Below are 288,358 nucleotides of genomic sequence, written 5' to 3' on the forward strand. Positions count from 1 at the left end.
CTGCTGCGACCTCAGGTCGTAAATTCCTAGGGAAGATCCTGCCTCTTGGCCAGACCGTATAGAGAGAGAGTGAGTTTTCACAGAGAGAACAAAGGAATTTCTTCCACCTCACAGAACTTGAGGTCCGATCAACATTTATGTTCTGGAGAAGGTATAAAAAATCGGTGAAGAATCCAGCTACGAACTGGTCCGTTTGGTACAATTTTGTGAAACTCATGGGAGGCAATACGGCCACATTACCATAACGCTGTTTAGATAATAGACTCAGTTTGGGTTTTCCTTTCGACGAAGACCTAGACACTCAGGTGAGGGGAGGAACTCTGGAGCTCTGTCAGAGGGACCATCAGGTTCTTGGTTACCTACCTCCCTGACCAAGGGCCTTCTCCCCCAATTGCTCCAATCAAGTTGTAGAAACATCTCAATCAAACTTTATTTGTCACATGCGCCAAATATAACAAGTGTAGACTTTACCATGCTTACTCAAGGATGCATCTCAAGGATTATCAATGGAAACAGGATGCACCTGAGTTCAATGTTGAGTCTCATAGCAAAGTGGCTGAATACTTTGTCATTATGGGGTATTGTGTGCAGATTGATGAGGGAAAAAGGAAGGGGTCTGAATACTTTCCCGAATACACTGTAGACACACAGGGTTTATTCATAAAAATGTCAAACTGTATTTGCCAAGGCAGCAGCTACTCTTCCTGGGGTCCAGCAAAATTAGGCAGTTTGTACAAATTTAAAAACATTACAATACATTCACAGATTTCACAACACACTTTGTGCCCTCAAGCCCCTACCACACCACTACCACATATCTACAATACAAAATCCGTGTGTACGTGTGTGTATAGTCCATATGTTATCATGTGTGTGTGTCTGTGCCTATGTTTGTTGCTTCACAGTCCCCGCTGTTCCATAAGGTGTTTTTATCTGTTATTTAAATCTAATTCTACTGCTGGCATCAGTTACTTGATGTGGAATGGAGTTCCATGTAGTCATGACTCTATGTAGTACTGTGTGCATCCCATAGTCTTTTTAGGACTTGGGGACTGTGAAGAGACCTCTTGTGACATGTCTTGTGGGGTATGCATGGGTGTCCGAGCTGTGCATCAGTAGTTCAAACAGACAGCTCGGTGCATTCAACATGTTAATACCTCTCATAAATACAAGTGGTGATGAAGTCAATCTCTCTACCACTTTGAGCCGGGAGAGATTTACAATAATATTAGCTCACTGTGTACATCCAAGGGCCAGCCGTTCTGCCCTGTTATTAGCCAATTGCAATTTTCCTGTGGCATCTCGAACACATGATTGAACAGTAGTCCAGGTGCGACAAAACTAAGGCCTGTAGGACCTGCCTTATTGATAGGGCTGCAAAGAAGGTAAAGCAGTACTTTATTATGTACATACTTCTCAGCATTTTAGCTAATTGAATCAATATTGTCATGACGTTGGCTTGTTGGTGAGGTTTATGACCCCCATAAATACCTGATTGTCAGATCAGTTGTCGTCTGAGACATTATTACTGATGATAGGATGACATAAACTGTATCTTGGAAAGTCTACACATTCTAGTTATCAGATTCACATGGAATTGTTGTGCAATTTTAAATGTTTAAATATGAAACTATTTGTGAAAAGATTAAATGTAATTTTAGCTTCTAAATGAGAGAATAGTTTTCATAGAGTAAAAACTCTGTCAACTCAGTGGCCCCGCCCCTGTGAACAGACATTGGTTGTAAAACTAAGAAACATGCCCTTCCCGCCACTACTACATAGGCCCTTTACGAAAATGTAATTTTGTGTTCCCGAGGATGTGAGGACGACGGTCCATATGTTAAAAAAGCTAATATCAAACAACAGAACTAAGCCAACTTCAGTGTGAGTATGGCAACTTGGTATGAACTTTGAACTCTTATTCTCTAAAGAAGTGATACCTCCTAACCATTGAGTGAGCAGCAGCAGCTGTAAACGTGGGCTAGGAAAGGACGGACAAAGTATCTCTTCTACCAAACATATGACGGGACGACAACGTATCCACTCTACCACTAGACATTCTTCAAAAGACAAGGAAGATCTCTGTTGGGCAACACGGCCTTCCATCTATGACCAACCTATTGAAATATCAGCTCAGAGTAAATATTTCTTGCATTTTCCTTTTCCAAATGGGAGGTTATTTAGAATGCATAAGATTCTGTATTTACGATTCCGTAGCTTTACAAGGTATAGCGTATAGAGACATACCCCAAGAGACTTGTAGCTGTAATTGCTGTGAAAGGTGGCTCTACAAAGTATTGACTTTAGGGGGGTGAATAGTTATGCACGCTCAAGTTTTCCATTTTATGTTATTTCTTGTTTATTTCACAATAAAAGAGATTTTGCATCTTCAAAGTGGTAGGCATGTTTTGTAGATCAAATGATACAAACCCCACAAAAAAATATGAAAAATGCCAAGGGGGGTGAATACTGTACTTTCGCAAGCTATTGTAGACACTCTGGCTTTACTCAAAGCATGTCATTTGTTTTGATTGAAATAAGTAATGGGCCCTGGAGAATTCCTTATCCTCTTTGGGCTAGGGGGCAGTATTTTCAAGTCCGGATGAAAGTGTTGCCCAAAGTAAACTGCCTTTTACTCAGGCCCAGAAGCTAGGATATGCATATAATTGGTAGATTTGGATCGAAAACACTCTACAGTTTCCAAAACTGTTAACTTCTTGACGCTAACCATCCCTTTAGCTGGATAATTGTCATCAACAACAGCTGAATTGCAGAGCTCCACATTCAAATTATATTACTAAAAATATTTATATTCATGAAATCACAAGTGCAATATAGCAAAACACAGCTTAGCATTTTGTTAATCCACCTGTTGTGCACATTTTGAAAATATGCTTTACAGCGAAAGCAATCCAAGCGTTTGTGTAAGTTTATCGATTAATAGACAAAACATTATGAACACCTAGCATCAAAGTAGCTTGGTCACGAAAATCAGAAAAGCAATAAAATGAATCGCTTACCTTTGATGATCTTCAGATGTTTTCACTCACGAGACTCCCAGTTACACAATAAATGTTCCTTTTGTTCCATAAAGATTATTTTTTGTATCCAAAATACCTCCGTTTGTTTGGCGCGTTATGTTCAGAAATCCACAAGCTCGAGCGGTCACGACAACGCAGACGAAAATTCCAAATAGTATCCGTAATGTCCACAGAAACATGTCAAATGTTTTTTATAATCAATCCTCAGGTTGTTTTAAAAATATATAATCGATAATATATCAACCGGCACGGTCTTTTTCAGTAGGAGAGGGAGAGACGATGGCTGCCCAAGCTCTGTTGCGCAAGCAAAACTCATGCGAACACTTGACGCGATGTTATCTTTCTCGCTCATTTTTCAAAATAAAAGCCTGAAACTATGTCTAAAGACTGTTCACATCATGGGGAAGCCATAGGAAAAGGAATCTGGTTGATATCCCTTTAAATGGAGCGAAGGCAGGCTATGGAACATGGAGCTTTCAAAATTGAGGCCACTTCCAGGTTTGATTTTCCTCAGATTTTCGCCTGCAATATCAGTTCTGTTATACTCACAGACAATAGTTTGACAGTTTTGGAAACTTGAGTGTTTTCTATCCTAACATGACAATTATATGCATATTCTAGATTCTGGGCCTGAGAAATAGGCAGTTTAACTTGGGTACGTTTTTCATCCAAACATCAAAATACTGCCCCCTACACTCAAGAGGTTAACGGGATCGATTTGACAACACTCAGTGAAAGTGCAGGGCGCCAAATTCAAACAACAGAAATTTCATCATTAAAATTCCTCAAACATACAAGTATTATACACCATTTTAAAGATAAACTAGTTGTTAATTCCACCACAGTGTCTGATTTCAACAAGGCTTTACAACGAAGGCATACCATGCGATTATGTTAGGTCAGTGCCACGTCACAGAAAAACACAGCTATTTTTCCAGCCAAAGAGAGGAGTCACAAAAAGCAGAAATAGAGATAAAATGAATCACTAACCTTTGATGATCTTCACCAGATGGCACTCATAGGACTTCATGTTACACAATACATGTATGTTTTATTCGATAAAGTTCATATTTATATAAAAAAAATCTCAGTTTACATTGTCACGTTATGTTTAGTAATGTTGTGCTTCCAAAACATCCGGTGATTTTGCAGAGAGCCACATCAACTTACAGAAATACTCATGATAAATGTTGATGAAAATACAAGTGTTATGCATGGAATTAAAGATATACTTCTCCTTAATGCAACCGCTGTGTCAGATTTCAAAAAGGTTTTACAGCTAAAGTCCATCATTTATGTCCAAATACTTCCTTTTTGTTCGCGCTTTTAGTTCACAAATCCAAATTTTCAAGGCGCGAGCACTAGGTCCAGACGAAAAGTCAAAACAGTTCCCTTACAGTTCGTAGAAACATGTCAGACATCATTCAAACAGTTTAGAAACTTCAGAGTGTTTTCTATGCATATCTTACCTTCTGGGCCTGAGTAGCAGGCAATTTACACTGGGCACCTTATTCATCCAATCTACTCAATACTTCCCCCCAGCCAAAGAAGTTACGCTTTGTTTTGATGTGTTACACTTCTATTTTTGTGAATGTTGAATACTGATATTCCTGTAGTTTGAATTTGGCGCGCTACAATTTCACTGGATGTTGTCAAATCGATCCTGCTAAAGGGTTTGGCGCGTGAAGGGATCCATAAAAGGATTTATTCTACCTGGATTATGTTGGAGAGGTTTCAATTAAATACCCTCCGTGTTCTGTTAGACAGGTAGGTCTTTATCCACAATAGAGCAGGGGGTGTAAAGCCAAAACACATACATTTTTCCAGCAGCAGACTATGATCGATAATGTCAAAAGCCACACTGAAATCTAACAAAACAGCCCAACAGTCTTTTTATCATCAATTTCTCTTAGCCAATCATCAGTCATTTGTGTAAGTGCTGTGCTTGTTGAATGTCCATGCTGAAAGTTTGTTGTCTATTTGTTTACTGTAAAATAGCATTGTATCTGGTCAAACACCATTTTTTTCCAAAAGTTTACTAAGGGTTTGTAAAAGGCTGATTGGTCGGCTATTTGAGCCAGTAAAGGGGGCTTTGCTATTCTTAGGTAGATTAATTACTTTTACTTCCCTCCAAGCCTGGGGGCACACACATTCTAGTAGGCTTAAATTGAGGAGTGGCAATATAGTCCGCTATCATCCTCAGTCATTTTCCATCCAAGTTACAGTGCCTTGCGAAAGTATTCGGCCCCCTTGAACATTGCGACCTTTTGCCACATTTCAGGCTTCAAACATAAAGATATAAAACTGTATTTTTTTGTGAAGAATCAACAACAAGTGGGACACAATCATGAAGTAGAACGACATTTATTAGATATTTCAAACTTTTTTAACAAATCAAAAACTGAAAAATTGGGCGTGCAAAATTATTCAGCCCCCTTAAGTTAATACTTTGTAGTGCCACCTTTTGCTGCGATTACAGCTGTAAGTCGCTTGGGGTATGTCTCTATCAGTTTTGCACATCGAGAGACTGAAATGTTTTCCCATTCCTCCTTGCAAAACAGCTCGAGCTCAGTGAGGTTGGATGGATGGAGACAGTGGGGATGGTGTTCAGGGTGATGAGCTGTGTTGCTTTTACGCCAAACATAACGTTTTGCATTGTTGCCAAAAAGTTCAATTTTGGTTTCATCTGACCAGAGCACCTTCTTCCACATGTTTGGTGTGTCTCCCAGGTGGCTTGTGGCAAACTTTAAACGACACTTTTTATGGATATCTTTAAGAAATGGCTTTCTTCTTGCCACTCTTCCATAAAGGCCAGATTTGTGCAATATACGACTGATTGTTGTCCTATGGACAGAGTCTCCCACCTCAGCTGTAGATCTCTGCAGTTCATCCAGAGTGATCATGGGCCTCTTGGCTGCATCTCTGATCAGTCTTCTCCTTGTATGAGCTGAAAGTTTAGAGGGACGGCCAGGTCTTGGTAGATTTGCAGTGGTCTGATACTCCTTCCATTTCAATATTATCGCTTGCACAGTGCTCCTTGGGATGTTTAAAGCTTGGGAAATCTTTTTGTATCCAAATCCGGCTTTAAACTTCTTCACAACAGTATCTCGGACCTGCCTGGTGTGTTCCTTGTTCTTCATGATGCTATGCTCTCTGCGCTTTTAACGGACCTCTGAGACTATCACAGTGCAGGTGCATTTATACGGAGACTTGATTACACACAGGTGGATTGTATTTATCATCATTAGTCATTTAGGTCAACATTGGATCATTCAGAGATCCTCACTGAACTTCTGGAGAGAGTTTGCTGCACTGAAAGTAAAGGGGCTGAATAATCAGTTTTTGATTTGTTAAAAAAGTTTGAAATATCCAATAAATGTTGTTCCACTTCATGATTGTGTCCCACTTGTTGTTGATTCTTCACAAAAAAATACAGTTTTATATCTTTATGTTTGAAGCCTGAAATGTGGCAAAAGGTCGCAAAGTTCAAGGGGGGCGAATACTTTCGCAAGGCACTGTATCAGACCCCGGTGGCTTGTCATTGTTGATAGATAACAATAATGTTTTCACCTGTTCCACACTCACTTTACGGTATTCCAAATTACAATTCTTATATTTTCATAATTTGGTCAGATATACTTGGATGTGTTGTGTCAGCGTTTGTTGCTGGCATGTCATGTCTAAATTTGCTAAACTTGCCAATTAATTGTTTCTTTTAAGTAGTTGGCAATATCAGTTGATTTTGTGATGAATGAGCCATCTGATTCAATGAATGTTTGCTTTTTTTCCCAAGATTTCATTTAAGATGCTCCAAAGATTTTTACTGTCATTCTTTATTTAATTTACCTTTGTTTCGTAGTGGTTTCATTTATTTTTATTCTGTTCAATCACATCATTTCTCAATTTGCAATACGTTTGCCAATTGGTTGTGCAGCCAGACATATTTGCTATTCCTTTTGCCTCATTCCTCTCAACCATGCAGTTTTCCAATTCCTCATCAGGTTTTAGTCATTTTCTTAATGGGTGCATGCTTATTAGTAACTGGAATGATCAATTTCATAAATGTGTCAAGTGCAGTCTCTGCTCCTCATTACACACCACGGACCAACAAATATTATTTAAATCAACAACATAGGAATTACTACAAAACTTCTAGCTTCTACCTCTTATACACTATGTTAGGCCCATCGTTTGGAACTTTGGTTTTCCTAGATATGTCTACTATATTGTGATCACTACATCCGTTGGATATGTATACTGCATTCAAGTAAATTTATGCAACATTAGTAAGGATGTGTTCAATTCATGTTGATGATTTCATTCCTATACTGTTTGTAAATACCTTGGTAGGTTGACTGATAACCTGAACCTGTAACGAGTGCTCTGAGAGTCGGGAAGCAAGTTCAGGGAGTGAGTGTTTTTAATAAATAAAAGAAACAATGAACACGAAACATAAACAATGCACCGACATAAAAACAGAGTCAATAACACCTGAGCAAAGAACCAAGGGGAGTGACAGATATAGTGAAGATAATCAAGGAGGTGATGGAGTCCAGGTGAGGGTCATGAGGTGCAGGTACACGAGACGATGATGACAGGTGTGTGGGATAATCAGCAGCCTGATGACCTAGAGGCCAAAGAGGGAGTATAGGTGACAGAACCAGGTTGCAGGCACTGGTTACAGTTTTAAGCTTTTTCTTGAGTGAGCAGCTTGATCAAAGCCAGTCAATATTTAAATCACCCAGAAAATATACTTCTGTTGATATCAAATCCAAAAATAAAATCTTTATTTGTCACATGCGACGAATACAAGTGTAGACCTTAACGTGAAATGCTTACTTACAAGCCCTTAACCAACAGTGCAGTTCAACAAGAGTTAAGAAAATATTGACCAAATAATCTTAAGTAAAAAATATATGATAAAAAGTAACACAATAACATAACAATAACAAGGGGTAAAGGTACAGAGTCAGGGTGCGGGGGTACAGGTTAGTTGAGGTAATTTGTACATGTAGGTAGGGGTGAAGTGACTATGCATGGATCATAAACAGCGAGTAGCAGCAGTGTAAAAAAACAAATAGGGGGGGTCAATCTAATAGTCCAGTGGCCATTTGATGAATTGTTCAGCAGTCTTATGGCTTGTGGGTGGAAGCTGTTACGGAGCCTTTTGGTCCTAGACTTGGCATTCTGGTACCGCTTGCCATGTGGTAGCAGAGAAAACAGTCTATGGCTTGGGGGACTGGAGTCTCTGACAATTGTATCGGCTTTCCTCTGACACCACCTATTATATAGGTCCTGGATTGCAGGAAGCTTGGCCCCAGTGATGTACTGGGCCGTACGCACTACCCTCTGTAGCGCCTTACGGTCAGATGCTGAGCAGTTGCTATACCAGGCGGTGATGCTCTCGATGGTGCAGCTGTAGAATTTGTCTGGTCCCACGGCTTTGTGAATGTTGACCTGTCTTCCTCACATTGGCTACAGAGAGCGTTATCACACAGTCATCCTGAACAGCTGGTGCTCTGGTGCATGCTTCAGTGTTGCTTGCCTCGAAGCGAGCATAAAAAGCATTTAGCTCGTCTGGTTGGCTTGCTTCACTGGGCAGCTAGCGTCTGGGTTTCCCTTTGTAGTCCGTAATAATTTCAAGCCCTGCCACATCCGACGAGCGTCAGAGCTGGTGTAGTAGGATTCAATCCTGTATTTACGCTTTGCTTGTTTGATGGTTTGTCTGAGGGCATAGCGGGATTTCTTAAAAGCATCCAGATTAGTGTCCCGCTCCTTGAAACCAGCACCTCTATCCTTCAGCTCGATGCGGATGTTCACTGTAATCCATGGCTTCTGTTTGGGATATGTATGTATGGTCACTGTGGGGACGACGTCGTCGATGCACTTATTGATGAAGCCAATGATTGATGTGGTGTACTCTGCAGGAAGGGTACGTCGCTCTGGATAAGAGCGTCTGCTAAATGACTTAAATGTAAATGTTAAATGTACCACATGAGGGAAGAGGATGTCTTCCCTGTCACGCACAGCGTTGAGATTGCCTGCAATGACAACAAGCTCAGTTCGATGATGTTGTGACACACCACCTCAGATCATGACGGACCCTCCACCTCCAAATCGATCCCGCTCCAGAGTACAGGCCTCTGTGTAACGCTCATTCCTTCAATGATAATCGCGAATCCGACCTTCACCCCTGTTGAGACAAAACCACGACTCATCAGTGAACAGAACTTTTTGCCAGTCCTGTCTGGTCCAGCGACGGTGGGTTTGTGCTCATAGGCAACGTTGTTACCAGTTATGTCTGGTGAGGACCAGCCTTACAACAGGCCTACAAGCCCTCATTCCAGCCTCTCTCAGCCTATTGCGGACAGTCTGAGCACTAATGGAGGGATTGTGCATTCCTGGTGTAACTCAGGCAGTTGTTGTTGCCATCCTGTACCTGTCCCACAGGTGTGATGTTCAGATGTATTGATACTGTGCAGGTGTTGTTACACGTGGTCTACCACTGCGAGGACGATCAGCTGTCCGTCCTGTCTCCCTGTAGTGCTGTCTTAGGCGTCTCACAATACGGACATTGCAATTTATTGCCCTGGCCACATCCGCTGTCCTCATGCCTTCTTACAGCATGCCTACGGCACGTTCATGCAGATGAGCAGGGACACTGGGCATATTTCTTTTGGTGTTTTTCAGAGTCCGTAGAAAGGCCTCTTTAGCGTCCTACGTTTTCAAAACTGTGACCTTAATTGCCTACCGTCTGTAAGCTGCTAGTGTCTTAACGACCGCTCCACAGGTGCATATTCATGATTTTTTTATGGTTCATTGAACAAGCATGGGAAACCGTGTTTAAACCCTTTACAATTAAGATATGTGAAGTTATTTCAATTTTTACGAATTATCTTTGAAAGACAGGGTCCTGAAATGGGACGTTTCTTTTTTTGCTGAGTTTTTTTTTTTAAGTACTCAGGGTAAAATAAATTATATTACTTTTGAAATAAAAACATTGACCTTGATAACATCGACCCCGCTAAGATCTTTTCCCCAAATCAAATTGAAAAAGAGAGGAAATAATGTACACTATGTTAATTTATTTTCTGAGTTGAAAAGAGGCTGTATGTTAAATCTGCATGTTAAACATAATTTAAGCATTTGAAAAATATATTATCAACATTTTAAAAAATTACAAAACAAATGTATTGTTTAAGGAACCCATTGCACTTAAATAAAACCTTTTACTGCAGTGGGCTAAATCAGCTGGTCACAGTGATTCTTCGTGGTCCTTAACAAATCTACTTTGAAACCAAAGTATACACCTCCCACACATGGTTATGGGCTTATAAAAAATAAGACACCTGTACCATGTCAGATAGAGTTGAAATGTGTTACATTGAGTTTCTATCCCAATTTTCCATTTTAATTACATCACAGAAGACTAAACTATGACAACACAGCTTAACATAGAAACACCTGGTTTGTCTTTTTTTAATAATCTTTATTAACTATGAAATTATGAAAAATATGAATAACATTCCACCCCATGAGGTCAAAGACGGTGCTTTTGGTAATTGAATGCAGGAAAGGGCTAATATATCGGAATACAGTTACTTAAAGTGAATTTGGTGTCATTACTCACACCGATAGAGCCACTGTGACCATGTAGGGCAGAGGTATCAAACTCATTCCAGGGAGGGGGCATAGTGTTTGCTGGTTTTGGGTTTTTCCTTTCGATGAAAACCTAGACACCTAGGTGAGGGGATGAACTCTGGAGCTCTGTAAGAGTGACCATCGGGTTCTTGGTCACCTCCCTGACCAAGGCCCTTCTCCCACGATTGCTCAGTTTGGCCGGGCGGCCATCTCTAGGAAGAGTCTTGGTGGTTCCAAACTTCTTCCATTTAAGAATTACTGGAGGCCTCTGTGTTCTTGTGGACCTTCAATGCTGCATTTTTTGGTACCTTTCCCCAGATCTGTCCCTCTACACAATCCTGTCTCTGAGCTCTACGGGCAATTCCTTTGACCTCATGGCTTTGTTTTGTGCTGACATGCACTGTCAACTGTGGAACCTTATATAGACAGGTGCGTGCCTTTGCGTGCCTTCCAATCAATTGCATTTACCACAGGTGGTCTCCAATCAAGTTGTAGAAACATCTAAAAAATGATTAATGGAAACAGGATGCACCTGAGCTCAATTTTGAGTCTCATAACAACGGGTCTGAATGCGTATGTAAATAAGGTTAATTCATCGTTATAAATGTGCAAAAAATTCAACCCTCTAATACTTGTCACATGTCCATGGGACTGACTGATTGGCATTCATTCACTCACCCATTCACACTGTCCCTCACTCACTCACAAACTCCCTATTTCACTGTCCCCAAGGGTGTCAAGAGTTCTGAAATATACTACAAGTAAAAGTACTGTTACTTTAATGAAATTGTACTCAAGTAGAAGTAAAATGTTATAATAAAAAAAGTGCAAGTGCTCAGAGAACCTACTCAATTACTGTAACAATAGTACAACTTTGCTTAGGACAATGAAGTCCTTCCTGTTTGGCCCTGTCCGGGGGTATCATCGGATGGGGCAACAGTGTCTCCTGACCCCTCTTGTCTCAGCCTCCAGTATTTATGCTGCAGTAGTTTATGTGTCGGGGGCTAGGGTCGGTTTGTTATATCTGGAGTACTTCTCCTGTCTTATCCGGTGTCCTGTGTGAATTTAAGTATGCTCTCTCTAATTCTCTCTTTCTCTCAGAGGTCCTGAGCCCTAGGACCATGCCTCAGGACTACCTGGCATGATGACTCCTTGCTGTCCCCAGTCCACCTGTCCGTGCTGCTGCTCCAGTTTCAACTGTTCTGCCTGCGGCTATGGAATCCTGACCTGTTCACCAGACGTGCTGCCTGTCCCAGACCTGCTGTTTTCAACTCTCTAGAGACAGCAGGAGTGGTAGAGATACTCTTAAATGATTGGCTATGAAAAGCCAACTGACATTTACTCCTGAGGTGCTGACTTGCTGCACCCTCGACAACTTCTGTGATTATTATTATTTGACCATGCTGGTCATTTATGAACGTTTGAACATCTTGGCCATGTTCTGTTATAATCTCCACCCGACTGGCCACCCCTTATAGCCTGGTTCCTCTCTAGGTTTCTTCCTAGATTTTGGCCTTTCTAGGGAGTTTTTCCTAGCCACCGTGCTTCTACACCTGCATTGCTTGCTTTTTGGGGTTTTAGGCTGGGTTTTGTACAGCACTTTTAGATATCAGCTGATGTACAAAGGGCTATATAAATACATTTGATTTGATTTGAGTATGCCTGTCTTGTCTACACAAAGCTACCAGTGTGTGGTTAAGGGCAGTTTAAAAAAATAAAGCCAATGGATGAGGAAGTGGTGCATGGCGTGTGTGTGTGCATGTGTGTGTGTACTGGTATGACTGGAGAAACAACTTCTGATTGGGCAGTCCATCCAGGAAAAGGTTCTCTGTCAGTTTGGGTCCTTTACAGCACTGCCCATATACACTGAGTGTACAAAACATTAGGAAAACTTGCTCTTTTCTTGACTGACCAGCTGAACACCATGATCCCTTATTGATGTCACTTATTGATGTCAGCCAGTGTAGGGGAAGAGTCAAGGATCCATTTTTAAGCCTTGAAACAACTGAGACACAGATTGTGTATGTGTGCCATTCAGAGGTTGAATGAACAATACTAAATATTTAAGTGGCTTTGAATGGGTATAGTAGTGACTGCAAGACGCCCCGGTTTGAGTGTGTCAAGAACTGCAACGCTTCTGGGTTTCTCACACTCAACAGTTTCCTGTGTATATCAAGTATGGTCCACCACCAGAAGAACATCCAGCCAACTTGACATAACTGTGGGAGGCATTGGAGTCAACATGGGCCAGCATCCCTGTGGAATGCTTTTGATACCTTGTAGAGTCCATTCCCCGACGAATTGAGGCTGTTCTGAGGCCAAAAGAGGGTGCAGCGCAGTATTAGGAAGGTGTTCCTAATGTTTGGTACACTCAGTGTAACTGGGCAGAAGTCCAGGTGTGATAAAACTAGGTGCTGTAGGACTTATTTGGTTGATTGTAAGGTCAAGAAAGAAGAGCAGCGCTTTATCAGAGACAGACCTCTCCCCATCTTAGTAACCATTGTATCAATATGTTTTGATCATGTCAGTTTACAATCTAGGGTTACAGTTTAGTCTCCTCAATTGTCACATTATTCATTATACGATTTAAATGAGGTTTATTGTTGAGCAAATTATTTGTTCCAAATACAATGCCTTTAGTTTAAAAAAATATTTTTTAGCTTATTACTAGCCCCCCATTCTAAAGCTGAATGATGCTCTGTTAAGGGTCGCAGTTACTTCATTTGCTGTGGTAGCTGATGTGTATAACATTGAGTCATCAGCGTACATACAGTGCATTTGGAAAGTATTCAGAACCCTTGACTTTTCACACATTTTGTTACGTTACAGCCTTATTCTAAAAATGATCAAAAAATCTATTTACTCAGCAATCTACACACAATGCTCCATAATGAAGCAAAAACGGATTTTAGGACATTTTTGCAAATGTAATAAAAACAAAAATATCTTATTTACATAAGTATTCAGACCCTTTGCTATGAGACTCGAAATTGAGCCCAGGTGCATCCTGATTCCATTGATCATCCTTGAGATGTTTCTACAACTGGATTGGAGTCCACCTATGGTACATTCAATTGACGGGACATGATTTGGAAAGGCACACGTCTATATAAGGTCTTAAAGTTGAAAGCTCATGTCAGAGCAAAAACCATGCCATGAGGACGAAGGAATTGCCCATAGAGCTCTGAGACAGGATTGTGTCAGGGCACAGATCTGGGGGAGGGTACCAAAACATTTATGCAGCATTGAGGGTCCCCAAGAACACAATGGCCTCCATCATTCTTAAATGGAAGACGTTTGGAAACACCAAGACCCTTCCTAGAACCCTTCCTAGAACTTGCAACATTTTAGACATCAAAACTCTCTGTCAAAACTTTACTGTCTGTCTTGCAATATTAGAAGAAAATCTAACTTGCAATCGTGCTCAATGCCACAGTACTCTCCATGCGCTGTGACACAGGCAAAACATTTTATCCAGCGTTTTCTGTAATTATATTAATCCATTCTACTGCTGAAATCATATATGTTAGCAAACAGTTCACCAAAACAGACAAGAAAATACAGCCAGACGCTTCATAATATTTATGTGGTATATGTCAAAGTAAATGTATTTGCTGATTAAGTAAAATACCATTTCAGGTGATAAATGTGAATTTAATATGCTCAACATTACCAGGGACAACATCCCTTGTCTCTTTTTGCTATGTGTTAAAGATAGTGAAATGCGTACATCCCATAATATAAAACATTTCCAAGATGCTGGATCCGGGAGGAAGACATAGATTAAATCAAATGTATTTATAAAGCCCTTTTTAAAATCAGTAGATGTCACGAAGTGTTGTCCAGAAACCCTGCCTAAAACCCCAAACAGCCTAAAACGCCAAACAGCAAGCAATGCAGATGTAGAAGCAGATTCAGTGCTTTACTTGGGCAGGAGCTCACCAGAGCGGAGTACCAGCACCTCAAATGTTCTGCTGCTAGAGCTCCTGTTCCTCTTATAGAATATTAGCTCAAAAGTATTGTGGAGCTCCTGCACCTAAATATAAAATACCGGCAACCAAAATGAGTACCGGCACCTATTTCAGTCCAAGTCAAGCACTGTATATATTATAAATCCACACACTGGTACAGTATACTGTAAACCCCAATGCATTTTGAACTCAAATACTCAGTCAATGAAAAGTTATTTATTTATTCAAATGTTTATGTAGCACAAACTCAAAACTAAAACAAGTGTTTTTGCATGTACATTGAGTGATTGATGGATTAATGCTATGCTACACATTTATGCTACACATAAATAACATACATTTTTCTAAACAAATCCAATCATTTAGTTAGATTTTTTGCACTCATTACTGAAATGGGTGTTCCAATTTACATGGTTAATAGATATCCTAACTCTGTCTGGATTCCAATAGGAGTTATATGTCACTTTGCAAGCCAGCACAATGTGACTTGCAGGAGGGGTTGCAAAATGATGGTACATTTCCCAGGTTTTTCAGCAATCCCAGTTGGAAGATTCCTGGAAATCCTTCAACCAGGATTTTTTGAAAATGTGGTAAAGTTACTGGAATTTCACTAGACCTCAAAATAAGGCCTTACTGGATGTGTAATGTTTTGTCATTAAGAGTTGAACTATAAAGACAACATTTGCCTAGGAACTCACTCAGTGAAGGCCACCCACACACCTAAAAATGAGTGAATTCAACAACCATGTCGCTGTCACGAAGAAATACAGTCATGGGTGGTACAGTAACTCTGCAATTCACTCAAAGACTAGGCACACTAGGAAATTATATTGGAAGCATTACTCAAATGTCATACGAATGGCAATAAAATTATACAACTCAAATCTGGACCCTCTACAACACATGTCAAACTAATTCCATGGAGGGCAGAGTATCTGTGGGTTTCCGCTCCAACCTTGCACTTGATTGATGAATTAAGGTCACTAATTAGTAAGGAACTCCTCTCACCTGGGTGTCTAGGTCATCGTTGAAAGGAAAACCTCAAAACGTGGCCCTCCCTGGAAAGAGTTTTACACCCCTGCCCTATAGGGTCGGTGTGCGTAATGACTACAATATCACTTTAAGTAATTGTATTCAGACATAGTAGCCCTTTCCTGCAATCAGTTATCAAAAGTGCCATCTTTGACCTCATGGGTGGAATGTTATAATTTTTCATAAATAATAAAGTTTTTTTTTTTAAACAGACTAAAATCTGGTGTTTCTATATCAAACCGTTTTGTTATAGTTCAGCCTTCTGTGATGAATATAAAATGTAATATTGACATTCAAAGTGAAAATGTAATACATTTATATCATTTATATTATATTTATATATATATCTGACATGGTAAAGGTTTCTTATTTTTTTAAGCCCATAACCATGTGTGTGAGGTGTATAGTTTGGTTTCAAAGTAGATTTGTTTAAGACTACCAAGAATAACTCTGACCAGCTGATTTAGCCCACTGCAGTAAAAGGTTTTATTTAAGTGCAATGGGTTCCTTAAAAGTTTTGAGTAATGACAGCACATTGGGGTTTAGAGTGTATGTTGCTTCCAAAGTGTTTAATTATTTATTTATTTTAATCTACCCCAAAACCTTGAATACCCATCCTTTAAATTGATAAAGATTTTGAATCAAGATATCCCCAAATTCGAGTACACTTTTAAAATTGTATTCCGTTTACGTAGCTAAGCTAAAATTATATTTTCTGTGCTTACAAAATGATGGCTAAACCCTCATCCAAAGTACCATTCATAAAGGTTGTGGACAACATTGTAATATCCTTTGTCTCTTGCCATGTATTCACAGGCTAAACAAACAGGTTGAATAAACTCTTCCTGCATTGTCAGGAGGTGGGGTTTGGCATTAAGGTACCTCCTCCAGGTGAAGTAACTTATATACATCTCATCATTCTTGTCCAGTTGGAGGAGGAAGTCAGCCAGTGCCTTTGCATTAGTAAAGTCATTTACATGAATGAAAGAACCAGCTGGGATAAACTGTTCATAGTTCTCTCTGGTTGGGCCCATGACTACTGGTATGGTTCCTGCTACAAGTGGTCCGTTAACCTTTTCTGTGATGTAGTCTCTGTGGATTGAATTCTCAAATGAAAGGTAGAACTTACAGCTAGCAAGGGTTGAGTAATACTCCTCATACTTCAAACGACTCCCTGTTAAAGCAGAACCATAAACATGTATCTTGATGTGTTTGACCAACTCTTGATAGTACTTTGCTCTGGTCCCTGTCCCAGTTGAAGGATTGTTGTTGCTCACAATCCAACAAACCAATTTATCCTTCTTGGGCAGCACAAACTCACTGTCCTTTTCAGTCTTCACGGTTGTCAATTCATTTCGCACTGTGATGTCAGCATCTCGTCTATAGCTCAAAGTGAGGTTAAATAGATTTTCCAGACCTGGTATTCTGGCGGTATTTGTTGGTGATTCCACATGAAACCAGATCCATTTCTGAAAATGTGGACGAGGAGACTGAGGCAGGTTCTTCAGGTCCCAGCTGATGCCTTTGTGAAAAACCACCACTCCCTCTGCTTTGTCATAAAGGGATCTGTCATCTGTCAGAACACAGCTATCGATGCTGAAATGAGTTTTGCAGATTTCAAAATTCCATCTCACACCCAGTGGCCAGAACCAGAGCAACACAAGTGGCTTTTCCACAGGCTTTTTGGTAGATGAGGAAACATCTCCCTTTGCCAAAAATGGCAAATCATCTAATCGAGATGGACATGCAGTAGATGAGGGTTGAAAGTAAACAAAAAATAGTACCACTGAACACAAAACCCCAAGAGCAGTTATCAGAGTTAGATGATGTGTTCGGTTGGAAGTTGTTGATGACATGTTTGTCCTGTAAGAAAGAAACACACCTACATTTTAGACGTTACAAGTATATAAAAAGGAACAATGTGAAAACTGACTATGACATCAGAATGAGTTTCTATATTATACAACAGGTGGTTCTAATCCTTAATGCTGATTGGTTCAAACCGCATTTCAGCCGGTGTCTATTCCACAAGTTACCACCGGCTAAATCTATGAAGTTAAAATTCCTATTTTCTCTCTTCCATCTGACTCAAATTCACTCATAATCAGTGTATGGTGAGTCATGAAGTTTTTTGAAGGTTTCTATCAGTTTTTACTGCACAAACACAGAATAATGACAGTCATTAAGAAAAGTAAATCGTAAAGGCTATTATTAGCAGTGCTAGCATGTTCAGTGTACTCAAGTTAGGTAACATTATCCTGAGGACAGGTTAGACTGCATAAAGGTGTATGGCTGCATTCTCCTAAACAACGCTAAACTTTTGAACAGAGCATGTTAAGTTTATAGAACATCTTTAAATCAAGATCAGGTTTGAGAAAGTTTTGAGAAATAAAATGAACCATTCCTTACCATTTAGAGGCCTCTTATTAGTGTATGTGTTTGCCATCCATGTAAACCCATGCACTAGATTTCAACCAGACTAGTGACGAGGTGTGGCACAACTGTCATCATGCCTTTTCATGGGAAATGCAAAAGAACCTGCCTGACAACTAGAGGTTGATCCTTTCAGAGCTTTACATTTCTTGGAACCTAATCTTCCTCATAATACATTTTTTTATGAAACCTTCACACAACCAGGAAAATACCCTTGAGGTTTAAAACCTGTTTTGCAAGGGGGATCTGGGTAACAGCATTTAGGTATTACCATGTAGCCTTGCCAACTCGAAGCTGGGGAACGAATAGTATGTTAATGGGAGAAGGGAGGAAGAAGGGGAAAAGAATGTTGAAAGAAAAGAAGGAAAACATTTGAGAGAAAGTAATAAAAAGGGCAAGGTTAAGGGTTCTTCTTCATATTGTGTTTATTATTCATTATTTATTACCATAAGTTGAAAAGCAACGAAAACGTCATTTCTTTCCTGTATTTGAACCGGAAGATTGAACCCGAAGGTACCCTGTTCAAATCCCGCCTCTGCCAGAATTAACATTTCTTAACTATAGTTTTCAAAAGTGTTATTATTTCGCATTGGTGAATTTAAGATAACCTAAGTTAATAGAATGATTATGGGGGCATAATCATAATATATATAAGTGTTGTTCTAATGAGGTTGCCTTCTTACTGTACAATATTCTCATTACTATACTCCGTGCTTGTGCATTTCTTGCTGTTTGGGGTTTAAGACGAGATTTCTGTATAGCACTTTATGACATCTGCTGATGTAAAAAGGGCTTTATAAATACATTTGAGTGAATTTGATTAATTTGTTTATGTAATTAATATCTTAAATTATCAGATATCTGTTGAGGTTTCTTTTGGAGTACATAAACTCAGGAACAAAAGAAACGTCCTCTCACTGTCAACTGTGTTCATTTTCAGCAAACTTAACATGTGTAAATATTTTTACGAACATAAGATTCAACAACTGAAACAAACTGAACAAGTTCCACAGACGTAACTAACAGAAAAAGAATGTGTCCCTGAACAAAGGGGGGTTAAATCAAAAGTAACAGTCAGTATCTGGTGTGGCCACCAGCTGCATGAAGTACTGCAGTACATCTCCTCATGGACTGCACTGGATTTTCCATTTCTTGCTGTGAGATGTTACCCCACTCTTCCACCAAGGCACCTGCAAGTTCCTGGACATTTCTGGGGGGAATGGCCCTAGCCATCACCCTCCGAGCCAACGGGTCCGAGACGCGCTCAATGGGTTTGAGATCCAGGCTCTTCGCTGGCCATGACAGAACACTGACATTCCTGTCTTGCAGGAAATCACACACAGAATGAGCAGAATGGCTGGTGGCATTGTCATGCTGGAGGGTCATGCCAGGATGAGCCTGCAGGAAGGGTACCACATGAGGGAGGATGTTTTCCCTGTAACGCACAGCGTTGAGATTGCCTGCAATGACAACAAGCTCAATCCGATGATGCTGTGACACATCGCCCCAGACCATGACGGACCCTCCACCTCCAAATCGATCCCGCTCCAGAGTACAGGCCTTGTGAGTTCTTGGCTCATTCCTTCGACGATAAACGCGAATCCGAGCATCACCCCTGGTGAGACAAAACTGCAAATTGTCAGTAAAGAGCACTTTTTGCCAGTCCTGTCTGGTCGAGCGAAGGTGACCCAGTGATGTCTGGTGAGGACCTGCCTTACAACAGGCCTACAAGCCCTCAGTCCAGCCTCTCTCAGCCTATTGCGGACAGTCTGAGCACTGATGGAGGGATTGTGCGTTCCTGATGTAAAACGGACAGTTGTTACCATCCTGTACCTGTCCCGCAGGTGTGATGTTCAGATGTACCGATCCTGTGCAGGTGTTGTTACACGTGGTCTGCCACTGCGAGGATGATCAGCTGTCCGCCCTGTCTCCCTGTAGCGCTGTCTTAGGCGTCTCACAGTACGGACATTGCAATTTATTGCCCTGGCCACATCTGCAGTCCTCATGCCTCCTTGCAGCATGCCTAAGGCATGTTCACGCAGATGAGCAGGGACCCTGGGCATCTTTCTTTTGGTGTTTTTCCAGAGTCAGTAGAAAGGCCTCTTAGTGTCCTAAGTTGTCATAACTGTGACCTTAATTGCCTACCGTCTGTAAGCTGTTAGTGTCTTAACGACTGTTCCACAGGTGCATGTTCATGAATTGTTTATGGTTCTTTGAACAAGCATGGGAAACAATGTTTTAAACCCTTTACAATGAAGATCTGTGAAGTCCTGAAAAAGGGACGTTTCTTTTTTTGCTGAGTTTATTACCTGATTAGAATTAAATACATCACGTATGACAATTTACTCAGAGCTACATGTTTTAGTTAACGAACGTGAAGAATAATTGACCTACAATCAAAAGTAATTCAATTAATTGAAATATTTGTTTTTCTTTATTAATGACAAATTTGAAACACACCCAGCCCCTAGTGGCCCAAGCTAATGAGTGGGTATGGCAACTGACTGATTCTGAGTGAATCACAACAGAATCCAAGCATATAACATCCATGCAAAGAGGAAAAAACTCCATCTGATAAAGGACTAGGGCACGATTATATTAGATTAACTATGGTCAACATCCACATACCGGTTGTTTTATCGGTGTCGGAGGTGGAACTGTGTTAGACCTATCAAATCCTGAGTCACGTGATGCTGTTGATCAGACTGGCAGCTTGAAAATCCAGCTCCAACTACCGTTGCAGAAATATTATTTGATCAACAAGTTTAGAGCCTCATTTTATATTTCGAGAGTACCTACAACTCCAACTTTTGATATGAGTAAACTTAAGCAGCAGAATATTGACAAGAGACAACTAAATACATGCTTCCTCGTTTCTCCTTCAAACTAGCCAATAAACGACAAGGCAGAGTCTGACAACCACGAGAAAATCTAGGATCTCCTGACAAAATGTCTGCTTATCAATAGAGTAAACTAGGAAATCCAGCGCTCTACAGTATTAATGGATGGTAAACTGACTGATCAGTGGCGTCATTAGGCCTGGGCTTCTGGGGCTTAAGCCCCGGATGTTTTTGCGCCAGACCCAAATCTTTTGATGGTAAAATAAATAAATATATATTTTGTTTTTAATGTATTTTAGAAATTAATTTCAGGCTGATATGAGATGCCATAACCACACATCTAAAACAAATGTTTAACAGAATATTTATGACAGAAATATACAATGCAATACAGAAGAAACTGCAAGAAGCCCCTGGGGTGACAGTGCCTGCTGTGATTGGTCGAGATTTCACAATGCAGGTGACCATTCACATCTCTTGACCCCAACCCTACAGCACCGGTTAGACGTCAATGTAATCACTCAGCAAAACACTGGTCACTCAGCCAGGGTACGCAGCATAGCACAGAGCAAATATGGATTTTTGGAACTTCCTCTAAAAGAGAGGCAAAAAAAGCAAGCACTTTGAGCATGAGCAGGCAGCAGTGAATGAGGTGGAGAGGGCAGAACAGACAGAAAGTCAAAGTGCAGTAGCAGCAGCAGAGTTGGCCACAGGTTTTGTGCAGGGGTGGTGGTAACTAACTAGCCAGTCTCCCTCAGCATAAGGGCTGGCTAATGCTAATATGCTAGCATACTTAAGCTACTGGGTGTCAGAGTTATTTAACAGTATATTTAGTGAATGGGCAAGCTAAGGATATTAATATAAGTCATGTTATTAGGAAGTGTTTATTTCCCGCGAGTGTATTTGACAGGTTTAGTTTCTGTAGCTAGCTTGGCGAGCCACGTCGGTAGCTGCTGGCTGGCTAGCTAGCTGAGACAGAAAAGATGAGTGAACGTTTTTCAGACTGAAGCACCCATCTTCTGACAGTGCCCCACTGTGGAAGGAAGCGGAACTTTACGTCAACTTGATATTTAACCCTGTTTAAAAATGGGAAATGTTGAGGTGGTAGAACTGACTAAATGAAAGGAACCAGAGGTCTTATAATGTGTGGTTATGGTATGACTCATGAACACGACAGTGTCGGTTTTTAGGCTCTGACATCCACACGTTTCCCAGCAGTCGTCTGAACTCTGTCGCGGACATCCTGACTTCAAAGAGGTCTTCTCACAAAACTGTTGGATCTACGAACTAATGTCACCAATAACGAAAGAAACTCATGAACACGAAGGTGTCGGTTGATCTGCTCCTCGATGGAAATAGTCTAATTTACGTTGTATAGTTTGACGGTCCCTAACTAGCCCCAGAGATAGCCAATCCAAAGTCAGGTTGCACACCAGCCAGCTGAAGCTAAATGTTGAAACTATTTGGCCTGCAAACACACATCAAATCACATCCCGAAACAAACATTTCAATTCAGTCATGGCCACTTTCATTTCTTAATTAACCAAATCTAATACAAGACTAAATCAGGAAGTGCATTAACCCTTTAAAACTAATTAAAGTTTGCAACTTCCAGATGAGCCAAGGAGGAGCACTTAGAACAGCAGCAGCCAGAGGCTGGGTTGTTAATACATTTTGACATGCTTCCATACCGCCGTGATGAGCTGCACTAAAAGTCACAGCAGGCACTGCCAACGTGCTTCAAGTCAAATGTCAGCGCATTACCACACACACACAAGCCAGGGTGCTGTATCATATAATCTGTAATTGCACTGGCCGAATCTTCTACCAATCCAAAAGTTTAAACATTGTGAAGGGATCAGCTAGTCCAAAGCACCCCAACACAGGCAGGGGGCATAAAATGAGACCAGAGGTAGTGGTTGTGGTTCCTTTTGTATAGTCTCCTAAACAGGTCTTCTTTTGCCCGACAAAATAACTCCAGTACAGGGAAGTCCAACATTGAAACATCAGTGTAACAAAACAAATAAACAAACTAAGCGTTTCACCAAAAGGCTGTGGCCAAATTGGAAAGCAAAACAACAAACGGCTACTCCTGTCTTAGACTATCATCTACACATAACAGTTACAGAAGGAACGCTTCTCTCTACCTAAAGCCTGCCTTGGTTAACAGAGAGACAAGGTGCCCAGTCACAGAAGCTTTCTCTGAAGTAGGCAATACCTACATCCTCACAGGTCCCCGCCTCTACCCCCAGCTCCTCTCCTGGCACACCTATATAGAGGAACACAAAGCAATTAGTTGGCCCAGCTCTGTAGGAATTGGCTTTACACGGAGTACCTATCCCCTGAGGAAGGTGCTGTCGTGTTGTCTCCCTCCAGCTGGTCACTGATCTCTCACAACATGTTGTAGGCTAAATGTCCATGCCAAGTCTAGGTTCCAACGGGTCATTGCTGTAGCCTACAGAAAATGTCATCTTAGTCATCAAAAAGTTATAATATAAGGGGCTCACGCGAGGTTATAAATTACTACTAAAGGACAATAGGAGACACAAGACAGTATAAATGAGTCAACAGTTGAGTCCTCTATTTTTATGAATGTACAGCCTGGTGGACAGTGAATTAAATGCTTTCATGTGTCCCGTTTATAGAGAGCAGTACAGACACATGCCACATTCCAAGCTTGGTTTTTAAAGCTTAACAAGAAATAACAAACAAAAGAAACCTGCAACAAAACACCATGCAAAGGAGAAACGTGCCGAACTATTACTAATTTGAACTTCTACTTTTAAAAATTCACCTCTCTAAAAACAAGTCTCCCACCGTTGCCGCCTGCCATAGACCACCCTCTGTCCCCAGCTGTGCTCTGGACACCATATGTGAACTGATTGCCCCCCATCTATCTTCAGAGCTCGTGCTGCTAGGTGACCTAAACAGGAACATGCTTAACACCCCAGCACTCCTACAATCTAAGCTTAATGCCCTCAATCTCACACAAATGATCAATAAACCTACCAGGTACCACCCCAAAGCCATAAACACGGGCACCCTCATAGATATCATCCTAACCAACTTGCCCTCTAAATACACCTCTGCTGTCTTCAACCAAGATCTCAGCGATCACTGCCTCATTGCCTGCATCCGTAATTGTTCAGCGGTCAAACGACCTCCCCTCACCACTGTCAAACTTTCCCTGGAACACTTCAGCGAGCAGGCCTTTCTAATCGACCTAGCTGGGGTATCCTGGAAGGATATTGATCTCATCCCGTCAGTAGAGGATACCTGTTTTTTTTTTTTAAATGCCTTCATCGCCATCTTAAATAAGCATGCCCATTCAAGAAATGTTAGAACCGGGAACAGATATAGCCCTTGGTTCTCTCCAGACCTGACTGCACTTAACCATCACAAAAACACCCTATGGCGTTCTGCATTAGAATCGAACAGCCCTCGTGATATGCAACTTTTCAGGGAAGCTAGAAACCAATATACACAGGCAGTTAGAAAAGCCAAGGCTAGCTTTTTCAAGCAGAAATTTGCTTCCTGCAACACAAACTCGAAAAAGTTTGGGGACACTGTAAAGTCCATGGAGAATATGAACACCTCCTCCCAGCTGCCCACTGCACTGAGGATAGGAAACACTGTCACCACCGATAAATCCACTATAAATGAGAATTTCAATAAGCATTTTTCTACGGCTGGCCATACTTTCCATCTGGTTACCCCTACCCCGGTCAACAGCACTGCACCCCCCACAGCAACTCGCCCAAGCCTTCCCCATTTCTCCTTCTCCCAAATCCAGTCAGCTGATGTTCTGAAAGAGCTGCAAAATCTGGATCCCTACAAATCAGCCAGGCTAGACAATCTGGACCCTTTCTTTCTAAAATTATCTGCCGAAATTGTTGCAACCCCTATTACTAGCCTGTTCAACCTGTCACGTTCTGACCTTAGTTCCTTTGTTTTGTCTTTGTTTTAGTATGGTCAGGGAGTGAGTTGGGGTGGGCAGTCTTTGTTCTTTTTCCTATGGTTTGGGATTTCTGTGTTTGGCCTGGTATGGTTCTCAATCAGAGGCAGCTGTCAATCGTTGTCCCTGATTGAGAACCATACTTAGGCAGCCTGTTTTCACGCTTGATGTGTGGGTGATTCTTTTCTGTTCTGTGTTTTGTGTATTCACCGTACAGGACTGTTTCGTTTCGTTCTTGTTATTTAGTTTTTTGTGTTCATGATAATAAATTATCAATATGGACACTTACCATGCTGTGCATTGGTCCTCCTCTTCTTCCACCACCAACAACGACTGTTACACTCTCTTTTGTGTCGCCTGAGATTCCCAAAGATTGGAAAGCAGCTACGGTCATCCCCCTCTTCAAAGGGGGGGACACTCTTGGCCCAAACTGCTACAGACCTATATCTATCCTACCCTGCCTTTCTAAGGTCTTCGAAAGCCAAGTCAACAAACAGATTACTGACCATTTCGAATCCCACCATACCTTCTCCGCTATACAATCTGGTTTCAGAGCTGGTCATGGGTGCACCTCAGCCACGCTCAAGGTCCTAAACGATATCTTAACCGCCATCGATAAGAAACAATACTGTGCAGCCATATTCATTGACCTGGCCAAGGCTTTCGACTCTGTCAATCACCACATCCTCATCGGCAGACTCAATAGCCTTGGTTTCTCAAATGATTGCCTCACCTGGTTCACCAACTACTTCTCTGATAGAGTTCAGTGTGTCAAATCGGAGGGCCTGTTGTCTGGGCCTCTGGCAGTCTCTATGGGGGTGCCACAGGGTTCAATTCTTGGACCGACTCTCTTCTATATATACATCAATGATGTCGTTCTTGCTGCTGGTGAGTCTCTGATCCACCTCTACGCAGACGACACCATTCTGTATACTTCTGGCCCTTCTTTGGACACTGGGGGAGAGCTTCAATGCCATACAACTCTCCTTCCGTGGCCTCCAATTTCTCTTAAATACAAGTAAAACTAAATGCATGCTCTTCAACCGATCGCTGCCTGCACCTGCACGCCCATCCAACATCACTACTCTGGAAGGTGCTGACTTAGAATATGTGGACAACTACAAATACCTAGATGTCTGGTTAGACTGTCAACTCTCCTTCCAGACTCACATCAAACATCTCCAATCCAAAGTTAAATCTAGAATTGGCTTCCTATTTCACAACAAAGCATCCTTCACTCATGCTGCCAAACATACCCTTGTAAAACTGACCACCCTACCGATCCTCGACTTCGGCGATGTCATTTACAAAATAGCCTCCAATACCTTACTCAATAAATTGGATGCAGTCTATCACAGTGCCAATCGTTTTGTCACCAAAGCCCCATATACTACCCACCACTGCGACCTGTACGCACTCGTTGGCTGGCCCTCGCTTCATACTCGTCGCCAAACCCACTGGCTCCAGGTCATCTACAAGACCCTGCTAGGTAAATTCCCCCCTTATCTCAGCTTGCTGGTCACCATAGCAGCACCCACCTGTAGTACGCGCTCCAGCAGGTATATCTCTCTGGTCACCCCCAAAACCAATTCTTCCTTTGGCTGCCTCTCCTTCCAGTTTTCTGCTGCCAATGACTGGAACGAACTACTAAAATCTCTGAAACTGGAAACACTTTTCTCCCTCACTAGCTTTAAGCACCAGCTGTCAGAGCAGCTCACAGATTACTGCACCTGTACATAGCCCATCTATAATTTAGCCCAAACAACTACCTCTCCCCCTACTGTATTTATTTATTTTTCTCCTTTGCACCCCAGTATTTCTATCTCTACTTTGCACCTTCTTCCACTGCAAATCGACCATTCCAGTGTTTTACTTTCTATATTGTATTTACTTCTCCACCATGGCCTTTGTTTTGCCTTTACCTCTCTTATCTCACCTCATTTGCTCACATTGTCTATAGACTTATTTTTCTACTGTATTATTGACTGTATGTTTGTTTTACTCCATGTGTAACTATGTGTTGTTGTATGTGTCGAACTGCTTTGCTTTATCTTGGCCAGGTCGCAATTGTAAATGAGAACTTGTTCTCAACTTGCCTACCTGGTTCAATAAAGGTGAAATAAAATAAATAAATAAATAAAATTACAGTAGCCTTGGCTGGCAACAACTACAATATATTTGAACTATTTCTTATTTTGATTTAATATGTTAAAATGCTATATATGTAAGCACGCAATGGTATGGTCTCTATTAACCAATCCACATGGTGAGTCCAGATAAATGTTTAGAATTGTTTGGTTTAATTCAACCCATTCACATAAAGTATATCAGTCTCTTATATTCTTCCTTTAGTATTATAGAATGTTTCACATAAACAATGTTCATCCACTAGGAGTAGTGGTATAGTCTTGATAGTCAACACACCAAAACAAAAGCAACAGTATGGTGCCTCAATAGTCAATGTATACAATCAAACACTGATATACTGTAGATTCCGTCTGATAACACTCAATGAAAATAATAAAGAGCAGTGGACTGATTTCTCCAACCATCAGCATTAAAGACTCAAAAAGAAACAGTAGTTTCACAAAACCACATACTGTACAGTACTCAAAAAGGCGTAGCAAAGTTTTTCTCACACTCAGTAACCCTCAATAACTAATAGCAAAATTAGTTACCAACACTAGTTGGTGAAATATCCAAATAGTCACCCAATCCATGACATTGTAGATAATCAACCTCTGATTATCAGATAACTTGAAAGTATGTCACAAATAAAAAAGTCAATAAAAAAATGAAGTTCATTTTGTTTCAACTCGTTTAACAAAATAAACCAGCGACTCAAGCCTAAACTATCTTCTTTGTCAATGTCATTTCATCTCCCATCATAGAACTCCTTTCTTCCATGAGAGAAACATGTTCTTTATTTTAGAGTCACTGTGAAACAATCTCAAGTCCGCTTCTTTCATATCTGTTACCAAACTAATGATCTTCAGCTTCAATAAGTTAGTAATCCGCATCTCTAGTCAGAGTTAGCGATATGCTCCAGCTCATGAGTTTCCAGAATAGCTGTATTTGCTTAAGCTGCACTGTCTGCTACTGTGGCTAATTGTTATTTGTTGCCAACTTCACACCATCTCTGTCCCATTCACACTGCCACTATCCTGTTCTATGAATGACGTTGAGTCTAAGTCCAACAGTGGCAGTTTTTACTTCCCTTTGCTGTAGTTCAATGTCCGCTTTCCTCCAGCTGCAACTTCCTGCTCTATTCAATGTCACAATCCTTGATATGGCTGTTCCCGATCCCGTGCTGCTGCTAACTCGCCTCTCTGTAGCCGAAGGCTCTATGGTCCCAGCGCCATTGGTAAGCTCACTAATATTGCTTGCCGCCGCAAAACATTTGTGGTCTCCTCGCTCCACTTGTAGCGCCGATGAATGAAAATAGTATTACACAGAAAGTCTCTCATCCGTTCTCCAGTACACTCTTAGAAAAAAGGGGTCCAAAAGGGTTCCTCAGCTGTCCCCATAGGAGAACCATTTTTGGTTCAAGGTAGAACTCTTTTGGGTTCCATATAGATACCTCTCTGGAAAAGGGTCTACATGAAACTTAAACGGGTTCTACCTGGAACCAAAAAGGGTTGTTCAAAGGGTTCTCCTACGGGGACAGCCGAAGAACCCTTTTAGGTTCTTGATAGCACCTTTGTTTCTAAGAGTGTAAACTCCACTGATTTGAGGTAAATCACGTTATTTCTAACTGTATTGATTGTCTTCTTCTTTGAAATCTATAGGCTATACTGTACATTTCTCCTTCATAATGTCAATTGCATTTGCATTACATTGTTATGTAATTCATGAGATTATTGTTATATAGCCTTCTCTATTGTACCCATGTGGTAGAGAGGAGTCTGGCATATTACAGGCTGACTTCACCGCTCGCGTCGCGTGCACGAGCATAGCAAAATACATTTTGAAATCTATATTATTCAATTATTGCACCCACACTGCTCGCGCTCGCCAACGAGCGTCTGTGTTGCCAAGGGCTAAAATAGAAGTCAGTTCTATTTGTGATGCAGTTCGAGCTGCAAGTCCCGCCTCTCCCATCTCCTCATTGGTTTATAGAAGCAGGTACCCACGTGCCATCTCCTCATTGGTTATACCCAAGTGGGTGACTGAAAGACGAATGAGGTCGGTGGCGGTAATGCACCTATTTTATGAAAGTTGACAATCGCAATATAAAGTCCAGAGAAGAAAAAGATTGGAAGGAGGAGAGATGACTAGAAATTATTCAGTTGACCGTTTTATGTGTGGATTCATTGTCAGAGTAGAGGACCTTGTGCATTTCAGGTAAAATAGCAACTCAATGTTTATATCCCAGGACAAATTAACTAGCAACAGCAAGATATCTAAATAAGACAAATTAGCTAGCAATTGCAAGCTATCTAGCTAAATTGCCATAAATGTTTAATGCTTTTCGACCTGTCCCCATATTAATGTAATTGGTTCAGAGTTTGTTTTGATATTTTAACCTGCGTGTCGTGATCTCATTTGGTGTGGGGGGACAAAATCCATTTATGCACAATGGCGCTCACGTGAAGCTGGTTTGGGTTCCGTGTTAGGGCAGCACCATGTTTGTTCATGGAAGTTATTCCTGTCGTTGTCAGAGAATAAAAGATCAACACCAAGCCTGATCCTTTGGTTGGCGGATCGCGTCCAACTTAAAGGTGCATACACCACCACCTACTGCTCTAAAGTGTGAGGCCAGTCTCGTCCTACATACATTAAATTATCTTCCTTATTCCTGTTCCTAAAATAAACACCCAGGTACTTCTCAGCAGTTGCCACCTACACTCATTAAAAACCCACTACCCCATTCCACTACTTTGACCCTATCTGCTCCTGCACCATGCCAACGGCCTGGGAGGACGGGACACCGCCACTCAACACACCCTGACTCTTCTGGAGTCAAATCTCGTATACCCAAGTACCTCCCTGTGACTTCCACCACAACATATATTTTCTGTGATTTTACTTTCCATTTCTGCGGTACAGTTGATAACCATTGCTATGAACGCTAAGAAGCCAACCTTACTGAAGCATAACTCACTCATTACCCTATCCTTCTGTACTGGCACAGATCTACTGCTCACAGGGATCCTCTCAGCATCCCGCACCCTTTACCCATCCTCCTCCACTTTCGTCACTGCCTCAGCATACAACCCCCTCTGCACTACTCTGACTCTGGCCACTTTAATCTGCCTCTCTCACACCGGACAATTCTGATCCCCAGCAACATGAGCACCCCTACAAATGACAGACACAACTTTATCAACTGAAACTAAACAATCATCTGTCTCATGCCCTCCTGCACACTTCGAAAATCTTAGAAAGTCCCTCCTTCACACTGCTGCAACATGACCATAAATGTTGCACCTGAAACAGTGGAACAGTGGATTCTGCACAAAAGCTCTGGCAGGATAACTGATATATCCTAACATGACTTTATCAGATAGACTCTCAAAACTCAAAAGGACAATGACTCTTCTGTTTCACCACACTCACCACCGGGTCTGCGTCGCACCAAGCACCAAACACCAGAAATGTTCAACTTCACACTTAACGATACCCCAGAAATCACCCCTTTCAGTGGTGCCCTGTTCCTAAGAGCAAAGCAAGAAACAGATCTTGACCCAAGTTGGTCAGAAGAAGCACAAACAAATATCACAAGTCCAGTACTGGTTACCTTTACTGATTCAACTACACCCAACTCCTTTCTCACCCACCCTGAAACCACAAATGGATCATCCAAAAGACAAGGGTCCACTTTCTCTCAGAGATGTCACTCATACTGGTCCAGATTCTTCTTTATCATGTCTGACGCCAGTCTTCTTCAACACACATCTTCCCACTACACTCGGCTCTTCTTCTTCCTCACTGTCAATAAATATGTCTATCCGTTCACCACGCTGTTGCAGAGCACACACTGATGTCATTTCTCCAAAACCCAACTTCGGTTCCCAAGGCCACTTTACAAGACTGGCTATCTCTGACTTCTCCATGCTTTCCCAAACCCATCGTCTCTTCCGCAGTTCCTCCTTTTGTTGCCTTTGCTCTGTGGGCTTTATCGTATCACTCTATCCAACATGTGTTTTACATCTGTTCTGCATCGTGCAGAACTTGATCGTTAGTCCAGGGTTCTTCTGAATAAAAATGAGTTTTATTGGACCTTGTCACGACTTCCACCAAAGGTGGTTCCTCTCCTTGTTCAGGTGGTGCTCGGCGGTCGGCGTCGCCGGGCTACTAGCCATCACCGATCCATTTTTCTTTTTCTGTTTCTTTTGTCTTTGGTTGGTATTCATTTGAACACCTGGTGTTGCTTTACTTTCTGTGTGTATATTTACCCCTGTTTCCCGCTTAGGTTTGTGCGGGATTATTTTCATGTTGCTCGTTGAGGTTTTCCTCAGGTTATTCACGTGTGTACAGTGTTGTAGGAAATGTAAGGAGCGTTGTTTTTTTCTCCTTCCGTGAGTGACTGTGTGTTCCTATGTCTTGGGCATTTATTGGTATTGTACCTGACCCATTTTGGACTTGCCTATTAAAGACGCTACTTTGACATCTCTGCTCTCCTGCGCTTGACTACCTTAGCTATCCTCAGTACAAAGATGCAACAGACCTTCCTTAGAATGTCTTGGTTCTGTTTAATGATTGACTGGTTCAGCAAAGAGACAATGATCTTAACCAATCAACTATTCCTAACATACTGTAGATATATTCCTCTTTTTTTTACAGTGTGCGTGTCTCCATCTCTTTCATTAAAATGCTATATAAGTGGACAATATAAAGCGCCATATTTTTTCGAATAAAACAATCGACAGTTTGGGTCACAGTTGTATGCAATTCTTTTCTTTTAAACAAACAAAATAGGCTATGTATGGCCCGCAAATTCTAGGTGTTTTTTTTCAATATGGCCCATGCACTGATAGAGTGTTTAAGGTGACCGAGACACGGGCCCAATACAAGTTAAGCTACCACAGTATCCCTGTGACCATTTTAGATCACAAAGAGACACACCAGACAATAAACAGAGAGTGGAGCAGAAGAATAGGATATGATGGAGAGAGACACCAGAAGAACAGAACAAGCCATAACAGAAGAGGATAGACATAGGAGACAGTAACAAACAGGAACCTGAAATGGCAACAGACAAAGACACAGACGGTAACATACAAGACACAGACAGAGAAAGTGCCAGAAGATGGCAGATGGAGAGAGAACAGAGGTCGATTGAGCACGAGAGAGAGAGAGAGAGAGAGAGAGAGAGAGAGAGAGAGAGAGAGAGAGAGAGAGAGAGAGACTGTATATATATATATAATATGACATTTGTAATGTCTTTATTGTTTTGACACTTCTGTATGTGTAATGTTTACTGTTAATTTTTATTGTTTATTTCACTTTATATATTCACTTTATATATTATCTACCTCACTTGCTTTGGCAATGTTAACACATGTTTCCCATGCCAATAAAGCCCTTGAATTGAATTGAGAGAGAGAGAATGGTATGGAAGGTTGGCAATACACTGTAGTAGAGGTCTTCACGGGCCCATATTTGGTCCCATCATCAAATATGATTACGTAGTACCTGCCTCAGACTGCATAATGTTAGCTAGCTAGGCTAACTGAGGCTGCAGAGCATGTGACTTTTCATTCTACAGTCATCCTACAATAACAACTCCATTCAGTACATTAAGTAGCAGTTGGTTTGTTCTTGGTCATTGCAACCTATCCTTCTCCTTTAATTTTTATTTCCATGGTCCATTGATTAGAAATCTCCTAACTTCCTGCTGGATGCAAAGACAACGGGGATGTGCATGGCCTATCAGGAGATGTTCCCACACTACCTGGACAACGAGCACAGCAAGAGGCGCATTTTTAATTCCATGTTCCATTGATTAGAAATCTCCTAACTTCCTGCTGGATGCAAAGACAACGGGGATGTGCATGGCCTATCAGGAGATGTTCCCACACTACCTGGACAACGAGCACAGCAAGAGGCGCATCAAGGAGGGTCAGTCTGCCTGACCCTCAGCAGGCTGATGATGACTTCCTGGTCCATGCAGTGGACACAACTGAAGCTTACACAGAGTGAGTGTCTGTGTATGTCATAGTTTACGCCCTGAGGGAGCTGCTCAAGTGCAATGACACCAGGACAAAACAATTCCCCATGATAAAAAACATTCAAATAAAAAAATTCAAAATGTAATGTCATTTACTTTCTGATAATTGAGTGCTGTCAAGATCAAACATAATTTTAAGCAAGATTTATTTTCACCTAAAACCAATTATATTTTCTTATTCCTTGTAGCTTTTGGAAATATAAAAAAAACGTACGTTTTGAACTTGACAAATGAAACTTTCTCCTTCGACAAATGTGCTGACTTTGCGGATGGTTATGATCTGATAATGTGGGAAAATTATGGAGAAAAAACAAGGGGGAGATTTCACACATTAGCTAAAAATAATTTGGGTTGACGCATAAAATAAATAATTGGCTTTCTACGCAACAACATGGTAAGAGAAAAACAAAACAATTGCCATATTACCACTTAAAACAAAGAAATGTGCTCTATGCATAGCCGTGGGAAGAAGGGGTGCTGAGGGTGCTGCAGCAGCCCCCTGATAAATCAGATTTTTTTGTCCATTTAAAAAATAAAAAAAATACATTTGTGCACTGAGCCTTTATTACTCCTGTATGAGTGGACAAAAATAGTTGTCAGCCATGCAGGGACAACACAATTCTCAGTACCCCTACCCCTAAACATCTTCCCGAATCCTTGGCTCTATGCACATCTTGCCATGGTTGTTATTGCTGCAATGCGTTGAAGGATTTTCTATCTATCCCACACTCCCACATTCCCCAGTTGAGAAGCTCAGAATCTTGCGCTGGTGGTTTTATTAAGAAAGTCTTCCATGTGTCCTGCTGCTACAACTGTATCCCCTTTGTAGAGGAGACTTTTACTGTCAGCAGAGGTAAGTCTGGAGTCAAGACGTTTCTTCATTAGTCAAGTTGTCGTCTGTACGCTATTTTTCCAAGGTATTAAACCTGTTGAATTATTGCCTTCACGTTGTTGTCTATCTCATGTCTCATTCAGGCACTTCATACCTGAATATTTAAATGTATCCCAACGGTGCCAAATTTAATCTCTGACTTTGTTTCCCTGCCTCTCATAGATCAGCATGACTGCGCGTGTGTCCAAATGGCACTTGGTCCCATAAGGTAGGGTTTCCCAAACTCGGTCCTGCCCTGTGTCATGACGGCTGGGCTAAAAGCAAGCTTTGCGAGTGTGATTGGTTTCATACACTCTTAGGAAAAAGGATTCCAAAAGGGTCCATTGGCCGTCCCCATCGTCCCCAACCCCTTTTTGGTTCAAGGTAGAACTTTTTGGGGTTTTATGAAGAACCCTCTGTGGAAAGGGTTCTACAGTCGTGGCAAAAAGTTTTGAGAATGACAATTTTCACAAGGTCTGCTGCCTCAGTTTGTATGATGGCAATTTGCATATACTCCAGAATGTTATGAAGAGTGATCAGATGAATTGCAATTAATTGCAAAGTCCCGCTTTGTCATGTAAATGAACTGAATACCCCAAAAACATTTCCACTGCATTTCAGCCCTGCCACAAAAGGACCAGCTGACATCATGTCAGTGATTCTCTTGTTAACACAGGTGTGAGTTTTGACGAGGACAAGGCTGGAGATCACTCTGTCATGCTGATTGAGTTTGAATAACAGACTGGAAGCTTCAAAAGGAGGGTGGTGCTTGGAATCATTGTTCTTCCTCTGTCAACCATGGTTACCTGCAAGGAAACACGTGCCGTCATCATTGCTTTGCACAAAAAGGGCTTCACAGGCAAGGATATTGCTGCCAGTAAAATTGCACCTAAATCAACCATTTATCAGATCATCAAGAACTTTAAGGAGAGCGGTTCAATTGCTGTAAAGAAGGCTTCAGGGCGCCCAAGAAAGTCCAGCAAGTGCCAGGATCCGTCTCCTTAAGTTGATTCAGCTGCAGGATCGGGGCACCACCAGTACAGAGCTTGCTCAGGAATGGCAGCAGGCAGGTGTGAGTGCATCTGCATGCACAGTTAGGCAAAGACTTTTGGAGGATGGCCTGGTGTCAAGAAGGGCAGCAAAGAAGCCCCTTCTCTCCAGGAAATACATCAGGGACAGACTGATATTCTGCAAAAGGTTCAGGGATTGGACTGCTGAGGACTGGGGTAAAGTCATTTTCTCTGATGAATCTCATTTCCAATTGTTTGGGGCATCCGGAAAAAAAGCTTATCCGGAGAAGACAAGGTGAGCGCTACCATCAGTCCTGTGTCATGCCAACAGTAAAGCATCCTGATGTGTGTGGTTGCTTCTCAGCCAAGGAAGTGGACTCACTCACAATTCTGCCTAAGAACACAGCCATGAATAAAGAATGGTACCAACACATCCTCCGAGCTCAACTTTTCCCAACCATCCAGGAACAGTTTGGTGACGAACAATGCCTTTTCCAGCATGATGGAGCACCTTGCCATAAGGCAAAAGTGATAACTAAGTGGCTCGGGGAACAAAACATCGATATTTTGGGTCCATGGCCAGGAATCTCCCCAGACCTTAATCCCATTGAGAACTTGTGGTCAATCCTCAAGAAGCGGGTGGACAAAAAAAAAACCACAATTTCTGACAAACTCCAAGCATTGATTATGCAAGAATGGGCTGCCATCAGTCAGGATGTGGCCCAGAAGTTAATTGACAGCATGCCAGGGCGGATTACAGAGGTCTTGAAAAAGAAGGTTCAACACTGCAAATACTGACTCTTTGCATTAACTTCATGTAATTGTCAGTAAAAGTCTTTGACACTTATGAAATGCTTGTAATTATACTTCAGTATTCCATAGTAACATCTGACAAAAAATATCTAAAGACACTGAGGCAGCAGACTTTGTGAAAATTAATATTTGTGTCATTCTCAAAACTTTTGGCCACAACTACATATGGAACCCACAAGGGTTCTACCTAGAAACAAAAGGGTTCTAACTGGAACCAAAAAGGGCTTTTCAAAGGGTTATCTTATGGGGACAGCCAAAGAACCATTTTAGGTTCTAGATAGCACATTTTTTTCTAATAGTTTAGGCTAACCAAGCCTCCAACTTTGTCGGGCTCACCAGACCCTGCAGGGCCTGGGCTTCACACTGTGTCTCCTGCTCTCTAATCAAGGCCTTCACATATATATTTCTGGCCTTTCTAGCCTTTAATCCTGCAAAAGAGGAGCGCCTGCATAAGCTTTACAAGCCTCCACTAATCATCATACTCCTCACTGCTGTCCAGGGGATCATTTGCACCCTCTGGCCAATCTTTGAATCTCCCAAGGTAGGCCACACAACATTCCCACAGAGCATGCAAATCCAGCTCCAGTGTGATGTGTGCCTCCAACAGGGCTGGAAAGTACACTACCAGGAGGGTAGCTTTCCAGGTACAGGGTTGGAGAGTACACCACCAGAAGGGTAGCTCTCCAGGTACAGGGTTGGAGAGTACACCACCAGGAGGGTAGCTCTCCAGGTACAGGGTTGGAGAGTACACCACCAGGAGGGTAGCTCTCCAGGTACATGGTTGGAGAGTTCACCACCAGGAGGGTAGCTCTCCAGGTACAGGGTTGGAGAGTTCACCACCAGAAGGGTAGCTCTCCAGGTACAGGGTTGGAGAGTACACCACCAGGAGGGTAGCTCTCCAGGAACAGGGTTGGAGAGTACACCTCCAGGAGGGTAGCTTTCCAGGTACAGGGCTGGAGAGTACACCTCCAGGGGGGTAGATTTCCAGGTACAGGGCAGGAGAGTACACCTCCAGGAGGGTAGATTTCCAGATACAGGGCTGGAGAGTACACCTCCAGGAAGGTAGCTCTCCAGGAACAGGGTTGGAAAGCCCTGGGCTATATTATCTTTAGCGTGCTAATGTAGCTTGTGGGTGGGTTTCATCCCCAACTACTATACATCTTCAGGAGTGAACAGAGCGCCACCAACAAGAAAGGCCTCTGCTATTCTAGTCTCCAACTACGGCATCATCTTCTGACACTTCCTCCCCAGGGGCTCTGAGGTAGATCTACCATGCACCGGGTCGGAGGGAGGGAAGATTAGAGGATTTTCAATACAATAGTGATAGCTTCCAATAAACGTTTTTATAGTCAGCATTATACTGTATTTTCATTTTGATTGTCAGTAGAGGGGGCTGTTGCCTTTTGTTTAGGGGGGCCATGGATATTGTTTGTATTGCTTCTTTGAATTTCTCTTTTTTGAAAAGAGTTAAAAAGTGTCTTCGTAAGATGACTGACCTGTGCCAGTACATTAAGTCTTATGAAAAAAGAACACATCAGGATTCCCCCCTATATGGACATCTGTATTGTAAACAGCTAATTGGGTATCTGTCAAATCAAAATACTTATTCAATAAAGTCATGGTTATTTCCCTTCATTTTGGAGACCTACTTGCTTCCTTCTATGATGTAATTCGCTTAGTAACAAAGTCACACTTCTACCTGATTGAGCCTCAAATACAACAGAAAAACAAGTATGCTATTATATAATGGACACCTCCACCTGTATCAAAAACATTCATCTCTGCCTCTCTGTCCTTAGACTCCATTAATACATCAGGCTAATTGTATTGGTTGGCCAGGATTGTGGTGCAGCCAAAGCTTTACACACTGAATGGTTGGCCAAAGCACAGATCAGGATGAAAACAGCTGAGAATAGCCATACAGCATAGCTTACACAAGCACCAGTCACTGCTGTCGAAACAGGGACAGACGTGCTAAATACAAATCGTCCTAACCTAAACTCCAAATTGTAACAGCTCACTGACTGCATGTCCCGATGGGAGCAGATACTGTAGTTCCCAGAAGACAACATAAAGACAATACATAGGTAGTTATACAAGTCATTATATTTAGAAGAACAATGCTATTTCAGATGCAGTTACTTCTTACGGGTTGATGGAGCCATGCTAAGAGGCTAAGGAAATAACACAAATCTGATCAACATAAATCATGAAAACTCCCATAACAAGGAAGTGAATGAAAAGATAAATGAAAATATATAACGCAAGTTACAACAACAGGGCTGGCACAGGCTAAGCTTGATCTGCTCCCCTAACAGAGAGGTAGAAACAGGTCATTTCTCTAAGTCTGTGTTGTACACCTGACTGACCGGGGTTGGCAGGGATTACAGTGGGACACTAACTGCTTGGAGACAGTTGTCTATGAGCTCAGACTGGGCACTTAGTTTGATTACCCTCGCCTCTTAGCCCTGACTAGGGTTGCAAAGCTACCGGTAATTTACCAATGTCACCGGATTCTTTGGTCATTTTGTTGATTAACAGAAAATCTATGACAATCTATCGTCACTTTGGTCATTTATACTTGAATAACAAAATATAAAAAATATTGATATACACTGTGCATACCAACCCCCCCCCCCCTCTTTGGCCCTTGGAACAATCTCAATTTGTCTTGGCATGGACTCTACAAGGTATCGAAAGCGATCCATAGGGATGCTGGCCCATGTAGATTCCAATGCTTCCCACAGTTGTGTCAAGTTGGCTGAATGTCCTTTGGACCATTCTTGATATAAAAGTGAAACTGTTGAGTGTGAAAAACGCAGCAGCAGCCAGTGTCACGAACCGGTGCGCCTGGCGCCTACTACCAGACCCCGTTCAAAGGCACTTGCATTTTTTGTCTTGCTCATTCACCCTCTAAATGGCACACATACACAATCCATGTCTCAATTGTCTCAAGGCTTAAAAATCCTTCTTTAACCTGTCTCCTCCCCTTCATCTACACTGATTGTAGTGGATTTAACAATTGACATCAATGCGGGATCATAGCTTTCACCTGGATTCACCTGGTCAGTCTAAAGTGCATTCGTAAAAGTATTCAGACCCCTTGACTTTTTCCACATTTTGTTACATTAAAGCCTTATTGTCACACCCTGATCTGTTTCACCTGTCTTTGTGATTGTCTCCACCCCCCACCAGGTGTCGCCCATCTTCCCCATTATCCCCTGTGTATTTAGACTTGTGTTCTCTGTTTGTGTTGCCAGTTCGTTTTGTTTGTTCAAGCCAAGCAGTGTTTTGTGTCTCAACTCCTGCTTTTTCCAGTTTCTCTTTTCTCACCCTATTCGTTTTGACCCCTGCCTGTCCTGACTCCGAGCCCACCTGCCTGACCACTCTGCATGCCCCTGACCCTGAGCCTGCCTGCTAACCTGTACCTTCGCCTCCCCTTGGATTACCAATCTCTGCCTTACCCTGACCCTGCCTGCCGCCCGGTACTGTTGCCCCACCTCTGGTTTACTGACCCCTGCCTGCCTTGTCTTGTCTATTGTCTGCCCCTGTTGGAATATTAAACTATTGTTTATTCGGCGTGGTCTGCATCGGGGTCTTACCTTCATACTTGATAGTACGAACTTGCCATGACTGACCCAGCAGATCCGGACTAGCTGCACAACGCCATCTCCTCCCAAGGAGCCTCCACTGATAGGCACAAGGAATTGCTTCGTGGACTGATGGAGGGGGTCCAAACATTGGCTGAGCGCCATGACCGGGCGTTGGACATGCTGCTGGAAAACTTATGCGGGTCATCTGGGGGGCAGCCTGCCATGGTGGTAACCCTACCGCCCCTCAGCAACTCGGCGGTTAGCCGCGCCACCCCACCGGCCACTCCACCTTCTCGGTAGCCCCGGTTACCTCCTCCAAAATGCTTTAATGGAGATGCTTTAATGCTTTAATGGAGATGCTTTAATGGTTGGGCGCTTTTAGCTCAGTGTGCCCTAATTTTCTAGCTTCAGCCCTCCCTTCCCATAGGATCGCTCCAAAATAGCCAACCTCATCACGCTGATGACTGGAAGGACTCTCACCTGGGCTACCACCTTATGGGAACAGCAGCCAGCCATTTGCACGTGCCTGGGGGGGTTCGTAGGAGAGGTGAGGAAGGTCTTTGATGCCCCTTTCTCTGGGAGAGAAGCTGCCCGGAAGCTAATCCAGCTCCAGGAGAACGCCCGCACTGCGGCCAACTATGCGGTGGATTTCCGTACGTTGGCAGAGGAGAGTGTGTGGAACCCGGAAGCACTGTTTGACATGTACCTGCACAGAGTCTAGGAGGAGGTTAGGGACGAGCTTGTGGCTCAGGAGTTACCCACAGATTTTGACTCCCTCGTCGCTTTGACCATCCACATCGATGGGAGATTGCTGGAACTATGGATGGAGAGGAAATTTGATTTCACTCTGTTGGGGGAGGTTTATGACCCCCATAAATACCTTTCCCCTTTTTTCTCTCTCTACTCTACCGATGTGACTATTGAAAATCCCTTTGTTGACATAGAGAGTCTGGTAACATCAAAAGGTGGGAAACTGAACCATATTTCGGTAATCCAACCAGTTGAAAATATGCGTTGGTACTTAATGAATATGATGTCAGATCAGTTGGCGTCTGAGACATTATTACTGGTGATAGGACGACATAAAATGTATCTTGGAAAGTCTACACATTCTAGTTATCAGATTCACATGGAATTGTTGTGCAATTTAAATGTTTAAATATGGAACTATTTGTGAAAAGATCAAATGTAATTTTAGCTTCTTAAATGAAAGAACAGTTTGTCATAGAGAAACTCTGCTCACTCAGAGGCCCAAGTGAACAGACACTGGTTGTAAACTATGAAACACGCCCTTCTTTCACCACCATATAAACCCGTTGACGAAAATTCAACTTCCTGTTCCAAGGACGTGAGGACTTGCGGTCCCCACATTAAAAAGGCCAAGGTTATCTACAGAACTAAGCCAACCTCAGCGTGAGCTCTGGTTGAACAACAAGAACCTAACGAAATTAGCATCGAATTTCAAAATGACGATCCACACGCCGAAAGGATGAATTTATACCAGCCAGAATATAGCATGAGCTTAAAGTATGGCAATTTAGTATGAACTTTGAACTCTTATTCACTAAAGAAGTGATACCTCCTAGCCGTTGCGTTAGCGCAGCAACTGTAGATGTGGGCTAGGAGAGGACGGACAGAGTATCTGACCCACCACACGACGACGGTACTACCAAGTACCCGTTTTACCACCAGACATTCTTTAAAAAAAAAATAATAATTAATAATTATTTATTACAAAAAACACAAGGAAGGGGTAACATTAAAGTATTAGAACATGAAGGACAAACAATACAGCATCAAGACACTATCAAACATGTATCAGTCTTTCCGCAACAGAGCCATCCTTAAGTATCAGGGTGCGTGTGCATGATAGTGATATAACATATATGTCATAGTTTTCATGATCACAATCTTGTGAAGCCCGAACCTCCAAGATCCCCCCACAGTTCCCCAATAGCTGTCCCTCAACCATTCGAGACCCCTCCCACAGTCCCCCCCCCCCTGTGGGAAAAAAAATACAATTAATTCCATTCCCCACCCCCAAGAACCCCCCAATGCACCAACAACCAAGAGAATGAACTAAAGAGAAAAAAGGAAAAGACAGAAGAAAACAGCAAACAACAATGCAAAAAATATATATAATAATAATACATTTAAAACAAAGGACATCAAGGACAACTGAAATCATAACAGCAATGCCTACTATGGGGCGGCAGGGTAGCCTAGTGGTTAGAGTGTTGGACTAGTATCCGAAAGGTTGCAAGTTCAAATCCCTGAGCTGACAAGGTACAAATCTGTTGTTCTACTCCTGAACAGGCAGTTAACCCACTGTTCCTAGGCTGTCATTGAAAATAAGAATTTGTTCTTAACTGACTTGCCTAGTTAAATAAAGGTAAAATAAAAATGTTTGTGTGCATGTCTGGCACTATTATGTGTGAGTTCTTGTATGTGTTTATTTGAATGGGGGTTTGTGTATATGCATGTGTACAAACACCTGCACGGCATCAGCCTCAGGCAAACCGGCATTCGTTGTAAAAACACTGCCACTTAGTGTCATTCAAATGTACTTTTATTGTGTTTTATTTAGACTTTTTTCCCCCTTTATCTTTTGACCATTATTCTCTCACACAGCAGCTCCACTCCCTCTTGTCTCCAATTCCACAATTCCCTCAGCCCATCCCATCTATCTCTGCTGGCCATTCACTTGTTTCTACGCAACACATATCTTTCAACTATGCTATGATGTTTAACGTACAATTTCAATCTATATAATCGAATAGAATCTACAGATTGCGTGTTGAAGATAAATACTTTTACTAAGAGTATTAGCATATTGGTAATTGACTGACTCTCCCCAGATCTCTAAACAGTACTATTTCTAAGGTAAATTTTTATGGCACAGTTGTCAACATCCTGGTCCTCAAATTAAACTGGTATACTTTCCTATTTGTGCGCTTTTTATTCCTCCGCCAGTTTTGATCCTTTATATTGGGCAGACAGACTAGTTCCCTACCTCCTCCCACTGCCACCTACCTCCTCCAGTATTGATCCTTTATATTGGGCAGACAGACTAGTTCCCTACCACCTCCCGCTGCCACCTACCTCCTCCAGTATTGATCCTTTATATTGGGCAGACAGACTAGTTCTCTACCACCTCCCGCTGCCACCTACCTCCTCCAGTATTGATCCTTTATATTGGGCAGACAGACTAGTTCCCTACCACCTCCCGCTGCCACCTACCTCCTCCAGTATTGATCCTTTATATTGGGCAGACAGACTAGTTCCCTACCACCTCCCGCTGCAACCCGCCTCCTCCATTTTTGGGGGCAATTCTGTAATCAATTGGTTGTACTCTTGGAGTGAGCAGACCTTCCCGTACAATGGCCATAGTGGAGTTTGGAGTGTGACTGTTTGAGGTTGTGGACAGGTGTCTTTTATACTGATAACAAGTTCAAACAGGTGCCATTAATACAGGTAACAAGTGGAGGACAGAGGAGCCTCTTAAAGAAGGTCTGTGAGAGCCAGAAATCTTGCTTGTTTGTAGGTGACCAAATACTTATTTTCCACTATAACGTCCAAATAAATTCATAAAAAATCCTACAATGTGATTTTCTGGATTTTTTTTCTCCTTTTGTCTGTCATAGTTGAAGTGTACCTATGATGAAAATTACAGGCCTCTCTCATCTTTTTAAGTGGGAGAACTTGCACAATTGGTGGCTGACTAAATACATTTTTGCCCCACTGTACCTCTACCGGTATGCCATCAAGCCCTGTGGTTTAACCAGACTGAAAGGATTTAATAGCCTCAAAAAGTTATTCCTCTGTAATTTGGCCTTCGCACTGATCTTTCTGTGTATTTGTTAATTTTCTATTTTTTTATATTATTTGGAAAGAATTCCTTACCGTAATCTTCATTCAGTGGGAGAGGATGAGACGGAAAAGAGAACATCTGCCTAAAATAATTTGCTTCCTCTTTTAGAATATCATTCGGAGAATCATAGATGACTCCGTCTTCAGTAACGAGTTTCTGCAAATGATTTTTTTAGTGTTCATATTCCATCCAGTTTGCTACATTTTTGGAATAGATTACATTAGATCGTTCTTGAATAAGTTCCTCAAGTTCTTTTTGTTTTTCCTCTAACTTATCTTGTATCTCTGTAGTATCGTTTTTATTGATGTTTCACATGATCATGAAAGAAACCTTGCATTACTCTAGAGATGGCTTCACTACAGTACAAATGTATTCCGTACAATATGTTATTATTCCCCAATGCCCCTATTCTTCCCCTTGCTTGTTGTAAACATATATAAACTTGTAGACAAATACATAAAAAAGATAGATAAACAATAAACATATTAAATTATAAAACAGTTCTCGACAATAAAGAGGAGAATGAGAATGAAGAGAAGAGAGCAAGATAAGGTGTGTGTGTGTGTATGTATAAGTTCATATGTTTAGGTAAGCAAGCAAGTAGTTGAGTACGTGTGTGTTCATATCCACTTCATAATATTCAGATATTTTAAACAGTTCCCATACCTTCTTTTTTTCGTAACCTAAAGTCCCTGTAGAATTTAGTACAGCCGCGGTGTTATGGAGCTGTCTCGGAATAGCTGTCCATCTATAAAGAGTATGTCCACAATGATAGAGGCACACTTACCATCCATCCTTTTTTGTCTTTGTACTGGATATAGTCTCTTACGACATTTGTTTATCTCTTTGGAAATTGGTCATTTAGACCGAATTTGGACCCTTTAAGCTCCCTTCCTCTGCTTTTTGATCAGCTCCTTTTGTTGGTAGTGTTCAAATTTTGCGATGATTGGTCTGGGACCCTTGGTCTTGTCGCTCCGAGCTCCAAGTCTGTGTACTCGGTGGAAAGTCACCTTGTTTACAGTCTCTATAGGAAGTTTCAATGTGGATTTCATGAATTCTCTGATTGCGCCCTCTGGATTATTGTATGCGTTGTCAGGAATACCAGAAACAATTTGATTTTCACACATGCTACAACATTATATGTCTAGTAGCGTCTCCTTCATCACCCTGTTTTCCCAGAGTAGACAATCCATGTTGGAATCGTGTATTTTTTACCTTGGCTGTGAGTGTTTTGTTTTCTCTTTGGAGCACCAGAAATTCTTCAAAAGACAAGCCGGCCTTCCATCTACGACCAACCGATCGAAGCGCAGCTCAGAGTAAATATTTATTGCATATTCCTTTTCCAAATGGGTGGTTATTTAGAATGCATAAGATTCTGTATTTACGATAGATTTGCTGCATACGGCCCGATAGAGACACAAAATCTTTTTGTTCCTCAGTCTTCCCGCTCTTTCATTCAAAACCCAACCCCCTTTCTTTATGTAACCAGCCGTCATATCTGTTCCGTCCACCAGGGACGTTTTCCTTTATGACATCATTTGTAATCAACGTATGATCCATTCGATGTAGATGTAATTCTGTGTGATTATTTAGGTATTTAGTAAATAAATAATTAAACCAAATTTTGTATTGCTGATTCAACTTGTTAGCCAGGGTTCGTGAAGATAACCAAGAATTTACAACTTTCAGATGAGACTATTAAATATTGACTGCTATTGAGGTAAAAGATTACCAGGTCTTTAAGAGTTTATTCAGAAGACAACAGCTCTATTAACATTCTTTCGTGGTGCCCCAACTTTCTAGTTAATTACATTTACCTGATTAGCTTAACTCGCACGTCCAGGGATTCCACCTCACCGCCGAGTCATCCCGGAAGTCCCCGATGGTCCCGTGGCCGAGAGCACACAAGATTTCATGACTTTCCTCGAGAGTCACCGGGGAGGGCCGAGGCACTGTTTCCCGAGCCCGTGCAGGGCTGGGCTGTCGCCAGCGGAATAGCAACACCGGATCAACACAAGGAGCTGTCGGTATTGCGGGACTTTTGGTCATTTTGTGTCCTCGTGCCCGATAAAAGACCAGGCTCACCGGTAGGAGTGAGTACTCTGGTGGGCCATATGGGGAACTTTTCTGCTCCCCTTACTCGCACCCCTTTTCATTCATGGCTTGGTTTTTGCTTTTTTATTTTTCTTCTTTCCGCTTTGTCATTATGGGGTATTGTGTGTAGATTGATGAGTAACATTTGTTATTTAATCCATTTTAGAATAAGGTTTAAACATAACAAAATGTGGAGAAGGTTACTTTCCAGGTGTTCTTAATGTTTTGTATACTCAGTGTATAGTATTAGTTTGTTATATCTGTGTCTATATTGTCCATGGGTTTCTAGTAGATAGACCATATGGTTCAAGAGAAAATACCCTAATTAATGAAAAAAGCATCTAACCAACAATTACATTATTTTCAATTAACTCTGTAACTCTTACAACTGTTGACTTTTCCACAACTGCCACCAGTTAAACATCAAAACATTGACATTGAATACATGTTGACATAATAAATAAGTGTGAAAAATAATGGAAATGATATTTCATGCTGAAACCCTCATACTAAACACCAATGGTATTCACTGAGTTGATGGTTTGTATTTAAGTTTTATTTTTACAGCTGTCATTCTATTTTAAAGTCATCTTATTGAATTATTGAATATATTTGACATAATAAGGCCACACAGAGGGCCAGCCAGAATTAGACACCTGGACATAGACACCTGGAAGTACCCAAAAGGGCCACTTGATGTCTTGAGATACATAAAATCCATGAAAGATATCAAAATGTAATATACCCTCCCTTTTCAACCTTAGCACTGTCATATGCCCAAATGTATGGCCTGATCGAATGCCCTGTCATATGCCCAAATGTATGGCCTGATCGAATGCCCTGTCATATGCCCAAATGTATGGCCTGATCGAATGCCCTGTCATATGCCCAAATGTATGGCCTGATCGAATGCCCTGTCATATGCCCAAATGTATGGCCTGTCAAATGCCCTGTCATATACCCAAATGTATGGCCTGATCGAATGCCCTGTCATATGCCCAAATGTATGGACTGATCGAATGCCCTGTCATATGCCCAAATGTATGGCCTGATCGAATGCCCTGTCATATGCCCAAATGTATCACCTGATCAAATGCCCTGTCATATGCCCAAATGTATGGTCTGATCGAATGCCTTGGTATATACCCAAATGTATGGCCTGATCGAATGCCCTGTCATATGCCCAAATGTATGGCCTGATCGAATGCCTTGGTATATACCCAAATGTATGGCCTGATCGAATGCCTTGGTATATGCCCAAATGTATGGCCTGATCGAATGCCTTGGTATATACCCAAATGTATGGCCTGATCGTTTTGTATGCTTTGTTATCAGTATATTAGGCACTGAGAAAATACAGTATGCCCAACTAAGCAGAATGATAATCTGTTATGGTTCATTTGCTTCAGTCTGTGTAGAGTATCATTGTAATCACAATGATATGCCCAATGTATGAGAGGCCTTGGTATGCTCAGTGAATGACAGAGGTCTTGATATGCCCAATATCTGACAGAGGCCTTGGTATGCTCAGTGAATGACAGAGGTCTTGATATGCTCAGTGAATGACAGAGGTCTTGATATGCCCAGTGAATGACAGAGGTCTTGATATGCCCAATATCTGACAGAGGCCTTGATATGCTCAGTGAATGACAGAGGTCTTGATATGCCCAATATCTGACAGAGGCCTTGATATGCTCAGTGAATGACAGAGGTCTTGATATGCCCAGTGAATGACAGAGGTCTTGATATGCTCAGTGAATGACAGAGGTCTTGATATGCCCAGTGAATGACATAGGTCTTGATATGCCCAGTGAATGACAGAGGTCTTGATATGCCCAGTGAATGACAGAGGTCTTGATATGCCCAGTGAATGACAGAGGTCTTGATATGCCCAGTGAATGACAGAGGTCTTGATATGCCCAGTGAATGACAGAGGTCTTGATATGCCCAGTGAATGACAGAGGTCTTGATATGCCCAGTGAATGACAGAGGTCTTGATATGCTCAGTGAATGACAGAGGTCTTGATATGCCCAGTGAATGACAGAGGTCTTGATATGGCCAATGTGTGACAGAGGCCTTGATATGGCCAATGTATGACAGAGGCCTTGATATGGCCAATGTATGACAGAGGCCTTGATATGGCAAAGCAGGTTTTTTGTATGCTTTGTTATCATTATATTAGGCACTGATAAAATACAGTATGCCCAACTAAGCTGAAAGATAGCTGTTGTGGTTCATTAACTTCAGTCTGCGTAAAGTATCATTGTAATCTCAATATTGCATATTGTCAATGATGTGCATCTGTCTGAGAAACTTTAACACTGTATTTATAAACATACTGTTATACACCTGTATGTTATGATTTCTGTCTGCTGATCATAGACTTATACATGCCATCCTAAACTCTGAAAATGGATTGCAATTCAGTATAGACACTTGGCTTGATCAGTTGGTTTGATGTATTATCAAAATGAACTTAGAACTTTTAGATGACTTTATAGCAGTCCTATTCAATTCGTTTTTCAATTCAGTAAATCAAAATGTAAGTAACATAACATAGATGTGTACATAGAGAAACCTATGACAAGGTAACCTTTACAGGACTCCAGGAGGAAAGCATGGTGTATGGATAATAAATGGATCATTGGGAAACAAAAGCAAAGTAACTGAACTAGGGAACACAGGTAGCTTCCTGTCTTTGATATTACCTACATCTTGCCCGTAAACAATCCTTAGACAAGGCTAAAAAAGACACCTGACGATGTGGGCCCTGATTACCTTGATGAGCTTAAAGTCTTATGTGTCTGTGTGTGTGCATGTGTGTGTGTGCGTGCAAAATTCACTTAATTTGACCATCTGTGCATGCTAAAGGAGAGAGAAGAAGAGTCCTCCAATCCTATGTGATCCTTTCAGCTACTCAGTCTCTCTGGCTCTGTTACTTGGGTAGGACCTCGTAGCTTCCAGAAGCCTCATCTACGAACCCCATAAGAAATTTGGTTTGATCCTTCTATTCAAGAACCCAGTAAAGAAGATTGATTTAGAGGCTGAATTTTTGCCGAGTTTTCGTAAGGTATGCACCCTGCTGAACACCCAAGTTTTCAACGGTAATCAGACAGAAGCACCGATGGATGAGCAGGTCTATCCACACTTACTAGGCTAAATATTTGGTTTTGTATCTCTTTATTGAAATCACATCACAAACTGACATTTTTAATCTAAAGTCTTTTTCAACGTCTGGACATAAAAAATGGGTTGTTCCCCATCCAAAGGTCATCTCTTCCCAGGGATCCCAGATGGGGTACACAAGGCTCTGCTGCCAGTACCACCAGAGGTGGGTAACATCAAGCCTGTTGAGGGAGAAAACCAAGATATTGACAATACGGATATTGACGAAGAAGTGGAGGAACTCCCACTATCAGCTGAAGAGGATAATCCTATGGCCGCCCTGGGAAAAGTGGCGGACATGGCCCCCAACACAGCCGTTGTGTCAAACCTAGGGGCCGTCTCTCAAATAGAGGTCAAAATGACATCACAGGTGAGAGACACACAGAGTGAGGAGTTACTGGAAAAGCAGGCAAAAAAGGTCAAGAAGCGAAAGAAGAATAAGGGCGTGAAACAAGGCTGCCGAAAAGAAAAGGAGATAAACACCTCAATCATCCAGGGGAAGGTGGACCTTCCCATGCTCATGGTGAGAGCTCACCAGGCCGCTTACGAATACCTGAACCCCAACATTTCCAAGTGTGAGACCCTGCTGGGGCTGCTGGACCAGGCCGCCCAGACCCAGCTCTCCCTGCAGCCCATGATGACAGCCATTGTGATGCGTTTCGAGGAGGTCAACCAGGCCCTGGAGGAGATGGCTGAGGAAGGGGAGCTGATGCTGAAGGAGCATGGCAACCACATGGCCTGGCCCTCCGAGATAAAGGACCCAGCTCCCACTCCCTCCAAGCCCATTGCTGACCCATCAGAAACCCCCCCAGACCTGCTGCAGCTGCTGCTCCAGCATTCTACTGAAAAGATGAAGCTGGTGGGGAGCTCGATCCAAGGCCTGGGAGACACCACTCTGGAAGAGGCGGCAGACTTCTTTGCCTCGCTATCTAGACTACTGGGAGAGAGGCTGCAGGCCAAGCGGGCAGTAGAGGAGCGTCTGACCCAGGTGCTGGCACGCGTGGAGGCAGCTGCCAAGTGCAACCTCGATGACTTGTCCCTGCACAGCGAGGACAGTGGAATCGGGGGAGAGAACGAGTCACTGGTGGGATCAGAGCGCCACCGTCGTCAATGGGGGAGTTCTGGGTCCGGTGGCAGTGCACGCCCCACACCCCCAAGCCATTCACCTGACCAGGTATGCCTTAACGAAGGTGAGGAGGGGGAAGAAAACGAGGAAGAGGATGATGATGATGAGGATGAAGAGGAAGAGAGGTCAGGGAGGGTGCGGTCCAACTCATCCCCGCCAGACCCCATACAGAACACCAAGCACAGCAAAGGGCAGCCACCCAAACGACCCCAAACAGCTGCCCCCTTGGGCAGGCCGGTGAGACCACCACGGTCACTGTCCATAGAATCTCTACATGTTCAGGAGCTGCAACAGAAAGAACTGGACCGACGGACGGGAAACAACTCTCTGAGAAGATACTCTTCAGGGGGGCAGAGGGTTGCTAGATATGGCCTCAAAGGGTCCACAAAGGCAAACCAAGCACCAAATTCACTACCAGCGATAGCACCACAACCTCCTGGCCGCAACTCCGTCAAAAGACTCATAAACACATTCAGTGGTGGGGTGGACGGCAGACCAGGCCAAAGTCTCCCTAGTGCACACCTTAGGGGGTCTAGGAGCAGTGGAACTCCCCTCTTACCCGACATTGTCAGTGGTAACAACAATAAGAACATCTGGGCAGCAGAAGGTGGGGAGGGCCTGGATGATGACAACTTGCCCCCGCCTCCCCCTGAGGTCCTGATGGACAATTCCTATGAGAGCAATGAGGAAAACCCGGATGATGAGGAAGGGGAAGAGGAGGACACCGACAGTAGGGGCCACCCTGTGCCACGCCAAAGGAGCACCGCCTCTCAGCGCCTGAGGGCCTCATTGCAGAACATGACGGTGCTGCCCAACCGTGGAAGTGTTGGACCAATCAGACAGGATCCTGAGACGAGGGGTGGACAGCAGCCAGCATCTGAAGGCGACCAAGAGAGTGAGCAGGCCGCCTCTCTCTACCATAAGGCCCGCAAGATCATCCACCTGCGCAACGCAGTTGAATCCACTGCAAACAGATCTGACCAGGGGGTTCGAGGACCCCTTAGAGCTGGGGTGAGTCTCAGGCAAGGAAGCAGCAACCCCTATGAGGGGGAGTATTACCCCACCAGCATGCCACCGACCGTCCCACCAGTCTCCAGAGTTCGCCTACCACCCTCTTGTCCCTCTACACACCACAGACTACCAAGCCCCCCTGCTTTCGCACAGCCTAATCCACCCTCACGTCCATCCTCTCCCCGGGTCTTGAGATGGAGCAGGGAGGACAGTGGTGAAGACATGTCACCCTCAGTGTCCTTCAACGATGCCCGATCTGTGTTCTGTCAAAATAGCCAATCCAACTCCCAGAGCTGGACCCCCCACTATAGCTCTACGCTCCCCAGGCCCTATGGTGAGCCCTCCCGGGGAAGGCTGTCCACACGCGGGTCCCAGACTGTCAGTCGGCGCAGCCAGTCTGACCAGAGACCCAGCCTGACAACACAACAACAGGATTTGTCCAACCCAGGCACACCACGGGGCCGGACACGAGGAAGTGATCCAAATATGTCCAAAAGCAGTGAGAGGTGAGTGTTTCCCTTTAGTCCCTTTGTCTAGCTACCAGTTTAGTGGATATTAGACCAAAGGCTTCCAAATTCATGTAAATGCAGAATTATGATCATATGTTAGAAAGTAGCCAAACAGAAAATGGCAGAGAATAGTGAATAGAAAAATAAACAGATACTTGAGTTAACCTACAAAAGTAGAAATTCAACTTGATAATATCTCAATGAACTACAGTATCTATGATCAAATCAAACTTTATTTATATAAGCACATTTCTTAAAAGGTAAGAGATAAAAACACAAGACGGTTTCTAAATTAGGAGACAAATACTATAACAACAACTGTGAAACTATGAGCTTGTTTGTTTTGCATGGCTTCTTCCAAAGGTCAATACTTTTGACTCCAAGTAGATGGTATCTGATTCCATCAGCTGTCACTCAGTGGGTGGGTGTATGTACTGCAGCAAGGCTCAAGCCATGCCCACCAGTAGTCTGTGACGCTAACAGACCTAGCTATCACCCATAGACAGTGATAGAGGGATCTAGCGGCCAAAAGGCCATATTAGCATGGCCAGCGCCTTTGAGGGCTTCCACCATTTGAATGTAGTCAACTGGGTGGGACTTCCAACTTCATTGGCTGATCCATCATGGTGACCCTGTTGGAGTCATGTCCAACTGGGTCATCAGGAGAGATCAGCTTATCGTGAAGAAGAAAATGTACTATTTCGAAATGGAGATAGCCTCAATGGCGCTGCCCATGCTGTCACAGACACTATATATGGAACAGATTCAGAGAGTAGTCCTCTATCTATCTCTATGCTATCACCTTCAGTTTAGAACATCATCATAAAAAAGAATGTGAATCAACAGTTGGTAGATTAATTTGAGCAGCAATTTAGAATTACCATTCAGGAATTGAAATGCTCAATATTCAAATGAAAAGACACCTACACACTTTATTTTGGATTTCTATAAGTAAAAAAAAAAGTAAAGTAATCTCAAACTGTTAAAGTTATAAACAACTTGCCAAAAGAGCATAGCGCAAACAAATGTTTATTCTACATTTCTCAACTACAAATAATCACAACAACCTAGCTAGAAGTGTTTACTTGATACAATAGCCATTCCGTAACATTAAACACTTTAGTAGCCCTAACCATTTTGATAAACAGATGTGACCTGAGATTTAATTTAGAGGCAAAACAAAATAAGTAGAACAACAAATACGTGACACAGCTTACACATATGGCAGCCTGCGCAATTTTCAAGCTTCTTTCAAGTCCTACAGACGCCTGAGGATTCTTCATAGGTGTGGTAACTGGTGTATTCAATGGCAACTAGAGCGAAACAAGTTCAGTGGCATTTTGATGGATCAGTTTTCCAGGTAGTGGGTGTGATCATCTGATTATTTCAGATACATCAACTTTGTCTATGTGGGTAAATAATCGTCATGTCACAGTCAATTCCAAAGTCTGCATAACAAACGTATGCTTAACAAGTTAGTCAATGGTCAAGTATTGAGGAACACAATCGTCAAAGCAGAGTGTTGATTATCGACTTATCGACTTCAACTATGACAGACAAAATGAGGGGGGAAAAAACAGAAAATCACATTGTAGGATTTTTGAATGAATTTATTTGCAAATAAATTCATAAAAAATCCTACAATGTGATTTTCTTCTCATTTTGTCTGTCATAGTTGAAGTGTACCTATGATGAAAATTACAGGCCTCTCTCATCTTTTTTAAGTGGGAGAACTTTCACAATTGGTGGCTGACTAAATACTTTTTTGCCCCACTGTATATTAACACAGTAGGCCAGAGAGTATCACAGGAATGTGGACACTTCTTACTGTAAAAAACTGAAGTGACACTTCTCAGCATATGATGAGGTGCTATAAGTTTAGCCTAATGTTATAGCAGACGATCAATTTCAACAATGTATTTTATTGGTACATTTACCCTTCTTGAGTGTGAGTAATTAAACATGGGGGGACTGAGGACTGCAAATTGCAAGAACTTTAAATTCTTTATTTTCGTGCTTCTACACCTGCATTGCTTGCTGTTTGGGGTTTTAGGCTGGGTTTCTGTACAGTTTCTGTACAGCACTTTGAGATATCAGCTGATGTACGAAGGGCTATATAAATAAATGTGATTTGATTTGATTTGATATTTGAACCCAATACCTTGTTATCAGTGTTTCCATCACCATCACTCACTTACCCTACGTACTGCCTCCAGATTTACACAGAGACAAACCACCTATTTGGCCTAATCCTGGGTAGATTAGCTCTCCTTCCTCACTGCATCTCTCAGCTACCTGGTCCACTACCCCATAATCCACGAAGACATCCACAACTAAAGCCTCTCCTTTTCCTGTTGTTTTTTAGGATGGTCAATGGTCTTGTGATGGAAGGCGACAACCAATCAGATCCAAGTGCTGTTGATACTGATTTGGATCCTGAGCAGTAGTGCATGGTAGTCTGCCAGGGCAGAATCTACCGAGCGAATTAGAGGGTGAGGTCTGAGCATAGAAAGGGATTATGGATTAGGAGGACTCTTAAGGCTAAGACTTCCCTTCTAATGAGAAGAGAAGGGGCTTATTCTAAGAAAGTGTGTTAGGTAATTGACCATGCTTCTCCCTCAGATTGCTTGACTGCAATGGAGAAAAGGTTGAAATACATTGTACATGTTTTGGTCTATCTATTACGTCCTCTGATATGATGTTTTGTAATACAGTAATTACTGAAAACAAAAATCTATTTTGGCATATGTAAAATCAATGTAATATACTGTATTGAGGCCTCCCGGGTGGCGCAGAGACTCTGGGTTCGCGCCCAGGCTCTGTCGCAACCGGCCGCGACCGGGAGGTCCGTGGGGCGATGCACAATTGGCCTAGCGTCGTCCGGGTTAGGGAGGGTTTGGCCGGTAGGGATATCCTTGTCTCATAGCGCACCAGCGACTCCTGTGGCGGGCCGGGCGCAGTGCACGCTAACCAAGGTCGCCAGGTGCACGCCTCCGACACATTGGTGCGGCTGGCTTCCGGGTTGGATGCGCGCTGTGTTAAGAAGCAGTGCGACATGGTTGGGTTGTGTATCGGAGGACGCATGACTTTCGACCTTTGTCTCTCCCGAGCCCTTACGGGAGTTGTAGCGATGAGACAAGATAGTAGCTACTAACAATTGGATACCACGAAATTGGGGAGAAAAAGGGGGTAAAAATTCAACAACAACAAAATATATATATATATATACTCTATTGACAATGACTAATTATATATTGGTGAATAGGTCAAATGATTTGTTTCTTGTCCATGTCATACTGTTTTTGAATTAGCATTTTGTGTTTGAACTGTTGGTATTTTTGTTATACAGTAACTACATTGTTTGTTTACAAATGTTGTTTTATTATTATTGTTTCGTAGTTTCACCTTTGTATTTTGTTTATTTCCGTTTTTTTCTACCTGTTCCCAATAAAAAAATAAAAAAATATACTGCCAACAGAGAGGTGTAACTTGAATACATTACGTCACCCAGCTATAAATAGCTCCCCAAATCGTCTCACAATACAGTTCTCTGTGAGCATTAAAATAATTATAGGTTATATTCTGTGTTATTATGTTAGGCCCATTTTCTTTGGGGGACAAACGAGCATGTATTACAAGGGAAATAGTCAACTGCTCATTTGAAAAAAACATTTGCATCGTTACTGATTCCCACACCCTTGCTGTGCATAAAGGATAAACTCATCAGTTGAGTCAGCTATGAGATAATAAACCTGTTGTCCCACTGGTCCATTTTTTATAGAACTGCACCCAGAAACGTGAAATACTGTAGCAAATTGCAGATTGTAGCAGACTGTATTTTCATAAAAAGTCAAGCTAGTCTGCACCAGAACATTAATTTGTCTGACTGTCTACAGTAATGATTTACAGAGAGAATGCAAGAGAGAGAGTATGTGAGAGAAAGAGAAGTAAAAAGGTTAGACAGCAGGAATTTACAGTCACATTGACAGTACATACAGTGCAATCGGGAAGTATTATTTTTTCACATTTTGTTACGTTACAGCCATATTCTAAATTGGATTAAATAATCCCCCCCCCCTCATTAATCTACATACAAGACCCCATAATGGCAATGTTAGGAATGTTTGCAAATTTAAATAAGAAAACAGAAATATCACATTTACATAAGTATTCAGCCACTTTACTCAGTACTTTGTTGAAGCACCTTAGACAGCGATTACAGCCTTGAGTCTTCTTGGGTGTGACGCTACAAGCTTGGCACATCTGTATTAGGGGAGTTTCTCCCATTCTTCTCTGCAGATCCTCTCAAGCTCTGTCAGGTTGGATGGGGAGCGTCGCTGGACAACTATTTTCCAAGTCTCTCCTGAGATGTTTGATCGGGTTCAAGTCCGGACTCTGACTGGGCCACTCAAGGACATTCAGAGACTTGTCCCGAAGCCACTGATGCATTGTCTTGGCTGTGTGCTTAGGGTCGTTGTCCTGTTGGAAGGTGAACCTTTGCCCCAGTGTGAGGTCCTTAGCACTCTGGAGCAGGTTTTCACAAAGGATCTCTGTACTTTGCTATGTTCATCTTTCCCTCGATCTTGACTAGTCTCCCATTCATTGTCACTAAAAAACACCTGCACAGCATGATGCTACGACCACCATGCTTCACCATAGGGATGGTGCCAGGTTTCCTCCAGGCGTGAGGCTTGGCATTCAGGCCAAACAGTTCAATCTTGGTTTCATCAGACCAGAGAATCTTGTTTCTCATGGTCTGCGAGTACTTTAGGGGCCTTTTGGCAAACTCCAAGCAGGCTGTCATGTGCCTTTTACTGAGGAGTGGCTTCCGTCTGGCCACCATACCGTAGAGGCCTGATTGGTGGAGTGCTGCAGATGGGTGTCCTTCTGGAAGGTTCCCCATCTCCACAGAGAAACTCTGGAGCTCTGTCAGAGTGACCATCAGGTTATTGGCTAAGGTTCCCTGACTAAGGCCCTTCTCCCCTGATTGCTCAGTTTGGCCAGGCGGCCAGCTCTAGGAAGAGTCTTGGTGGTTCCAAACTTCTTCCATTTAAGAATGATGGAAGCCAATGTGTCCTTGGGGACCTTCAATGCTGCAGACATTTTTCAGTACCCTCCCTCAGATCTGTGCCCCAACACAATCCTGTCTCGGAGCTCTATGGACATTTCCGTCGACCTCATGGCTTGGTTTTGGTCTGACATGCACTGTCAACTGTGGGACCTTATATAGACAGGTGTGTGCCTTTCCATTCATGTCCAGTCAATTGAATTTACCACAGGTGGACTCCAATCAAGTTGTAGAAACATCTCAAGGATGATCAATGGAACAGGATGCACCTGAGCTCAATTTCGAGTCTCATAGCAAAGGGGCTGAATACTTATTTAAATAAGGTATTCTGTTATACATTTTTTATATATTTGCACAATTCCTAAATACCCTATAATAAAGCAAAAACAGGGTGTTTGTGGATTGATGAGGAAAACATTTTTATTTAATCCATTTTAGAATAAGGCTGTAACGTAACAAAATGTGGAAAAAGTCAAGGGGTCTGAATACTTTCTGAATGCACTGTATAAAGTATGAAACCGATTAGACTTTCTGCCAGTTGTAGCCTCCACTGCAATGCACACTTACTTGACACGCATTCGTTTTACACAACTCTGGTGCTTTCGTTTCAACATTTTTGTGAACCCCTCCTACCTGCCAACTTTAGGGAGTGTCATGCTTCGCTGTGAACTGTCTCAACTTGCCAGTCGGCTTTAGGAGCGCCTTTCCCAAGCTACTCAAACAGCCTGTGAATTTCCCTGCTGTCAATTGGGTCTTTCAACACAAAATGACAGACAAAGGACTCACAGATGAGGCTGCATCCGCAGCATGCAAAGAAGGGGAACCTATCACCCAGGTGAGTGTCACGGATGGAGCTCAAATTAAATAGAATATGTAAGCTAGCATTAATGTATCACTTATTCACAGTAGGCCTATTTTACTTGCTTGACAGTCTGTCTCAGCAAACCTGTTGTTGAGCAGGCTATGTTAGTTGTAGGCTACATAGCCAAGCCCTGTGCTCTTTTAGCAAATAAAGTGTTTACTAGTAGCTCCAGACATTAGAATGCCATTATTTATACAGAGTAATGTGTTGCCTCTAGTTTGAGTTTTAACTTATCTTCTAGAGTTGTAAACTGAGAACATAGCTGAGGAGGCCAGGGTCAAAACACATTTTGCAATTGACCTCTCTTTCACCCTAATTCAATTTCAATTCAATTTCAATTTAAGGGCTTTATTGGCATGGGAAACGTATGTTTGCATTGCCAAAGCAAGTGAAATAGATAATAAACAAAGGCGAAATAAACAATAAAAAAATGAACAGTAAACATTACTTACAAAAGTTCCAAAAGAATAAACACATTTCAAATGTCATGTTATGTACTGTATATATAATGTTGTAATGATGTGCAAATAGTTAAAGTACGAAATAGAAAATACATAAACATAAATATAGGTTGTATTTACAATGGTGTTTGTTCTTCTCTGGTTGCCCTTTTTTTGTGGCAACAGGTCACACATCATGCTGCTGTGATGGCACACTGTGGTATTTCACCCAATAGATATGGGAGTTTATCAAGAATGGATTTGTTTTCGAATCCTTTGTAGGTCTGTGTAATCTGAGGGAAATATGTGTCTCTAATATACATTTGGCAGGAGGTTAGGAAGTGCAGCTCAGTTTCCACCTCATTTTGTGGGCAGTGTGCACATAGCCTGTCTTCTCTTGAGAGTCAGGTCTGCCTATGGCGGCCTTTCTCAATAGCAAGGCTATGCTCACTGAGTCTGTACATAATCAAAGATTTCCTTAATTGTGGGTCAGTCACAGTGGTCAGGTATTCTGCCACTGTGTACTCTCTGTTAAGGGCCAAATAGCATTCTAGTCTGCTGTTTTTTTGTTAATTCTTTCCAATGTGTCAAGGAATTATCTTTTTGTTTTCTCATGATTTGGTTGGGTCTAATTGTGTTGCGCTCTCTCTCTCTCCACCCCCCCCCCCCTCTCTCGCTCACTGTCTCTCTGTCTCTCCCCATCACTCTCTCCGTCTCTCTCTCCCCCTGTCCCTATCTCTCTCTCCACCTGTCCCCCGTTTCTCTCTCTCCCCCTCTGTCTCTCCCCGTCACACGCACACTCTCTCTCTCCCCCTCTCCCCACCCCTCTCTCTCTCTCCACCTGTCCCCCGATTTCTCTCTCTCCCCTCTGTCTCTCGTTCACTGTCTCTCTCTATCTCCCCATCACTCTCTCTGTCTCCCCGTCACTCTCTCTGTCTCCCCATCACTCTCTCTGTCTCCCCGTCACTCTCTCTGTCTCTCCCTCTCTCCCCACCTGTCTCCCCCTCTCTCTTTCTGTGTGTCTGTGTGTGTTTCCCCATCTCTCCCCAGGACTACATGATGCAGCAAACCATGCTGAGGGTAAAAGACCCTCTCAAATCTTTAGACTTCTACACCCGCATCATGGGTATGACGTGAGTCCCATACTACTCTCTCACACACACACAATGGGGTTTCATGCCTAGTACCCTACCCCTCTAGAAGATGTCTCACTCTGTGAGTGGAACGAGGAAGGACCTAACTGAATTTGTCTAAAAGAAAGTTTCATTTTCGTTGCAAAACCTTTTCCATGTGTAGTAAATGGTTTCTGTTGCTAAATGTTTTGCAAGAGAATCGGCATAATGAATACACCCCAATTGCGATTCCTATTTGCCTCAGGTTGCTGCAGAAGATAGACTTCCCATCAATGCTCTTCACACTCTACTTCCTGGGTTATGAGGAAAAGAAGGAGATCCCTACAGATGTAAAGGAGAGGACAGCATGGACTTTCTCTCGACGAGCCACCATCGAACTCACACAGTAGGCACCCCACTTAAAACCTCAGCACACACAAGCACATAGATTCCAAATCTGCTAGTCGAGCTACGAAGTGCCTTGTAAACATGTAATATAATAGAAAATGATCCGGTAACATCTAACCAGGGGTCTCCAACAGGTCAATGAAATGATCCTGTAACATCTAACCAGGGGTCTCCAACAGGTCGATGAGATGATCCTGTAACATCTAACCAGGGGTCTCCAACAGGTCGATGAAATGATCCTGCAACATCTAACCAGGAGTCTCCAACAGGTCGAGGAGATGATCCTGTAACATCTAACCAGGGGTCTCCAACAGGTCGATGAGATGATCCTGTAACATCTAACCAGGAGTCTCCAACAGGTCGATGAAATGATCCTGTAACATCTAACCCAGGGGTACCCAACAGGTCGATGAGATGATCCTGTAACATCTAACCAGGAGTCTCCAACAGGTCGAGGAGATGATCCTGTAACATCTAACCAGGGGTCTCCAACAGGTCGATGAGATGATCCTGTAACATCTAACCAGGAGTCTCCAACAGGTCGATGAAATGATCCTGTAACATCTAACCCAGGGGTACCCAACAGGTCGATGAGATGATCCTGTAACATCTAACCAGGGGTCTCCAACAGGTCGATGAGATGATCCTGTAACATCTAACCAGGAGTCTCCAACAGGTCGATGAAATGATCCTGTAACATCTAACCCAGGGATACCCAACAGGTCGATGAGATTTCCTGTAACATCTAACCCATGGGTACCCAACAGGTCGATGAGATGATCCTGTAACATCTAACCAGGAGTCTCCAACAGGTCGATGAGATGATCCTGTAACATCTAACCCAGGGGTACCCAACAGGTCGATGAGATGATCCTGTAACATCTAACCCAGGGGTACCCAACAGGTCGATGAGATGATCCTGTAACATCTAACCCAGGGGTACCCAACAGGTCGATGAAATGATCCTGTAACATCTAACCAGGGGTCTCCAACAGGTCGATGAGATGATCCTGTAACATCTAACCAGGAGTCTCCAACAGGTCGATGAAATGATCCTGTAACATCTAACCAGGGGTCTCCAACAGGTCGATGAGATGATCCTGTAACATCTAACCAGGAGTCTCCAACAGGTCGATGAAATTATCCTGTAACATCTAACCCAGGGGTACCCAACAGGTCGATAGCAAGCTATAAGTAGTATGTGTGCTGTCAACGAGTAGCTCGCAAGTTGATACTGATAAATAATCAGTAGCCTAATATTACATCATTAAATCAAATAAATAATTGTTCTAATCAAACCACAGGTTCTAGGCCCATTTATAGGGAACAGTCGAAGGCAGATAGCTTAGCACCCCGTATTATCGGCATATATTACCTTCAACAGTGTTATCTTGTGATCAAGCCATCAATGTTTTGTGATTATTCGTGTTGTAAAAATGTTACCCAACGGGTTATCAATTAGTAGTATTTCCACTGAAATGTCAAACATGCTATCAGCTTTTTGATAAGTGGCTTATCAAAAAACACAAGTTCCGTATTATTGGCATACGGTCCCGTCATTGGCCACCTTACTATTTGGTTCAATTACAAGATATATCCGTTAAAATTTTGTTCAAAAATGAGACACCAACCTCGTATCGAAAGTGTTTACTAGATAGTTGGCCAGCCTTCCTGTAAAAAAAAAGTAAAAAGACTTGCCTGTCAACTTTTCATTGCTTAGCCCGGTGCGCCCTCCTGTGGACTCTTAAAAAAATGGTTCCAAATAATGTCTCATAATTTGTTTAACAGAGGAATCTTATGTTTTGAGAAAGTAGATAACAGTTTAATATTAAAATATAAATGAGTATGAATAATTTACATAAAATAAAACTTTAATTTCAGTCATTTGCATTGACAAACAATTAAAACAATGTTGGAGTTTGTGTTGCAGAGATGCACTTGGAAAGTAAAGGAAGATGGGTTGAATAAATATATATTTTTGACATGTACAAATAAATCATTTTATATGAAAACAAACGAAACAATTAAATCTCGATCTCCATCCCTATCTTGTCACAAAAATTTCAATAGAATAGAAAATTATCCAACCAGAACGAAAATGTTTGTTTTGTTTTTTGGTAGATTACAGTACTTGCACCAGAGAATTTTCATCCTCAGGTGCAAGCGATGTGGGTGGTCCACTGCGACAACCATGGGTCACCCGGCCGCTCAGCCTTGTCCGCCCGGGTCTGCCGAGGTACACCATGCACCTTGGTAGATAAGAGAATAAAACTGTTACTAGCAGATTAAATTTGCATACACGTGATAATCTCCTAAAAACAACAGATGCCTAACCTTGGCAGCCTGGCGGATAGCCATCCCTGCCCCGCAGTCCTCCACTGCATGGACCATGTCCACCTCACCACTGCTTCCTCTTGACTTTCTCCATGCTGTGGTGGTAAATACATGTCGCTAAATAACTTGGCACACTATACACATTTTAGAAAGATAACTCAATCTGAATATGTATAAACATTTACATTTCAAAGTTAAGGCAATTAAAAGGTGATGAACGTTTTCACAATAACTGAAAGTGTACCCACGTTTTTTATTTGATGTTATCTGTAAATTAAAATTGTCCCAGTTAGTTTAATATTGATGCATACATTATAACACTTGACTAAATACTGCCTCTATGTAACGTTAGCTGTTGTAAGGTTAAACATAGGTGTCAAAAAAGTTCATGGTTCAAAGTTCAAAATTAATTTTTGCAGATGATACAAAACGCCCCAGAGGACTCTAAATTTCCATACGGTAAAGCTTGACAACTTTCAGTTGTTTACGTGATATGTATTATCTAAAGCTTAAAATGTCTTTCCTTTTTGCTTACTTAGCAGTTCTATCAATATTTAGCAACCAAGCTAGCAACAACGTTAGCAAATCCGTCAGCTATATTTCAGAGGTAAAAAATTGGATATTAATAAATTACGTCGCGAATTCGGATTTTATGATATACAGCGTGTCCCACAAAATGTATATACATATTACTTTTTTGAAAACTCTCAAAACCTAACTTGCATAAATTGCAATAAAAATCGGTGGTCAGTTAGCTAGAAAGGTGTCGTTCATTTAAATGTTGAGCTCGAGGTGATTTAGACCTCCAACCGCTAGAGAGTGTCCGAGGTTGGGGGAAAATTAGCTAACGTAAACTCACCCCATTCCGTACAAATGTGCATAACCCCATCATTCAAACGAGGCTACAAAGAAAACTAATGGGACTGTAGTGACTTCAAAATCGGGGGTGTGAACTAGGTTTCTATTCAAGCGTTGATTGACATGGTAATGGCTATATAGTATTGGAGAAAATTTGAAAAAACTGACCCTCCGTTACATCTTGACGTGTCATGTCGTAACGTACAGCACGCATAAAGCAACTATTTCTGTCTTACAATCTCTCTCCACCAGGTGTAGCACTTCTCTCATCTTTAAAAAACAAGAAATGGACAGTGACGGGGTAAGGGGGGGATACCTAGTCATTTTTTTTCGTCATCATTGCAAGTAATCATCATTCTCAAAGCCGCTGCTTACTTCTTAGATCACTTTAGCACCGTCCTAAAAACCCGATTCAAATTCGACACAAACCTTCAAATATGTATATAATGACACATTATATAAACTCTTTATAGTGTTTTATTTACATTTTAGAGGCGATAAGGTGATCAGCTGGACAGATCGAGTGAAAAAAAAAGCCTTCTCACTACCAAGCATTAGTTTAGCTTCCCCACCCGTCATTTAAAAAAAGACCCGACGGGGCTCATTGCCTGCTTGAGTCATGCAGAAACGGGTAGCGTGGGGGTCATGTATAATTGATTCTGTTGGAAAGGGGGAAAATTGTGCTTTACAATGGTATTGACATTACAGTTGATCTGGAAGTATTACGTTTTTGGGGCGCTAAAATAAGGTCAATTGTACGGACCAAGGCGATGTACAGAAGTGAGTGAGTTTACGTTATAACAAATTAAAAAGTGTAGAAGTTTGCTTGTTTGAAACAGGATTAACGTTACTGTCAAATACATTACTTCTACCGGACATATAGTAGTGATGGACATTCCGGCTCTTTCGGCTCAGCTCACCAAAAAGAGCCATCTGTTTTGGTTCCCAGACTGCTCTTTAAAAAAAATATGTTTTGTATTTTTTCAAGTCAAACAGTTTGCAATAGTTTGACTATGATTGGTGTTAAAACAAATCTAATTAAATTATTAAATGAAGTCATACTCTAACTTAACCACAATGTACTTAAAAATGCATTGGTTTGTTATGAAAAATAATTATATTAAACATTTGCATTTAAAGTATAACTTTTGAATATATAAACAAAGTGCATATAAATCTAACCATTCAAAACTAATACAATCTGAAGAGCATCATAGAATATTGCACCATATCAAAGAAAAATAAATACAATTTGCAAAACTGCAGCATCCCACAAATTGAAATAAATGTAAAAAAGAAGGATGATATTACACATGTGCATTTAAAGTATAACTTTTTTAATGTATAGAAACAAAGTGCATATAAATGCAACAATTCAAAACAAATACAATCTGAACAACATAATAATAGAATATTGCACCATATCAAAGACAAATCAATAACAATGTGCAAAACTGCAGCATCCCACTTAAAACATTAAACTGATCCCTCTTTTCTCTCTCTTCTTTATTGCCATGTTATAACCAGCAGCACACAGCAATGCTGACCATATTTTGCTTTTATGATAGATTTGCATACAGAAATGCAAGCTGCCACACTTTCAAGAGGCTGATGCGGTTTCTTCTCTCAGTAATTATTTGTCCCGTTTTCGAGAAGACCCTCTCAGAGGGAAGGATGTGACCACTATGCAGAGTCTCCCTGTCATGACTTTAGTAAGCTGTGGGTAGACAGAGGCCTTGTTCTTCCACCAGGGGCTCCTCCAAATAGGATCGGACCTCCATTATGGCGTCTGCTGAGGGATTCCTTTGTGCTGCATCCCCAGTTGCTCTCTCGTCAAACAGCAGACGTTTGTGGCACTACTGCTGGTGCTTCTTCTCCATCTGATCCCTCTTCTTCCTGTTGCTCTGGTGCCTGAGCCAGCTGACTGCTGGGGCTGTCCCTCCCTGCTGCTGAGGTTATTCTTTGAAGAGCCTCATCAATCGCTCTGGCATCACTGAAGGCTAACTTCTTAAACCTGGGGTCAAGTGCAGTAGTTTCTGATAGCACGTGATTATATTCCATTCTGTGGAACGTTGTGTCCATTGATGAACATAGGGTGCCCATCAACTCTGTCACATGTCCTATGGTTACATTAGCTTCACTCTGGCGACTGGCTGTGATTCGCTGCAGACCCTTACACAGGAGTATCATTTTTGAGGCATAGCTGAAAAAAGAGAACAGTAACTTATTAGTTCAGGTTCATGTTTTGTCTACTGATACTACATTCTCATCTACTACTCATATACATATATAATACTGGATTAAATAATAATGTAGTAATAACTGCTTACTGTACTGATCTCCACAGTGACCTGCTCAAAGGGTTCCAGGACTCTGCACACCTCCTCCCATTCCTCTTGGGTCAGAGCATCAACAGGTGCATTGACAATGGCCAGGGTAGAGATGATGTCATCCTTTGACTCAAGAAACCACTTCAACATATAACATGTTGAATTCCACCTTGTAGTGCAGTCTTGTTTAGGCCTCAGCTCAGGCATCCCCATCTGGCGTTGTGTAGACTTTAGTTTTTCAACACCTACTGTGCTCAAGGGGAAGTATTCCACAGCTGCTTTCAATTTGTCTACAGTGGGCTTCATCAACTTCAGAGCATCTCTTACAATGAGGTTGATTGTGTGGGCAAGACATGGATGATGGGTCCGTTTTAAAATTTTCATGACTTTGGTTATGTTAGCTGCATTGTCGCTAACACAACAGATCACTTTTCCATCTACTTGCCATTCTCTGGTCACTCTCAACAGTTCCTCTGCCAAGTTCTCTGAGGTGTGTCTGTCACTGAACTCAAAGCAGTCCAGAAGACAGCTAGACATTGAAAAATCTTCAATGAAGTGACATGTAACTGACATGTAAGAAGTGGTTACTCTTGATGTCCAGGAGTCAGTGGTAAGGCAAACTGCAGTAGCTTTTTGGACTCTTTCCCACACTGAAGCCTGTGGGCTCTCGTATAGTTGTGGAATAAGTACTTTTGAAAGGGTTTTCCTGCTTAGAATTGTGTACATTGGATTTAGACTAATGCTATCATTTCTAAAACCTCTGACCTCCACGATTGAAAATGGCTGGAAATCAGTGGCAATAATTTTACCCAATGCAATATCAATTTGGCCTTGTTTTGCTACAGACATAGACTTTGGCATAACCTGGTCCATAGAAGACTGCGTTGCTGTGGGTCGCGGAGTAGATCTACTTGACTGAGTGGCTACATCCCCACGTGTGGAGGTGCTGGCTCCACCACTATCACTAGCAGGCCCGCTAGTTTCTCGAAGCGCCGCTACAGCTAGCTTCACAGTTGGGTGCACAGTTCACATATACCGGTGTTGTCACACCCTGATCAGTTTCACCTGTCCTCGTTATTGTCTCCACCCCCTCCAGGTGTCGCTTATTTTCCCCAGTGTATTTATCCCTGTGTCTTTCTGTGCCATTTCATCTTGTATGTTAGTCAAGTCAACCAGCGTATTTGCTATTCTCTTTTTGATAGTCCTCCCGGTTCTGACCCCTGCCTGACTCTGGACTTACTTTCCCGCCTGCCTGATCATCCTGCCTGGCCTGACCTTGATTCTGCTTGCCCTTCTGTACCTTTTGGACTCTGAACTGGTTTTGACCCTTTTGCCTGTCCACGACCCTTCTCTTGCCTTCCCCTATTGGATGAATAAATATTGTAAGACTCCGACCATCTGCCTCCTGTGTCTGCATCTGTGTCTTGATAGGTGTAGGTTGTGCGGCTTTATATGAGACATTGTCTACGTTATTAAAATGAATCCAAATGCTACTATGCTTCCAACTCATTTTCCAGCTGTTGTTTTCACAGCTGCCCTTCCTCTCTCTCCTCGGCTGCTAAGTGTGTGACTGTGAGTGAGTTGGCACGGCCCTCCCTCACGCATCTTTGGTTCATTGGTTGACACTGCGTGTCTCATTGACAGGAACAACAGGTGAGGCTGTTAATCTGAGCAGACAGTCAAAACAAATGTGTGTGCACTTCAGCATTTAGATCTATTTTATATATATTTTTGTTCTTTGAATTAGTTCATTCTATTCATTTAAATCTTTTGATTATTCATATCTTAATTTTTATTTAATTTTAGAAATAGATTCGGCTCTTCTGATATGCGAGCCGGCTCCCAACGTTCACCTTCAAGAGCCAGCTCGTTCGCAAACGACCCATCACTAACAGATAGCCATGACACGTGTTGAAGTAGGCCTACAACAGTGCTTTCAGAGACTTGACATAGTTCACATAAAAAGGGCCAAAACACATGGAATACTGAACAACTGAAAACAAAAGACATTACTGCATTGGCAAAACTTGATCAAACTTATATATAAATACATAAAAACTGATATAGGGAAACAAACAAGCCTTATTACACCATAGCCCAAACATTTCTCAAGGCTGCATGTTTCATATAATGGTTGTGCTCACAAAGACTTGCACAGACTCTACACTGGACATTCAGGACAAAGCCAGAGAGGGAGAAGCAAAGCGAGAGGTTTTACTCCTCCCAAAAATTTGACAATGAAAGTAAGACCACAAAGTGAGGAATTTTTGTATGATGACCAATTTGGGAAACAAAAAATGTAATTGCTAATTTGCTACCTGAGGCTTATTTGATCAAATACAAGTTTTGTGATGGATAGGTTGTTACGAATGTACTGATATAAGTGGACGCATGTGGCATTTCAGCAACAATACTACTTTATATCGGAGTTGTTCATACAAATATTTGTAATGTTTTTATTTAACCAGGCAAGTCAGTTAAGAACACATTTTTATATGCAATGCTGGCCTACCGGGAACAGTGGGTTAACTGCCTTGTTCAGGGGCAGAACAACCGATTTTTTTTTACCTTGTCAGCTCAGGGATTCAATCCAGCAACCTTTCGGTTACTGACCCAACGCTCTAACCACTAGACTACCTGCTGGAGTGAATGATGGCCCTGGCTAGAATGGTCCCACCCCATCTCGCCTCCTCCAGCCTGATATCTATCTTTTTGGACATGTATTTCCATTGTTAGAGCGGTCACTCGACTATCTTATAATATAACAGTTTTGACAAAGCTCTCATCTGAGCAGGTTTAAGAAGGGGTGCTTCAATGTGATTCATGTTTTTTTGTATTACATAAATTCTTTGAAATTCACAAAAAAATGACATTAGCTGATGAAGGTAATCTCATAGAACATAACGTATAAGATCTCCACGGACCTTATTTTCGGCATTTATCCAAAAACCTTCCAAAATTCCATTAATTTTCCTCATAGGCTTTATCCAACAAACCATGGCGGAGTTGGTGTCTAGAAAAGACGCCATCAATATTTCTCTCTATACCTGTTTAATGTTCTTCACTAATTACTTTCTCTTCTGAAACATGGACCGAAACTATGGTTCCTACCCTGTCACAATACCATGATGGTGAAGATGATATACTGTATTTCTCACTTGACTTTTCTCACTTCTCTTTTCTCTGTTCTCTATAAGCAACTGGGGCTCTGAGTCAGATGAAAAATTATCTCTTCACAACGGAAACTCTGAACCGAGGGGTTTTGGTGAGAAAACGATATGATCTTTTTAATTCAACATTTGAATGTGGTACAGCCATTGTGTTTTTCAACCATGAGACAATTCCACATTATTTAAATTGTCCCACTCCACTTTCTCTATTATGCAGGGCACATCGGCATTGCTGTACCTGATGTGTATGCAGCCTGCAAAGTATTTGAAGAACAAGGAGTAACATTTGTTAAGAAACCAGATGATGGTATATTTTTTTCCCTCTTCTTTTCCCTCTCTCACATTATTTTGTGTTTATGTTTAGGATAACATTTGTGTATAGAGTATATTACAGTATATTACAGTTGACTAGTCATCTTTATCAGGCTGTTTCATTTGTATTTTCTCAATTTGTAAATGTAACATTCTATGGTATTTTTCCACACAGGTAAAATGAAGGGAGTGGCCTTCATACAGGATCCTGATGGATACTGGATTGAGATTTTGAGCCCAAACAACATGTTCTCCTTAACATCATAGGGAGGCAAACTGGGCCAGCACAAACTGACTGGGTTCGGAAAAAGGAGGTGATATAAAAATAAGAGGGAAACTGAATAAGGTAACAAAGGGGGTTATGTGAGGAAATTAAGAAGTGAAGATGGAGTTTTTGCTTACGATTGGGATCATATGCAGGTTCCCTCGGTACTATGGACACTCAAGACAAAAGATGGGATAGCCGTAATATAAAGAGACAACACTGTTGGAGCTAGGAACACAAGCATTTTGCAACACCCGCAATAACATCTGGTAAAAATGTGTATGTGACCAATAACATTTGATTTGAGATGTTTGGATGGGACAGACTGACAACGAAGATGACCAGGGTAAATAACTGCTCCTAATGTGGTCTGACTGAGATTGATATTATCCCAGCCTGGTCAACCTATTTGCAATAAACAGATGTGGATCATCCTCGTATTTTCAATTCCTCTGTCTTTCTATTGAAATTGTAAAGGTTTAGCCAACGAGACCACTCAGCCTATTTATTTGGCTGAACATTAGAATTTGGAGCAGTAATCCCCTTGGATTTACACAAACAGATAACCAAAGTTGTCTCATCAGCACCATTTCCTCCGTAAAATATGAGTGACTGTGGAAAATAAGGCTGGCAGACAACAATAACTGCTGAAAGAAGTAACCATAGCGTCAGTAGGTCATGTATATACACACATACATATATACACACTACCGTTCAAAAGTTTGGGGTCACTTAGAAATGTCCTTGTTTTTGAAAGAAAAACACATTTTTTTGTCCATTAAAATAACATCAAATTGATCAGAAATACAGTGTAGACATTGTTAATGTTGTAAATGACTATTGTAGCTGTAACAATCCTCTTCATCTTATGAAGAGTAGTCAAGATTGGACCAACACGCAGCGTGGTAAGTGTCCATGTTAATATTTTAATATAACAGAAGAGGTAACAAAAATAATAACTAGAATGTAAGAAACAAAACAGAAAACAACTACCCACAAACACAGGTGGGAACAGGCGACCTAAGTATGGTTGTCAATCAGAGACAACGATTGACAGCTGCCTCTGATTGGGAACCATACCAGGCCAAGCACATAGAAGTACAAAACATAGAACAAAACAGAATGCCCACCCCAACTCACGCCCTGACCAAACCAGACATAAAAAAGGAACTAAGGTCAGGACGTGACAGTAGCTGGAAACGGCAGATTTTTTATGGAATATCTACACAAAGGCCCATTATCAGCAAACATCACTCCTGTGTTCCAGTGAATTGGTGACTCTGTGATAATGGCCTTCTAGGCAGAGTTGCAAAGAAAAACCCATATCTCAGACTGGCCAATAAAAAGAAAAGATTAAGATGGGCAAAAGAACAGACATCGGACAGAGGAACTCTGCCTAGAAAGCCAACATCCCGGAGTCGCCTCTTCACTGTTGACATTGAGACTGGTGTCTTGCAGGTACTATTTAATGAAGCTGCCAGTTGAGGACTTGTGAGGCGTCTGTTTCTCAAACTAGACACTAATGTACTTGTCCTCTTGCTCAGTTGTGCACCGGAGCCTCCCACTCCTCTTTCTATTGTGGTTAGAGCCAGTTTGCGCTGTTCTGTGAAGGGAGTAGTACACAGCGTTGTACAAGTCTAACGGTGCTAACATAATTGCAAAAAGGGTTTTCTAATGATCAATTAGCCTTTTAAAATGAGAAACTTGGATTAGCTAACACAATGTGCCATTGGAACACAGGAGTGATGGTTGCTGATAATGGGCCTCTGTACGCCTATGTAGATATTCCATAAAAAAATCTGCTGTTTCCAGTGACAATAGTCATTTACAACATTAACAATGTCTACACTGTATTTCTGATCAATTTGATGTTATTTTAATGGACAAATAAATGTGCTTTTCTTTCAAAAGCAAGGACTTCTAAGTGACCCCACACTTTTGAACGGTAGTGTATATATATTTACTGTTGTACTTTTAACCCCTTTTTCTCCCTAATTTCGTGATACCAAATTGGTAGTTACAGTTTTGTCCCATCGCTGGTCGAGAGCCATGCGTCCTCCAAAACATGAACCTGCCAAGCCGCACTGCTGTTCTTGTATAGCTTTACAGGAATTTGTTCTCGTGGTACAGTTTTAAAACTATTGTATTGTTGGATTAAAATACATTTGAAAATTGTTGATCATTTTTGCAAGTGTCAGATTCACCACCTGCATGTACATGTTTTGTCCTATTCCTATACACAAGGGGCGCTGTTTTTTCTTTGAACATGACCGTTTTTCCCACGCAAACAACATCCGGGTTGTGACCCAATCCATTTGTGTTTGTGATGGTGGATTTTTTTCAGTCCGATTGAAAATTATTTATTTTTTTACGCAAACTTGCCATTAATTCCCACGATTTTGATTGAATAAAGGGGGAAATAACTCAAGGAAATAGTTATCGTGTAAGGGAGAACTAGCTACGCTTATTGTGCTGGTATGTCATACAGGTGAAAGTGAAACCCAGCGTTTGTGTCTTTGACTGCGTCATATAGCTAGCTATCTCATGGTTTTGATTGATTCGCTAGATTATTGGTGTAATCTATGTATGGTTATAAACCATGTGGTTCGAGCCCTGAATGCGTATTGGCTAAAAACCGTGGTATATCAGACCTTCAGTTGTGAACAAATTATTATTTTCAATGACTGCCTAGGTTAACTGCCTTGTTCAGGGGCAGAACGACAGATTTGTACCTTGTCAGCACGGTGATTCGATCATGTAATCTTTCGGTTACTAGTCCAACGCTCTAACCTGCCGCCCCAATTTTATTTGTACCTTTATTTAACTTTGCAAGTCAGTTAAGAACAAATTCTTATTTTCAATGACGGCCTAGGAACAGTGGGTTAACTGCCTGGGCAGAAAGACAGATTTGTACCTTGTCAGCTCGGGGATTTTAACTTGCAACCTTCCGGTTACTAGTCCAACACTCTAACCACTAGAGTGACAAATTCAAACCCTCCCATAGAGAATGCACCTATGAACAGAAAAAATAATACTTACTGGTATAATTACGTTGGTAACCAGTTTATTAATAGCTATAAGGCATCCTCGGGGGGTTGTGGTGGAAATATGGCCAATGTCCAACGGTAAGGGAGGTGCGTCGTGGGTAAGAACAGCCCTTAGCCGTAGCATATACCTTGTTGCTTAATTATCTAACTACCTATTAAATGGACAATATCATTGTTGCATTACACAGTAGATAACGTTACACAGCTAGTTATGTCCAAGGTTAGCCACCTGCAGTTATGGAATGTTTGCTCAACAAGTATGATTCAATTGGCTGATGACCCGATGGAATCATGTGATCCTTCCTTAACCCATAGAAAATCCCAGGCCACCAGTTGACTACTTAAACATGGTGAAAGTCCTCAATGGTGCTGCCCCTGCTAAAACTGCCTTTTGGTCACTTGAGGCCTCATTCTCTATGGGAGGGTTTGAATTTGTCAAATAGAAACTATTGTTTGCTTTTTCAAAATTTTGGAGTAAACTGTTTCTGTTGCAAAATGTTTTGCAACAGAAGCGTAATGAATACACCCCAGGTTGTCAAACTATGTTTTCTTCTCTTCTTGTGTCAGATGTTAGTGAGACACCTCCAGTCAAATCACAATGAGTAACAACAGCCATCCTTTGCGTCCACTGGCCTCTGTGTCAGAGATTGACCACATCCACCTGCTGTCAGAGCAGCTGGGCGCCTTGGTTCCAGGTGAAGAGTACAGTGATGTCACCTTCGTTGTGGAGGAGAAACGCTTCCCTGCCCATAGGGTCATTTTGGCAGCACGATGTCACTACTTCAGGTACACCTGTTTGAATGCTTTTTTTTCTTGTTCTTCTTTGCAATACATGAGGTCTTTGGCTTCCCATGAAATGACAGATGACTGGCTCTGTCGGACAGTTGACGATTAAATATAACCTTAAAGTTATTTTAGGTAATAGTGTACAATGAAGACTAGGTAACAGTGTGTGAAATGTCTAACAACCTTTTCCCCAGAGCTCTGCTGTATGGAGGGATGAAGGAGTCCCAGCCGCAGGCGGAGGTGACACTGGAGGAGACCCGAGCCGAGGCTTTCTCCATGCTCCTCCACTACCTTTACACGGGCCGGGCTAGCCTCAGCTCAGCCCGCGAGGAGGTGCTGCTGGACTTCCTGGGTCTGGCCCACCGCTACGGCCTCCAGCCACTAGAGGACTCCACCTCTGAGTTCCTACGCACCATCCTGCACACGCACAACGTGTGTTTGGTGTTTGACGTGGCCAGCCTGTACTCTCTGGGTGTGCTCAGTGAAGCATGCTGCGCCTACATGGATCGGCATGCCCCGGAGGTCCTGGCCTCGGACAGCTTCCTCACGTTGTCCAAGGTGAGTAGGAAGGTTCACGTTCATTAAAATCTAATAGAAGAACATGGATCGAAACAGGAAGGGGACTACCTGGACTTGCTATAAAAAATCAGTTGCAAAATGTTTTCAAACGATTTTCATTGTGTGCCCCAATGAACAAAACCCAGATGACTGAATCAAAAGAAGTAGTCTTAACTGAATCTGCTTCTATCCTCTCTGTGCAGACTGCTCTGCTGACTGTGGTACGGAGGGACTCGTTTGCAGCGAGCGAGAAGGAGATCTTCCAGGCGCTGTGTCGCTGGTGCCGGCAGAACGGCGAGGGTGGCGCCACGCAGGAAGTGATGTCGGCCGTGCGGCTGCCGCTCATGAGTCTGATGGAGATGCTAAACGTGGTGCGTCCCTCGGGACTTCTCAGCCCAGACGACCTGCTGGACGCCATCAAGACGCGCTCAGAGAGCCGCGACATGGACCTAAACTACCGCGGCATCCTCAGTGGGTCTCAGTCTCTGCTGGTCCTGTTCTAGTAATCAGCAACTAATAGTTTTGTGTGTGTGTGTGTGTGTGTGTGTGAGAGAGACACACAGTTGAAGTCGGAAGTTTAAATAGACTTAGGTTGGAGTCATTAAAACTAGTTTTTCAACCACTCCACAAATTTCTTATTAACAAACTATAGTTTTTGCAAGTCGGTTAATTTATAATTCACTGTATCACAATTCGAGTTGGTCAGAAGTTTACATACAGTAAGTTGACTGTACCTTTTTAAACAGCTTCGAAAATTCCAGAAAATGATGTAATGGCTTTTCTGATAGGCTAATTGACATCTTTTGAGTCAATTGGGGGGTCGACCTGTGGATGTATTTCAAGGCCTACCTTCAAACTCAGTGCCTCTTTGCTTGACATCATGGGAAAATCAAGAAATCAGCCAAAACCTCAGAAAAATAGACCTCCACAAGTCTGGTTCATCCTTGGGAGCAATTTCCAAATGCCTGACCGTCCCACGTTCATCTGTACAAACAATAGTACGCAAGTATAAACACCATGGGACCACACAGCCGTCATACCGCTCAGGAAGGAGACTCGTTCTGTCTCCTAGAGATGAATGTACTTTGGTGCAAAAAGTGCAAATCAATCCCAGAACAAGAGCAAAGGACCTTGTGAAGATGCTGGAGGAAACAGGTACAAAAGTATATTTATCCACAGTAAAACGAGTCCTATATCGCCATAACCTGAAAGGCCGCTCAGCAAGGAAGAAGCCACTGCTCCATAACCGCCATAAAATGCCAGACTACGGTTTTCAACTGCACGTGGGGACAAGGATCGTACTTTTTGAAGAAATGTTCTCTGGTCTGTTGAAACAAAAATAGAACTGTTTGGCCATAATGACCATCGTTATGTTTGGGGGAAAAAGGGGGAGGCTTGTAAACCGAAGAACACCATCCCAACCGTGAAGCACAGGGGTGGCAGCATCATGTTGTGGGGGGGGCTTTGCTGCAGGAGTGACTGGTGCACTTCACAAAATAGATGGCATCATGAGGATGGAAAATTATGTGGATATATTGAAGCAAAGTCTCAAGAAATCAGTCAGGAAGTTAAAGTTTGGTCACAAATGGATCTTCCATATGAACAATGACCCCAAGCATACTTCCAAAGTTGTGGTAAAATGACTTAAGGACAACAAAGTCAAGGTAAGCCCTGACCTCAATCCAATAGAGAATTTGTGAGCAGAACTGAAAAGGCTTGCGCAAGCAAGGAGGCCTACAACTCAGTTACACCAGCTCTGTCAGGAATTGTGAAAAACTGAGTTTAAATGTATTTGGCTAAGGTGTATGTAAACTTCTGACTTCAACTGTATGTATTCAATGTGATGCCTTTTGTGTTACAGTCCCAGAAGAGAATATTGCCACTATGAAGTACGGGGCCCAGGTGGTGAAGGGAGAGCTGAAGTCAGCGCTGCTGGACGGAGACACCCAGAACTACGACTTGGACCACGGCTTTTCAAGACACCCCATAGAGGAGGACGGCTGCGCTGGCCTCCAGATTAAGCTGGGCCAGGCCTACATCCTCAACCATATCCGCATCCTGCTCTGGGACAGAGACAGCCGGTGAGAGAGACATCCCGTGTGTTTTAGTGGATCCGTTTGAGCAAAGCACAATCGCTTATCTTTATGAAGGAAGTTATTTGGGATGCGAGGTGATTTACAGATCAGTGATTTTGATCAGTTTTACTGCCTTGTAATCAATCACGCACATTCCTTTCTCTCTGAAGGTTTCGCTCAACTGATGAGCAATGTTTTCATAGTGTTTTATATATTGAAGTAATGTTCATATCACATTACTGTCATAGAGATTAGAGGTCGAACGATTATGATTTTTCAACGCCGATACCGATTATTGGAGGACCAAAAAAGCCGATACCGATTAATCTGACCTTCTTTTTTTTTTCTAATATATTTTTTGTATTTGTAATAATGACAATTACAACAATAATGAATGAACACTTGTTTTAACTTAATATAATACATCAATAAAATCAATTTAGCCTCAAGTAAATAATGAAACATGTTCAATTTGGTTTAAATAATGCAAAAACAAAGTGTTGGAGAAGAAAGTAAAAGTGCAATATGTGCTTTGTAAGAAAGCTAACGTTTCAGTTCCTTGCTCAGAACATGAGAACATACAGTGGGGCAAAAAAGTATTTAGTTAGCCACCAATTGTGCAAGTTCTCCCACTTAAAGATGAGAGAGGCCTGTAATGTTCATCATAGGTACACTTCAACTATGACAGACAAAATTAGAAGAAAAAATCCATAAAATCACATTGTAGGATTTTTAATGAATTTATTTGCAAATTATGGTGGATAATAAGTATTTGGTCACCTACAAACAAGCAAGATATCTGCCTATAACTTCTTCTTTAAGAGGCTCCTCTGTCCTCCACTCGTTACCTGTATTAATGGCACCTGTTTGAACTTGTTATCAGTATAAAAGACACCTGTCCACAACCTCAAACAGTCACACTCCAAACTCCACTATGGCCAAGACCAAAGAGCTGTCAAAGGACACCAGAAACAAAATTGTATACCTGCACCAGGCTGGGAAGACTGAATCTGCAATAGGTAAGCAGCTTGGTTTGAAGAAATCAACTGTGTGGGAGCAATTATTAGGAAATGGAAGACATACAAGACCACTGATAATCTCCCTCGATCTGGGGCTCCACGCAAGATCTCACCCCATGGGGTCAAAATGATCACAAGAACGGTGAGCAAAAATCCCAGAATGACCTGGTGAATGACCTGCAGAGAGCTGGGACCGAAGTAACAAAGCCTACCATCAGTAACACACTACGCCACCAGGGACTCAAATCCTGCAGTGCCAGATGTGTCCCCCTGCTTAAGCCAGTACATGTCCAGGCCCGTCTGAAGTTTCTAGAGAGCATTTGGATGATCCAGAAGAAGATTGGGAGAATGTCATTTGGTCAGATGAAACCAAAATATAACTTTTTGGTAAAAACTCAACTCGTCGTGTTTGGAGAACAAAGAATGCTGAGTTGCATCCAAAGAACACCATAGCTAATGTGAAGCATGGGGGTGGAAACATCATGCTTTGGGGCTGTTTTTCTGCAAAGGGACCAGGATGACTGATCCGTGTAAAGGAAAGAATGAATGGGGCCATGTATCGTGAGATTTTGAGTGAAAACCTCCTTCCATCAGCAAGGGCATTGAAGATGAAACGTGGCTGGGTCTTTCAGCATGACAATGATCCCAAACACACCGCCCGGGCAACGAAGGAGTGGCTTCGTAAGAAGCATTTCAAGGTCCTGGAGTGGCCTAGCCAGTCTCCAGATCTCAACCCCATAGAAAATCTTTGGAGGGAGTTGAAAGTCCGTGTTGCCCAGCAACAGCCCCAAAACATCACTGCTCTAGAGGAGATCTGCATGGAGGAATGGGCCAAAATACCAGCAACTGTGTGTGTGAACCTTGTGAAGACTTACAGAAAACATTTGACCTCTGTCATTGCCAACAAAGGGTATATAACAAAGTATTGAGAAACTTTTGTTATTGACCAAATACTTATTTTCCACCATAATTTGCAAATAAATTCATTAAAAATCCTACAATGTAATTTTCTGGATTTTTTTCCCCCTCATTTTGTCTGTCATAGTTGAAGTGTACCTATGATGAAAATTACAGGCCTCTCATCTTTTTAAGTGGGAGAACTTGCACAATTGGTGGATGATTAAATACTTTTTTTGCCCCACTGTATGAAAGCTGGTGGTTCCTTTTAACATGAGTCTTCAATATTCCAAGGTAAGAAGTTTTAGGTTGTAGTTATTATAGGATTTATAGGACTATTTCCCTCTATACCATTTGTATTTAATTAACCGTTGACTATTGGATGTTCTTATTGTCACTTTAGTATTGCCAGTGTAACAGTATAGCTTCCGTCCCTCTCCTCGCTCCTCTCTGGGCTCGAACCAGCAACACAACGACAACAGCCACCACATCGAAGCAGGGTTACCCATGCAGAGCAAAGGAAACAACCACCCCAAGGCTCAGAGCGAGTGAAGTTTGAAACGCTATTAGCAAGCGCTAACTAGCCAGCCATTTCACTTCGGTTACACCAGCCTCATCTCGGGAGTTGATAGGCTTGAAGTTATAAACAGTGCGATGCTTGACGCACAACGAAGAGCTGCTGCTGCAAAATGCACGAAAGTGCTGTTTGAATGAATGTTTATGCGCCTGCTTCTGCCTACCACCGCTCAGTCAGATACTAGATACTTTTTTAAATTTATTGTTTACCTTTATTTAACTAGGCAAGTCAGTTAAGAACAAATTCTTATTTTCAATGACAGCCAGTGGGTTAACCGCCTGTTCAGGGGCAGAACGACAGATTTGTACCTTGTCAGCTCGTGAATTTGAACTTGCAACCTTCAGGTTACTAGCCCAACGCTCTAACCACTAGGCTACCCTGCCGCAGGACACGCTAGATAATATCTATTAATATCATCAACCATATGTAGTTAACTAGTGATTATGATTGATTGTTTTTTATAAGATAAGTTCAATGCTAGCTAGCAACTTACCTTGGCTTACAGCATTTGCGTAACAGGCAGTCTCCTTGTGGAGTGGAACAAGAGAGAGGCAGGTCGTTATTGCGTTGGACTAGTTAACTGTAAGGTTGCAAGATTGGATCCCCCGAGCTGACAAGGTGAAAATCTGTCGTTCTGCCCCTGAACGAGGCAGTTAACCCACCGTTTCTAGGCTGTCATTGGAAATAAGAATGTGTTCTTAACTGACTTGCCAAGCTAAATAAAGATTAAATAAAGGTGTAAAAAAAAAAATAATAATCGCCAAATTGGCGCCTGAAAATACCCTAATTAATCTGCCATTAATTAATCGGTCGACCTCTAATAGAGATATTCTTCAACATTGCTTTGGGGCAATTCCACGTTAACAGAGTGATGAACGGTAGACCACCAGGCTGTAGCAGGACCAGGAGAACAGGCCACTAGGCTCAGAGAGCCACGGCATGGACCTCAACTACCGCGGCATCCTCAGTGGGTCTCAGTCTCTGCTGGTCCTGTTCTAGTAGTCAGCAACTAATAGTTTTATTTGTCAGTGGGAGTGTGTGCATTCTGTTTGCGTCTGAATTGCGTGTGCACGTGTCTCTTTGTATTCTGTGCTTGTGTGTGAGAACGAGAGATATCACATTACTGTCATAAAGATAGAGATACTCTTCAACATTGCTTTGGGGCAATTCCTCGTTAACAGAGTGATGCTGTATGTCAAACAGAAAAAGTATGAAATGGAAAAGAGCATCTGCTAAATAACTAAAATGTAAAATATAAACAAAAACCAATGATTGCGATGTTTAACAAATCATACAATACTTTGCATAATGACTACTTTTAATCATCTCCACAGAAAATTTTACAAAAACACATCGACTTGAAGAATAGTGCAGATGCAAATTTTGGTAACGGAATGATGGTTTGTACTTTTTGTGCCATCATTCTGTTACCAAACTTTGCATCTGCACTGTTTGGTGAAAAATCTGAGTCCTAGTATCACTCTGTTACTGTGGAATTGCCCTTTGGTCACTGCGATATGTATGGCCCATCGCCCTCTCTCTGTATTTGAGCAGGTCTTATTCTTACTATATTGAAGTGTCCATGGATGAGCTGGATTGGATGCGTGTTGTAGACCATTCCAAGTATCTGTGTCGCTCTTGGCAGAACCTCTTCTTTACACCACGTGTGGCCAGGTAAATCTTTACCTATGGTGTTCTTATGGTTGGCACCAATTTTGACTTTTGGTTCCACAACATAGGCGTGATTGTGTCCTTGTGTCCCAGGTACGTGCGCATTGTAGGGACGCATAACACTGTCAACAAGGTCTTCCATCTAGTGAGTTTGGAGTGTATGTTCACACACCGCTCATTCACTCTGGAAAAAGGTCTTCTCGGTAAGGCAAGAATATCACCGAGTATACCAGTGTTATACAGTGCCTTCAGAAAGTATTCAGACCCCTTGACTTTTTGTACATTTTGTTACGTTACAGACTTATTCTAAAATGGATTAAATAAATAAAAATCCTCAAGCAATCTACACACAATTCCCCATAATGACAAAGCAATAAAAGGCTTTTACTTTTTTTTGCAAATGTATAAATAAAAAACAGATCCCTTACTTACTTAAGGATTCAGACCCTTTGCTATAAGACTCGAGATTGAGCTCAGGTGCATCTTGTTTCCATTGATCATCCTTGAGATGTTTCTTCAACTTGATTGGAGTCCACCTGTGGCAAATTCAATTGATTAAACATGATTTGGAAAGGCACACACCTGTATGTATAAGGTCCCACAGTTGACAGTGCATGTCAGAACAACAACCAAGCCATGAGGTCGAAGGAATTGTCTGTAGAGCTCCAAGACAGGATTGTTGAGGCATAGATCTGGGGAAGTGTACCAAAACATTTCTGCAGCATTGAAGGTCCCCAAGGACACAGTGGCCTCCATCATTCTTAAATGGAAGAAGTTTGGAACCACTAAGACTCTTCCTAGAGCTGGCCGCCCGGCCAAACTGAGCAGTCAGGGGAGAAGGGCCTTGGTCCGGGAGGTGACCAAGAACCCGATGGTCACTCTGACAGAGCTCCAGAGTTTCTCTGTGGAGATGGTATAACCTTCCAGAAGGATAACCATCTCTGCAGCACTCCACCAATCTGGCCTCTATGGTAGAGTGGCCAGATGGAAGCCACTCCTCAGTGAAAGGCATAAGACCGCACAAACCTGGCACCATCACTACGGTGAAGCATGGTGGTGGCAACATCATGCTGTGGGGATGTTTTTCAGCGACATTGACTGGAAGACTAGTTAGGATTGAGGCAAAGATGAATGGAGCAAAGTAGAGCAAGATCCTTTATGAAAACCTGCTCAGGATGTCAGACTGGGGCGAAGGTTCACCTTCCAAAAGGACAACAACCCTAAGTACACAGCCAAGACAACGCAGGAGTGGCTTCGGGGACAGAGCCTAACACGGAACCCAAACCGGCTGCGCGCCTGCGCCATCGTGAGCTATCGTGTTTTAATTTGTTGTATCCCCCTACACCAAACGCAATCGACACACAGGTTAAAATATCAAAACAAACTCTGAACCAATGACATTAATTTGGGGCCAGGTCGAAAAGCATTAAACATGTATGGCAATTTAGCTAGCTATCTTGCACTTGCTAGCTAAGGTTCATTTGTCCTATTTAGCTAGCTTGCTGTTGCTAGCTAATTTTTCCTGGGATATAAACATTGAGTTGTTATTTTACCTGAAATGCACAAGGACCTCTACTCCAACAATTAATCCACACATAAAACGGCCAACCGAATCGTTTCCAGTCATCTCTCCTCCTTCCAGGCTTTTTCATCTTTGAACTTATATGGTGATCGGCATCTAAACTTTCATAGTATTACCACGACGACCGGGAAAACAGTTTGTCTTTCAATCACCCACGTGGGTATAACCAATGAGGAGATGGCACGTGGGTACCTGCTTCTATAAACCAATGAGGAGATGGGATAGGCAGGACTTTCAGCGTGATCTGTGTCAGAAATAGAAAGGAGTTCTATTTTAGCCCTTGGCATCGCAGAAGCTCGTTGGCGCGCACAATAATTGAATAACATGGATTTCTACATTCATTTTGCGATGCTCTTGCACGCGACGTGTCCGGTCTGGTCAGCATGTAAGAGGATTTGCAGAGAAGAATGGGAGAAACTCTCCAAATACAGGTGTGCCAAGCTTGTTGCGTCATACCCAAGAAGACTCGCGGTGGGAGTCTCTGCCGGAGGTGCTTCAACAAAGTACTGAGTAAAGTGTCTGAATATTCATTTTTTTTATTTAAAAAAATAAGTACATTTGCTGAAATTTCTAAATTTGTTTTTGCTTTGTCATTACAGGGCATTGTGTGTAGACTGGGGGGGGGACTAAATGTATCCATTTTAGAATAAGAATAACGTAACCAAGTGTGAAAGTCAGGGGGTCTGAATACTGAATGAATGCACTGTATATGATTTAGAAAATACATTGATCAACATTTTAGACTACATTTATACATATTTAAATTGCTATAATTTAACAAATAAATATTTCAAAACTCATCTCGCCCAATTCTCTCTTTCACTCCCATCACTTTCATGTCTGCAGTCCCCAATGAGAACGTGGCTACCATCGCGGCCTGTTCCAGTGTCATCGAGGGGGTGAGTCGGAGCAGAAACGCCCTGCTCAACGGGGACACCCGCAACTACGACTGGGACTCTGGCTACACCTGTCACCAGCTGGGCTCTGGGGCCATCGTCATCCAACTGGCTCAGCCTTACTCTATAGGCTCCTTAAGGTGTGTGTGTGTACATACACGTGTTTTTTATTTGTGTGTTTGTGTGTGTGCGTTTTAACTGTTGCTGAGTTTTTGTATCTGTCTGCACAGTTGATATATATATATATATTTTTTTTTCCATCTGGACAGACTACTACTGTGGGACTGTGATGAGCGATCCTACAGTTACTACATTGAGGTCTCCACCAATCAGCAGGAGTGGACAAAGGTGGTGGACCGCACCAAGGTGCCATGTCGGTAAGACTCCGCCCATACTCTTCAGATAATCTTTGTACAAATCTGTCCATTTGAGATCTTTTAAGTCTTGTTTTTCTTCCAACAGGTCGTGGCAGACACTCAAATTCGACAAGCAGCCTGCCTCTTTTATCCGCATCGTAGGAACTCACAACTCCGCAAACGAGGTGAGAGGATTGCGAATATGCCATTTTTTTTAAATCTGCCGTCATTTTTGTGTTTATAGCCTTTCCTCATTCTCTGTTTGTCTTTGTTTTTCAGGTGTTCCATTGTGTCCACTTTGAGTGTCCGGCCCAGTCTGACGCGGAGGTGAAAGAGGGCAGTCCTGGGCAGGAGTCCAGTTCCACATCCCAGAACCCCAGACCTGTTCGGCCCTCCCGTACCCATAGCCTGCTCCCCTCCCTGCCCTCCTCATCCTCCACCTCCTCACAACCCCACCTCTGAGAGAAAAGGAGAAACCCTCAAGGCCACCATTTTGCACAACCTTTATCTATCACACAGGATGCACTGCTAAAATGCTGCTAAGCATACTATCCATTTTGATAAAAGATTGGCTTCTATTGCAATGATGAACATGTTTTTAGGGCCCTCATACAGTCCTCCCTGTCTGAAATTATAGGCAATGTTGGGGAAAAAGAGCTATGGAGTAAATTTGTCCATGCATTTTCCATGAAGATATTGGCTAAAATTTGCAGCCAGTTTAAGGGAACTCAATAAGAACCTTTCAAAGCCTATGGGCCAGGTGCTATCCAGACAGTGGAGGTGTAAGCAGTACTGCTTGTCCAAAGATTAACCAATAGAATACAGCAGTGATGTTGGCAATAATATCACATTAATGTTTTTCTTCTCATTTAAAAAAAATGAACAATCACAATTGGAACAAGTTTTTAGATTTGTCATAATTGCTATGCTTTTTAAGTAGTTTATTTGCACTTGATGGTTAACTAGAATTATCATGTTTACCTATGGTTTTTATTTGCTGAATTCATTTGCTTCACCCCCCTTGGGCTAAAAGACTATTACTGTCTTGGCTTACAGTAGTATGGCTGAGCAGCACTACAATGTCTTGGTTCAAATTGTTTGGTATATTCCTAAGCAATATTTATGGTTTATTTGCAGAGTCTAACTATATTTGTCACTTTATTGTTCCCCATATTTACTGTAAAAGTTGTCTAGGTCTACTAACACAGGAAAACTGTACAGTGCAGGTAATAGCTATTTCCATGAATGGATTTGTTTTTGTCATTTTATTATCCTGACCTTTTGATTAACATTTCAATTGCTGCTTGTGTTTACCTCTCACTTGTCAATGATTTTGTTTGTGTAGTTTTATTTTGGCTCAACGATTTATCAATGCTATGCTTCCTATCCTCATCCTCCTATCCTCACATTTTCCCTCTTTGGTTTCCTGGCTCTTAATATGGCTCTTTCCTCTTCCATCTCCTTTGCTATTTTGGTAGCTTTCATGTAGATTTGACCAATCTTTTTGATATTTTCACATTGCTGCTATTGCACAAGGGATGAACATTGACTTAAAGTAAATTACTGTTAGTAGAAAGCAGATTACCTTTCTCATATCTATATTTTCCATTCTCGTTCCTGAATAGTTTTGATTGCATTTTGTTGTATTTTCTTACTATAATAACGTCATTACTGTCGGTTGCTTGTGTGTTATTCTATATCACTGCCATTACCATACAGTGGTATTTCTTTTCAAAAGAGGTCTCTTTTGTAGATGTTGATAGAGATTCAGCAGAAAGGTCTCAATGTTTCACTATTGAAATAATGGTGATTGATTTGTAAAGTCAAAAGTTTGCACTACTCTAGTGGGCACCAATAATTTTTTTTCCAAATATTGCGTATGGAAAATGTAGTGGCTCAAATGTATGGAAACGGCATTATGTCCTACGACTTATTTTGCAGTACTTAGCGTTAGCAACCCTCAAACTTGAAAGACCAAATGTTTTTAACATTGCTGATTAATACAGGTGTTGAATGCAGCCTTGGACATCCATTCTCATGACACCCTACCCAGCTGGCAATCAAGCTTTGAAACAATGCTGTATTAAACTTATCATGACTCATGTATGTCTTTGTATTTTGACATGTTTTACAAGACACTAATATTATCAGAAAGCTGTCCAACTTTCTTGAGGGAGGAGTTAGACCAGTGCTTCTCAAACCTCTCCTCAGGGACCCCAAGAGGTTTCACAATTTAGTTGCAGACCTGAACTAGCTCACCTGATTGACCTAGTCAAGAGCATGATGATTAGGTGGCAAATTGAATCAGTTGCGCTGCTCACTGTGGAATAGATCGAACGCATGGAAAGGCTGGGGTCCCCAAGGAGAGGTTTGACAACCACTGAGTTAGACTACAACTGGGAGGGAATCAATGATTTATATCAGGGATGGGAAATTCCAGTTCTCTGGGGCTTGATTGGTGTCACACATTTTCTCCAGCCTTATTGCTAACACACCTGATTAAACTAAGTGTGTTCTAAACTGAAGACCATGATTAGTTGATTATTGGAGTCCGGAGTGTTACCTGGGGGTAAAACTGTGTCGCCAATCAGGCCCAGAGGACTAGTTTCCCATCCCGTAATTATATATACACACGTCATTGGAGGGAATAGATTCCAACACTTTCTCTGAAGAATGCATTTCAAACACTGCAATTACAACTTTCACAATATTTTTTTTATATACTTCGAATAATATGTGTTGTGTAATTACTACTCTGACGTGGAATGGATTTTGTGATCCTCCTGCTTCAAAGCTGATCGATGTTTTGGGTTGTCCCAAACAGACCAAGGGGGTTGGGACATATTAAATATCGCACTTTGTAATACTTATTGTTCAATTTAAACCGTGAAATAAATAAACTGTTTGATATTACATGTGTTTAAAATGCATAAATCTAAATAGTTGCTTCTGTGTCGGCGAGTATACATTCGTTATCTCACCCACATCCCCCCCTTTTATTTTCGACCATAATGCCTCTCGTCCCAGTTGGTTCCTATATAGTTCATTGCCCTCGTTACGCAGGAATTTGAAACACTGGGGATTGTGTTCAAAGCACGCCATTTTGATTCTATTGATAGGGCACAGTGCACGTTTTATTCTAAATGTGAGCCATAATGAGGGTCAGGTACCCGTAGTTTCCTGATCTGATTACTTTGTACATGTCGGCCCGCTGTATAATACGTATCGTCTTTGAGGCCAGACTGCCCCCACAGGCAAGATAAATAGGGTGGTCCCACGGAGAGGGACGCAGCACACCGTGTACCATAGTGGAATGATAACGAGGTAACTGTTTATACGCTGTGTCGAATACGTGTGATAATATTGAGATTGTTGGAAATATTTATTGTAATGTTGAATTTGTGTGGTTCATGTTACAGGTTGGATAAAGCACTGACACCCCCTCTGGCTATTCGTAGTAGCCGAGCGCCAGCTGATTGCGTTGAGTCCGGTGTGGACACTTGAATGCTCAATTAATCCAAACTGAGCCGTTTATGACTATTCGGATCCCTGTGGCCGCTCGTGTCGGCAAAGCCATCCACCTTCTCTGTCCAAATTGACCGAGGACTATTTATAGAAGCGGATATCATATATTTGAGTTGGCTGAAGATCCTTGACAAAGACAAGGCCCCTGTCTCCTCCCCAGCCTTGCGTACCATCATTTTATTGAAGACATGGGGGATACTGGTAGTGAGCGCAGCAAACCTTTACCAACTCGGTGTCCATGTGGATTTTGGGGGTAAGATGTCGCACATCATGTATTATTTGTTGTGGAGATGGGTTAATGTGGGGATGGTAATTAATGTCGCCTAGACTAAATCCATTGTTGTTCTGTTGGGCAGACCGGGTGGGGGTTGGGGATAAGTTGATATCTGAGCTAGCTACACAACTGATCTGAATGTTTTTATACATCTCCCCTCTGTCAGTGAGTGTAGTTCTATCAAAGCGTGAAATCTCCAGAGTATGACTTTACAACTGTGGTTTTGAATGTTTCCGTTTTTTGGTTAGAATCTGATGTGGTCTAGGCTATTCTTCGGTCTAGTTCGTTTAGCTAAGTCTCCTTAAATGGAAATGTAGCCAGTCATATAGCTGTGATATCCTAACTGAAGATGAAACGTTGGACACTTTATCCAATGTTCTCCCGACTGTCATTAGTGTAAACACAATCATCGAGTTACAGCACGTTCCTCCCTCACATTCCAGTCTCATTTGTGAAATAGAGGGACCAAGCAAAGATTCTAGGCAATGCTAGGAATAAAAAATGGTTGATTTGTTTGAACTGGGCAGTCAAACCTGTATGGGCAATGATGGGGAATTTTATTACCAAAACCCTGCCCATCTCTTTCGGCCCATGCACTCTACTAGTCACACTGAGGCTCTTCAGGGCAGGTAGCCTAGTGGTCTGCTGTTTTTCAGCGGAAAGGGAAGCTAGGTTGAAAATGGTTGTATCCCTGAACCGGAACATCCGGTTGTTGGCAACTTTGCTTAGGCTACATGTGAGCAAACTGAATTACTCACATCTGTCAATGTCAGGTGACGCAACCGGCAGCCTGTTTACTGCTCCTGCAGTCCACACCCGGTTTGAGGTGTCTGAAGCTTGTCAGTTTCCCCTCTGAAGGTCTCTCAGGCGTTCTTTCCTTGTAGCCCTTCCCTTGTGTGTTAAGCCTATCTCTTTTTAGAGTATGTCTGCTTACATCCAGAGCCATGAACACATCCTGTTCAGTTTGAGTATTGCTGTTGACTAGGACTGTCAGTCATGGCAGGCTATGCCTCATTAAACATTGGGAGGGGTGTCTATCTCAACACTGCAGGATATAGGCTTTGCATTTAGAAGTTGGCTAGTTTCAAGAAATCCGGGATGAATTAGCAGCGCCTTTCTGTTTTTGGTCAGTTCTTACCTGGTGCATAAAATTGTGACCGAGTGCAAAGGACAGTCTTTGATAATGACAGGCCCATAGATTTCTATGGACACTGTCCATTGGACAGATCATTCTAGACTGATATTATGTTTTGATCAACATGTTAGCTCAGCAGAAGCCTGTAGGAAGACGAGGCATTCGGTTATAATGCGTAAACTGAAAGTGGGTAGGCAGACAAGTCTTCAATGTAGTGAAAGGATTCAAGGATTAAGCTAGCATGGGGCTGGTCAGAACTCACTTCTATGATGGAGGCTTTTCTAGGTATAGGCTTAGACACTGTGCCGCTGAATGACACGTGATGTACGTGGGGAAATTGCTGTTAAGGTCGTGGTAGGATGAGTTCTAAATGTATCCTAAGTCAATTGGAACACTGCATTGGTCACGTTACCTCCAAAGGGCACAATGGGCTGAATACCTTCGTTCCAGCCTCTCCCATATTGACAGTGATCACAGAGCCCTAAACAGAAACGTCCCAGCATTGTGTCAGATGTCCAGAATGAGAACAACCATTAGCCAACCTCTGGAAACATGATGTCATTGAGGGAGGGATTCAAAGGAAAGCCTGAGAAAATGCTGCATGTTTAGTGGGAGATGTATTTTTTTGGTTGGGTTGAACATGTTTTTGATATTACATGGAAGGGTTTGGTTTGTTTGCATGCATGTGTCATGGAGTTTAGTCTGCCATGTGTTGAGTTGGACTTATTCTACATGATTAGGATTGTGAGAGGGGAGAACCTGTCTGCTTTGATGTTTGTTTTCTATATAGGCCTAGATTTTGTCTAGCCTATTTCTGACCAAAACATATTGTAATGTATACAGTATTGCAAAAATGTGATTGATCCACAACGATCTTGTGTAGTTGTTGGGCCTATCCATGTTGAGTTGACTAGCCTACTTGTCAGTAATGACCCCTCACTGGCCAGGTTGGTCAGTTGTCCTAAAAGTCAAAGCCTGTCAGGATGGCCTCTCCACACATCTGCTTAGCCTGGACTGATTAGCTTCTTAACCAATGAGGGATAAGATCAAAGGGATGTTGGTCTACCTGTCACTCATTTGTTGCTGTAAAAAATATCCACTTTATTACTACCTTGTGCTCCTTCCCTTTTGAACGATTTGTGACGCCCTTTACATTCCCCTCCCCCATAGCCTTTGTTTGTTTCCCCCTTCTCTTCTTCCCTGCCATGACTTTCTGTCATCTGTCACCCCTGCCATCAGCTTATTTTCACTCACTCTGTAGCTATGGCAACCTCGTAGGTCCATCAGACTGTCTGGGTACAAAAAAATGGCTCATGTTTGAGTGTCCTGAGCGGAATTGAAATAGTCATGCATGTTTTTATTTGTTGTTTAGCTGCAAATAAGAGGGGCAGATTGCGTTGACAAATTGTTTAGTGGGCTTGGTACCATCTTTCTGTGACTGATTTTTAAATTTTTTTTATCTCTCCCCAGGTCCAGTAAAACCATGAACCTCTGCTCAAAATGTTTTGCTGGTAAGCCTTCCCATATGTGTGGACAATGGGTTTCTGTTATGTGGCAGAGCTCTGTGTGTACCTGAGACATCAGGGGGGGGATGTGCAGATTTCTGCCTCGTGTGATGTCTCTGCTGTTTCTAACACTTTCGATTAGCCAGCTTAGTTCGTTAGACATATTTTGTAGAAGTAAAGTGTTTCCCCTTATGGTATAAAAATCCCTATGAAATATTCCATAGGCATGCTGTAAAAAAACTTCTTACTGGCATAATGGTGATCTCTCAAGAATGAGTAAGATTGGTGTCAGGGAAAATATTCACCCAGGTCTGATATCATGCATGCCTGTATGTCAGGGTTTTGACTCTCAAGCCTGCTGTGGTAAATGATTGCAGCTCTAAAATTGAGATTGTGACTGAGTTTTTTGTGACTGGCTTCTGTAGTCCTTTTTGGGAGGCGTGGAAGAGAGAAAGTATGCTGGAACTCTGGCAGTGTCCATGGAAACGAGTGCGCTCGGTGAAGACGGTACCTAAAGGGGCAGCATTGCTTAGAATAGATTTGATACACAAGAGCACAGCGACAGCAGAAATGACTTCTATGGAGGATTAAGATATGACCCAGCTGCTTTTTGAGCTTGTGCTGTTATGGTATGGGCAGTTGATGGATAAACTCTGGTAGCCTAAAATACGCTCATTCTGAGCCATTCCATCTAAGTTTATGATTGGCGTCTTGGGGGTGGTGATGCATGCCCCCACGTGTATATTTGTGTGCCAAATCAAATGTTTTGTCATGTGCTGAATACAACTGGTTTAGACTTTAATGTGAAATGCTTACTTACAAGCCTTTAACTAACAATGCAGTTCAAGAAATAGAGCTAAGAAAATATTTACTAAATAAACTAAAGTAAAACAATTTAATAAAATCTAGAAGTTAACACATTAACATTACTTAACAAATACGAGGCTATATACAAGGGGTACAGGTTAGTCGAGGTAATTTGTCAAGTGACTGCATAGATAATAAACGAGTAGCTGTAGTGTATAAAACGAGGGGGTGGCCATTTTGATTAATTGATCTGCAGTCTTATGGCTTCGGGGTAGAAGCTGTCAAGGAGCCTTTTGGTCCTAGACTTGGCGCTCTGGTAGCGCTTGCTGTGCGGTAGCAGAGAGCAGTCTGACTTGGGTGACTGGACTCTTTGACAATTACTTTGGGCCTTCCTCTTACACCGCCTAGTATATAGATCCTGGATGGCAGGAAGCTTGGACCCAGTGATGTTCTGAGCTGTACACACTACCCTCTGGAGCGCCTTTCGGTCAGATGCCGAGGGGGGGGTTGTACCCTCTTCACGACAGTCTTGGTGTGTTTGGACCATGATAGTTTGTTGGTGATGTGGACACCAAGGAACTTTAAGCTCTCAAACCCGTTCCACTTAATTCCCGCCGATGTTAATGGGGGGCCTGTTCGGCCCTCCTTTTCCTATAGTACACGATCATCTCCTTTGTCTTGCTCACATTGAGGGAGAGGTTGTTGTCCTGGCACCACACTGCCAGGTCTCTGACCTCCCTATAGGCGGTCTTATCGTTGTCAGTAATCAGGCCTACCACTTGTCGTCAGCAAACTTGATGGTGTTGGAGTTGTGCTTGGCCATGCAGTTGTGGGTGAACAGGGAGTACAAGAGGGGTCTAAGCACACACCCCTGAGTGGCCCCAGTAATGAGGATCAGCATGGCAGGTGTTGCCTACCCTTACCTCCTGGGGGGCAGCCAATCAGGAAGTCCAGGATTCAGTTGCAGTGGGAGGTGTTTAGTCCCAGGGTCCTTAGCTTAGTGATGCACTTTGTGGGCACTATGGTGTTGAACGCTGAGCTGTAGTCAATGAACAGCATTCTCACATAGGTGTTCCTTTTGTCCCGGTGGGAAAGGGCAGTGTGGAGTGCGATTGTGTCATCTGTATGCGAATTGGAGTGGGTCTAGGGTTTCCAGCATGATGGTGTTGATGTATTGAAGCAGCTGGTCTGTCAAGAGCCGATGTATGTGGTGCTTGGGGCTCTAAAAAGCATTATATTTAATCTCTTTCAGATATCGAGAAGAAGCAGACTGATGAGGACTGTGCCCCAAAACCCAGCCCGAGCACTGGGAGTACCCAATCGGCTGTCTTCAATAGCGAGATGAGTAGTAGCAGCAGCAAAAGTAGCCAATCCCTATTGTCGTCACCACTCACTAACTCCGAGCAGCCATCTGCATCAACCGAAGACCCTGTCCTCATGTTATCCAATACACAGGACGGTAAGATGAAGGGTCCACAACTTAGTTTTGAGATGTTGCACTTTCTGGAACCTTTGAAAATGAACTCCGCTATAGTAATTCATTCAGTCATTCAATCTGACATGGGTTCAAATACTATTTATGGTATTTCAATACTTTCATATACATTTTGAAGGAAGTATTTAAATATTTTTTTATTTGAAAATACAAGTATTTGGAAATTTATTAGGAAATACTTAAGTGTATTTTTAAATACTCAGATTTGAACCTAGGTCTGTATGGTCCTAGGGATATTTGGAAACAATTATTTGGAGAAAGTTTTGAATAGTATTTTACATTAACTTATTTAAATACTTAAATTGAGTTGAGACAGACACACACACCCACCCTTCAAACCCCCTATGCCCTTTTTGAAATCTCTTTCAAAGTCACAGATCTCTTCTAGCCAAGATAATGGTCAACTGACCATTTTTATGCATGACACCACCTTGCATCCTACTGCTGGCTTGGGTGTTATGAGGTGGCTGTCAATGTAAATAGTCTGGGTGGCCATTTGATTCATTGTTCAGCAGGCTTGTGGGTAGAAGTTAAGGAGCCTTTTGGACCTAGACCTGGTTCTCCGGTACCGCTTGCGGTGCAGTAGCAGAGAGAACAGTCTGACTTGGATGATTGGATTCTTTGGCAATTACTTTGGGCCTTCCTCTGACACTGCCTAGTATATAGGTCCTAGATGCAGGAAGCACAGTGATATACCGCTCCGTTCGTACTACCCTCTGTAGCGCACTACGGTCGATGCCAAGCAGTTTCCCTCCTTTTCCTGTAGACCACGATCAGCTTCTTTGTCTTGTTCGCATTGAGGGAGAGGTTGTTGTCCTGGCACCACACTGCTAGGTCACCGACGAGAGCCTATAGGGAGGTCAGAGATCAGGCCTACCACTGTTGGGTCGTCAGCAAACTTAATGATGGTGTTGGAGTTGTGCTGGGCCATGCAGTCGTGGGTGAATGGAGTACAGGAGGGGACTAAGCATGTACCCCTGAGGGGCCCAAGTGTTGAGGATCAGTGTGGCAGATGTGTTGTTGCCTACCCTTAACACCTAAGGGCAGCCCGTCAGGGAGTCCAGGATCCAATGGCAGAGGGAGGTGTTTAGTCCCAGGGTCCTTAGCGTAGTGATTACCTTTGAGGGCACTATGGTGTTGAATGCCGAGCTGTAGTCGATGAATAGCATTCTCACATAGGTGTTCCTTTTGTCCGGGTGGGAAAGGGCAGTGTTGAGTGCGATTGAGATTGCGTGATCTGTTGGCGCGGTATGTGAATTGGAGTAGGTCTAGGATTGAGGTCGACGGATTATGATTTTAACACCAATACCGATTTTATTGGAGGACCAAAAATAGCTGATACCGATTAATCGGCTGATTTAAAAAAAAATATAAAAAATAAAAAATTTAACAATATATATATTTTTGTAACGACAATTACAGCAATACTCAATGAACACTTATTTTAACTTAATATAATAGATAAATAAAATCATTTTAGTTTAAATAATGCAAAAACCGTGTTGGACATCAGCTATCCTTTAACTCGAAAATCTATCGCCAGTTTTGTACGGCGCAGCGCGGCTCGGAACGGAACATACCGGACCGATTTTTCTCTCCATGTCCCTGGATTTCAACTGCTCTCTGGACATTCACTCCCTGATCTCACAGCTAGCTGGCTGCTATCCGTGTGTCTATCTGCCTTCGTCGATTCCGGAGCAAACATCAATTACTCCGGAGCTAGCCAGCTCCGTCAATCACTCCTGAGCTCCGTCAATCACTCCTGGGCTGCAGTCACCTATCCGGACCCGTTTTACTGCCTACGCGGAGCCCCACCGGGCCTTCACAACTGGACTGCCGACGTTATCTACCCGAAGGAGATCCGGCTGGCTCCTCCGTCGCGACGTTACCTGAATGCCCATCTGCGGCCTGCTAACCGTTAGCTGTCATACCGGCTGCTCTCAGAATAGACAATCGGACAATTTATTTATTTTTATTATTATTATGTTTCTTCTTGGGCCTCTATAACTATATCTATTGTTTTTATTTTTTTTGTTGTTGTGTGATTTGGACTAATCCCCTCTACAACACGGAACTCCACTAATCTACTGACGGAACGCAAGAGGTGGCTAACAACAGACCTCCATCCTATGCTAGCTTGCTACCGATGTCCTGGCTAGCTGTCTAAATCGCCGTGACCCCCAAACCAACCTCTCCACTCCCTGGACCCTTTTGATCACTCGACTAAGTATGCTTTTGGATCCATTGCTGTTCTGGTTAGTGTTTATTGGCTTATTTCACTGTAGAGCCTCTAGTCCTGCTCACTATACCTTATCCAACTTATTAGTTCCACCACCCACACATGCAATGACATCTCCTGGTTTCAATGATGTTTCTAGAGACAATATATCTCTCTTCATCACTCAATACCTAGGTTTACCTCCACTGTATTCACATCCTACCATACCTTTGTCTGTACATTATACCTTGATGCTATTTTATCGCCCCCAGAAACCTCCTTTTACTCTCTGTTCCAGATGTTCTAGACGACCAATTCTTATTGCTTTTAGCCGTACCCTTATTCTTCTCCTCCTATGTTCCTCTGGCGATGTAGAGGTGAATCCAGGCCCTGCAGTGCCTAGCTCCACTCCTATTCCCCAGGCGCTCTCTTTTGATGACTTCTGTAACCGTAATAGCCTTGGTTTCATGCATGTTAACATTAGAAGCCTCCTCCCTAAGTTTGTTCTTTTCACTGCTTTAGCACACTCTGCCAACCCGGATGTTCTAGCTGTGTCTGAATCCTGGCTTAGGAAGACCACCAAAAATTCAGAAATTTTAATTCCAAACTACAACATTTTCAGACAAGATAGAACTGCCAAAGGGGGCGGTGTTGCAATCTACTGCAAAGAAAGCCTGCAGAGTTCTGTCCTACTATCCAGGTCTGTACCCAAACAATTTGAACTTCTACTTTTAAAAATCCACCTCTCTAAAAACAAGTCTCTCACCGTTGCCGCCTGCTATAGACCACCCTCTGCCCCCAGCTGTGCTCTGGACACCATATGTGAACTGATTGCCCCCCATCTATCTTCAGAGCTCGTGCTGCTAGGCGACCTAAACTGGAACATGCTTAACACCCCAGCCATCCTACAATCTAAACTTGATGCCCTCAATCTCACACAAATTATCAATGAACCTACCAGGTACCCCCCCAAAGCCTTAAACACGGGCACCCTCATAGATATCATCCTAACCAACTTCCCCTCTAAATACACCTCTGCTGTCTTCAACCAAGATCTCAGCGATCATTGCCTGCATCCGTAATGGGTCAGCGGTCAAACGACCTCCACTCATCACTGTAAAACGCTCCCTGAAACACTTCAGCGAGCAGGCCTTTCTAATCGACCTGGCCGGGGTGTCCTGGAAGGATATTGATCTCATCCCGTCAGTAGAGGATGCCTGGATATTTTTTTTAAATGCCTTCCTAACAATCTTAAATAAACATGCCCCATTCAAGAAAATTAGAACCAGGAACAGATATAGCCCTTGGTTCTCCCCAGACCTGACTGCCCTTAACCAACACAAAAACATCCTATGGCGTTCTGCATTCGCATCGAACAGCCCCCGTGATATGCAGCTGTTCAGGGAAGCTAGAAACCGTTATACACAGGCAGTTAGAAAAGCCAAGGCTAGCTTTTTCAAGCAGAAATTTGCTTCCTGCAACACTAACTCAAAAAGTTCTGGGACACTGTAAAGTCCATGGAGAATAAGAACACCTCCTCCCAGCTGCCCACTGCACTGAAGATAGGAAACACTGTCACCACTGATAAATCCACCATAATTGAGAATTTCAATAAGCATTTTTCTACGGCTGGCCATGCTTTCCACCTGGCAACTCCTACCCCGGTCAACAGCACTGCACCCCCAACAGCAACTCGCCCAAGCCTTCCCCATTTCTCCTTCTCCCAAATCCATTCAGCTGAAGTTCTGAAAGAGCTGAAAAATCTGGACCCCTACAAATCAGCCGGGCTAGACAATCTGGACCCTTTCTTTCTAAAATTATCTGCCGAAATTGTTGCCACCCCTATTACTAGCCTGTTCAACCTCTCTTTCGTGTCATCTGAGATTCCCAAAGATTGGAAAGCAGCTGCGGTCATCCCCTCTTCAAAGGGGGGACACTCTTGACCCAAACTGTTACAGACCTATATCTATCCTACCATGCCTTTCTAAGGTCTTGAAAGCCAAGTCAACAAACAGATTACCGACCATTTCGAATCTCACCATACCTTCTCTGCTATGCAATCTGGTTTCAGAGCTGGTCATGGGTGCACCTCAGCCACGCTCAAGGTCCTAAACGATATCTTAACCGCCATCGATAAGAAACATTACTGTGCAGCCGTATTCATTGATCTGGCCAAGGCTTTCGACTCTGTCAACCACCGCATCCTCATCGGCAGACTCGACAGCCTTGGTTTCTCAAATGATTGCCTCGCCTGGTTCACCAACTACTTCTCTGATAGAGTTCAGTGTGTCAAATCGGAGGGTCTGCTGTCCGGACCTCTGGCAGTCTCTATGGGGGTGCCACAGGGTTCAATTCTTGACCGACTCTCTTCTCTGTATACATCAATGAGGTCGCTCTTGCTGCTGGTGAGTCTCTGATCCACCTCTACGCAGACGACACCATTCTGTATACTTCCGGCCCTTCTTTGGACACTGTGTTAACAACCCTCCAGGCAAGCTTCAATGCCATACAACTCTCCTTCCGTGGCCTCCAATTGCTCTTAAATACAAGTAAAACTAAATGCATGCTCTTCAACCGATCGCTACCTGCACCTACCTGCCTGTCCAACATCACTACTCTGGACGGCTCTGACTTAGAATACGTGGACAACTACAAATACTTAGGTGTCTGGTTAGACTGTAAACTCTCCTTCCAGACCCATATCAAACATCTCCAATCCAAAGTTAAATCTAGAATTGGCTTCCTATTTCGCAACAAAGCATCCTTCACTCATGCTGCCAAACATACCCTTGTAAAATTGACCATCCTACCAATCCTCGACTTTGGCGATGTCATTTACAAAATAGCCTCCAATACCCTACTCAACAAATTGGATGCAGTCTATCACAGTGCAATCCGTTTTGTCACCAAATCCCCATATACTACCCACCATTGCGACCTGTACGCTCTCGTTGGCTGGCCCTCGCTTCATACTCGTCGCCAAACCCACTGGCTCCATGTCATCTACAAGACCCTGCTAGGTAAAGTCCCCCTTATCTCAGCTCGCTGGTCACCATAGCATCTCCCACCTGTAGCACACGCTCCAGCAGGTATATCTCTCTAGTCACCCCCAAAACCAATTCTTTCTTTGGCCGCTCTCCTTCCAGTTCTCTGCTGCCAATGACTGGAACGAACTACAAAAATCTCTTAAATTGGAAACACTTATCTCCCTCACTAGCTTTAAGCACCAACTGTCAGAGCATCTTACAGATTACTGCACCTGTACATAGCCCACCTATAATTTAGCCCAAACAACTACCTCTTTCCCAACTGTATTTAATTTATTTATTTATTTTGCTCCTTTGCACCCCATTATTTTTATTTCTACTTTGCACATTCTTCCATTGCAAAACTACCATTCCAGTGTTTTACTTGCTATATTGTATTTACTTTGCCACTATGGCCTTTTTTGCCTTTACCTCCCTTCTCACCTAATTTGCTCACATTGTATATAGACTTGTTTTTTTTTACTGTATTATTGACTGTATGTTTGTTTTACTCCATGTGTAACTCTGTGTCGTTGTATGTGTCGAACTGCTTTGCTTTATCTTGGCCAGGTCGCAATTGTAAATGAGAACTTGTTCTCAACTTGCTTACCTGGTTAAATAAAGGTGAAATAAAAAAAAGTTGGAGAAGAAAGTAAAAGTGCAATATGTACCCTGTAAAAAGCTATCGTTTAGGTTCCTTGCTCAGAACATGAGACCATATGAAAGCTGGTGGTTCCTTTTAACATGAGTCTTCAATATTCCCAGTTAAGAAGTTTTAGGTTGTAGTTATTATAGGAATTATGACGGTCAACTATTTCTCTCTATACCATTTGTATTTCATATACCTTTGACTATTGGATGTTCTAATAGGCACTTTAGTATTGCCAGCCTAATCTCGGGAGTTGATAGGCTTGAAGTCATAAACAGCGCTGTGCTTCAAGCATTGCTTCTGGCAAACGCAGTGCTGTTTGAATGAATGCTTGCGAGCATGCTGATGCCTACCACCCCGCAGTCAGACTGCTCTATCAAATCAGACTTAATTATAATAAACACACAAATACGAGCCTTAGGTCATTAATATGGTCAAATCCGGAAACTATCATTTCGAAAACAAAACGTTGATTCTTTCAGTGAAATGCGTAACCATTCCGTATTTTATCGAATCTTGCTGTTACATTGCACAGCCTTCAATGTTATGTCATAATTATGTAAAATTCTGGCAAATTAATTACGGCCTTTGTAAGGAAGAAATGGTCTTCACCAGGTGGCCCAAACTGCTGCATATACCCTGACTCTGCGTGCAATGGACGCAAGAGAAATGACACAATTTCCCTAGTTAATATTGCCTGCTAACATTAATTTCTTTTAACTAAATATGCAAGTTTAAAAAATATATTTGTGTATTGATTTTAAGGAAGGGATTGATGTTCATGGTTAGGTACATTGGTGCAACGATAGTGCTTTTTCGGCAATGCGCTTTTGTGAAATCATCACCTGTTTGGCGAAGTAGGCTGTGATTCAATGATAAATTAACAGGCACTGCATTGATTATATGCAACGCAAGACAAGCTACTTAACTACACATGGTTGATATTAGGTTAACTAGTGATTATGTGATTGATTTTTCATAAGATAAGTTTAATGCTAGCTAGCAACCTGGTCTTTTCCTTTTTTCTCTTTAGTTCATTCTCTTGGTTGTTGGTGCATTGGGGGGGGTTCTTATATTTTTTTGGGGGGGGGGCTGTGGGAGGGACCTCAAATGGTTGAGGGACAGCTTTTGGGGGAACTGGGGGGGAGATCTTGGAGGGTTCGGGTTCACATTTTTTGGGCTGATGGTAGATTTGTCAACGTGCCCTTGAGCAGGGCATTGACTCTGGATGCTTCTGTGTGTCGCTGTGAATGGGAATCTGTTGGATGACTGATATGATGTAGTTGTTGAGCGGCTTCAGTGCAAGTATATTGTATGTTTCGGCTATACAAAAAAACTAGAAACCTACCGTGGCTCCTTGCTGCACTCATGTAACATGTGGTCAGCCTGCCACGCAGTCTTCTCGTGGATTGCAATGTAATTGGCATCCAAAAATGCTGATTACCAATTGTTAAGAGAACTTGAAATCGGGCCTGATTTAATCCGTCGACCTCTAGTCTAGGGTTTCCGGGATGATGGTGTTGATATGAGCCATGACCAGCCTTTCAAAGCACTTCATGGCTACCGACTAGTCATTTACGCAGGTTACTTTCGCTTTCTTGGGCACAGGGACTATGGTGGTCTGTTTGAATCGTGTAGGTATTACAGACTCTGTTAGGGAGAAGTTGAACATATCAGTGAAGACTCTTGCCAGTTGGTCTACGCATGCGTAGAGTACACGTCCTGGTAATCCGTCTGGCCCCCGCGGCTTTGTGAATGCTGGCCTGTTTAAAGGTCTTGCTCTCATGGGCTAGGGAGCGCGTCATCAGTCGTCCAGAACATCTCGTGCATGCTTCAGTGTTGCTTGCCTTGAAGCGAGCATAAAAGGAATTTAGCTCGTCTGGTAGGCTCGTGTCACTGGGCAGCTCACGGCTGGGTTTCACTTGGTAGTACATAATAGTTTGCTAGCCCTGCCACATCTGACGAGAGCCGGCGTAGTAGGATTCAATCTTAGTCCTGTATTGACACTGCCTGCTTGATGGTTCTGAGGGCATAGCGGGATTTCTTTTAAGCATCTGGATTAGTGTCCCGCTCCTTGAAAGCGGCAGCTCTAGCCTTTAGCTCATTGCAGATGTTGCTTGTAATCCATAACTTCTGGTTGGAATATGTACGTACTAGAGGTCGGCCGATAATTGGGGCCGATTTTTAAAGTTTTCATAACAATCTGCAGTTTTAGACACAGATTGTGGCCGATTACATTGCATTCCACGAGGAGACTGCGTGGCAGGCTGACTTGACTACCTGTTATGCGAGTGCAGCAAGCCAAGGTAAGTTGCTAGCTAGCATTAAACCTATCAATCTTAACATAATCACCAGTTAACTACACATGGTTGATATTACTAGTTTATCTAGCTTGTCCTGTGTTGCATATAATCAATGTGGTGTCAATTTCTCATCGAATTACAGCCTACTTTGCCAAACGGGTGACGATTTAAGCACATTCATGAAAAAAAGCACTGTCGTTGCACTAATGTGTACCTAACCATAAACATCAGTGCCCTTCTTTAAAATCAATACACAAGTATATATTTTTTACCGCTAACATGAATTTCTTTTAACTAGGGAAATGGTGTCACTTCTCTTGCGTTCTGTGCAAGCAGAGTCGGGGTATATGCAGCAGTTAGTTCGCAACAAGCCAGGCGGCCCAATGTGAAGATCATTTCCAAACAAAGACCATACATAATTATGACATAACATTGAAGGTTGTGCAATGTAACAGCAATATTTATACTTAGGGATGCCACCCGTTAGATAAAATACGGAACTGTTCCGTATTTCACTGAAATAATAAACATTTTGTTTTAGAAATGATAGTTTCCGGATTTGACCATATTAATGACCTAAGGCTCGTATTTCTGTGTTTATTATAATTAAGTCCATGATTTGATAGAGCAGTCTGACTGAGCGTTGGTAGGCAGCAGCAGACTCGTAAGCATTCATTCAAACAGCACTTTCGTGCACTGGTGTAACCGATGTCAAATGGTTAGCGGGGTGCGTGCTAATAGCGTTGCACTCGCTCTGAGACCTTGAAGTAGTTGTTCCTCTTGCTCTGCAAGGCTTTTGTGGAGCGATGGGTAACGATGCTTCGAGGGTGACTATCGATGTGTCCCTGGTTCGAGCCCAGGTAGGGGCGAGGAGAGGGACGGAAGCTATACTGTTACACTGGCAATACTGAAGTGCCTATAAGAACATCCAAAAGTCAAAGGTATATGAAATACAAATGGTATAGAGAAAAATTGTCCTATAATAACTACAACCTAAGACTTCTATCCTGGGAATATTGAAGACTCATGTTAAAAGGAACCACCGGCTTTCATATGTTCTGAGCAAGGAACTTAAACGTTAGCTTTTTTTTACATGCCACATATTGCACTTTTACTTTCTTCTCCAACACTTTGTTTTTGCATTATTTAAACCAAATTTAACATGTTCCATTATTGATGTATTATATTAAGTTAAAATAACTGTTCATTCAGTATTGTTGTAATTGTCATTATTACAATTAAATAAAAATCCCCAATTTTTTTTTAAATCGGTATTTCTGGTCCTCCAATCGTTATCGGCGTTAAAGTCAGTCGCTCGACCTCTAGTACGTACAGTCACTGTGGGGACGACGTCGTCGATGCACTTTATTGATGAAGCCGGTGAAAGGTGGTATACTCCTGAGTGGTGCAGCGGTCTAAGGCACTGCATCTCAGTGCTGGAGGCATTCACTACAGACCCTGGTTCGATTCCAGGCTTTATCGCAGCTGGCTGTGATTGGGAGTCCCATAGGGCAGCGCACAATTGGCTTAGTGTTAGGGTTTGGCTGGGGTAGGCTGTCATTGTAAATAAGAATTTGTTCTTAACTGACTTGCCTAGTTAAATACAATTAATGCCATCGCAAGGGTGTTAACCCGGGTGTCCTGGCTAAATTTCCAATTTAGCCCTCATACCATCATGGCCACCTAATCATCCCCAGCTTCCAATTGACTCCTTCGCCCCCTCTCCCGGTAGCTATTCCCCAGGTTATTGCTGTAAATGAAAATGTGTTCTGTCAATTTATCTGGTAAAATAAAAACAATTAAGAAATTAGCATCCCAAAATTAACTCCGTAACCACACGTGTGGAACCACTTGCTTTCAATGTACACTTAGTGTACAAAACATTAGGAACACCCTCCTAATATTTAGTTTGCCCTCAGAACAACTTCAATTTGTTGGGCATGGACAACAAGGTGTCTAAAGAGTTCCACTGGGATGCTGGCCCATGTTGACTCCAATGCTTCCCACAGTTAAGTTGGCTGGATGTCCTTTAGCTGGTGGACCATTCTTGATACACACTGGAAACTTAAGGGTGGAAACCTCCACCCAGCAGCTTTGCAGTTCTTGACACAAACCAGTGCACCTGGCACCTACCATACCCAGTCCAAAGGCACTTAAACATTTTGTCTTGTCCGTTCACCCTCTGAATGGCACACAAACAATCCATGTCTCTGCTTAAAAATCTTTCTTTAACCGGTCTCCTCTCATCTACATTGAATGACGTAGACTTAACATGTGATCATAGCTTTCACCCGGTGTCTATCATGGAAAGAGCCTGTGTTCTTAATGTTTTGTACACTCAGTGTATATACTGTATGTATTTCATGATCTGTGTTGGCAGAGGTCTGTAAGGTTGGACTGACGGCTTGCTTCTATTTCTGCCTCTGGAGGAGTGGTTCTGTGTGTGTCTTACTCTGCTGGCAATGCATGCACTCAGCCTGGCCTAGATAGGACGCATAGTGGGGCAACATAGTTGCACTGACAATCTTAAGATCTGCTTGCTTCTCCCAGGATTTCATTTAAGGTTCCCAGTTTTAAACCAACTGCAGTATCTTGTGTTTTTGTTGTTACCTTCATGTTAATGTAAGGGTATGTTGATATAAACAGAGACTTGGCATGTCAGGATTTTTATATGGATTTTGAAGTTACTTGAGCTTATTTTATTACATAACATTGCCACAAGGTCTTATATTCAAGATTGTTTTGTCTCCAAAGCTGTATCTAATTCCCTGCTTCTTGGTCTAGGTGACACACGAGGCTCAAGAGGCTCTTGATCAATGAGGAATGTTTCCTGTCTTACACTTTTTTTTTTCTTTTTTTTCTTTCTCTCTCCACAGAACTATTATCATGCACAGAAACAGCCCAAGGTACCCTCTGTACGCCCAAAAAACGTCCTTGCGAATCAGGTACAGCCTTGCTCCTGCTCCCTGTGTTTGTGCAAAACTGTACGTTGGACTCTGACACCGTGTAACCTTCTGTTCTTTCAGCTTCAGGGCTGGAGAGCGAGGCGTCACCGGAGAAACGGGCACGGGGGGACTCTGAGGAGGGGGAGGCGGTTAGCGAGGAGCCTAGCCCAGGACCCAAGCAGAAAAACCGCCGGCGCTGCTATCGCTGCCAAACCAAACTGGAGCTGGTACAGCAGGAACTGGGCTCCTGTCGCTGCGGTAAGTACTGCATGGGAACGACACAAACACATCTGCCCTTAGTTTTCATGTCTCCTAACTGCGACTTCAGTCATTTTAACATTGTTCTCCTTCTGTCTTTCTTCCTCTCCTAGGCTACGTGTTCTGCATGCTGCACCGTCTACCTGAGCAGCACGACTGCCTGTTCGACCACCTGGGGCGTGGGCGTGAGGAGGCCGTCCTCAAGATGGTGAAGCTGGACCGCAAGGTGGGCCGCTCGTGCCAGCGCATTGGAGAAGAGTGCTCCTGAGTTGCTCCCATTGACCGCCCGTCTCCACACTAGGCACTTCAAGAGGGTGAAAGGAGCGAGGGAGGGAGTGGGGAGAAGGGAAAGTGAGCGGGGGTAGAAGGGAGAGCGAGCATGGTTGAAATAGACTCACAATTTGCCCCATCATTCTGGATCTGAGTATTGTTGATCCACTCCTGTTAGTTTTGACAGTTTGGACTCTGACTTTGACACTGTCACCACGGCAACCTCTGGAGCCACACTGTCACTATCGCATGTTCATTTTCACAGCCTTAACTCGCCCAGTCTTCAGATTCAATAAGGACCCTATAAAGAAAGAACGGTCAGATTATTTATTTTAGTACACAGCAGCGTCGCCATAGCGCAACACTCTTTTTTTCCCCCTCTGCTTCACCGATCACAAAAGACTGTCTGCAACAGTACTTCCTATATGAAACTGACCTCTCTCTCCTTACCGGCTCCTTAGTTGTCTTTGTCAGCAGGTTTTCACTATGTCAATGGTCACTAAGGAACGGAACATAGACCTGTCTGTCCCTAGACCACTCCTCAGGTTGTAGGAGGGTGGGATATCGACCTTTAACTCCCACCTTATTTTCTCTTTTCCTTGCCCAATGGCTCTGCATGGCATTGGATTGAATTGGCTTGTGTGTTGAGTGAGGACATTGTTCCCCAGGTCCTGGGTCAGTTGTTGTGTGGCTGTGTTTGTTCCTATGAGTCTCTGCCAGAGTGGTTTGAATCCAAACCAGACCACTAACCTTTGTACTGCAGCCAACCTCCTCCTCCGCTCCTCTGTTGGATCAGTCTGAACAAATGGACTGGAGACACACAAGCAGAAGCTCTTCTCTGCCTGCTGCCCTTTGAATGAGTGATGCTGTTCCTGCTCTTTGTTTTGTAATGCACTCTACTCCCTCTTCTGTACATACAAAATCCCTGACTCCTTGGACTATTGAACCATGGCTGTTCACATGGCCATAATAGAATACCACTTAGAATGCATGCCTGATATGTTGGTTCATTCTAAGTAGTATACTGCTAGTCTGTTCCATATTTTCTCCTACTACCCTAGTCACACTACTTGACTGTGCTGGTCCCAATGCTCATCTCATTCTTCACTCCATCCCCCTCTCCTCTGCTTCCTTCGACTCTCACTGGTCCCCTTCTGGTGCGAGGGATGATTTGAAGGACTGAGGGAGTGATGTGTAGTGGTCAACAACAAAAAAGGAGCGTACCGTTGTGGCTGGTTTTATTTTGATATTTTGCGACCTGTTCTCGCGAGTGCTAATGGAAGAAATTAATATCTTTCTGTATCTTAAAAGAAATTGTATTTAACCATATGGTTTTGATTTACTTACACACTAGCATAGCACTGCATATTTAGTTAAATGTATAAAAAATAACTTTGTTTTCTCTTATTGTATTTGGCCTTTTTGCTGAGGATGATTAAACTGGATTTGAGGAGTGGGTCGTCTGTGTGATCTTTAAAGTTGAAGTGTATAATGGGTGACTTTATAAGGAGTCCATCAAACAACGAAGTGCAAACCTTATTGTCAATATCCGTAATGGGGGGGGAAGCTAAAATTGACACTTTTTACATACAACTTGTGTGAAAAGTAGACATACTTTTGACTGACAAAGGAACAATAAATATCATACGATTGCGTCTGTGCCCGTACCCTTCTGATTTGTGTTAACTTAATCTAGCCCTTGTTTTGAGGATTGCCCAAACCCTTTCCCTGTTAATGTCCTCTATTGCCCCACTTCTCTGCTCAAAAGGTGAAGTTGAACACCTGCTCGCTGAACATCTCATTCCAAGATCATGGGCATTAGTTTCCCAAAACATCTCAGGTGCTGAAACTGCCCAAACCCCATCTTGCTTAATGAAACACAGCAATTAAAATGTGCTCCCTGTTCAAAATTAGATGCACATCAAATTAATTTAACTTAGGATCTGAATGTCAGTGTGATCTGTCACTATTTCAGTGTAAAGACTAAGATTGTTACTCTGTACATAACAAGTGCAAGTTATGTATTTCAACAGCATACTGTATGCACACAAACACAGTAAATATTTTTCATACGTAAAGGAAGAAAAATAAGCTTATTTGCACTACTGTATGGAATAGATAAAGAACCTGTCAAAAGTCACACACTCCATTTCGAAAACAATTTAATTTCTGTTTTGGTCCGGCCACAGATAATCAACACCACAGCCGTTATTCTCCTTGGTCCGGGGGGGGATATCTTCTGGCAAGGATTCAGCTGGAATGTCACCACAAGGTGGCTTCCATCGCCTAGTGAAGGGCCATATGTTCATGGGGTTTGCGATCATACCACCACCATGCTGAAAACGCAATGGGGTTGAGAATTGTAAACCTGGTATGGTCATGGAAACCGTTGCGAGCCTGATGGAAACTCACATTGTCCCAAATTAGAACATTTGCTGCTCAGGGTCACCTGACCGTCTGAAAAAGATGAATGTAAGGTGTTCAGGAAATGAGAGATGGGCAGTGTTGTATGATCCAAAGGATGTCATGGCAGTGGAGGACTCCATTGTGGCTCATAACTGAGCATATGGTATCATTTCCCCCACCCTGACCAATGATGTTTCTCCTACTAGTCTTTGCTAAATTAATCTATGAATAGGAGTTCTTGGGGGATGGGAATTGCATCCAACTTCATGATTCTCTGAAATGAGAGTAAATTTCACTGGCAACATTGAGTCTGTTTCAAAAGTGTAATACTAGCACATTACTTGTATTTGTACCGTTTTATCCTTTCAAATGGGACTCAGAGTTGCCTCATGATGATGTTTAAGAATGCGGGCTATGGTCGATAAGCTCACTGATGTTATGTAAGACAGTTTTCAATCATCCGTTGCTGGATTTCCCACATTTTTATAGCATTCTTTTCAACTACCATTTGAACAATGGCAGCCGCCTATTCATTTAAATATGTGGTTGTCTTTCAGTTCTCCAAAAACAAAAAATAGCATACATTACAGTAACAGTATACAAGATTAACATGTTATAGTATAGCTCCTAATTTCATACATACAGTAATACATTAAACATTTGTTTGCCCATACAGTATGTATTAGAATCTACTTTCTTTACTGTGCTTTGTTGTACTACTGTAAAGTAGTAGAGGTCCAATGTCTGCAGTACATACAGTTGAAGTCGAATGTTTACATACACTTAGGTTGGAATTGTTATTCAACCACTCCACACATTTCTTGTTAACAAACTATAGTTTTGGCAAGTCTATTAGGACATCTACTTTGTGCATGACAAGTAATTTTTCCAACTATTTTTTAAAGATTATCTCACTTATAATTCACTATCACAATTCCAGTGGGTCAGAAGTTTACTTACACTGAGTTGACTGGAATTTTTCAAGCTGTTTAAAAGGCACAAACTGGTGTCATGGCTTTAGAAGTTTCTGATAGGCTAATTGACATAGAGTCAATTGCCGGTGTACCTGTGGATGTATTTCAAGGCCTACCTTCAAACTCAGTGCCTCTTTGCTTGACATCATGGGAAAATCAAAAGAAATCAGCCAATACCTCAGGAAAAAATTGTAGACCTCAAAGTCTGGTTCATCCTTGGGAGCCATTTCCAAACACCTGAAGGTACCACGTTCATCTGAACAAGCAATAGTACGCAAGTATAAAAACCATGGGACCATGCAGCTGTCATACCGCTCAGGAAGGAGACGCGTTCTGTCTCCTAGAAATAAACATATTTTGGTGCAAAAAGTGCAAATCAATCCCAGAACAACAGCAAAGGACCTCGTGAAGATGCTGGAGGAAACAGGTACAAACGTATCTATATCCACAGTAAAATGACCCCTATGTCGACATAACCTGAAAGGCCGCTCAGCAAGGAAGAAGCCACTGCTCCAAAACCGCCATTAAAAAAAGCCAGACTACGGTTTGAAACTGCACATGGGGACAAAGAGTGTACTTTTTGGAGAAATGTCCTCTGGTCTAATGCAACAAAAATAGAACTGTTTGGCCATAATGACCATCTTTATGTTTGGAGGAAAAAGGGGGATGCTTTGCTGCACCCCCATGTTGTCGGGGTGCTTTGCTGCAGGAGGGACTGGTGCACTTCACAAAATAGATGGCATCATGAGGGTGGAAAACTGTGGAAATATTGAAGCATCGTCTCAAGACATCAGTCAGGAAGTAAAAGTTTGGTTCCCAATGGGTCTTCCAAATGGACAATGACCCCAAGCATACTTCCAAAGTTGTGGCAAAATGGCTTAAAGACAACAAAGTCAAGGTATTGGAGTGGCCATCACAAAGCCCTGACCTCAATACCATATAAAATTTGTGGGCAGACTGAAAAAGTGTGTGCGAGCAAGGAGGCCTACAAAACTGACTCAGTTACACCAGCTCTGTCAGGAGGAATGGGCCAAAATTCACCCGACTTGTGGGAAGCTTGAGGAAGGCTACCGAAACATTTGACCCAAGTTAAACAATTTAAAGGCAATGCTACCAAATACTAATTGAGTGTATGGAAACTTCTGACCGACTAGGAATGTGATGAAATAAATAAAAGCTGAAATAAATCACTCTACTGTTATTCTGACATTTCACATTCTTAAAATAAAGTGGTGATCCTAACTGACCTAAAACAGGGAAATTTTACTGGGATTATATGACAGGAATTGTGAAAAACTGAGTTTAAATGTATTTGGTTAAGGTGTATGTAAACTTCCGACTTGAACTGTGCCTATTCTCATTTTGGAACGTCCAGATGATGGATGCTACGGTGAAGCGGCTCAGATTGGCAGCACTCTCTGCCTCTCTCAAGGTCAAACCATTGTCATGACGTTGGCCTGGGGGTAGGTTTATGACAGTCATAAATACCTCCCCCCCCCCCCCCTTTTCCTCTCTCTACCCTACTGATGTTACATTTGCAAACCCTTTGGTTAACAGAGATTCTGGGAACATCAGAAGGTGGGGGGAAATGAACTATATTCTGGTAATCCGACTAATTGAACATATGCGGTGGTACCTAATGAATATGATGTCAGTTCGGTTGTCATCTGAGACATTCTCATCAATGATAAGCTGACAAACTCTACAGTGGAAAGTCTACACATCAGAGTTATCGGATTCACATGTAATTGTTGTTCAATTTAAATGTTTGAATATGAAATTATTTGTGATGGGATAAAATGTGAGATTTGCGTTTTCATAAGGTAGGGCTATGCTCAATCAGTGTATGATCCAAAGGGTGTCATGGCAGTGGAGGACTCCAATTGTGGCTCATAACTGGCTATAAAACTTTTCAAACACGCCCTCCTCTCCCTTCCTATATAAAGCCTTGACGACAATGTAACCTCCTGTTCCGAGGATGTGAGGACGACGGTCCGATGTCAGAATGGTTCAGATAATAACTACAGAACGAAGCCAACATCAGCGTGAGCTTTGGTTGTGAATGGTAATTTGCAAATAAATTCATTAAAAATCTTACAATGTGATTTTCTGGATTTTTTTTCCATTTTGTCTGTCATAGTTGAAGTGTACCTATGATAAATTACAGGCCTCATCTTTTTAAGTGGGAGAACTTGCACAATTGGTGGCTGACTAAATACTTTTTTTGCCCCACTGCATCTACAGTACCAATGTTTGTTTTGCTTCACAGTCCCCGCTGTTCCATAAGGTGTTTTTTAAATCTAATTTTACTGCCTGCGTCAGTTACTTGATATGGAATAGAGTTCCATGTAGTCATGGCTCTATGTAGTACTGTGTTTCTCCTATAGTCTGTTCTGGACTTGGGGACTCTGAAGAGACCTCTTGTGGCATGTCTTGTGGGGTGTATATGTGTGTCAGAGCTGTGTGCCAGTAGTTTAGACAGACCTGTGATAAATAAAAGTGGTGATGAAGTCAATCTCTCCTCCACTTCCAGCCAGGCGAGATTGACATGCATATTATTAATATTAGCTCTCTGTGTACATCCAAGGGCCAGCCGTGCTGCCCTGTTCTGAGCCAATTGCAAAGTCCTTCGTTGTGGCACCTGACCACACAACTGAACAGTAGTCAAGGTGCAACAAACCCAGGGCCTGTAGGACCTGCCTTGTTGATAGTGTTGTTAAGAAGGCAGAGCATCGCTTTATTATAGACTTCTCCCCATCTTAGCTACTACTGTATCAAATCAATATGTTTTGACCATGACAGTTTACAATCTAGTGTTACTCCAAGCAGTTTAGTCATCTCAACTTGCTCATGTCCACATTATTTATTACAAGATTTAGTTGAAGTTTAGGATTTAGTGAGTATTTTGTTCCAAATACAGTGCTTTTAGTTTTAGAAATATTTAGGGCTAACTTATTTCTTGCCACCCACTCTGAAACTAACTGCAGCTCTTTGTTGAGTGTTGCAGTCATTTCAGTCGCTGTAGTAGCATTGAGCCATCCGCATGCATAGAAACTCTAGCTTTACACAGTCAGTGGCATGTCGTTAGTAAAAATTGAAAAAAGCAAGGGGCCTAAACAGCTACCCTGGGGAATTCCTGATTCTAACTGGATTATATTTGATAGGCTTCCATTAAAGAACACCGTCTGTGTTCTGTTAGACAAGTACAGTTGAAGTCGGAAGTTTACATACACCTTAGCCAAATTCATTTAAACTCAGTTTCTCACAATTCCCAACATTTAATCCTAGTAAAAATTCCCTGTCTTAGGATCACCACTTTATTTTAAGAATGTGAAATGTCAGAATAATAGTAGAGAGAATTATTTATTTTAGCTTTTATTTATTTCATCACATTCCCAGTGGGTCAGAAGTTTAAATACATTCAATATGTATTTGGTAGCATTGCCTTTAAATTGTTTAACTTGGGTCACACATTGGTATAACTGAGTCGGGTTTGTAGGCCTCCTTGCTCACACATGCTTTTCAGTTCTGCCTACACATTTTCTATAGGATTGAGGTCAGGCTTTGTGATGGCCACTCCAATACCTTGACTTTGTTATCCTTAAGCAGTTTTGCCACAACTTTGGAAGCATGCTTGGGGGGGTCATTGTCCATTTGAAAGACCCATTTGCAACCAAGATTTAACTTCCTGACTGATGTCTTGAGATGTTGCTTCAATATATCCATATAATTTTCCATCCTCATGATGCCATCTATTTTGTGAAGTGCACCAGTCCCTCCTGCAAAAAAGCACCCCCACAACATGATGCTACCACCCCCGTGCTTCACGGTTAGGGTAGTGTTCTTTGTCTTACAAGCATCCCTCTTTTTCCTCCAAACATAACAGTGGTCATTATGGCCAAGCAGTTCTATTTTTGTTTCATCAGACCAGAGGACCTTCCTCCAAAAAGTACACTCTTTGTCCCCATGTGCAGTTGCAAAACGTAGTCTGGCTTTTTATGGCAGTTTTGGAGCAGTAGCTTCTTCCTTGCTGAGTGGCCGATTAGGTTTTGTCGATATAGGGCTCATTTTACTGTGGAAAAAGATACTTTTGTACCGGTTTCCTCCAGCATCTTCACAAGGTCCTTTGCTGTTGTTCTGGGATTGATTTGCACTTTTCGTACCAAAGTATGTTCATCTCTAGGAGACAGAACGTGTCTCCTTCCTGAGCAGTATGACAGCTGTGTGGTCCCATGGTGTTTATACTTGTGTACTATTGTTTGTAAATCAAATTGTATTTGTCACATACACATGGTTAGCAGATGTTAATGCGAGTGTAGCGAAATGCTTCTGCTTCTAGTTCCGACAATGCAGTGATAACCAACAAGTAATCTAACTAACAATTCCAAAACTACTGTCTTATACACAGTGTAAGGGGATAAAGAATATGTACATAAGGATATATGAATGAGTGATGGTACAGAGCAGCATACAGTAGATGGTATCAAGTACAGTATATACATATGAGATGAGTATGTAGACAAAGTAAACAAAGTGGCATAGTTAAAGTGGCTAGTGATACATGTATTACATAAGGATGCAGTCGATGATGTAGAGTACAGGATATACGTATGCATATGAGATGAATAATGTAGGATAAGTAACATTATATAAGGTAGCATTGTTTAAAGTGGCTAGTGATATATTTACATCATTTCCCATCAATTCCCATTATTAAAGTGGCTGGAGTTGGGTCAGTGACAATGACAGTGTGTTGGCAACAGCCACTCAATGTTAGTGATTGCTGTTTAACAGTCTGATGGCCTTGAGATAGAAGCTGTTTTTCAGTCTCTCGGTCCCAGCTTTGATGCACCTGTACTGACCTCGCCTTCTGGATGATAGCGGGGTGAACAGGCAGTGGTTCGGGTGGTTGATGTCCTTGATGATCTTTATGGCCTTCCTGTAACATCGGGTGGTGTAGGTGTCCTGGAGGGCAGGTAGTTTGCCCCCGGTGATGCGTTGTGCAGACCTCACTACCCTCTGGAGAGCCTTACGGTTGAGGGCGGAGCAGTTGCCTACCCTCACCACCTGGGGGCGGCCCGTCAGGAAGTCCAGTACCCAGTTGCACAGGGCGGGGTCGAGACCCAGGGTCTCGAGCTTGATGACGAGCTTGGAGGGTACTATGGTGTTGAATGCCGAGCTGTAGTCGATGAACAGCATTCTCACATAGGTATTCCTCTTGTCCAGGTGGGTTAGGGCAGTGTGCAGTGTGGTTGAGATTGCATCGTCTGTGGACCTATTTGGGCGGTAAGCAAATTGGAGTGGGTCTAGGGTGTCAGGTAGGGTGGAGGTGATATGGTCCTTGACTAGTCTCTCAAAGCACTTCATGATGACGGAAGTGAGTGCTACGGGGCGGTAGTCGTTTAGCTCAGTTACCTTAGCTTTCTTGGGAACAGGAACAATGGTGTCCCTCTTGAAGCATGTGGGAACAGCAGACTGGTATAGGGATTGATTGAATATGTCCGTAAACACACCGGCCAGCTGGTCTGCGCATGCTCTGAGGGCGCGGCTGGGGATGCCGTCTGGGCCTGCAGCCTTGCGAGGGTTAACACGTTTAAATGTCTTACTCACCTCGGCTGCAGTGAAGGAGAGACCGCATGTTTTCGTTGCAGGCAGTGTCAGTGGCACTGTATTGTCCTCAAAGCGGGCAAAAAAGTTATTTAGTCTGCCTGGGAGCAAGACATCCTGGTCCGTGACTGGACTGGGTTTCTTCTTGTAGTCCGTGATTGACTGTAGACCCTGCCACATGCCTCTTGTGTCTGAGCCGTTGAATTGAGATTCTACTTTGTCTCTGTACTGACGCTTAGCTTGTTTAATAGCCTTGCGGAGGGAATAGCTGCACTGTTTGTATTCGGTCATGTTGCCAGACACCTTGCCCTGATTAAAAGCAGTGGTTTGCGCTTTCAGTTTCACGCGAATGCTGCCATCAATCCACGGTTTCTGGTTAGGGAATGTTTTTATCGTTGCTATGGGAACGACATCTTCAACGCACGTTCTAATGAACTCGCACACCGAATCAGCGTATTCGTCAATATTTTTATCTGACGCAATACGAAACATGTCCCAGTCCACGTGATGGAAGCAGTCTTGGAGTGTGGAGTCAGCTTGGTCTGACCAGCGTTGGACAGACCTCAGTGTGGGAGCCTCTTGTTTCAGTTTCTGCCTGTAGGCAGGGATCAACAAAATGGAGTCGTGGTCAGCTTTTCCGAAAGGGGGCGGGGCGGGGCAGGGCCTTATATGCGTCGCGGAAGTTAGAGTAACAGTGATCCAGGGTTTTACCACCCCTGGTTGCGCAATCGATATGCTGATAAAATTTAGGAGTCTTGTTTTCAGATTAGCTTTGTTAAAATCCCCAGCTACAATGAATGCAGCCTCCGGATAAATGGTTTCCAGTTTGCAAAGAGTTAAATAAAGTTCGTTCAGAGCCATCGACGTGTCTGCTTGGGGGATATATACGGCTGTGATTATAATCGAAGAGAATTCTCTTGGAAGATAATGCGGTCTACATTTGATTGTGAGGAATTCTAAATCAGGTGAACAGAAGGATTTGAGTTCCTGTATGTTTCCTTCATCACACCATGTCTCGTTAGTCATGAGGCATACGCCCGCCACTCTTCTTACCAGAAAGATGTTTGTTTCTGTCGGCGCGATGCGTGGAGAAACCCGTTGGCTGCACCGCATCGGATAGCGTCTTCCCAGTAAGCCATGTTTCCGTGAAGCAGAGAACGTTGCAGTCTCTGATGTCCTCTGGAATGCTACCCTTGCTCGGATTTCATCAACCTTGTTGTCAAGAGACTGGACATTGGCAAGAAGAATGCTGGGGAGTGGTGCGCGATGTGCCCTTGTCCTGAGTCTGACCAGAAGACCGCTACGTTTCCCTCTTTTTCGGAGTCGTTTCCTTGGGTCGCTGCATGCGATCCATTCCGTTGTCCTGTTTGTAAGGCAGAACACAGGATCCGCGTCGCGGAAAACATATTCTTGGTCGTACTGATGGTGAGTTGACGCTGATCTTATATTCAGTAGTTCTTCTCGACTGTATGTAATGAAACCTAAGATGACCTGGGGTACTAATGTAAGAAATAACACGTAAAAAAACAAAAAACTGCATAGTTTCCTAGGAACGCGAAGCGAGGCGGCCATCTCTGTCGGCGCCGGAAGTACAGATGAACGTGGTACCTACTTCTGACCCACTGGAATTGTGATACAGCGAATTAAGTGAAATAATCTGTCTGTAAACAATTGTTGGAAAAATGACTTGTGTCATGCACAAAGTAGATGTCCTAACCGACTTGCCAAAACTATAGTTTGTTAACAAGAAATTTGTGGAGTGGTTGAAAAACAAGTTTTAATGACTCCAACCTAAGTGTATGTAAACTTTCGACTTCAACTGTAACTCTTTTATCCACATTATCAAATCAAAGTTGTATCCGGCGCACGTGACAAATAAACAGTTGTAGACCTTACAGTGAAATGCTTACTTACAGGCTCTAACCAAGTGCAAAAAAGTTGTTAGGTAAGTAAAGAAATAAAACAACAATAAAAAGACAGGCTATATAAAGTAGTGAGCCTACATACAGACACCGGTTAGTCAGGCTGATTGAGGTAGTATGTGGGGGGGGGGGGCAGCACAATGCAAATAGTCCGGGTAACCATTTGATTACATGTTCAGGAGTCTTATGGCTTGGGGGTAAAAACTGTTGAGAAGCCTTTTTGTCCTAGACTTGGCACTCCGGTACCGCTTGCCATGCGATAGTAGAGAGAACAGTCTATAACTGGGGTGTCTGGGGTCTTCGACAATTTTTAGGGCCTTCCTCTGACACCGCCTGGTGTAGAGGTCCTGGATGGCCGGCAGCTTAGCCCCAGTGATGTACTGGGGCATACGCACTACCCTCTGTAGTGCCTTACGGTCAGAGGCCGAGCAATTGCCCTACCAGGCAGTGATGCAACCAGTCAGGATGCTCTCAATGTTGCAGTTGTAGAACCTTTTGAGGATCTCAGGACCCATGCCAAATCTTTTTAGTTTCCTGAGGGGGAATAGGCTTTGTTGTGCCCTCTTCAGGACTGTCTTGTTGTGTTTGGACTGTTCGAGTTTGTTGTTGATTTGGACACCAAGGAACTTGAAGCTCTCAACCTGCTCCACTACCCGTCGATGAGAATGGGGGAGTGCTCGGTCCTCCTTTTCCTGTAGTTCACAATCATCTCCTTATTCTTGGTTACGTTGAGGGATAGGTTGTTATTCTGGCACCACCCGGCCAGGTCTCTGACCTCCTCCCTATAAGCTGTCTCATCGTTGTCGGTGATCAGGCCTACCACTGTTGTGTCATCTGCAAACTTAATGATGGTGTTGGAGTCGTGCCTGGCCATGCAGTCTTGGGTGAACAGGGAGTACAGGAAGGGACTGAGCATGCACAATTGAATAGCATTCTCACATAAGTGTTCCATTTGTCCAGGTGGGAAAGGGCAGTGTGGAGTGCAATAGAGATTGTGTAAAGGGGGTGTAAAGCCATAACACATTTTTTCCAGCAGCAGACTATGATCAATAATGTCAAAAGCTGCACTGAAGTCTAACAAGACAGCCCCCACAATAATTTTATCAGCCAATCATCAGTTATTTGTTTAAGTGCTGTGCTTGTTGAGTGTCCTTCCCTATAAGCATGGTGAAATTCAGTTGTCAATTTGTTTACTGTAAAATAGCATTGTATCTGGTCAACAACAAAAAAAAATCCAGAAGTTTACTGAGGGTTGGTAACAGGCTGATTGGTCAGCTATTTGAGCCAGCTTTACTATTCTTGGGTAGCAGAATGACTTTAACTTCCCCCCCAGGCCTGAGGGCACACACGCTCTCTAGTAGGCTTAAATTTAATATGTGGCAAATAGGAGTGGCAATATCGTCTCCTATTATCCTCATTAATTTTCCATCTAGATTGTCAGAACCTGGTGGCTTGTCATTGTTGATAGGCAATTTTTTCACCTCTTCCACACTGACTTTACGGAATTCAAAAATACAATTCTTGTCTTTCATCATTTGGTCCAATATACTTGGATGTGTAGTGTCAGTGTTTGTTGCCGGCATGTCATCCCTAAGTTTGCTTATCTTGCCAATGAAAAATTAATTAAATTAGTTTGCAATATCAGTGGGCTTTGTGATGAATGAGCCATCTGATTCAATAAATGAAGGAGCCGAGTTGGCTTTGTATGTGCCGCATTTTTTTTTACTATCATTCTTTACATAATTTGTTTCATAGTGTAGTTTATTTAGTTTAGTCACATGATTTCTTAAATTTGCAGTACACTTGCCAATTAGTCGGGCTGCCAGACCTTTTGCCTCATCCCTCGCAACCATACAATTTTTCAATTCCTCATCAATCCAAGGGGATTTAACCATTTTTACAGTCATTTTCTTAATGGGTGTGTTGCTTATTAGTAACTGGAATAAATAGTTTCATAAATGCGTCAAGTGCAGCACCTGGTTGCTCCTCATTACACACCACAGACCAGCAAATATTCTTTACATCAACAACATATGAATCACTACAAAACTTCTTGTGTGACCTCATATTCACTATATTAGTCCCAGCCTTTGGAACTTTGGTTTTCCTAGATATGGATATTATATTGTGATCACTACATCCTATGGATTTGGATTCTGCTTTTAAAGCAAATATCTGCAGCGTTAGTAAAAATGTGATCAATACATGTTTGATCATTTATTTCCTGTGCTGTTTGTAACTACCCTGGTAAGTTGACTGACAACCTGATCCAGGTTCACCCTCCTGACTCTCCCTCCTCTGTTCTCATCCTCCTAGATCTATCTGCTGCCTTCAACACTTGGAACCATCAGATCCTCCTCTCCACCTTCTCAGGGCTGACGTCTCAGGCTCTGCACACTCTTGGATTGCATCCTACCTAGTAGGCCGCTCCTACCAGTTGACATGGAGAGGATCTGTGTCTGCACCACGTACTCTCACTACTGGTGTCCCCCAGGGTTAGGTTCTAGGCCCTCTCCTCTAAATACACCAAGTCGCTCTGCTCCGTCATATCCTCACATGGTCTCTACTATCATTGCTATGGGGATTTAGGCTGGGTTTCTGTACAGCACTTTGAGATATCAGCTTATGTACGAAGGACTATATAAATAAATTTGATTTGATTGCTATGACCTCTCCATCCTGGTTGACAACTCCAGTGTCACCCTCCCAAAGTGCAAAGAACCTTGGCGTGACCCTGAACAACACCCTGACGTTCTCTGCAAACATCAAAGCAGTGACCCGCTCCTACGGGTTTATGCTCTACAACATCCGTAGATTACCCCACAGGAAATGTTGCAGGTCCTAAATCAGGCACTTGTCCTCCCCCGCCTGGACTACTGCAACTTGCGGTTGGCTTGTGCCATCAAACCTCTGGAACTTATCCAGAATGCTGCAGCCCACCTGGTTTCAACCTTCCCAAGTTCTCTCATGTCACCCCGCTCCACCACACACTCCACCGGCTTCCAGTCAAAGCTCGCATCCACTACAAGACCATGGTGCTTACCTACGGAACAGCAACAGGATCTGCTCCTCCCTACCTTCAGGCTATACTCAGATCCTACACCCCAACACTCCGTTTTGCCACCTCAGGTCTCTTGGCACCCCAATAGTGGAACCAGCTTCTCCCTGAAGCTAGGACAGCAGAGTCCCTGCCCATCTTCCTAAAACATCTGAAACCTCTTCAAACCATATCTTACATAATCCTCCTACTCACCTTGACCCCCTGAAGAAATAATAATAATAACAACAACTTAACACTTGCATGTGACACACCCCCCGCCCCTCCTTACTTTCTATGACTGTGGCATGTGGTTGTCCCACCTAGCTATCTATCTTAAGATGAACTGTAAGTCGCTCTGGATACGAATTTCTGCTAAATGACTGAAATGTTTATAATATATTAAAAAACATACAAAAGTACAGTGCATTCAGAAAGTTTTTCCCCCCTCATCAATATACACACACACACACACACACACACACACACACACACACAATACCCATAATGACAAAGCAAAAACTGTTACTTTTGTATTTTTGCTAATGTATTAAAAATAATAAACTGAAATATCACATCTACCTAAGTATTCAAACCCTTTACTTAGTACTTTGTTGAGTCACATTTGGCAGCGATTACAGCCTCGAGTCTTCTTGGGTTTGAAACTATAAGCTTGGTACACCTGTATTTGGAGAGTTTCTCCCATTCTTTTCTGCAGATCCTCTCGAGCGCTGTCAGATTGGATGGGGAGTGTTGCTGCACAGCTTTTTTCAGGTCTCTCCAGAAATGTTAGACCGGGTTCAAGTCCAGGCTCTGGCTGGGCCACTCAAGGACATTGAAACTTGTCCCGAAGCCACTCCTGCGTTGTCTTGGCTGTGTGCATAGTGTCATTGTCCTGTTGGAAGGTGAACCTTCGCCCCAGGCTGAGGTCCTGAGCACTCTGGAGCAGGTTTTTGTCAAGGATCTCTGTACTTTGCTCCGTTCATATTTCCCTCGACCCCGACTAGTCTCCCTGTCCCTGACGCTGAAAAACATCCCCACAGCATGATGCTGCCACCACCATGCTTTACCATAGTGATGGCACCAGGTTTCCTCCAGACGTGACACTTGGCATTTAGGCCAAAGAGTTCAATCTTGTTTTCATCAGACCAGAGAATCTTGTTTCTCTTTGTCTGTCCTTTAGGTGCCTTTTGGTAAACTCCAAGAGGCTGTCATGTGCCTTTTACTGAGGAGTGGCTTTCGTCTGGCCACTCTACCATAACGGCCTGAATGGTGGAGTGCTGCCGAGATGGTTGTCCTTCAGGAAGGTTATCCCATTCCCAAAGAGCAATTCTGGAGCTCTGTCAGAATGACTATCGGGTTCTTGGTCACCTCCCTAACCAAGGCCCTTGTCACCCAATTGCTCAGTTTGGCCTGGCAGCCAGCTTTAGGAATAGTCTTGGTGGTTCCAAACTTATAAACATTTAAAAGGGTTGAGACCACTGTGTTCTTGGGGATCTTCAATGCTGCAGACATTTTTTGGCATGCTTCCCAATATCTGTGCATCGACACCAACTTGTCTCAGAGCTCTACAGACAAATCCTTCCACCTCATGGCTTGGTTTTTGCTCTGACATGCACAGTCAACTGTGGGACCTTATATAGACAGGCATGTGCATTTCCAAATCATGTCCAATCAATTGAATTTACCACAGGTGGACTCCAAGTTGAAGAAACATCTCAAGGATGATCAATAGAAACAGGACGCACTTGAGTTCAATTTAGAGTCTCATAGCAAAGGGTCTGAATACTTAACTAAGGTATGTTTTTATTTTTCATAGTTTAGCAAAAAGTTTGTTTTCGCTTTGTCATTATGGGTTATTGTGTGTAGATTGTTTTTTCCCCCCTCAATCATTTTAGAATAAGTCTAATGTAAGAAAATGTGGAAAAAGTGGAGAGGTCTGAATACTTTCCGAATGCACTGTATGTGGACACCCCTTCAAATGAGTGGATTCTGCTAATTCAGCCACACCATTGCTGACAGGTGTATAAAATCGAGCACACAGCCATGCAATCTCCATAGACAAACATTGGCAGTAGAATGGCCTTACTGAAGAGCTCAGTGACTCAACGTGGCACCATCAACAGATGCCACTTTTCCAACAAGTCAGGTTGTCAAATTTCTGCCTTGCTAGAGCTGCCCCGGTCAACTGTAAGTGCTGTTATTGTGAAGTGGAAACGTCTAGGAGCAACAACGGCTCAGCTGCGAAGTCTTAGGCCCCACAAGCTCACAGAATGGGACCGCAGAGTGCTGAAGCGCAGAGCGTAAAAATCGTCTGTGCTTGATTGCAACACTCACTACCGAGTTCCAACTACCTCTGGAAGCAATGTTAGCACAAGAACTGTTCGTCGAGAGTGTCCTTAAATGGGTTTCCATGGCCGAGCAGCCGCACACAAGCCTAAGATCACCATGCACAATGCCAAGCATCGGCTGGAGTGTTGTAAAGCTCACCGACTCTGGAGCAGTGATGAATCACACTTCACCATCTGGCAGTCCAACAGACTAATCTGGGTTTGGCGGATGCCAGGAGAATGCTACCTGCCCCAATGCATAGTGCCAACTGTAAAGTTTGGTGGAGGAGGAATAATGGTCCGGGGCTGTTTTTCATGCTTTGGACTAGGACCCTTAGTTCTGGTGAAGGGAAATCTTAACGCTACAGCATACAATGACATTGTAGCAGATTCTGTGCTTCCAACTTTGCGGCAACAGTTTGGGTAAGGCCCTTTGTTTCAGCATGACAATGCCCCGTGGACAAAGTGAAGTCCATACAGAAATTGTTTGTCAAGATCGGTGTGGAAGAACTTGACTGGGCTGCACAAGAGCCCTGACCTCAACCCCATCTTACTACACCTTTTGGATGAATTGGAATGCAGACTGCAAGCTAGGCCAAATCGCCCAACATCAGAACCGGACCTCACTAATGTTCTTGTGGCTGAATGGAAGCAAGTCCCCGCAGCAATGTTCCAACATCTAGTGTAAAGCCTTCCCAGAAGAGTGGAGGCTGTTATAGCAGCAAAGGGGGGACCAATTCCATATTAATGCCCATGATTTTGGAATGAGATGTTCGATGAGCAGGTGTCCACATATATTTGGTCATGTAGCGTACCTACTGTAGTAGGAGTAGTAGACTATCACCGGGCTCATCATGGTGAAGTGGAAGGCTCGGCCCGTTGTGCCGGTGAAGCTTGTGGAGATGAGCTCTGAGCGGTTGGTCAGGATGGTGTCACAAGTGGTGCAGGAGAACAGGCATGTTCCACCGATGTGGTCCATGAAGATCCTTCCCATAGTGGTGTTGTCAGCAGTGACCAACCTTCAGGAAAGGAAAAAGAAAATCTAAAAAAAAAAAAAAATGGAAAGTCATGTATGACACTCATTCACACACAGCAGCTGAGGAGAGCAGTGAGGTGGGGATGGCTCATAGGAAGCAAACGAAACAGGGAGCGACCTACCCGAATTTGTCCAATAGAAACTTGTTTTGCAACTGTTTAGGCTAATGATTACTCACAAAGACACATATACAGTGGGGCAAAAAAATATTTAGTCAGCCACCAATTGTGCAAGTTCTCCCCCTTAAAAAGATGAGAGAGGCCTGTAATTTTCATCATAGGTACACTTCAACTATGACAGACAAAATGAGAAGAAAAATCCCGAAAATCACATTGTAGGATTTTTTATGAATTTATTTGCAAATTATGGTGGGAAATAAGTATTTGGTCAATAACAAAAGTTTCTCAATAATTTGTTATATACCCTTTGTTGGCAATGACAGAGGTCAAACGTTTTCTGTAAGTCTTCACAAGGTTCACACACACTGTTGCTGGTATTTTGGCCCATTCCTCCATGCAGATCTCCTCTAGAGCAGTGACGTTTTGGGGAAGTATAAATACTTCAATAAAAACTTTAAAGTACTATGTAAGTACTTTACATCACTAGGAATTACTCAAGTAAGAGTAAAAAAGTATCCAGTCAGAAAATGTATTAAGTACTAGTTACAAATGTAGTTTGGTCATGTTTTACATCCTATGGTAAATTGTGAGTGACAGCTAACATTTTTTTTTTTATAACTTACTGCAAATGAATAGACATGCATGTATTATTTAAGCCTAACAGCATCATCTTTCAGATGTCCTCAGCACAGGTAGGCTGTACAGTTTAAATTATTCAAAGTTGACTTTATCTATCAATGTGCTCAATTTCATAAAACAGAACTTAAGACATTGGAATAATTTCACAATTTCAATAGCATTAATGAAAATGAATTTCACAATAGCATTTCAATTACTTGTGATGGTGAATGCGTACTAAAAAGATTTAAACCAATTGTGATGTTGATTTTTTTTATTAAGAATTAAATATCCACAAGGATCAGGTAAGTGTTTCAACAGCCAACCAACAATCAATATTGACATTTCACTATCAATCCTGTTACTAGTATGCAAATCAGACAAATTCAGCATGGAATTAAACATCAAGGTAAGAATCATGTAAGTAATAAATAATCAAACCGTGCAGATACTGTATCAATTGCCATAGTTAACTCATCTTTTGTTCTACTATGCTCCCATTGGCTAGCTAGCGTTGTCTCGCTCACAGGCCATCGGCACAGAGACAGTGGTCTTCCAAGGTAAGGATGGAAAGTGTCATTATGCTTATTATTCATAATTTTTCATATTTATTAGCTAATCATTCAGTCGAATACTATGCTACAGCCACTGAATCTGTCTTTGAGCGTTTAAGGGACATTATGTTATTATATTTTTCAAATATTGAAATACAAGGGCAAATGTTATTAATCAGGGGCTGAAATTTCACACAACGTGATATTCACTTCCGGACTTGGAGCGCTCATAGCATTGTAGATAGCCTATCTGAATAACGGGACGTGGTTTTGGCTTAACTGTGTTGGGGAAAAAGAAAGACGCACGCTCTCCAAGTCCGGAAGTGAATATCACGTAGCGCAAAATTTCAGTCGGATCCTTAAGATTAAGTAGTCTAGGAGTAGTAGTCAGGAATCCACAGATATGTTTTTTAACTCACTGAATAATGTTCACTCTATCAGTGATATAGAATCTGAACAGTGTGATGAACCCATCAAAGTTGAAGAGATTATAGAGTCTATCAAACATCTAAAGAACAATAAATCACCAGGTGTTGATGGAATTACATCAGCATTTTACAAATTATTTTCTGAACAAGTAGCTCCCTTCCTATTTGAAGTCTTTTTAGAGAGTATTAAAAACAATGTTCTCCCTCCTACAATGAGTCAGGGGTTAATAACACTGATACCTAAGCCTAAAAAAGAAGTGCTGCTCATCAATAACTGGCGTCCAATTTGTCTTCTTAATAATGACTATAAGATACTACTTGCAAAAAGAATTAAAGAAGTTCTGGATGCAATCATTGATGAAACACAGTCTGGCTTCATGAGGAACAGATATATTTCTAACAATGTCAGACTAGTATTAGACGTACTTGACTACGCAGACCTAATAACTGAGGATAGCTTCATATTATTTTTAGATTTTTTAAAGCATTTGACACAGTAGAGCATCAGTTTCTCTTCCACTCCCTTGAGAGACTTGGCTTTGGGGATTTTTTCTGTAAGGCTATTAAGACTCTCTATGCAAATGGTAACAGCTCTATCAAATTGAAATATGGCACCTCACCTAGATTTGAGTTAAAGAGAGGAATTAGGCAAGGTTGTCCTATCTCTCTGTACCTGTTTTTATTAATCACCCAACTTCTTGCAAATTCTTTAAATAATAGTCCTGTACAAGGTATTTCCATAGCTGGTAAAGAAATTATTATAAGCCAGCTGGCTGACGATACTACACTTTTTCTGAATGACGCTAACCAAATTCCCATATCGATCAATGTGATACAATCCTTTTCCAAAGCGTCTGGTCCACATCTTAACATTAATAAATGTGAACTCATAGCTGTCAAATATTGTGCGACACCTTCATATCATGGTATTCCAGTAAAAGAAGAACTTACATATTTAGGCATAACCATTAAAGGATCAGAAGTCTAGAGGCTTACTAAATGTTAACCCTCTTATTAAAAAAATCCAGAAGAAACTAAATCAATGGCTACAGAGGGACTTATCTTTAAAAAGGTAGAGTCCTAATAACCAAGGCTGAAGGTATCTCTAGACTAACATATGGTGCTCTATCTTTATATCTTGACAGTAAAATAAGCAAGGAGATAGACCAGATGCTTTTCAACTTTCTGTGGAGAAACCGTACCCATTACATTAGGAAAACTGTTGTAATGAACACTTATGAGTATGGTGGACTGAATTTTCTGGACTTTACTACTTTAAATAATACTTTTAAGATCAATTGGATAATTCCTAAGAAGACCCACTTCTATCTTGAATTTTATTCCTCATCATGTCTTCTCTACTTTTGGTGGCCTTAACTTCATGTTGTTTTGCAATTATAATATTGACAAAGTTCCAGTGAAACTTTCTGCTTTTCATCGGCAGGTTTTCTTGTCATGGTCCTTAATTTATAAACACAATTTTTTTCCACACAGATATTATATATGGAATAATCGGGATATATTGTATAAAAATACCTCTCTGTTTTTAGAATATTGGTTCTGAAATAATATCCTATTGGTGAGCCAACTGGTAAATGCAGAGGGTCTTTTTTACCCAGTTATAAAGAATTCTTATCACTTTACAAGGTCCCTGTAACACCTAAAGATTTTGCAATCGTTTTAGATGCCATTCCCTCAGATGTTGCTATGTTATTCAGGAACGTGTCAAGACCTGACCCTCAGAGCCTACCTTCTATTGACCCTGTTGACTCATCAGTAGGAAAGATTTGTTTCTCTTTTGGTCCATTCAACAACAGAGCGATACAACATCCTGCTGAAACAAGGATCGTATCTATACCTTATGTCATGCCTTATTGGAATGGATTTATTGATAATATCTGTTGGGAAAAAATTGAATGTTGCCACACACATACCTACTTGTTAACAAAATTAAGGAAGTTTCCTTCAAAATTATTCATAAATATTATCCTGCCAACCACTATATGAAGAAGTTTAAGGAAAACATCAACTCAAATTGCTCCTTTTGTAATGACCACCCAGAAACAGTTTTGCATCTTTTTTGGCATTGTATTGCATGTAAGAAAACTGTGGCAAGACATCAGTAGGTTTATAATTGAACACATTTATGAAGATTTTACACTATTGTGGAGAGATGTACTGTTTGGATTCTTTACATACAATAGAAATAAGCTGAAACATTTTTATGTAATTAATTTCATTATTCTTTTGGCCAAATTTCATATACACAAATGTAAATTTACAAACAGAAAACCACATTTTCGTACCCTACAAAAAGAAATTGAACTGTATTTTAAGACGTTTAAATGCTTTACTAACAAAAAAGCTGTTAGAATTGTAAGTATATGCATGTCCCTTAAGGTCCTTGTGTAATTGTAATGTGATATTGTACCCCCTAGCTTGATTGTCTATTGTTTGTAATCTATGTATGCTTGTATTCCCTCATGTGATTTATGTATTGATTTGTTGTTAATAAAAATAAAAAAGTAGTCTAGGTAAATTTAGCTGACCTTAAATTGCGGGAATTCAGAGTTGAGACATTTTACAACTCATTGAAACTCTGAATATAAAAACATGGGCAAACGTTACCAAACATGATAATAATAGGCAGCTAATTGTTAAATTACACTTTCCATCCTTAAATTGGAACGCCACGCTTAGTCATACCATGCGCTTGCGCCATGCGTAGACATACCATGCGCTTGCGCCATGCGTAGTCATACCATACGCTTGCGCCACGCGTAGTCGAACGCTCCCATTGGATAATGGGTGTGGTTTTGGCTTAACTACGTTAGGAAAAAGAGACTCATTTACGCTCCATTGTTCCTTTCCACTTCATTCTTCCCCCCTCGGTTCTGTCGCTACACGCTGTAAATAAAATAAACAAATATGGCACAAAAAGCTTCCTGAGATTTTTCATTATATAACATGTGCTTACAATCTAGTTAGCTTCCTAGCCATTTAATTTGCACTCACATCAAAACACAATTTCAACAGCAAAAGTACATCAGAGAAATACTTATCTTACTCCAGAAATATATATTAGAAAGGCAGACGGTAATTAAAGGGGGGGGGGGGTGACGACAACGAGAGCCAACGGACTTGAGATGACGTTCTATTTTAAATACATTTCATTGGTCAAGGTGTTGTGACATGTTAATACAGACACATAGGGGAACCAATTGTATCGATTAATAAAATAAGAACCTCATCATTCAATGTGATTTCCATCTGACAACAATGATATAATATACATATATTGAACTGAAATTATTTGGTCAAATGTAACGAGTTAAGTTACTTCCTTTAGAAATGACATTAGTAAAATAAAAAAGTACTAGTACCTCAAATGTATCTAAGTACATGTAATGCATTACTTGTAACGAGTTATTACCCACCTCTGACCATGAATTCTGCAGTCACTGCCACTAATTTATTTCTCAACTATAAATAGTTTAAGATAAACTAGGAAACACACCACATTTTCTAAAGAAAGTGTATTTCTGTCATTTAAAAACTAGCCGTCCTTGGTGTAACAGTTGGTATAATGGGACAATTCGAAGTACAACGCATTTCTCACCTCTGGACTGTGGTACTTTTTCCGAGCCAAATCTCGCGCCGACTCTGCAGTGGCTTAATCTAAACAGGAAGCCTGTTCAAATCCTGTGCACGCGCATGGTATGAATCTATTATGTCTAGCTAACCTTATAATACAAAACCATCATGTATGTTGATGTCGAAGACACATCGCATACCCAACTTTTTCTCACCGTGAATCTGTGATTTTCGGAGTTCTGTGTTTACACGAATGTTAAAACATGCTTCGTTGTATTTCCCCCTTGTTTTTGTCGATGTCGCGTCACCTTTATTGTTCTTTCACAGCTGTTCCACAGACTGTATCAACATCCGGTACATGTGACCCCGCCCCCTACTGGGTAGGGGAGTTGTCAGAGAGATCCAAAGGGTGCTGCCGAAACTAAACTGGGTGAGGACCAATCTGTGGAGCCACTGTCTTTGAAATTACACTCCCAGTAAAACCACAGACATTAAAGGAAGCTGATAAAACTACACTTTTGCTTTTCAGAAATATTTGTAAAAAAAAAATTTGAAAGGAGGTGAAATGATGAAGCTAAGCTCAAGCTTCATTGTACATTGTGATGTGTAGGATATCAGCTAGTCAAATCCAATTTTATTTGTCACATGCAACAGGTGTAGTAGACCTTACAGTGAAATGCTTACTTACAAGCCCTTACCAACAATGCTTTAAGAAGTTGAGAAAAAAACAAGTGTTAAGTAAAAAATAGATCAAAGTAACACATAATTAAACAGCAGTATGAGGAACTCCTGGATCAGAACCCAGGTAGACTGTCTAGCAACATAGGCTACTGACGGTCAGGTAGCAAAGTTTGCATCAAAATACTTTCTGTGCTCAAACAACGCAGGGCAATTTGTGCTCCTGAGTGGTGCAGCGGTCTAAGGCACTGCGTCTCAGTGCAAGAGGTGTCACAGTCCCTGGTTTGAATCCAGGCTGTATCACATTCGCCTGTGATTGGGAGTCCCATAGGGCGGTGCACAATTATCCTAGCGTCATCTGGGTTTGGCCGGGGTAGGTTGTCATTGTAAACAAGAATTTCTTCTTAACTGATTTACCTAGTTAAATTAAAAAATGATTGGACATACAGTACACACCATGACAAGAACACAACAGTAAGATCACAGAGAAGATCAAAAAGTGATTCATCTCACTCCCATACACTTCCGCCCGATGAAGGTCTGTTGGATCAACTCGTCAATCTTGACCTTTGTTAACCCAAGTATAGGAAATCGTTGGGCATGAGATTACAAAGAGAGTGTACTGGCATCTTGAGCTGCACAAACTGTAAAGCCAAAGATAAGCAGGGCTCCTAATGAAGATGATAGATAGACAGAGTGCTTGAGAGGACAGTGTCATGAGAATTGTGTGTCCTTGGTAGATAGATAAAGTATTGTGTAAGTACTCTGCAGTTATCAGGATAGAGAGATAGTGATCATTGTGTCAAGTGTCTCAGATTAGGAGTACTGATATAGTTCAAACTGATCTGAAATCAGCATTCTATATGGTAAGGTTTTATGTGAATTGGGACACACCTCACTTGAGTCCAGGCCACTGCAGCAATCATGTCTCAGATTGATAGAATGATTACTGCCACAGAACAATAAAGGACAAAAAGACACATCCAGGTGTTCACTTGTCCTGGCCATCTTATGTCTGTCAATAGAGCCCCCAAGTGGAGGTGTCATAATACCCAGAAATCCTAGTGATCAACAGGGAAATGGTTCCAATCGTTTTTCCACCAATCATTTTTCCCATAGAGAATTTCAGAAACACTTAAAATAGGGTCTGGATTTCATGTAGGCTTACTCTGGTGTGACGTTTTGGTAACCATGTAAATCTCTCTCAGACAAGGTGACTTTAATCAATATATTCGGCTCCATTGACTCTCAGATTCGAAAATGCTTATTAGCATCAAAGTAGACACCATACAAGACTACAAATCCCTGCAAGCTCCTGCAAGTTATCTCTAGCTGACACGTTTGCTAATAGGTATTGTGTAAATTTAAAACTTGCACAAGAAATTATGCCAATTTATTTATTACTAAATTTAGCTAACATTAGATAGTTAATCCAGAGATTCTTACATTTGCCTCGATTCAGCAGTCTCGTCCAGATCATCATGGCATTTGTAGTAATTTATGATAGCCACATTAGCAGCTAATAATTATTTCATTACTGGGCGGGGGGGCGATAAATATAGTAAAATATATTGATTTAAGTCACCTTGTCCTAGAGAGATTTACATGGTTATCAAAACATCACACCAGGGTAAGCCTATTTTTATTTAACTAGGCAAGTCAGTTAAGAACAAATTCTTATTTTCAATGACAGCCTAGGAACTGTGGGTTAACTGCCTGTTCAGGGGCAGAACGACAGATTTGTACCTTGTCAGCTCGGGGATTTGAACTTGCAACCTTCCGATTACTAGTCCAACGCTCTAACCACTAGGCTACCCTACCGCCCCTATGTGAAACAGCCCTTATTTTAAGTGTTTCTATAATCCCCTATAGGGAAATTAATGTTAGAAAAATGATTGGAACCATTTACTTGTTGATGTGAATCAAGAAAAATAATGGACTGGATCTTGTTGTTGTGGTGCATGATTGTACAGTCCAGTCAAGCAATTTCATACATTTCAGTTCAGTAATCTGTTAATCCTTTTTGATAGAAGAAACAGATAACAGGTTATATACATATTGTAATCAAGTATAATATATCTCCCTCACCTTTCCTTCTGGCAGTCCCTCACCTCTGTAATCAATAGAGACTGATCATGAAGATAAATTATCAAGCAATTTAACGACACACTGTCACTGTTATGAAGCATCATGCACATATGGCTGGCCAAGAGATGTGCCCTGAGGACAATCTATAAAGAAATTAAATGTGCGTATATTCATATCACCATCAAATGGTTGCCCATTCATATTACCCATTTATGATGAAACTATGAAACCATGCTCTTTACATTGCTCTTGCACAATACACTATATATACAAAAGTATGTGGACACCCCTTCAAATGAGTGAATCCGGCTATTCCAGCCATGCAATCTCCATAAAAAGTGGAAGTGGAGTGGAAGCCTGTTCTCTGGAGTGAATGGATGAATCCGGGTTTGTCGCTACCTGCTCGAATGCATAGTGCCAACTGTAATGTTTGGTGGAGGTGGAATAATGGTCTGGGGCTGTTTTTCATGGTTCGGGCTAGGCACATTAGTTCCAGTGAATGGAAATCTTAACGCTACAGCATACAATGACATTCTAGAGGATTTTGTGCTTCCAACTTTGTGGCAACAGTTTGGGGAAGGCCCTTTCCTGTTTCAGCATGACAATTCCCCCATGCACAAAATGAGTTCCATACAGAAACGTTTGTTGAGTTCGTGGTGGAAGAACTTGACTGGCCTGCACAGAGCTCTGACCTGAACCACAACGAACACCTTTGGGATGAATTGGAATGTCGACTGCAAGCCAGGCCTAATCGCCCAACATCAGTGCCTGACCTCACTAATGTTCTTGTGGCTGAATGGAAGCAAGTCCCCGCAGCAATGTTCCAACATCTAGTGGAAAGCCATCCCAGAAGAGTGGAGGCTGTTATAGCAGCAAAGGGGGGACCAACTCCATATTAATGCCCATGATTTTGGAATGAGATGTTCGATGAGCAGGTGTCCACATACTTTTGGTCATGTAGTGTAGCTATTTCATCAGCCAGCCATTCAATGCCTGCACTCATAATTAATTCCTGCCTGCACTCATAATTAATAGAAATTCTTATTTACAGATTTATTTTCATACAGTTTGAAATACAGTATGTTTTGTAACAGGTAGTCATTATAAAGCTCCCTGTCCTTGTAGCAGGAAGTCAAGGATATCACGTATTTCACATATCTCTGTTAGTTATATCACTAGCAATCACTAGAAATCTTTTACCAAGGAAGCTTTTCCTGAAGAGATTGCATTTTAAAATGTTACACAATGCATAATTACAAGATTGTGATTGTGATTTGCGTCTATTGTATAAAACCATTGTCAAAGCAGTTAAAGGTGTAGAATATATGGATAAATACAAATAGGATGCTCTGAAGTAAAAAATAATAATACGACATTGGAAATTGTTCATGTAAAAGTGGGGCACACCAACAGTTACGCATTGTCTTTGTTTTCTAACTACTGCCCAAGTACACACATTTCTTTTTGTGAGAACTGGAAGCATACCTGTGAGGGGAGTCTAACTGGTAATAGTTACTGTTGTAGGCGTTTACCAGTATGTATTCCAAGCATGTGATTTTATTTGACCATAGGGAAAGGAGCTAGTGTATAAATATCGAAATGCAGAATTATTTGAATTGAGCTTCAACTCTTACACATTCCATCCCTCTGCTGGTGCTGTGCCAGCTCAACTTTTCTAGGTGATACATTATGTCACAAAACACACTTTGTCACAATACCAATAAGTTACTCACCCCACTTATATATTTAGCCTAACCCCCAATATTTGTTCGTCACATGGCATGATATGTTGTTAACAATGATTTTCAGTCAGTTTTATGAAACGTTGTGCAGCGATTAAATCTCAAACATAAAAGCAACCCCATATTTTCCCTCTCTCTCTCTCTCTCTCTCTCTCTCTCTCTCTCTCTCTCTCTCTCGTCCGTGCTTTCATTTCCTTCCATCCATTCCCTTGAACGTGAGCCCAACCCCTCCCACTATGCATATACATGATGCGTGTGCTTTACCATGGACAGGTATATCTGTAAATCACATCAAACAGCAAGGTAGAGGGCAGCAAGACGGTAATGGACAATACGCCAAGACAACGGAGCTGTTAGACAAACAGACAGACAGTCAAATAGAAAGACAGACAGACAGAAGACAACTGGTGGCTATATGAGGACAAACTTTGACAGACAAAGGATGCTTCCATTACTGGTTCTAGCTTTGCTGGGGTTCCCCACGGCAACAGGTTTCTATGCACTTCTATAGCCTATTCAAATGATCTGAACATTTTACGTATAAAAGTAACTGGGTAAAGTGAAGAATATCAGTGTATTTTTGTCTTAGGTTTGCAGGAATGATATTGAAGAACATTTGCAAGTAGAGTTAAGTTGTATTCTTGTCGTGATTATTGTCATAAAGTAACATCTTAGGGACCTTGTCAATTAAAACCAGGCTTTCAGGGGTGAGACAAGAATTGTATACTTCATGTTTGGTTTCTGGCTGTGCAAGAAGAATGTTGTTTTTGCCTCACCTCAGAAATGTGCTCACTAGTTCTGACTAGGCCCTTCAATGTTTTTAAGGGGTAATTCTGACTACGTAGGTTCACATTGATTCTTCTGTATGGCAACATCATAGGGGGCTATGAACTCTCTTGTTTCTACTGTATGGCAACAACATAGGGGGCAATGAACTCTCTTGTTTCTACTGTATGGCAACATCATAGGGGAGGATTCCTGTTGAATGTGTTCTGTTAAAAATTGTTTCTCTTTTCTAAGATAACACTCATCGAGCAAATTTTTGAAAAACTACAGTGTTAAACTCATATTCGTGAATGCATTGTGTCAGTATTTGTAACATAGAGAGAGAAGAAATAGATACTTTATTCATCTCTAAAGCAGGGGTCCCCAATTACATTCAGCTGTGTGCCGATTTTTCCTTGAGCGGATGGTAGAGGGGAAAAAACATAGTTATAAATAATTTGTACACTGCAAATTGACCGCTAGAATCCAAAACGGATATTGTTTTGGACAAAAACAGAATAATTTCAAACTTTGATGACATTGGGATACGATCACATCTTTCTATTTAAGTGTGGGAATACTTATTTTAATCACTTTGAGCAGATTTTATGGTGATTTTCCAGTCTTTTATGTCCAACAACAAAAATTATTAAAACATTTTGCTCAGAAAACTTGGGAGACCAAATAAAGTCGCCCGCGGGCCAAATTTGCTCCCACAGGTGACATTATTTGGTCCCCCAAGTTTTCTGAGCAAAATGTTGAATAATTTTTGAGAGTTCATTCATAATTGTTGAACCCTTCTCAATAGTATGTGACCTGTAAAATCTCCTCTGTTATTCCCAGCCTCTGCAATGCCTTGCACCCACACCTCTCTCTCCGAGACCCTTCCGTCCTCAGGTGAGTGTTCACTAACAATCAGTCATTAGTGATATACAATGGCTTGACTGCTGAGGATGTAAAGTACATCTTAACAGATCTAAGAGCCATATGGTCTGGTCTTGTAGCCGGCCGGATCTTTCTGGGTTCATTCAGTTCTGTCTGGCCACCTAGAATATAGAGATCTGTCTGGGTTCATTCAGCTCTATATCTGGACACCTAGAATATAGAGATCTGTCTGGGTTCATTCAGCTCTATATCTGGCCACCTAGAATACAGAGATCTATCTTCAGTCTCTTTAGTCCTTTTTGAGTTGAGTTGGCTGTTCTGAACAATCAACCAATGCGGTTTTTAGCGGTCTCCTAATTTCACTCCATTCTCTCCAGCTCACAGTGTCAGACCCTCAGATGTGGCTGTGATCTCGGCCATTGGACTGCCCCACGCACAAAGGTAAGCAACACATCAATTTCTCTAACCTTGATAGATAAGGAGACACTACCAGGGCCCCCAAGTTGTGCAGCGGTCTAAGGCACTGCATCTCAGTGCAAGAAGTGTCACTACAGTCCCTGGTTCGAATCCAGGTTATATCACATCCGGCCGTGATTTGGAGTCCCTTAGCGCTGTGTACAATTGGCCCAGTGTCGCCCGGGTTTGGCGGGGGTGGGCTGTCATTGTAAATAAGAATTTGTTCTTAACTGTCTTACCTAGTTAAATAAAGGTTAAATAAAAAAATAAAACCAGGTGTCACTAGGGATGATTAAATGTGAACACAGAAAGGTTTTCCAGACTTCTGTTTTTCTTTCTCCCTGAAGCAGTGAGCTGTCCAGAGTGTTATTGAGACTTCATGGTAAGCCTGCTATTCTTGGGGGGTTTGAGGGGCTCCTTGATGTATCAAATCAGTTATCTGAACCAGAAGACAACAAATGCAGGCTATTAACACAGACAGACAGGCGGACAGACACAGACACGCACACAAGTACACACACAAAAATAGCTGACAAATTCTAAAGCATCCTACCACGTTGTCAATTTCCTGTGACCTTAAGCACTAAAATTACAGTCTCAGTCAAATAAAATCTCAATAAAACACACTTTGATTGGTTGATAAGATTGTTTGATAAGAGATATGATTAGTTGATAAGACATGTTGGTCTGCTGACAGATCCTCCTCCTTCCCATGCCAAATTTCCTCCCTTTGCAATCTGACCCTCATCAGGTGTATATACACAGCTGAAGTCAGAAGTTTACATACACCTTTAGCCAAATACATTTAAACTCAGTTTTTCACAATACCTGACATTTAATCATCCTAGTAAAAATTCCCTGTATAAGGTCAGTTAGGATCACCACTTTATATTAAGAATGTAAAATGTCAGAATAATCAAATCAAATCAAATTGTATTTGTCACATATACATGGTTAGCAGATGTTAATGCAAGTGTAGCGAAATGCTTGTGCTTCTAGTTCCGACAATGCAGTAATAACCAACGAGTAATCTAACCTGACAATTCCACAACTACTACCTTATACACACAAGTGTAAAGGGATAAAGAATATGTACATAAAGATATATGAATGAGTGATGGTACAGAACGGCATTGGCAAGATGCAGTAGATGGTATAGAGTACAGTATTTACATATGAGATGAGTAATGTAGGGTATGTAAACATAAAAGTGGCATAGTTTCAAGTGGCTAGTGATATATGTATTACAAAAAGATGGCAAGATGCAGTAGATGATATTGAGTACAGTAGATACATATACATATGAGATGAGTAATGTAGGGTATGTAAACATTATATTAAGTGGCATTGTTTAAAGTGGCTAGTGATACATTTTTTAAATCAATTTCCATTGAATTCCATTTTTAAAGTGAGCTGGAGTTGAGTCAGTATGTTGGCAGCAGCCACTCAATGTTAGTGGTGGCTGTTTAACAGTCTGATGGCCTTGAGATAGAAGCTGTTTTTCAGTCTCTCGGTCCCTGCTTTGATGCACCTGTTCTGACCTCGCCTTCTGGATGATAGTGGGGTGAACAGGCAGTGGCTCGTGTGATTGTTGTCCTTGATGATCTGTATGGCCTTCCTGTGACATCGGGTGGTGTAGGTGTCCTGGAGGGCAGGTAGTTTGCCCCCGGTGATGCGTTGTGCAGTCCTCACTACCCTCTGGAGAGCCTTACGGTTGTGGGCGGAGCAGTTGCCGTACCAGGCGGTGATACAGCCGACAGGATGCTCTCGATTGTGCATCTGTAGAAGTTTGTGAGTGCTTTTGGTGACAAGCCGCTGTTGCACCTTCTTCACCACACTGTCTGTGTGGGTGGACCAATTCAGTTTGTCCGTGATGTGTACGCCGAGGAACTTAAAACTTACTTCCCTCTCCACTACTGTCCCGTCGATGTGGATAGGGGGGTGTTCCCTCTGCTGTTTCCTGAAGTCCACAATCATCTCCTTTGTTTTGTTGACGTTGAGTGTGAGGTTATTTTCCTGACACCACACTCCGAGGGCCCTCACCTCCTCCCTGTAGGCCGTCTCGTCGTTGTTGGTAATCAAGCCTACCACTGTAGTATCGTCCGTAAACTTGATGATTGAGTTGGAGGCGTGTATGGCCACGCAGTCGTGGGTGAACAGGGAGTACAGCAGGGGTCTCAGAACGCACCCTTGTGGGGCCCCAGTGTTGAGGATCAGCGGGGTGGAGATGTTGTTACCTACCCTCACCACCTGGGGTCGGCCCGTCAGGAAGTCCAGGACCCATTTGCACAGGGCGGGGTCGAGATCCAGGGTCTCGAGCTTAATGACGAGTTTGGAGGGTACTATGGTGTTAAATGCTGAGCTGTAGTCGATGAACAGCATTTTCACATAGGTATTCTTCTTGTCCAGATGGGTTAGGGCAGTGTGCAGTGTGGTTGCAATTGCGTCGTCTGTGGACCTATTGGGGCGGTAAGCAAATTGGAGTGGGTCTAGGGTGTCAGGTAGGATGGAGGTGATATGGTCCTTGACTAGTCTCTCAAAGCACTTCATGATTACGGAAGTGAGTGCTATGGGGCGGTAGTCGTTTAGCTCAGTTACCTTAGCTTTCTTGGGATCAGGAACAGTGGTGGCCCTCTTGAAGCATGTGGGAACAGCAGACTGGGATAAGGATTGATTGAATATGTCTGTAAACACACCAGCCAGCTGGTCTGTTCATGCTCTGAGGACGAGGCTGGGGATGCCGTCTGGGCCTGCAGCCTTGCGAGGGTTAACACGTTTAAATGTTTTACTCACGTCGGCTGCAGTGAAGGAGAGTCCGCAGGTTTTGGTAGCGGGCCGTGTCAGTGGCACTGTATTGTCCTCAAAGCGAGCAAAGAAGTTATTTAGTCTTTCTGGGAGCAAGACATCCTGGTCCGCGACGGGGCTGGTTTTCTTTTTGTAATCCGTGATTAACTGTAGACCCTGCCACATACCTCTTGTGTCTGAGCCGTTGAATTGCAACTCTACTTTGTCTCTATACTGACGCTTAGCTTGTTTGATTGCCTTGAGGAGGGAAAAGCTACACTGTTTGTATTCGGTCATGTTTCCGGTCACCTTGCCCTGGTTAAAAGCAGTGGTTTGCACTTTCAGTTTCGTGAGAATGCTGCCATCAATCCACGGTTTCTGGTTTGGGAATGTTTTAATCATTGCTGTGGGTACGACATCGCCGATGCACTTTCTAATGAACTCGCTCACCGAATCAGCGTATTCGTCAATGTTGTTGTTGGACACAATGTGGAACATATCCTAATCCACGTGATCGAAGCAGTCTTGAAGCGTGGAATCAGATTGTTCGGACCAGCGGGAGCTTCTTGTTTTAGTTTCTGTCTGTTGGCTGGAAGCAACAAAATGGAGTCGTGGTCAGCTTTTCCGAAAGGAGGGCGGGGGAGGGCCTTATATGCGTCGCGGAAGTAGAGAGAATAGTAGAGTGAATGATTTATTTCAGCTTTTCTTTCTTTCATCACATTCCCAGTGGGTCAGAACTTTACATACACTCAATTAGTATTTGGTAGCATTGCCTTAAAATGTTTAACTTGGGTCAAACGTTTCGAGTAGCCTTCCACAAGCTTCCCACAACAAGTTGGGTGAATTTTGGCCCATTCCTCCTGACAGAGCTGGTGTAACTGTGTCTGGTTTGTAGGCCTCCTTCTTCACACACGCTTTTTCAGTTCTGCCCACAAATTTTCTATAGGATTGAGGTCAGGGCTTTGTGATGGCCACTCCAATACCTTGACTTTGTTGTCCTTGAGCCATTTCCCCACAACTTTGGAAGTATGCTTGCGGTCATTGTCCATTTGGAAGACCCATTTGCGACCAAGCTTTAACTTCCTGACTGATGTCTTGATGTTGCTTCAATATATCCACATAATTTTCCATCCTCATGACGCCATCTATTTTGTGAAGCGCACCAGTCCCTCCTACAGCAAAGCACCCCCACAACATGATGCTGACACCCGCTTGCTTCACGGCTTGCAAGCATCCCCCTTTTTCCTCCAAACATAACGATGGTCATCATGGCCAAACAGTTTTGTTTTTGTTTCATCAGACCAGAGGACATTTCTCCAAAAGTATGATCTTTGTCCCCATGTACAGTTGCAAACCGTAGTCTGGCTTTTGAAGCAGTGGCTTCTTCCTTGGTGAGCGGCCTTTCAGATGATGTCGATATAGGACTCGTTTTACTGTGGATATAGATGCTTTTGTACCTGTTTCCTCCAGCATCTTCACAAGGTCCTTTGCTGTTGTTCTGGGATTGATTTGCACTTTTCGCACCAGAGTACGTTCATCTCTAGGAAACAGACTGAGTTTCCTTCCTGAACAGTATGACGGCTGTGGGGTCCCATGGTGTTTATACTTGCGTACTATTGTTTGTACAGATGAACGTGGACCTTCAGGCATTTGCAAATTGCTCCCAAGGATGAACCAGACCTGTGGAGGTCTACAACTTTTTTTCTGAGGTCTTGGAAGGTTTCCTTTGATTTTCCCATGATGTCAAGCAAAGAGGCACTGAGTTTGAAGGTAGGCCTTGAAATATATCCTCAGGTACACCTCAAATGGACTCAAATTATGTCAAATAGCCTATCAGATGCTTCTAAAGCCATGACATAATTTTCTGGAATTTTCCAAGTTGTTTACACTCTAGGCAGTCTCTTCTGCTGATGTGTGTGGGTCTGGTAGTGGTACTCTCTCTATTCTACTATTTTCCTTTCGGCATGGTTAATACCTGCCTGGCGTCCGAACAAAATCTTTCTTTACCCCTCTCTAATAAATACCGCTACAAAGGCACAGTCAATTTAGTTTTGGAATTGTGATACAGTGAATTATAAGTGAAATAATCTGTAAACAATTGTTGGAAAAATTACTTGTGTCATGCACAAAGTAGATGTCCTAACCGACTTGCCAAAAACTATAGTTTGTTAACAAGAAATTTGTGGAGTGGTTGAAAAACTAGTTTTAATGACTCCAACCTAAGTGTATGTAAACTTCCGACGTTTATTTAATTTCATCAAGATAATCTATGACCAAGACATAATTTAGTATTTTTAACCATTTTTGAAGATATGATTGTGCTTGAAAAGGATAAAAGCATTGAAAAGAGGGTACATTTGGAGGGAAATTAAATCAGTTCAGTTACCTACTTGTGATAATGGGAGTGTCAGGCCTGCTCTTATATAACTTACTGTAACTATTGAACACTCTTCCTTGTCTAATAGGTTATTGTAGATTACTGCAGTATCAATTAGTATCATTGAGAGTAATTGGTTTTAGAAGAGGTTAATATAAGTTAACCTCCCACTACTGTGTGATATCATTATTGGTGTGATATCAGGACCAACCCTGATACCACTAACAATAAGCCAAGATAGAATCACCAAATTGCAACTTTGCTGCCAACAATTTCCACAGAAAGCATTTCACACAGAAGAGATAAAGACTATTGTACCTCTCACACAATAGAAAAAGGACATTAATAAAGATGAATGCGATAGAGCATTATACTGTACTCTCAACTCACATGGTACTTACTGTATGTTAGTACCAAGAAAGCCCTAGATGCCATACTTGTCTGATCAAACAGATTGCATGTGTATCCATTTATTTTATTGGATAAGGAACCAACTAACTCTACCTGTGTGTCAACGTTAGTTGATAGTAAAAACCTGTTAGCCATTTCTAATAGTGCTTTTTTTCACACCATACTAAATGCTAAGTAATGTGCATATGACAATGTTGATTTCACTAATAATCAAGCAACTTCCTCCCCTCTCTCTGTCACTTCAGAGCTGCTGACCATGTTTAACCCTGACATGACCAGGAGTCTTCATGGTCAGACAAATCTGTATTCTGAATCCTCACAGCACAGGTAAACCACAGCTACACTCAACTCCCTGTGAGAGCATGAAAGAAAGAAAGAAAAAAATGTAATTCAAACAATGTTTCATTAATTTGCAGAACTCTTGTAGAGCAGGCAAAGGAACTGTCCCTCACCCTCAGGAGGAACCAGGTATTCTAGTATCTCTCCTTCTACATAACCCAACACATTGTCCTAACAGCCTCCCTGTACTGGTTTTCATCTCTGACTGTGTCTTGTACTTCTCTCTAATAGGCCATTGATCTAGACGCAGACTGGAAGCTGGTGATGCTATTCGTCCAGGTGGATGAGCTCTGTTTATGTCATGACCAGGTCATTAGCCAAACACTCACCTCACACGTCTGGATTTAATTGAAAGTCTGCATTTCATGACACTACAGTGTTATTAGCTGCATTCCTTTGAGTGAGTGTGGTGTGTTTGTGTCTATGCAGTTCAGCGAGACTGTCACAGCTGCTGTCCAGGAGGTGGATCTTGCTCTGCAGGTGCTGCAGTCACAGGTGCGTTTTGGACACTTGTGTGACACTCTTAGCGATGCTACAGCACATGAATTTAGGTGATCATTAAGATTGTTCATAATGTATTTGCAGTTGAAGCAGACCATTGTCAATGTTGCAGTGTGGGGTGGAGAATATGTTCATCAGAACAGGTGATTCTCTCCACCAATAGCATATCTTCTTAATCAGTCAGTGCACTCATTCCCTGAGTTTATAATTTTTTATTTTATTTGACTGATTGCAGTGCAATAATTATATAGATTATTGTACTGTTATGTTGAGGGTGCTAAGCACACAAGCATTTCACTGCACCTTTTATACCTGCTGTGAACTTTGTACATAACGAATATAATTAGATGAGATTTTCTGGATTTTTAAACGATTCTGTGAATCTATAGTGACTAGCTGGTAGATGTTTGGTTTGATTGCTTATATGTCTATTGACAGGATGTGTCAATGTATGGAGGAAATACATGAATGGGAGCTCAGACTGCTGAGGGCCATGCTCACTCAAGTCCTGCAGGTTCAATGTCTTGCATCATCAATGTCTTGCATCATCAATGTCTTGCATCATCAATGTCTTGCATCGTCAATGTCTTACATCGTCAATGTCTTACATCGTCAATGTCTTACATATGTTTTACATCACCAGTTTTACATCATCAATGTCTTACATTATTCATGTCTTACATCATGTCTTACCCCCCCCCCCTCAAAAAAAACCTACCAGTTAATTTAATTTTGGAAATCTGTTCCCAAGTATTCCCACGCTTAATAGAGAGACACGTGATCGTATACAAATCTAAGCAAGATTTCAAATTATCATGTTTTTGTCAAATATTATATCTGTTTGTGATTCTTGCAATCAAATTGCAGTCTACAAATGATTTGTAACGATGTTCTGGCCCACCGACCATCCTCTTATAAAAACATTGTCCCGCGGATGAATCTACTTGACGGTCCCTGACCTATGTCCTGTTTATACTGTTGTCCCCATATAAATAAGATAAGATAAGATTAGATTGTATTTTATTGTCTGATTTCAACCATCAAAAATGGTATCAGAAAAACTCCTTACAGGACATACTGCAAAATAGAATAAACAACATATGAACAGAAGAGGTTGTAGTACAGGGGACTATACAAGTGTAAAATAAAGTTGCACACTAATCTCTCCTTGCTGTGGATTTAGTGGACCAACATTTCAGTTAAGTAGGTGTATTGTACATAGTTCATTTTTACCTAACTCTATTTCATGGTGGTCAGTAGGAGTCCCTTGACGGACACCTGGTGGAGAAGCAGTGGTACAGCAACAAAGATGACTTCACCGTCCTACTGCAGGATGTCCCCTTCATCACAGCAGACCCAGCCTCCTTTATTGTGAGTAACAAGCCATTGAAGCTTCCCCCAATTTTTTATACATTAATGTGACTCTCTCACTGTGTGATGCAGAGCTGAATTGTTATTGGTGTGTGTGTGTGTGTGTGTGTGTGTGTGTGTGTGTGTGTGTGTGTGTGTGTGTGTGTGTGTGTGTGTGTGTGTGTGTGTGTGTGTGTGTGTGTGTGTGTGTGTGTAACACAAATGTTCTCATCTATGTACAGAGCGCTGCCCCCAGAGCGGGTGCATTACACACAGACAAACTAGCCGTACAGATGTGGGCCAACTTGGTGAGTCACACCATATACTACCCATGCTGCTAACACACTGTGGCATTGTCTCTGCTCTCAGTCCTAGTTGAGGCAAACAAAGGAGAATTGACTCTGTTTTTTTTATTCTGTTTTTCAGCTGCAGCCCACCATAGGCCAGCAGAACATGGAGAACAATGATATGATCATCTCGGTGCCATGCCCCAGTGAGGTGAGAGAGTGCGGCAAGCCTCCAACACATACCTGACCCGGGGTTGTTTTTCATTCAAATACTTTCAGCGTTTAACTGGGCCTGTCTGGACTGCCAGATGAGCGGGGTTTGCACTTGGGGATGATGCGTTGGTTCCATTGGACTAGACAAGCTCAATGAACTGCAGCTAAGGTATTTGAAAGAAAACAAATACTATTTGAACCCAGTCCTGAAATCTGTCACGTACAGTACATTTGTGGGATTAATAGAATAGAATGTACATACAGTATATGAGTGTAAACCTGAGTGTAATATGAATTTCCAGGTGAACAAAAAGGAGATCAGTCGTTTGTCAAGTCAATCAAAAATCTATCCGGTTTATTACACGTTGTAACAGGGAGACACATGCAGAGAAAATGTCTAACTGGCCTCTTGGAGACGGGCCTTTTGTATCCAAATCAGATGTTCTATAAACACCAGCCTGACGGACAGTGACTTTGTCAGCTGCTACAGAATCATAAAGTGTTCATAGAATACCATCGATACAACACTGAATAATCAGTGTGTCCTTGGTCCTTGTACCTCCAGTCTGGCGTCAACCACTATCATCAGATATGATAATAATCCATAACAAGTCTAGTGACCATCAACCTGCACCTTGAGTTTTACAAATAGAACACTGGCAAGTATGTGTATTACAGAAATTCCAAATATGCTAAACATTGTGTTGATCACTAAATTAAATATAAACTTTATTCATCTTAAATATTCCCATTACAGCGAGCTACTCTAGATGAACGTCTCAACACACAATATAGTATGATTAAGCAATAAGGCCGGGGGTGTGGTATTTGGCCAATATACCACGGCTAAGGGCTGTTCTTAGGCGCGACACGGAGTGCCTGGACACAGTCCTTAGCCGTGGTATATTGTCCATATACCACAAACCCCCGGGGTGCCTTATTGCTATTATAAACTGTTTACAAGCATAATTAGAGCAGTAAAAATGCATGTTTTGTCATACCCGTTTGATATACCATGGCTGTCAGCCAATCAGAATTCAGGGCTCGAACCACCCAGTCAATGATATGATTTAACCCTACTGATCCTCATCTTCCACCCTCTATACATTCATCTGTCCTCCTCTCTGTCTCTCTTTATCTCTCGCTGTCTCACTCTTTCTCTCTCCCCCCCTCTCTCCAATAGGACCGGCCTTTCTTGAGAACAGAGCGGAACTCTCCCTCAGATCACACCAATGAGCTCTCTCCTCTTTTCGACCCTGTGAGTTATTGTTGTCAGGCCTGTTGATCACGGCTGATGTACTGTAGGGCCCTGCACATTGTGGTGTCTGTGTACACATTATACATGGTAATGACACTGGATGTCCTCTGCATGTCTTGTCATCAGATCATGGGCACTCATATGCCCTGCGAGGACCATAGCCCTTCCAACTCCACACCCACCTCAGGTAAGATGAATCCTCTCAATATACAGTATACAGCTTTTAGAGTTATTTGTTGAAATGATCTGAGTTATGGAACATTAAACTTTTGGAGAAAGGACAGGTAGGTGTTAACAGGTTTCTGATAGGGCTACCTGGATAAAGTTTGCCTTAAGCCATTCTCATCACCTGATCCATCTTCTATGCATTCACAGTTCACGCCCTTCGGCCTGGCGATATCAAAGTCGTAGCTGCAGTGGGAGACTCTCTGACAGTAAGTCACCTACTCCTTGTTTACCTTTTATCTGTAGTACATGATTGAGTTACTTTACATACTGTGAGCTAATCTACATTACCCAGTTGTAGGGCTGTCACTTATCATATGTGATTTCTATCTGTATTATTAAACTCATGCTATTGCTATCTCCATAACACTCTCTTTGACTGGTCGGCAGGCGGGCAACGGTGTCGGATCGGGATCCAGTGTTAACAACTTACTGGATGTTACGACGCAGTACCGGGGTTTATCATGGAGGTGGGTCCTTATCACCCCTGTAATAAAACAATAGTTCAGAGTGGAGTGTCAATGTCAGTTCATCTTTCTGTGCTGTGTGTTACCTGGGAGAGGTGAACACTAATCTATATGGTTGGCATCCCTAACCAGTCTATATTCTGTCTTTGTGTTTCTCAGTGTCGGTGGAGACGAGAACCTCACCACTGTCACCACTCTTCCCAGTGAGTGTCCTTTTCTTTTAACGCTGTCATCTTGTTTTAGTTATCAGGCTGCTCATGTAGCCAAATTGTTGCCAAAATGTTACCAAAATGTAGCCAAAATATTGATCAAATGCTGGAATTCACATTTACACATGTACAATAAGTAAGTAAAATACCGTTCTCCTATGTGTATCATTATCAAATCAAATCACATTTTATTTGTCACATGCGCCGAATACAACAGGTGTAGATCTTATGGTGAAATGCTTACTCACAAGCCCTTAACCAAACATGCTTTAAGAAGTTCAGGAAAAAATACAAATAATAAGTGTTAAGTAATTTAAAAAAAATAAAAGTGACAAATAATTAAATAGCAGCATTAAAATAACAAGCGAGGCTATATACAGGGGGAACCGGTACAGAGTCAATGTGCTGGGGCCCAGTTAGTTGAGGTAATTGTGTTAGTATGTACTGTACATGTAAGTAAAGTGACTATGCATAGATTATTAACAGAGAGTAGAAGCAGCGTAAAAGAGGGGTCTGGGTAGCCCTTTGATTAGCTGTTCAAGAGTCTTATGGCTTGGGGGTAGAAGCTGTTAAGAAGCCTTTTGGACCTCGACTTGGTGTTCCGGTACCGCTTGCTGTGCGGTAGCAGAGAGAACAGTCTACGACTAGGGTGGCTGGAGTCTTGGACAATTTTTATGGCCTTCCTCTGACACCCCCTGACATAGAGGTCCTGGATGGCAGGAAGTTTGGCCCCAGCGATGTACTGGTCCGTACGTACTACCCTCTGTAGTACCTTGCAGTTGAAAGGCTGAGCGGTTACTATACCAGGCAGTGGTACAACCAGTCAGGATGCTCTCGATCGTGCAGCTGTTGGGGTGGTATGCAAATTGGAGTGGGTCTAGGGTTTCTGGGATAATGGTGTTGATGTGAGCCATGACCAGCCTTTCAAAGCACTTCATGGCTACAGAAGTGAGTGCTATGGGTCGGTAGTCATTTAGGCAGGTTACCTTAGTGTTCTTGGGCACAGGGACTATGTTGGTCTGCTTGAAACATGTTGGTATTACAAACTCAGTCAGGGAGAGGTTGAAAATGTCAGTGAAGACACTTGCCAGTTGGTCAGCGCATGCTCTGAGTACACGCCCTGGTAATCCGTCTGGTCCTGCGAATGTGAATGTTGACCTGTTGAAAGGTCTTACATCGGCTACGGAGAGTGTGATCATACAGTAGTCTGGAACGGCTGGTGCTCTCATGCATGTTTCAGTGTTACTAGCCTCAAAGCGAGCATAGAAGTAATTTAGCTTGTCTGGTAGGTTCATGTCACTGGGCAGCTTGTGGCTGTGCTTCCCTTTGTAGTCTGTAACAGTTTGGAAGCCCTGCCCCATCGGGACGAGCGTCAGAGCCGGTGTAATACAATTAGATCTTAGTCCTGTATTGACACTTTGCCTGTTTGATGGTTCGTCGGAGGGCATAGCGGGATTTCTTATAAGTCCCGCTCCTTGAAAGCGGCAGCTCTACCCTTTATCTCAGTGCGGATGTTGCCTGTAATCCATGGCTTCTGGTTTTAGTGGTTCAATGTGGGCTACCCAGGTCAATGTATCCAGGTTGGACTGATGTGTCGTTTTCTTTTGTGTTGCTGCTCAGATATCCTGCGTGAGTTTAACCCCTCCCTGACCGGCTTCTCAGTGGGCAAAGGCAAAGAGCACACCCCTCAGGCCTTCCTCAACCAGGCTGTGGCCGGGGGAAAAGCCAAGTAAGTCTCATCACCCATCCATTTGATCATTTTCTATCCAGACATACCTGCCTCACTGACTGACTATATTTTACTGAATAGGTTTTACTGAAAATGTACTGAATAGGTTTTATATTGAATAGTTTATTTTGTTTTTATTTGCTGAATGGTGATGTTGGATTGTCTGTGTTTGTTTTGAAGAGACATACCAGAACAAGTGCGAGCATTGGTGGCCAGGATGAAGAATGACTCGGTTAGAGACTATCCTGAATTATATTTGAATCTTGGTGGGAAAAGTACCCAATTGTCATACTTGAGTAAAAGTATACATACCTTAATAGAAATGTACTCAAGTAAAAGTGAAAGTCACCCAGTAAAATACTACTTGAGTAAAAGTCTAAAAGTATTTGGTTCTAAATATACTTCAAAAGTAAATGTAATTACTAAAATATACTTACGTATTGAAAGCAAAAGTAAAAGTATAAATACATTTTCTTGTTTTTTAAATTTACGGATAGCCAGGGGTATATTGTAACACTCAATGCATTTGTGTTTCGTGAGTCTGACAGATCAGAGGTAGTTGGGATGACCACGTGTTCTCTTGATAAGTGTGTGAATTGGACCATTTTCCTGTCCTCCTAAGCATTCAACATTGTAATGAGTAATTTTGGGTGTCAGGCAAAATGTATAGAGTAAAAAGTACATTATTTCCTTTAGGAATGTAGTGAAATAAAAGTTAAATAAATAAATAGTCAAGTAAAGTACAGATACCCCAAAAAACGACTTAAGTAGTACTTTAAAGTATTTGTACTTAACACCACTGTCTACCACACATAGATTGATATAATACACAAGTTTATATTATCTGAACATGTCCCCTTACACAGCTTGTTAATTTCCAAGAAGACTGGAAAGTGATCACTTTGTTCATTGGAGGCAATGACATGTGTGACTACTGCTACAGCTCTGTGAGTACCAATACGATGTGTATATGTTACAATACAATGCGACACCATTCTGTATCGTGACCTTTTCTAACAACTCTGTCTGCAGTGATACTGTACTGGATGTGCATGTTCCATTGCTCTGACTGTCACTACCTGTTATTGCCCCACAGCTGGTTTATTCCACTGAGAACTATGTGCGACACATTCGTGAGTCTCTGGATTACCTTCATAAACAGGTAGGAGCAGAAGGCGTGTCACTGTTTTTTCTCTGAATTTGTCCCATTTCCACCTTCCTGCATTCACAGATCAGATCAGATAGCACAAGCTTTCCTCTGTTTTCAATTACTTTTTACAACTTGAAAAACATTCTCTCTCTCTCTCTCTCTCTCTCTCTCTCTCTCTCTCTCTCTCTCTCTTTCTCTCGGTCTCTCTCTTTCTCTCGGTCTCTCTCCTTCTCCCCCTCAAAGGTCCCTAGAGCCCTGGTCAATCTGGTTGAGCCACTCTACATCCCCGTCCTGAGACAGATGCACACAGACTTAAATGCAGATCTCAAGTGCCCTACCTGGCTTGTCAAGTAAGTGTCCGTCCCTGCAGGTGTAGAATCTAACTAGAGCACATATGTCAGAGTCAAGGCCCGCGGGCCACATCCGGCCCGCAAGAAGGTTTTTTACGGCCCCTGGGATGATCTTGATTTATTATTAGAACCGGCCCGCAGCAAGCCGGCAGCCCGCAGATCTTTTACACGCACCAATACTACATTTCCCACAATGCAAAGGTGACGCACCGAGCAGTAGGCTGCTTCATTTCAATATTTATTGGCACATCAGTCGTCAGCATCACAGTAAAATTAACTTTCAGATACCCATCAAAAATGGCAAAACGGAAGGTGGATACTGAGAACCGGGGGTTTCAAACAAGGTGGGAGTCGGAGTATATGTTCACGAAGGTAGCTGGAAAACCTGTGTGTCTTCTGTGTGGAGAAAGTGTGGCGGTACTGAAAGAGTATAATCTGAGACGACATTATGAAACGAAACACGCGGACAAAAACAAGAATATGGACATGGAACAAAGGCTACAAAAGGCAGAGGAATTAAAACGAGGCCTCAAATCTCGACAGGCTCTGTTCAAAAAGCCAAATCACAAGGCCAGGCTGCTGTCAAGGCCAGTTTTATTTTGGCAGAAGAGATCGCTAAATCAGCCCGGCCATTTACGGAGGGGGATTTCATCAAAAACTGCATGATTAAAGTTTGTGACGAAGTTTGCCCAGAAAAAGGCAACTCTTTTTAAATGTGAGTCTGAGCAGAAACACCATTGCCGAGAGAGTAGACCAGTTGTCCATCAATCTAAAAGAGCAGCTTGTGAAAAAGGGAAAAGATTTTATTGCATATTCCTTGGCTGTGGATGAGAGCACCGACATTTCTGACATTGCCCAGTTGTCAATTTTCATCCGCGGAGTGGACTCCAACCTAAGCGTGACAGAGGAGTTTTTGGCTTTACGTCCTATGCATGGCACAACTACGGGGCATGATTTGTATGAAGAGGTGTCAAGATGTGTAAATGAGATGGAGCTGCCTTGGGAAAAACTCGTGGGTTTGACAACCGACGGAGCACCTGCGATGTGTGGACACAGGAGCGGACTGGTGGCGAAGATACGGAAAAGATGCAAGAGGAAAACGCGACAGGTGAGCTGACAGCTTATCATTGTATCATACACCAGGAAGCGTTGTGCGGTAAAGCCTTGAAAATGGAGCATGTAATGAGCATCATCACGCACAGTTAACTTTATCAGAGCCAAAGGTTTGAATCACCGCCAGTTCAAGGCATTTCTGACGGAGTTAGAAACGGAGCATGGTGATTTGCCTTATCACACAGAGGTGCGATGGCTAAGCCAGGGAAAGGTGCTTCAAAGATGTTTCGAGCTTCGTGAGGAGATTTGTCTGTTCTTGGACAGCAAAGGGAAAGACACAACACAACTCCGAGACGAAATGTTTCTGTGTGAAATGGCTTTTCTGTGTGACATTACGAGTCATCTGAATGCAATAAACTTGCAGCTGCAGGGTCGGGATCGTGTCATCTCTGATATGTACAGTACAGTGAAGGCATTTAAAACCAAACTGACTCTGTGGGAGACGCAGATGCGGAAAGAAAATTTGAGCCACTTTCCCAGCTGCCAGACCATGAAAGAGAAGCTCTCTACCAGTGCGTTCCCGAGCACACAGTTGGCTGATAAAATAGGTATGCTTGCCGCTGACTTTCGACGCCGATTTGCTGACTTTGAAGCACAAAAAGCAGGTTGGAACTGCTCGGTAACCCATTTGCTGTTGACGTGGAAAGCTCACCACCAAACCTCCAAATGGAGTTGATTGACCTCCAATGCAATGATGCACTGAGGGCAAAATATGCGGCAGTGGGTGCTGCGGAGTTCGCCCGTTTCCTCCCGGCACAATGCCCCAGCTGCGCATCCAGGCTGCTCAAACGTTGTCTATGTTTGGCAGCACATACCTGTGTGAACAACTGTTTTCTTTGATGAACCTGAACAAAACATCACACAGAAGTCGACTTACTGCTGAACACCTCCACTCAATTCTGAGGATTTCTTCAGCTCAGAGCCTTACCCCGAACATTGATGAACTTGTGGAAAAGATGGGACACCACCAAGTATCACCTCAACCTCAAACAAGTGAACATTACTGTGCAATCACATATTTAGAGTTTTTACTCAGTTCAAGTTTAAAAGTTAAAATTTAATATTTGTTTTCACTGCATGTTACTTCTCCTTAAACAAAGTGTTGTTTTTGATTAATAGATTTTTGCACTTTATTTTTTTGTATTTCAATCCAATTATATTTTAAAAATATTTCAGTTGAGTGGATGATAGAAAATTGCTATTATTGTTTTTTCTTTGAAGTAAATTTAGCCCACTTTTGCTAAAATAGAAAATATAGTCTACTGATGGTGCCTTGAATACCGGTTTCTTTCATTTAATGTTCATGTTATGGGGATATTTATATAAAGGAAATTTGTCTTTTGTGTCTGTTGAAAATTAAAGATTACTGACAGAGCCATAAGAAAATATTGCTTTATTTATCTGATCATATTGTAATATATTTGTTAGGTTTTCAGTAGGTTCAATTAGGTTCACTAGACTATATGCGTCATTTAAAAAATTTTCAATGAACATTCGAACAGTCCGGCCCTCGTCTTGTAGCTGATTTTTTTATTTGGCCCTCCGTCCATTTGACTTTGACACCCCTGAACTAGAGCATTTGCTGGAAGGAGTTTTCACCATTGTAAAATCCATGATGGGGAATGTGCAAGTGCACACTTTGAATCTAGATGCAGCCTATCTATAATCCTCCTCATCAAGCCACCACTTTCATATGTTTGCCATATGCAGGGAAATGTGCCAATGTGCCAACACCTGATCTCTGAAATTAAGATCAATAACACCTGATCTCTGAAATGAAGATCAATAACACCTGATCTCTGAAATGAAGATCAATAACACCTGATCTCTGAAATGAAGATCAATAACACCTGATCTCTGAAATGAAGATCAATAACACCTGATCTCTGAAATTACGATCAATAACACCTGATCTCTGAAATGAAGATCAATAACACCTGATCTCTGAAATGAAGATCAATAACACCTGATCTCTGAAATGAAGATCAATAACACCTGATCTCTGAAATGAAGATCAATAACACCTGATCTTGTGTCTCTCCTTCAGTATTCTGTGTCCCTGTGTCATCTCGCCAAAGGAGGGTTCTGAAGCACTTCGTCAACTCAATGGTCTGAACAGAGATTATCAGGTATGGCAAAGACTAATTCTGCAGTGCATGTGGGACCACAATATTATACTTGACTCTATGGTAAATACTATAGTGCGTGATGATGAATTACCAATAACAAAAACAAACTAACCTCTTTCAGCGAGGACTGCATGAGCTTGTGGAGTCAGGACGGTACGACACTCATAACAACTTCACGGTGGTCCTGCAGCCTTTCCTACGAGACATCATCGTTCCCCAGACAGAGGTTAGGCACACTGCATTGTCACTCCTCTTGACTGTGAATCAACAACAGGTTAACTGATCAATCTGTGTGATTCCAATGCCCTTTCATGGCATTACACACACACACTCAAACTGTCCCCTCTGTCTCACCCACAGAATGGACGTCCAGACCGTACTTACTTCAGTCCTGACTGCTTCCATCTCAGTCAAAAGACCCATACTCTGATAGCCCGCGCTCTCTGGAATAACATGGTAAGACTCAATAACACTATCACAATATATCCATCTATAAATTATATAGAGCCTGACATGTCATCAATACATGTGACATGTCATGTATGTGTGTATGTATGTATGTATGTATGTATGTATGTATGTATGTATGTATGTATGTATGTATGTATGTATGTATGTATGTATGTATGTATGTGTGTGTGTGTGTGTGTGTGTGTGTGTGTGTGTGTGTGTGTGTGTGTGTGTGTGTGTGTGTTTATATATACTACCATTCAAAAGTTTGGGGTCACTTAGAAATGTCCTTGTCTAGAAGGCCAGCATCCCGAAGTCGCCTCTTCACTGTTGATGTTGAGACTTGTGTTTTGCGGGTACTATTTAATGAAGCTGTCAGTTGAGGACTTGTGAGGTGTCTGTTTCTCAAACTAGACACTCTAATGTACTTGTGCACTTGCTCAGTTGTGCACTGGGGCCTCCCACTCCTCTTTCTATTCTGGTTAAAGCCAATTTGCGCTGTTCTGTGAAGGAAGTAGTGCACAGCGTTGTACGAGATCTTCAGTTTCTTGGCAATTTCTCGAATGGAAAAGCCTTCATTTCTCAGAACAAGAATAGACTGACGAGTTTCAGGGCGAAAGTTATTTGTTTCTGGCCATTTTGAGCCACACATGCTGATGCTCAGAATACTCAACTAGTCTAAAGAAGGCCAATTTTATTTATTCTTTAAACAAAACAGTTTTCAGCTGTGCTAACATAATTGCAAAATAGTTTTCTAATGATCAATTAGCCTTTTAAAATGATAAACTTGGATTAACTAACACAATGTGCTATTGGAACACAGGAGTGATGGTTGCTGATAATGAGCCTCTGTACTCCTATGTAGATATTCCATGAGAAATCTGCCGTTTCCAGCTACAATAGTTATACATTAACAATGTCTACACTGTATTTCTGATCAATTTGATGTTATTTTAATGGACAAAAAATGTGCTTTTCTTTCAAAAACAAGGACATTTCTAAGTGATCCCAAACTTTTGAACGGTAGTGTGTGTATATATATATATTATATATACTGAAACTTTTGAACGGTAGTGTGTGTATATATATATATATTATATATACTGAAACTTTTGAACGGTAGTGTGTGTATATATATATATATTATATATACTGAAACTTTTGAACGGTAGTGTGTGTATATATATATATATATATATATTATATATACTGTGTATATATACTGTATAAATGGCTCTGACTGTTACTACCCAAAGCAGAATACTGTGTTTTGTCATTGAGGGACACAAATGACATATTCAGTTGATCCAGGATATCATAGCATCACCCCAGTTCTTTTGAATTTACTGAGATGTTAGTAAATCATTCTTCTTGCTCTTGTGTTCCCTTAGCTGGAGCCTCTGGGCAAGAAGACTGTCAAACTGTACTTTGACGATGGTATCCCTGTGAAATGCCCCTCTAAGGTACAGTCTTATGGCTCCACATGTTTACAATTGTAACAACTACAGAAGTACTGTGTTGTCTACACATCACTTCATGCCATTAACTGACTATATTTCGGTCAATCTTTTACAGAGAAGAGTTCTATAAGAACATAAGCCAGTTAATGAATATAAAGTGTTGATAGTACTATATGTTTAGCTTATGCAAATGTATCTCTGTCTTCCCCCAAGACCTCACCATTCGTGCGGACCTATGTCAACAGCAATTACACCTATGAGGAACCCGCCCCAACACCTCCACCAATCACGGTAGGCCACCCACCCAGGTTCAAATCTTTGTGACTTCTAGTAAAACATGTGTTGATAAGGTGGACCAGGCTAATACTTTCAAGAGATAATGGATAATGACAGCTGTTATTAAATAACTGTGTTCATCATTAATTTAGGGATGGTGGCATTGAACTGTGTTCATCATTAATTTAGGTATGGTGGCATTGATCTGTGTTCATCATTAATTTAGGTATGGTGGCATTGATGAAGGAAATGTGTTAAAATACTGTCTCACTTTGATCTGTCTCCCTGTCTGTCTGTCTGTCTGTCTGTCTGTCTGTCTGTCTGTCTGTCTGTCTGTCTGTCTGTCTGTCTGTCTGTCTGTCTGTCTGTCTGTCTGTCTGTCTGTCTGTCTGTCTGTCTGTCTGTCTGTCTGTCTGTCTGTCTGTCTGTCTGTCTGTCTGTCTGTCTGTCTGTCTGTCTGTCTGTCTGTCTGTCTGTCTGTCGTCTCTCCCAGAGCTGGGGAAGTGACTTCCCTTGTGTGGTCTTGGCTCCATCCACCTCTGTGCCTACATCAGGTGAGAGTGAGTGTGTTAAGAGATGACAAGGTTTCATAAGAGGAAGTGCATAGCTAAGGGAAGGCCAATGACCTGGTTGCATACATTTGTCCAACCCCCTTACCAGACCAATCAGATCAAATTGTATTGGTCACATACACGTGTTTAGCAGATGTTATTGCGGGTTTAGTGAAATGCTTGTGTTTCTAGCTCCGACAGTGCAGTAATACAGTTGAAGTCGGAAGTTTACATACACAGGTTGGAGTCATTAAAACTCATTTTTCAACCACTCCACACATTTCTTGTCAACAAACTATAGTTTTGGCAAGTCGGTTAGGACATCTACTTTGTGCATGACACAAGTAATGCCAATAACTGTTTACAGACAGATTATTTCACTTATAATTCACTGTATCACAATTCCAGTGGGTCAGAAGTTTACATACTCTTAAGTTGACTGTGCCTTTAAACAACTTGGAAAATTCCAGAAAATGATGTCATGGCTTTAGAAGCTTCTGATAGGCAATTTAAATAATTTGAGTCAACTGGAGGTGTACCTGTGGATGTATTTCAAGGCCTACCTTCAAACTCAGTGCCTCTTGGCTTGACATCATGGGAAAATCAAAAGAAATCAGCCAAGACCTCAGCATTTTTTTTGTAGACCTCCACAAGTCTGGTTCATCCTTGGGAGCAATTTCCAAACGCCTGAAGGTACCATGTTCATCTGTACAAACAATAGTACGCAAGTATAAACACCATGGGACCACGCAGCCATCATACCGCTCAGGAAGGAGACTCGTTCTGTCTCCTACAGATGAATGTACTTTGGTGCGAAAAGTGCAAATCAATCCCAGAACAACAGCAAAGGACCTTGTGAAGATGCTGGAGGAAACAGGTACAAAAGTATCTATATCCACAGTAAAATGAGTCCTATGTTGACATAACCTGAAAGGCCACTCAGCAAGGAAGAAGCCACTGCTCCAAAACCGGCATAAAAAAGCAAGACTATGGTTTGCAACTGCACATGGGGACAAAGATCGTACTTTTTGGAGAAATGTTCTCTGGTCTGATGAAACAAAAATAGAACTGTTTGGCCATAATGACCATCATTTTGTTTGAAGGAAAAAGGGGGAAGCTTGCAAGCTGAAGAACACCATCCCAACCATGAAGTACGGGGTGGCAGCATCATGTTGTGGGGGTGCTTTGCTGCAGGAGGGATTGGTGCACAAAATAGATGGCATCATGAGCATGGAAATTATGTGGATATATTGAAGTAACATCTCAAGACACCAAGTTAAAGCTTGGTCGTAAATGATTCTTCCAAATGGACAAATACCCCAAGCATACTTCCAAAGTTGTGGCAAAATGGCTTAAGGACAACAAAGTCAAGGCATTGGAGTGGCCATCACAAAGACCTGACCTCAATCCTGTAGAAAATTTGTGGGCAGAACTGAAAAAGCATGTGTGAGCAAGGAGGCCTACAAACCAGACTCAGTTACACCAGCTTTGTCAGGAGGAATGGGCCAAAATTCACCCAACTTATTGTGGGAAGCTTGTGGAAGGCTGGCTACCCGAAATGTTTGACCCAAGTTAAATATTTTAAAGGCAATGCTACCAAATACATATTGAGTGTATGTAAACTTCTGATCCACTGGGAATGTGATGATAGATATAAAAGCTTAAATAAATCATTCTCTCCACTATTATTCTGACATTTCACATTCTTAAAATAAAGTGGTGATCCTAACTGACCTAAGACAGGGAATTTTTACTTGGATTAAATGTCAGGAATTGTGGAAGAACTGAGTTTAAATGTATTTGGCTAAGGTGTATGTAAACTTCCGACTTCAACTGTATGTAACAAGTAATATCTAACAATTTCACAACATATACCCAATACACACAAAGTAAAGGAATGTTATTAAGAATATATAAATATATGGACGAACAATGTCAGAGCGGCCTAGACTAAGATACATTAGAATAGTATAGAATACAGTATATACACATGAGATGAGTAGTGCAAGATATGTAAACATTATTACAGTGACTAGTGTTCTGTTTTTTAAAGTGACCAGTGATTTCAAGTCTATGAAAAAGACAGCAGCCTCTATACATAGACACTACATGTCTGAGATAACTGTCCAATCACACAACATGTCTGAGATGGGTGTCCAATCACACTACATGTCTGAGATAAGTGTCCAATCACACTACATGTCTGAGATAAGTGTCCAATCACACAACATGTCTGAGATGGGTGTCCAATCACACTACATGTCTGAGATAAGTGTCCAATCACACTACATGTCTGAGATGGGTGTCCAATCACACTACATGTCTGAGATGGGTGTCCAATCACACTACATGTCTGAGATGGGTGTCCAATCACACTACATGTCTGAGATGGGTGTCCAATCACACTACATGTCTGAGATGGGTGTCCAATCACACTACATGTCTGAGATGGGTGTCCAATCACACTACATGTCTGAGATAGGTGTCAAAACCCAACAAATGATAGCAGTGTATGATAACTATGTTGTAACATTATGGACTATGGGAAGTGGAGTGTATTTGTGTTGATTGATCAATTCGTGACTCTGTCCCCAGTTCATAAGCTGCGACCAGGAGACATCAAGGTGGTGGCAGCACTGGGAGACTCAAACACGGTAAGTGTGTGTATGCATGTGCCTGCATCCGTGCATGTGTGCGTGTAGAACAAAACTTGCCTGTCAGACTTTTATATTATCCTTTGTGCTGAGAGGACATATTCTTTACATGGTGGGTTGTTCATGTGCCTTTGTTGTCATCTGTTTGCAGGCAGCAGTTGGAGCCAAGGCAAAGAATGTGTTGCAGCTCAACACGCAGTACAAAGGAGTGTCATGGAGGTACAGTGTATTTGGAAAGTATTCAGACCCCTTGACTTTTTCCAAATGTTGTTAGGTTACAGGCATATTCTAAAATTAATTAAATTGTTTTTCCCCCTCATAAATCTACACACATAAATTCCCATAATGACAATGCAAAAACAGGTCTTTAGACATTTTGGCAAATATATTATAAAAAAAAACAGAAAAACCTTATTTACATAAGTATTCAGACCCTTTGCTATGAGACTCAAAGTACTGTACATACATTCTGTAATAAATCATGCACCAACATAGTCCAAATGCACAGCATACATGTTATGGACCACTTGCAGAGCACATTGATACTGCCAGATTGTTTGAACACTGGTCAACAGGGAAATCGACTAAATGTGTGTGTATTTCTGCAGCATCGGAGGAGATCAGGCCTTGGACACTGTCACCACACTACCAAGTGAGTCACTATTTTCTCTTGTCTCTCTCATCCTATTGGCTCATCTTATCTGCCCATTAAAATTATCCAAATGAGCCATAACTTCACATATTTCTGTAACATTGTTGGAGAAAGGCTGCAATGAATACATAGGAGGTTAGTGGCACCTTAATTGGGGAGATCGGGCTCATGTTAATGACTGGAGCGGAATTAGTGGAATGGTATCAAATACATGGTTTTGCTCTGTTCTGGACATTATTAAGAGTTGTTCTCCCCTCAGCAACCTCCTGTGAATGAATACCCAGTGCAAATGATTTTGTAGATGTTCAGCATTTACAGATACATCCATAAGATGGCAGTCTCAGCATATGATCTCATGACATTCCTCTGGAGTGCAGCCTCCTTGCATAGAGGAAACATGGTTCATCCAGCTGGCAGCGCTCTCTCTGTAATAAAGCTAAAATGGACCATTTGATAATGAAACGTCTGCCTATTTTCCAGCTCTAGTTTTTTTTTCTCTCTCTCTCAGACATCCTGAAGAAATTCAACCCTTCCCTCTATGGCTTCTCCAAGGGTCAGGGCTTCCTGCAGAATAGTGGCTTCAACATGGCGGTGCCTGGAGCCAAGGCCTTGTGAGTAGAGAGATAAGATTAGACCTCTGTGTGCCCTCATCCACTCACTGTCCTCTTTTTCCAGTAACACTATTTCCAATCCTCTTTTTTTTAAAGTATCATCACCTCCCCATCAGTTTCTCCTGTCCTGTCTTCTCATTTGAACAAAGGCATAACAAACACTAAAGCAAACGTTTCTTTGTCTCTTCTAGTGAGATCCCAGCCCAAGTCCAAGCTCTCATCAAGGCCATGAAAGATGATGAGGTGAGACTGGTCTATGCCCCATTGGCACCTATTCCCTACATACTGCACTACTTTTGACCAGAGCTCTATGGGCCCTGGTCAAAAGTAGTGCACTACATAGGGGACAGGGTGCCGTTTGGGATGCAAGCCTCTTCCATGACTCTATCACTGTGTTGAATAGTTATACTAAACTCAGTTTCTAAGGATAATGACATATTGTTGTATTATGAGTGTATGATCATCTATAGCTACAGTATGTCTCTCTTGTCATTGTCTCCCTCTTTACACTCACACAGAAGGTGCATTTTGAACATGATTGGAAGCTAGTGACCTTATTCGTTGGCGCCAGAGATCTTTGTGATTATTGCATGGACCAGGTATGTATTCTTATCTTAAAGTCAAACATACAGTGGACAATTATTATAATTTTAATAGTGGTAGTGTCCAAAAATAGTGTTTAAAAAAGTGTTATTTAAGCTCTACTTTACACAGAACAACCTTACACCCAAGAACTACAGTGAGAATCTGATGTTGAGCTTGGACATGCTGTACAAAGAGGTTAGTGATGGAAGGCTTGGTGTTCAGAATCATTTTCAGAATTTTAAGATCTTAAGCCAAATATCATGCCATCTCCCTCCATCTCTCTCTAAGGTACCGAGGGTAATGGTCAATGTTGTCGAGGTTCTGGAGATGGATCCATTGAGGAGAGTGACTAAGGATGCTCTGGTCTGCACCCTTATGCAGAGGTTTGTATGAAAACTCCCCATTTCCCTACGAAGACGGTAGCTACACCCACTGCATCATATGCCTGTAGAATATGTAAATTCACAGCGTTAGTGAATGTTTTCCGTTCAAGTGTCTTTGTTATGCACAGAAATGCTTGCCCCTGCTTTTTCAACCCTGAAGAGAACTCTCCTGAGCTTACCGAGGTCAATCGGATCAACCAGGAATACCAGGTAAGGGCAGAACAGGGTCTGAACACAGGAGGTTGATGGCACCTTAATTGGGGAGGACGGGCTCATTAAAAAATATATATATATATATACTTCACCTTTATTTAACCAGGTAGGCTAGTTGAGAACAAGTTCACATTTACAACTGCGACCTGGCCAAGATAAAGCAAAGCAGTTTGACAAATACAACAACACAGAGTTACACATGGAATAAACAAACATACAGTCAATAATACAGAAGAAAAAGTATATATACAGTGTGTGCATATGAGGTAGGATAAGGGAGGTAAGGCAATAAATAGGTGGCGAAGTAATTACAATATAGCAATTAAACACTGGAATGGGAGATGTGCAGAAGATGTATGTGCAAGTAGAGATATTGGGGTGCAAAGGAGCAAGATAAATAAATAAATACAGTATGGGGATGAGGTAGTTGGGTGGGCTTTTCACAGATGGGCTATGTACAGGTGCAGTGATCTGTGAAATGTTCTGACAGCTGGTGCTTAAAGCTAGTGAGGGAGATATGAGTCTCCAGCTTCAGTGATTTTTGCAGTTTGTTCCAGTCATTGGCAGCAGAGAACTGGAAGGAAAGGCGACCAAAGGAGGTGTTGGCTTTGGGGGTGACCAGTGAGATATACCTGCTGGAGCATGTGCTACGGGTGGGTGCTGCTATGGTGACCAGTGAGCTGAGATAAGGCGGGGCTTTACCTAGCAGAGACTTGTAGATGACCTGGAGCCAGTGGGTTTGGCGACAAGTATGAAGCGAAGGCCAGCCAACGAGACTGTACAGGTCGCAGTGGTGGGTAATATATGGGGCTTTGGTGACAAAACGGATGGCACTGTGATAGACTGCATCCAATTTGTTGAGTAGAGTGTTGGAGGCTATTTTGTAAATGACATCGCCAAAGTTGAGGATCGGTAGGATGGTCAGTTTTACGAGGGTATGTTTGGCAGCATGAGCGAAGGATGCTTGTTGTGAAATAGGAAGCCGATTCTAGATTTAATTTTGGATTGGAGATGCGACATCATTGATGTATACAGAGAAGAGAGTTGGCCTGAGAATTTAACCCTGTGGCACCCCATAGAGACTGCCAGAGGTCCGGACAACAGCCCCCCCTCCGATTTGACACACTGAACTCTATCAGAGAGGTAGTTGGTGAACCAGGCGAGGCAATCATTTGAGAAACCAAGGCTGTTGAGTCTGCCAATAAGAATGTGGTGATTGACAGAGTCGAAAGCCTTGGCCAGGTCGATGAATACGGCTGCACAGTAATGTCTCTTATTGATGCAAGCGGCAACGGTGAGAGACTTGTTTCTGGAAAGATGGATTTTTAAAAGTAGAAGCTCATATTGTTTGGGTACAGACCTGGATAGTAAGACAGAACTGGTAATGGCTGGAGTGGAATGGTTTTAAATACATTCCACATGGTTTCCATGTGTTTGATGCCATTACATTTACTCCGTTCCACCACTTATTATGAGCCGTCCTCCCCTCAGCAGCTTCAACTGGGTCTGAACTACCATTCTGAACAACTGGGATTTTAACTCTATAAGGAATTGTCATGTGTTACTGGTATGTAAGGTCTTGGCCAATGTTCCAATGTGTGGAGTAAAGTGTGTTACTCACAGATACATGAGTTCTACAGGTAAAGATACAGGCATTCAATGTGATCAGATCAATCTAGCGTAACTCTACAATACTTAACATTCTCTCTTTGTTCGCTCTAATCTCTCTGTGCTTCTGTCCAGATGGAGACTGAGCGAGTGGTCTCTGGGGGGCAATATGATGGGCGAGAGGACTTCGCTGTCGTCGTACAACCCTACTTCCGAAACGCCTTTGTCCCTTTCATTGGGGTGAGTGTGGTTTAACTGCACACACACACGCACACATGCACACACGTATGTGCAAGCAAAGACACACACACACACACACACACACATTGACACTGTTCTCTTGTCTCCACAGGATGGGAAGCCTGATTTGAGTTTCTTCTCGGTGGACTGTTTCCACATCAGTGAGCGAGCACACGCTGAGATGGCCATCGCTCTCTGGAACAACATGGTGAGGACAGTCACTTAGAGAGTAGTCCAGTCCCAGATCTGTTTGTGGAGGAATGCAAAAGGAGGAGGAAGTGTGCAACATTAAAAAGGGCACTTAAAACAAGAAAAGGAATGTACACTAATGTCAGATATGGAACTAATCAGATTTTGTGTGATTATACAACATGAAATTCAACACTTGTTGCATTGCCAACTCCTATGGTCGTTGTCAAGACAGCACCCACAGATCTGGGACCAGGCTGCATAGAGTGCACTCTGAGACATAACTCACAACACATGAGCTATGGCCATAGTATTTCATGTTTATGTAGGTTGCAACACATGAGCTATGGCCAGAGTATTTCGTGTTTATGTAGGTTACAACACATGAGGTATGGCCATAGTATTTCGTGTTTATGTAGGTTACAACACAAGAGCTATGGCCATATTTCGTGTTTATGCATGCTTTTCAACCGTTCACTACTCTGGACGGTAGAGAAATGGTTATTGAAATTCTCAATTATAGTGGATTTATCGGTGGTGACAGTGTTTCCTAGCCTCAGAGCAGTGGGCAGCTGGGAGGAGGTGCTCTTATTCTCAAAGGACTTTACAGTGTCCCAGAACTTTTTTGAGTTTGTACTACAGGATGCAAATTTCTGTTTGAAAAAGCTAGCCTTAGCTTTCCTAACTGCCTGTGTATATTTGTTCCTAACTTCCCTGAAAAGTTGCATATCCCGGGGGCTATGCGATGCTAATGCAGAACACCACAGGATGTTTTTGTGCTGGTCAAGGGCAGACAGGTCTGGAGTTAACCAAGGACTATATCTATTCCTAGGTCAACATTTTTTGAATGGGGCATGCTTATTTAAGATGGTGAGGAAGGCACTTTTAAAGAATAACCAGGCATCCTCTACTGACGGGATGAGGTCAGTGTCATTCCAGGATACCCCGGCCAGGTCGATTAGAAAGGCCTGCTCGCCTAAGTGTTTTAGGGAGCGTTTGACAGTGATGCGGGGTGGTCGTTTGGTCACAGACCCATTCCGGATGCAGGCAATGAGGCAGTGATCGCTGAGATCTTGATTGAAAACAGCAGAGGTGTATTTGGAGGGCGATAGTTAGGATGATATCTGTGAGGGTGCCCATGTTTACGGATTTGGGGTTGTACCTGGTCGGTTCATTGATAATTTGTGTGACATTGAGGGCATCAAGCTTAGATTGTAGGATGGCCGGGGTGTTAAGCATGTCCCAGTTTAGGTCACCTAGTAGCACGAGCTCCGAAGATAGATGGGGGGCAATCAGTTCACATATCGTGTCGAGGGCACAGCTGGGGGCAGAAGGTGGTCGATAGCAAACAGCAACAGAAAGAGACTTGTTTCTGGAAAGGTGGATTTTTAGAAGTAGAAGCTCAAATTGTTTGGGTATAGACTTGGATAGTAATACAGAACTCTGCAGGCTATCTTTGCAGTAGATTGCAACACCGCCCCCTTTGGCAGTTCTATCTTGGTGGAAAATGTTAAAGTTAGGGATGGAGATGTCAGGGTTTTTGGTGGTTTTCCTAAGCCAGGATTCAGACACGGCTATGACATCTGGTTTGGCAGAGTGTGCTAAAGCAGTGAGTAAAACATACTTAGCAAGTAGGCTTCTAATGTTAACATGCATGAAACCAAGGCTTTTACGGTTACAGATGTCAACAAATGAGAGCACCTGGGGAGTGGGAGTGGAGCTAGGCACTGCAGGACCTGGATTAACCTTTACATCACCAGAGGAACAGAGGAGAAGTAGGATAAGGGTACGGCTAAAGGCTATACGAACTGGCCGTCTAGCACGTTTGGAACAGAGAGTAAAAGGAGCAGGTTTCTGGGCACGATAGCATAGATTCAAGGCATAGTGTACAAACAAAGGTAAGGTACGATGTGAGTTCATTGGAGGTAAACCTAGGACTGAGTAATGATGAGAGAGATATAGTCTCTAGAGACGTTTAAACCAGGTGATGTCATCGCATATGTAGGAGGTGGAACAACATGGTTGGTTAAGGCATATTGAGCAGGCTAGAGGCTCTACATTGAAATAAGACAGTAATCACTAACCAGGACAGCAATGGACGAGGCATGTTGATATTAGAAAGAGGCATGCGTAGCCAAGTGAAACATATGGGTCCAGTGAGTGGTTGGGCTGGCTGGGGACACGGCGATTCAGACAGTTAGCATGCCTGTGCTAACAAGCTAGCAGAAGGGCCTTTGGGAGACGTCGCGATGGAGGTAAGTCCGTTTTTGCCTCTTCTTGCGGTAACGTCGATAGACCAGTCGTGGAATTAGTAGGGTTCCAAGTAGCTTTAGGTAGCTAGCAGGCCGTGGTTAGCAGAATGGGCCTTCAGAGGACGTTGCGCCTGAGAGGCCTGTTAGAATCCTCGGGCAGATTATGTCGCTATTCCAGTCGTAGAGGATCGGTGGGGTTCCTTGCCCCGTACCGGCAGTAGAAGGGGTCCGGATATTGTAGCCCAGGAATGGGCTTTGGTGGTAGCCCAGGAGCCCTAGCCAGGCTAGCTTCAGGCTAATTGGTGCTTGCTCCGGGATGGAAACGCTAGCTAGGAGTAGTCACCCGGGATTGCGGTTAGCTAGTTGCGAAGATCCAGATGAAAATGTTCAGAGTTGGAGAATCCGGGGATATGGGTAGAAAAAAAATATATACAGTATATATGTCCGTTATGCTCTGGTTTGAGTCACGTTGTACGAACTGGTGAGAGATTTCCGAGCTAAAGGTTAGCTGACCGCTAGCAGTGGTTTACTGGTAGTTAGCTGGCTAGCTTTAGTTTAGGGATTCCAGATCCGAAATAAATAGAAATACTTATACCACCCACCACTGCAACCTGTATGCTCTAGTCGGCTGGCCCTCACTACATATTTGTCGCCAGACCCACTGGCTCCAGGTCATCTATAAGTCTATGCTAGGTAAAGCTCCGCCTTATCTCAGCTCACTGGTCACGATAACAACACCCACCCGTAGCATGCGCTCCAGCAGGTATATCTTACTGGTCGTACCCAAAGCCAACACCTCCTTTGGCCGCCTTATCCTTCCAGTTCTCTGCTGCCAATGACTGGAATGAATTGCAAAAATCGCTGAAGCTGGAGACTTATATTTCCCTCACTAACTTTAAACATCAGGTGTCTGAGCAGCTAACCGATCTCTGCAGCTGTACATAGCCCATCTGTAAATAGCCCACCCAATCTACCTACCTCATCCCCATATTGTTTTTATTTTATTTTCTGCTTTTTTGCACACCAGTATTTCTTCTTGCACATCATCATCTGCTCATCTATCACTCCAGTGTTATTTTGCTAAACTGTAATTACTTCGCTACAATGGCCTATTTATTGCCTTACCTCCTCACGCCATTTGCACACACTGTATATAGACTCTTTTTTTTCTATTGTGTTATTGACTGTACGCTTGTTTATTCCATGTGTAACTCTGTGTTGTTGTTTGTGTCTCACTGCTTTGCTTTATCTTGGCCAGGTCGCAGTTGTAAATGAGAACTTGTTCTCAACTAACTTACCTGGTTCAATAAAGGTGAAATAAAAATAAATAAAAAAGGTTACCGCACATGAGCTATGGCCATAGTATTTCGTGTTTATGTAGGTCACAACACATGAGCTATGGCCATAGTATTTCATGTTTATGTAGGTCACAACACATGAGCTATGGCCATAGTATTTCATGTTTATGTAGGTTACAACACATGAGCTATGGCCATAGTATTTCATGTTTATGTAGGTTACAACACATGAGCTATGGCCATAGTATATCATGTTTATGTAGGTTACAACACATGAGCTATGGCCATAGTATATCATGTTTATGTAGGTTACAACACATGAGCTATGGCCATAGTATTTCGTGTTTATGTAGGTTACAACACATGAGCAATGGCCATAGTATTTCATGTTTATGTAGGTTACAACACATGAGCTATGGCCATAGTATTTCGTGTTTATGTAGGTTACAACATCAACTAACATCAAGGCGGTGGCCCGTTCCTGTAGGTTCATGCTCTACAACATCCGCAGAGTACGACCCTGCCTCACACAGGAAGCGGCGCAGGTCCTAATCCAGGCACTTGTCATCTCCCGTCTGGATTACTGCAACTCGCTGTTGGCTGGGCTCCCTGCCTGTGCCATTAAACCCCTACAACTCATCCAGAACGCCGCAGCCCGTCTGGTGTTCAACCTTCCCAAGTTCTCTCACGTCACCCCGCTCCTCCGCTCCCTCCACTGGCTTCCAGTTGAAGCTCGCATCCGCTACAAGACCATGGTGCTTGCCTACGGAGCTGTGAGGGGAACGGCACCTCAGTACCTCCAGGCTCTGATCAGGCCCTACACCCAAACAAGGGCACTGCGTTCATCCACCTCTGGCCTGCTCGCCTCCCTACCACTGAGGAAGTACAGTTCCCGCTCAGCCCAGTCAAAACTGTTCGCTGCTCTGGCCCCCCAATGGTGGAACAAACTCCCTCACGACGCCAGGACAGCGGAGTCAATCACCACCTTCCGGAGACACCTGAAACCCCACCTCTTTAAGGAATACCTAGGATAGGATAAAGTAATCCCTCTCACCCCCCCTCCCCCTGAAAAGATTTAGATGCACTACTGTTCCACTGGAGGTCATAAGGTGAATGCACCAATTTGTAAGTCGCTCTGGATAAGAGCGTCTGCTAAATGACTTAAATGTAAATGTAAACAACACATGAGCTATGGCCATAGTATTTCGTGTTTATGTAGGTTACAACACATGAGCTATGGCCATAATATTTCGTGTTTATGTAGGTTACAACACATGAGCTATGGCCATAGTATATCGTGTTTATGTAGGTTACAACACATGAGCTATGGCCATAGTATTTCGTGTTTATGTAGGTTACAACACATGAGCTATGGCCATAGTATTTCGTGTTTATGTAGGTTACAACACATGAGCTATGGCCATAGTATATCGTGTTTATGTAGGTTACAACACATGAGCTATGGCCATAGTATTTCATGTTTATGTAGGTTACAACACATGAGCTATGGCCATAGTATTTCATGTTTATGTAGGTCACAACACATGAGCTATGGCCATAGTATATCATGTTTATGTAGGTTACAACACATGAGCTATGGCCATAGTATTTCATGTTTATGTAGGTTACAACACATGAGCTATGGCCATAGTATATCATGTTTATGTAGGTTACAACACATGATCTATGGCCATAGTATTTCATGTTTAAGTAGGTTACAACACATGAGCTATGGCCATAGTATTTCATGTTTATGTAGGTTACAACACATGAGCTATGGCCATAGTATTTCATGTTTATGTAGGTTACAACACATGAGCTATGGCCATAGTATTTCATGTTTATGTAGGTTACAACACATGAGCTATGGCCATAGTATTTCATGTTTATGTAGGTTACAACACATGAGCTATGGCCATAGTATTTCATGTTTATGTAGGTTACAACACATGAGTTATGGCCATAGTATTTCATGTTTATGTAGGTTACAACACATGAGCTATGGCCATAGTATATCATGTTTATGTAGGTTACAACACATGAGCTATGGCCATAGTATTTCATGTTTATGTAGGTTACAACACATGAGCTATGGCCATAGTATTTCATGTTTATGTAGGTTACAACACATGAGCTATGGCCATAGTATTTCATGTTTATGTAGGTTACAACACATGAGCTATGGCCATAGTATTTCATGTTTATGTAGGTTACAACACATGAGCTATGGCCATAGTATTTCATGTTTATGTAGGTTACAACACATGAGCTATAGCCATAGTATTTCATGTTTATGTAGGTTACAACACATGAGCTATGGCCATAGTATTTCATGTTTATGTAGGTTACAACACATGAGCTATGGCCATAGTATTTCATGTTTATGTAGGTTACAACACATGAGCTATGGCCATAGTATTTCATGTTTATGTAGGTTACAACACATGAGCTATGGCCATAGTATTTCATGTTTATGTAGGTTACAACACATGAGCTATGGCCAGAGTATTTCATGTTTATGTAGGTTAAAACACATGAGCTATGGCCATAGTATTTCATGTTTATGTAGGTTACAACACATGAGCTATGGCCATAGTATATCATGTTTATGTAGGTTACAACACATGAGCTATGGCCATAGTATTTCATGTTTATGTAGGTTACAACACATGAGCTATGGCCATAGTATTTCATGTTTATGTAGGTTACAACACATGAGCTATGGCCATAGTATATCATGTTTATGTAGGTTACAACACATGAGCTATGGCCATAGTATTTCATGTTTATGTAGGTTACAACACATGAGCTATGGCCATAGTATTTCATGTTTATGTAGGGTACAACACATGAGCTATGGCCATAGTATTTCATGTTTATGTAGGTTACAACACATGAGCTATGGCCATAGTATTTCATGTTTATGTAGGTTACAACACATGAGCTATGGCCATAGTATTTCATGTTTATGTAGGTTACAACACATGAGCTATGGCCATAGTATTTCATGTTTATGTAGGTTACAACACATGAGCTATGGCCATAGTATTTCATGTTTATGTAGGTTACAACACATGAGCTATGGCCATAGTATTTCATGTTTATGTAGGTTACAACACATGAGCTATGGCCATAGTATTTCATGTTTATGTAGGTTACAACACATGAGCTATAGCCATAGTATTTCATGTTTATGTAGGTTACAACACATGAGCTATGGCCATAGTATTTCATGTTTATGTAGGTTACAACACATGAGCTATGGCCATAGTATTTCATGTTTATGTAGGTTACAACACATGAGCTATGGCCATAGTATTTCATGTTTATGTAGGTTACAACACATGAGCTATGGCCATAGTATTTCATGTTTATGTAGGTTACAACACATGAGCTATGGCCATAGTATTTCATGTTTATGTAGGTTACAACACATGAGCTATGGCCATAGTATTTCATGTTTATGTAGGTTACAACACATGAGCTATGGCCATAGTATTTCATGTTTATGTAGGTTACAACACATGAGCTATGGCCATAGTATTTCATGTTTATGTAGGTTACAACACATGAGCTATGGCCATAGTATTTCATGTTTATGTAGGTTACAACACATGAGCTATGGCCATAGTATTTCATGTTTATGTAGGTTACAACACATGAGCTATGGCCATAGTATTTCATGTTTATGTAGGTTACAACACATGAGCTATGGCCATAGTATTTCATGTTTATGTAGGTTACAACACATGAGCTATGGCCATAGTATTTCATGTTTATGTAGGTTACAACACATGAGCTATGGCCATAGTATTTCATGTTTATGTAGGTTACAACACATGAGCTATGGCCATAGTATTTCATGTTTATGTAGGTTACAACACATGAGCTATGGCCATAGTATTTCATGTTTATGTAGGTTACAACACATGAGCTATGGCCATAGTATTTCATGTTTATGTAGGTTACAACACATGAGCTATGGCCATAGTATTTCATGTTTATGTAGGTTACAACACATGAGCTATGGCCATAGTATTTCATGTTTATGTAGGTTACAACACATGAGCTATGGCCATAGTATTTCATGTTTATGTAGGTTACAACACATGAGCTATGGCCATAGTATTTCATGTTTATGTAGGTTACAACACATGAGCTATGGCCATAGTATTTCATGTTTATGTAGGTTACAACACATGAGCTATGGCCATAGTATTTCATGTTTATGTAGGTTACAACACATGAGCTATGGCCATAGTATTTCATGTTTATGTAGGTTACAACACATGAGCTATGGCCATAGTATTTCATGTTTATGTAGGTTACTACACATGAGCTATGGCCATAGTATTTCATGTTTATGTAGGTTTGTGGCCTGACAGCTGTAATGTTTTGTTTTTACAGTTGGAGCCGGTGGGCAGGAAGCAGGTCTACAACAACTTCACATACGACCGCACCAAAATCAACTGTCCTTTTGAGGTATGTTAACATGAACACAACCTTTATTATTGAAAATTTTGGTCAGGTGTTTGCTGAAATGGCAATCAGTAAGTCAGCAGTTATATCACCTACTGAAAGCTACTTCTTACAATGTAGCAGAACAAGATCTATTCTCATGTTAGTTTCCCTTAATCTGACATTTTCTCTCTTCTTTAGGATCAACCCTTCATCTTCACTAAGGTCAATAGCCTCCCAAGCCCACCTGTAACCCCCACCCCTCCTGTCCCAAACCCTGGCACCACCACCCCAAACCCTGTGGCCCAGTGTGACTCCTCCATGCCTTTGTGGGTGCCTGTGGTGCTTGGTATCACCGGCTTACTGATCGGCTGGGGAGTCACCTGGCTATTTATGTGCTGCAGAGAACGGCAGAGTAAGAGGAAAATGGTAGAGGTATTGATTGAGATGAAAGGAACTGGTTTCTAATGATATTCTGAGAGGGAGTTTGGAGATGGTCACAAAGGCTTGAATACACACGCACAAGCGCACACACACATGCATACACACACACACACACACACACACACACACACACACACACACACACACACACACACACACACACACACACACACACACACGCACGCACACACACACACACAAGTGTATAGCACTGCATCAAACAAACATATTTTATATAAAGTATGTAATAGATGTGCTAATTGTTTTGTAAATACACACTGGTTATGGCATATTTTCTTCCTATGAATAAGGTGTGATTTGTACACCTTGCATTTCCTAAGAATGTACCATATTCCTTTGTGTTTAAACAATAAACATTGTTGATGAACATTCCATTCAGCAACCGATAAATAAATACTTTCTTGTAGAGATTCTATTCCATAAGTCTGAGTGTGAAAATACAGTATAAAAATAATTTACGTGACATGGACAATAGCTTAGTATTAACCAAAGCCAATACATTTTCAGTAAATATGTCATCGGGTATTTCAATTGCATCAGGTGAACCCCTACGAATTACCAGGATGAGGTCAATGTAAACCAAGCATATTGCAATAGAAATAGGAACAAACCATTGTCATGGAGGGGGCTAGGGTGGTTATTTCATTGAGGGGACACAAGTAGTCTCACCTGTTCTTATTATACCTCAGTGGTCCCACCATTTTAATATTTGACAGAGCCACATCAGTATCTGTGGTAGTGATATGAGGGTCACAATAAAAGTAAGGGACTGGTTATATCACCGAATTATGTTGTTAACTTTGAATTTACTGTGTCATCAAGCAGGTCAGCTTCCATATAAGGTAAAGAAACAAGCAAAAGGCTTTGTTCGATCACATACAAATACCAAATCTAGTTAGCTGGTTAGTGGTTAGAAATCTTTGCCAAAAGACAGAACCCCTGACTGAACCTAAATAAACGGTGTTGCCGTGTACTGCATTAGCATTGAATAGCCCCTGCGATATGCAACTTTTCAGGGAAGTTAGGAAAAAATATACACAGGCAGTTAGGAAAGCTAAGGCTAGCTTTTTCAAACAGAAATGTGCATCCTGTAGTACAAACTCAAAAAAGTTCTGGGACACTGTAAAGTCCATGGAGAATAAGAACACCTCCTCCCAGCTGCCCACTGCACTGAGGCTAGGAAACACTGTCACCACTGATAAATCTGTGATAATTGAGAATTTCAAGAAGCATTTTTCTACGGCTGGCCATGCTTTCCACCTGACTACCCCTACCCCAGTCAGCAGCTCTGCACCCCCCCACAGCAACTTGCCCAAGCCTCCCCCATTTCTCCTTCACCCAAATCCCGATAGCTGATGTTCTGAAAGAGCTGCAAAACCTGGACCCCTACAAATCAGCTGGGCTAGACAATCTGGACCTTCTCCATCTAAAATTATCCGCCGAAATTGTTGCAACCCCTATTACCAGCCTGTTCAACCTCTCTTTCATATCGTTTGAGATCCCTAAAGATCGGAAAGCTGCCGCGGTCATCCCCCTCTTCAAAGGGGGTGACACTCTAGACCCAAACTGTTACAAACCTATATCTATCCTACCCTGCCATTCTAAAGTCTTCGAAAGCCAAGTTAACAAACAGATTACCGACCATTTCGAATCCCACCATACCTTCTCCACTATGCAATCTGGTTTCCGAGCTGGTCATGGGTGCACCTCAGCACGCTCAAGATCCTAAACGATATCATAGCCGCCATCGATAAAATACAATACTGTGCAGCCGTATTCATCGACCTGGCCAAGGCTTTCGACTGTCAATCACCACATTCTTTATTGGCAGACTTAACAGCCTTGGTATCTCAAATGACTGCTTTGCCTGGTTCACCAACTACTTCTCAGATAGAGTTCAGTGTGTCAAATTGGAGGGCCTTTTGTCCGGACCTCTGGCAGTCTCTACGGGGGTGCCACAGGGTTCAATTCTCGGGCCAACTCTTTTCTCTGTATACATCAATGATGTCGCTCTTGCTGCTGGTGATTCTCTGATCCACCTCTACGCAGACGACACCGTTCTGTATTCTTCTGGCCCTTCTTTGGGCACTGTGTTAACTAACCTCCAGACGAGCTTCAATGCCATACAACTCGCCTTCCGTGGCCTCCAACTGCTCTTAAATGCAAGTAAAACTAAATGCATGCTGTTCAACCGATCGCTGCCCGCACTGTGCCACCCGTTTAGCATCACTACTCTGGACGGTTCTGACTTAGAATATGTGGACAACAACAAATACATAGGTGTCTGATTAGACTGTAAACTCTCCTTCCAGACTCACATTAAGCATCTCCAATCCAATATCAAATCTAGAATCGGCTTCCTATTTTGCAACAAATAATCCTTCACTCATGCTGCCAAACATACCCTCGTAAAACTGACTATCCTACCGATCCTTGACTTTGGCGATGTAATTTACAAAATAGCCTCCAACACTCTACTCAGCAAATTGGATGTAGTCTATCACACTGCCATCCATTTTGTCACCAAAGCCCCATATACAGTGGGGTAAAAAAGTATTTAGTCAGCCACCAATTGTGCAAGATCTCCCACTTAAAAAGATGAGAGAGGCCTGCGATTTTCATCATAGGTACACTTCAACTATGACAGACAAAATGAGAAAAAAAAATCCAGAAAATCACATTGTATGATTTTTTATGAATTTATTTGCAAATTATGGTGGAAAATAAGTATTTGGTCGCCTAAAAACAAGCAACATTTCTGGCTCTCACAGACATTTAACTTCTTCTTTAAGAGGCTCCTCTGTCCTCCACTCATTACCTGTATTAATGGCACCTGTTTGAACTTGTTATCAGTATAAAAGACACCTGTCCACAACCTCAAACAGTCACACTCCAAACTCCACTATGGCCAAGACCAACGAGCTGTCAAAGGACACCAGAAACAAAATTGTAGACCTGCACCAGGCTGGGAAGATTGAATCTGCAATAGGTAAGCAGCTTGGTTTGAAGAAATCAACTGTGGGAGCAATTATTAGGAAATGGAAGACATACAAGACCACTGATAATCTCCCTTGATCTGGGGCTCCACGCAAGATCTCACCCCGTGGGGTCAAAATGATCACAAGAACGGTGAGCAAAAATCCCAGAACCAGACAGGGGGACCTAGTGAATGACCTGCAGAGAGCTGGGACCAAAGTAACAAAGCCTACCATCAGTAACACACTACGCCGCCAGGGACTCAAATCCTGCAGTGCCAGACGTGTCCTCCTGCTTAAGCCAGTACATGTCCAGGCCCGTCTGAAGTTTGCTAGAGAGCATTTGGATGATCCAGAAGAAGATTGGGAGAATGTCATATGGTCAGATGAAACCAAAATATAACTTTTTGGTAAAAACTCAACTCGTCGTGTTTGGAGGACAAAGAATGCTGAGTTGCATCCAAAGAACACCATACTTACTATGAAGCATGGGGGTTGAAACATCATGCTTTGGGGCTGTTTTTCTGCAAAGGGACCAGGACGACTGATCCGTGTAAAGGAAAGAATGAATGGGGCCATGTATCGTGAGATTTTGAGTGAAAACCTCCTTTCATCAGCATGGGCATTGAATATGAAACGTGGCTGGGTCTTTCAGCATGACAATGATCCCAAACACACTGCCTGGGCAACGAAGGAGTGGCTTCCTAAGAAGCATTTCAAGGTCCTGGAGTGGCCTAGCCAGTCTCCAGATCTCAACCCCATAGAAAATCTTTGGAGGGAGTTGAAAGTCCGTGGTGCCCAGCAACAGCCCCAAAACATCACTGCTCTAGAGGAGATCTGCATGGAGGAATGGGCCAAAATACCAGCAACAGTGTGTGAAAACCTTGTGAAGACTTACAGAAAATGTTTGACCTCTGTCATTGCCAACAAAGGGTATATAACAAATTATTGAGATAAACTTTTGTTATTGACCAAATACTTATTTTCCACCATAATCTGCAAATAAATTCATTAAAAATCCTACAATGTGATTTTCTGGATTTTCCCCCCTCATTTTGTCTGTCATAGTTGAAGTGTACCTATGATGAAAATTACAGGCCTCTCTCATCTTTTTAAGAGGGAGAACTTGCACAATTGGTGGCTGACTAAATACTTTTTTGCCCCACTGTATATAGACTTTTCTATTGTGCTATTGACTGTACGTTTGTTTATCCCTTGTGTAACTCTGTGTTGTTTGTGTCGCATTGCTTTGTTTTATCTTGGCCGGGTTGCAGTTGTAAAAGAGAACTTGTTCTCAACTGGCCAGCTGGTTAAATATAGGTGAAATAAAAAATAAAATAAATAAATAGTTTGTACTGTAAAGTAGTAAACCACGACCCCGGGTGGTGAGTAGGAGATAGTTCTCTCTGCGTACTAGTTTTCAGTTTTTTGAAGAAAATGGCGGAAAGCGAGCTCAACGTTGACAGCATCATCTCCCGATTGCTTGAAGGTATGATATATCATGTTATTTTGCAATTATCCCTGCGGTTATATGGTGGAGACAGTACTTACACGTGTAACATGATGTCATGTTATTTTCAGGTGTCAAAACACGAATGTAACCTCATATTTGGCATTGGCCAGTTGAGTTCGCGATATAGCTAGCTAACGTTAGCGCGTCAGAGGAAGGTGGTTCAACAAAGTACAGTGTCAGTGGCTAGCATTAGCTAGCTACCCTATCTAGTTTGAGCTAGCTACAATTTTAACATCAACTAGCTAGCTAGCCACCCTAGCTAGCTGACTAGACATGTCGAAGAGAAAACACATTTATTTTCAAAATGATATGTTTGATTTGTGTTGCCCTGTCATGCAAGCCATTAACAACGTTAACTAGCTTACCAAACTAGCTAGCCAACTAAGTTAGCCAAATAGTTAAATAGATGTTGACCATTTAGCTCAAGTTAGTTAGTTATTTTTTGCCTAGCACAGAACAGGGATGTTGCTGTTTTTTTGTATACATTTTAGTGGCTAGCTACCGACTAACTCGCTAACGTGAGTTTTTACACCTTGATGAGAGAGGGGATTTTGCGAGCAGACCGCTTGGTTTGCCAGCGGAAACACCCCCCCCCAGTCCGTGTTGAGTGCAAGCTAACTAATAACGTTGCATTAACATTTGTTTTCAATACACGCCTAGGCTATTCGGTTGTTGGTGAAGTAGCTAAGAATGTCTGTAGTCGGTATGTATAGCAAGTACACAAACAAATCTAGTATCCGTCAACTCAAACAGCCCTAACATTCATTTTAAATGCCCTCTTGTTGGCTATTCAGTTTCGCATCAGTAGTCTGTTTAACTCTACAGTAACCGCTCTCAATGTTTGATATGTACCCGAGCGTTTTATTTCTGGACAGAACTCACCTATGGAACATTTTCAAGATTATCATTTCCCTAACGTTAGAAGCCTTCATAGTATTGTTTTCTTTTCTCATAATTAATTCATTTCGAAACAATCAAGGCGATGTTAAGGAGTGAATGATGGTGTGTGACAATGAAATGATGGTGCATTTCCATGCAGGATTTACCCTGGTGTTTAACCCAAAAGGCTCAGACATTTCTGTTTCCATCTACATGGGCCCGGAACCCATGGTTGGTGTGGACCTTGCTCTAACTTGGGGCCAAAGCCAGGCCACTGGTACTGTTCAGCTGGTATTTACATAAATGGCTGTGACCTTTAAAACCTCACAAAGCAACTCACAAATTTGCATCATGTAGCACAAACTTCAAAACGTTCTGCGACACTAAAGTCTATAGAGAATAATAGCACCTCCTCCCAGCTGCCCACTGCACTGAGGCTAGGAAACACTGTCACCACTGATAAATCCACTATAATTGAGATTTTCAAAAAGCATTTTTCTACTTCTGGCCATGCTTTCCACCTGGCTACCCCTACCTCGGTCAATAGCCCTGCACCCCCCACAGCAACTTCCCCAAGCCTCCCCATTTCTCCTTTACCCAAATCCACACAGCTGATGTTTTGGAAGAGCTCCAAAATCTGGACCCATACAAATCAGCCGGGCTCGACCATCTGGACCCTCTCGTTTTTAAAAATTATCTGCTGAAAATGTTGCATCCCCTATTACTAGCCTGTTCAACATCTCTTTCGTATCGTCTGAGATCCCCAAAGATTGGAAAGCTGCCACGGTCATCCACATTTTCAAAGGGGATGACACTCTAGACCCAAACTGCTACAGACCTATATCTATCCTACCCTGCCTTTCTAAGATCTTCGAAAGCCAAGTTAACAAACACATCACCAACCATTTCAAATTCCACGTACCTTCTCTGCTGTGCAATCTGCTTTCCGAGCTGGCCATGGATGCACCTCAGCCATGCTCAAGGTCTTAAACGATATCATAACCGCCATCGATAAGAGACAATACTGTGCAGCTGTATTCATCAACCTGGCCAAGGCTTTCGACTCTGCCAATATGAATGTGGTGATTGACAGACTCGACAGCCTTGGTTTCTCAAATGACTGCCTCACCTGGTTCACCAACTACTTCTCAGATAGAGTTCATTGTGTCAAATCGGAGGGCCTTTTGTCCGGACCTCTGGCAGTCTATAGGGGTGCCACAGTGTTCAATTCTCGGGCCGACTCTTTTCTCTGTATACATCAATGATGTCGCGCTTGCTGCTGGTGATTCTCTGATCCACCGCTACGCAGACGACACCATTCTGTATACTTCTGGCCCTTCTTTGGACACTGTGTTAACCAACCTCCAGACGAGCTTCAATGTCATACAACTCTCCTTCTGTGGCCTCCAATGCAAGTAAAACTAAATGCATGCTCTTCGCTGCCCGCACCTGCCCGTCCGTCCAGTGTCACTACTCTGGACGGTTCTGACTTCAAATATGTGGACAACTACAAATACCTAGGTGTCTGATTATACTGTAAACTCTCCTTCCAGACTTAAATTAAGCGTCTCCAATCCAAAATTAAATCTAGAATCTGCTTCCTATTTCGCAACAAATCATCCTTCACTCATGCTGCCAAACATACCCTCGTAAAACTGACTATCCTTCCGATACATTCATTTGGCGATGTCATTTACAGAATAGCCTCCAACACTCTACTCAGCAGATTGGATGCAGTCTAGGCTGTGATTCGATGATAAATCAACAGCCACCACATTGATTATATGCAACGCAGGACAAGCTAGTTAACTACACATGGTTGATGATATTACTAGGTTAACTAGTGATTATGTGAAGATTGATTTGTTTTTTATAAGAGAAGTTTAATGCTAGCAACCTACCGTGGCTCCTTGCTGCACTCGCGTAACAGGTGGTCAGCCTGCCATGCAGTTTCCTTGTGGATTGCAATGTAATCGGCGTCCAAAAATGCCGATTACCGATTGTTATGAAAACTTGAAATCGGCCATAATTAATTGGCCATTAATCAGTCATCCTCTGGTTGGCATCGGTCAACCTCTCCTGGCATCTGCTAAACCCAGATTTGGCCAATGGACTACCAGATGATGAAGCGTGATTAATCACTACAGAGAATGTGTTTCCAGATTCCAATGGTGTCAAGCGTTACACCACTCCAGCCGATGTTTTGCATTGTGATCTTAGGCTTGTGTGCGGCTGCTCGGCCATGGAAACCAATTTTATGAAACTCCCGACTAACAGTTGTTGTGCTTATGTTGCAACACTCACTATTGTGTTCCAAGGACAAGCACTATGTGCTTCAGCTCTCGGCAGTCCCGTTCTGTGAGCTTGTGTGGCCTACCAGTTAGTGGCTGATCCGTTGTTGCTCCAAGACGTTTCCAATTCACAGTAACAGCACTTACAGTTGACCAGTGCTGAACTGACTTGTTAGAAAGGTGGCATCCAATGACAGAGCCACATTGAAAGTCACTGAGCTCTTCAGTACTGGCCATTCTACTGCCAATGTTTGTCTATGGAAATTGCATGGCTGTGTGCTGGATTTTATACCTGTCAACAACGAGTGTAGCTAAAATAGCTGAATCCAATAATTTGAAAGGGTGTCCATATACTACACGGACAGAAGTATACGTATCACTCCAATAGCCCAGCACATTTTACACCGAACAGAAATGTGAAGGCAACATGTAGTGTTGGTCCCATGTTTCATTAGAAAAGTTGATTTCTCTCACATTTTGTGCACAAATTTGTTTACATCCCTGTTAATGAGCATTTCACCTTTGCCAAGATAATCCATCCACCTAACAGGTGTGGCATATCAAGAAGCTAATTAAACAGCATGATCATTGCACAGGTGCACCATGTGCTGGAAACAATACAAGACCACTCTAAAATGTGCAGTTTTGTCACACAACACAATGCCAAACACAATGCCACAGATGTCTCAAGTTATGAGAGTGTCCAATTGGCATGCTGACTGCAGGAATGTCCACCAGAGCTGTTGCCAGATAATTGAATTGAATGCTCATTTCTCTACCATAAGCTGCCTCAACTTTGTTTTAGAGATGGGTTGTCCTGGCTCCCAAGTGGGTGGGCCTATTTCCTTATATGAACTGTAACTCAGTGAAACCGTTGAAATGGTTGTGTTTTAACAATTTTGTTCAGTCTAAATATGCTATTGGAACTGACCCTGTATATAGCTTTTTACTTTCTTGTGTTCTTATTTTTATTTCTCATGTTTTTGTCCTACCGTTGTTATTGTAGTACTACATTGACTGACATTGATTACTGCATTTTTGGGTTTACAGGCATTGTACTTGTGCACGTGACTTTAACTTGAAACTTACAAAAAATACAGTCAACCTCATCTGTATTTATTAGCCAAAATAATACACACTATGAATGAATAAAAAACATTTTACCATCAAATTATACATAACACGCTTTCAAGACACTTTATCTCCACTTGGAACACTGCACACAGGTGCAATGACAATCACTTGCACTTGCTGTCTCACTCTCACTCCTTTCATGTTGCCAGCACATTGCTGAACCCGAAATGGCAAGCCATAAAAATAAAAATAAATCCCAACTCAATGTCATCCATGTCCTAGCCGAGAGGTTTACTCGGTGACTCCCTAAAAACCATTAGCCAATTGATTACTGTTAATGAAAGTCAAATGGCTGTGACCTGCAATCCTCTTGTGAAGTCGAGCAGAAGGCCTTTTCTAAATGTCCATTAGGTATGCGGCGGTAGTCGTCATCCTATTAGAAATCGGTTAGGGCCTTGGAAGTTGTTTTTGTTTCAACAGTGTTATTATTATTGGTCAAAGTGTAAATCTATGCCATCTGATGATCTGAATGAAATTACATTGAAATTTGAGGTTTTGCAACGATATCAAAAGTATTTGGTCCGACTTTTGTTTCTTCTTTTAGGACTTACACGGTGGTTTCATATTCTGCACTGATTTGAAGACCATAAAAAAGAATGTGAAACAAAGTCTGCATGATTACAATGGAGAGCAGGGTCATGACTCATGGTTGTGATGATTGATCGCCGTATCTTTTTGTGAAGTGCGAGGATGCCGTCCAGGGAAGATAGTCCAGATGACGGAGGCGGAGGTGCGGGGGTTGTGCATCAAGTCCCGGGAGATCTTCCTCAGCCAGCCCATCCTACTGGAGCTGGAGGCGCCGCTCAAAATTTGTGGTCAGTACAATTACTTATCCCGCTTGCTCTATCTTTACTCTGGAGCACTCTCCGTCTCTCTGTCTCTCTCGCTGTGTATGAGAAATGAGTCATACCAGGGTTAGAAAAATATAAAAAGCTGACATAGGCCTAAGGTGAGTGATTTTACATGGCCAAGAAAGATGTCCAGAAGCCTACCTAAATCAAATTAAATTTTATTTGTCATGTGCCGAATATAGCAGGTGTAGACTTCACTGTGAAATGCTTACTTACTAGCTCTTTCCCAATGATAGAGTTAAAAATAAGGAAATTAAAACTCATGGAATAAAATACAGAATTATGAAGAAACAGGTACCCATACCTGTCCTCATAGAAATCTTCAGGTAAATAAAACTACAGATGCCTATAAATTCACTGGTGTCCTGGCACTATCCATACCACACAGTTGTCTTTAAGCCATAATGTCAGAGAGAAAGGAGAGGATAGGATAACACATTGGAGAGACAAAGGCCTAGCTCAGTAAGTAGAGCAGGAGGATATAAATGCTGTCTCCCTCGAGTGTCTGCGGCTCTGCCGGATGGGGCCATCTCCCTTCCAGCAAGGACACAATCTGGCTCAAGTCTAGTCACTCACTCTCTTCTCCACTCCTTCCAGGTGTCCAGGTTGCACTTTAAAAAAGAAAGGCAATGTAAATCTCAATGTGACTTCCCTGGTAAAATAAAGGGCACATCAAATAATGGTAATCTCCCAACCCCTCTGCTCTCTCTAGGTGATATCCATGGCCAGTACACAGACCTGCTGCGGCTCTTTGAGTACGGGGGCTTCCCCCCGGAGGCTAACTACCTGTTCCTGGGGGATTATGTGGACCGAGGCAAGCAGTCCCTGGAAACCATCTGCCTACTGCTGGCCTACAAGATCAAATACCCTGAGAACTTCTTCCTGCTCAGAGGAAACCACGAATGTGCCTCCATCAACCGCATCTACGGTTTCTATGACGAGTGTAAGACCGGAAGCAGTGTCACACCCACACATGCTGAATCGGTTATCTTTCTCCGTGAGGATGGAGGATCCATAATAGTATTGCTTTTGTGATCTTTACTAATTATTAGCATAATTCCATGTCCTTTCTATGTTGTGTTCCTCAGGCAAACGCAGATTCAACATAAAGCTGTGGAAGACCTTCACAGATTGCTTCAACTGTTTGCCCATTGCCGCTATAATCGATGAGAAGATCTTCTGCTGCCATGGAGGTAGTATGCATGGGGGCTTTTCTATCAATTCAATCCCTATTATTTAAAAAAAATATTATTCATTAACAATCATCCCTTTTCCTCAGGTCTCTCTCCTGATCTGCAGTCCATGGAGCAAATCCGACGCATCATGAGGCCCACTGATGTCCCTGACACAGGTGTGTTAACGTGTGTGTCAGGGGGATTTACATGTTTTGTGATATATTTGTGACTGGCTCTGACTGTGCTGACCGCGCCTTCTCTGTGCTAGGCCTGCTGTGTGACCTGCTGTGGTCAGATCCAGACAAAGACGTGCAGGGCTGGGGGGAAAACGACCGGGGCGTCTCCTTCACCTTTGGGGCCGACGTGGTCAGCAAGTTCCTCAACCGCCATGACCTGGACCTCATCTGCAGAGCCCACCAGGTAGAGCCTTTATACTGACCCAATGTAGGAGATACTGAGTAGGGCTGTGACGATACCAGTATCGCAACAGGAAGAAGACCTTTAAAACCTGCTGTATGTAAAACATTGTGTGCTGAAACTTGGAAAATAAATGTGACTCTGGATGATAGGGCTGCACGATTTAATCAAATTAAAATCGTAAGTGCGATATTGACATGCACTATCCATATCGCAAGAGGCTGCGATTTTTCTATTTTCTTTGAAACTTCATTAATACAACAAACTACACTATGGTACCTCCTCCAATGAGATGCGCATTCACACTCTACATGCACAAAGGATGCTGACCAATCACAAGCGGGCTCTCTCACTCTGCATGGCGTGCACATGCAGGCGAATCACAAGCATCCCTGTTTCAGGCGTGCAGTTAGATGGTGATGAGAAGAGAGGGCTTCACCAAAGACCATACAGTAGGATGTTTAGAAACTCTGTGGCTTGACCTCAGTGTGTCGGAAAAATGAGTCCTGCTAGTGCTAATGAACGTTGATTTGGTGCCAAAGAGCACATCTTCAGTGATTTGGCAGTATTTTAGCGACAGGCAAACCAATGTCAACCAAATGCAAGTGCTGTGCAAAAAGTGCCTCAGAGTTGTGGTGACAGCAAGAGGCAACATGACAAATAGTTCATATAAGGAAATCAGTCAATTGAAATAAATTCATTAGGCCCTAATCTATGGATTTCACATGACTGGGCAGTAGCGCAGCCATGGTTGAGCCTGGAGCCAGGCCGACCCACTGGGGAGCCAGGCCCAGTCAATCAGAATTCGTTTTTTTGCCACAAAAGGGTTTTATTACAGACATGTGGAGGTCCTGGGCTGACATGGTTACATGTGGTCTGCGGTTGTGAGGTCGGTTGGATGTACTGCCAAATTCTCTAAAACGACGTAGTACATTGCTTATGGTACAGAAATTAACATTAAATTCTCTGGCAACAGCTCTGATGGACATTCCTGCAGTTAGCATGCCAATTGCAATATCCCTTAACTTGAGACATCTGTGGCATTGTGTTGTGACACCTGCACATTTTAGTGGCCTTTAATTGTCCCCAGCACTGTGCAATGTTCATGCTGTTTAATCAGCTTCTTGATATGCCACACCTGTCAAGTGGATAGATTATCTTGACAAAGGATAAAATGATCATTAACAGTGATGTAAACACATTTGTGCACAACATGTTATTACCTTTAAGCTTTTTGTGCTTATGGAACATTTCTGGGCTCATATTTCAGCTCATGAAACATGGGATTAGCACTTTACATGTTGCGTTTATATTTTTGTTCAGGGTAAATAATTACTCAATCATAAGCTTCCTATTCTATCTGCAGCCTATGGCTGCCTGAATAAATAACTAACTTAGTTTATTACTCATAATGGTTATATATATATATATATACACACACACACACTTACTTTTGTGTGTATATAGATGTATGCGGATTCGGCTATTTCAGCCACACCTGCTGCTGACAGATGTATAAAATCCAGCACACAGCCATGAAATCTCCATAGACAAACATTGGCAGTAGAATGGCCTTACTGAAGAGCTCTGAGTTTCAACTTGGCACCGTCATAGGTCAGTCCGTTCTAGAGCTGCACCGGTCAACTGTAAGCAATGTTATTGTGAAGTGGAAACATCTAGGAGCAACAACAGCTCAGCTGCGAAATGGTAGGCCCCACAAGCTCACAGTTGCAACGCTCATGGTTGCAACGCTCACTACCGAGTAGGGTTGCACATTTTGGGGAATATTCAGAGGTGGAAACTTTCCGTGGGAATATATGTGAATTAATGAAAATATGCAAATTAATATTAATACCATTTAAATGTAGTTGTTTTTTGCATTGGATATATTTACCATATCATATGTAAACGTAAACCTTTTACCTTATCATAAGTAGACATAATTGCAAATGATTAAATCCTTCCATTAGTTGAAATAAAATAAATAATAATCTCCAGCTTCAGTGATTTTTGCAGTTCGTTCCAGTCAGTGGCAGCAGAGAACTGGAAGGAAAGGCGACCAAAGGAGGATTTGGCTTTGGGGGTGTCCAGTGAGATATACCTGCTGGAGCGTGTGCTACAAGTGGGTGCTGCTATGGTGACCAGCGAGCTGAGATAGGGCGGGGCTTTACCTAGCAGAGACTTGTAGATAACCTGTAGCCAGTGGGTTTGGCGACGAATATGAAGCGAGGGCCAGCCAACGAGAGCGTACAGGTTGCAGTGGTGGGTAGTATATGGGGCTTTGGTGACAAAACGGATGGCACTGTGATAGACCACATCCAGTTTGCCGAGTAGAGTGTTGGAGGCTATTTTGTAAATGACAACGCCGAAGTTAAGGATCGGTAGGATGGTCAGTTTTACGAGGGTATGTTTGGCAGCATGAGTGAAGGATGCTTTGTTGCGAAATAGGAAGCCAATTCTAGATTACATTTTTGATTGGAGATGCTTAATGTGAGTCTGGAAGGAGAGTTTACAGTCTAGCCAGACACCTAGGTATTTGTAGTTATCCACGTATTCTAAGTCGGAGCCGTCCAAAGTAGTGATGCTGGATGGGCGGGCAGGTGCGGGCAATGATCGGTTGAATAGCATCCATTTAGTTTTACTTGCATTTAATCAAAACTTACCAGAAAGCATGTACAGTCGTGGCCAAAGGTTTTCAGAATGACACAAATATTAATTTCCGCAAAGTTTGCTGCTTTAGTGTCTTTAAATATTTTTGTCAGATGTTACTATGGAATACTGAAGTATAATTACAAGCAAAGGCTTTTATTGACAATTACATGAAGTTGATGCAAAGAAGCAATATTTTCAGTGTTTACCCATCTTTTTCAAGACCTCTGCAATCCGCCCTGGTATGCTATCAATTAACTTCTGGGCCACATCCTGACTGATGGCAGCCCATTCTTGCATAATCAATGCTTGGAGTTTGTCAGAATTTGTGGGGTTTTGTTTGTCCACCCGCCTCTTGAAGATTGACAATAAGTTCTCAATGGGATTAAGGTCTGGGGAGTTTCCTTGCCATGGACCCAAAATATCGATGTTTTGTTCCCCAAGCCACTTGGTTATCACTTTTGCCTTATGGCAAGGTGCTCCATCATGCTGGAAAAGGCATTGTTCGTCACCAAACTGTTCCTGGATGGTTGGGAGAAGTTTCTCTCGGGGGATGTGTTGGTACCATTCTATTCATGGCTGTGTTCTTAGGCAAAATTGTGAGTGAGCCCACTCCCTTGGCTGAGAAGCAACCCCACACATCAATGGTCTCAGGATGCTTTACTGTTTGCATGACACAGGACTGATGGTAGCGCTCACCTTGTTTTCTTCGGACAAGCTTTCTTCTGGATGCCCCAAACAATCGGAAAGGGATTCATCAGAGAAAATGACTTCACCCCAGGCCTCAGCAGTCCAATCCCTGTACCTTTTGCAGAATATTAGTCTGTCCCTGATGTTTTTCCTGGAGAGAAGTGGCTTTTTTGCTGCCCTTCTTGGCACCAGGCCATCCTCCAAGTCTTCGCCTCAATGTGCGTGCAGATGCACTCACACCTGCCTGCTGCCATTCCTGAGCAAGCTCTGTAATGGTGGTGTCCCGATCCTGCAGCTGAATCAACTTTGGGATACAGTCCTGACGCTTGCTGGAGTTTCTTGCGCCCTGAAGCCTTCTTCATAACAATTGAACCGCTCTCCTTGAAGTTCTTGATGATCCTATAACTGGTTGATTTAGGTGCAATCTTACTGGCAGAGATATCCTTGCTTGTGAAGCCCTTTTTGTGCAAAGCAATGATGATGGCATGTTGACAGAGGAAGAACAATGATTCCAAGCACCACCCTCTTTTGAAGCTTCCAGTCTGTTATTCGAACTCAATCAGCATGACATAGTGATCTCCAGCCTTGTCCTCGTTAACAAGAGAATCACTGACATGATGTCAGCTGGTCTTTTTGTGGCAGGGCTGAAATGCAGTGGACATGTTTTTTGGGGATTCAGTTCATTTGCATGGCAAAGAGGGACTTTGCAATTAATTGCAATTCATCTGATCACTCTTCATAACATTCTGGAGTATATGCAAATTGCCACCATTCAAACTAAGGCAGCAGACTTTGAAAATTAATATTTGTGTTTTTCTCAACTTTTGGCCACGACTGTACTCTTTGGCTCAGTGTAGTAGTGTGGGCTCAGTAGCATCTCATTAGTGTGCAAGATCTTGAATCAGCTGTATGTGTGATGGACGAATGCACTGCACATGTGATGGACGAATGCACTATGCATGCAAAGGGTTGCAATTCCATTGAATTGGGGAAAGTTTAACTAAAATATGCCACAAGACCTAGAATTTCCTTATGTGTATCCCACAAAAAAGGTTCACTGTTAAGTTATAACGTTTGATTTTAAACAAAATTCCCCAAATTCCCAGGCTTAACTTCCCATGGAAAATATCCGGAAAAATGCCTGAAATTTACCGGAAAGTTTCCGACCCTTTGCAACCCTACTACCGAGTTCCAAACTGCCTCTGGAAGCAACGTCAGCACAATAACTGATCGTTGGGAGCTTCACGAAGTGGGTTTACATGGTCGAGCAGCTGCACACAAGTTTTTAAGATCACCATGCACAATGTCAAGCGTTGGCTGGAGTGGTGTAAAGCTCACTGCCATTGGACTCTGGAGCAGTGATGAATTCATCATCTGGCAGTCCGATGGACAAATCTGGGTTTGTCGGGAGAACGCTACCTGCCCGAATGCATAGTGCAAAGTTTGATCTGGGATTGTTTGTCATGGTTCGGGCTAGGACCCTTACTTCCAATTAATGCAATTCTTAACGCTACAGCATACAATGACATTCTAGATGATTCTGTGCTTCCAACTATGTGGCAACAGTTTGGGAAAGGCCCTTTCCTGTTTCAGCATGACAATGCCCCCCGTGCACAAAACATGGTCCATACAGGAATGGGTTGTTGAGATCGGTGTGGAAGAACTTCACTGGCCTGTACAGAGCCCTGACCTCAACTCCATCGACACCTTTGGGATGAATTGGACCGCCTACTGCAAGCCAGGCCTAATTGCCCAACATCAGTGCCTGATCGTACTAATGCTCTTGTGGCTGAATGAAAGCAAGTTCTAACATCTAGGGGAAAGCCTTCCCAGTAGAGTGGAGGCTGTTATAGCAGCAAAGGGGGGGACCAACTCCATATTAATGCCCATGATTTTGGAATGAGATGTTTGACGAGCAGGTATCCACATACTTTTGGTAGTATGTAGTATAGAAAATAGGGGCTCAATGTTAGTAATTAATTAATAAGTGCTGCACTTATAGCACACTATTGGTCATGTTCATGTGTTTGTTAATATGTAGGTGAAATAATCCTGTCTCATATGTTCAACAATTTTTGGGGGATTTGGTTTTGTATTCAGTTATATCATATGAATACATTCTGTGCTAAATGTATAAGTGATCTTCTCTACCTGGACACTTGTTTTAACCATGTCTTATGAAATTTGCAAGTGTTTGAAAATCACAATTGTAATATACGGCCCCAAAAATCGTAATTTGTTATTTTGTTCAAATCGTGCAACCCTACTGGATGACAACATAATGGTGTTTGATTCCAACATTTGGGCTGTTTTCCTAAAGAAGTTGAATTTGTTTTGTGTGTTTCTTTGCAACAATACTAACAAGTATCGATACTGTTATTGTCCCGGACTTAATACTGAGGGCTATTGGTTCATTAGAATGTATGAGATACTGAGGGCTATTGGTTCGTTAGGATGTATGAGATACTGAGGGCTATTGGTTCGTTAGGATGTATGAGATACTGAGGGCTATTGGTTCGTTAGGATGTATGAGATACTGAGGGCTATTGGTTCGTTAGGATGTATGAGATACTGAGGGCTATTGGTTCGTTAGGATGTATGGGATACTGAGGGCTATTGGTTCATTAGCAGTGGTGGTAAAAGTAAAGCTACCTTAATATAGAATGACTCCAGTCCCAGTAAAATACTGAAGTCAGTCTAAAAGTATTTGGTTGTAAATATACTTTAACTATCAAAAGTGTAAATATTGTCTAATTCCTTATATTAAGCAAACCAGATGGCATAATTTCCTTCATTTACGGATAGCAAGGGTCACGCTCTAACACTGTCAGAATTTACAAACAAAGTATGTTTTTAGTGAGTCCGCCAGATCAGAGGCATTAGGGATGTTCTCTTAAAGTGTGTGAATTCGACTTTTCTTTTCCTGATTTCCTAATCATTCAAAATTTAAGGAGTACTTTTTGGGTGTCAGGGACAATGTATGGAGATTAAGTTAATCATTTTCTTTAGGAATGTAGTCAAGTTGTAAAAAATACCCTAGACTAAAGTAGTACTTTTTAAAGTATTTTTACACCACTGTTCATTAGGATGCATGAGATACTGAGTGCTATGTTCATTAGGATGAAACTCTAAAGGATGTTCGTTAACTTAAAAGTGTTGTTCTGTACCTGAAGGTTGTTGAGGACGGCTATGAGTTCTTTGCCAAACGGCAGCTGGTGACGCTGTTCTCAGCTCCCAACTACTGCGGGGAGTTTGACAACGCTGGGGGCATGATGAGCGTGGATGAGTCCCTCATGTGTTCCTTTCAGGTGAGAACAAACACGCACGCACACACTCACTCACTGTGGATGAGTCTACCAGTGCTGTTAACACTAAGTATTAATACTGTCTCTCAGATTTTGAAGCCTTCAGAGAAAAAAGCTAAGTACCAGTATGGGGAGTGAACACGGGACGCCCTGTAACCCCGCCTCGTACTGCCCAAGCCCCAAAGAAGAGGTGAGCGCCTGGCCCCCCACCTCGCCTCCTCCTTGCACCATTTCCTCTATTGCCCCCTGAAACGTCCTGTCCCCTCCCTCCCATCTATGGGAAGTGCTCTAGCCCCCCTGACCCCCACTCACCTATTTCATGTGTAAAATATTAAATCTTTGCTGTGAACGTATTTTTTTTCTTTGCTTGTTTGTTGGTATTTTTATTAATAATATAAGTGACATGTGGTTTTTCAATGCTATGAAATGGGTTGCTACGGTGCAGCAATACGATACATACCTTTTGTGGAAAGGGGCAATGCATTCTGAAGGGATGCTTTTCTGCCTTCAGGTATAGAAAAGTATTGAATAATATGAGTGTGTGTGTGTGTTGGGTTCTTTACCCCAGCCTTGACTCAAGACAATAACGTGAGATCCTCTCCACACAGTCTCACAATTTACCCTGCTAATGTGTAACCTTCTCACAATATTACTAATAACATTGGTCGTTTTGGCTACAGTAGCTGTGTGGAATGGTTTAGCCTCTTAATGAGTTTGGAGCAAGTCATTTTCACCCCGTTGGACTCATTTCTCTTTATGGAGACACTAATGAACTATTAACAACTTTGAAAGTACTTGTGCAAATGCATATTATCAGAACCATACAAAATGACGGTATATACACATTCTGTACATTAACTGTGTATACATGTTAACAGTTAACAACTAGTACAGTTGAGGTCATGTGTCCTCAACTCAAAGGGTTCACAACAAATGGGTGTTTAAAATGCCTGTTGGTTTTGAATCAATTTTGTCCACCAGCCCTCTCCTCGTCTCCACCGAACCTGCTTCAATTGCTGAAGACTGTTTATGAACATTGCTTTAACTGTGTGCCTGTATAGATGGTGGTGGCTTGGAAAGTTAAGGCAAGAGTCAAAGGCACCGGATTTCTATTGGTGTTGAATATTATTTTTCTCAAACACGGCCAGTTGGCCCCACTAGACGATTACAAGTTTTTAACTTTACACAAGCTGTTTTCAGCATTCCCCATTGCCCCTGCAGTTCTTGTAAACATGGCATATTACATCACACGGGGGTCAAGCACATGCTTACCAAGCTCGGGGTGAGGCCGAGATGGCACTTTGTAGCGGGATCACTTACTTAGACATTGCTGCCCCCTAGTGGTAGATCTTAGAGGACAGCCGAAAGAGGCTGATGTCAACAACCAGCAAGGCATCAGAACGTGAATAGTGAATACAGTATGTGTACCTTTCAAGAGATGATTCCAATATCTGGTTCAGAATTGTCATCCACCTAATGAGCTTACTGAAGTTTAGGTTTGAGGTTGGCTATATCTCGCCCTTTGCCTTGTTCTGATCTATCAGTCTCTTGAAGTTGGAAACTCAGTGTTTTAAACAGTTTTGAGATTTGTAAAATTTTCGTTTCACTCTTTGAATGGAATAAATGGAACAGTGCCGTTGACCCTGCCTCTGGTGTCTGTCATTATTCTTTGGGCTGCCTTAAAAAAAACATTGCTACTCAATGGGAGCAGTGTTGGAGGGCCTAGTGTTGTTCCACTGTCCATCAAAGGTAATAATTACATCTGTCAGCCAATTTGTAAATGTAGATCAGCAGTTTTATCAAATCATTTGGACATGCGTTTCATGTTTTGAAGGCACCCTTGGCCTATGTCTGTCATGATTATTGTGCCATTCATTTGGGTAATGAATCAGTCTGGGCTGTTTAGAAATATTTTGTACAAATGTGATTCTTTAAACCAGAAGTGTCAAACATGGCATGATTTTTCTAGCCCAAAAGTATCTACACAGTAAAAAAAAAAAGTTTTTACACTTATGACCTCAGATGGAATGTCCCCTGTTTAGGGGACCTGCGTGGTTCTGGTACCGGGTTCCGACTGACATTTTCACTTATGTGGACGCTGTAGATCTAAATGGCTTGCATTGAGCAATATCCCTGTTTCCCAAATACAGTGGTATATTTTTTTGAGCCTGTGTAAAGTTGAATGATCTGAAACCACTTGGCGCTGGGATGTTCCTCCTACCATTTAATTCCTTCTTCTGACTGTTCAACTCATGGCTGAACCCTAATTTACAGCCACATGCCTGCAATCCTTAGATAATGTAGCATGAGTGGTTTTATCACTATAGCACTGATTTATAGCCATTAAAATAATACTTTGAATTTAAAAAGTCAGACTGACAAGATTAAGGTGAGTTCCAAACGCGTTAAGGAAGCCAAGCTAGTGCTCAGACGTTCACAGCGATCAGGTCAGACGCTTTAATCGAGACCTTTAGAAAATATACACAGATTTCACTTTTGTTGGCCATTTTGTGGTTATACTATATTAAGAAAGCATGTCATTTCAAGCCTGGTTCATAGTTTTGAATTGGAAATACCACATTTTATTTGTTCTGCTTGTGTCAAGTGACTACACTTCATAACTATTTTTTTACCAGAAAGGTGAGATATGAACCTTTCTTGAAGTATGCAGCATTACTAGTTGTTTATGGCTCATGATTAATTACTTTGGGGTACAATGTTGATTTTATACAAGTAATTATGGAAATTAAAACATTCCATTCATGACTAGGTGCTAGAATTTAAAAAAATAATTTGGCAGGGTTTTTGGACAATAACAGTTGTAAATTATATTTATCAATCAGGGCCTGCAGGACTGACTGGGGCACTTTGCTGGTGTAGTACTGGTGGTTGCGTAGTGTGGCCAGCACCTCAGCAGAATTCATGTGCTTAACATTAGCATCGTAACACAACACACTGCCATGCATGTCTGCAGAGGGACGGACAAGAAAGAAAAAAACAGACACCATTATTTTTTCATTACTCAGAGGTACTTTCAATATGATCAAGAGGATGTTGCTTACCTCCTAATGCATGCAGGATGGCTTCAGGGGCACAAGTGTCCCACTTTTTAGTTCCTAGACTGGCAAAGACAGGCTGAGGCCTTCCCCTCCACAAGCTGAACAATCTACACAAAGAAAGGGTACAGAGAAATAAGACATTTTATTGATGTTTACCTATGTACCCCCACCATACCTTCTCATTTCACTTTATTTCCTGCTCCGCCAACTCTTATCACATCATGAGGTACCATGGCATCCACGGTGTCTGACAAGTTTGTTGCTGTGGGAATGGGTCGTGGTGACTATGCGGCGGCCATCCGGAACCTCCTGTAGCTCGAACCCAAAGGCGCCCAGTCCGGCATTCCCCACATGTTTGCTGTCTCCGTCCCCAACTGTGGATACAAAACACAGGACATTACACACTCACGGACCAAGGTCGTGTTCAATTGGGCACAATGTAGCAAAATGTTTTGCAACTGAAAATGAAGAATTTGTTAGCTCCCTATTTCTAAAATATTTTCTCCCTACTCAACGTGCACTGATAGGTAAGAGGGTATAAGGCAGAAAGATTATTTGTCGATCACTTGTTGGTACCTGGTAATTGAAGAAGGGCTGGTTGATGACCCCGGCAATGGCCTTCCCTCCATATGAAATGCCGATCAGTACAGTCACGTGCTCAAGAAGACCTGAGATCAGATGACATGTTAGTTGAAGGGAACACAAACAGTGGACTTCACACAAGTATCGACATCACACTGTATATCTAGTAGACATACTGTGGTAGTTTTCCAGCATGAAGAACAAACAAGTGATGTAAGGGTAGTATAATAGCAAAGAAAAAAAGGATGGAGAAGTCCAAGCATTCCTCCTTTATCCTTCACCTATTCTGCTCTTGTCCCTCCCAGTCCCAATACCCTCCCTCTGTCACCATACGGAGAGTCGTGCTGAGAAGCTGGGCGTCCGACCCCGTATGACACATCTGGACCTGATGTGGCAGGTAAAGACACTTGGCCGCTGCTCAGCAGGGGTGACAGGAGAGAGAGTGAAAAAGGGAATCAGCACTGATGATTAGGAGATGACTGAATTAAATGTTCCCCAGGTTTTTGTCAGAGGACAATGCATAGGTCTAAGAGGAAGTGTAAGAGAAGAGTGACACTGAAATACCTGGTAGTAATCGAGGGTATGTGTTGGAAGCCTGTAATGAGTGATCTAAACAAAAGACTGGCAAAATAATAACGCCGTAGTAAGCTTACCTTCAGTGTATTCTTTAGTGCCATCAAGGGGGTCGACCCACACAACCAGCTAAAATTCAGACACCGGGACATTCAAACACAGAAACACAGCTGGAATGAGAAGTCAGTACCCAGAAAATGATCCAAATCAGTACAGTAGGTTTCAGTTTCAGCTCTTAAGTCCCTGAGTCTCACCTCCTCTTTGAGGGCACTGCATTCCAATGGACAGGACTTGTAGGATTTCTTCAGACTGACTGCTCTCAATCAGGTCTTCTTTGACAGCCTCCTCTGGCAGATCCTGATGTGAGAGATGTTCACTGTTAAGACAGATGTTGTGCAACATGTGTTGTGTACTCTAATCTTTACATCAAAATGAATTGGTCAGTAACATTAGGACAGATCCTATTCATGCAAGTTGCATGGATTTACATTAAGGTCTGAAAATACTTGCCAATCGGACAAGTCAGCTGTATTTTTAGGTTGCCCAAAGATTAGTCACTTTCCTGAAAATGTAAAATAACATTTGTTTACACACAAAACTGCAGGGAGAGCACTTAAACAACAGGGAGGAAGCAGAAAAATCTGTTCTACTGGCCTGCTACATCGGACGCATAACTTTTGCAGAGTGTGAGACGCTCCAATTAATTTCAGAGAAAACTGGCGTAAGCGTGCCAGCTCATTGAAAGGCTTGCGCTGCTCCAGTGTAAAAGTAAGTTCTGGTTCTATTTTCAAGAATTCTAAGCGCAGCTCACGCCTGAGAGCAATCTGACATAGCGGCTAGCGCTCTGCTCCCACTGACTAAAAGTTACACTTCCAGTGTGGCCCCAATGTTAGAAAAATATAATAACCTATCTAAATGGGGCAACCACAATTTACCCAGCTGCCATAAATTGTCCATCTTTCACTTAAACAATAGGGATGAACCAGAAAATCTGTTTTAGGCTTGTTGTTTAAAAAAAAAAAAATCACCTTGGGCAACCTCAACTTGCCCGACTGCTGAGTTCACTTGCCCCAGACAATAGTGCAACCCTTAAGCTCAATACCTGATGTTATACACACCCACCTCTCCGATGATGGTGATTTGGGGGAAGCTTTTGGATAGGGAGGCACATATGTTCTGCTGGATCAGCCTGTCTGCCAGTGTCTGTAGATCGTTAGCCGCCGTCTGTCCACATAAGAGAGAGTGAGAGATCATTTATAAACAACATTCAGCCTCCATCTCACTGTCTATCAATCTCCCTCAATTCAGCACTTTGCCCCACTCTGCGTTCAGTAAGTCCAACCTTTTCCACGATCCCTCCGTATGATAGCTCCTGCCTTCTCTGCCACTGCGTAAGCCGAAGCCACCAAACGCATCACCACTGCTGGATTTCCCGACATTGCTGATGGAAGGAGAGATACAAAAGTGTACAGCTCAGAGAAAAATATATATACACTATGTACCCTCAAGGCGTATAGACCTATATGATCACTCACTTTAGTCAACTGAATGAATCAACACACCCTCTACCTGTAGTAGGAGAACGGACAGTATTTGTGCTGTCACGAATACTTGGGCTAAAGCACACCTTTAAGCACTTATAGACTATCTGCACACACACACACACACACACAAAATGAAGTAGCTACAGCAAGCAACCCTGATCCTGGAGTGCTGCATGCACTTCATGTTTTTAATTTAACCGTCCTGGAAGACCAGGTGTTTTGAATTTAGGCAACCATTGAACTGATCAATTAGCTCAGTTGGTCAGGTGTGGTGCCTAGTTGGAACAAAATCCTGCAGTATCGTCCGCACTCCAGGAACAGGGTTGCCTACCCCTGAGCTACAGTAACAAGCATAAGGCTCATTTATTGAAATTGAGTATATGTCCATGATTCCACAGAGTACCCAACTGCCAAAGGTTACTAGCTAGTTGTGTGTGTATTATAGTGCTACTGCTTGAAATTAATATAACAGCATTGAAAACACTATTTTCCCTGAAGATGACCAATGCACTTATAGCTACCACGATAGCTAGCTAACGTTATCTCCATGAAAGAAGAGAATGGTACTTACTAGTGTCTACTGTAGATGTTAGTGCTCAGGACTGGTTGTAAATGTATATCCTGGAATACCAGGAAATGTTAAGCAATCTCAGCAGTAGCAAGAAATTATGGGTCCAAGTGCGGATTCATACTCGAGCCGGTTGTATCATGCATGTTCGATCGCGAGCCTTAGGCTGTAGCTCGAGAGAGTGGCAGTTGGATTTTAAACATTTGTTTGAAATAATAGAGACAACCTGCTGAAACGGGCTAAACGGTAATTATGATATTTTAATGTATTTTAGTTTGAATATTAAAACAACAGCCAGTAAATTAGCCGAGGCAATGTTTATGTACCTTTTATTTAACAAGTTCAACTGGCCAAACATAATGTTACATACCGGTGTTAATGGTGCAACCTGATCGTTATGCTAACGTTAATAAACGTTGGCTAGCTACTGTATTGTTGGTAATTGTCATAGCATTACCTAGCTAACGTTAGATACCTTTATCTAGCTAACATTACATAGATAACGTTAATGTTAGTTTCATTTTTTAAGTATGTTTTTTTTGTTGTAGCACGGACAGTAGCTTAACATTAGTAATTTCATGGAAAATGTTTTTATACATTTTTTAAATTTTTTATTTGTATGTTTTGCTCACATAATATACAGTGCATTCGGAAAGTATTCAGACCCTTTGGCTTTTTCCACATTTTGTTATGTTACAGCCTTATTCTAAAATGGATTAAATACAAACAATCCTCATAAATCTACACAAAATACCCCATAATGATGAAGCAAAAACAGGCTTTTAGACATTTTTGCAAATGTATTAAACATAAAAACAGAAATACCTTATTTACGTAAGTATTCAGACCCTTTGCTATGAGACTCGAATTTGAGCTCAGGTGCATCCTGTTTCCATTGATCATCCTTGAGATGTTTCTACAACTTGATTAGAGTCCACCTGTGGTAAATTCAATTGACTGGACATTATTTGGAAAGGCACACACATGTCTATGTAATGCCCCACATTTGACAGCGCATGTCAGAGCAAAAACCAAGACATGAGGTCGAAGGGATTTTATGTAGAGCTCCGAGACAGGATTGTGTCGAGGCACAGACCTGTGGAAGCGTACCAAAAAATGTCTGCAGCATTGAAGGTCCCCAACAACATAGTTGTCTCCATCATTCTTAAATGGAAGAAGTTTGGAACCACCAAGACTCTTCCTTGAGCTGGCAGCCCAACCAAACTGAACATTCAGGGGAGAAGGACCTTGGTCAGGGAGGTGACTAAGAATCTGATGGTCACTCTGACAGAGCCCCAGAGTTTCTCTGTGGAGATGGGAGAACCTTCCAGTAGGACAACCATCTCTGCAGCACTCTAACAATCAGGCCTTTTGGTAGAGTGGCCAGACGGAAGCCACTCCTCAGTAAAAGGCACATGACAGCCCGCTTGGAGTTTGCCAAAAGGTCCCCAAAGACAAGATTCTCTGGTCTGATAAAACCAAGATTGAACTATTTGGCCTAAATGCCAAGTCTCACGTCTGGAGGAAACCTGGCAACATCCCTACAGTGAAGCATGGTGGTGGCAGCATCATGCTGTGGGGATGTTTTTCAGCGGCAGGGCCTGGAAGACTAGTCAGGATCGAAGGAAAGATGAACGGAGCAAACTACAGAGAGATCCTTGATGAAAACATGATCCAGACCGCTCAGGACCTCAGACTGGAGCAAAGGTTCACCTTCCAACAGGACAACAACCCTAAGCACACAGCCAAGACAACGCAGGAGTGGCTTTGGGGACAAGTCTCTGAATGTCCTTGAGTGGCCCAGCCAGAGTCTGGACTTGAACCCGATCTAACATCTCTGGAGAGACCTGAAAATAGCTGTGCAGCGACGCTCCCCATCCAACCTGACAGAGCTTGAGAGGATCTACAGAGAAGAATGGGAGAAACTCCCCAAATACAGGTGTACCAAGCTTATAGTTTCATACCCAAGAAGACTCGAGGCTGTAATCGCTGCCAAAGGTGCTTCAACAAACTACTGAGTAAAGGGTCTGAATACTTATGTAAATGTGATATTTCAGTTAATTTTGTATACATTTGCAGACATTTAGAAAATAAATCTGTTTTGCCTTTGTCGTTATGGGGTATTGTGAAAAAAATGATTTAATCAATTTTAGAATAAGGCTGTAATGTAACAAAATGTGGAAAAAGTCAAGGGGTCTGAATACTTTCCGAATGCAGTGTAATTTTAAAGTATGCATTAAGGTTTCTGTAATAGAATAAATGTGACAAAAATAAATGTAGACATTAATCAATTAATTTCTATAGCGTCCAAAAATATTTTTTACATTTGTGGGGAGTGCCAAGATGGAGACATGGTGGCTACAACACAGCGCCCCCTATTTGTGATCTAGTGTATATTTAAATCATTGACACTAACATTACCAGTGACCCCTATCATTCAATAAAGCTAGTTAAATTAACGTTATTATTACCAACAATCTAAAGGTAGTCCTCAAGTGCAGGGATGGGATTTTTCCTGATTAATCTGGAATTTCTTATTTTCTGACATTTATCATCCCTTCAAATAAAGCAACAGACCTTTCTTCTAGCCAAAATCCGGATTTTGTTGATTGACTATGTTTTCCTGACTCCTGAATCACATCCTTGCAGATGAAAAGATGAGTGGAACCAGTCACCCAGATAGCACAGGTGATCCTAGCCCCATGGCTGACAACGTGCCCACAGATCGAGGTGCTGTAGGCCGGCGGGGCAGCAAGTTCCATCGATCTGGTAGTTGTGTCCAGGCTGTGCAGGAGACCATGAAGGAGAAGCAGGTCTGTTGGATGAATAGTCATGGAGGAATTTGAGTTGAGAACAAGAAGTGATGAGAACTTGCTCAACGAAGGTTCAGCTGCCCAGGCCTATGTGCTCACAAAGTCACAATTGTAGCTGCTATCACTTCATAGTATAATACATTGTTTTACTGTGGGCTGCTACAGTCCCACCTTACACTCTGTTTGCCTGATGTGCACAGCACACCACCCCATTTAGAGTAACATTGACACTTTGTCCTTTCAGGCCAGGTACAAGGAATCAAGAGAAGCTCGAAAGAAGCTACTTACCTCTGGGCACAAATACATCTTTGAGATCTTGGCTGACAGGCTCTCCCTCGAACTACAAGCAGTAGAAGAGTTTGTTTTAGATGCTCCTTCTGTGAGTAGAACTGTAATTGATATGAATCCCAACAAGCTGTTGAGGTTCCCTATGAATTGTTGTTGTTTGGTCAAATTCTTTAACCTTTACCTGCTTGATGAACAACAAAGATCTGAGATATCTTGTAGACACTCTGCTCCCCCCCCACAGTTGGCACCATTTGATGATTTTTTTGCCAAAGGAGGAAGTAAAACCATCGCATTTGTCTACCAAGAGACAGAAGTCCCAGGAATAGGTGAATGCAGGATGATTACCTCTGTATTTCTTCATGACATAAAATGCATACTATAGAGCCACATTGGCACCAATACATTATTGTTATTCATAGATTTTTGTGAAATAGATATGAAACATTTTATTGTCTGTTTATGTCACCTTTCACTCTGACCCAGACCTTTTAAACGGCGCAAGTTCAATTCAATTGAATTTTATTTTGTTTTAGAGTGTGGACGCACCTTTCCTGGAACTGCAAAAGGAGCCATAATAATGAGACTATTTTTAGCCAATTTGTCTGAGACATGTCTGACAGGATTGTGCCCATTCTTTGTACGAACTAAAATTGACGTTCCTGTCAATATAAAAAACATACATGAGGTGAGATATTCTATGGAAGATCTACGGAAGGTAGAGACTTCTGAACTGAAGGACTAAGATTTTGTATTTTGTACATATAATCTATGATAGCCGCATAATAGGTCCATATTGAATACAAAGGAATGCTCTAATCATGAGTTTTTTGACTGTTAATGCTTGGTCAATTTCCATTCCCTTTCTTTTTGTAGGAGATTTATTTTTCTATGCTAGATGCCACTGAGGGTCTATTAAAAGGCACCAGGAATCTGTTGTCAAAGATTATGATGCCAGCTGTCTGTGCAACAGAAAACTGGGGTGCCTTGAATCAGTCGAAACATGGAGAGAAGGATAAACAAAACTTCAAAGACACAATCACTCGTTATATTCATTTCCTAGATGGTGAGAGAGTTACAATAATAAAACAAAATTGTGCACACACACACTACTGTTCAAAAGTTTGGGGTCACTTAGAAATGTCATTGTCTTTGTCTGTGAGGCGTCTGTTTCTCAAACTAGACACTCTAATGTACTTGTCCTCTTACTCAGTTGTGCACCGGGGTCTCCCCCTCCTTTCTATTCTGGTTAGAGCCAGTTTGCTCTGTTCTGTGAAGGGAGTAGTACACAACGTTGTACGAGATCTTCAGTTTCTTGGCAATTTCTCACATGGAATAGCCTTCATTTCTGAGAACAAGTATAGACTGACAAGTTTCAGAAGAAAGTTATTTGTTTCTGGCCATTTTGAGCCTGTAATCGAACCCACAAATGCTGATGCTCCAGATAGATCATTCGTTCCAAGATGGCATAGCAGTTCAGACGTCTTTTGTCCTCATCTTGTCGTGTCCCGTATATATATATATATATATTTACAACTTTTTTCACATAACTTTTTATATATTTTTTTATTTTCCATAAACTCATCTTCAAAACACTCTCCTGCAACCCGCCTCACCAATTTATATTTATAAAAAAAAAAGTATTATTTACCTCAAATCTGTAATCCTCCATAGAAGCTAGCCAGAAGCTAATCTTTGTTTCTGGCCATTTTGAACCTGTAATCAAACCCACAAATGCTGATGCTCCAGATACTAAACTAGTCTAAAGAAGGCCAGTTGTATTGCTTCTTTAAGCAGAACAACAGTTTTCAGCTGTGCTAACATTATTGCAAAAGGGTTTTCTAATGATCAGTTAACCTTTTAAAATGATAAACTTGGATTAGCTAAAACAACGTGCCATTGGAACACAGGAGTGATGGTTGCTGATAATGGGCCTCTGTACGCCTATGTAGCTATTCCATATAAAATATGCCGTTTCCAGCTACAATAGTTATTTACAACATTAACAATGTCTACACTGTATTTCTGATCAATTTGATGTTATTTTAATGGACAAACAGTTTGCTTTTCTTTCAAACACAAAGACATTTCTAAGTGACTCCAAACTTTTTAACTGTAGTGTACACACACAGTAGGCCTACAGCATCATTCAATTATTGTTTTCTGCATGATTTTGAGCTGACAACAAGTCTAGTCAGTTTGTTAAACGTAGGCAACACTTTGATTTGTATGATGTACTGCAGGAATGCAAGCATGCATTGAAGGCACTGTTCAACTGAAGACGGCCTCAAACATTGAATTCGCCAGGCTGATATCCTTTGAAGACGTAAAAGCAGCAGCAGCAGATGTTGACATGGTGCATCAACTCGAGGAAGCGTTGATGATGTGGTACAAACAGATTGAGCAGGTACTACAGAGTATGACTGTCTATGTACTATGAACCTACACATACTGTAACACCGCACAAATGTAAAAAAAATGTACTTGCCAATCCATAGTACTTCAAGTCTTCTGTTCTTCAACTCTATTTCTATGACCCCCAGGTCCTTACAGAGAGTGATCAAATGAGGAAAGAAGCTGATGCCTCAGGACCTTTGACTGAGTTAGAGCACTGGAAGAGAATGTCGGCCAAGTTCAACTCTATCATTGAGCACATCAAGGGCCCCGAGTGCAAGGCCGTGGTCAATGTACTCAATATCAACCGCTCCAAGACTCTAAAGGTACTATCATCACTTGGCTGTCTTCCTGAAGTGGCAATGAAAATGAAATGTTTACCATTACATGCTCCAACAAAATGTTGACATGTTCCTGTTGTTGGTACATATTATTTACTTTAGTTGTGGAGAGAGCTGGATGCCAGAATAACCGACTGTGCCAACGAGGCAAAGGATAATGTGAAATTCCTGTACACCCTCGAAAAAGTCTGCCAACCTCTCTACAACTGTGACCCGGTAAATAAGATGATTAATTAGTCTTCATTATTCTGATTTGAAATGTTTTATTCTAATTGATTTCACAAGTGAACATGTTTTATTTCAGGTCACCATGGCCAAGAGCATTCAGAACCTTATCAATGCCATTCGAATGATCCACAGTGTGTCACAATATTACAATACATCTGAACGAATGACTTCACTCTTCATCAAAGTAAGTACTTTCTCTGTATTCCATCAGAGCTAATAAAAAAGTTAGTGGAATTATTAATTCTTTAACAAATTACCCACTTGGCTTTATCAGCTATGGGAACTGACATGGAATTGAATTGGAGCACATGTATTTAAAGCTTGGTTGTTGTAATATTTGTCACTCAGGTCACAAATCAGATGGTTACAGCATGTAGAGCATACATTACTGACAACGGCACCTCTGGAATTTGGGAACAGGATACACAAGACATCATCAAAAAGATACAGGTGATTGATGATGGCATCAAAAACATGGTCAATTCTACCCCTGATTTACACTAGGTTTGAGTTTTGACCATTTTGGGGGTTTGATAGGACTGTATCTACTTGTTCCGGGAGTATCAGTCCTGCTTCCACAAGACAAAGAAACAAACCCTGGAGAGGCCTGGGGAGAAACCCTTTGAGGTGTCAGAGATGTACATCTTTGGCAAGTTTGAGGGTTTCTGCAAGAGACTGGAGAAGGTGTGTACCTCATTAATGCAGCCAACCTTTTCCATAAAAAAACAGAAGGCCTGCTGCTATACATTTGAGATTAATTTCTTTCTTGTTTTCAGATCACTCGGATGATCACTGCAGTAAAGACCTTCTCTGTCCTGGGACAGTCCACCATTGAGGGTATAGACACTCTGGCTTCCAAGTTCCAGAACATCTACTTGACCATGAAGAAGAAGCAGTATGACATCCTGGCCCCCAGAAAAGCAGAGTTTGAGGTGGACTTTGCAGAGTTCATGGTTCAGATAAGCAACCTCGAGGCATGTTTTATTCAACTTGGTTTGAGTAGATGAGTCTAAACTGCTTTGTTTTGTTTGTAGGCAAAGAAAAGCTCACAGCTCAACATGTTGTCAGAGTTCTAATTCCTAATTCTAGGATGTTGTCGTCCTTTATCTTCTTTAGAACCAGCTCCAGATGTTCATGAATTCCTGTTTCTCCAAAATCCTCTCGTCTCAGCATGCCTTGTTTTTTCTGAAAAGGTAGAAAATATCACTCAAACTATTTTAATAAAAATAAGACCGGGTTCTCCCCAGGAATTTAGGGGGCAGTGCCCTACTTTCGACTCAGATATATATATATATTTTTTAACACGTGTAACCGCCATTCCCTGCAATCTAGAGCCTTACGTGATAGCAAATATAGTATGTACCAGCACCACTCTTACATTCGTTGGGTAGAGCCATGTAAGAGTAGTCTACCTCACAAATGGAATTAGCATGCTGGTATATTAAAAAATTTCAGAACCAACTCTGGAAATGTTACTTTGACATATATTTGTTATTGTCTGTAGATTTCAGAAGCTGAACATGCCCTGTCTAAAGACAGAAGTCTCAAGCACAGTTGGGCTTATTCTTCAGCACTACGTCTCAGAGCTGGAGTCTGTCAAGAAGGTATGTTTATAAATGTAATCCTTAGTCCTAAAAATGGTCAGGTAGCCTATAGGCACAGACGCATTATGGATCAGACTTGATCACAGTTTTTCTTTATCCATGCAGCTCTACCAGATTCACAGAGAGGACCCTCCATTGGCAAGGAACATGCCCCCTATAGCTGGCAAAGTCCTCTGGATCAGACAGCTCTACAGGAGCATACAGGAACCTATACACTACATCGAGGTAGGTTCAAACTTCACAACATGACCTGTAAGATTTCTCTTACAGTTTCAGAAATCTACTAAGAATTTAATCTACTGAGAAACAACACTAACTGCGAACACTTTCTACAGAAAAACTCAGAGATCCTGTCGAGTCCAGAGGGAAAGGACGTGGTGAGAATGTACAACCGGACTGCAGCTGTGTTTGTGGAGTTTGAGCTTCTCTATCACAGAGCCTGGATGAGGGAGGTCTCACAGCTCCAATACGGTCAGTAGCCTATCCATTTGTCTCATCTGATCTGAATTCATTTTTTTCCCTCATATTTCACAAAATATGCTCGTCTTTCCCCTTCTTTGCTAACAGCTTTACAAGCAACCTTATTAGTCCGCCACATGGACACAGGAAAACTACTCGTCAACTTCGATCCCAAAATCACGGAGATAGTGCGAGAGACAAAGTGCATGCTGAAGATGGGTCTGGAGGTTCCTGATCAGGCTCTGCGTCTGGTCAAGACAGAGTGGTCGATGAAAGCCAACAAACTTCGACTGGAGGTAATATCCTAGACAATGCAGAGTCACAGACATTCAATGAATTGAAGAACCATATTGCCCAGATTTATTATTGCAGACTTTACTGTGCAACTACGAGGCCACCTGTGAGAAAATACCTGCAGTTTTCTACAACCTGATGGCATCCAAGATAAAAAATGTAAGAAAGTTAAAATGGTCTAAAATACAGTATGATCCTTTGAAGGAGATATGGCACTGTTTGGAGACTAGCTAGTATTACCTCATAAAGTCATTTCTGTTGTTTGTGGTCACTTTAGGTCGAGTCTGTGCTTCGCCACGGCTTGGTGTTACTCAACTGGTCATCTCTCATCTTGGACAACTTCTTTCATAATGTTGACACCGCCATGTCTGAACTTAACCATCTCCTAAAGAAGGTACACTGAAAATACTGCTGTAATCATTGTGGAGCATTTAGTTCAAATTTAGTTCAAATTAAATACTTGTTGCTGAGTCGTGCGCTCTGCTTTATGTTTCTCTTCAGGTGCGAGACATCTGTGAGATGCACATTGATGCCGTCCTTCAAGACATCTCAGAGACTGTGCTGATCGATCTCCCAGAGGACAGGCCCTCGTCACTGCAAGGCCTCATCAGCACCAATGAGGTATGCCCATCCAATGGGCGGCAGGTAGCCTAGCATTTATGAGCATTGGGCCCGTAACCGAAAGGTTGCTGGTTCGAATCCCCTAGCCGACTTGGTGAAAAATCTGTCGATGTGGTCTTGGAGCAAGGCACTCAACCCTAATTACTCATGTAAATGATGTAAATACAATGGGGAGACCTCAGTGTACAGTTTACTTTAGTTTATTGGACTTTCAACATTATTGCAGGTTTTTAAAAACAGTTGTTACATAAATATTGAATAAATAAGACAATTGTCTGATCCAAAGTTTTTATAATTCCTAATCGTTAATTACAGCTTTAATCAGTTGCTATGACGACCCCCTAAGCACTAACTGCTTGTCAGATTTCTTATTCTTACCATGAAATTGCTATGACTCTGTTTTGTAGAACCAGTCAAAGGAGTGGGCAGACATTTTGGACCACAAAAGCAGACATGTTGAAGAGGCAGTGAAGGAGCTGATTGAGATATTCAATACTATTTACGAGTCAAAAGAAGTCAAGAAACCTGTGGAAGTACCAATTGTTAAAGGTATTTCATGAAAAACCCTGTAAAGAACCAGAAACTCTTAACATCTCATCCCATAAACATACTCATACATAAACATCCTCATCAAATTTAAATGTAAGTCATTTTGTATTCCAGAGCGGAAGAATGTGGCATTCTCAGAAGAAGTTAACACCTCCATTGATGATGATCATAGTGATGACAAAGAATCTGAGAAAGAAGATGACTTTGAGAAGGTAAGTATCTACCTGCACTGACTCCACCAAAATATACTGTACATTTGTGAGAACAGGACACTTCAATGCTTTTAACAACAATCCTGATCCTAGGAGTGCAAAGAGATGTACGCCTGGTTCAGCACAAAGCTACTTGACGCCTTGGTCAAAGCAACAAGGTTATCTCTGGACACTTTGAAAAGAAGAATCTTCGTTGCGACGTAACTATGCATGAGTTGTCATGTAGAGTATTATCCCTTGGTTTAGCTAAAATAAATGCATTACAGCTGTATAGTGCAAAATGTTGGACTGATATTCTAATTTGAAGGAGTGTAAAGATTTTTAAAGAGTCTTACTTCTCTGTTCAGCTTGTCAGCAAGAAAGGGACGTTTCAGCCAATCACAACCAAGCACAGAGGAGCTGGTGACTTTTATCAAACCCGAAGTCCACCTGACCATACCCAACGTGGTGAGTTCATTTTAGATTCAATTTGAAATAACAAAGTCCCAAATCAATGTTATATAATTACATTTTTACATTTTGCACCAGGTGATGGTGCCCAGTTTGGATGACATCCAGCAGGCCATCAACCGACTGGTCCACCTGGTGCTGGAGGTGAGCCGGGGAGTGGCCCGTTGGGGACAGGAGCACCACCATGAAGACAAGCGCAAGTCTGGCAGTAAGATTCAGCCACCATCTTATCTTACCACTAAACACAGATTGTACATATCTCCACTTGGGAAAATTCACTGTTCGAATTAGGAATCATACAACTTCCCATGAAATTGAATACTGTATTTTGCAGAGTTCTTTGAATTGTGTTGACATTGATTACACAATGAGTATTGATGACATGAATGAGTATTTAACTTGAGTTGTTTTCTCAGCAGGGAAGCTGAAGAACTTCTATCAGAGCGTAGCTGAACACAAGGACATTTGTAAGCTGGTGGTCCTCCTCACATCAGCAGTCAACTCTCTGAGGAAACCGGCCAGTGATGTTCTCAAGCAGTTCCATCCCTTCAAGGTGGTCTGGGCCGAGGACAGACAGATTAAGGTCAAGGTGTGTCAATGCAAGTCACAAACTTTTTTTTCTAGTTACTATTTGCTTGTTTACTACTAAGTAAGTTGGCATGTAATAATATAATACTTTGGTGGGTGCTGATATTTGTCCTATTTCACACGTGCAAGTTTGTATTATACGCATGTGTGAACTGGAAACGTTTTTTTTTGTATATCCCAACTTCCTCTGAGACACCTTCAGAGATTGGGGTCACGGCCAGGATCAGCCATTATCAACGTAGACCCTGGAGTAATTAGGGTTAAGTGACTTGCTCAAGGGCACATAGACAGATTTGGGAATTCGAACAAGCAACCTTTCGGATACTGGCCCAACACTATAACGCTAGGCTACCTGCCACCCATCTTTTTTTTCTTTTTTTTTCCGTCTCACTAACCTGTGGAATCTTAACTATTCTCTGAATAGGAGTTCATGGACAGCAACCCCTACCTGACTCAGATCAAGTCTGAAATCCTCCACTATGTGGCATTCGAACAGGAGATTGATGAAATCAAGCCTACCATTATTTTGGGGTGCATTGAAATGTCAACAGGTATGGTGTTTACGAACTAGGCCTTTAACTCATGAAGGCTTAATGAAACCTTCATAAGGCCTACATACTGTAAATGCTTCACAAGTCTTTGATACTTTGTAAACCACAAATACTTAGCCAGCTATTTATTTTGTGATCATTTCCCTTTCTTGTAGCTCCGCTGAAGATGTCTCTGACAGTCGAGGCAAAGGCCTGGAAGAAGCTCTTGTGCAAGTACCTGAATGAGCAGTACAAAAAGAAAATGATGGAGATCATGACTTTCACTGGAGAACACCTGAAAAAGCTCTCCAGGCCTATCGCAGACCTGGAGGATGTGCGTTTCGCCATGGAAGCCCTGTCCAAAATACGAGACTCCGAGATCAAGATAGACATGACCCTGGGACCCATTGAGGTATAAGTCAAACTACGGCTTGTGATTTGTGGATTGCAATGGTAGAAGATTTCACAGACACATTTGTTAAGTACTTTTCTCATACTATCTGCTAGGAAGCCTATGGGATTCTGAATAGATTTGAAGTGGATGTGACCAAAGAGGAAGCGGAGGGGGTGGATACTCTCAGATACTCCTTCATCAAACTGCAGTCCAAGGCGGTCCGTTGTAATGGTTTACCACTATACATTTATCCTATGGAATAACTCATGTTTGCAACTCAGTTGTAGATGTTTGACGAATTACCTACAGTATTATGGCGTCAAAATAGCAATTTTGCTTCCCCAGAGATCAGTGCAAGACGAGCTGGTTCGTGTGCAGCCCAAGTTCAAACGGAACCTGTTGGAATCAGTCACCGTTTTCCAAAAGGATGTTGTGATGTTTACAGATCAGTATGAACTGGTAAAGAAGAAATAAACACATTGTATTTATTTACTTCAGTTACCATTCAGTAGATACAGTGCATTCGGAAAGTATTCAGACCCCTTGCATTTTCCCACATTTTCTTATGTTACAGCCTTATTTTAAAATGGAATTAAATAGTTTTTTAGACATTTTTAGCAGATGTATTAAACATAAAAAACAGAAATACCTTATTTACATATGTATTCAGACCTTTTGCTATGAGACCCGAAATTGAGCTCAGGTGCATCCTGTTTCCATTGATCATCCTTGAGATGTTTCTACAACTTGATTGGAGTCCACCTGTGGTAAATTCAATTGTTTGGACATGATTTGGAGGCACACGCCTTCCTATATAAGGTCCCACAGTTGACAGTGCATGTCAAGCCATGACGTTGAAGCACAGATCTGGGGATGGGTACCAAAAAATATCTGCAGCATTGAAGGTCTCCAAGAACACAGTGGCCTCCATCATTCTTAAATGGAAGAAGTTTGGAACCATCAAGTGCTGGCAACACGGCCAAACTGAGAAATCGGGGGCGAAGGGCCTTGGTCAGGGAGGTGCCCAAGAACCCGATGGTCACTCTGACAGAGCTCCAGAGTTCCTCTGTGGAGATGGGATAACCACCCAGAAGGACAACCATCCAATCAAGTTGTAGAAAAATCTCAAGGATGATCAATGGAAACAGGATGCATCTGAGCTCAATTTCGAGTCTCAAAGCAAAGGGTCTGAATACATATGTAAATATGGTATTTCTGTTTTTCATTGTTAATACATTTGATTTTTTAATTGAAAAAACAGTTTATGCTTTGCCATTATGGGGTATTGTGTGTAGATTGATGAGGAACATGTTTCATTTAATACATTTTAGAATAAGGCTATAACGTAACAAAATGCTGAAAAAGTCAAAGGGTCTGAATAATTTCCGAATGAACTGTAGGTCATTCTTGGGGTCATTGTTTGTTGCAGGAAGGCCCAATGGTGCCTGGGATAATTCCCAACGAGGCCAGCACTAGGCTGCAGATCTGCCAGGTAACACTAACACACATATCACACACACACATGTCTTTCACATGACGCGCATAAACACACACAAAAGGGTTTTACAGCAAGTAATCTTCACAGATGTGTTGCATGCGTCATGTGTGTTTTTCTTTTCCTCCATATTTTCAGGCCAGATTTGACGACCTGTGGAGGAAATTCATCACCTACTCATCAGGAGAGCAGCTATTTGGTTTACCAGTCACAGATTATGAGGCTCTGCAAAAAACACGGTACACTGTAATGGATGTTATTCACCAGACTTACTCAGTTGCCAATTTATTAGGTACACCCATTTAGTACTGGGTAAGTGTAACGGGATTCTTCCGTTGAAGGAGAGGCGGACCAATACGCAGCGTGGTTGAAGTTCATGTTTTTTTTTATAAGAAACTATACATGAACAAACTACAAATCAATAAATGTGAAAACCCGAAACCAGTCCTGTATGGCACAAACACTAACACAGGTAACAATCACCCACAAAACCCAACACCAAACAGGCTACCTAAATATGGTTCCCAATCAGAGACAATGACTAACACCTGCCTCTGAGAACCATATCAGGCCAAACACAGAAACAGACAAACTAGACACACAACATAGAATGCCCACTCAGATCACACCCTGACCAAACAAAACATAGAAACATACAAAGCAAACTATGGTCAGGGTGTGACAGTAAGACCCCCCTTTGCCTCCAGAACAGCTTGAATTCATCAGAGCATGGAAATGTTCCTCAATGTGTACCTTGGGAACTATCTTGTGACAGGACGAAAACATTCCCCACACCATTACACCACCTCTACCAGCCAGTACCATAGACACCAGGCAGGATGGGGCCATGGACTCATGCTGCTTACGCCGAATATTGACTCTGCCATCAGCATGACGCAACAGGAACCGGGATTCGTCAGACCCGGCAATGTTTTTCCACTCCTCAATTGTCCAGTGTTTGTGATCTCCTGCCCACTGGAGCCACTTCTTGTTTTTAGCTAATATGAGTTGAACCCAGTGTGGTCGTCTGCTGCAATCCGTGACAAGGACTGAGTTTTACATTCCGAGATCCCGTTCGGCACACCACACACCACTGCGCCCACCTGTTAGCTTACACAATTCTTGCCATTCTTCTTTGACCTCTCATCAACGAGCTGTTTTTAGTTTGTCGCACCATTTTCTGTAAACCCTAGACACTTGTGTGTGAAAAACCACGGAGGCCGGATGTTTCTGAGATACTAGAGCCGGCGTGCCTGGCACAGACGATCATACCACTCTCAATGTTCAATCGAACAGTAACTGAATGCCTAAATGGATCTCTGCCTGCTGTATATAGCACACCACGGCCACATGACTCACTGTCTGGAGCTAACCATTTTCGTAAACTGGGTGGTGTACCTAATAAACTGCACACTGAGTGTATATACAGTACACCACATATTTAGACATACTTATAGGTAATCTAGGTTTATATACAATACATCATTGGTTGTAACTTGTAGAACAATGATATCACTGAAATGAATGTCTATGATGTTCAACACTCCTTGTTTCATCAACAGTGTAGATAGATGACACGATAAAGATGATCCTATTTATTTTTTCACCATAGAAAAGAGCTGAGTTTACTCCAGAAGTTGTATGGACTCTACGACACAGTGATGGCCAAAATTAGTGGATACTACGACATTCTGTGGACAGAGGTGGACATTGAGGCGATCAATGCAGAGCTTTTGGACTTCCAGAATAGGTACTGTACTTTTGCTGTCATGTTATATTTCTGCTGATTCAGAATGGCCTTGTTGCTTCCTTTCCGTATTCATTAGAGCGCGAAATGAAAATTTGTTTGTTTTATTGGACAGTACCTTCTTGTTTCACTCTGGTTTTTTTTGTCTACTGTTGTTGAGATGTAACAGATCGTTTGACCACTAGGTGTAAGAAGCTGCCCAAAGGCCTGAAGGACTGGCAGGCATTTTTGGACCTGAAGAAGAGGATCGATGACTTCAGCGAGTCTTGCCCCCTGCTGGAGATGATGGCCAACAAGGCCATGAAGCAGAGGCACTGGGACCGCATCACCGGCCTGACGGGCAAAAAGTTTGAGGTGGAGTCAGACACTTTCGCCCTGCAGAACATCATGGAGGCAAACCTGTTGAAATACAAGGAGGATATTGAGGTTAGTGTTATAATACACAATTCAGTTAAATATTTATTACAGGAAAATCCATTATGATGCATGTTTGCTTATATTTGTTATTTACAGGCTTAAAGCATGATTTCATCTTTGATGTAGGGTTTCTGTAGTGGTCTTCCCCACTGTTTGACATGTTAACTGTCATGTCTTGTTGTGCCGCCTCAGGATATCTGCATCTCGGCGGTCAAGGAGAAGGACATCGAGGCCAAGCTGGCCCAGGTGGTGGATGTATGGTCCAGTCAGTCTCTGAGTTTCATGACCTTCAAGGGCCGAGGAGAGCTAATGCTGAAAGGTACAGAGACCTCTGAGATAGTCGCTACCATGGAGGATAGTTTGATGCTGCTGGGATCATTGCTGAGCAACAGGTATGAACAACTGACTTGGCTATAGATAATGACCTTCAGTTGATCAAAGTCAGGTTTTGTTGTTGGTAGAATGGTAATGCTGCCAGAATCTTACCTTGCCCTTATATCTTTGCATAGATACAATGCTCCGTTCAAGAAAGACATTCAGAACTGGGTCTTCAAGCTGTCTACTTCATCTGACATTATTGAGCAGTGGCTTATCGTCCAGAACCTGTGGGTGTATTTGGAGGCTGTGTTCGTGGGAGGTGACATTGCCAAACAACTGCCACAGGTACTGCACAACTGCCCATCTGCAGATTAGCAAAACATTTGATTTATGCATCTTGATCATATAAAAGATCTCCACACTTTATGAACTCAGCTCTTGTCTAGCAAAACATAAGGAATATTGCACAATATTCAAACATACGGTCAAAAGCTTGGACACACCTACTCTTTAAAGAGTTTTTGTTTATTTTTTACTATTTTCTACATTGTAGAATAATAGTGAAGACATCAAAACTATGAAATAACACATATGGAATCCTGTAGTAACCAAAAAAGTGTTAAGCAAATCTAAATATATTTTAGATTCTTCAAAGTAGCCACCCTTTGCCTTGATGACAGCTTTGCAGAATCCTGGCATTATCTCCACCAGCTTCATGAGGAATGATTTTCCAACAGTCCCTAAGGAGTTCCAAAAATATGCTGAGCACTTGTTGGCTGCTTTTCCTTCACTCTGCGGTCCATCTCATCTCATCCCAAACCATCTCATCTGATCCAGCACCATCACTCTCCTTCTTCCTTCTTGGTCAAATAGGCCTTAAACAGCCTGGAGGTGTGTTTTGGGTCATTGTCCTGTTGAAAAAATAATTATAGTCCCACTAAGCGCAAACCAGATGGGATGGCGAGTCGCTGCAGAATGCTGTGGTAGCCATGCTGGTTAAGTTTGCCTTGAATTCTAAATAAATCACTGACAGTGTCACCAGCAAAGCACCCCCACACATCACACCTCCTCCATGCTTCACGGTGGGAATCACACATGCGGAGATCATCCGTTCACCTACTCTGCGTCTCACAAAGACAGCGGTTGGAACCTAAAATCGCACATTTGGATCCATCAGACCAAAGCACAGATTCCTCCTGTCTAATGTCCATTGCAAGTCTCTTCTTCTTATTGGTGTCCTTTAGTAGTGGTTTATTTGCAGCAATTCGACCATGAAGGCCAGATTTCCACAGTCTCCTCTGAACAGTTGATGTTGAGATGTGTGTGTTACTTGAGCTCTGTGAAGCATTTATTTGGGCTGCTATCTCGGGTGCAGTTAACTCTAATGAACTTATCCTCTTCAGCAGAGGTAACTCTGGGTCTTCCTTTCCTGTGGCGGTCCTTATGAGAGCCAGTTTCATCAGCGCTTGATAGTTTTTGCGACTGCACTTGAAGAAACTTTAAAAGTTCTTGACATTTTCCGGATTGACTGACCTTCATGTCTTTTCTCTTTGCTTATTTGAGCTGTTCTTGCTATAATATGGACTTGGTCTTTTACTAAATAGGGCTGTCTTCTGTATACCACCCCTATCTTGTCACAACACAACTGATTGGCTCAAACACATTAACAAGGCACGCTTTTTAATTGAAATGCATTACAGGTGACTACCTCATGAAGCTGGTTGAGAGAATGCCAAGATTGTGCAAAGCTGTCATCAAGGCAAAGGGTGGCTACTTTGAATAATCTCAAAAATAAAATATAGTTTGATTTGTTTAACACTTATTTTGGTTACTACATGATTCCATATGTGTTTTTTCATAGTTTTGAGGTCTTCACTATTATTCTAGAATGTAGAAAATAGTAAGATTAAAGGACAACCCTTGAATGAGTAGGTGTGTCCAAATTTTGACTGGTACTGTACAGGCGTGGCCAAAAGTTTTGAGAATTACACAAATGTTAATTTTCACAAAGTTTGCTGCTTCAATGTCTTTAGATATTTTTGTCAGATGTTACTATGGAATACTGAAGTATAATTAGAAGCATTTCATAAGTGTCAATGGCTTTTATTGACAATTACATGAAGTTGATGCAAAGAGTCAGTATTTGCATTGTTGACCCTTCTTTTTCAAGACCTCTGCAATCCGCCCTGGCATGCTGTCAATTAACTTCTGGGCCACATCCTGACTGATGTCAGCCCATTCTTGAATAATCAATGCTTGGAGTTTGTCAGAATTTGTGTTTTTTTTGTTTGTCCACCCCCCTGTTGAGGATTGACCACAAATCCTGAATGGGATTAAGGTCTGGGGAGCTTCCTGGCCATGGACGCAAAATATCGATGTTTTGTTCCCCGAGCCACTTAGTTTTGCCTTATGGCAAGGTGCTCCATCATGCTGGAAAAGGCATTGATTGTCACCAAACTGTTTCTGGATGGTTGGGAGAAGTTGCTCTCTTAGGCAAAATTGTGAGTGAGCCCACTCCCTTGGCTGAGAAGCAACCCCACACATCAATGGTCTCAGGATGCTTTACTGTTAGCATGACAAATGACTGATGGTAGCGCTCACCTTGTCTTCTCTGGACAAGAAGCTTTTTCTCCGGATGCCCCAAACAATCGGAAAGGGGATTCATCAGAGAAAATGACTTTACCCCAGTCCTCAGCAGTCCAATCCCTGTACCATTTGCAGAATATTAGTCTGTCCCTGATGTTTTTCCTGGAGAGAAGTGGCTTCTTTGCTGCCCTTCTTGACACCAGGCCATCCTCCAAAAGTCTTCGCCTCACTGTGCATTCACACCTGCCTACTGCCATTCCTGAGCAAGCTCTGTACTGGTGGTGCCCCCATCCCGCAGCTGAATCAACTTTAGGAGACGTCCTGGCACTTGCTGGACTTTCTTGGGCACCCTGAAGCCTTCTTCACAACAATTGAACTGCTGTTCTTGATGATCCGATAAATGGGTGATTTAGGTGCAATCTTACTGGCAGCAATATCCTTGCCTGTGAAGCCCTTTTTGTGCAAAGCAATGGTGACGGCACGTGTTTCCTTGCAGGTAACCATGGTTGACAGAGGAAGTACAATGATTTCAAGCACCGCCCTCCTTTTGAAGCTTCCAGTCTGTTATTCGAACTCAATCAGCATGACAGAGTGATCTCCAGCCTTGTCCTCGTCAAGACTCATACCTGTGTTAACAAGAGAATCACTGACATGATGTCAGCTGGTCCTTTTGTGGCAGGGCTGAAATGCAGTGGAAATGTTTTTTGGAGATTCAGTTCATTTGCATGGCAAAGAGGGACTTTGCAATTAATTGCAATTCATCTGATCACTCTTCATAACATTCTGGAGTATATGCAAATTGCCATCATACAAACTGAGGCAGCAGACTTTGTGAAAATGAATAGTTGTGTCATTCTCAGAACTTTTGGCCACGACTGTATGTCTTCAATTTTAATACATTTTCCCAGCAATCATGTGTTGCATGCCAATATACTCAAATTTTCTGTTTCTCATTCTGATTCTGACATTTTATTTTGCTTTAGGAAGCCAAGCGCTTCCAGAACATTGATAAGTCGTGGATCAAGATCATGCAGCGTGCCCATGAGATCCCCAACGTAGTGCAGTGCTGCGTGGGAGACGAGACCATGGGTCAGCTGCTGCCTCACCTCCAGGAGCAGCTGGAGCTTTGCCAGAAGTCTCTCACTGGGTACGGATAAAGACTGTTTAGCATTAGCAGCTTAGTCTTTCAACTGACTACGTTTCTTGAACTCAACAGGTACCTGGAGAAAAAGAGGCTCCAGTTCCCCAGGTTCTTCTTTGTGTCTGATCCCTCCCTTTTAGAAATCCTGGGACAAGCTAGCGATCCACACACAATTCAGGTAACAACAGCTCTTAGAACGGCAGAGATTTGTCTAAATAATAAGAGATGCACAATGTCTCAGATAAGGGAAACTCTCTTTTCCAGCCTCATCTCCTTGGTGTGTTTGACAATGTCAACGAAGTGGAATTCCACGCCAAAGATTATGACAAGATTTTGGCTGTCATTTCACAAGAGGGAGAGAAAGTGCCGGTATGCAACATTATCAGTATGATCAAATGCAATACTCACTATGATCGTGTGTGTGTGTGTGTGTGTGTGTGTGTGTGTGTGTGTGTGTGTGTGTGTGTGTGTGTGTGTGTGTGTGTGTGTGTGTGTGTGTGTGTGTGTGTGTGTGTGTGTGTGTGTGTGTGTGTGTGTGTGCGCGTGTGTGCGCGTGCGTGCGTAATAATAATATTATTTGGTAGGTGCTTATTTTTGTCCTATTTCATAGGTGTGAATTGGAAATCTGTTTTTTTGCATATCCCAACTCTCCCTCAGAGCGTGGGGCAAGGGCCAGCCATTATCAACAAAAACCCTGGAGCAATTATGGTATAGTGCCTTGTTCAAGGGTACATCAACATATTATTTCCCCTTTTCAGCTCCGAGATTTGAATGGAACCTTTCGCCACCCTCTGTGTGTGTGCGTGCATATGCATTTGTGTGCGTGTGTCTGTGTGTGTGAGTGACAGCTCACGTGTCTGTCCATGCGTTTGCAGCTGGACCACCCAGTGATGGCAAGGGGGCCTGTGGAGCTGTGGCTGGGAGAGCTGCAGATGCAGCAACAGTCCTCTCTACACTCTGTCATCAAGGCTGCTGATCTCCAGATCAACGACTCAGGCTTTCAGCTCCTCACCTTCCTCAACCAGTTCCAAGCACAGGTGGGGAGAGCAACCTAGAAATCCATTATATGAAACAGAATGATGAAGAATATCCATCTAGGATCAATTGTCGAATCATAGGATCGATCAGTTGTCAAAAATATATGTAAATAGAATAAGTGTATCGTTGATAACTTTGTTTTCTCAGGTGGGCCTGCTTGGCATCCAGATGCTGTGGACACGGGACTCGGAGGAGGCGCTGCGCAACGCCAAAGACGACAAGAAGATCATGCCAACTACCAACCAGAAGTTCCTGGATCTGCTCAACACACTAATTTCACAGACCACCCATGACCTGACCAAATTTGATCGTATCAAGTTCGAGACACTGGTCACAATCCATGTGCACCAAAGGGACATATTTGATGACCTAGTGAGTCGCTGAAAAATAAAACCACATTCTTATGTCTCTAAGTTACATTTTAGAACATTTACATTTTGGGTTTTGTGTTAAAACACAAAATATTTAAATTATTTGCTATTCCTTATCAGGTCAAAATGCACATCAAGTCAACCACTGACTTTGAGTGGCTGAAGCAGAGCAGGTTCTACTTCAAGGAGGACTTGGATCATGTCTTAGTGTCCATTACCGACGTCGATTTTGTTTACCAAAATGAATTCCTGGGTTGCACTGATCGTCTGGTCATCACCCCTTTAACTGACAGGCAAGAGAAGATGGTTTGTGTTTGTGTGTGTGGTGAAGATCTTTCCTTAGTGAAATGTTGAATAACCATGATGTCAAACTATCCATTTATAGGTGCTACATCACACTGTCTCAGGCTCTGGGCATGAGCATGGGCGGCGCCCCAGCCGGGCCAGCCGGTACAGGGAAGACTGAGACCACTAAAGACATGGGCCGCTGCCTGGGGAAATACGTGGTGGTCTTCAACTGCTCTGACCAGATGGACTTCAGAGGACTTGGTAGAATCTACAAAGGTGAACAATCAATGCAATTGAGTTGATTTCATTGTGTCAACTCAATGGCAACAATTTGGAGGTGTGCCCTCTTCTCTATGGGCTAGCTATCATTTTGGGATGCTAATGTTAGTTGTCAATTGTCCAATGCAGTGGTTCTCAAACTGTGGGGCATGGGGGAGGGGGAGGCTCAGTCCGGGTTTAAACTTACTCTTGAAAGTTGTAATAGTCGAAATCGTGTAGTGCATAATCAGTTCCTCTTGTCACGTTAGTCATTGCATACTTTCGAGAGCTATTTATTACTTTTCCAGAAATGTCCAAATCAGCTAGCCCATGTCAGCTGTTTTTTTATTTAAGGTTTTTAGCCCATAGATATTGTTGTAATTTTTTTGTCACTCAAATATCACATGAATACACATTAGACATGCCAAAATGTATAGAATTGCAAGAAAATTTGCTTTAAAACTGCAAAGTTTTCTTTGCACCCCATGACAAAATGTGTAGAATTGCAGGAAATAAGTTTTAAACCTACAAAATTCTCTCCACCAACAATGGGGTGTGAACAGTTTGTCATGAACAGTGCTTGTGCCCATGGAAGTAGATGTGGCACATGCGTGCGCAGTGGGGGCACGGGATGTTCCCCAATGCTAGAAGGGGGGCCCCCCGAGTTAAAAAGTTTGGGGACACCTGGCCTAGTGTCAGTTGTTAATGTCGGTCTTCTGCTTACTTTCAGGTCTTGCCCAGTCTGGCTCCTGGGGCTGCTTTGACGAGTTCAACAGAATTGACTTGCCTGTGCTGTCTGTAGCTGCACAGCAGATCTACATTGTTCTCTCATCCCGTAAAGACCGCAAAACACAATTCATCTTCACCGACGGAGACTTAGTCAGTCTGAACCCAGAATTTGGGCTGTTTATCACCATGGTGAGTGGGAGGCAAGACAGCACAGCTTTGCCATTGTTCACTGAGTACAAGCACTTTGACAAGCAGCATGTATAAAGCTTTTGAATACCAACATGTTTTCTTGTTATTTCATAGAACCCTGGTTATGCTGGGCGTCAGGAGTTGCCAGAGAACCTGAAAGTTCAGTTCAGGACTGTGTCCATGATGGTGCCGGACAGACAGGTGGGTTGAGTTCCCTTCCCTCCAGTCAACTACCATACTGGGCAAAGAGTTCCTTTAACCATATGGGATTGCAACCTTCTGTGTCTTAGCTGTCGGTCAACAATGTGTTCCTTATTGTTTTCCAGATCATCATGAGGGTGAAATTGGCCAGCTGCGGTTTCATTGAAAACGTTGTCTTGGCACAGAAGTTCTTTGTGCTCTACAAACTGTGCGAGGAGCAACTGACAAAGCAGGTGAATGCAGAGGCAGTCATTCCTGTCTGTACTGGCCTTTGAAAGAACAAGAATAAATTAACTGCTACACTGAGACTGATAGTCAATCCATCCTATCAGGTCCACTATGACTTTGGTCTGAGGAACATCCTGTCTGTGTTGAGAACCCTGGGGGCCAATAAGAGAGCCCGACCTCAAGACACCGAGTCCAGCATTGTGATGAGAGTTCTGCGTGACATGAACCTCTCCAAACTGGTATGAAAAGAGACATCATCAGCAAAATTATTGATCCTCATTAGTATGTTTTTAGCATGCTAATGCTAACATGGTTTTAGCATGCGGATGCTAACATATTTTGTCTCTTTGGTGCTTCTCCCTGCCAGGTGGATGAGGACGAGCCTCTCTTCCTCAGTCTGATCAGTGATCTGTTCCCGGGGATCCAGCTGGACGGGAGCACCTACGCTGAGCTGCAGGTTGCCGTGGCCAACCAGGTGGAGCTGGCAGGCCTTGTCAACCACCCTTCGTGGAACCTCAAACTTGTTCAGGTGACACTTTTACTTCTGTGTTTAGTCACAAGTGCTGAATGCACTGGTGTGTAACCAAAGATATACAGTATATACACAATGTGAATGTATGTTTAAATGATTGATAAAAATTTTAAAAATACAGTTACCCTCCAAAGAGGCTGAAATAAAAATGTGCTGTTGTGTGTGTCAGCTTTACGAATCGTCGCGTGTGCGTCACGGCCTGATGACACTCGGCCCCAGCGGGGCCGGGAAGACCGCAGTCATCAACATCCTGATGCGGGCCTTGAGCGAGTGCGGAACGCCCCACAGGGAGATGAGGATGAACCCCAAGGCCATCACGGCCCCCCAGATGTTCGGGCGTTTGGACGCCGCCACTAACGACTGGACTGACGGCATCTTCTCCACGCTGTGGAGGAAGACTTTAAAAACCAAGAAGGGTACAACTGTCTGACTCTGAATGCACCTTGGGATACAATATTGATAAGGTTTTACCATCTGTGAGAACATTGTTAGTGTTCAAATGGTTCAAATGGTGTTCAAATGGTCCAACCTCTGAATAAGGGTTTTCTCTCGACGACCCAGCCACAGAGCTTCCAAGAGAGTAACAATTAGAAACATTTATGTTGGCTAGTCAATCTTCTGTGGGTGAACAAACTAAGTACCATGTTAAATATGATGTTTTTGGGAAACTCACCCCTTTTTGTTGTAGGAGAGAACATCTGGATAGTCCTGGACGGCCCTGTGGACGCCATCTGGATTGAGAACCTCAACTCTGTTCTGGATGACAACAAGACCCTGACCCTGGCCAACGGTGATAGGATCGTCATGTCCCCGGCCTGTAAGCTGGTGTTTGAGGTGCACAACATGGACAACGCCTCCCCAGCCACCGTATCCCGCGTGGGTATGGTCTTTATGAGCTCCTCGGCTCTCAGCTGGAGGCCTATACTGCAGGTATAGGGCTTATGCAATAACACAAACCATCCATGTTACGGTCAAAGTGTTCCATATTAATATACTCTGTGTGGATAGTGTAAGACTTTCTTCAATAATCCAGTGAAATTGTGAACAAATCTATCTAATTGGCCATTGTGTTCAATATCAGATATGTGCCAAATGGCAATATGCTTTGTGTTATAGACAGAGTGTCAGGGTGGGGTAACTTTACATTACCACAGTAAAAAAAAGCTTCAGATTCCCCTAATGTGCTTAATCCTCATGATGACCTAGTTATGACTAAGTATAATGTTCTGTATGTTGTAGGGATGGGCTTACAAACGCAGTGCAGTTGAGGCAGACAATATCATGAGTCTATACGACAAAGTCTTTGAGGATGCCTACGTGTACTTGAAGCAAAGCCTCAAGCCCAAAATGGAGCTTTTGGAGTGCAATTATATCATGCAGGTATGAATTAAATGCCTTCAGTATTTTGTAACCTTAATTTAACCATCACTTTGTTCCAATATCGACACTAGCATATCACTTAGAATGAAGCCTTGTATTGGGCATGCATTCTAAGTGCTATTCAAGAGACTCTTGAGATAAAGAATTTTGCATTTTCCCTTTTTTATATACATATTACTACATATGATAACTGACCCCATGTCTGTGACTATATGTGTTCAGTCAGTGAACCTGCTGGAGGGCCTGATCCCCACCAAGGAGGCGGGGGGCCTGGTCAGCAGCATGCAGCTGGAGCGCCTCTTTGTCTTCTGCCTGATGTGGAGTGTGGGAGCCCTGCTGGAGCTGGAGGACAGGGAAAAGCTGGAGGCCTTCATCAGGGCCCACGAGAGCAAGGTGGACATTCCCAAAACACAGCCCGGAGAGACCATCTTCGAATATATGGTCAACCAGAACGGTATATTTATACATAGCCCAAAAGGTCAGAAATCATAAAAATATGTTGACAAAATTCCTTTTACAAACCTGACCATGACGTCAAAAAAGAGTCATAATGACATCATTGCACTGTTTTGGCCCATGCCCACTGGGGCTGTTTTTCCTGGATCCCTATGTGCCTTGGTTGCTGCACAGTAGTACCGTACTGCATGTGGACAGGGCTCTGTATATGATGCAGGCGTTTCTGTTTCAGGTGACTGGGACCATTGGAATAACTATGTGGTGGAGTACATCTATCCCACTGACTACGTGCCAGATTACGCCGCCATCCTGGTTCCCAATGTGGACAACACCAGAACCAGTTACCTTTTGGAGACTATTGCAAAACAGCGCAAGGTACTGTATACACACACACACAGACACATTGGGTCAATTGGGTTAAGTTGTCTTGAAAACATTGTCGTGCCTTTGGCATCATTAAACTGAAGATTAATCTATATCAAATGACTCTGTAATTATTATTACGCAATTAAACTGATTAATCATGTAACTGTAATTAACTAGGAAGTCGGGGCACCAAGGAAAATATTCAGATTACAAAGTTATACTTTTTCTAATATAACTTTACAGATATTTTCATATCTGATCAATAGTCTTCTGATTAATGAATTCCTCTTTATTTTACCTCACGTTAGTCTCATTCCAAACGTCGTAAATTGTTGGTTATCTGCACGAACCCAGTCTTCACTATGAGTCATCCATACGTCAATTGTCTTAAAATGATTTATTTACTAACTAATCAATTCACAGAAATGCATAAACAAACAGTAGATAGTTACAAAGAAATGATAACGGAGTTTCCCTAGTGGGATAAACCGGCATCACGGCTTCGTGTACAAAAGGGAAGTGGGGGTGGACTGAGATAAGACAACACACAGTTCATAATTATAACAATTGAAATGCTAATCCTTTGCACACGAACTCTCACTCATTCGGGAACAATTGCAATCAATATATATATTTACGCTCAGTGTGTCGTCGGGGTCTCTGTTGAAAAGTTTGTTTTTGTTGGAGAGTTTGTCCACCCTCTCCGTCGTGGTTAGAATGGATAGTTCAGAGTGACATTCATTCATGTCGTTATGGATAGATGTTTCGGCGGTTGTCGGTCTTCGCGTTCAATGATACCGAATTCCTAGCTGCAGACTAGTAACTAATATTAAAGACTTGTTCTTATTCTGTCGGTATCGATAGTCTAAGAGTTTAACCACGTGGGATGGTTAAAATATTCAGCAGTCTGGTCTCAAACCTTGGCCCTCTCGTTATCAAGGTAAGCTGGTCTGCAACCGCTCGTAATTGAGAGCAACATGGTATGGTGATAGAAAACACAGGTGGGGTTTTATTCGGAACATCGAAAAGGGCCGTCTCATGACGCCCGGTCCTGTCTATGCCCCTGGGGGCGTGCCAAGGACTTAGTGAGAATTTTTTCAAAATCACATCACACAATTTCACAAACAATATCATCCACACTCATTAATCTTATATAACAATTAGATGTAAGCCTCATATCTGAGGCTATTATATAAACAGCTTTATGGTAATGTGGCCGTATTGTCTCCCATGAGTTTCACAAAATTGTACCAAACGGACCAGTTAGTAGCTGGATTCTTCACCGATCTTTTATACCTTCTCCAGAACACAAATGTTGTTCGGACCTCAAGTTCTGTGAGGTGGAAGAAATTCCTTTGTTCTCTATGAAAATTCACTCTGTCTCTATACTGTGGCCATGAGGAGATAATCTCCTCTAGGAATTTACGACCTCTCTCTGACCACAGCAGCCTGGGTGTAGGAGAGGGGGATGGGGCTTGCTGTACCCAAAGAGGGCAACGTCATGACAACATGTTGGTGTAATCAACGTAATTTTTTTTCTTCTCACTTTTGACAGGCTGTGTTGCTTATCGGTGAACAAGGAACTGCCAAGACAGTGATGATTAAAGGCTACACCAACAAGTACGACCCTGAGACAGACCTGTCCAAATCACTGAACTTTTCTTCTGCTACTGAGCCTACAATGTTTCAGGTGAGATATGTATACATTATATACATTACCCAGTATACATTACACCATATAGTACAGTATTACATATCCTACATTACATAGAGAAGATGATTCAGTGCTATTGCTCAACTAATTTGGAGGAAGGATTGTTTACATATATTTTACATTTGTATCTAAAAGCATAATAAAAGCATAATTTAAATGCATATTTATGACATTTTGGCCTTACCCAGGCCTCCTTTAAGACTCCATAATGTTTGGTGTCATATGAAGCTCTACCGCTCGTTCTGTAATATGAGTATTTGGATCTGATATATATATATATTTACATTCATTTATGAATATTGGAAAATATGAACATGAATATAGAAAAAACTAAATGTTTGATTTGGCTTTTTTAAATTTTTTATATATTGTTGAACATACAGTGGGGCAAAAAAGTATTTAGTCAGTCACCAATTGTGCAAGTTCTCCCACTTAAAAAGATGAGAGAGGCCTGTAATTGTCATCATAGGTACACTTCAACTATGACAGACAAAATGAAAAAAAAAAATCCAGAAAATCACATTGTAGGATTTTTTATGAATTTATTTGCATATTATGGTGGAAAATAAGTATTTGGTCAATAACAAAAGTTTATCTCAATACTCTGTTATATACCCTTTGTTGGCAATGACAGAGGTCAAACGTCTTCAATGCCCTTGCTGATGGAAGGAGGTTTTCACTCAAAATCTCACGATACATGGCCCCATTCATTCTTTCCTTTACAAGGATCAGTCGTCCTGGTCCCTTTGCAGAAAAACTGCCCCAAAGCATGATGTTTCCACCCCCATGCTTCACAGTAGGTATGGTGTTCTTTGGATGCATCTCAGCATTCTTTGTCCTCCAAACACGGCGAGTTGTTGAAGTGTACCTATGATGACAATTACAGGCCTCCCTCATCTTTTTAAGTGGGAGAACTTGCACAATTGGTGAATGACTAAATACTTTTTTGCCCCACTGTATATCATTGCACATCCTGCAAATCACCAGCAGAGGGTGACCATTTTGAATACATTTTCACATTCACTCTTGGTAATGCTCACAAATTGGATCATAACTCTGAAATGAACTTTTATATGTCTGTGTAGAGCATATTATGTTCAACAATATATGAAAACAAAAACTACTACTCATTACAGAGCAAGCGGAAAAGCTTCATATGACACCAATTTTTGCTCTGTAGCACATACAGATGAAACAATGTAGTCTTAAATTAAAGGAGGCCTGAGTAAGGCCAAAATGTTAGAAATATGCCAACTTTGATAAATTATTTCTCAATTATGCTTTTGGATACAATGCCAAATATATAACAATCCTTCTTCCAAAGGACCATTGTATGATTAAAATTTCATGAAAATCCCCCAAATCATGGTCTTTTTTGTCCTGGTTTCGTGAAGAATCACTTTATCATGTTTCTATTGAGTAGTAATAGAAGTGTTGTATCATAGCGCACAGTGGAGAGCTACATTGAGAAGCGAATGGGTAGCACCTACGGACCTCCTGGAGGACGCAGAATGACCATCTTTGTGGATGACATCAACATGCCCATTGTCAATGAGTGGGGCGACCAGGTACTGTAGTCATAGCATTTAAATTCAACCCATCCATATAGCAGTGGTGTAAAATACTTTGAAGTACTACTTAACTAGTTTTTTGGGGTAAATGTACTTTACTATTTATATTTTTGATTACTTTTACTTTTACTCCACTACATTCCTAAATAAAATATTGTACTTTTTACTTCATAAATTTTTCAACCAAAAGTACTCGTTACATTTTGAATGCTTAGCAGGACAGGAAAATGGTTAAATTCACACACTTATCAAGAGAACGAACACTTGTTCATCCCTACTGCCTCTGATCTGGCGGACTCACTAAACACAAATGCATCTTTGGTAAATAATGTCGGAGTGTTGGAGTGAACCCCTGGCAATCCATACATTTTAAAATCAAGAAAATGGTCTTGTCTGCTTTGCTTAATATAAGTAATTTAATATGATTTATACTTTTACTTTTGATACGTAAGTATATTTTTAAAAATTACATTTACTTTTGATACTTAAGTATATTTAAAACCAAATACTTTAAGACTTTTACTCAGTAGTATTTTACTGGCTGACTTTCACTTTTACTTGAGTAACTTTCTGTTAAGGTATCTATACTTTTATTCAAGTATGACAATTGGGTACTTTTTCCGTCACTGCCATATAGCCATCACTGAAGCAGGGCTCTGGACTAACTTTTTCCCCTGGTGGTACTGATGCCACTAACTTTTCAGTTAAAGGGACTGGCCCATGATTTGGTTGCACACAAAATAAATTGCGGTGTCACACAATAGAAAAAATGGGTAATCAATTCAAAGTGACAACAGGCATTTACAATGGTTTGCAGAATAACTAATTCCCTTGTTTGTGTTTGTTTATTTTGCACACAGATCACCAACGAGATAGTCCGTCAGATGATGGAGATGACTGGCATGTACAGTCTGGACAAACCAGGAGACTTCACCACCATTGTGGACATGCAGATGCTGGCTGCTATGATTCACCCTGGGGGAGGCAGGAATGACATCCCCCAGAGACTGAAGAGACAGTTTACCGTGTTCAATTGTACCCTGCCATCCAACACCTCCATTGACAAGATCTTTGGTAAGTTACTCACCTCTGAATTACTAACTGACTGGCTGTGATGCAGCAATCAAATTATGCAATATCACACTGTTAGGTTCCAAATTAACCTTATAAAATTTCACAGGCGCATAATAAAGCTCAAACCAAGTTTATTGCCCCATTGGGTCATACAGCTGCATAAGGCAAAGACATATTTCCACCAGTGGTAATATATATACCCCAATTTGGGTGGAGTCTCCTCCTCTCTAAACATTACATCTTTATTACTAGGCAGGAAGTTAAGTGATACGGGCCACAAACTGTTCCTTCTCCCGTAAGGTCACCTGACCTCGACCCCCTTCCTCACTAATCCACATCTCTCAATCCTTATCAGTGCATGCCACATGTGATTATCTTTCTTTCACCCAGTACATTCCAGGCTTAATTACATCCACAATATCCATTCCTCCTACAGATAACCATTAACTTCTGGTGTAGACCCTAGACTATGGCACCCCTCATGTCTCAAGTATAACTGATGACTAACAATATTTAAAGTTTAGAAATCCGAACCCATCAACACACACACACACACACAAAAGAGTACTTTATGTGTCTCTATTCCCACAGGTATCATGGGCTGTGGATACTTCCACGAATGCAGGGAGTTCAAGTCTGAGATTTCTGAGACAGTGAAATATCTGGTCTCCGCTGGTAGGATCCTGTGGCAGTGGACCAAGGTAAGCACTGTCCCAATATCAGAATTAATGCTTTACTGAATATATTTAACCTGGTCCCAGATCTATTTGTGATGTGTGGCATACTAACGACCATAGTAATTGACCATTCGCTAAGCCCCGCCTCCTTGGTTACCGTTGCAACCTCGGACAAGATTTTCCTGTGAAGCCCAATTCCCCACTCAAACCACTGGAGAAAACCCCTCAAAATGATCTCAGAATGTGTTTTTAATAGACAATGAATTTAACCTCTTAGAACTCCTGCTCTATACTGCCCCTGTTGGAGAAAGTGCGTACCCATAGTAAACTGAAAATATTTTTACCCAAAATTGCTAATATATGCATATAAACACCACTTGCTCAGGTATGTGGTGGTGGAATGTCATTACAATTGCTTCACAGGAACCTGGTAAAATTACGTTTGTAGTGTGGCTAGCCACAAGATGGCTCTGACTATGCACTATCAGAATGCAGTCAAATCAAATTAAATGTATTTATATAGCCCTACATCAGCTGATATCTCAAAGTGCTGTACAGAAACCCCGCCTAAAACCCCAAACAGCAAGCAATGCAGGTGTAGAAGCACGGTGGCTAGGAAAAACTCCCTAGAAAGGCCAAAACCTAGGAAGAAACCTAAAGAGGAACCAGGCTATGAGGGGTGGCCAGTCCTCTTCTGGCTGTGCCGGGTGGAGATTATAACAGAACGTGGCCAAAATGTTCAAGTGTTCATAAATGACCAGCATGGTCAAATAATAGTAATCACAGTGGTTGTCGAGGGTGCAACAGGTCAGCACGGCCAGGTGGACTGGGGACAGCAAGGAGTCATCATGCCAGGTAGTCCTGAGGCATGGTCCTTAGGGCTCAGGTCCTCTGAGAGAAAGAAAGAAAGAACATTTACATTACATTTAAGTCATTTAGCAGACGCTCTTATCCAGAGCGACTTACAAATTGGTGCATTCAGCTTATGACATCCAGTGGAACAGCCACTTTACAATAGTGCATCTAAATCTTTTAAGGGGGGGGGGGGTGTGAAGGATTACTTTATCCTATCCTAGGTATTCCTTAAAGAGGTGGGGTTTCAGGTGTCTCCGGAAGGTGGTGATTGACTCCGCTGTCCTGGCGTCGTGAGGGAGTTTGTTCCACCATTGGGGGGCCAGAGCAGCGAACAGTTTTGACTGGGCCTGATCAGGGCCTGATCAGAGCCTGGAGGTACTGAGGTGCCGTTCCCCTCACAGCTCCGTAGGCAAGCACCATGGTCTTGTAGAGGATGCGAGCTTCAACTGGAAGCCAGTGGAGAGAGCGGAGGAGCGGGGTGACGTGAGAGAACTTGGGAAGGTTGAACACCAGACGGGCTGCTGCGTTCTGGATGAGTTGTAGGGCTTTAATGGCACAGGCAGGGAGCCCAGCCAACAGCGAGTTGCAGTAATCCAGACGGGAGATGACAAGTGCCTGGATTAGGACCTGCGCCGCTTCCTGTGTGAGGCAGGGTCGTACTCTGCGGATGTTGTAGAGCATGAACCTACAGGAACGGGCCACCGCCTTGATGTTATTTGAGAACGACAGGGTGTTGTCCAGGATCACGCCAAGGTTCTTAGCGCTCTGGGAGGAGGACACAATGGAGTTGTCAACCGTGATGGCGAGATCATGGAACGGGCAGTCCTTCCCCGGGAGGAGGAGCAGCTCCGTCTTGCCGAGGTTCAGCTTGAGGTGGTGATCCGTCATCCACACTGATATGTCTGCCAGACATGCAGAGATGCGATTCGCCACCTGGTCATCAGAAGGGGGAAAGGAGAAGATTAATTGTGTGTCGTCTGCATAGCAATGATAGGAGAGACCATGTGAGGTTATGACAGAGCCAAGTGACTTGGTGTATAGCGAGAATAGGAGAGGGCCTAGAACAGAGCCCTGGGGGACACCAGTGGTGAGAGCACGTGGTGAGGAGACAGATTCTCGCCACGCCACCTGGTAGGAGCGACCTGTCAGGTAGGACGCAATCCAAGCGTGGGCCGCGCCGGAGATGCCCAACTCGGAGAGGGTGGAGAGGAGGATCTGATGGTTCACAGTATCGAAGGCAGCCGATAGGTCTAGAAGGATGAGAGCAGAGGAGAAAGAGTTAGCTTTAGCAGTGCGGAGCGGAGCGCCTCCGTGATACAGAGAAGAGCAGTCTCAGTTGAATGACTAGTCTTGAAACCTGACTGATTTGGATCAAGAAGGTCATTCTGAGAGAGATAGCGGGAGAGCTGGCCAAGGACGGCACGTTCAAGAGTTTTGGAGAGAAAAGAAAGAAGGGATACTGGTCTGTAGTTGTTGACATCGGAGGGATCGAGTGTAGGTTTTTTCAGAAGGGGTGCAACTCTCGCTCTCTTGAAGACGGAAGGGACGTAGCCAGCGGTCAGGGATGAGTTGATGAGCGAGGTGAGGTAAGGGAGAAGGTCTCCGGAAATGGTCTGGAGAAGAGAGGAGGGGATAGGGTCAAGCGGGCAGGTTGTTGGGCGGCCGGCCGTCACAAGACGCGAGATTTCATCTGGAGAGAGAGGGGAGAAAGAGGTCAGAGCACAGGGTAGGGCAGTGTGAGCAGAACCAGCGGTGTCGTTTGACTTAGCAAACGAGGATCGGATGTCGTCGACCTTCTTTTCGAAATGGTTGACGAAGTCATCTGCAGAGGGAGGAGGGGGGGAGGGGGAGGAGGATTCAGGAGGGAGGAGAAGGTGGCAAAGAGCTTCCTAGGGTTAGAGGCAGATGCTTGGAATTTAGAGTGGTAGAAAGTGGCTTTAGCAGCAGAGACAGAAGAGGAAAATGTAGAGAGGAGGGAGTGAAAGGATGCCAGGTCCGCAGGGAGGCGAGTTTTCCTCCATTTCCGCTCGGCTGCCCGGAGCCCTGTTCTGTGAGCTCGCAATGAGTCGTCGAGCCACGGAGCGGGAGGGGAGGACCGAGCCGGCCTGGAGGATAGGGGACATAGAGAGTCAAAGGATGCAGAAAGGGAGGAGAGGAGGGTTGAGGAGGCAGAATCAGGAGATAGGTTGGAGAAGGTTTGAGCAGAGGGAAGAGATGATAGGATGGAAGAGGAGAGAGTAGCGGGGGAGAGAGAGCGAAGGTTGGGACGGCGCGATACCGTCCGAGTAGGGGCAGTGTGGGAAGTGTTGGATGAGAGCGAGAGGGAAAAGGATACAAGGTAGTGGTCGGAGACTTGGAGGGAGTTGCAATGAGGTTAGTGGAAGAACAGCATCTAGTAAAGATGAGGTCGAGCGTATTGCCTGCCTTGTGAGTAGGGGGGAAGGTGAGAGGGTGAGGTCAAAGAGGAGAGGAGTGGAAAGAAGGAGGCAGAGAGGAATGAGTCAAAGGTAGACGTGGGGAGGTTAAAGTCGCCCAGAACTGTGAGAGGTGAGCCGTCCTCAGGAAAGGAGCTTATCAAGGCATCAAGCTCATTGATGAACTCTCCGAGGGAACCTGGAGGGCGATAAATGATAAGGATGTTAAGCTTGAAAGGGCTGGTAACTGTGACAGCATGGAATTCAAAGGAGGCGATAGACAGATGGGTAAGGGGAGAAAAGAGAATGACCACTTGGGAGAGATGAGGATCCCGGTGCCACCACCCCGCTGACCAGAAGCTCTCGGGGTGTGCGAGAACACGTGGGCGGACGAAGAGAGAGCAGTAGGAGTAGCAGTGTTATCTGTGGTGATCCATGTTTCCGTCAGTGCCAAGAAGTCGAGGGACTGGAGGGAGGCATATGCTGAGATGAACTCTGCCTTGTTGGCCGCAGATCGGCAGTTCCAGAGGCTACCGGAGACCTGGAACTCCACGTGGGTCGTGCGCGCTGGGACCACCAGATTAGGGTGGCCGCGGCCACGCGGTGTGGAGCGTTTGTATGGTCTGTGCAGAGAGGAGAGAACAGGGATAGACAGACACATAGTTGACAGGCTACAGAAGAGGCTACGCTAATGCAAAGGAGATTGGAATGACAAGTGGACTACACGTCTCGAATGTTCAGAAAGTTAAGCTTACGTAGCAAGAATCTTATTGACTAAAATGATTAAAATGATACAGTACTGCTGAAGTAGGCTAGCTGGCAGTGGCTGCGTTGTTGACTTTGTAGGCTAGCTGGCAGTGGCTGTGTTGTTGACACTACACTAATCAAGTCGTTCCGTTGAGTGTAATAGTTTCTACAGTGCTGCTATTCGGGGGCTAGCTGGCTAGCTAGCAGTGTTGATTACGTTACGTTGCGTTAAAAGAACGACAATAGCTGGCTAGCTAACCTAGAAAATCGCTCTAGACTACACAATTATCTTTGATACAAAGACGGCTATGTAGCTAGCTATGTAGCTAGCTACGATCAAACAAATCAAACCGTTGTACTGTAATGAAGTGAAATTAGAGCGAGCATACTTAAATTCACACAGGACACCGGATATGACAGGAGAAATACTCCAGATATAACAGACTAAACCTAGCCCCCGACACATAGGGCCAAACAGGCAGGATATAACCCCATCCACTTTGCCAAAGCACAGCCCCCACACCACTAGAGGGATATCTTCAACCACCAACTGACCATCCTGAGACAAGGCCGAGTTTAGCTCACCAAGATCTCCGCCACGGCACAACCCAAGGGGGGAGGCAACCCAGACAGGAAGACCACGTCAGTGACTCAACCCACTCAAGTGGCGCACCCCTCCTAGGGACGGCATGGAAGAGCACCAGTAGGCCAGTGACTCAGCCCCTGTAATAGGGTTAGAGGCAGAGAATCCCAGTGGAGAGAGGGGAACCGCCCAGGCAGAGATAACAACGGTAGTTCATTGCTCCAGTGCCTTTCCGTTCACCTTCACACTCCTGGGCCAGACTACACTCAATCATATGACCCACTGAAGAGATGAGTCTTCAGTAAAGACTTAAATGTTGAGACCGAGTCTGCGTCCCTCCCATGGGTAGGCAGACCATTCCATAAAAATTGAGCTCTATAGGAGAAAGCCCTGCCTCCAGCTGTTTTCTTAGAAATTCTAGGGACAATTAGGAGGCCTGCATCTTGTGACCGTAGCGTACGTGTAAGTATGTACGGCAGGACCAAATCAGAAAGATAGGTCGGAGCAAGCCCATGTAATGCTTTGTAGGTTAGCAGTAAAACCTTCAAATGAGCCCTTGCCTTAACAAGAAGCCAGTGTAGGGAGGCTAGCACTGGAGTAATATGATCACATTTTTTTGTTTTAGTCAGGATTCTAGCAGCTGTATTTAGCACTAACTGAAGTTTATTTAGTGTTTTATCCGGGTAGCCGGAAAGTAGAGCATTGCAGTAGTCTAACCTAGAAGTGACAAAAGCATGGATTAATTTTTCTGCATCATTTTTGGACAGAAAATGTCAGATTTTTGCAATGTTATGTAGATGGAAAAAAGCTGTCCTTGAAACAGTCTTGATATGTTCGTCAAAAGAGAGATCAGGGTCCAGAGTAACGCCGAGGTCCTTCACAGTTTTATTTGAGACAACTGTACAACCATCAAGATTAATTGTCAGATTCAACAGAAGATCTCTTTGTTTCTTGGGACCTAGAACAAGCATCTCTGTTTTGGCCGAGTTTAAAAGCATAACGTTTGCAGCCATCCACTTCCTTATGTCTGAAACACAGGCTTCCAGTGAGGGCAATTTTGGGGCTTTACCATGTTTCATCAAAATGTACAGCTGTGTGTCATCCGCATAGCAGTGAAAGTTAACATTATGTTTCTAAATGACATCCCCAAGAGGTAAAATATATAGTGAAAACAATAGTGGTCCTAAAACGGAACCTTGAGGAACACCGACATTTACAGTTGATTTGTCAGAGGACAAACCATCCACAGAGACAAACTGATATATTTCCGACAGATAAGATCTAAACCATGCCAGAACTTGTCCGCGTAGACCAATTTGGTTTTCCAATCTCTCCAAAAGAATGTGGTGGCCGATGGTATCAAAAGCAGCAACAAGGTCTAGGAGCAACAGGACAGATGCAGAGCCTCGGTCTGACGCCATTAAAAGGTCATTTACCACCTTCACAAGTGCAGTGTCAGTGCTATGATGGGGTCTAAATCCAAACGGAAGCATTTCGTATACATTGTTTGTCTTCAGGAAGGCTGTGAGTTGCTGCGCAACAGCTTTTTCAAAACATTTTGAGAGGAATGGGAGATTCGATATAGGCTGATTGTTTTTTATATTTTCTGGATCAAGGTTTGGCTTTTTCAAGAGAGGCTTTATTACTGCCACTTTTAGTGAGTTTGGTACACATCCGGTGGATAGAGAGCCGTTTATTATGTTCAACATAGGAGGGCCAACCACAGGAGGCAGCTCTTTCAGTAGTTTAGTTGGAATGGGGTCTTGTCACACAGCCAGGAGTGGTGGGTGCGGAGTCAAGCGCAGAGAGCAGAGGAAAATGGGGGAAACCGAACTTTATTGCGGGATCCACAATTGACGCCAAAAACAACAGGCGAAGACAAAAGTGTCCAACCCAAAACTGGGCACAAACAGACAGGGAACACAACACGCAACCAACCTAGACTAACAGAAAACAAGCCTGCACAAAAGCAGGCGGGCCTAACAGGCTTAAATAGTCCTGAACCAAAACTCAAATAAGAAACTGGTGCAACCAATAAGACATAACAAACAGAAAAGGAAAAGGGGATCGGTGGCAGCTCGTAGACTGGCGACGACGACTGCCGAGCGCCGCCCGAACAGGCAGGGGAGCCACCTTCGGTGGAAGTCGTGACAGATCCAGTAAGCAGCTTGAAGGTTAAGAGGCCATTATTATTTTTCATCAATGTGTCAAGAGATATAGTACTAAAAAACTTGAGTGTCTCCATTGATCCTAGGTCCTGGCAGAGTTGTGCAGACTCAGGACAACTGAGCTTTGGAGGAATACTCAGATTTAAAGAGGAGTCCGTAATTTGCTTTCTAATGATCATGATCTTTTCCTCAAAGAAGTTCATGAAATGAAAGCCATCCTCTCTTGGGGAATGCTGCTTTTTAGTTAGCTTTGTGACAGTATCAAAAATACATTTTGGATTGTTCTTATTTTCCTCAATTAAGTTGGAAAAATAGGATGATCGAGCAGCAGTGAGGGCTCTTTGATACTAAGAACCTTGGCGTGATCCTGGACAACACCCTGTCATTCTCAACTAACATCAAGGCGGTGGCCCGTTCCTGTAGGTTCATGCTCTACAACATCCGCAGAGTACGACCCTGCCTCACACAGGAAGCGGCGCAGGTCCTAATCCAGGCACTTGTCATCTCCCGTCTGGATTACTGCAACTCGCTGTTGGCTGGGCTCCCTGCCTGTGCCATTAAACCCCTACAACTCATCCAGAACGCAGCAGCCCGTCTGGTGTTCAACCTTCCCAAGTTCTCTCACGTCACCCCGCTCCTCCGCTCTCTCCACTGGCTTCCAGTTGAAGCTCGCATCCGCTACAAGACCATGGTGCTTGCCTACGGAGCTGTGAGGGGAACGGCACCTTAGTACCTCCAGGCTCTGATCAGGCCCTACACCCAAACAAGGGCACTGCGTTCATCCACCTCTGGCCTGCTCGCCTCCCTACCACTGAGGAAGTACAGTTCCCGCTCAGCCCAGTCAAAACTGTTCGCTGCTCTGGCCCCCCAATGGTGGAACAAACTCCCTCACGACGCCAGGACAGCGGAGTCAATCACCACCTTCCGGAGACACCTGAAACCCCACCTCTTTAAGGAATACCTAGGATAGGATAAAGTAATCCCTCTCACCCCCCTTAAAATATTTAGATGCACTACTGTTCCACTGGATGTCATAAGGTGAATGCACCAATTTGTAAGTCGCTCTGGATAAGAGCGTCTGCTAAATGACTTAAATGTAAATGTAAATGTAATACTGTACGGTACTGTCTTTCCAAGCTAGTCAGAAGACTTCCAGTTTGGTGTGGCGCCATTTCCGTTCCAATTCTCTGGAAGCTTGCTTCAGAGCTCGGATATTTTCTGTATACCAGAGAGCTAGTTTCTTATGACAAATGTTTTTTGTTTTTAGTCAAAGCTACTAACCACTTTTGGAGCCAATTAGTGCTCTCAAATGTATCCTGATGTTGACAGCAGATGAGTTATATTAATAATATAGTTAACTTAGCTAGCTAAGATACATACTCTAGCCCTTGTGCACTGTTCAATTATTTAGCCATTTCAACAATCATTTTTTTGGGATAAACTCTCTGTTGTCGTCACTGCCCTTATTGGCTTCCATGCATTTGAATCTAGAGATTGTCCAAGGCTGGTCGGTCTCGAGCATGGTAAGCGACAGTTGCTATCCAATGGAGTGCTGCAATTGGTTGGCCAAAATTCTGTGGCGGGGCTTAGCGAAGGGTCAATTTTCTATACAGCACAAACAGATCTGGGACCAGACTAGTATTTGATCAGTCAGTGCATGAACACATCTCTGAAGTTCCTAAATGTTTATGTATCCCTGTACTATAACCTTTCAGGTGAAAATGCTGCCCACACCCTCAAAGTTCCACTACATCTTCAACTTGAGAGACTTGTCAAGGATCTGGCAGGGCATGCTCATCATCAAGGCAGATGAATGTGATGATATCCCCACCTTGCTGGCGCTGTTCAAGTGTGAATGCACCAGGGTGATCGCAGACAGGTACAGTACTGGAATGAACGGGGTCCCTGTTATGAACAGAACACTTTGCATTTACAGTGATAGTCACAATCTTTAATACATTTTTCAACCCAGTGGCAGCCCTGCAGGAGGGACTGGTGCACTTCACAAAATAGAAGGTATCATGAGGCAGGATAATTATGTGGATATATTGAAGCAACATCTTAAGACATCAGTCAGGAAGTTAAAGCTTGTTTGCAAATGGGTCTTCCAAATGAACAATAACCCCAATCATACTTCCAAAGTTGTAGCAAAATGGCTTAAGGACAACAAAGTCAAGGTATTGGAGTGGCCATCACAAAGCCCTTACCTCAATCCTATAGAAAATGTGTGGGCAGAACTGAAAAGGCGTGTGAGAGCAAGGAGGCCTACAAACCTGACAGTTACACCAGCCCTGTCAGGAGGAATGGGCCAAAATTCACCCAACTTATTGTGGGGAGCTTGTAGAAGGCTACCCGAAACGTTTGACCCAAGATAAACATTTTAAGGCAATGCCACCAAATACTAATTGAGTGTATGTAAACTTCTGACCCACTGGGAATGTGATGAAAGAAATAAAAACTGAAATAAATAATTCTCTCTACTATTATTCTGACATTTCACATTCTTATTTCTAAAGTGGTGATCCTAACTGACCTAAGACAATTTTTACTAGGATTAAATGTCAGGAATTGTGAAAAACTGAGTTTAAATGTATTTGGCTAAGGTGTATGTAAACTTCTGACTTCAACTGTAGGTTTGGACTTTACATTTGTGGTTTTTCTGCCATTCTGATGTAGACTTGCTTGTGTGTTTTGGATCATTGTCTTGCTGCATGACCCAGCTGCGCTTCAGCTCACAGACGGATGGCCTGACATTCTCCTGAAGAATTCATGGTTCCTTCCGTCCTGAGGCAGCAAAGCATCCCCAAACCATCACATTACCACCACCATGCTTGACCGTTGGTATGAGGATCTTACTGCGGAATGCAGTTATTGGTTTTCGCCCGACATAACGGGATCCATCTCATCCATAAAGTCAAGCAAGTCAAGATCAGAATGTCTGAAAAGCAACACATTTAAAAAAAAAATGTATGGCCTAGTCAAAGTCCAGACCTAAACCCGATTGAAATGTTGCAGTTCATGCTCGAAAATCCATTAATGTGCTAAGTTAAAGCTGCTCCGGATTGATTAGTGTGGTCCAAAATTCCTCCACAGTGATGTTAGTGACTGATCAACAACTACAGGAAGGGTTTGGTTGCAGCCATTGCAGCTAAAGGTGGCACAATCAATTATTGAGTGTAAGGGGGGCAAATACTTTTCACACAGGGGGATTGGGTGTTGCATAACTTTGTTTATTTAAGTGACAATTCCAGAGAAGCCGGTGTTTGGAGGATATATTGTTATAGTTGTTGAAACCGGGTTACCAACAATATTCAAATAATGATTGACATATTTTCATTAAAAACGCTATTTTGATTAATTTATTCATACTATTTCATCCTTCCACAAGATATAGTCCCAACACAAATCTGGGGTTGCTACCCAAGCCGGCTGGTCGTTCGCTCTATCGGTTCAGTTGCCAGAGACGTGACCCACTCGTTAAGTCTTTTTGTTTTAAATCTATGGACCCAACCCAGTCGTCTGTTCTAAATGTTCCTCATTAGACCCACCCGTTATATAATAAATAAATTAAATAACTATCACATTTTTGTGTTATTCGGTCGCTTTATCTAATATTAGATTTTAGTTGAACATCTGATAACATTCGGTTTCAAAAATATGCACAAATAAAGAAAATCAGAAAGGGGGAAAATACTTTTTCACGGCTCTGTATATAAAAACAGTATCTAAAGAAATCCACACACACACTCTCTCTTTCTCACACACACACCCCTGAGAGTATATGCAGTTTAAACAAATTCAATGAGACTCGAGAGTGTGCCATTTTACAGCATTTTCTCTCTTTCTCAGATCTTAAACATGTTAAAAAATATTAGTCATTGTCTGTTCCAATATATATATACAGTGGGGCAAAAAAGTATTTAGTCAGCCACCAATTGTGCAAGTTCTCCCACTTAAAAAGATGAGAGAGGCCTGTATTTTTTATCATAGGTACACTTCATCTATGACAGACAAAATGAGAAAAAGAAATCCAGAAAATCACATTGTAGGATTTTTTATGAATTTATTTGCAAATTATGGTGGAAAATAAGTATTTGGTCAATAACAAAAGTTTATCTCAATACTTTGTTATATACCCTTTGTTGGCAATGACAGAGGTCAAACGTTTTCTGTAAGTCTTCACAAGGTTTTCACACACTGTTGCTGATATTTTGGCCCATTCCTCCATGCAGATCTCCTCTAGAGCAGTGATGTTTTGGGGCTGTTGCTGGGCAACACGGACTTTCAACTCCCTCCAAAGATGTTCTATGGGGTTGAGATCTGGAGACTGGCTAGGCCACTCCAGGACCTTGAAATGCTTCTTACGAAGCTACTCCTTCGTTGCCCGGGCGGTGTGTTTGGGATCATTGTCATGCTGAAAGACCCAGCCACGTTTCATCTGCAATGCCCTTGCTGATGGAAGAAGGTTTTCACTCACAATCTCACGATACATGGCCCCATTCATTCTTTCCTTTACACGGATCAGTCGTCCTGGTCCCTTTGCAGAAAAACAGCCCCAAAGCATGTTGTTTCCACCCCATGCTTCACAGTAGGTATGGTGTTCTTTGGATGCAACTCAGCATTCTTTGTCCTCCAAACGCGACGAGTTGAGTTTTTACCAAAAAGTTATATTTTGGTTTCATCTGACCATATGACATTCTCCCGATCTTCTTCTGAATCATCCAAATGCTCTCTAGCAAACTTCAGACGGGCCTGGACATGTACTGGCTTAAGCAGGGGGACACGTCTGGCACTGCAGTATTTGAGTCCCTGGCGGCGTAGTGTGTTACTGATGGTAGGCTTTGTTACTTTGGTCCCAGCTCTCTGCAGGTCATTCACTAGGCCCAGATCGAGGGAGATTATCAGTGGTCTTGTATGTCTTCCATTTCCTAATAATTGCTCCCACAGTTGATTTCTTCAAACCAAGCTGCTTACCTATTGCAGATTCAGTCTTCCCAGTCTGGTGCAGGTCTACAATTTTGTTTCTGGTGTCCTTTGACAGCTCTTTGGTCTTGGCCATAGTGGAGTTTGGAGTGTGACTGTTTGAGGTTGTGGACAGGTGTCTTTTATACTGATAACAAGTTCAAACAGGTGCCATTAATACAGGTAACGAGTGTAGGACAGAGGAGCCTCTTAAAGAAGAAGTTACAGGTCTGTGAGAGCCAGAAATCTTGCTTGTTTTTAGGTGACCAAATACTTATTTTCCACCATAATTTGCAAATAAATTCATAAAAAATCCTACAATGTGATTTTCTGGATTTTTTTTCTCATTTTGTCTGTCATAGTTGAAGTGTACCTATGATGAAAATTACAGGCCTCTCTCATCTTTTTTGCACAATTGGTGGCTTACTAAATATTTTTTTGCCCCACTGTATGTATATATATATATATATATATATATATATATATATATATACATATAACAACAATAACTCCTAGAGCATATTATACAGTATAAGCAAATCCAATGCAACAGGGCTGCACGCTGACCTTTTTTACAAGGAGCACAGTTAAAAAAAATACTTGAGGTAATAAAGATAGAATCTTTCATTTTTCAAGGTGATCCTAAATTAAAATTCCAGGTCGCACAGCAAAATGTTTAGGCGCATATGCGAGTGAAATGGTGGCGCTGTAGAGCGCTGTGCAAGTCAGTGGAGAACAGGCCTCACTCTCCATTGACTTGCACAGGATCTGCTTATACTTTATAATATACTCTAGGAGTGCGTGGAAGTGGATTTCTTTAGATACTGTTTTTATATATGTGTTTATTGGTGAGCTGTTGAGTTTGGCCGAATGATAAACATTTCTTTACCATTCAGCTAATCATCCAAAAATCTCATAAGAAATTAGGTGGTGTTTTGGTCTAACTGTAACATTATACTATGCTATTATATTTGGTTCTGTTATGTAGAATACTAATTCATCATTATGTGATGAATCGAGATCTAACTTTAGTAAACAAGCACTTTTGTGAGAATTGGCGGACGGCAGCACTACACCCCTGGACGTAACCATTCTCAAATTCATAGATGGATGACTGACCGTCCATGAGAATGAAACCAATGAAACCAATGGTGGTCATTGTGTCCCTGTGCTGCAGGTTTGTCTGCTTTGAGGACAAGGTGTGGTTTGAGAAGGCCATATCCAGGGTGATCCAGGAACACGTGGACCCCAGCCTGGTCCCTGACCTCCACCCTGACCCCTACTTTGTGGACTTCCTGAGAGAGGCTCTCGAGCCCACGGGAGATGAGGCAGATGACGTCTGTTTGGACGCCCCCAAAGTTTACGAACTGGTGAAGAGACAAGGCACATTGTAGTCTTATGTTGTTCAAACTAGACATAAGGGCTGGTTTCCTGGACACATATTATGCAAAATCCTGGACTGAAAATATACAGTATTTCCTGCATACTTTTCAGGCCAGTACTAGGCATAATCTGTGTTTTTGGAAGCAATCCCTGAAAGTTTAGATTTCATCCATTTGCAAAATGTGTATCTAACCAAAGTAATATTTCATCATTAGGTGCCCAGTTTTGAGTTCCTCCGAGAGAAGCTGATTATCAATCAGAGCCAGTACAATGAGAATGTTAGAGGGGCCAGTCTGGACCTTGTGTTCTTTACAGATGCCATGACTCATCTCATCAAGGTTAAACTAACATCCTGGCTGCCATGTTATTCAAAATCACTCAATATTACACTGTCATCTGTTTTTTGAACATTTGTTTAATTAAAATAAGGTTTTGTAACAACATCTTTAGATAAGGTGAGAATCTTTATCTATCCTGTGGTCCCCCCACAGATCTCACGTATCATCCGGACAGACTGTGGCAACGCTTTGCTAGTGGGAGTGGGAGGATCAGGAAAACAGAGTCTCACCCGACTGGCTTCCTTTGTAGCCGGATACAGTATATTCCAGATCACCCTGACCAGGTAAGTACAAGGGGTTATGTGGTTGATTGTCAATAAATGTTAGGTAAAGTAGGTCACGATGGATCATAGAATTATTAAAGGGTCAATGTCATAAAACCTCAAAGTTCCAGAATAAGATGATAATTGCCATCATTGTGGTAAAGGAAATCCAAACCAGTCTAATTGGAATGAATGACATTAGAGGCATAGGTGATGCCTTTCCTGTTTTTACTTATGCAGGATTTTTAGTTAAATACATTTTATTCTAATTCCTAATTATATATGAGCAAAGGATTTGGAAAATATGAAAGTAGCATAGTAAGGGCAGCAATTAGTGTTATGCAAATCAAATTTCATTAGTCACATGTGCCGAGTACAACAGGTGAAATGCTTACTTACGAGCCCCTAACCGACAGTGCAGTTAAAAAAAATATGGATAAGAATAAGAGATAAAAGCAACAATTAATTAAAGAGCAGCAGTAAAAAAAAAAGATATATATATATACAGGGTGGTGCTGTTACTGAGTCAATGTGCGGGGACACCGGTTAGTTGAGGTAGTAGGTACATGTAGGTAGAGTTAATTAAAGTGACTATGCATAGATGACAACATGGATGGCAGGAAGCTTGGCCCAAGTGATGTACTGGGCCATTCGCACTAGCCTCTGTAGTGCCTTGCGGTCGGAGGCCGAGCAGTTGCCACACCAGGCAGTGATGCCTCGATGGTGCAGCTGTAGAACCTTTTGAGGATCCGAGGACCCATGCCAAATCATTTCAGTCTCCTGAGGGGGAATAGGTTTTGTCGAGCCCGCTTCACGACTGTCATGGTGTGTTTGGACCATGTTGGTGATGTGGACACCAAGGAACTTGAAGCTCTCAACCTGCTCCACTGCAACCCCGACGATGAGAAGGGGGGTGTGCTCGGTCCTCTTTTTCCTGTAGTCCATAATCATCTCCTTTGTCTTGATCACGTTGAGAGGAGAGTTTGTTGTCCTGGCAACACACGGCCAGGTCCCTGACCTCCTCCCTATAGGCTGTCTCGTTGTTGTTGGTGATCAGGCCTACCACTGTTGTGTCATCGGCAACTCTAATGATGGTGTTGGAGTCGTGCCTGGCACTGCAGTCATGGGTGAACAGGGAGTACAGGAGGGGGCTGAGCACGCACCCCTGAGGGGCCCCTGTGTTGGGGATCAGCGTGGCGGAGGTGTTGTTACCTACCCTTACCAGCTGGGGGCAGCCTGTCAGGAAGTCCAGGATCCAGTTGCAGAGGGAGGTGTATTACAGACTCGGACAGGGAGAGGTTGAAAATGTCAGTGAAGACACTTGCTAGTTGGTCAGCGCATGCTCGCAGTACACGTCCTGGTAATCCGTCTGGCCCTGCGGCCTTATAAATGTTGACCTGTCTAAAGGTCTTACTCACATCGGCTGTGGAGAGCGTGATCACACAGTCTTCCGGTACAGCTGGTGCTCTCATGTATGTTTCAGTGTTATTTGCCTCGAACCGAGCATAGAAGTAGTTTAGCTCGTCCAGTAGGCTCGTGTCACTTGGCAGCTCTCGGCTGTGCTTCCCTTTGTAGTCTGTAATGGTTTGCAGACCCTGCCACATCCGATGAGCGTCAGAGCCGGTGTAGTACGACTTGATCTTAGTCCTGTATTGACGCTTTGCCTGTTTGATGGTTCGTCGGAGGGCATAGGGGGATTTCTTATAGCTTCCGGGTTAGAGTCAAATCAAATCAAATCAAATTTATTTATATAGCCCTTCGTACATCAGCTGATATCTCAAAGTGCTGTACAGAAACCCAGCCTAAAACCCCAAACAGCAAACAATGCAGGTGTAAAAGCACGGTGGCTAGGAAAAACTCCCTAGAAAGGCCAAAACCTAGGAAGAAACCTAGAGAGGAACCAGGCTATGTGGGGTGGCCAGTCCTCTTCTGGCTGTGCCGGGTAGAGATTATAACAGAACATGACCAAGATGTTCAAATGTTCATAAATGACCAGCATGGTCGAATAATAATAAGGCAGAACAGTTGAAACTGGAGCAGCAGCACAGTCAGGTGGACTGGGGACAGCAAGGAGTCATCATGTCAGGTAGTCCTGGGGCACGGTCCTAGGGCTCAGGTCCTCCGAGAGAGAGAGAAAGAAAGAGAGAATTAGAGAGAGCATATGTGGGGTGGCCAGTCCTCTTCTGGCTGTGCCGGGTGGAGATTATAACAGAACGTGGCCAAGATGTTCAAATGTTCATAAATGACCAGCATGGTTGAATAATAGTAAGGCAGAACAGTTGAAACTGGAGCAGCAGCATGGCCAGGTGGACTGGGGACAGCAAGGAGTCATCATGTCAGGTAGTCCTGGGACATGGTCCTAGGGCCCAGGCCAGTTGAAACTGGAGCAGCAGCATGGCCAGGTGGACTGGGGACAGCAAGGAGTCATCATGTCAGGTAGTCCTGGGGCATGGTCCTAGGGCTCAGGTCCTCCGAGAGAGAGAAAGAAAGAGAGAAGGAGAGAATTAGAGAACGCACACTTAGATTCACACAGGACACCGAATAGGACAGGAGAAGTACTCCAGATATAACAAACTAACCCTAGCCCCCCGACACATAAACTAATGCAGCATAAATACTGGAGGCTGAGACAGGAGGGGTCAGGAGACACTGTGGCCCCATCCGAGGACACCCCGGACAGGGCCAAACAGGAAGGATATAACCCCACCCACTTTGCCAAAGCACAGCCCCACACCACTAGAGGGATATCTTCAACCACCAACTTACCATCCTGAGACAAGGCCGAGTATAGCCCACAAAGATCTCCGCCACGGCACAACCCAAGGGGGGCGCCAACCCAGACAGGCCGACCACAACAGTGAATCAACCCACCCAGGTGACGCACCCCCCCAGGGACGGCATGAGAGAGCCCCAGCAAGCCAGTGACTCAGCCCCGTAACAGGGTAGAGGCAGAGAATCCCAGTGGAAAGAGGGGAATCGGCCAGGCAGAGACAGCAAGGGCGGTTCGTTGCTCCAGAGCCTTTCCGTTCACCTTCCCACTCCTGGGCCAGACTACACTCAATCATATGACCCACTGAAGAGATGAGTCTTCAGTAAAGACTTAAAGGTTGAGACCGAGTTTGCGTCTCTGACATGGGTAGGCAGACCGTTCCATAAAAATGGAGCTCTATAGGAGAAAGCCCTGCCTCCAGCTGTTTGCTTAGAAATTCTAGGGACAATTAGGAGGCCTGCGTCTTGTGACCGTAGCGTACGTGTAGGTATGTACGGCAGGACCAAATCAGAGAGATAGGTAGGAGCAAGCCCATGTAATGCTTTGTAGGTTAGCAGTAAAACCTTGAAATCAGCCCTTGCTTTGACAGGAAGCCAGTGTAGAGAGGCTAGCACTGGAGTAATATGATCAAATTTTTTGGTTCTAGTCAGGATTCTAGCAGCCGTATTCAGCACTAACTGAAGTTTATTTAGTGCTTTATCCGGGTAGCCGGAAAATAGAGCATTGCAGTAGTCTAACCTAGAAGTGACAAAAGCATGGATTAATTTTTCTGCATCATTTTTGGACAGAAAGTTTCTGATTTTTGCAATGTTACGTAGATGGAAAAAAGCTGTCCTCGAAATGGTCTTGATATGTTCTTCAAAAGAGAGATCAGGGTCCAGAGTAACGCCGAGGTCCTTCACAGTTTTATTTGAGACGACTGTACAACCATTAAGATTAATTGTCAGATTCAACAGAAGATCTCTTTGTTTCTTGGGACCTAGAACAAGCATCTCTGTTTTGTCCGAGTTTAATAGTAGAAAGTTTGCAGCCATCCACTTCCTTATGTCTGAAACACATGCTTCTAGCGAGGGCAATTTTGGGGCTTCACCATGTTTCATTGAAATGTACAGCTGTGTGTCATCCGTATAGCAGTGAAAGTTAACATTATGTTTTCGAATAACATCCCCAAGAGGTAAAATATATAGTGAAAACAATAGTGGTCCTAAAACAGAACCTTGAGGAACACCGAAATTTACAGTTGATTTGTCAGAGGACAAACCATTCACAGAGACAAACTGATATCTTTCCGACAGATAAGATCTAAACCAGGCCAGAACATGTCCGTGTAGACCAATTTGGGTTTCCAATCTCTCCAAAAGAATGTGGTGATCGATGGTATCAAAAGCAGCACTAAGGTCTAGGAGCACGAGGACAGATGCAGAGCCTTGGTCCGTTGCCATTAAAATGTCATTTACCACTTTCACAAGTGCCGTCTCAGTGCTATGATGGGGTCTAAAACCAGACTGAAGCATTTCGTATACATTGTTTGTCTTCAGGAAGGCAGTGAGTTGCTGCGCAACAGCCTTCTCTAAAATTTTTGAGAGGAATGGAAGATTCGATATAGGCCGATAGTTTTTATATTTTCTGGGTCAAGGTTTGGCTTTTCAAGAGAGGCTTTATTACTGCCACTTTTAGTGAGTTTGGTACACATCCAGTGGATAGAGAGCCGTTTATTATGTTCAACATAGGAGGGCCAAGCACAGGAAGCAGCTCTTTCAGTAGTTTAGTTGGAATAGGGTCCAGTATGCAGCTTGAAGGTTTAGAGGCCATGATTATTTTCATCATTGTGTCAAGAGATATAGTACTAAAAGACTTGAGCGTCTCTCTTGATCCTAGGTCCTGGCAGAGTTGTGCAGACTCAGGACAACTGAGGTTTGGAGGAATACGCAGGTTTAAAGAAGAGTCCGTAATTTGCTTTCTAATAATCATAATCTTTTCCTCAAAGAAGTTCATGAATTTATCACTGCTAAAGTGAAAGTCATCCTCTCTTGGGGAATGCTGCTTTTTAGTTAGCTTTGCGACAGTATCAAAAAGGAATTTCGGATTGTTCTTATTTTCCTCAATTAAGTTAGAAAAATAGGATGATCGAGCAGCAGTAAGGGCTCTTCGGTACTGCACGGTACCGTCCTTCCAAGCTAGTCGGAAGACTTCCAGTTTGGTGTGGCGCCATTTCCGTTCCAATTTTCTGGAAGCTTGCTTCAGAGCTCGGGTATTTTCTGTGTACCAGGGAGCTAGTTTCTTATGAGACATTTTTTTTTTGTTTTTAGGGGTGCAACTGCATCTAGGGTATTGCGCAAGGTTAAATTGAGATACTCAGTTAGGTGGTTAACGGATTTTTGTCCTCTGGCGTCCTTGGGTAGGCAGAGGGAGTCTGGAAGGGCATCAAGGAATCTTTGTGTTGTCTGTGAATTTATAGCACGACTTTTGATGTTCCTTGGTTGGGGTCTGAGCAGATTATTTGTTGCAATTGCAAACGTAATAAAATGGTGGTCCGATAGTCCAGGATTATGAGGAAAAACATTAAGATCCACAACATTTATTCCATGGGACAAAACTAGGTCCAGCGTATGACTGTGACAGTGAGTGGGTCCAGAGACATGTTGGACAAAACCCACTGAGTCGATGATGGCTCCGAAAGCCTTTTGGAGTGGGTCTGTGGACTTTTCCATGTGAATATTAAAGTCACCAAAGATTAGAATATTATCTGCAATGACTACAAGGTCCGATAGGAATTCAGGGAACTCAGTGAGAAACGCTGTATATGGCCCAGGAGGCCTGTAAACAGTAGCTATAAAAAGTGATTGAGTAGGCTGCATAGATTTCATGACTAGAAGCTCAAAAGACGAAAACGTCATTTTTTTTTTTTTTTGTAAATTGAAATTTGCTATCGTAAATGTTAGCAACACCTCCGCCTTTGCGGGATGCACGGGGATATGGTCACTAGTGTAGCCAGGAGGTGAGGCCTCATTTAACACAGTAAATTCATCAGGCTTAAGCCATGTTTCAGTCAGGCCAATCACATCAAGATTATGATCAGTGATTAGTTCATTGACTATAATTGCCTTTGAAGTAAGGGATCTAACATTAAGTAGCCCTATTTTGAGAAGTGAGGTATCATGATCTCTTTCAGTAATGACAGGAATGGAGGTGGTCTTTATCCTAGTGAGATTGCTAAGGCGAACACCGCCATGTTTAGTTTTGCCCAACCTAGGTCGAGGCACAGACACGGTCTCAATGGTGATAGCTGAGCTGACTACACTGACTATGCTAGTGGCAGACTCCACTATGCTGGCAGGCTGGCTAATAGCCTGCTGCCTGGCCTGCACCCTATTTCATTGTGGAGCTAGAGGAGTTAGAGCCCTGTCTATGTTGGTAGATAAGATGAGAGCACCCCTCCAGCTAGGATGGAGTCCGTCACTCCTCAGCAGGTCAGGCTTGGTCCTGTTTGTGGGTGAGTCCCAGAAAGAGGGCCAATTATCTACAAATTCTATCTTTTGGGAGGGGCAGAAAACAGTTTTCAACCAGCGATTGAGTTGTGAGACTCTGCTGTAGAGCTCATCACTCCCCTAACTGGGAGGGGGCCAGAGACAATTACTCGATGCCGACACATCTTTCTAGCTGATATGCACGCAGAAGCTATGTTGCGCTTGGTGATCTCTGACTGTTTCATCCTAACATCGTTGGTGCCGACGTGGATAACAATATCTCTATACTCTCTACACTCGCCAGTTTTAGCTTTAGCCAGCACCATCTTCAGATTAGCCTTAACGTCGGTAGCCCTGCCCCGGGTAAACAGTGTATGATCGCTGGATGATTCGCTTTAAGTCTAATACTGCGGGTAATGGAGTCGCCAATGACTAGAGTTTTCAATTTGTCAGAGCTAATGGTGGGAAGCTTCGGCGTCTCAGACCCCGTAACGGGAGGAGTAGAGACCAGAAGACTCGGCCTCTGACACCGACCCGCTGCTTAATGGGGAAAACCGGTTGAAAGTTTCTGTCGGCTGAATGAGCGACACCGGTTGAGCGTTCCTACAGCATTTCCTTCCAGAAACCGTTGAGAAAATTGTCCGGCTGCGGGGACTGTGCCAGGGGATTTATACTACTATCTGTACTTACTGGTGGCACAGACGCTGTTTCATCCTTTCCTACACTAAAATTACCCTTGCCTAACGATTGCGTCTGAAGCTGGGCTTGCAGTACAGCTATCCTCGCCGTAAGGCGAGCACAGCGGCTGCAATTAGAAGGCATCATGTTAATGTTACTACTTAGCTTCGGCTGTTGGAGGTCCTGACGAATCGTGTCCAGATAAAGCGTCCGGAGTGAAAAAGTTGAGGAAAAAATAAATAAATATATGAACGGTAATTAAAAAGTGAAAACCGTAAAGTTGTCAGGTAGCAAAATAGGTTGGCAACAAAACGCACAGCAACTCGAAAACAAGCCTGCAAGTTGTCCTGCTCCTTGAAAGCGGCAGCTCTAGCCTTTAGCTCAGTGCGGATGCTGTCTGTAATCCATGGTTTCTGGTTGGGGTATGTACGTATGGTCACTGTGGGGACGACGTCATCGATGCACTTATTGATGATGCCAATGACAGATGTGGTGTACTCCTCAATGCCATCGGAGGAATCCCAGAACATGTTCCAGTCTGTGCTAGCAAAACAGTCCTGAGGTTTAGCATCTGCTTCATCTGACCACTTTTTTATTGATCTAATCACTGGTGCTTCCTGCTTTACTTTTTGCTTGTAAGCAGGTAACAGGAGGATAGAATTATGGTCAGATTTTCAAAATGGAGGGCGAGGGAGAGCTTTGTATGCATCTCTATATGTGGAGTATAGGTGCTCCAGGGTTATTTTCCCTCTGGTTGCACAGGCATTTAAATTAGGCAAGTCAGTCTAAAAACCGGCTGTATTGAACATGTATTTATTTTCCTGTCTGAAGTATAATAGTAATTAATTGATGCTCCATATACTAAGGAGATAATGGGAGTCCAGCTGAGAATTGGTCCCTAATGCCCCTGTTTCCTACTAGGACGTACAACATCAGCAACCTGATGGACGACCTGAAGGTCCTTTACAGAACAGCCGGGGCAGACGGCAAAGGCATCACCTTTATCTTCACAGACAACGAGATCAAAGATGAGGCCTTCCTGGAGTACCTCAATAACGTGCTCTCATCTGGGGAGGTGATCCATTTTTTTCCCCCTTCAATTTCTTAGGGGATAGATCAGCTTTAATAGTACAGATAGATTGTAGCTTCCATCAATGTAATTGTCTGCATCATTTCCAATCCCCCATATATTTTGGGGTAAATATATACAGTATATATACAATACCATTCAAAAGTTTGGACACACCTACTCATTCCAGGGTTGTTCTTTATTTTAATATTGCAGAATAATAGTGAAGACGTCAAAGCTATGAAATAACACATATGGAATCATGTAGTAACCAAAAAAGTGTTAAACAAATCAAAATATGTTTTATATTTGAGATTCTTCAAAGTAGCCACCCTTTGCCTTGATGACAGCTTTGCACACTCTTGGCATTCTATCAACCAGCTTCATAAGGTATAGTAGTCACCTGAAATGCATTTCAATTAACCGGTGTGCCATGTTAAAAGTTAATTTGTGTAATTTCTTTCCTTCTTAATGTGTTTGGGCCAAGCAGTTGTGTTGTGACAAGGTAGGGGTGGTATACAGAAGATAGCCTTATTTGGTAAAAGACCAAGTCCATATAGTGGCAAGAACAGCTCAAATAAACAAAGAGAAACAACAGTCCATCATTACTTTAAGACATCAAGGTCAGTCAATCCAGAAATTTTCAATAACTTTGAAAGAATCATGTAGTAACCAAAAAAGTGTTAAACAAATCAAACTATATTTTATATTTGAGATTCTTTAAAGTAGCCACCCTTTGCCTTGATGACAGCTTTGCACACTCTTGGCATTCTCTCAACCAGCTTCATGAGGTAGTCAGCTGGAATCAATCAATCAAATGTATTTATAAAGCCCTTCTTACATCAGCTGGTGTCACAAAGTGCTGTACAGAAACCCAGCCTAAAACCCCAAACAGCAAGCAATGCAGGTGTAGAAGCACAAGCAATGATTTTCAATTAACAGGTGTGCCTTGTTAATGTGAGATAAAAGAGAGAAAAGACATGGAAGGTCAGTCAATCTGGAAAATTTCAAAACATTTTAAGTTTCTTCAAGTGCAGTTGCAAAAAACATCAAGCGCTATGATGAAACTGTCTCTCATGAGGATAGCCACAGGAAAGGAAGAACCAGAGTTACCTCCGCTGCAGAGGATAAGTTCATTAGAGTTACTAGCCTCAGAAATTGCAGCCCAAATAAATGCTTCACAGAGCTCAAGTAACTTGACACAACTCAACATCAACTGTTCAGAGGAGACTGCATGAATCAGGCCTTCATGGTTGAATTGCTGCAAATAAACCACTACTAAAGGACACAAATAAGAAGAAGAGACCAAGAAACACAAGCAATATAAACCGGTGGAAATCTGTCCTTTGGTCTGATGAGTCCAAATTGGAGACTTTTGGTTCCAACCGCTGTGACTTTGTGAGACGCAGAGTAGGTGAACAGATGATCTCCGCATGTGTAGTTCCAACCGTGAAGCATGGAGGAGGTGGTGTGATGGTGCTTTGCTGGTGATACTGTCAGTGAATTATTTAGAATTCAAGGCAAACTTAAAACCTGTTATGGCTGCAACCCTTTGTTCTCAATTTCCGCCTGAAGACATACCCAAATCTAACTGCCTGTAGCTCAGCCCCAGAGGCAAGGATATGCATATTCTTGGTATCATTTGAATGGAAACATTCTGAAGTTTGTGGAAATGTTAATTGAATGTAGGAGAATATAACACAGTAGATCTGGTGGAAGGAAAGAGAAAGAAAGAGCATACGTTTTCTGTTTTTTGTTGTTGTAGTATCATCTTTCACATGTACTAGAATAGCCACACAATTTAGATGGATAACACAAGAGGGCATCTGTAGGTGTGGAAAGTTTGAGACTGATAACTTCAGGAATGGGTGAGCTACATGACATTTAGCATGAAGTCACCCAGGTGTCCCACACAAGTTGCCCAAATGTACCCAAGTGGCCGAATTGGTGAAATGACCTATAACTATATACAGCAGTGCAAATAACTATATACAACACATCAAAAAGCAATTCTAACACACACACACACACACAAAAAATGTTTAAAAAAATATTAGAAAATAAATATAGAAAAAAAAAACAGTACACCCCTTGGAAATCCTCATCACAGTATTTTGCTGCCTGTGCCCTGTCCCATAGCAGTCTCTTTCTGATGTAAAGCAGAGGCAAACTGAACAAGTGGTGCATTTCATGCGCAACAGAACACAACGACGCCTCCATGCTGTGCCCTTTTGGCCCTGAGGCACAGTCATGCCTGCAGTAATGAACTGTGGCATATGAACACCACTGGGGGGCACAGGTAGAGCGGGCAACTTGGCACCGGGGCCTCCCAGTCGGAGTTGCTATCACTGTGAAAGAAAACATAACAAAAATATTTGTATTGTATGAGCCTTTTATCATCACATAAAATAAACAGATATGTATTGATTGTATAGAGCAGAGGGCACAGTCACTAAGGTGTTCCATTCAACTCCGGCCATTGTTATATATATATATACACACACACACACCCAAACAAACCAACACACACACACACACACAAACAAACTACACATTTCATTATATATAATATATATATTTTTTTATATTTCATAAAACGGCATTAGCACTTACCCGTCCAGAAGTACGTCCTGTCCTTGCAGAAACAGCTCCTCTGTTCGTTTGAATCATAACACTCCAAGATTACTCAAACAAACAATCTGTCTCACTTTCACTTTTACTTTAGAGTTTGACTTCGCTTTACATGATGCAATTCGCCAGGATATCTTCAATGAAATTGTTGAAACTACAACTTTCCGAAATACAGCTGCGCGTTCCCTGCGCGTGCGATTACAACCAAGGAATTGTGGTCCAACCCCAAACCATTACATACTGGCGTTTACCTCAGCTCATTGGCTATCTACCCAGCTAGATTTCAAGAAGATCAGTGGTCATTGGGCAGAAATATAGTCAATCAATGAAGCTTCGCTAAAATTATTGGTGCGTCAGGTAGTCATTTATCGTTGTCTTCAAATCAGCTCACTTCGGTCAATTCTCCCCGCAAAAAAAAACAATGATGTTTGACTGTGTTGCGAACATCCAGAGGAATGCACTGAAACCCACCATGACTATATAAACGATTGTTTACATGGGCGAATCACGCCGAATGTTCCGTAAAAAAATGATAGAGATGGAATTTTCAGGAAAAAATAGTTTACAAAATGTTTAGATTTAGGCTATAAAATTGGATTTTATCAAAGAAAACGGCACTTCATTTGATCAATGGGATACTCAGGAAGAGAAATAAGAGCAAGATATCAGAATGTATGTCATAATTTTACCTTCAGATGTGAAAGTCTAAAAACTGTCATGGCGGAAAATGTTTCTGTTCTTGATTGCTCTTCTCAAACTAAAGCATGGGATTTGTTCTCTGTAATAGCTATTTTAAATTGGAAAATGTAGTTTGATTACCAAGATTCTAATCTTTTGAAGGGTGTAAGACACTTGCATTCTCAAGAATGTTTAATGTTACGAAATTGTATTTTTAGTTGTCACTCTGAAATTTCCCCTGATGTTGGTCCCTGTACGGGGACAGCAGCCATCAAGCATGCCTACCACAGCATTCTGCAGCGATATTCCATCCCATCTGGTTTGCGCTTAGTGGGACTATAATTTGTTTTTCAACAGGACAATGACCCAACACACCTTCAGGCTGCGTAAGGGCTATTTGACCAAGAAGGAGAGTGATGGAGTGCTTCCATCAGGTGGCTTGGCCTCGACAATCACCCGACCTCAACCAAATTGAGATGGTTTTGGATGAGTTGGACCGCAGAGTGAAGGAAAAGCAGCCAACAAGTGCTCAGCATATGTGGGAACTCCTTCAAGACTGTTTGGAAAAGCATTCCACATGAAGCTGGTTGAGAGAATGCCAAGAGTGTTCAAAGCTGTCATCAAGGCAAAGGGTGGCTACTTTGAAGAATCTCAAATATATTTTGATTTGTTTAACACTTTTTTGGTTACTATATGGTTCCATATGTGTTATTTGATTGTGTTGATGTCTTCACCATTATTCTACAATATAGAAAATAGTAAAAATAAGAAAAAACCCTTGGAATGAGTAGATGTCCAAACATTTGACTGGTACTGTATATATACATATATTTAATCTAACATTATTCTAATGCTACTCTAGTAAAATAACATTTCCAATTGGTCATTCTTAATTATTATGCTTGTTGTGTGCAGGTGTCCAACCTGTTTGCTCGTGATGAGCTGGACGAGATCACTCAGAACCTCATTGGTGTAATGAAGAAAGAGTTGCCTCGCGTCCCGCCCACCTTCGACAACCTGTACGACTACTTTATCTCCCGAGCCAGGAAGAACCTGCATGTGGTTCTTTGCTTCTCTCCGGTATGATTTAGTAATACCGGAAACATAAAAACATCACCTCCATGATTGTCACTCAAGAATTCAGGAGTTTGTTATGTAGTGTCCCATTGATAGTATTTTCCAGAGTAGTTCCATAGAGAGGTTTGCTGACATCAGCCGTTGAGGGCAGAGTGAAATTACATTTGTTCATATTCATCCATCCATCCCTTTATTTCCCCTGACAGGTTGGTGAGAAGTTCCGTTCGCGCTCCCTGAAGTTCCCAGGTCTGATCTCAGGCTGTACTATGGACTGGTTCACTCCCTGGCCCAGCGAGGCTCTAGTGGCCGTGTCCCAGTACTTCCTCTCTGACTTCCACATGGTGTGCTCCCCTGAGGTCAAAGCCGCGGTGGTACAGACCATGGGCATATACCATGACAAAGTGTCCGTCACCTGCGAGAGCTACTTTGACAGGTATTGTAGTTGACTGAAATTGGGAACTCAAATGCAAATATAGTCTTAAATCCACATTTATATTTATAAATAACAAGAATGTACATGTCAGATAGTGCGGTTATGTCAAATAAATGGCATCAATTTCTTATACCCAAAGCCTGTCGGAATAACCAACGTGTGTGTTTTAATTTTTCCACCCCAGGTTCCGAAGAAGAACTCATGTGACCCCTAAATCCTACCTGTCTTTCATCAATGGATACAAGACGGTATACAGTGAAAATTACAACTTTATCAACACACTGGCTGAGCGCATGAATGTTGGTATGGAAATCCAATTGAGTGGCTACTAGCTAAGGCATAATAATGAACTTCGAACTAACTGCTTATTATATTGTAAAGAAAATAAATGTTGTGATTTCTTGTCAGATTGCAGTGTTGTGTAAATGCTTTGTATTGCAGGTCTGACCAAACTGTTGGAGGCTAGCGAGTCTGTGGCTCAGCTGTCCAAAGACCTGGTGGTTAAGGAGAAAGAGCTGGCTCTGGCCTCCATCAAAGCAGACAAGGTAACTGGGAAATAAAATAGAAACCATAAAAATAGAATTTCATTATATTTCTATGTAGAAATCACCCTTTCACATCCATTCACAGAATACATGCATGTAAAGTTTGCCTGCTGATTTGTTGTCTTGTCTGTACAGGTGCTGGCAGAGGTGACAGTAAGCGCTGAAGCAGCCACCATCGTAAAGGCTGAGGTCCAAATTGTAAAGGACAGAGCCCTGAAGATTGTGGAGGGCATTGAGAAGGAGAAAGCCTTTGCAGAGGTCAAGCTGAAAGCAGCTAAACCGGCTTTAGAGGAGGCAGAGGCCGCTCTGAATGTGAGTCTTACTGTACATGAAAAGATCCATTTGAAAAACATATCTTTTGGGACATTTGAAATAGTTTCTTGTCATTTCGGGTCATGTTCAGTAGGTAACAAAACAGAAGAAAAAGGACTGAAATAGGGAGGGTACTACCGCCACTTTTTTCCTTTTGCAAAATGTTTTCTGTTACATTCCCCAATGATCTCAACCCTGTTATATATTATTTTTAGACCATTAAAGCGGCTGACGTAGCCACGGTGAGGAAGCTGGCCAAACCTCCCCACCTCATCATGAGGATCATGGACTGCTGTCTGCTGCTCTTCCAGAAGAGGCTGGACACCATCACCATGGACCCAGAGAGGCCCTGCCACAAGCCCTCCTGGGGAGAGGCACTCAAGGTCAGAAAGCCTCCATTCTAGACTCTACCAGACTCATAGATCTCTACATCTCTCTATGTATGACTCCGGTAATAATAGTAGAACAAAATAGAATAGAAGAGGCCTTGATATATTGTCCTCGGAGAAGGATATACTTTTTACACTATACACCACATCAAACCATCAGATAATCACTCAGACGTTACATTTACATTCCCAGTCCCATCTCTGTATATTGAATTGATTTGTTGTAGCTAATTGTTTGGTTTGTTGTAGCTAATGTCTTGGTTTGGTTTGTTGTAGCCATCTTGGTTTGGTTTGTTGTAGCTAATGGCTTGGTTTGGTTTGTTGTAGCTAATGGCTTGCTTTGATTTGTTGTAGCTAATGTTTTGCTTTGATTTGTTGTAGCTGTCTTGCTTTGATTTGTTGTAGCTGTCAAGGTTTGTTTTGTTTTATCTAATGGTTTGGTTTGTTGTAGCTAATGTCTTGCTTTGGTCTGTTGTAGCTAATGTCTTGCTTTGGTCTGTTGTAGCTAAAGTCTAGGGTTGGTTTGTTGTAGCTAAAGTCTTTGTTTGGTTTGTTGTAGCTAATGCCCTGGTTTGGTTTGTTGTAGCTAATGCCCTGGTTTGTTGTAGCTAATGGCTTGGTTTGGTCTGTTGTAGCTAATGTCTTGCTTTGGTCTGTTGTAGCTAATGTCTTGCTTTGGTCTGTTGTAGCTAATGTCTTGCTTTGGTCTGTTGTAGCTAAAGTCTAGGGTTGGTTTGTTGTAGCTAAAGTCTTTGTTGGGTTTGTTGTAGCTAATGCCCTGGTTTGGTTTGTTGTAGCTAATGCCCTGGTTTGGTTTGTTGTAGCTAATGCCCTGGTTTGTTGTAGCTAATGGCTTGGTTTGGTCTGTTGTAGCTAATGTCTTGCTTTGGTCTGTTGTAGCTAATGTCTTGCTTTGGTCTGTTGTAGCTAATGTCTTGCTTTGGTCTGTTGTAGCTAAAGTCTAGGGTTGGTTTGTTGTAGCTAAAGTCTTTGTTTGGTTTGTTGTAGCTAATGCCCTGGTTTGGTTTGTTGTAGCTAATGCCCTGGTTTGGTTTGTTGTAGCTAATGCCCTGGTTTGTTGTAGCTAATGGCTTGGTTTGGTCTGTTGTAGCTAATGTCTTGCTTTGGTCTGTTGTAGCTAATGTCTTGCTTTGGTCTGTTGTAGCTAATGTCTTGGTTTGTTTTGTTGTAGCTAATGCCCTGGTTTGGTTTGTTGTAGCTAATGCCCTGGTTTGGTTTGTTGCAGCTGTCTTGCTTTGATTTGTTGTAGCTAATGTCTTGCTTTGATTTGTTGTAGCTAATGTTTTGCTTTGATTTGTTGTAGCTGTCTTGCTTTGATTTGTTGTAGCTAATGTTTTGCTTTGATTTGTTATAGCTGTCTTGCTTTGATTTGTTGTAGCTCTCAAGATTTGTTTTGTTTTATCTAATGGTTTGGTTTGTTGTAGCTAATGGCTTGGTTTGGTCTGTTGTAGCTAATGTCTTGCTTTGGTCTGTTGTAGCTAATGTCTTGCTTTGGTCTGTTGTAGCTAATGTCTTGCTTTGGTCTGTTGTAGCTAATGTCTTGGTTTGTTGTAGCTAAAGTCTAGGTTTGGTTTGTTGTAGCTAATGTCCTGGTTTGGTTTGTTGTAGCTAATGCCCTGGTTTGGTTTGTTGTAGCTAATGCCCTGGTTTGGTTTGTTGCAGCTGTCTTGCTTTGATTTGTTGTAGCTAATGTCTTGCTTTGATTTGTTGTAGCTAATGTTTTGCTTTGATTTGTTGTAGCTGTCTTGCTTTGATTTGTTGTAGCTGTCAAGGTTTGTTTTGTTTTATCTAATGATTTGGTCTGTTGTAGCTAATGTCTTGCTTTGGTCTGTTGTAGCTAATGTCTTGCTTTGGTCTGTTGTAGCTAATGTCTTGCTTTGGTCTGTTGTAGCTAATGTCTTGGTTTGTTGTAGCTAAAGTCTAGGTTTGGTTTGTTGTAGCTAATGTCTTTGTTTGGTTTGTTGTAGCTAATGCCCTGGTTTGGTTTGTTGCAGCTAATGCCCAGGTTTGGTTTGTTGTAGCTAATGCCCTGGTTTGGTTTGTTGTAGCTAATGTATTGGTTTGGTTTGTTGTAGCTCATGTATTGGTTTGGTTTGTTGTAGCTAATGTCTTGGTTTGGTTTGTTGTAGCTAATGTTTTGGTTTGTTGTAGCTCATTTCTTTGTTTGGTTTGTTGTAGCTAATGCCCTTGTTTGGTTTGTTGTAGCTAATGCCCTGGTTTGGTGTGTTGTAGCTAATGCCCTGGTTTGGTTTGTTGCAGCTAATGCCGAGGTTTGGTTTGTTGTAGCTAATGCCCTGGTTTGGTTTGTTGTAGCTAATGTATTGGTTTGGTTTGTTGTAGCTAATGGTTTGGTTTGTTGTAGCTAATGTTTTGGTTTGTTGTAGCTCATTTCTTTGTTTGGTTTGTTATAGCTGTCTTGGTTTGTTGTAGCTGTCTTGGTTTGTTGTAGCTAATTTCTTGGTTTGGTTTGTTGTAGCTAATTTCATGGTTTGGTTTGTTGTAGCTAATGCCCTGGTTTGGTTTGTTGTAGCTAATGCCCTTGTTTGGTTTGTTGTAGCTAATGTCTTGGTTTGGTTTGTTGTAGCTAATGTCTTGGTTTGGTTTGTTGTAGCTATTGTCTTGGTTTGGTTTGTTGTAGCTAATGTCCTGGTTTGGTTTGTTGTAGCTAATGCCCTGGTTTGGTTTGTTGTAGCTAATGCCCTGGTTTGGTTTGTTGCAGCTGTCTTGCTTTGATTTGTTGTAGCTAATGTTTTGCTTTGATTTGTTGTAGCTAATGTTTTGCTTTGATTTGTTGTAGCTGTCTTGCTTTGATTTGTTGTAGCTGTCAAGGTTTGTTTTGTTTTATCTAATGATTTGGTCTGTTGTAGCTAATGTCTTGCTTTGGTCTGTTGTAGCTAATGTCTTGCTTTGGTCTGTTGTAGCTAATGTCTTGCTTTGGTCTGTTGTAGCTAATGTCTTGGTTTGTTGTAGCTAAAGTCTAGGTTTGGTTTGTTGTAGCTAATGTCTTTGTTTGGTTTGTTGTAGCTAATGCCCTGGTTTGGTTTGTTGCAGCTAATGCCCAGGTTTGGTTTGTTGTAGCTAATGCCCTGGTTTGGTTTGTTGTAGCTAATGTATTGGTTTGGTTTGTTGTAGCTCATGTATTGGTTTGGTTTGTTGTAGCTAATGTCTTGGTTTGGTTTGTTGTAGCTAATGTTTTGGTTTGTTGTAGCTCATTTCTTTGTTTGGTTTGTTGTAGCTAATGCCCTTGTTTGGTTTGTTGTAGCTAATGCCCTGGTTTGGTGTGTTGTAGCTAATGCCCTGGTTTGGTTTGTTGCAGCTAATGCCGAGGTTTGGTTTGTTGTAGCTAATGCCCTGGTTTGGTTTATTGTAGCTAATGTATTGGTTTGGTTTGTTGTAGCTAATGGTTTGGTTTGTTGTAGCTAATGTTTTGGTTTGTTGTAGCTCATTTCTTTGTTTGGTTTGTTATAGCTGTCTTGGTTTGTTGTAGCTGTCTTGGTTTGTTGTAGCTAATTTCTTGGTTTGGTTTGTTGTAGCTAATTTCATGGTTTGGTTTGTTGTAGCTAATGCCCTGGTTTGGTTTGTTGTAGCTAATGCCCTTGTTTGGTTTGTTGTAGCTAATGTCTTGGTTTGGTTTGTTGTAGCTAATGTCTTGGTTTGGTTTGTTGTAGCTATTGTCTTGGTTTGGTTTGTTGTAGCTAATGTCTTGGTTTGGTTTGTTGTAGCTAATGTCTTGGTTTGGTTTGTTGTAGCTATTGTCTTGGTTTGGTTTGTTGTAGCTATTGTCTTGGTTTGGTTTGTTGTAGCTAATGTCTTGGTTTGGTTTGTTGTAGCTAATGTCTTGGTTTGGTTTGTTGTAGCTAATGTCTTGGTTTGGTTTGTTGTAGCTAATGTCTTCGTTTGGTTTGTTGTAGCTAATGTCTTGCTTTGGTTTGTTGTAGCTAATGTCTTGCTTTGGTTTGTTGTAGCTAATGTATTGGTTTGTTGTAGCTAATGTCTTGGTATGGTTTGTTGTAGCTAATGCCCTGGTTTGGTTTGTTGTAGCTAATGCCCTGGTTTGGCTTGTTGTAGCTAATGCCCTGGTTTGGCTTGTTGTAGCTAATGCCCTGGTTTGGCTTGTTGTAGCTAATGCCCTGGTTTGGCTTGTTGTAGCTAATGCCCTTGTTTGGTTTGTTGTAGCTAATGTCTTGGTTTGGTTTGTTGTAGCTAATGTCTTGGTTTGGTTTGTTGTAGCTATTGTCTTGGTTTGGTTTGTTGTAGCTAATGTCTTGGTTTGGTTTGTTGTAGCTCATGTATTGGTTTGGTTTGTTGTAGCTAATGTTTTGGTTTGTTGTAGCTCATTTCTTGGTTTGGTTTGTTGTAGCTAATGCCCTTGTTTGGTTTGTTGTAGCTAATGCCCTGGTTTGGTTTGTTGTAGCTAATGCCCTGGTTTGGTTTGTTGCAGCTAATGCCAAGGTTTGGTTTGTTGTAGCTAATGCCCTGGTTTGGTTTGTTGTAGCTAATGTATTGGTTTGGTTTGTTGTAGCTAATGTTTTGGTTTGTTGTAGCTCATTTCTTTGTTTGGTTTGTTATAGCTGTCTTGGTTTGTTGTAGCTGTCTTGGTTTGTTGTAGCTAATTTCCTGGTTTGGTTTGTTGTAGCTAATTTCTTGGTTTGGTTTGTTGTAGCTAATGCCCTGGTTTGGTTTGTTGTAGCTAATGCCCTTGTTTGGTTTGTTGTAGCTAATGTCTTGGTTTGGTTTGTTGTAGCTAATGTCTTGGTTTGGTTTGTTGTAGCTATTGTCTTGGTTTGGTTTGTTGTAGCTAATGTCTTGGTTTGGTTTGTTGTAGCTAATGTCTTGGTTTGGTTTGTTGTAGCTATTGTCTTGGTTTGGTTTGTTGTAGCTAATGTCTTGGTTTGGTTTGTTGTAGCTAATGTCTTGGTTTGGTTTGTTGTAGCTAATGTCTTGGTTTGGTTTGTTGTAGCTAATGTCTTGGTTTGGTTTGTTGTAGCTAATGTCTTGCTTTGGTTTGTTGTAGCTAATGTCTTGCTTTGGTTTGTTGTAGCTAATGTATTGGTTTGTTGTAGCTAATGTCTTGGTATGGTTTGTTGTAGCTAATGCCCTGGTTTGGTTTGTTGTAGCTAATGCCCTGGTTTGGCTTGTTGTAGCTAATGCCCTGGTTTGGCTTGTTGTAGCTAATGCCCTGGTTTGGCTTGTTGTAGCTAATGCCCTGGTTTGGCTTGTTGTAGCTAATGCCATGGTTTGGCTTGTTGTAGCGAATGCCCTGGTTTGGCTTGTTGTAGCTAATGCCCTGGTTTGGCTTGTTGTAGCTAATGCCCTGGTTTGGCTTGTTGTAGCTAATGCCCTGGTTTGGCTTGTTGTAGATAATGCCCTGGTTTGGCTTGTTGTAGATAATGCCCTGGTTTGGTTTGTTGTAGCTAATGCCCTGGTTTGGTTTGTTGTAGTTAATGTCTTGGTTTGTTGTATCTAATGCCCTGGTTTGGGTTGTTGTAGCTAATTTCTTGGTTTGGTTTGTTGTAGCTCAATTCTTGGTTTGGTTTGTTGTAGCTCAATTCTTGGTTTGGTTTGTTGTAGCTCAATTCTTGGTTTGGTTTGTTGTAGCTCAATTCTTGGTTTGTTGTAGCTCAATTCTTAGTTTGGTTTGTTGTAGCTAATGTTTTGGCCAAAGCCCCCCTCCCCCTCTATGTACTTTGGCTTATGAGCTGTGTCCTTTGTTTTACTTCAATTGCTGGCCTTCTGTATTTTCTTTTTTTGCCTTTTTAGCTGATGAGCGGCAGTGGTTTCATGGCGTCACTGCAGCAGTTCCCCAAGGACAGCATCAACGAGGAGATGGTGGAGCTACTGCAGCCCTACTTCCAGATGGAGGACTACACGTTTGAGTGTGCCAAGAAAGTGTGCGGCAACGTGGCAGGCCTGCTCTCCTGGACCTCCGCCATGGCCACCTTCTTCGGCATCAACAAGGAAGTTCTGCCACTCAAGGTACGGGAAACATAAGCTGAATGATTCTACCCTCCATGAAGTAGCATGGGAACACTGTTTGTGTGTGTGTGTGATCCGATATATTGGAGTGTTGGGCCAGTAACCGAAATGGACCTGCTGGTTTGAATCCCCGAGCTGACAAGGTAAAAATCTGTCGTTCTGCCCCTGAGCAAGGCAGTTAACCTGCTGTTCACGGGGCACCGATGACGGATGTCGATTAAGGCAGTCCCCCACACCTTTCTGATTCAGAGGGGTTGGGTTAAATGTGGAAGACACATTTCAGTTGAATGCATACAGTTGTACAACTGACTAGGTATCCCCCTTTTCCTTTAGATAAGCATTATGAACAGTAGTTTTTCTCCACGTGTGTGGACAGGCTAACTTGATTATCCAAGAGGGCAGACTGTCAATAGCCAATTCCGAGCTAGCCAGTGCTCAGTCTCAGCTGGATGAGAAACAGGCAGAGTTGGACAAAGTACAGGCCAAGTTCGATGCTGCTATGAAAGAGAAACAGGTGAGGTCCAATCCTTAAAAAATAATGTATTCTTAAAATAGGAATATTGCAAAATAAATATAAATATATAGATAGAATAGCAAAATAAAATGTAGTTCAAATAGTTGATTTTGTGATGCTTTACAGGATTTGCTGGACGATGCAGAGATGTGCAGGAATAAAATGGTGGCAGCGTCAGCACTCATTGATGGGCTTAGTGGAGAGAAAGTGCGCTGGACAGAGCAGAGCAAACAGTTTAAATCACAGATCAACAGGCAGGGATAGCATCAAGTTTCTTTACTTTCAGTGTTCTGACTAAAGTCATTGTTACTATGTACCAATATTTAATGCAATGTAATACAATAAACTACAGGCAATATCAATGCTCAGTTCTTTCCATCAGAGGCTTTTCAATGTGACCCTTGACCATCTGTTGTCGCCTCTTGGATAGACTCGTAGGGGATGTCCTCCAGCTCACTGGCTTCCTGTCGTACTGTGGACCCTTCAACCAGAACTTCCGCAACATGCTCCTAAAGGACATCTGGGAAGCAGAGCTCCGGAAGAGGAAAATCCCTTTCACTGATAACCTCAATATTATCTCTATGCTGGTGGACCCACCTACTGTAAGAAAATATCATGAACGCAGTAGTGAATTTAATTTCACTTTTGAGTTGCAAACAAAACAGTCATCGACAACATTTTCATTTGAATCCCAGAGGATAACACGTTAAAATATTAATGAAAACACTTATTTCCAAAGTGGTTCTTAGTATCCATTTCACTGAACTAGAAGTTGTACGAAATGTGTTTTGTTATGTCCCAAAGCACCACACTGAAACATCCTTCCCTTTTCTGTGTGTCAGATAAGCGAGTGGAACCTACAGGGACTGCCTGGAGATGACTTGTCAGTGCAGAACGGCATCATTGTGACCAAGGCCACAAGGTTCCCTCTCCTCATCGACCCTCAGACCCAGGGCAAGGCGTGGATTAAAAAGAAAGAAAAAGCCAATGATCTGCAGGTAAGCCACTCACTTCTCACATTCACACTCTTACAAACAAACACACCCGTGTGAAAACTACATTTATTGGTTCAATGTATTCCCAAGAACTCATGACTGGCCATGTTTAGTAGGTAGAAAGTGTTGTAAAACAGAATGAAACTAGGAGGTACTACATGAATGTATCCAATAGGAACACATATTTTTGTTTTCCCCTACTGAACACGACCATGATATCTCTTGCAGGTCACGTCCCTCAACCACAAGTACTTCCGTACCCACCTGGAGGACAGTCTGTCGATGGGACGACCGCTGCTCATCGAGGACGTCCGAGAGGATCTGGACCCCGCCCTGGACAACGTGCTGGAGAAAAACTTCATCAAGTCCGGCTCCACCTATAAGGTACATACCACAGCTCTCAGATCAGTTTGACTTGAACAGCAGTGTTGTGAAATAGCCTGGTTAAACCAGACTGAACACTGTGTTCACCATGAAATGTAGCAAAATCAGTTTGGATGCCAGGCTAATTGGGAAAGTAGGCTCCCATTCAAACCTGTGCTCATTGGTTGTAGGTGAAAGTGGGAGACAAGGAGACCGACGTGATGGATGGCTTCCAGCTCTACATCACAACCAAGCTGCCTAACCCGGCGTATACGCCCGAGGTTAGCGCCAAGACCTCCATTATAGACTTCACTGTCACCATGAAGGGTCTGGAGAACCAGCTGCTGGGCCGAGTCATCCTCACCGAGAAATACGTAAGCCTTCATTAACGCTTTATAAACCATTCATAACCCCTTTATAAAAACTATGTGAACATTTCCCTCAGGACTTCAGAGGCATTGGTTTGGGTGTTGTCAGCAATACGTTACATGGATGCTCTGATGGTACTGTAACAGGAGCTGGAGGCAGAGAGAGTCAAGCTAATGGAGGATGTGACGGCAAACAAGAGGAAGATGAAGGAGTTGGAGGATAACCTGCTGTACAAGCTCAGCTCCACCAAGGGTATTGACTCCTAGGATAAACAAATCATATTAAGTGTTACATCTGATGTTGGGTAATGTCTCAGATACTCAGACTGCTCAATCTGCATGTTTGTGTGTGTGGTGTCTGTCTGTGTTTGTGTGTCTTTCTGTGTGTTTCTGTCTATGTGTGGGTGCATCTGGGTGCATGCGTGCAAGGTTCCCTGGTTGATGACGAGTCCATGATTGGCATCCTGTCGGTAACCAAGCTGACGGCGGCCGAGGTGAGCGAGAAGCTGCACGTGGCAGCCGAGACGGAGGTGAAGATCAACACGGCTTCAGAGGAGTACCGGCCGGCTGCCTCGCGTGGCAGCATCCTCTACTTCCTCATCACTGAGATGAGCATGGTCAACGTCATGTACCAGACCTCCCTGGCACAGTTCCTCAAAATCTTTGACCTCTCAATGGCCAAGTCAGTACCAGGGATGGGATTTTTCCTGATGAATCAGGAATTCCTGCTTTTCAGATATTTATCCTTCATTCAAATATAATAGAAATGGACCTATCCCAAAATCCAAATTTTCCTGATCAAATCCTTCAGTACACAGAACACATAGCAAATTCACCCACTTGTTTACCCTTTAATAATTTTTTTGATCAAGTTTGTGTACAGTCACATTATATCAGTCCATACCAGGGGTCTCCAACCTTTTCTAGCAAGAGAGCTACTTTTAAGAAATAAAACATGTCGCAATCTACTCTTTTTCTTATAGCTTTCAAATAGGCACATTATTCTCTTCTCCTCTCCCCTGTAACTCTTCCCCAGGACCTTAGTGTACAAGAAAAAGCAGTGCACTATGTTTTATCCCAATATACCTGGTAAAATAAGGGTTCATAAGCAACTCTGCTTTTCTTTCCCCAAATTATGTTATCAGTTTAAAAAAATCCTGGTTTTTGATTTTGTTTTGTTTTTCACTTTCTAAAATTACGCTTGTTCATGCAGGTTTGACACAAACCGGTCCACCTGGCACCTACTACTATACTCAGTTCAAAGGCACTTAAATCTTTTGTCTTGCCCATTCACCCTCTAAATGACACACATACACAATCCATGTCTCAAAAATAAAAAATCCTTCAACTTGTCTCCTCCCCTTCATCTATACTGATTGAAGTGGATTCGCAAGTGACATCAATAAGGGATCATAACTTTCACATGATCAGTCTATGTCGTGGAAAGAGCAGGTGTTCTTAATGTTTACTGTACTTCTGCCAGGTAAGCCTACTTTGCAGTTAGCATTTAATTGAGAATGTTTTAGGGAAAGTATTTCAGTCAACCCAGAAGACGGTTATCACATCAACTGGCAACACACGGAGTGATAGACATACGCGCACATCACACAGACAGTTTTGCTGAAAGTAATTGGCAGATATTGCGTTAGGTTTGGATTTTTAAGCAAATAGTGGTTAACCAGGGGTGGGATAATGACAATGCTGCGTTGATTAGATAGACACCGCAAGCTCCCAGCTACTGTCTGATATTTGTGCTATTTTTTTTATGGCCGTTTGTGGTGGAACGCGTGAAAATTGCTTGTACTTTCAGAATTGTTTGCCGAGCTACTCATACGTGGGCTGCGAGCTACTGGTAGCTTGTGATCGACCTGTTAGAGACCCTGGTCCACACAAATGGAAAAAGATGAGCCTGACAAATGGCATAGGCCTAAATCTAAATACACAACAGCGTTTATGAATGTATAAAAGAACAACCTCTAGATTTGAACCTTTTATTGTTTGTTTTTTCCTCACACAGGTCAGACAAGTCTCCTCTCACTCAGAAGCGTATTGCTAACATCATCGAGTACCTGTCCTTCGAGGTGTTCCGCTACACAGTCCGAGGGCTGTACGAAAACCACAAGTTCATCTTCACCCTGCTGTTGGCACTCAAGATCGACCTGCAGAAGAACAACGTCAAGCAGAACGAGTTCCAGATCCTCATCAAAGGTATCAGATCCTCACTACTGATCCTAGTTAACAGATCTCTGTATAGGTAGCAGTGTAGGAATAAAGTAATGGTTTAGTAGTAGTACATATGTAATGTTCTCTGTGTTATAGGGGGTGCTGCTTTAGACCTGAAGGCGTGTCCTTCCAAGCCGTTCCGTTGGATCCTGGATCTGACCTGGCTCAACTTGGTGGAACTCAGCAAACTGTCACAGTTCACTGAGATCATGAACCAGGTGGGGCTGAACACTACAGTACCCTTTATTAATTCTATCATTAGCAATGGTCACAGCTTTGTCTGAGGAGTACACTGCATTGACTTTACTTCTCTATTAATCTTATAGGTGTCTCGTAATGAGAAGGGCTGGAAGGTGTGGTTTGACATGGACAACCCTGAGGATGGTGTGATTCCTGATGGATACAATGACTCCTTGGATGTCTTCCATAAACTACTGCTCATCAGGTGAGCTCCTGCTTCTCAACATCAATATTTGACACTTTTTTAAATTTTTACTAAGGCCTTTGTAAGCCTCTTACAAGCCTGTTGTAAACAGATCTTTCCTGAGGTTGTGGCTAGCGCATTCGGGTCGAACCCAGGTTTGGTTGTACTCTCCTCACAGATCATGGTGCCCTGACCGCACCCTGTCCCAGGCCAGGAAGTACGTTGGAGACTCGATGGGCATGAGGTTCGCTGAGCCTGTCATCCTGAACCTGGAGAGTACCTGGGAGGAGAGCGACACCCGCACCCCCCTCATCTGCTTCCTCTCTATGGGCTCTGATCCCACCAACCAGATCGACGCTCTGGCAAAGAAACTCCGGCTAGGTTAGCCCCATGCCTATCACCCTGAATGAATCACTAACAAGTCACTGACAATACTGTCATTGTGATATTGTGTTTATTTGTTACAGAGTTCAGAGCGATATCAATGGGCCAAGGTCAGGAGATCCATGCAAGAAGGCTCTTACAGATGTCAATGACACAGGTGAGGGCTTCTGACATTCAACTCTTTGTAAATAAATGTAGTGTACAGCATATACAAATGTTTTCGCATAGCTAAAAGTGTTTGTGTGTGTACACACAAGGGTGGCTGGGTCCTGCTCCAGAACTGCCATCTGGGCCTGGAATTCATGGATGAGCTGCTGGAGACCGTCACCACAGTGGAGACCATGCACGACAGCTTCAGAGTGTGGATCACCACCGAGCCCCACGACCGCTTCTCCATCACCTTGTTACAGGTAAAGGCCCTGTATACACCTACACAGACAAGATCAGTAATCTCCCCAACAATATTACATTCTCCATGTGAAACGGACCTATCCCCTAGCCAAAATCCAGAATTGCTATATTGTCCTAATCACATCCCTTATGTCTAAGAATAAATATTTACTGACATGATTGTTTTCTTTCTTCCAGTCCTCTATCAAGTTCACCAATGATCCCCCCCAGGGGGTGCGGGCTGGCTTGAAGCGTACTTTTGCCGGAATCTCTCAGGATCAGCTGGAAATCTGCAACCTGCCCATGTGGAAACCCATGCTTTACAACGTAGCCTTCCTACACACTGTGGTGCAGGTACAGACTCAGCCCACTGTCTTGATAAATTCATATTTCTACATATATACTGTATTTAATGTAATTTACTGATTTTTGCCTTGTCTGTTACTCTGTTGCAGGAACGTCGTAAATTCGGGCCCCTGGGTTGGAACATCCCGTATGAGTTCAACTCGGCCGACTTCACAGCCAGTGTGCAGTTTGTCCAGAACCACTTGGATGAATGCAGCCCCAAGAAGGTACTATCAAAATAGTCTAGGTCTATCTGAAGCTACAGTGACTATAGTGTGCTCACAGACCTACATATAACGTTTTTCTCCAGGGTGTCTCATGGGTCACGGTGCGTTACATGTTAGGGGAGGTGCAGTACGGAGGAAGGGTCACTGATGACTACGACAAGCGGCTGCTCAACTGTTTCTCTCGGGTAATCTCATTTTCCTTTTCAGTTAACGCAACTGTCCTGATAAATCTGTTGTACATGTGGGTAATCGTGTGGGAAGCACAGACTTTGTGTTCTAAGCATCATGCGTTCCCCAACAGGTGTGGTTCAATGACAAGATCTTTGAACCGACGTTCTGCTTCTACACAGGATACAAAGTGCCTGTGTGTAAGACAGTGGAGCAGTACATGGAGTACATCGCCACCCTGCCTGCACTGGACACACCTCAGGTCTTTGGTCTGCATCCCAACGCAGACATTACGTAAGACACCGTAGATCATCACAACGCTTCTCTCTTATCATGTCTATGCTGCGTGTTAGTCTCAATACTCAATATGAATACATTAATATTATATACCTATTCTTGTTCAGATATCAGACCAACACGTCTGCTGAGGTGCTGGACACCATCACCAACATCCAGCCCAAGGAAAGTGGTGGAGGAGCAGGGGAGACCAGAGAGTCCATTGTCTACAGACTGGCAGAGGACATGCTGGAGAAGTTGCCCCCCAACTACATACCCCATGAGGTCAGTGCTCACTCTGTTTATGAAGGACAGGAACACAATGTAGCAAAATGTTTTGCAACCAATAATACAGATCTATGTTCTCATTGTACACATTTTTAAAAATGTTTTCCACTTACTGAACCTCCCATATGGTTCTAATGATGGACTTAGCCTTAAGATGCTTTTGGGAAACCAGCCCTTGGCTGTAAAGAGCGAATACACTGTATGCTCACACAACAAATTATATTGTGATGTGTACTGTAGGTGAAAGGTAGGCTGGTGAAGATGGGTGCCTTGAACTCCATGAACATCTTCCTACGCCAAGAGGTGGATCGCATGCAGCGGATCATCGGAGTGGTGCGCACCAGTCTGGTCGACCTCAAACTCGCCATCGACGGTACCATCATCATGAGCGAAGTAAGAGAGCTGGCTTGAATGACCGCAATAATGTATTACATGTTAACACTTTAATTGTGTTATACTTCAAATTAATATTTAGAGGTTTATAGCTTATAAATCTGTAATAACAATGTATGAAATTGTGTGTTATTTTGATGCTTGAATATTCAATGTCATATTCATGTTTTACCTCCTAGAACCTGCGTGACGCCCTGGACAACATGTTTGATGCGCGCATCCCCAACATGTGGAAGAAGATCTCGTGGGAGTCATCCACTCTGGGCTTCTGGTTCACCGAGCTGCTGGAGAGGAACACACAGTTCTACAGCTGGGTGTTTGAAGGCAGACCCAAGACCTTCTGGATGACTGGCTTCTTCAACCCTCAGGGTGAGTCTCGTTCAAAACGTGAAAATCGGCTAACTGATCAAACTTGCAGGGTAAGTTCAATTTACTTGTAATATTCAAAATACAGTTCGGCATAAATTAGCTTGTCATGTCTTCATCCTATTACATCACTAAAGATATGATTATAATGACATATCTAACAATTGTTATCTATCTCTTTATGTTTGCACCCTCTGTATGGCTATAGGTTTCTTGACCGCCATGAGGCAGGAGGTAACCAGGGCTCACAAGGGCTGGGCTCTGGACACAGTCACCCTGCATAATGATGTGCTGAAGCAAAGCAAGGAGGAGATCACTGCCTCTCCTGCTGTAAGTAGCCTCATGCAAAACACTATCATTGACACCACATGTACAAGATACAGCTTTCCCTTTTTATCTCAATGCCATCCATCATTCTCTGTCTCAGGAGGGGGTCTACGTCTATGGTTTGTACCTGGACGGGGCCGGCTGGGACAGAAGGAACTGCCGTCTCATCGAAGCCACTCCCAAGGTGTTGTTCTGTCCCCTGCCTGTGATTCACATGTTCGCCATCAACTCCACCGCCCCCAAGGACCCCAAGTTCTACATCTGCCCCGTCTACAAGAAGCCTCGGCGCACAGACCTCACCTACATCACAGGGGTTGTGATACGCACGGTGCAGTCACCCGATCACTGGATCTTACGTGGTGTTGCCTTGCTCTGTGACATCAAATGATGGACAACTACTCAGTATTTTTTGGGGTGTTTGTGTAACCCTCAAGTAACACAAATAAATGTTTTTAAAATTCCAACTAGTGAGATGTAGTAATTTTAATGGAATTAACAAGCAGTTTTACATCACAACCAATACTAGTGTTTTGTTCATTGAAAGAGTCGAAGGGCATCTAAGCATCATAAGATAGTTAACAGAAAAATCACATCTCGCTCACATTTCAAAAAGTTCCTTAACTAGCTACATATTGTAACTCCAGAAAATGTGATTTAACCCAAAAAATGTAGTATCCATTATACTGGGAGTTACAGGTTAGGTAACACAGAATTTAGCTTGGCGATACTGTCCTCGATTCGTGGAAAAGTCTCAATGTCCTTGTCCAGTTGCAGGGGGTCCCTTTGAATTAAGAAAATGCACCGTTATTAAAATAAAAATTTTGCTCCATGAAGTAATCCAACTATGTGTATGTTGCCATCTTGCCTATTTCAAGTCTTCTCTCATTGATCGAGACAGGTGGGTTTGTCCACCCCAAAGTGCTGCATGTCATGACAGACACCGGTCTTGGTCAATGAGAGAACTTGAAATAGACGAGATGGCGGCGTACACATTGTTGGATTACTTCATAGAGCAAAAAAATTAAAGTATTTTAGAAATTCAAAGGGACACCCTGCAACTAGACAAGGTCATTTTACGAGACTCCCGTTTCCACGAATCGAGGCTGGAGGCAGCCTCAAAGGTTGGTTGAAAATTCAGTGCAGTACCAACCTGTAACTCCCAGTATAATGGATACCAATTTGGGGGGTTTAAATCACATTATCTGGTGTTACAATCTGTAGATATTCCTTTACATGGTTAGCTGAAGTATTCCCATTTCACAGTCCAACTGCTCTGCTGTGAGGGTGCCCATGAGAGGCTGACAGTCAGGGTTGAATACTGAGTAAGCGCTCAGTTCTCCAGGTTGACGTTTAGCTGGGCTCCGCAGCCCCTGGTACAGCCAGTAGAAGAGGGAGATTAGGAAGAAAGGCAACCCGAAGGCCAGCTCAGCGAACAGCCCAAGCAGAACCAGCCAAAGCAACACCTTCAGCAAAGTCCGGTTTGCAAAACCAAGTTGCCTTGAACCAAGCCTTCGGCCCAGAATGCAGTCCAGCAGACAGTCATCCTATAAAAGTGAAGAGATAATCACGAGTTAGCTAACACTGAGGGGTGGAATTGAAATAAACGATCTATGCCATGACTCTACCTCAGTGCCTGACGTTGTCGTGTTTTTGTGTTTAGCCTACCCCACACTGTAAAGTCCCTGTAGCCTGAGGGACCGCAGGCATCTGATGTTTTGTCAACTCCTGTGCGTCTTTATCAGCTGTTGACTCCCAACTGGCGGACTTCAAAGTGCTTCCACTGCCAGGTGATGTTATGGGCTGCATCTCACCAGCCCTTGTACGGGGCTCTGAACTTTGCAAGTTTTTGCTAATGCTAACAGCTTCTGATTCATACTCATGCAGAAATTAGATACTGCTTGACAATGTATGCACTGTGCACGACGGGTATCAAGCACCGATAGCAGGCGAACTAGCTAGCTAGACTGATTTGAGACGTCATTTTGTTCTAGCAAATTACCCCCCGATTGTGTGAAACGTGAACTAATCAAAAGCGGAAATGTTATTATAAGGTGCTTTCAATGCATTGATAGAATTAAAAGTTTCACTGCCACAAAGAGTGACGTGAGAAATCCGTAGAAAATAGATCTTAAAATATGTTGTTCTACTTCGGCAAAGGTATTTATAACTAACCCCGGATTGTTTACTTCCGGTTCGGGCGTAAGTAATGACGTCTGTTGTGTCGTAAAGCGCAGGGAAATAAACTTGACTCAACCGATAACTCAGGGTCGTCACTAGTTAAACTTTAACCACTGCTAACCTTAAATTAAGACCAAAAAGCTCATGTTAGTTATTTATTTTTACGGTATAGTCCATTAAGATATTTTAACTAGTGGAAACCAACAGCCAGGGATGAAGAGCTAGGGTGTATTCATTACGCCGATGCAACAGAACCGTGTACTCTAAACGCTGTTGAGTTCCGTATGGTTCTTAAACGGAAGTTGTAGTTCAGTCATCTCTCAAAACAATTAAGCAGTTTATGTTGAAACATTTTGCAACAGAATCAGTGTAATGTTGTATTTTACCTTTATTTAACTAGGCAAGTCAGTTAAGAACAAATTCTTATTTTCAACGACGGCCTAGGAACAGTGGGTTAACTGCCTGTTCAGGGGAAGAACGACAGATTTGTACCTTCTCGGCTTGGGGATTTGAACTTGCAACCTGTCGATTACTAGTCCAACACTCTAACCACTAGTCTACCCTGCCATATTTTCCTCAGTAAGTGGGGGAAAGAAGAGGCCCTCTTTGGAACTGTTTTTTTCTTCTGTAGGGTTTTATGGCGGACTACATCCCCAAAATGTATATTGCCGTGGGGTAAATATTGGCAATATTGTGTAGCGACCCGCACAGACAGCTGTGTGTTATGTCCTAGGCTAGGAGGTGGTTGTGGTGTTCGCGGGGTCCGACATGTCAATCAACCTGCTATCTGCCAATCACGGGAATGCCTGGAATGTTCTGATGCCGGGCATCCTGGTGGTTGGCGGAGTGGCGTGGAGGGGGGTTGGGCATTGGAAGTTAAGACCAGGTTCAGCCTTTGTTCTCTCTCTCTTACGTCTGGGCTTCACAAGAGAAGGTCACGATTGGCTTGTGGGTTATCTGTCATCTATTTGGCGTGTGCTACGGCCCAAACAGTAGCCTGTGTAAAGTTGGTTCAATAAACCGTCAATTCGCAAACTCAAGCCTCTGTCTGGACAATTGTTCATTTATGATCTAGTCAGGTCATTACATTGGTGTCAGAAGTAAAAACGTTGATACAAGTTAGCCAGCTAGCTAGCTGACTTATGTGGCTAGCTACTGTAGGTGAGAACGGGGATTGAAAATGCTTCGAGGGAATCCGAAAGTGAAGGTGGAGGTAGGGGACGATTATGGCCAAGGAGGTGCGTGTGAATGGACGTCGGGGGGTTCTGTCTGAGGAGATCGCCAGGGCGTCGGAGCGCAGAGGCCGCTTGAGGGAGGACGTTAGAGTGATGGCCGCTGAAGCGGGCATGAGTGCTTCGTCGAGTGTATTTCGCGCGGATTCTGGTGGGCGGACCGAAGTGGCGACGTCGACGCGGCGTGACGAGGAATCTGGGGCTCAGGATGTAAACAAACATGGCGGCGCCCAGTTCCCGGCTGCGTCCGTATCTGTTAAGACCCCGAAGTATTCCGGTAAGGCGGATTGGGAAGCTTTTCATGCTCAGTTTGAACTGTTAGCTCATTTTAGGGGGGTGGTCGGATAAAGAAAGGGCACTGCAGTTGGCTTTATGCCTCACGGATGAAGCTCTGGCCTGTTTGATATTGATTAGCCCCGAGGACAGGCATGATTATGGTGCTCTAGTGGGAGCACTGAGGAGGCGCTATGGACAGTGTGTACAGCCCGGGCTACTGCGCTCCGAACTGAGTAATAGACGCAGGCAGCCTGGAGAGCCTCTACGGGTACTAGCTAATGACATTGAGAGCCTCTCTCGGCGGGCATATGCTCACATGCCCCCTCCGTGCAGAGCGAGCTAGCACGGGACCAGTTCATACAGGCGCTCTCCCTACGGAGCTGCGCATACAGACCCAGCTGGCTCATCCTGAGTCATTGCAGACAGCCTTGGAGATGGCTTTGGAGAGGGAGCTGGTGTGGGCTGGGGCTTCAGCTGGGGCTTTGGTGGGGGTGCAGGGAGACACACCCTCTGTGCGAGCTGGGGGCAGAGCAGCCCGGAGCCGGAAAAGCCTGCTTGGGTGGCCGAAATGACAGAACTCATTCGGGCTGTGTCGCTACAGGCGGCACGAAACACAAGCCCTGGTCCCAGGGTCTGCTGGGGTTGTGGCCAGCCAGGCCATCTGCGCCGAGATTGCCCCATGTCCCCCAGAGCTCAGGGAAACGGCTCGGGGTCCGCATAGACCGGGTAGTGCGGACCCCTGGCTTTCTATCCCAACCACCATCATCTTCAGGAGGAGCCCACCGGCACAGACGGGGAAGCAAGGCTCCACTTCCCCCAGAAGCAGACGAGGGCAAGCGGATGGAGCCTGTTGTTGTGGTGGGCCGGACCTGTGTTGGGGACTTTTGTCATGTCCCTGTCACTGTGGAGGGGGTGCCCTGCTCCGCCCTGGTGGACACTGGGTCCACAGTAACCCTGGTGAGGCCAGATATTGTGCCAGGTTGGACTCAGTGTGAGCCTACAACTGTGCAGCTCCGCACAGTCACAGGTGAGCTGGCACCCATGAAAGGGAAGGGAATAATGACTCTGACAGTAGGGGGCAGGACTGTGCGTCATCCTGTGTGGGTGGCGGCTGTGCAGGACCCTTGTATCCTGGGGTTGGACTTTCTTAGGAGCACAGGCTGCCAGTTAGACCTAAATAGGGGCACACTGAGCTTCCAGGGAGGGACGGAAGTCACCATGGCCCCCCCTAATGTCACATTCACTCAACCCAACAAACCCTTTACTCCAACAGTTAAAGCAGCAGAGACTCATGGCTGCGCCCCTCCCCACAGCTGTGTGTGACTTTTCCCCAGTCCCCCTGTCGGTGTGTTACATTCCCCCAGCTACCTCCATGGCACAGCCCTCTGTGAGCCCGGGCCGCACCCCCCCAACCCAGCTACCCCAGATGGGAGAGGAGAGGACACTGTCAGCAGTGAGGGAGATATGGGGGAGGAACTGTGTTGGTCTTGACCCTGAGCAGCAGGAACGGTTGTGGCAGTTGCTGTTTGAATTCAGAGACAGCTTTGCGTTGAGTGAGGAAGAGGTGGGTCAGACTCTTCTGGTGCAGCATGAGATCGACACAGGTGATGCTCGACCCATCAAGATGCGTCCCCGCCGTATCCCGCTGGCACGCCAGGAGGCGGCAGACAAGGCTGTGTTGGAGATGCAGCGGGCAGACTTCATTGAGCCCTCAGACAGCCCCTGGGCGGCGCCAGTCGTCATGGTTCCGAAGAAGGGGGCAAGCTGAGGTTCTGTGCGGACTACAGGCGGCTGAATGAGGTAACCAGGAAGGACTCATACCCCATACCACGTATCGATGAGTCGCTGGACCTGGTTAGGGGTCCTCCTGGTTCTCCTCACTAGACCTCCGCAGTGGCTACTGGCAGGTGCCCCTCTCCCCAGAGGCCAGAGCCAAAACTGCGTTCTCCACTAACAGAGGACACTGGCAGTTCAAGGTCCTGTGCTTTGGCCTGTGCAACGCTCCAGCTACTTTTGAGCGTTTGATGGACAGGGTGCTGGATGGCATCCCCGACAGCAGTGTCTGGTATACCTCGATGACATCCTGGCCCATGGCAGCTCCTTCCAGTCAGCCCTGGGGGCGCTACGGCGTGTGCTGGAGAGGGTGGCTGCCGCAGGTCTGAAGCTCCACCCCGAGAAGTGCCACTTCATGAGGAGAGAGGTGTCCTTCTTGGGCCACCGAGTGGGGAAGGAGGGGATCAGCACCATGGAGGACAAGGTAGGGGCTGTCAGAGACTGGCCCACCCCCACCGACCAGCGTCAGCTGAAGAGCTTCCTGGGCCTGGCCTCGTACTACAGGAGGTTTGTACGGGGCTTCTCAAGCGTTGCTGCTCCACTGAACCGCCTGCTGCCGAAGGACAAGGCTTTCACTTGGACAGTGGAGTGTGAGGAGGCATTCAACACCCTCAAACGTGCACTGATCGAGGCCCCCGTGCTCGCCCCCCCTGACCTCACCTTGCCCTTTATCCTGGACACAGACGCGAGCAATGTGGGCATGGGTGGGGTGCTGGCCCAGGTGGGGCCAGAGGGGGAGAGAGTGGTGGCGTACTTCAGCAAAACATTTGACAAACATGAGCGCCGCTACTGTGTCACCCGGCGGGAGCTCTTGGCTGTTGTGGCTTCCGTCAAACACTTCAAGTACTACCTGGGTGGTCTGCCCTTTACTGTAAGGACTGACCACTCTGCTCTCCAGTGGCTCATGTCTTTCAGAGAGCCAGAGGGGCAGGTGGCACGCTGGTTGGAGGAGCTTCAGCCGTATGACTTCACGGTGGTGCACAGGGCAGGGGCACGCCACTCCAACGCCGACGCCATGTCCCGTCGGCCCTGTACTGCAGACGGCTGCCGCCACTGTGAACGGAGAGAGGGACGGGAGAGAGAGCTGCGGGCAGAGGAGGGTGTCTGTGCCACAGTGTGTCGGGCGAGCGGGCCTGTCTGCTGTGAGCTGCAGACTGTCGACGTGGCTGAATGGCGGCAGCAGCAGGGACGGGACACAGACCTACAGCCAGTGCTACAGTGGGTAGAGGCGCAGGTGAGGCCACCATGGGAAGAGGTGACAGCGCTCTCACTCGCGACCAAAGGGTTGTGGTCGAAGTTTGAGAGACTGCGGCTGGCTGATGGCGTGCTACAGCGGGCATGGAAGGAGTCAGCTACGGGAGAGGAGAGGTGGCAGGTGGTGGTCCCAAAAGCATTGCGGGAGGCTGTGCTCCAGAGTACTCATGGGGGTGGGGACTGGACACTTTGGGGTCACAAAAACACTGCGCCGTCTCCGTCAGGGCTTCTACTGGGGGCAGCACAAGAGGGATGTGGAGGACTTTTGTCGCCGCTGTGACAACTGCACAGCGAGAAAGGGCCCCCAGGCCGCTCTCATGCTCAGCTCCAACAGTTCCCAGTGGGGGCTCCCATGGAGAGGGTGGGAGTGGATGTAGTTGGGCCGTTCCCCACCACAGACAGTGGAAACCGCTGGGTGCTCACGGCCATGGACTATTTCACAAAATGGCCCGAGGCCTATGCTCTGCCTGACCAGGAGGCAGAGACCATCGTCGACGCCCTGACAGCGGGGATGTTCAGCAGGTTTGGAGCTGCAGAGTCCATCCACAGCGACCAAGGCAGAAACTTTGAGTCCCGTGTGTTCGCCACCATGTGTGAGAGGCTGGGTATGCACAAGACCCGCACTTCTCCTCTCCATCCTCAAAGTGATGGCCTTGTGGAGCGCTTCAACAAAACGCTTGGACAGCAGCTGGCCATCGTCTCTTCCAAACACCAGCGTGACTGGGACAAGCACCTGCCTATGGTCCTCATGGCATGCCGCTCCGCTGTCCAAGACTCCACCTCCTGCACGCCTGCCCTCCTCATGCTGGGGAGAGAGATCCGCACCCCTGCGGAGATGGCGTTGGTCGGCCCCTGGATAGCCCTCATGTTCCTCCGGGGCCGGAGTATGCCCGGAGACTCCAGGACCGCCTGGAGACAGCCCACACCTTCGCCAGAGAGCAGCTGGTGAATGCAGGTGTGAGGCAGAAAAGGAACTATGACGTGCACACCCGGGAAGGCACTTTGTGGCTGGGGAGCTGGTCTGGGTCTACAGCCCCTAAGGAAAAAAAGGCAGATGCCCCAAGTTGGACAGTCACTGGGTGGGACCCTGCAGTGTCCTGGAGAGGGTAGGGGAGGTTGTGTACCGGGTGCAGCTTCCTCCCAGGGGGAGAAAGGTGGCACTGCACCGGGACAGGTTAGCCCCATACAGAGGGGCCTCTTCTCCCCAAACCCCAGGAACCCCCACAATTCCCCTCTCTGGCAATGACATTCTCCAGGCACCCACCCTCAGGTGCCGCAGACAAGGCTCCAGACAGCCCACTCCCCCTGTCTCCCCCCTTTGTCACCTCGTGGTTCCCCAGAACCACGGACTGTATTACCCGTTCCCGCTTCCTTGTCCCCCATATCTCTGCCTTCATCCCCTGGTTCCCAGAGGGGCACTCTGCGACCATCACGGCCACGCAGGCAAAGGAGACCTCCGGGTCGCTTCAGAGACTTTGTTTGTTCCCTCGGGGACGAGGGACTTTGTGGTGGGGGGGCTGTGTAGCGACCCGCACAGACAGCTGTGTGTTATGTCCTAGGCTAGGAGGTGGTTGTGGTGTTCGCGGGGTCCGACATGTCAATCAACCTGCTATCTGCCAATCACGGGAATGCCTGGAATGTTCTGATGCCGGGCATCCTGGTGGTTGGCGGAGTGGCGTGGAGGGGGGTTGGGCATTGGAAGTTAAGACCAGGTTCAGCCTTTGTTCTCTCTCTCTTACGTCTGGGCTTCACAAGAGAAGGTCACGATTGGCTTGTGGGTTATCTGTCATCTATTTGGCGTGTGCTACGGCCCAAACAGTAGCCTGTGTAAAGTTGGTTCAATAAACCGTCAATTCGCAAACTCAAGCCTCTGTCTGGACAATTGTTCATTTATGATCTAGTCAGGTCATTACAATAGTAAAAATGTATGATAACAATGTTTTTTTTTTGTCATTTAAGGTTAGGGATAGGCATAAGGTTAGCAGTGTGTCTAAGGGTAGGGTTGTGGTTTCAAATCAGATTTTAAGAAGATAAATTGTAGAAATAGGCAAGATTTATGATTGTGGTAACAAGTGACGACCCCTGAAACGTGCGTGCGTCTTAAAAAAAAAAAAATCGTTTTACTTATATTTATTCAGGGTAGCCCAATTGAGATCAGTGTCTCATTCCCAATCACATCATTATTCTCTCTTTGTAAACAAAAAGGGAGTTATGGTAGACAGCAGACAAAGGTTTAAGAGTAGCGGCAGCTGCAATCTGTTAAATGGTTTCACCACAGTCAAGAGCTGGAAGGAAAGTTGACTAAACAATCTGATTCCTGCTATTTAGGCAAGATCTACAGTGCATTCAGAAAGTATTCAGACCCCTTGACTTTTTCCACATTTTGTTACGTTACAGCTTTATTCTAAAATTGATTAAATGGCATTTTTTCCTCATCAATCTACACACAATACCCCATATTGACAAAGCGAAAACAGGTTTTTAGACATTTTTGCAAATGTATTAAAAATAAACAAGTACCTTATTAACATAAGTATTCAGACCCTTTGCTATGAGACTCAAAATTGAGCTCAGGTGCATCCTGTTTCCATTGATCATCCTTGAGTCCATCTGTGGTAAATTCAGTTGATTGGACATGATTTGGAAAGGCACACAACTGTCTATATAAAGGTCCCACAGTTGACAGTGCATGTCAGAGGAAAAATGAAGCCATAAGGTCAAAGGAATTGTCTGTAGAATGCCAAAACAGGATTGTGTTGAGGCACAGATCTGGGGAAGGGTACCAAAAAATGTCTGCAGCATTGAAGGTCCCCAAGAACATAGTGGCCTCCATCATTCTTAAATGGAAAAAGTTTGGAACCACCAAGACTCTCACTTGAGCTGGCAGCACTGCCAAACTGAGCAATCGGGGGAGAAGGGCCTGGTCAGGGAGGTGACCAAGAACCCGATGGTCACTCTGACAGAGCTCTAGAGCTCCTCTGTGGAGATGGGACAACCATCTCTGCAGCACTCCACCAATCAGGCCTTTTTGGTAGAGTGGCCAGACGATAGCCACTCTTCAGTAAAAGGCACATGACAGCCTGCTTGGAGTTAGCCAAAAGGCTTCTAAAGGACTCTCAGACCATGAGAAACAAGATTCTCTGGTCTGATGAAACCAAGATTGACCTCTTTGGCCTGAATGCCAAGCGCCATGTCTGGAGGAAATCTGGCACCATCCCTACGTTGAAGCATGGTGGTGGCAGCATCATGCTGTGGGGATGTTTTTCAGCGGCAGGTCTGGGAGACTAGTCAGGATCAAGGGAAAGATGAACGGTTCAGAGTACAGAGTAATCATGATGAAAACCTGCTACAGAATGCTCTGGACCCCAGAAGGTAAACCTTTGCCCCAGTCTAAAAGGACAACGACCCTAAGCACACAGCCAAGACAGATGGTGCCGACAGATATAGCAGCTCTGCTTCTAGCTCCTAAGCAACTTTGCACTATTTTGTTATTTTGTGTTATTTCTTACATTATTAGCCCAGAAAATGTTTGTGTTATTACATACAGCCGGAAACTAGGAATACGACCAGGAATACGACTTTCCAGAATTAGATCCTTTGTTCATACCCCCCAGAGCAATTTAACTTATTCCAGAGGGTGCTCCAAAACCCCGCTGGTGGAGAAGAGGTATTTGGAATGGACTTCTAGTCCGACTCAGGAGACGTGCACATCATCCACCACTTCCGAGTATATTACTCGCTAATGTTCAGTCTCTGGATAATAAAGTAGACAAGATCAGGGCAAGGATTTCCGTCCAGAGAGACATTAGGGATTGTGGCATACTCTGTTTCACAGAAACATGTCTCTCTCGGGATACAATCATGGACTACAAAGGCAAAACCAGTCACGTCACAGACACCGACGTCTTGCTTCCGGACAAGCTAAACACCTTCGCCCGCTTTGAAGACAATATACTGTTTTCTATTCTACTGTATTTTAGTCAATGCCACTCTGACATTGCTCAATCTAATATTTATGTATTTCTTAATTCCATTATTTTACATGTGTGTATTGTTGTGTACTGTTAGATACTACTGCACTGTTGGAACACAAGCATTTTGCAACACCTGCTAAATATTTGACCAATAAAATTAAATTTGACAACGCAGTGGCTTCAGGACAAGTCTCTGAATGTCCTTGAGTTGCCCAGCCAGAGCCTGGACTTGAACCCGATCTAACATCTCTGGAGACCTAAAAATAGTTGTGCCCATCTAACCTGACAGAGCTTGATAGGATCTGCAGAGAAGAATGGGAGAAACTCCACAAATACAGGTGTGCCAAGCTTGTAGCCTCATACCCAAGAAGACTCAAGGCTGTAATCACTGCCAAAGGTGCTTCAATAAAGTACAGAGTAAAGGGTCTGAATACTTGTCTAAATTTGATCATTTTTTATTTTGTATAAATTTGTAAAAATAACATTTTTGCACTTTGTCATTATGGGGTATTGTGTGTAGTTGGAGGGGGGGGGGGCAATTTAGTTACTTTTAGAATAAGGCTGTAACATAACAAAATGTGGAAAAAGTCAAGGGGTCTGAATACTTTCTGAAATGCACTGTATTTCCAAAAAAAAGAAGCCCGCTTTAAATCTCAGCTTTTTCATTAGCTCACCCATAAGTGTATATATATATTTTTTTACATGAGATCTTTGTCAATCCGAATGCCCAGATATTTATAGGCAGGAACCCGATCAATAGGAGAACAATCCAATGAATAAATATGTAGTTCATCTGAATTTTTTTGCTAGAATTGGAGAACACATATTTAGTCTTGCCCACATTAAGTACAAGTTTTAAACCAACCAGGGCTTTCTATAAGGCAACAAAATCACATTGCAGCTCTAGCCTGGTTAACAGTTTGCAATGGCATACATAAGTGTCATCTGCATACAGATGACTATTACATGTTTTAAGACCAAAATAGTAAAGAGCAGGTCCTAGTACAATAATACAATTTTACAAGCGGATAGTACTTTTCCAGCATCATCAATGTGCACTAGTGGTGAATGATCTTGTAGTATGGAATAGGCTCCATTTGACTTCAAAATCAATACCAGCAATGTGCTTCATTCAAAGAAATACATTGCCAGTTCCTTTTTAGTACAATGGGAAGCTTAAAGTACAGTAGCTATTCCATTTCAGATTAAAGTCAGTTGTTTGAGTGTCTTGAGGGGTTTCATCTGTTGGCCAGTGGTCTGTAGCCCATCTCTCCCTCTAGCTGCTCAGCTGTAAGTGCACCCAGGAGAGGCTGACAGTCTGGGTTGAACACTGAGTAAGCACTCATTTCTCCAGGTTGGCGTGCAGTTGGGCTCCGCAGCCCCTCATACAGCCAGTAGAAGAGGGAGATTAGGAAGAAAGGCAACCCGAATTCCAGCTCGGCAAACAGCCCAAGTAGAACCAGCCAAAGCAACACCTTCAGCAAAGTCAGATTCGTGAAAGCCAGTCGCTTTGAACCAAGCCATTGACCCAGAGTGCTCTCCAGCAGCCAGTCATCCTAAAAAACGGGAGGGGAGGGGGGAATAAATTAAGTTACAGTAGCTAACATTGACAAGATGGAATCAACGTTTATTACTATCTGGTTTTTCAGACACAGATTAAGAATAGTCCTGGTTGACTAACAAGCATGGTCAATGAATCTCCAAAGAAAGTGTTTATTAGTCCAGGACTAGGCTTAAACAGCGTAGGGTAACCAACCCCTAGTATTTTAAGTAGATTTTTAGCCTACCCCCCAATGTTTAGTCCTTATAGCCTGATGGACAGCAGAGATTGGATTATCTGTCAACTCCTGTGTGTCTGGATCAGCTGTTGATGACTGGCAACTGTCCGACTTCAAAGTGCTGCCATTGTCCGAATATGTTATTGGTTGTTTTTGAAAAGATTCGCTCTTCCTAGCGGCCACATCAGCCCTTCTTCGGGCCCTGAACTCCGCAAGCTTTTGCTCCATATGTGTAGAGCTTCTGAGTCATGCAGCAATGAAAGAATGCGTGGCAACGTGTGCACGACAGTTCGCTAGATTTTTTTGAGAGGTCCCAAAAAGATTGTTCGAGTGAAATCCCGTCTTCCCAACCGCGGAAATCTTGTCTAAATTGTGTTATGGTAATAATTGAATTCACTGTCACAGGAAGTATGAAAATATTTTCTTTAACAAATCTGTTTCACTTCAGTTTGTTTATCTTCCGGTTCAGCTAGGCGTACGTAACGACGTAGATTGTGTAGTAAATCGTCAACCCCATCATCCACCTGACAAGCCAAACTAGCTTTTCTTGGTAGACTGTTTGACTTTATTCAATTTATATATTGTAAGTAACCAAATATGCAATTGACTGATTATTTAGGTATTTAATTGCGTATTCCAGAGCATTATAGATTAAAAAAGTGTACAGTAGTTAGCTCTGCTCAGCTAGCTAGTTTAGCTACAATCCTACTCATGTCAAAATTCTCCATCCATAGTTCTGGATGAATCGAATAAAGGTAAATATATAGCTAGATCAATATGCCCTTTTAGATATGTCCCTTTTATGTTTGTATAAGAAATGGACACAGGAAAGTATTAGACTCACTGACACACTACATAAAAAAGCAGGAGTCAAGTATTTGAATCTGATTCACATATGCAAAATCTTCTCTAATATCCCATTTTTTTCCCGACACAGAATGGACAGCCCCAGCCCACCCTCACCGTTGAGCAGGCCAGATGTAAGAACAGTTGTCACATACTTTTGTCTTATTACTAATGCCCAGTAGTGGAACAGATCTCTTCAAACTGCTTGTGATGCAGTGGTGCTGAGTGTGGTCATCCAAGTCTTCTCTGTGCCAGAGAATTCAGCGTGGATGGAGGAGGCACGGGAGAGCGCCTACAACATGGGGACGATTCGATAGCTGGTGCTCCCCATGGCCACCCAGATCCAACAGGTCATCAAGGCTTATGGCTTCAACAACGAGGGAGAGGGGGAAGTCACTTTGTGAAACCAGTTCCATACAGAATGAAGGGGTAGAGAGACAAATCTATTGTCACTTGTCAGTGGCATTGTTTTGTGTGAAGACTGAATGCTATCTTTTTGCGTCATGTTCAGTTTGACCTACAACAATATAAATGCAGCAATTTCTAAGATTTTACTTAGTTAATATAAGGAAATCAGTCAATTAAAATACATTCATAAGGCCCTAATCTATGAATTTCATGTTGGTCATAAATATTTTTTTTTAAATGGTAGGGGTCGTGGATCAGAAAACCAGTAAATATCTGGTGTGACCACCATTTGTGTCATGCAGCTCGACACCTCCTTCACCTTGAGTTGATAAGGCTGTTGATTGTGGCCTGTGAAATGTTGTCCCACTCCTCTTCAATGGCTGTGCGAACTTGCTGGGTATTAGCGGGAACACACTAACACGTCAATCCAGAGTATTCAAAACATGCTCAATGGGTGACATGTTTGAGTATGCGCTGGTGGAAATTCCTGCAGTCAGCATGCCAATTGCCCTCAACTTATGGCATTGTGTTGTGACAACTGCTCATTTTAGAGTGTGCGTTTGTCCCCAGCACAAGGTGCACCTGGGTAATGATGCCATTTAATCTGCTTCTTGATATGCCACACCTGTCAGGTGGATGGATTATCTTGGCAAAGGAGAAATGCTCACTAAGAGGGATGTAAAATTTGTGCACATACTGAGAGAAATAAGCTTTTTGTGCGTATGGAACATTTCTGGGATCTTTTATTTCAGCTCATGAAACCAACACTTTCATGTTGCATTTATATATTTGTTCAGTGTATTTGTGAAATCATGGTGGTCAATCATAGTAGTCATTGCTTGTAAACTATTTTTCAGGTGTATTTCTGAAATCATGGTGGTCAATCATAGTAGTCATTGCTTGTAAACTATTTTTCAGGTGTATTTCTGAAATCATGGTGGTCAATCATAGTAGTCATTGCTTGTTTTAGCTATTTTTCAGGTGCTCTTAAATTTGCCCGTCTGGTGAAGATGTATGAAACTCAGGATCCAGAGATAGCAGCCATATCGGTCAAACTGGGGTCTCTTCTCCTGCCTCCCCTGTCCACTCCACCCATTGGTGGTGCAATCCCAGCCTCCTCGCAAACTATTTTATTGTGGACCGCCTTGTTTTTCCAGAAGGGACATCTACAAAATGTTACTGTACTTCCATCAAGTACGTGCAAACCTGGAATTCAGCTCATGATATTTTCATTCAGTCTTAGGTGAGAGTGAATTGGTTACCTTATTTCTAATGTCCTGAGATAATACACACAAAGCACATCTTTATTGGTTGAAATGAAAACACTGTCAGAAACACAAGCACTGACCATGGTTTTGACTTGTCATTTATACCATTAATTGCTGTTTGAGAGGACAATGATTTTTTTGGTATAAAACATTTTATACTGCTATTGTATAAAATGTCAATCTCAGTTGTCACAGCTAGATACATTGTATTAATATAAAACTCAAATTTGACATTTTTTAAATTCAAGATAACAGCAACACAAACAGATTAAAACAACCTTTATTATGGCAGTAATGCTTTGGCAACTGTTTGTCATTTATCATTCTCGTACAGTACCATTGTCACAGTAAAACTGCCTCTGTGTCTCAATTTATACTTGAGACACATACAATACATCACTCTTATTTCTCACCTTCTCCCTCAATCACAAAGACAAGCAAACATTGTAGGATCCAGGACTTATATGGCCTCATTGTTGCTCCTATTATCAGACAAAACCTCATGACAGTTCATTCCCATACTCCATAACAGGAGACAAGTCCCTCTGTTGGATAGTCCACCATATGGCACTTCTGTTTGCATACTACATTTAAAATAACATTCAAATTAAAACGTTTTTCCCAAACAAAACGTACATTAAAAATATGACTAGTTAGACAGCACAGTACACACATTTTTTCAAAGGCAGTCACTCTTGGTTGATTGCAGTTGTGATGCACACAATGCCATTGAATGAACTCATTCAAGTTGTCCAGACCTTTTTTCTGCTTTGAGTTGGGTTGTAATACAGACATTAAAATACTACTTCTGGCTACATTAATATCACAACGGGATAGAGTTTTCTAAGGGTATAAAATCAGATCCATGGAGAGAGCGTGTCTATAACATTCAAATCTTCCAGTTAACTTGTGACAGACTTCATATTGTTGATAAAATTAAAAGGCATCAAAATAAGTGCACAACAGAGTGAACAGCAGTAGACCCTAAGTGAAGAACTTGAAGTCATTGTTAATTTTTCCTGGTGCAAATAGTAACATCCTTCCCATATCCACAATTTCCTAATTTATGGTTCTCCTTGTAGTCATTTCCAATGGCTCCTCATTCAGTGCAATCACTGTGTATTTACCAAAAAACCCAGCTCAGCACAAAACCCCCATGGTCAGCGCTTTCTGAAATCAAGATCGACCCAGTTCATAGTAGCTCCATCCACAGTGCACCTTGAACCAATGGCCAGCAGCAGGAGCCTCTGCACAAGGAGTGTGGCTGAAGGAGAATTCCGTTCCAACAGTAGTCGTAAACCCCCTAGTGGTATATCACTCAAGAGTCCAGTTCATGATGCAACAAAAATAACCAGACTGGTGGTGGCAGACCAGTTAGATGTAGTGTTTGGTATGGAACCCAGAAGGGAAATGACCTTACATCTCAAAGTGACGAAACATGCTTTCAACGTACCCCAGGACCCTCTGCCAGTCGGGCCCACCTGGTCTCAGCATCTCCTCCACGGTCTGTCAAGCAAACACAAACACTGTTGAAGAATAATAACTCCATACTCTCCGTCATGGACAAACTCTATTCTCATTCAAAGGTGCCCACTGAGGAGTACGACGCAAGGCCCCAATCACAAATACAAACATCAGTGACACCTTACATTTTAGTCACAAGTCAAGCTCCTTACCGTATGTCCCCAACAGCTGTGTTCCATGTTCATGGTGACGTGTTAGTACAAGTAATATGCATGTGAAATTCCCAGTAGTTAGCCCAGTTAGTTTAAATGTGGGTCTCACCAAAGTGGCTGGGATTCCAACACTCTCCCCTGTCTGGAAGGCTAGGTCCAGGTTCTCGCTCTGCACAGAACAAGTTAGGACTTAACTGTAGGGTCAATATAACAGTATGTGCTGTATGTGAATGGGTATGCATTCCTCTTACTTTGTCTCCTGTGCTGAGACTACTGTAGGGGATGTGTGTGGGCAGATAGGTGTGGTACACGGCACAGAAAGCCTGACCATCCTCCCAACTGCTACTGAAGTTGGTGATCTCAATATTCTGTAAAAAATAAAATAATAATAAGGTTTGTATGGGTCAGAATACAGACCAATGTTTTACAAATATGAATGGTAAGCTTGAGTTATTCTAGAAAACTTTGCCACTTCTGACCTTATAGCCCTGGGTGCGGCTTTGACACCAACGCAAGAGTGAGTTCCGCTTGGAGCCTCCATGACATCGCAGCAGCATGCTGAAACCATCCTGAGGTCTGGAAGGTGGATAGCAGACAAAAGTTATGTAGATAGAAGGCTTTATTTGGGCATATTTCTTAAGTATCTCTAGAGGGCCTGTCTACTCACCTGAACAATGGGTCTGCGTTCTGGTCCTCCTGTTTTTCTGCCGGACATGAGCAATTAGTCAAGAGCACAGTAACTTTAATGCGGAAGACACATTTCAGTTGATTGCATTCAGTTGTACAACTGTCTAGGTAATAAGAAAGCAGTTGTGGATTAACTCATTTACAGTGCCTTCAGAACGTATTCATACCCCTTGTCTTATTCCACATTTTGTTGTGTTACAGCAGTAATTCAAAATGTATTATGTATTAAAAAAAAAAATTCTCCACATCCTGGAGTCGCCTCTTCACTGTTGATATTGAGACTGGTGTTTTGCGGGTACTATTTAATGAAGCTGCCAGTTGAGGACTTGTGAGGCATCTGTTTCTCAAACTAGACACTAATGTACTTGTCCTCTTGCTCAGTTGTGCACCGGGGCCTCCCACTCCTAATTTACATTCTGGTTAGAGCCAAAATACATTCATAAGGCCCTAATCTATGAACTTCATATGTTGGTCATAAATATCTTTTAAAAAATGGTAGGGGTCGTGGATCAGAAAACCAGTAAATATCTGGTGTGACCACCATTTGTGTCATGCAGCTCGACACCTCCTTCACCTTGAGTTGATAAGGCTGTTGATTGTGGCCTGTGAAATGTTGTCCCACTCCTCTTCAATGGCTGTGCGAACTTGCTGGGTATTAGCGGGAACACACTAACACGTCAATCCAGAGTATTCAAAACATGCTCAATGGGTGACATGTTTGAGTATGCGCTGGTGGAAATTCCTGCAGTCAGGAAGTTTTTTTTGCTCAGTTGTGCACCGGGGCCTCCCACTCCTAATTTACATTCTGGTTAGAGCCAGTTTGCGCTGTTCTGTGAAGGGAGAAGTACACAGCGTTGTACAAGATCTTCAGTTTCTTGGCAATTTCTCGCATGGAATAACCTTCATTTCTCAGAACAAGAATAGACTGATGAGTTTCAGAAGAAAGTTTTGTTGATTCTGGCCATTTTGAGCCTGTAATCAAACCCACAAATGCTGATGCTCCAGATACTCAACTAATCTAAAGGCCAGTTTTATTGCTTCTTTAATCAAGACAACAGTTTTCAGCTGTGCTATCATAATTGCAAAAGGGTTTTCTAATGATCAATTAGCCTTTTAAAATGATAAACTTTTAAATGATAAACTTGGATTAGCTAACAACGTGCCATTGGAACACAGGAGTGATGGTTGCTGATAATGGGCCTCTATACGCCTATGTAGATATTCCATTAAAAATCAGCCGTTTCTAGCTACAATAGTCATTTACAACATTAACCATATCCAAACTGTATTTCTGATCAATTTGATGTTATTTGAATGGTCTAAAAATGAGTTTTTCTTTCAAAACAAGGACATTTCTAAGTGACCCCAAACTTTTGAACGGTAGTGTATATAAATGAGAATTCATTTTCAATACATTTGCAAACATTTCTAAAAAAAGATGGGTGAGAATTGTTTTTGGAATTCAGGCTGTAACAACTAAATGTGGAATAAGTCAAGGGTATATGAATACATTCTGAAGGCACTGTAGTTAATGAATGAATTGACACACACTTGTATAGAAGCTAGACCAGCTGTCCTGTCGTAGCAGTATGCGGTCCATCCTTTTCCCTTTGGCTGGCTCTTCTTTCTAGTAAGAGATAGAGAGACAGACAGGACATACTGCATACATGCACGACTGATCCCAAAATGGACCCTTGAATTTCAAGTCCAGGCTTTCTGATAGCATTACAAAAACAAACTTGTTGGTTGAATATTAGTGTTACCTTGTAGAGAGGCAGTGTTGTACTGGTAGGGTTCTGGGAGCTACCATTTTGTGCAGGGAGAGAGTCAGTGGGCAGGGGAAGTCGAGAGAGGCTCCTGGAACAGATAAGATAGGCTTTAGTCTTTAGGCTTTAGTCCACAGATAAATGTAGGATACGTGTGTCTATAGCATGGCCTTGCGCAACAAGGTCAAAGGTTGCTCCTACAGAGACACAGGCTGGCTAGCTTACATGCTCCAGATAACAACAAACAGATGCCTCACCCCTAAAATGCTAGTACATTATACGGGCATGAGGCGGCACTCACCTGGAACGCTCTGACATCACCACAATCCTTGGTGAATCTCTCAAGCCGCACCCTTTCTCCCCGGCTGCCAAATTCCGTAGGTATGCCGCCGCCACCCCCTTCACTTTGAGCAAGTTCTCCCCTCCTCTAACAAGCTCCTTGGGAAACTGCCCTCCCATGTTAACATCCTCTCCCTCACTCTTCACCCTTTTCTCTCCTTCCACTTCTCTTTCTGGATCCTCTCTTTTCTTCCCATCCAGTGCCTCCATCGTGCTTATGTCTTCACTAGTGTCTTCTCCCTCCGTGTCTCTTCCCTCTATCTCTCTGTGTGAGTCCTTCTCTCTTTCCCTCAGTGAGTCCCTCTCGCTCTCCCGGAGTGTGTGTCTCCGTGTGTCCAGCTCAGCCTTAGTCTGTTGGTGCTCCATGGTGAGAGCAGACAATCTGTGACAGGCCTCTCTGTGTTCAGCCCTCAGGCTCTCCAGCTCCCTGTCCGTGTCTTGCTGTCTGCACTGGGCCTGGTCCAGCTGGCCCTCCACATTCCCATGGCTCTCTCTGAGCGTGCCTAGAGTCTCTTCCGCTTCCACGCGCAGCCGGTCGGCCACAGACACTGCCACCTGTAGATCACACTGGAACTGGAGCCACTCAGCTCGCTCAGTCTGCCAGAGAGAGAGAGAGCGAGAGAGAACCAGACAGAGAGCGAGAGAGAACCAGACAGAGAGCGAGAGCGAACCAGACAGAGAGCGAGAGCGAACCAGACAGAGAGCGAGAGCGAACCAGACAGAGAGCGAGAGCGAACCAGACAGAGAGCGAGAGCGAACCAGACAGAGAGCGAGAGAGAACCAGACAGAGAGCGAGAGAGAACCAGACAGAGAGCGAGAGCGAACCAGACAGAGAGCGAGAGCGAACCAGACAGAGAGCGAGAGCGAACCAGAGAGAGAGCGAGAGCGAACCAGAGAGAGAGCGAGAGCGAACCAGACAGAGAGCGAGAGCGAACCAGACAGAGAGCGAGAGAGAACCAGACAGAGAGCGAGAGAGAACCAGACAGAGAGCGAGAGCCAGACAGGCCAGCAGAAAGACATGCATACATCCTGTCACTGTCTCAGAAAATCTATAGTGATGTTGATACAGTCTACAGAAAACATGTCTGACAAGCAGGGACTTTGCTTTAGTCAAGTAAAAAAACAATCAATAGGTTACCAAGTTCAGAACCTGTTTTAGCTAAACTAGCCAACCCAATTCAGGTGAACGTATAAACAAGATATGCCAGTGTAACAGTATAACTTTAGACCGTCCCCTCGCCCATACTCGGGCGCGAACCAGGGACCCTCTGCACACATCAACAACAGTCACCCACGAAGCATCGTTACCCATCGCTCCACAAAAGCCGTGGCCCTTGCAGAGGGCAAGCAAGGGGAACTACTACTTCAAGGTCTCGGAGCAAGTGACATCACCGATTGAACCGCTATTTAGCGCGCACCGCTAACTAAGCTAGCCGTTTCACATCCAGTTAATGACAGTAATATAGAGATTGAGGGACAAACTCCCATATGGCAGGGCCTTCACACTGCTTATCACTGGCTCATGTACACTAGTTGTTGCACCATGTTTGCAGATGGAGTTCAACAGCGATACATATTCTCTAACAGAACATCTTAGAAATAAAGTCAAGGTGCATCACATTTTTTAACCACTGATAAGCGTGCTTAGGTTAGCACAAATATTTTCATTTCATTCAGGCAGTAAGTGCAATGTTCAGGCTAGTTGCAGGGTTTGTGGAAGGCAGGGTTTCTCAATATTTGTGCTAACCTAAGCAAGCTTATCAGTGGTTCAAAAATGTGATGGGGCTTTGACTTCTTTTCCTAAAATGTCCTGTTACAGAATATGTATCGCTGTTGGCCTCCACTATCTGCAAACATGGTGTAAGAACTAGTGTACATGAGCCAGTGATAAGCAGTGTGAAGTCTAAAATATCTAACATAGTACAGTACAGGGTAGAGAAGGGAAAAAGCAATCCACATCAAAGTAATAGGGATGGATTTGTGTGTGGTCTTAAAATGTCCTCCTCTATGCCCGTCTCTGCAGTGACCGAGAGAGAGGGAGGGAATGCAGTGGGAGAGAGAGGTAGGGAATGCAGTGGGAGAGAGAGGTAGGGAATGCAGTGGGAGAGAGAGGTAGGGAATGCAGTGGGAGAGAGAGGGAGGGAATGCAGTGGGAGAGAGAGGGAGGGAATGCAGTGGGAGAGAGAGGGAGGGAATGCAGTGGGAGAGAGAGGGAGGGAATGCAGTGGGAGAGAGAGGGAGGGAATGCAGTGGGAGAGAGAGGGAGGGAATGCAGTGGGAGAGAGAGGTAGGGAATGCAGTGGGAGAGAGAGGTAGGGAATGCAGTGGGAGAGAGAGGTAGGGAATGCAGTGGGAGAGAGAGGTAGGGAATGCAGTGGGAGAGAGAGGGAGGGAATGCAGTGGGAGAGAGAGGGAGGGAATGCAGTGGGAGAGAGAGGGAGGGAAGAGAAGGAGGAGTGTCTGACTCACCCTCAGTGTGTCCTTCAAGTTGCGCACCTCCTCGACCAGCTCCTCTCTCTCCACCAGCAACCGCCTCAGCAGCTCTGACACACAAACATACAGTAAACTTAAGGATGTATTTTACACCCCTTGACTCTTTCCACATTATGTTGTGTTACAGCCTGAATTCAAAATGGATTAAATCGAGATTTATTGTCACTGGCCTACATACACACAATACCCCATAATGTCAAGGTTGAATTACGTTTTATGACATTTTTACAAATTAATTTAAAAAATGAAGAGCTGAAATGTATTGCCTCAATAAGTATTCAACCCCTTTGTTATGGTCAGCATAAATACGTTCAGGAGTAGAAATGTGCTTAACAAGTCACAAGTTGCATGGACTCACTCTGTGTGCAATAACAGTGGTTAACATTATTTTTGAATGACTACATCTCTGTACCCCACACATACAGATAATTGTAAGGTCCCTCAGTGGAGCAGGGCATTTCAAACACAAATTCAACCATAAAGACCAGGGAGGATTTCCAATGACTCTCAAAGAAGGGCACCTATTGGTAGATGGGTGAAAATAAAAGGCAGACATCAAAAATCCCTTTGAGCATGGGGAAGTTATTAATTACACTTTGGATGGTGTATCAATACACCCAGTCACTACAAAGATACAGGCATCCTTAACTCAGTTGCCAGAGAGGAAGGAAACTGCTCATGGATTTCAGGGAGGCCAATGGTGACTTTAAAACAGTTACAGACTTTAATGGCTGTGATAGGAGAAACTGAGGTTGGTTCAACAACATTGTACACTGAACAAAAATATGAAGGCAACATGTAAAGTGTTGGTCCCATATTTTATGAGCTGAAATATAAGATCCCAGAAATGTTCCATACATACAAAAAGCTTCTTCCTCTCAAACTTTGTGTACAAATTTGTTTCCATCCCTGTTTGTGAGCATTTCTCCTTTGCAAAGATAATCCTTCCACCTGACAGGTCTGGCATGTCAAGAAGCTGATTAAACAGCATGATCAATACACAGGTTCACCTTGTGCTGGGGACAATAACAGGCCACTTTAAAATGTGCAGTTTTGTCACACAACACAATGCCACAGATGTGTCAAGTTTAGAGGGAGCATGCAATTGGCATGATGAATGCAGGAATGTCCACCAGAGCTGTTCCCACGTTTCTGAGAGAAATACACTTTTTGTGCATATGGAACATTTCTGGGATCTTATATATTTCAGCTCATGAAACATGGAAGCAACACAACATTTTTCATTTATATTTTTGTTCAGTATACTTTAAAATCCATGCAAAACCTGAAAATTGATGTCTAGCATTGATCAACAACCAATTTGACAGAGCTTGAAGAACTTTGAAAAGAATACATGGGCAAATGTTGCACAATCCAGGTGTGGAAAGCTCTTAGAGACTTACCCAGAAAGACTCACAGCTGTAAATAGCTGCCAAACGTGTTTATACAAAGTATTGACTTCGGGGGGTGATTAGCTATTTCTGCATTTCATTTTCAATACATTTGCAAACATTTCTAAAAACATGTTATCCCTTTGTCATTATGGGGTACTGTGTGTAGATGGATTAGAATTGTTTTAATCAATTTCAATTTGGCTTTAACAAAATGTGGAATAAGACGAGGGGTATGAATACTTTCTGAAGGCACTGTCCATACTGTAAGAACCTGCACGCACACTCTGTTAAGTAGAGACAAGACAAACAAACTATTATGAACAGATTGGGTTGCTATGGCCACGCAGATGCAGAGTCCTTACCGGCTGCTCCTGCTGGTGCGTCCAGGCCAGGACTGAGCCCCAGTGCAGACCTGTGATGTTCCAAAAGGCTAAATAGTGCCAGGGCCATCTCCTCCCCAGCTCGCTCTGGCCTTGCATGGGGCTCCATCCCACTGTCCTGCTCCTGCCAGCTAGGCTCCAAAGGGCTACCCTCAAACTGAGGGTGCTGGCCTGGGGACACAGGGCTGCTGGTGTGGCTGTTAGAGCACTGCACTGTCTGCCTTCCACCTTCCATCTCAATCCCAGTCCCCTGCGGAGACACTCTGCTCTCCACTGTAATCACGGCCCATTCTGGGGGGACGGACAGTGTGTGTCTCCAGTTGGAAATGGGGGAGGCTCCACCCTGGCAGACGATGCCCCGGGTGGTCCCGGAGGACGGTGTCCCCTGCTGCAGCAGCTGAGCCGCGGCTGGTGCCAGATCAGAATCAGAGAGGGAAGAGGGAGGAGTTTGGAACAGATCTAAATGAGATCCTGGAGAGAGAACAAGGGAGTGGAGAGAAAGAGGGGAGGATTAGAGAAAGCTGATATAGGGGAAGGAAGAGATGGAGGGAAGAGGAACAGAAAAGCGAGAGAGAACTGCTGTCCTAAGCTATTTTCTGTCTATAAAAACAATACAGAAGAAGACCACAGTTGGCTGCGCCTCTTGGAGGATGCCAGTTGGCTGCGCCTCTTGGAGGATGCCAGTTGGCTGCGCCTCTTGGAGGATGCCAGTTGGCTGCGCCTCTTGGAGGATGCCAGTTGGCTGCGCCTCTTGGAGGATGCCAGTTTATTCTCTAGTGCGCATTCACAGACAGGTCCATAAGGATGTGTGCTTGGCCAGCCTATAACGTCTCATGTCCCCCCCCCTGTCCTTGCATTGAGCAGCAGAATTCTGCAGACTCCTCATTACGCTATCAGATGTGTTGCATGTGACTAGCGGTACGCACACAGTATCCAGTAAGATATTCTCACCCCAGTCTGAGTCAGTTTCCTGCATACTGAAAACAGCTAGAAAGGATAGGAACTGCCAGGGTTTTAAACAGGCATATAGGGGAGTGATGCGTGTCAGAAAAAGAGAAGACGATGGCAGGTAGGATGCATGAGGTTCAACATCAAGCCAGGTGTGTGTGTGTGTGTGTACGTTCATGTAGGGAACCTGTAGGGCCATGGCTGTCCTTTCCACCGACGTTACCCATGATGCAGCAGGTGCAGGGAGACAGCAGTGTGACTGTGCTTCCCAGCACCCCTCACATTCCCCTCTGGTGCTCTCTCTTAGGTCCACCGCAGATTGGATAGGGCATAATACACCTAGAAGTAGAGAAAGCTCAGACCATTCATATTTTAATACAAATATGGTTAACACTACTAAATTCCCCTTTAATAGA

At 42.8% G+C, this 288,358-nt stretch overlaps 9 protein-coding genes, 3 long non-coding RNA genes and 3 pseudogenes across 19 annotated transcripts in view; 8 read left to right on the forward strand and 7 right to left on the reverse strand.

Moving 5' to 3' along the window:
* Positions 1-14,860: 14,860 nt before the first annotated feature.
* On the reverse strand, positions 14,861-18,180 carry LOC115140450 (4-galactosyl-N-acetylglucosaminide 3-alpha-L-fucosyltransferase 9-like). The gene is made up of 2 exons (XM_029678781.2): positions 18,095-18,180; positions 14,861-17,548 (listed from the first exon to the last, which is right to left on the reverse strand). Exon 2 carries the CDS (start codon positions 17,539-17,541, stop codon positions 16,429-16,431), a length of 1,113 nt encoding a protein of 370 aa, XP_029534641.1. The 5' UTR covers positions 17,542-17,548; positions 18,095-18,180; the 3' UTR covers positions 14,861-16,428.
* Positions 18,181-48,262: 30,082 nt separating this feature from the next.
* Positions 48,263-54,627, forward strand: LOC115139169 (photoreceptor cilium actin regulator-like). Its single transcript, XM_029676302.2, has 2 exons — positions 48,263-51,147; positions 53,516-54,627. The coding sequence occupies exons 1-2, from the start codon at positions 48,587-48,589 to the stop codon at positions 53,595-53,597; spliced, it is 2,643 nt and encodes an 880-aa protein (XP_029532162.1). The 5' UTR covers positions 48,263-48,586; the 3' UTR covers positions 53,598-54,627.
* Positions 54,628-56,865: 2,238 nt separating this feature from the next.
* On the forward strand, positions 56,866-68,756 carry LOC115139171 (lactoylglutathione lyase-like). The gene is made up of 6 exons (XM_029676303.2): positions 56,866-57,053; positions 58,571-58,653; positions 58,898-59,038; positions 67,760-67,827; positions 67,950-68,039; positions 68,220-68,756. The coding sequence occupies exons 1-6, from the start codon at positions 56,985-56,987 to the stop codon at positions 68,309-68,311; spliced, it is 543 nt and encodes a 180-aa protein (XP_029532163.2). The 5' UTR covers positions 56,866-56,984; the 3' UTR covers positions 68,312-68,756.
* A 1,876-nt stretch (positions 68,757-70,632) lies between these two features.
* LOC115139173 (BTB/POZ domain-containing protein 9-like) lies at positions 70,633-83,879 on the forward strand. The gene is made up of 11 exons (XM_029676304.2): positions 70,633-70,784; positions 71,924-72,142; positions 72,337-72,700; positions 72,904-73,171; positions 74,562-74,781; positions 78,823-78,942; positions 79,033-79,142; positions 81,368-81,557; positions 81,687-81,794; positions 81,880-81,958; positions 82,053-83,879. Exons 2-11 carry the CDS (start codon positions 71,955-71,957, stop codon positions 82,233-82,235), a joined length of 1,830 nt encoding a protein of 609 aa, XP_029532164.1. The 5' UTR covers positions 70,633-70,784; positions 71,924-71,954; the 3' UTR covers positions 82,236-83,879.
* A 939-nt stretch (positions 83,880-84,818) lies between these two features.
* LOC115139174 (AN1-type zinc finger protein 3-like) lies at positions 84,819-103,636 on the forward strand. 2 transcript variants are annotated; one of them, XM_029676306.2, is made up of 7 exons: positions 84,824-85,097; positions 85,193-85,551; positions 88,178-88,218; positions 90,272-90,478; positions 101,587-101,655; positions 101,737-101,913; positions 102,027-103,636. In XM_029676306.2, the coding sequence occupies exons 2-7, from the start codon at positions 85,487-85,489 to the stop codon at positions 102,179-102,181; spliced, it is 714 nt and encodes a 237-aa protein (XP_029532166.1). In that variant the 5' UTR covers positions 84,824-85,097; positions 85,193-85,486; the 3' UTR covers positions 102,182-103,636. The 2 variants fall into 2 exon arrangements, with proteins under 2 accessions (XP_029532167.1, XP_029532166.1); XM_029676307.2 differs by lacking the exon at positions 101,587-101,655 and having other exon boundaries at positions 84,819-85,097.
* Positions 101,399-125,156, reverse strand: LOC115139175 (uncharacterized). 2 transcript variants are annotated; one of them, XR_003865078.2, is made up of 4 exons: positions 125,024-125,156; positions 119,279-119,501; positions 102,057-102,217; positions 101,399-101,920 (listed from the first exon to the last, which is right to left on the reverse strand). It is a non-coding gene; the product is annotated as an uncharacterized LOC115139175 (long non-coding RNA). The 2 variants fall into 2 exon arrangements; XR_003865077.2 differs by having other exon boundaries at positions 119,275-119,501.
* LOC135574666 (uncharacterized) lies at positions 121,776-125,017 on the reverse strand. The gene is made up of 2 exons (XR_010465527.1): positions 124,834-125,017; positions 121,776-124,121 (listed from the first exon to the last, which is right to left on the reverse strand). It is a non-coding gene; the product is annotated as an uncharacterized LOC135574666 (long non-coding RNA).
* A 4,431-nt stretch (positions 125,157-129,587) lies between the features above and the next one.
* Positions 129,588-167,031, forward strand: LOC135574667 (phospholipase B1, membrane-associated-like). 5 transcript variants are annotated; one of them, XM_065026218.1, is made up of 43 exons: positions 129,588-129,807; positions 130,925-130,978; positions 131,344-131,407; positions 131,770-131,804; positions 137,240-137,321; positions 137,411-137,462; positions 137,565-137,642; positions 137,763-137,828; positions 137,919-137,977; positions 138,273-138,348; positions 139,095-139,205; positions 139,427-139,492; positions 139,611-139,682; positions 140,868-140,942; positions 141,069-141,129; positions 141,318-141,376; positions 141,558-141,637; positions 141,794-141,837; positions 143,464-143,572; positions 143,753-143,804; positions 144,439-144,519; positions 144,669-144,734; positions 144,966-145,072; positions 148,233-148,314; positions 148,436-148,540; positions 148,675-148,770; positions 150,156-150,227; positions 150,438-150,515; positions 150,994-151,054; positions 153,647-153,705; positions 153,857-153,924; positions 154,314-154,357; positions 154,866-154,968; positions 155,160-155,211; positions 155,487-155,567; positions 155,668-155,748; positions 155,842-155,936; positions 156,065-156,146; positions 157,893-157,997; positions 158,110-158,205; positions 159,868-159,972; positions 166,144-166,218; positions 166,396-167,031. In XM_065026218.1, exons 1-43 carry the CDS (start codon positions 129,732-129,734, stop codon positions 166,660-166,662), a joined length of 3,432 nt encoding a protein of 1,143 aa, XP_064882290.1. In that variant the 5' UTR covers positions 129,588-129,731; the 3' UTR covers positions 166,663-167,031. The 5 variants fall into 5 exon arrangements, with proteins under 5 accessions (XP_064882290.1, XP_064882292.1, XP_064882291.1 ...); XM_065026220.1 differs by having other exon boundaries at positions 155,683-155,748; XM_065026219.1 differs by having other exon boundaries at positions 131,773-131,804.
* Positions 167,032-171,013: 3,982 nt separating this feature from the next.
* Positions 171,014-186,184, forward strand: LOC115139176 (serine/threonine-protein phosphatase PP1-beta catalytic subunit-like; annotated as a pseudogene).
* A 1,134-nt stretch (positions 186,185-187,318) lies between these two features.
* On the reverse strand, positions 187,319-190,200 carry LOC115140377 (3'(2'),5'-bisphosphate nucleotidase 1-like; annotated as a pseudogene).
* A 3,320-nt stretch (positions 190,201-193,520) lies between these two features.
* On the forward strand, positions 193,521-263,676 carry LOC115139177 (dynein axonemal heavy chain 8). Its single transcript, XM_029676309.2, has 92 exons — positions 193,521-193,677; positions 193,922-194,056; positions 194,207-194,291; positions 194,499-194,650; positions 194,839-195,028; positions 196,206-196,369; positions 196,506-196,682; positions 196,800-196,913; positions 197,002-197,109; positions 197,274-197,375; positions 197,463-197,609; positions 197,702-197,899; positions 198,042-198,118; positions 198,430-198,529; positions 198,635-198,754; positions 198,865-199,000; positions 199,097-199,284; positions 199,361-199,441; positions 199,560-199,676; positions 199,784-199,903; positions 200,311-200,452; positions 200,567-200,664; positions 200,758-200,864; positions 201,012-201,111; positions 201,193-201,322; positions 201,531-201,703; positions 202,127-202,253; positions 202,409-202,644; positions 202,740-202,844; positions 202,972-203,085; positions 204,056-204,118; positions 204,260-204,360; positions 205,734-205,871; positions 206,054-206,294; positions 206,478-206,677; positions 206,795-206,948; positions 210,173-210,336; positions 210,406-210,508; positions 210,595-210,699; positions 211,206-211,367; positions 211,516-211,740; positions 211,860-212,032; positions 212,125-212,303; positions 213,016-213,203; positions 213,318-213,404; positions 213,530-213,637; positions 213,737-213,871; positions 214,000-214,161; positions 214,334-214,580; positions 214,853-215,094; positions 215,404-215,544; positions 215,767-215,998; positions 216,233-216,375; positions 217,922-218,056; positions 219,526-219,648; positions 220,512-220,725; positions 221,317-221,426; positions 229,885-230,048; positions 234,309-234,501; positions 234,730-234,852; positions 235,006-235,136; positions 242,952-243,105; positions 247,324-247,488; positions 247,692-247,918; positions 248,103-248,221; positions 248,360-248,463; positions 248,599-248,775; positions 248,991-249,158; positions 254,946-255,161; positions 255,538-255,675; positions 255,802-255,929; positions 256,106-256,277; positions 256,518-256,673; positions 256,899-257,054; positions 257,225-257,407; positions 257,549-257,654; positions 257,831-258,083; positions 259,419-259,609; positions 259,721-259,842; positions 259,951-260,069; positions 260,227-260,429; positions 260,516-260,589; positions 260,690-260,842; positions 261,021-261,176; positions 261,278-261,394; positions 261,478-261,579; positions 261,696-261,856; positions 261,967-262,123; positions 262,367-262,519; positions 262,699-262,888; positions 263,094-263,215; positions 263,313-263,676. The coding sequence occupies exons 1-92, from the start codon at positions 193,522-193,524 to the stop codon at positions 263,598-263,600; spliced, it is 13,815 nt and encodes a 4,604-aa protein (XP_029532169.2). The 5' UTR covers position 193,521; the 3' UTR covers positions 263,601-263,676.
* On the reverse strand, positions 243,693-246,122 carry LOC135574588 (uncharacterized). Its single transcript, XR_010465469.1, has 2 exons — positions 245,713-246,122; positions 243,693-245,447 (listed from the first exon to the last, which is right to left on the reverse strand). It is a non-coding gene; the product is annotated as an uncharacterized LOC135574588 (long non-coding RNA).
* Positions 263,677-274,390: 10,714 nt separating the features above from the next.
* On the reverse strand, positions 274,391-276,186 carry LOC115140451 (SAYSvFN domain-containing protein 1-like). Its single transcript, XM_029678782.2, has 2 exons — positions 275,747-276,186; positions 274,391-275,515 (listed from the first exon to the last, which is right to left on the reverse strand). The coding sequence occupies exons 1-2, from the start codon at positions 275,963-275,965 to the stop codon at positions 275,198-275,200; spliced, it is 537 nt and encodes a 178-aa protein (XP_029534642.1). The 5' UTR covers positions 275,966-276,186; the 3' UTR covers positions 274,391-275,197.
* A 37-nt stretch (positions 276,187-276,223) lies between these two features.
* On the forward strand, positions 276,224-278,331 carry LOC115139181 (protein C10-like; annotated as a pseudogene).
* Positions 278,275-288,358, reverse strand: part of LOC115139179 (cytospin-A-like) — an 11,498-nt gene continuing 1,414 nt past the window's right edge. The window contains exons 2-12 of one of the 2 annotated variants that reach the window (XM_029676312.2): positions 288,130-288,281; positions 286,977-287,465; positions 285,197-285,270; positions 282,690-283,324; positions 282,386-282,479; positions 282,174-282,249; positions 280,603-280,639; positions 280,415-280,511; positions 280,187-280,303; positions 280,045-280,104; positions 278,275-279,765 (exon numbers count right to left, since the gene is read on the reverse strand). In XM_029676312.2, coding sequence (XP_029532172.2) covers positions 279,676-279,765; positions 280,045-280,104; positions 280,187-280,303; positions 280,415-280,511; positions 280,603-280,639; positions 282,174-282,249; positions 282,386-282,479; positions 282,690-283,324; positions 285,197-285,270; positions 286,977-287,465; positions 288,130-288,169 — 1,809 coding nt within the window. In that variant the 5' untranslated portion in view covers positions 288,170-288,281 and the 3' untranslated portion in view covers positions 278,275-279,675. Of the gene's footprint in view, positions 280,105-280,186; positions 280,304-280,414; positions 280,512-280,602; positions 280,640-282,173; positions 282,250-282,385; positions 282,480-282,689; positions 283,325-285,196; positions 285,271-286,976; positions 287,466-288,129; positions 288,282-288,358 lie in introns of both variants that reach the window. The other variant, XM_029676311.2, reaches the window with a different exon arrangement.

The sequence above is a fragment of the Oncorhynchus nerka genome, linkage group LG13 (assembly GCF_034236695.1).
Source record: "Oncorhynchus nerka isolate Pitt River linkage group LG13, Oner_Uvic_2.0, whole genome shotgun sequence".
NCBI lineage: Eukaryota > Metazoa > Chordata > Actinopteri > Salmoniformes > Salmonidae > Oncorhynchus > Oncorhynchus nerka.

Excerpts from the sequence above, each read along its gene's own strand:
- LOC115140450 (XM_029678781.2), bottom strand. The coding sequence starts at position 17,541 with ATGTCATCAACAACTTCCAACCGAACACATCATCTAACTCTGATAACT.
- LOC115139169 (XM_029676302.2), top strand. The coding sequence starts at position 48,587 with ATGGGTTGTTCCCCATCCAAAGGTCATCTCTTCCCAGGGATCCCAGAT. Across the intron at positions 51,148-53,515 it reads ATGTCCAAAAGCAGTGAGAG|GATGGTCAATGGTCTTGTGA; the intron begins GTGAGTGTTTCC and ends GTTGTTTTTTAG.
- LOC115139171 (XM_029676303.2), top strand. The coding sequence starts at position 56,985 with ATGACAGACAAAGGACTCACAGATGAGGCTGCATCCGCAGCATGCAAA. Across the intron at positions 58,654-58,897 it reads ACCCGCATCATGGGTATGAC|GTTGCTGCAGAAGATAGACT; the intron begins GTGAGTCCCATA and ends TATTTGCCTCAG. Across the intron at positions 68,040-68,219 it reads TGTTAAGAAACCAGATGATG|GTAAAATGAAGGGAGTGGCC; the intron begins GTATATTTTTTT and ends TTTTCCACACAG.
- LOC115139173 (XM_029676304.2), top strand. The coding sequence starts at position 71,955 with ATGAGTAACAACAGCCATCCTTTGCGTCCACTGGCCTCTGTGTCAGAG. Across the intron at positions 74,782-78,822 it reads CTCTGGGACAGAGACAGCCG|GTCTTATTCTTACTATATTG; the intron begins GTGAGAGAGACA and ends GTATTTGAGCAG. Across the intron at positions 81,795-81,879 it reads CGCACCAAGGTGCCATGTCG|GTCGTGGCAGACACTCAAAT; the intron begins GTAAGACTCCGC and ends TTCTTCCAACAG.
- LOC115139174 (XM_029676306.2), top strand. The coding sequence starts at position 85,487 with ATGGGGGATACTGGTAGTGAGCGCAGCAAACCTTTACCAACTCGGTGT. Across the intron at positions 85,552-88,177 it reads TGTCCATGTGGATTTTGGGG|GTCCAGTAAAACCATGAACC; the intron begins GTAAGATGTCGC and ends ATCTCTCCCCAG. Across the intron at positions 101,914-102,026 it reads ACTGGGCTCCTGTCGCTGCG|GCTACGTGTTCTGCATGCTG; the intron begins GTAAGTACTGCA and ends TTCCTCTCCTAG.
- LOC135574667 (XM_065026218.1), top strand. The coding sequence starts at position 129,732 with ATGAGGACAAACTTTGACAGACAAAGGATGCTTCCATTACTGGTTCTA. Across the intron at positions 131,805-137,239 it reads AGTGTTATTGAGACTTCATG|AGCTGCTGACCATGTTTAAC; the intron begins GTAAGCCTGCTA and ends CTGTCACTTCAG. Across the intron at positions 145,073-148,232 it reads TGCCCTACCTGGCTTGTCAA|TATTCTGTGTCCCTGTGTCA; the intron begins GTAAGTGTCCGT and ends TCTCTCCTTCAG.
- LOC115139177 (XM_029676309.2), top strand. The coding sequence starts at position 193,522 with ATGAGTGGAACCAGTCACCCAGATAGCACAGGTGATCCTAGCCCCATG. Across the intron at positions 205,872-206,053 it reads CTTTTGGACTTCCAGAATAG|GTGTAAGAAGCTGCCCAAAG; the intron begins GTACTGTACTTT and ends TTTGACCACTAG. Across the intron at positions 220,726-221,316 it reads CTCCATTGACAAGATCTTTG|GTATCATGGGCTGTGGATAC; the intron begins GTAAGTTACTCA and ends CTATTCCCACAG.
- LOC115140451 (XM_029678782.2), bottom strand. The coding sequence starts at position 275,965 with ATGGAGCAAAAGCTTGCGGAGTTCAGGGCCCGAAGAAGGGCTGATGTG. Across the intron at positions 275,516-275,746 it reads TAAGGACTAAACATTGGGGG|GATGACTGGCTGCTGGAGAG; the intron begins GTAGGCTAAAAA and ends CCCGTTTTTTAG.